Source organism: Doryrhamphus excisus, linkage group LG13 (assembly GCF_037039965.1).
Source record: "Doryrhamphus excisus strain RoL-2023G ecotype Guam linkage group LG13, RoL_Dexc_Guam_v1.1, whole genome shotgun sequence".
Classification (NCBI taxonomy): domain Eukaryota; kingdom Metazoa; phylum Chordata; class Actinopteri; order Syngnathiformes; family Syngnathidae; genus Doryrhamphus; species Doryrhamphus excisus.
Window position 1 is genome coordinate 7,262,995 of NC_136369.1, and position 246,070 is coordinate 7,509,064.

At 40.8% G+C, this 246,070-nt stretch overlaps 10 protein-coding genes and 2 long non-coding RNA genes across 33 annotated transcripts in view; 4 read left to right on the forward strand and 8 right to left on the reverse strand.

Annotated features, from left to right (window-relative positions):
* LOC131139352 (uncharacterized) overlaps window positions 1-71,381 on the forward strand; it is a 93,849-nt gene extending 22,468 nt beyond the window's left edge. For 2 of the 3 annotated variants that reach the window (XR_013629663.1, XR_013629661.1), the window contains exons 2-5: window positions 23,859-24,717; window positions 24,891-25,037; window positions 39,749-39,944; window positions 60,855-61,498. This is a non-coding gene — a long non-coding RNA (uncharacterized LOC131139352). Of the gene's footprint in view, window positions 1-23,858; window positions 24,718-24,890; window positions 25,038-39,748; window positions 39,945-60,854; window positions 61,499-68,743 lie in introns of those variants that run through there. The other variant, XR_013629662.1, reaches the window with a different exon arrangement.
* On the reverse strand, window positions 15,987-19,813 carry pou4f1 (POU class 4 homeobox 1). Its single transcript, XM_058088874.2, has 2 exons — window positions 19,365-19,813; window positions 15,987-19,053 (listed from the first exon to the last, which is right to left on the reverse strand). Exons 1-2 carry the CDS (start codon window positions 19,485-19,487, stop codon window positions 18,061-18,063), a joined length of 1,116 nt encoding a protein of 371 aa, XP_057944857.2. The 5' UTR covers window positions 19,488-19,813; the 3' UTR covers window positions 15,987-18,060.
* Window positions 22,817-29,026, reverse strand: obi1 (ORC ubiquitin ligase 1). The gene is made up of 6 exons (XM_058088873.2): window positions 28,868-29,026; window positions 28,531-28,666; window positions 28,012-28,103; window positions 27,087-27,308; window positions 26,890-26,978; window positions 22,817-25,021 (listed from the first exon to the last, which is right to left on the reverse strand). Exons 1-6 carry the CDS (start codon window positions 28,937-28,939, stop codon window positions 23,746-23,748), a joined length of 1,887 nt encoding a protein of 628 aa, XP_057944856.2. The 5' UTR covers window positions 28,940-29,026; the 3' UTR covers window positions 22,817-23,745.
* A 14,447-nt stretch (window positions 71,382-85,828) lies between the features above and the next one.
* rbm26 (RNA binding motif protein 26) lies at window positions 85,829-96,996 on the reverse strand. 2 transcript variants are annotated; one of them, XM_058089648.2, is made up of 22 exons: window positions 96,511-96,996; window positions 96,227-96,345; window positions 96,028-96,146; window positions 95,122-95,210; window positions 94,757-95,022; window positions 94,365-94,640; window positions 94,053-94,292; window positions 92,865-93,005; window positions 92,465-92,605; window positions 91,470-91,575; window positions 91,208-91,367; window positions 90,549-90,743; window positions 90,198-90,296; window positions 90,048-90,116; window positions 89,862-89,960; window positions 89,402-89,476; window positions 89,026-89,193; window positions 88,809-88,913; window positions 87,403-87,606; window positions 86,836-86,922; window positions 86,613-86,726; window positions 85,829-86,290 (listed from the first exon to the last, which is right to left on the reverse strand). In XM_058089648.2, exons 1-22 carry the CDS (start codon window positions 96,567-96,569, stop codon window positions 86,201-86,203), a joined length of 3,021 nt encoding a protein of 1,006 aa, XP_057945631.2. In that variant the 5' UTR covers window positions 96,570-96,996; the 3' UTR covers window positions 85,829-86,200. The 2 variants fall into 2 exon arrangements, with proteins under 2 accessions (XP_057945631.2, XP_057945630.2); XM_058089647.2 differs by having other exon boundaries at window positions 90,198-90,299.
* Window positions 96,997-97,202: 206 nt separating this feature from the next.
* On the reverse strand, window positions 97,203-103,796 carry cyp27c1 (cytochrome P450, family 27, subfamily C, polypeptide 1). The gene is made up of 9 exons (XM_058088892.2): window positions 102,993-103,796; window positions 102,136-102,326; window positions 101,741-101,940; window positions 101,417-101,626; window positions 100,957-101,120; window positions 98,898-99,064; window positions 98,699-98,777; window positions 98,314-98,517; window positions 97,203-98,229 (listed from the first exon to the last, which is right to left on the reverse strand). Exons 1-9 carry the CDS (start codon window positions 103,287-103,289, stop codon window positions 98,110-98,112), a joined length of 1,632 nt encoding a protein of 543 aa, XP_057944875.2. The 5' UTR covers window positions 103,290-103,796; the 3' UTR covers window positions 97,203-98,109.
* Window positions 103,797-104,337: 541 nt separating this feature from the next.
* ercc3 (excision repair cross-complementation group 3) lies at window positions 104,338-109,654 on the reverse strand. Its single transcript, XM_058088890.2, has 15 exons — window positions 109,497-109,654; window positions 108,913-109,112; window positions 108,594-108,830; window positions 108,454-108,503; window positions 108,239-108,374; window positions 107,864-108,034; window positions 107,388-107,592; window positions 106,739-107,053; window positions 106,445-106,629; window positions 106,121-106,323; window positions 105,938-106,034; window positions 105,628-105,745; window positions 105,423-105,541; window positions 105,024-105,173; window positions 104,338-104,931 (listed from the first exon to the last, which is right to left on the reverse strand). The coding sequence occupies exons 1-15, from the start codon at window positions 109,522-109,524 to the stop codon at window positions 104,794-104,796; spliced, it is 2,352 nt and encodes a 783-aa protein (XP_057944873.2). The 5' UTR covers window positions 109,525-109,654; the 3' UTR covers window positions 104,338-104,793.
* Window positions 109,655-109,982: 328 nt separating this feature from the next.
* Window positions 109,983-113,791, reverse strand: LOC144901622 (uncharacterized). Its single transcript, XR_013629675.1, has 4 exons — window positions 113,731-113,791; window positions 112,002-112,100; window positions 111,411-111,451; window positions 109,983-111,304 (listed from the first exon to the last, which is right to left on the reverse strand). It is a non-coding gene; the product is annotated as an uncharacterized LOC144901622 (long non-coding RNA).
* On the forward strand, window positions 109,999-112,699 carry gpalpp1 (GPALPP motifs containing 1). 2 transcript variants are annotated; one of them, XM_058088909.2, is made up of 7 exons: window positions 109,999-110,214; window positions 110,323-110,446; window positions 110,523-110,618; window positions 110,699-110,957; window positions 111,166-111,330; window positions 111,446-111,547; window positions 111,888-112,699. In XM_058088909.2, the coding sequence occupies exons 1-7, from the start codon at window positions 110,130-110,132 to the stop codon at window positions 112,104-112,106; spliced, it is 1,050 nt and encodes a 349-aa protein (XP_057944892.2). In that variant the 5' UTR covers window positions 109,999-110,129; the 3' UTR covers window positions 112,107-112,699. The 2 variants fall into 2 exon arrangements, with proteins under 2 accessions (XP_057944892.2, XP_057944893.2); XM_058088910.2 differs by having other exon boundaries at window positions 109,999-110,208.
* Window positions 113,186-121,689, forward strand: gtf2f2a (general transcription factor IIF, polypeptide 2a). 2 transcript variants are annotated; one of them, XM_058088911.2, is made up of 9 exons: window positions 113,186-113,315; window positions 114,821-114,894; window positions 115,073-115,097; window positions 115,269-115,407; window positions 116,656-116,715; window positions 118,038-118,119; window positions 119,575-119,674; window positions 120,534-120,677; window positions 121,182-121,689. In XM_058088911.2, exons 1-9 carry the CDS (start codon window positions 113,250-113,252, stop codon window positions 121,302-121,304), a joined length of 813 nt encoding a protein of 270 aa, XP_057944894.2. In that variant the 5' UTR covers window positions 113,186-113,249; the 3' UTR covers window positions 121,305-121,689. The 2 variants fall into 2 exon arrangements, with proteins under 2 accessions (XP_057944894.2, XP_057944895.2); XM_058088912.2 differs by lacking the exon at window positions 116,656-116,715.
* Window positions 121,690-125,294: 3,605 nt separating this feature from the next.
* LOC131139354 (protein TANC1-like) lies at window positions 125,295-162,785 on the forward strand. The gene is made up of 28 exons (XM_078795730.1): window positions 125,295-125,802; window positions 126,659-126,850; window positions 128,610-128,702; window positions 130,150-130,280; window positions 132,935-133,220; window positions 133,722-133,988; window positions 138,641-138,757; window positions 138,848-139,138; window positions 141,265-141,392; window positions 142,900-143,131; window positions 143,875-144,041; window positions 146,851-147,159; window positions 148,004-148,204; window positions 148,416-148,519; window positions 149,204-149,312; window positions 151,084-151,206; window positions 151,363-151,599; window positions 151,732-151,932; window positions 153,056-153,137; window positions 153,936-154,069; window positions 154,128-154,251; window positions 154,305-154,480; window positions 158,572-158,704; window positions 158,826-158,855; window positions 158,927-159,018; window positions 159,092-159,238; window positions 160,352-160,452; window positions 160,533-162,785. Exons 1-28 carry the CDS (start codon window positions 125,727-125,729, stop codon window positions 161,905-161,907), a joined length of 5,658 nt encoding a protein of 1,885 aa, XP_078651856.1. The 5' UTR covers window positions 125,295-125,726; the 3' UTR covers window positions 161,908-162,785.
* On the reverse strand, window positions 147,970-171,402 carry wdsub1 (WD repeat, sterile alpha motif and U-box domain containing 1). 4 transcript variants are annotated; one of them, XM_058088898.2, is made up of 13 exons: window positions 171,139-171,402; window positions 169,873-170,284; window positions 169,354-169,541; window positions 169,029-169,115; window positions 168,823-168,916; window positions 168,076-168,246; window positions 167,760-167,866; window positions 167,644-167,661; window positions 167,523-167,549; window positions 166,962-167,141; window positions 165,087-165,221; window positions 164,809-165,009; window positions 147,970-148,222 (listed from the first exon to the last, which is right to left on the reverse strand). In XM_058088898.2, exons 2-12 carry the CDS (start codon window positions 170,268-170,270, stop codon window positions 164,858-164,860), a joined length of 1,557 nt encoding a protein of 518 aa, XP_057944881.2. In that variant the 5' UTR covers window positions 170,271-170,284; window positions 171,139-171,402; the 3' UTR covers window positions 147,970-148,222; window positions 164,809-164,857. The 4 variants fall into 4 exon arrangements, with proteins under 4 accessions (XP_057944881.2, XP_057944879.2, XP_057944882.2 ...); XM_058088896.2 differs by lacking the exon at window positions 147,970-148,222 and adding an exon at window positions 159,941-164,114; XM_058088899.2 differs by lacking the exon at window positions 147,970-148,222 and having other exon boundaries at window positions 164,486-165,009; window positions 168,076-168,116; window positions 168,213-168,246; window positions 171,139-171,397.
* A 294-nt stretch (window positions 171,403-171,696) lies between these two features.
* Window positions 171,697-237,004, reverse strand: baz2ba (bromodomain adjacent to zinc finger domain, 2Ba). 14 transcript variants are annotated; one of them, XM_058088888.2, is made up of 38 exons: window positions 236,733-237,004; window positions 222,894-222,936; window positions 200,888-201,061; window positions 196,773-196,964; window positions 196,514-196,675; window positions 195,153-195,337; window positions 194,857-195,063; window positions 194,130-194,768; window positions 191,298-192,048; window positions 190,059-190,328; window positions 188,848-188,908; window positions 188,590-188,698; window positions 187,778-187,879; window positions 187,012-187,240; window positions 186,416-186,508; window positions 185,343-185,404; window positions 185,045-185,110; window positions 184,317-184,382; window positions 183,017-183,061; window positions 182,731-182,757; window positions 180,962-181,027; window positions 180,509-180,649; window positions 179,949-180,203; window positions 179,558-179,781; window positions 179,368-179,442; window positions 179,053-179,284; window positions 178,904-178,966; window positions 178,399-178,543; window positions 177,520-178,292; window positions 177,161-177,413; window positions 176,629-176,784; window positions 176,358-176,518; window positions 176,050-176,273; window positions 175,286-175,421; window positions 175,006-175,152; window positions 173,411-173,712; window positions 173,122-173,265; window positions 171,697-173,032 (listed from the first exon to the last, which is right to left on the reverse strand). In XM_058088888.2, exons 3-38 carry the CDS (start codon window positions 201,057-201,059, stop codon window positions 172,876-172,878), a joined length of 7,092 nt encoding a protein of 2,363 aa, XP_057944871.2. In that variant the 5' UTR covers window positions 201,060-201,061; window positions 222,894-222,936; window positions 236,733-237,004; the 3' UTR covers window positions 171,697-172,875. The 14 variants fall into 14 exon arrangements, with proteins under 14 accessions (XP_057944871.2, XP_057944865.2, XP_057944858.2 ...); XM_058088882.2 differs by having other exon boundaries at window positions 182,725-182,757; XM_058088875.2 differs by having other exon boundaries at window positions 175,945-176,273; window positions 182,725-182,757.
* Between the last annotated feature and the right edge of the window lie 9,066 nt (window positions 237,005-246,070).

The following is a 246,070-nucleotide window of genomic DNA, read 5'->3' on the forward strand; positions in this document are numbered from 1 at the left end:
CACCCTAATGGGACGACAGCTCATGTGGGCGCCGGGGATCAAAACAAGGTGAAACCGTGCATTTAAGTATCACAGAGCGAAGAACTGCGGGGGGGCTCGGCGCTCCAACATTAACTTCTGCTTGGTTAAAGTCAAGGGGAGGGGGGGAGTACACAACAGTACGTTGATGCATGAGTGTGACTCACATATTAAAAGCAATTTTAACATCACAACATCATTTGTTGCCTAAATTAAGCATTTTCAAAATAAAACTCTCTGGATTAACTCAAATAAGGTGCATTAATTCACAAGACATTGTGATGTCACTAATGCTCATGCAGTGTTCAGTGAGACACACAACCACCAGACTTGATCACTGCAACAACAGGCTTTTATTGCAGGTATGAATTATATCACAACAGATAAAATAATCCTTAACATTGTCCATAGGTATGAATGCGGGAATGAATGGTTGTTTGTCTATATGTGCCTCACCTCTCTCCCAAAGTCAGCTGGGATAGGCTCCAGCATACCCGTGATCCTAGTGAGGATAAGCGGCATAGAAAGTGGATGGATATTTTGGGTAACATGCATATAGCCCAGCGCTCACACTCACAGCCGCCGCAATCAATCCGTAAGATTGAAATGCCTGTAGTAGGCTCACACCAGCTAAGTGCGGTGCTGCTCCGTCTGCGTCGGCCGTACAGCAAGGCGGAAAGAATCAGTTCAGTTTTTTTTTGGGTGCCAGGGTAAAGGTGACTATAGGGGTGTTATTTTATGTCTACAGGGCTCTAATAATGTCAAAAACTGTATTTGGAAGGCCTTAACAGGCTTTCTATACACTAACCACAAAAATATAAAATTTTTAAATAAGGAATCCTTCACTGAAATGTACTTACTGTACAACAACTGTACTACAGTTGTTTCTGGAATGAGTTAACAATGATAAACAAATGATTATTGTATATGCAATGAATACACTAAAACCGTCAAATTAAATTACGTCGTGTCTTTGAAAGCAGTCCCTCATTGCTCATAATAACACACTTAAAGTCTGATTCAAATGTTTTGCAACTATTAAAGAGGCTAGTGTTGGGTAAATAGATTTTCAGATGTGTGGTATCTTAGCTGGATGTGCATTCTCAGTTCATTTTGAGTTTTATACGTACATACATACTTACATACACATATGCTTATAATCTTGTTCTTCATTTATCTTTCTTTTAATTACTGGTAAAATACATAAAATTGGCATATTTTGGACCTAGTTGCAAATGGTGATTAATCATAATTAATTAATTTGAAAACATTAATTATTAATCTGATTAAAACTCATTTAGCAGCCCTACTTATAGTCAAGTTAGTGGTATAGGATACTTGTGCCCTCTTTTCCACAAACACAACATAAATACATGTTCTTCCTTGAGATGAATGGTAAACTGATAGATTTTGTTTGAATGATTTCGGTCAAAATATTGACGTGAATACCTGTCACTTAAGTCCTATTAAAAATGTTATCTTAAATATTTAGGTGCCTTCCTCTTTTTAATTGTTTTCATATATATTAGAATGCAAAGAAAAGAGAAAGTGTGTTCAAGTCTCACCTAAGGATTGTGGAAGATGGGTAAAATCCCCAAAAAGTCCAGTTCCCTATAAGTTTTTTTTTTTTTTATATAATTTAATCTGCCAATAATGTAGTCGACATCATTCAACAGTGCACATTTATAGTTCTATTTTCATAGAATGAGGTATTTGAATTAAGATGTCATGTATCCCTTTAAATTGTCTAAATATTGTCAAATAAATAAACTTGTATTGAATTGTATACCACTGTAGCCTGAAAATCCAAGCACTTTTACAATTACAATGTATTACATCATTACATCATCACACAGCGCACAGTCTGCTAGAAATTGTAAATAAACAAGAAACATTTCAGAAACACAACTGCGTCTAATTTCATCATTTGCACCCATTTGTCGAGGAAGTATTTTTTAGTGGCAAATGTGATCATCTCTGTTGTGCAAACAAAAAAAATGATATTCCATGTGTAACCTGTATTGATGTATTGATGCTTGTGTTTTCGTATAGCAACAATTTTTTAACTTGTTGTTTCTTGTTTTTCTGGACGTCCAACTCATGTTCAAATAATACAATATATGCATGCTGTATATAAACAGTCTTCAGTTGTGATGTTTTATCATTTTGACTCAAAACTCTCCAGCTGGTTGTTTTCATAGCAACTAGTTCCAGGATGAGTGAGAAAACTAACAAGCGTCTGTCAGTTCTCAGCCATCAATCACTGTTGTGGACTTTTCTTCTCATCTTTCCTCTCTCTCCCTGTCTTTCTCACCACAGAGCCATTGTGTGTGTGTGTGTGTGTGTGTGTGTGTGCATACGTCAGAACCGCAACATGAACTTGTCTCAGGTGAAGGCCTTGGATCACCTGGGCCTGTTCAGTCCAGACCTGACAGCGAAGCTGAACTAATCAATATCTCAGTGCAGTCAAAGGTGGGTTCTGCCACAAGGCCGCGGGGGTGCACTAATTGATGGAAACTCACCGCCGGCTAGCTTCATGCCCTGCGGCGTTGGAAGACGGCAAACTCTGGCCTTCCTCTGCAGTGGAAGGAGAAATAAAGGAGAGTGAGGGCCGAGGAAGCTGTTTAGTGTTTGACATCATGCTCTGTTAACATTAATGCCACGGTGGGGATTTACATACCTGGCATATGTGCTGTGCTCTGTGACACCTCTTGTGAGATGCTAGTCTTTGGTAGACTATTTCATGTCATTTAAATTTAAATTTCTTGTTTTGTCCAGTACTGTTTGGGTTTTACAGGCATTAAATGTGTGACATGTAGTTGTTGTGAAACATATACAGTTCTATAATTTCTATTAATCTTATGGTGTGAATGCTGACAAAAAATGCTGGCAAAAAGTGGTTCATAAGGTAAGCTCATATTTTTTGCCTCTGCAATAGCAAACATTTTTTGCAAGAAGGTCAAACAAGATTATGGAAAATACCTCAAAAACCCTGAGAAGTGCAATATAACTTCCTTTTCTTGCTGAGAGAAAACCATTTTGGAAGAAATTATGCTTTTTCTGGTTTATCACACCTCATGCATCAGTTTCTCTTCATCAACTTCAGAACATTATTCATCATTGAAACATTTATTCATTTCATTCATTCATTTTCTACCGCTTATCCTCACGAGGGTCACAGGGATGCTGGAGCCTATCCCAGCTGTCTTCGGGCAAGAGGCGGGGTACACCCTGGACTGGTCGCCAGCTAATATGTGAATAGTTGTTTGTCTATATGTGCCCTGTGGTTGGCTGGCAACCAGTCCAGGGTGTACCCCGTCGCATTTAAAGGCAATGAGAGGCGTGCATTTGATTAGTTGCGATTATACTGGGTTGTGTTAAACCCTCTCACGCATTCTTTCTTCCCTTTTTGCCATTTGCGCCGTTGGGAGGGATGGAGGCGTGGGTGCGCCGGGCTGCGCCGGGCTGCGCCGGGCTGTGCGTTCATGAAATTCGCAAAGTGTGTTAGCCAAAGTGTGCCGGCCAAACCGCGTTGGCATGGCGTAGGCGCACGTCTACAAAAATAGAGCATAAGCAAGTCAATCTCTTTACTGTGTTAGTCCATCAAGCCTCAATTCGAACCAAGTAATCAATAGTTATCAAACTTGTTTTATTGTTGCCACTGTTTTCTCTAAATTGCTAAGGTATTTGTATCCTCTTCTGACTTAAATGATCATTGATTTTTCCCCTTTTTTTGTTGTTTTATTTATTTTTTTCTTCTTCAGAGTGATAATTCAAGGAAGGCTGGGGTAAAAACAATCAAGTATAACCCACAAGAAATAAGAGATGATTCAACAGAAAGCCCAGTGACTTGCTTCTTGTTAAGAATATATTGTTATCGTGGAGTCTAAGTGTGCCATGATAATTGCCATCAATAATTGAGTAAGGGGAAATGGCGAGAGAGCTGCATTCAGTGCTTGCAAAATGTTCCTGAGAGATGCTCAGATGGACAGCCTGGCTAGCTCGCTAATTCGGCTCCGTTTTAATGTGGCATTGAAGATTATCTTTATGACTGCAATTGTGTTAGCCTGGTGGCTCAAACAAACATAGAACATATCATGAAATTACCAGCTCATCTGCTGCTCTGAGGGCCATTTGCACAATGCTTTAAAAAAAAAAACAGTGTTCACATTTTATTGATAAAAATATACAATTATCATGGCAGACTAAAGTGATCTAAACGGGAAATATGTTGTATCTAGAGAAGCTGTCAAGGAAAAGATGCATGTTATGCTCTGTATATGGTGTGTATAATGCTGACTATCACCTTTTGATAATTCTTGAGTCTGAGGTAACCTTGATGGAGAGCTAGCTAGAGGGCAGATGCAGCTTACGTTTGTAAGAAATGTGAGCCCGCTTCTAAAATAGGCCACAGATCTGTCGTTGTCTGATCACATAATCAGCAAAAACGTGGAGTGGTTGCCTTCAGAAAATTATTTTGCTGAAAACATTATTTTCTTGAAATATGTGTCCAAATATTTTTATTCAGCTTTTAGTTGTGAGAATCACATTTGCTGCTATGACATCACAGTACTATTACAATTATTGATACCATTATGGGCCGCCTGGTTGTCAGAATTTCCGTTGGAAAATTTTTGATTTGTTTACATGAGCATGCATAGGTTATCTTCGAGCAATCTAGCACCTTCCCAGATCCCAGAAATATGCTTATTAAGCTAATTAGAGACTATTAATTGTCTATATGTGTGAATAGTTGTGTTTTTTGTATCCTGTGGTTGATTCATCTACCCAACTGGTCGAAACAGATGGCCACCCCATGTTTGGGTTCAAGGTGTCTTCCCTGCTTCCTTCAGCCAAGTGCTGGCTTGTGTTGGGTTCAATTGTTTTTTGTAAAGTGCCTACTGATAGCTCCTGTTGTGAATTGGAGCTACGTAAATAAAAGTGACCTGACTTGGCTTTAGCAGGAAAACATGTTTGAAGTATGTTTTAGGGTAGAGCTGCAGGCCCATTGGTAGTTTAGTAGTTTATATAAGCTGAGAGAAATATATAATAGTTCACAAAAATTTCAGTAGATGCCCCTGATTTTCAGTAGGTGAATGTGTTGAATGTATTTGGTTTAACAATGTATTTTTATTATTATTGTTATTGTTGTTATTTAGTATTTATATGTATTAATTATTATTATTATTTAGTTTTTCAAGAATTATTTTCAGAAGAAATATTTTTTTCCCGTGGACTCCCCAGGGACCCAATCGAGAAGCCCACTCTTGTTGTCCTTTTTTCCAAATCCATAAAGTAATACTTTATATAAGCTGAGAGAAATATACAGTAGTTTACAAAAATTTCAGTAAATGCCCCTGATTTTCAGTAGGTGAATGTATTCTATTTGTATTTGGTTTAACAATGTATTTTTATTATTATTATTATTAATTATTATTATTTAGTATTTATATGTATTAATTATTATTATTATTTAATTTTTTAAGAATTATTTTCAGAAGAAATATTTTTTTCCATGGACTCCCCAAGGACCCAATTGAGAAGCCCACACTTCTTGTCCTTTTTTCCAAATGAGAATTGATTAGAGAATCCATAAAGTCGTTAAGAAGAGTTGTTGAAGAATCATCTAGAACAGGGTCTGCCTTGAATGACGCCCTGGGCGGATCGACTGTAGAGCCCCGTCACTCCCATTTCTGACATTTGTTTTTGTTTTAATTTAAATATATATGTATGAACTTTTACGTTGTCACAAAAAATACCTAAAAAAATAATAAAATATGTTTTTGCAGTCCACAAATCCCAAGTAGAACACTCCCCAGTTCCCCTTCTCCAACTTCAACAAACTTCTACTTTTTCCAACTACTGAAACATTAAAACGCTCATTCAAGAAAATGAATGAACAGCAGTAAATCTATAGTCACCAAGTAATGATAGCTTATTTGATCATATACATTCCATAATGTGTATATATATAGTGATGCTTTATCTTTGGCCCGTTAGTCCTCTTCTTTCTAAATTGTGCACTTAATGGCTTTGATTTTGTCTTTTATCTATAAGCAATTACTGTTGTGAGTTCAAATTTTTACCTCATAATTAAGGCTGAGGCCCCCTTGCAAAACTTGTTTAGTTTCATCCACATCACATGGTGGATGTTTGATGACGTTTGGGAGGCGGGAGTGTCACGCCTGTAGAGGTCGACCGTCTGCCATGTGCTGACTCGATGAGGATTTTGTGAGCTCTAATCGTGAGTAAATAGATTTTTTTTTTCTTTCTCCTCTGCAGCGCCCCCTGGAGAATGCCGCCCTGGGCAATTACCCATATGGCCTGTAGCTAGAACCGCCAACTAACAAACACATAATCCATCACGTGTTCCTCTCCATAACACAATAATAAAAGACAAAAAAATAGTTGAAAAACAGTTAATTAATTAGGAGATGTATGCTGCACAGTTTAAAGTATTCAGGATATTCCAACTGCATGAAGCAACCTGTTGATGATCACCAAGGCTGGTACGTTCCAGCACCAGAGTCAAGAATTTCAGTGCACAGACACATTTTGGCTATCGTATATATACTTCAAAATCACTGTGTTACACATGAGCCCACTCTCCATCCCTCAAAGATCCGAGTGTAAATATTTCATCAACCATGTGTCTGTTTCTTGTTCATGAGCCGTCTCAATTCACAGAGGCCTATTCTTATTACGGAGTGCACCTCGGCCTATTTATTGGACATTAGAAGAGAGCTAGCGAGCAGAGCAGCGGTGCTCAGCACAAGGAAGAAGAAGTGGATGTGCTCACCCTCCTTCATTAAAGCGGCAGGCGTGTATAAATCAAAGTAATTATTGAGCCACTAAAGTATTGAACCCTCGGAGAGGAAATAAAATGATCAGAGGCAGGTCACAGCTCAACGAAGTGCAAGTTAATGAAAATATTAATTACCTGATGATATACTGAGTATCTGGAGCTACCTCCTTTGCACCGCAGAGAGCATTTGTTTTAATTGAGTAATAATAAGACGGTTAGATCGGGCTGAGTTACTTGATTTGAGTGGGTAATTGACCAATAAAGATCTATGATCGCCAATTATAGTTACACTGCTAATTACTTAGCATCTGTTGGACTAACATAAAACACTAGTGTGCTCCTCTAATCATCACTTCTGAAGTCCTAGCTTAAAAGTCAAATTAGTTGCTGGAGTGACTTTGATCAACTTGAGAGATTCAACAAATGAGTTCCCTGAATGCCTCATGGACACCCCCGCTGTGTTGCACGACAATGCAAGTTGCTATTAATGTCAATTTTTGGCCTGTGTTTTAATTCTTAATTATTCATACTTTGTCCCCTCACTTTGTATTTTCACCCATCACCCACACTTACCACTTCTCTCATTGGTCAATCGGACATCCACATGTCACTATGTGAGGGATGTGTGGGGTATAAGTCTCACATAGATAACATTACACAACAATCATTCATTCATTCATTTGCTACCGCTTATACTCACAAGGGTTGCGGGGGTGCTGGAACCTATCCCAGCTGTTTTTGTACGAGAGGCAGGGTACACCCTGGACTGGTCACCAACCAATCACAGGGCATTAAAAAAAGGTTATCCTCTTGTTCTGTGTGGAAGTGGTACATTTTCACCCTCTTTGTCTTTCACACGGGAGGCGGGGTACAATCTGGACTGGTTGCTAGCCAATCACAGGGTATGAAAAAAAGGTATAACTATGAGTTTGGTATTCAAAAGCCCAACATCAAAATGTTTTTTTTTTGTTTTTGTGGCGACACGGCGGTCTAGTGGTTAGCGCGCAGACCTCACAGCTAGGAGACCAGGGTTCAATTCCACCCTCGGCCATCTCTGTGTGGAGTTTGCATGTTCTCCCCGTGCATGCATGGGTTTTCTCCGGGTACTCCGGTTTCCTCCCACATTCCAAAAATATGCTAGGTTAATTGGCGACTCCATATTGTCCATAGGTATGAATGTGAGTGTGAATGGTTGTTTGTCTATATGTGCCCTGTGATTGGCTGGCGACCAGTCCAGGGTGTACCCCGCCTCTCGCCCCAAGACAGCTGGGATAGGCTCCAGCACCCCCGCAACCCTCATGAGGAAAAGCGGGAGAAAATGAATGACTGTTGTTTTTGCTTAATCTGGTGATTGTACTAACAGATAAAACTATTCTTGCTCCATCAGGGCAGATGTAAAAAAACAAGAAGTAATGAAATATCAGCCAACCTGATACAACAGTTTAGTGGCTAAATGCTTAAACTACAAACCAAAAAGCTTGCGTGGGTGTTCCTCATAGATCATAATTAGTGATCCCAGCTTATCTAGCCTGACGACATGACACGCATGCGTTTGCTGCCTTGCTCCATTCGTAGTGACAGGCTAATCAGTAGCGTGTCAGCTCCAGCTCCACCTGTCAAAGCTGTCAGTCTTCTGAGGAGCCGATGGAGTCCCCCGAGTAATAAACAGGAGAACGTGATTTATCATCATGCGACCTATGTGTTGAGAAGCCAGGACACTGAAGAACATAACAATCAATGTCAGAACATGTGGTATTGATGAAGAGTGTCAAAAAATGGCTAGAAGTCACATGAGATCCTGCAGGCACAGGCCCACAGTGGGCGTCTCTTGGGTGTGAGCAGGATTATTAACAGTACCCAATATGTTACAACATCTAATGGTCACAATATGGTCAAATAGTTTGAGACACCTGGTTATGACCTGGAAGAGCTAAAAATGCAAGGCACTTTTGGGAATGGTTGTCTATGCCTGACCGGTTTAGGAGCTTCTCTACTGAAGTCAGCTGAGATAGGCTCCAGCTCATCTACGACCATAAACAGTATAAGACAGGGGTCTCAAACTCAATTTACTTGGGGGCCACGGGAGCTCGGGTCTGGGTGAGACTTAAAAACTTAAGAAACCACATATAGTTGGTGGGTAGACAAATTATTTTTTTCAGATTAAAATGAACAAAGCATTATTAGAGCCCTGCAGACATGACAAAACACAACTATAGACACATTTATACTCTTTTTTATTTACAACATATTGCGCAACTGCAGGGTCTTGAGACACATGCTAACTCGCAAACTAGAGAGCTAGCGACCTAAACGGTAGCCTTCAAGTTATTTCCTTTAAACTTAAATAGCCAAAAACTTACCACTTCCACACGGATAGGGAGGATAACTATTAACAGTTATTTAACCTTTAACATGAACATTAATCAAACGTAATGAGGAAAAGCGGTAGAAAATGAATGAATGAATGAATGAATGAATAATTTTTTCTGGGTACATGATACCATACAGCATCCATATCAAACTTGCGCAGGCCGCACTAACATTAAACTTTCATATCAAGGCGGGGGCCTCAAAGTAGTGTCCTGCGGGCCACATTTGGCCCACGGGCCGCGTGTTTGAGACCCCTGGTATAAGAGGTGCAATATGATGAATAATGATGAATGAATGTCCATGTGTGTACTTCAGGATGTTGAGATACTATTTATGGAGTAGGCCTTGTCATTTGTACTGTTGGCTGGCTGACACCAAGTGTGAGCGGCTGATCCGACAGCTGTGTCATGAGTGGAATATTCTTGTAAGGAGATCCACAGGATGATATTTCAGTCTGAGTAACAAAAGGCAAATAGGATCGCAAAGACGTAATCAATGGCTGGTAAGCTGATCTGTCTTTGTGTCTGAATCAGTCATGGTACTTGTTTTTCCAGCAATTTTTTTTTTTTTTTTTTTTTTACAATGTTCCCAAATGCTTGTGCGGGAAACGGCTTGAAAATATGCACTCGCGTCTGTATGTCAACATTTGTTTCTCTGCAATGCTCCTCAACTAGAGTTCAAGAAATGAGTTGAACCAACCTTCCTGGGCAGTCTTCTTCTCTCTACTCCAACAACTCATGAAATATTTAATGTGCCTCACAGTAACCTCTTTCTCTCTCTGTTTCTTTCTCTCTATCTCTCTCTCTCACACACATATATATATATATATATATACATTCAGGTTGATGGATGGAAACGTCAATGTAGAGAAGGTGTTAAAGTGCAAGTGATAACCTACACCCCACCCATGAGCATACACACACACACACACTCACATAAGTTGAACTTCATGGCAATATCATCTCATGTGTGCGATTTCAGTCCCATTTGATTGTATTCTGACTGGCCGTGTGTGTGTATGGAGGTAGCTGGATACAAATTTGACACCCGGACGATCGTCAGCTGCCGGCTGTTTAATCAACAGTAATAAATATTTGATGCCGTAGCGGCGGGCAAGCGGTGACCGACACTCTCCTCATTATCGAAGTCCATGTGTACAGAGGAACATATTGAATGTCTTGTGATGGAGAGTTGCTCTCTGCCAGACACGGCATGCAATACCTGCACAGCCCTGATAGAAATGTTATACCCTTATGTGCATGAGACATTGACTGAACACATTTTTGAAAGAAATGTTGGTTATTATTGGCATTTGAGCACAAGCGAGCCAATTTTGAAGGATAACTTTGCCAAGCAAAGGCAAATTTATTTAATAATGTGTTATTATGATGGGCATGGTTTGCAGTGGTGCACAAGTGAAATGTATCAATTTGACAGATGTTTCCACTATTGAGGTTACCTTATTCATCTACAGGAGGTAATAACCATAATTATACCATTGTAAAGTACTTCTTACCATGTCAATAGAAACAGAAGCTGTGCAAAGACATCATGTTTTATTGTTGTAATTAATTGTTATTTTATTGGGCTTATTTTGTAAGATTTCCTTTCTGATGTATTAGTGAGTAAAATTCAGGCATGTATCAGATCCCGATGTTTTGTGCAAATACACCTAAGGCAGTGGTCTCAAACGTGCGGCCCGCGGGCCAAATGTGGCCCGTGAGATGCTAGTTTGAGGCCCCCACCTTGATAGCAAAGTTTAACGTTGAAATGACAGCTTAAAGCCGTGTGCACACCGGACACAATTAACATGATTTTGCCCCGCCAATACTGTTACCCTACCCCGTTACCCCGCCCTGTTTTGCTTTGGATTAGCAATGAAGCTAAAGACTTATGACGCTGGGTACAAATAAATGCAGGAAATGATTTGGAATAAAACAGAAAATACACGTCAAGATAAAGCATCTCATCAAACATGTTGTTAAAGTTAAAAAAACGCCTTCAAAGACCTCGTATCCTTCAGTGCCACAAAATTGCCCATTTAGAATTTACACGTTATCACCGAAGCTCTAATGAGAAAAATGTAACCTTGATGGTCCTGATGCCTTCCAATGCAATTGGCATGACAGGGAGATGTTTTCCACACGGCACAGTGGAGGGGGGCGCCATAATGGTCTCAGGTGCTTTTTTTCTTCAATGGAACTTCAGGTTGTGCAGGGGCATCAAATGGAATATGGCTATGTGGAGATGTTGCAGGGGGCATTCCTCATGTGTTGTAATGGCTGGGTTCTTCAAAGGACAAATGACTTCTTCCACAGGAATAACGTCACACTTTTGGAGCATCCGGTGTCCCTGATCTAAATCCAATTGACAACATTTGAGGATAGATGGCAAAGGGAAGTTTACAAAAATGGACATCAGTTCCAGACAGTGGATGCCCTCTGTGAAGCCATCTTCACCACCTGGAGCAACATCAAGCATGACCAAACCAAATTTTGAGATGATGAATAAGAATGGTGCAGCAATCAGGGTGTACTCATAGGTCATTACTAAGCATTCACCCTAAGCCCGATATGCTTGTCCCATTACTACTATTCTACTTTAGTACTGCAATTTCCCTGACATTGGGCATGATTTCCTGTTTTAGTGAGAATTATTTGGATTATTCATTTTATGAATGGCAGCCACTGTCTTTAATTTCTTTCAAGAGGAGCGGGTGAGCAAGCATGCTGTGGTTTGGATTTTTGTAATTATTTACAGTCTTTGTAGTTTTCATTTTTGATATCATTATTGAGTATTTATCATTAAGAACCTACAAGGAGCAATCACATTACAATAATTCTCTGACACACTATGTTGTTTATGTGTATGTACATGTACATAAACTTGTGCCATGACCTGGCCCAGCTCTTCCAGAAGTGTTGTGTGCTTGCTTGCGGAGCTGTGTGTTCACACCAGGTAAACGTGCAAGACTTTAGATGCCAAGCATGGTCTTCTGTTGGGCCTTGTTTGCCCAGATATTTTGCTTGATGGTGGCCATGATTTTTAACCGATCATGCTTACTACATTTTACGGACGTTTGTGCTTGTCAGTGCCGTAAAGGTGTGTACCAAATGTTGTAGTTAATATTGTGGTTGATTTCAAATAAATGCAATTTATAGGGTCAAACTTTTGGACTAATTTGTCAGAAAAAACAATGGCACAGGCAAGACTGACGTTTGTCTGCCATGGTTCACAAGTGGAAGAGTTTCACATAGAACTGTAGCTCATGTGTTGATCAGCTCCAAAGTCAGCGACATTTTCCAAGGCTCATGTAGACGTATGATGAAATGGAATTACTTCAAGTACTGCACGTCAGAAAATACAACAAAATATCAGAATGTTGACTGTGGTGAATCGTGTCTGTTGAAATATTCAGATAAAATGTTGGCTTGTCATCAAAGCTCATTTCTGGTCATGTGATGACAAAGTGTCGGTAAAGTCATCGTTTCTGTAAAAACCAGTGATTCGGTTGTCTACACAAACACGACAAATGGCATTTTCAGGTTCAGATTCCAATTCTGGAAGCAATATATAATTTCAAGTCACCCAGTACGCCGTTTCCTTGTGGATGAGAGGCTAAAACGATAAAATACTTTACCGTGTGGATAGCCCTTGTGTCTTATTTGAGTGTCTCAAAGCTAAATTGGGCTTCATATGTTGCATTTAAGGGCAGCACGGTGGTTGAGTGGTTAGCGTAGAGACCTCACAGCTAGGAGACCAGGGTTCAATTCGGCCAACATGTGTGGAGTTTGCATGTTCCCCCCGTGCATGCGTGGGTTTTCTCCGGGTACTCCGGTTTCCTCCCACATTCCAAAAACATGCTAGGTTAATTGGTGACTCCAAATTGTCCATAGGTATGAATGTGAGTGTGAATGGTTGTTTGTCTATATGTGCCCTGTGATTGGCTGGCAACCAGACCAGGGTGTACTCGCCCAAAAACAGCTGGCACCCCCCCGCGACCCTCGTGAGGATAAAGCGGTAGGAAATGCCCTTGTATTTACTGCACGTGTAGTTGCAATGAAGACAGGAAAAGGGCTTCAATGCTCGGGTTCAAAGTGCACTTCGCCCTGGGCCATGGCAGCCCTTGAGCAGCAGGAGCTGCAAAACAAATGTCATTTAGGTAGTGAGTTACATTCTGCATGAGCAGTGGCGGTTCTGGCTTGAATGACACCCTGGGCGGATCGATGCTGTGGTGTTATACATTGCCACAAAAGCTTACTTGGAAAAAATAAGCAAAAACATATTAAAGGGCACATCAACATATCACAACTATTCACACTCACATTCATACCTATGGACAATTTGGAGTCGCCAATTAACCTAGCATGTTTTTGGAATGTGGGAGGAAACCGGAGTACCCGGAGAAAAGAACATGTAAACTCCACATAGAGATGCCCGAGCGGAGAATCAAACTCAGGTATTCCTGATCTCCTGACTGTGTGGCCTTGCATGCTAACCACTCATCCACCTTGTAAAATTCTTATATGTTTGAATGTTTGTTGTGAAAATTGTGGCATAAATGTTGAGTATAGATTCTGGGTCCAGTCATGACTACAAGTTCATTTCTATTAAACATTAGAATGTCAATTAGGCATATTCAACTAGTACTCCTTCAATATCTTTTATACTTTTTGTTTCTGTTCATTTTTAGTTCATTTATCATGAATTATTTTATCCCATTTGTAGCATTTTTTGCATGATGTAAAATGATCAATAAAAGAGGACATAACTAAAGTGATTTAATTTACAATTAACCAGTGAAATTGTCATTAATTAGATTAACAATGTATTGAATGTGTTGCTATTTAAATATATTCAAGAAAATATGGTGTTAATTTAACAGTATGCTATGAGAAGTGTTGCATGTTTATACAGCTTTCATTGTATCGATTTTCAAGGTGAGGATGCATAAAATGGAAATATTTCAAAGTCGAATTCATTTTCTTTTACAAGTTCCTTGTAAAAGTATAACAAATGCAAAACTATATTTCTATATGGATGTGCTGGCACCCATGGCTTCATACAAATGCGAATGAAATATGTGATATTTTGATATGCAAGCAACCTGCATATCCCCGAAACGTCAGTGGCTACATGACAACAGGTCAGCCCCCCCAAGATCAAATATTTTTCTTACTAAATGGCGGATTTATTAGACAAATAAGTTGTTCGTGTGACTTTGAACCCTCTGTGATTGAAATATACCCCTGTGTCAACAGCATCGCTTCTCAAAGCAGTCCCGGGCGATGCATGGCTGCCACCGCGGATTACTGAGCAAATATAATGGGAAATGAGTGCAGATCTGGGGGATCTACCCCCTCCACACACACCCCGCTTTGACATTTCCGTCCAAAGGCCAGCCTCCTTGCGCATTGTTGCCTCAACCGGACCCTGGATGAGCGCTGCTGTTATTTTGTGCTGAACAATGTCAGAAACAAGGACACGCTGAAAGAACGCGGGGGCAGGATCTCTCCTATATTTCTTTTACCTCATAGCACATTTGTAATGATGCAATCCATCTTAACATGGCTGCCTAACAGCTGCGATTAGCTCATGGGCCCACTGGCTTCCGCTCACCTGCCTGGAAAAAGTCATGTGCTCGTAAATCTGAGCTGCACTGCGTGTGCCATAACGTGGGGTGAAATCATTATTTGGCGACGTGGTGTCAGGGAAGCTCACATCTCATCTGTCAGGAATCCAATTTCCTCTTATTTACATCCACGGTATAGATTAATTACTGGCCAGACTAATGGCCCGAAGGTGTTCAAGTTATGAGAGGCTTTCGTATGGAGAAGGAGGAGGAGTGGGCGGAATGAAAACTCCAAAATATTAGAACGATAAGACCAAACAACCCTAATTAGGATCAGCCCAAAACATGTAGACCTATATATTAATATTATTATTTTACTCGTGTACTCATTGTCAACACAAATTTACATGCATATTTTTTGACTCCCTAAAAATTATTTTGCAATGTTAGAAATCTTGGGTCAGTACTGTTATCCAGATATGCACCAACATACCACCAATGCATCTTTTTTTGCAATTGGTTAAATATGCTTTGCATTGATAGGAAAAAAACATTCTGGTGGAAAATAATTATAATACTACTATAATAATAATAATAATAATAATAATAATAATAGAGCACTGTTATTTGTTTTTGCTTTGAATCGGATGAAAAATGAAGGAGTAGGAAAAAAAAGGTACCAAAAAGGGCAGAATTACAATAAAAATAATACTGAAAAAATTTGGTGGAGAAATTTAAGAAGAGGGGGCGGCACGGCGGTCGAGTGGTTAGCACGCAGACCTAACAGCTCGGAGACAAGGGTTCAAATTCCACCCTCGGCCATCTCTGTGTCTGTATCCACTGGTCATCTCTCTCCAAATTGTCCATAGGTATGAATGTGAGTGTGAATGGTTGTTTGTCTATGTGTGCCCTGTGATTGGCTGGCGACCAGTCCAGGGTGTACCCCCGCATTTCCCCCAAAGAAAGAGCGGTAGAAAATGAATGAATGGGCACACCTGGATGCAGGCCCATATTGGAGGCCCATGCAGTAACACCTTAGCGCATTATTGATGGAGCTTTAAGGGTTATGATATCGGTGACGTTACTGATGAAATATGCCTCTGATTAATAGAGGCCTCTGTCGTAACAGGCTGACATATGGTAGGCGAGCCAGCTGGGGACGGAACCTCAGGCATCCCCTACGGCCATTAACATATTAGAGGCTATTGTGCAAGGCAGACACTCCCGACTTCATCCAGAGCCCCTGTGCAGAGAGACAGCAGCCCAGAGCTGTTTGATATAAGTATTCAATAATGCATCACTCCTCCCAGTCCACCAGCGGAGCTGTTCGTGGTGCTGACATTATTGCCGTGTGTGGCTTGCAGTGTTGGAAACAACGTGCAAAATTATGCATGGTTTTCACAATTTAGAAGAATGCAAACAAATTACTACAATATTCATTAAATATATTCATATATAATAATGCATTTAATGCGGCAAAATGAAATGTATCATTACCTAAAAAAAAGGCAAACGGTGGCTTCTCTCATCTGGTTGCCTCCCTGAAAAAAAAAACCTCTTCCTACAAATCTGCATCTTGAAGCATCACATTGCTATTAAAATTGCATAATAGGATTTTCACAAAAGTGTTTTAATAAATGCAACTGGAATTGAATATAGAAAGATTTACTGGCAGAAAGGAGCCTGTAAATATTTTGGGTTATGCAAAAGCATTTCTTTTTTTCCTTTTGATTTCTTCTTTCTAGTGTGAGGAGGAGTCACTTCCGCTGTTTTTTTTTTAATATGCAGGAGAAAAAAAACATGTTTCAAGTTTCAAAATAAGAAAATGCATTTTGGGAGCTGTGGGAAATTATTTGCTACTTATTTAAGCTTTAAAAGATAAATAACATTGTGTGGATATAATTATGTAACATATTTAATTGTGAGTTTGTGAACATGATTATTAGTCAAATTAATTATATCAATTACCAACATTTTATTTAGCTTCATCTAAATGAAGTCATAAGAACAGACATTTAACACAACAAAATTTATTTGTGGGCCATTCACGACCAGGAAGGCAAAGTTTCATTTTATTTAACTTTTTTTTTTTTTTTTAGAATATCGCTGGGACACACCTCCCTGTTGAATTTTGGCGTACAGAATAAATAATACCACTTAAAGAATGAATGAATGAATGAAAGAAAGAAAGAGGAAAGTTGTGAGGAGAGGACTTTAAGAGACATTTCCATGATAGACACGTCGCCGCAGCTTTGTAAACATACGTGTGTACAAAGTAAAAAATAGTACTTACAAGGTTTTTTTCCTTCACATTTAACACGACAAACAACGTGGTGATCCTCATGTGAAAACAGGCAGTTAACAGTGACTTATACACCATTCACAAGGCGAGTTCTATAGCAGTAGACATCTCTACTGTACCACACAATATTTAGAATTATTCCTCCTCCAATGCATAGAGTGTTTGCACTGCAAACTAGACACGGAAAATACATATCAGGGTTGTTTTCATCAGAAGACAAGGCTTTTCGTGCTCTCTTGATGGTTTTTTTTACATTTATTTGTGATGTTAATGCTTTCCAGGGAATCTTTTTTTTATTATACCACAACTGTAATATTGTGATAAAGTGATGTTTGTATATACAAAACCACGTGGATATAACTTATTAATAAAGGGTCTTTTGTGCAAATTGAAATCAATGTACTGTAGCTATAGATGTGAGAGCCTGTAGAGGATAAAATACTGCCTGTGAATTAGAATACTCATGCAGGCCTACATTTTTTTTGTTGTTTTTTTTTTGCAAAGACATTTTAATTTTAAATAGCAGCCTTCGAAATTATGAATAAACTCATGAATAAATAAACAGTAGTGTGGATTATTCTATAGCAACAACGACTGAAGTCAACGCAAAAAACACAGTACGACAATCAATGAGGTAATTTGTAAAATGGCTATAGTTCAAATAATAGGCCTATTGGGAGAAATTAACTCGCTATAATATCAAGCAAATTTTCCTCTTTTCTGTGCCTTTCCAAAAAAAGGCAAATCGTCGCCAAACTTTCCCCTTGGTTATGAAGGGAGTGTGTAATCTGATATTTGCATACTTCACATTCACCGATAACGTGAAAATGAATCGAGGTGTGTATGACGCCTCTTGTCCGAAGCCCGAAGTGCGCACCAGCGTGAAGACTGAAAATGATGTGTGTGTGTGTGTGTGTGTGTTTAACGGTCCATTGGTCCCCAAATTCAGTCACAACTTTTAAGTTTTCTTGTCTTTTTTCCTCCCCCCCTCCATCAGTGAGTGGCGGAAAATTTCAACCTCTTCTGCTTTTGTCTTTGGTTGCAAAACCACACTCGCACGACGTTCTTTTTCAAGTCCAACTTCTCCGCGATGGCTGCTATTTTCTCCGAGGAGGGCCGTGGTTGGACGGCAAAGTACGCCTCCAAGGACCTCTTCTCCGGGGCCGCTATCGAGGTCCTCTTGCGTTTCTTTTCCCCTCCGTTGAAAATGTCCGGTTTGCTCATTTTCTCCCTTTGGGCGCCCTCGGCCTCCTCCAGCCAGGCTTGGAGGATAGGTTTGAGGGCGATCATGTTGTTGTGGGAGAGCGTTAACGACTCGAATCGACAAATTGTACTTTGGCTCAGTGATCCCACGCCTGGGATTTTGAGATTAGCCAGCGCGCCACCCACGTCCGCTTGGGTCACCCCCAGTTTGATCCTCCGCTGCTTGAATCGCTCTGCGAAGGCCTCCAGCTCCCTGGGGTCTGTGTCCGAGTCATTGATGGACGGCAGCCCGCTGCTCGTCAGCCCCGGGCCGGCCTGGCTCCCGCCGTGGTGGCCCGGTAAGAGGCCGTGGTGGGTGAGAGGCGAGTTCATGCTCATGGCCGCCTGGTGCGAGAGGTGACTCAATCCGTGCATGTGCGAGTGTGCGTGTGCGGAAGAGGAAGAAATAAGTCCTCCGCCGCCTCCACCTCCACCGCCGCCACCACCTCCACCTCCGGCCCCGTCGTGCGCACTGGACATTAGGGTGAGGGAGGGTGAACTGATGTGGTCCATTAAGTCCGGGGGTTCCAGGTTCTGGTGGTGGTGGTGATGATGGTGGTGATGGTGGTGAGCCAGCGGCACAGTAGAAGTCGACGAGCACGGCACGGTGCTCATGGTGTGGTAAGTAGCGTCGGGCTTGAACGGGTGCGTCTTGCCCTGGGACACGGCGATGTCCACGGCAGCCAGAGCCTCGGCGCGGGCCAGGAGGGTCTCATCCAAGCTGGCGAAAATGTTGCTTTGGAGCTGCAGAAAGTAAAGAATAAACAAGAAGAGGGAAAGGGAAAAGAGACGAGAGGAAACATTAATAAATGCATCTGTCTGTGGGGGTTTTGGTGCCACATAACGGAGTTATTTTATTCCTTTAGAAGTTGCAAGTCATCAAAATTCATACAAAAGCAGTGAAGTCTGGATTTGCATGTTTCAAAAAATATTGCACTGGAATATTGAGAGCGTCCTGGCAAAGGACCCTTGGAATTTACGCACAGGAGTGTGGCTGCTACAAGAGTCCGAAACTCGTAACTCGGTGCAAGTTTTAAGTATATTTTTTGTTTTACCTGTGGAGTTTGTAGACAGGCTCTCCGTATCGCTTCCGAGCTGGAATGCAGGGTGGTGTACTTGTGCTCCGGTAAGGAGGGATGCATGGCAAAGTGCGCCTGTTTACTGTTCATGGACATCATCCTGGCGAGCGCCTCCAATTAAAGTGCACGGAGAGAAAGGGCAAAACTGAAACCGGCCAAAAGAGCCGAAAAAAGGCTGTCCCAGACACAAGCCAGTGATCCTTTTGTGTCTATCCGCTTGTGATGCAGCCGAGTGCGCAATGTTGTGTGCGCCGAGTCGCTGCCTTATTGAGCCTGGAGATCACAGAGATGCCTGCAGTCTCCCACACGCACTTATCTGTCTACTGTTTCCCACTGCTGGGATGAGAGAGCCTCTTACACCTGAGCGCCTCAGATCTCGTCAAGCCCAGCCAGGCTGCTCTCGCGAGACATAAAGTGGTAGAGTAGTGAGAAGGCTGACAGATTAAAAAAAAAATGCTCTCAGGGCAGAGGCACTAACGTCAGGAGACTAGACGTCTGCGGTTTTCAAGGGCTTATGCCACTCCATCCATTCTGCCAAGGAACTGCCCTCCTGGTTCTTTATGGTTGGATGTGAACAGGAGGGGCTATTTCAGTGGCCACTCCATTTTAGCCAGGTCTTCATCCAGCAGGAATTTGTTCCCTGGTGTAAGAGGAAATTGTACCTCATACTACACTCTTAAAAATGCTGGGTTATTTTTTTGACCCAATCGCTGGGTTGAGCCTGTTGGGTCATTTAATTGGGTAATTTTTATTGAGTTGGGTATTCTGAGAACCCAATTCGCTGGGTTATCTCAGTTGGGTGCTGAGTTATTTGCTGCTGGGTTGTGATTTCCATTATATTGTGCTGGTTTATTTTGGACAACCCAGAGCGTTGGGTAGAATTTTGGACATGCGCAACAAAGCCCCGCCCACAAACTTACTTAGTTCGGACCCCACATTTCATCTGAGGAGACCAATTTCAGCACGGAGCAAGGTTTGTTACATTCCCACTATTGTTTTACCGTATAAATGACTTTATATTATTATATAACGCTTCATAAACGTGTTAAAATGTAAGTTCGTGAAGCACTGTTGAGTACTAGCTTGAGGAATCGATCGGTAACCTTAGCAAACTTCCATTCCCTCCAAAAGTGGCAAGCGAACACATTCGCTGGCGAGCTATGTAGGAACCAAACTATGTTGTTGAAATTACAAGAGACATGTGTGATAGTTATGAGGACAACGTCAGTTATCTCGTCAATTTGCCATTTTATGTGATATCAAGTTAAAGAACCTCGTGAATTAATACCAGCGTGCTGATGAACCGGTGTTTTTTAAAGCTAGACTGCTGCATGCTAGCGGGCTTCCGTTAGCCACCGATAGTCCACTGTATACTAATCAGTTTGAACTAGTTTGGGCGCGAATTCGACGACAGTTTTGTAAGTCGCATATACATGTCGAAAATACTTTTGGACTACTGAATCTTATTTAATTTCATGGTATGTTTGTTCTTATGCACCCTCTTTGTGATGTTTCAGTTCGCTGAAAAGTATCGATGGATGAGTTTGTCAGTTCCAAATTGACTGAGTGGCAGCTACCGGGGCTGATTGAAAGGTAAGTCATCTTCATGCCTTCATTTTATGGGTATTGTTTTACAGTAGCTACTGTGCCTACTATATGTTCTACACATAAGAAATGGCGGTGGGTCAGTCACTGTTGCTTGTACCAATACCCACATTTTTAACAGGGTGAGCCATCTTGTGATTCCAATATATATTGCTTTTATATCAGCCTGCGAGTCAAAGTTTGCTCACCACTGCTCGAGACAATGATGACAAACCCTCTATGGTACACATTATGATCCCAATTGGTAAAAAAAAATGTTTGGGGTGTGTTTTTGTGTTTTAATATAGACCAAGTAAACATAATCGAGACATTTTCTCAATATTATTTTAGGGTTGATTGCAATACGACAACACTGAACAGTAGTGGAACATATTGAAAACAGTTTTATCTAAAATTGTAATATATTATAATATTTAAAACTCATGTTCTCAACAATCTGGTAATGACACCCATAATTGTCCTACAGATGCCAGGGGAGAAGTTGCCCATGACGTTGCTGCCCATCCTGCTCCCTCCGCCTGTGTTTAAAAAGGGCAGGAAATTGGCCCGGGCGAGTATTCAGGAGGTGAAGAGAGCCTTCATCGATGTTAAGCTGGTAAGTAATTTACCTTTCAACAGAAATTAAAATGTAAATGAATTGTGAAATGACTCCAGTTGTTCTTTTACACAGTTTTAAAGCAGGACTCTTTTTATGAGGAGCGACTTGAAAAGATTGTATTTCATGGAATGTGTGACAGCGTAACATTTGGCTGTTTCTCATTTCATGAAGCACTATTCTTACAAGTTGTAACTTGGTGTAAGTTGTTACTCCATAGTGATGTGTGACCAAACATATCACACAAACCACAGACCAAACATAAGACTGGCCAAACCCCCTGAATAAATTGTTGAACACGCCATTGACTTTACAGGTGTCACACTTCTCCCCGTAGAATATATATTGAAATAGCTTCAGTAGAGAGCTGATGACAATTGCTCTGCACTGCTAGAAATACTTACAAAATACTTACCTTTTTTTCTTTTCTCATCATAGGTCGGAGCTAACATGGTGGAATACTTGCAGCAGGCACAATCGCCTACCCATTTGTGCTGCTGCTCACAGAGCCTCTTGTTCTATGTATATATCACTCTCTCATAGCTGTCCTCCTCACCCGTTCTTAAAATGTAATTTTTTTGGACATAATTTGTTCATATGTGAAGGAAATGTTGTGAGTTGTTATATTTGTATGTTCTGGAAATGTTGAATTTTAATAAATATTTTATTGTTACATTGGTGTCATTGTAATATATTATTAATAATATTAGCATACAATAAAAATAAATAAATTATATATATATATATATATATATATATATGGTATATTGGCAACCCAACTTGTTGGGTTGAAATAACCCAGCCGTGTAGTAAATATGAACCCAGCGTTGGGTCATATGAACAACCCAATGTACAACCCAATTGTTGGGTTAAGAGAACCAACCCAACTTGTTGGGTTAAAATAACCCAACGCGAGGTTGGTCCTATATTTAACCAGCGTTGGGTTGGGAAACAACCCAGATTGGGTTGTTTTTAACCCAGCATTTTTAAGAGTGTACTGTACAATCATAGTGCAAAGACATATACCTGCACCTGACAAAATATAAGACTAGTCATATTTTAAGAAACATATATCAATCATACAATCACCAGACATCCGAACCACAATACTATTATAATAATGCTGTTGTATTTGGAATATAGACATTTAGATCTTCAATATTGTGGCTGCAGTGTTGCATAATCAGCAAAGCATCATTATGGAAAGTGTTTAATATGTTTCATTTCTTAGTTGCTATGAGAGGAAACAAAATGTCAACTATTACATGATGAACCTCAGCAAACTACAACCATATTTTATAATTACACAATCAATCTTTTTTTTTTAACTTCATGCCACGTTTATATGTAAAACAAGATTGTTTGATCTTCATCATCTCCAGTTGGCCACTAAACACATTTATTGAATACTCCAGTGTAACCTTGTACAGTCTTTACCTAAATTAATGAATCTCAATGAATTAACACTTCATTTATCCAAAGTACAACGGTTGTCCAATTAAAATTTCATGTTAGCGATTAGCGGCACGTGAAATACACGTGATATCATTAAATTTGCATAATAAATAAGGTGCTTTTCTGCTGCAACTGAATTACTGTTGGGTGCCTGAGTGAGGTTAATGTGTGTCATGATGGGATACATCAAGCTTTCAAGCAGGGCAAAAAGGGGCCACTTTTCTGCATTATATGACAGCAAATTAATGATTGCAATGGGGATTCTTGTTATGCATATGTCAAATAAATTGAGACTTAAAAAAAACAATTAGACAATAAAATACATACCATTCTAAAACTAGAGCAATAAAACTTAAAACTAGCTGGTTTGAGAAATTAAATCAATAAAATTGCTCCATACATTCTTATTGCAAGATCATTTAATTCATTAACACTCTATATCTTTTTCAGTAGACCATCATTTTGTGTATTTAACAGTTTCTAGCACAGACAAGGAGGTAAACAGTAAATGTACCTAAAGAAGAGGCAGTGTGACACAAAACAGTAACAATACGTCCTACAGCTAAGTCAGATTTTTTAAAAAGTAGTATACTGTACATCCAGTTGAACTCCTACAGGGTTGATACAAAAACTGCTCATTTATCTGTTCTTACAATGTAACAGTAGATAAGAATGGAACTTCAAATTGTGTTTTTAAAACATTCACATAAGTTTTGAAAGTTTAGTGGGACTGCTTGTGTTAAAGGGACTGTGTGACTTTCTTTTAGCTGGCTGGCCTGTATTGAACGTGTGTCTGTCTCTTGATGTGCTCACAGGTTTACCGCAAGGAGAGGTGTCGGGATCCTGGCTTGGGCCTGCAGGACTGACAGAACCAGAGGGACAGGCCTTGGTGTCTTCCACAGCATCAAATAGCAAATCAAAAGAAAGGTCGTCGTTGTGAGATGACCCCTCGCTCTCCACACAGCCAGGCACACTGCTCTCCTCCACAGGAACATCTCCCACATGCCCTCCAGGTGCCTCACTGTTATTCACTGTGGTATACGGCGTTAGGACGCTGACGTGGGTTTGTGTTTCTGCGATGACGGTGTGGTCCAAGTTGGCGGCAGGGGAAGGTGCCAGGGAAACCTGAGAACCGCGGCTACTGGAGCTTTCGCCATCGAGCATCATGGAGTCCAACTCTGAGATTTTGTCCAGATAAGCCGCATCCATGGAGGCTTCACTGGATTTCTGGAAACTGTCCTGCTCGTCAGCACCAAGATTTGCAGACATGGAATCAGAAGCAAAGCTCTCTGTGCTTGGACCCGGAGATGATTGGTCATTTGACTTTGAGCACTTCCAAGTCCCCCAAAAAACAGGCTTCATTGATTCCATCTCTGCATTAGTCGGCAAACCTTTGGTGAACTTGTCCCCGCTGTTGAACTGGTTCCCTGCGGTGCTCTCCACAGGACTTGGAAAGTCATCAAAATCGAGCCTCCTGAGGTGAGCCACAGGTTTAAACGCAACTTTCTTCTCCCGCACACCAGGGCTCCTCAGTGTCAGGGAACGGAAGGCAGAGGAGGGAGTAGAAGGCAAGAAGTCTGAGGAGGTGCCATCTAAGTCCTCGCCTTTACTGGTGATGCCACAGAGATTCTTGGGAGGGTCCTTGTGATCCACACAGGAGGAGAACATCAAACTGTGAGTTCGAGAAAATGCCAGAGCATCCCCCTCAGGATTGCTACAGATAGAGTCCCTTTCATTATCACTGAGGCTTCTCATCATCATGTTGATCTTTTGTTGCTGGCTCAGAGATTCTGATCCGTGCTTGGTCTTTTTACACGAGTCCTGCATTTCTGCACATCTCTTTTCAGACGTCCTGACCCGACTCTCCAGGTCTTCGATGTACTGGTCACTGCGTTCCAGTGCCTTCTTCAGTTGATCGACATCTCGCTGATACTGCTGGATTTTTGCTTCCAAGGCAGCAACGGTATATCGCCCAAACCTGGGGATAGACCATGGTATGTTTTATAATGTCAAACAAAAGGAAAACACATTTCAAGGAACAAGCATAAAGTGTATATATATATATGTAAATATATATATTCCTAAATCCTAATTTTGTATTCTAAACAAGGACATTACTGTGACAGGAAATTCGTGATCACGTTATATCAAGCATGTCTCTTTTGCAAAAACCTTACATCTTTAATGCTTATCCAAATACATACAAACTATTTATATCCAAATCTTGTGTTTTTACTCACCTCATCCACTCAAAAACATTTTTATCACAAGACTCCATGATTGGCACTCAGCACCTTGACATGTATAGCACCTGGACTTACTTCATTTCCACAGTGAACAAATTACCAGTAATGAGTAGCGTGATGGACAAGCAGAGTGACAAGTTAATGTTGTATACCCCCCAGTTTTTATTAGACTAAAAAAAATGTACATATGAAATATTACATACTAGTGGTCATGTATAACAAACTACTGAACACACCTAAATATAACCCACCATACTACCATATCATGAGGCGCACTAAACTATTTCTGGAGTTGTACACATCATGGTCCTCACTTAGTAGCTAGAATTAGGATATTGATTGGTGATGCAGATTGTTGATGAAATATCATTTTCAAATTAAGAAAGTCACAGAGTCCAACTGTCAATAAAATGGAAACTAACTGAGAAATTACTTATTTTATTTTCTCTGAAGTGTGATACCATAATTAACAACCAATTCGTGAGTCGGTTTGGGGACGGCCGATATACACGATTTCAGTGTCAAAGTATTGGAACACCTGACCTATACAGGAGGTGAAAATAGAAGAAAACATGAAGTTGGCTAGCTATTGCAGATGTAGTACAACTACCTTGATTCTTTTGGGAAGAGGATATATCCTTTGTGAGGTCAGAGGTCTTGTCAGGTAGGACTTGACAATCTCTGTTATAGTTTATCCTTGAAGGTATTTGATGGATTTATATTCGATGCCAAACTCATCCAAGCATGCTGTTATGGATCTTGGATCTTGCATGGAGACACAGTCATTCTCAAACCACAAAAGGGTTTCTAAAAACAGCCTTTTAACATTATTAGAGCCCTGTAGACATTTTGATTTTTGACTATCAATGTCAGCATTGTAGTACATCAACAATGACTTAAACACCCCCCATCTTAAATGATACGGCATGTCCAGTTCTGGTTGGATCAGTGTGACGAGGAATGTAGCATGTAGCCTCTTCAGGCTGTGCCCGGCCGTGCCCCATGGGTGTATGCTCAGCCACCATCATGCCCCTTGTCCAGGCCTGGCTCCAGAAGGAGGCCCCGGTGTAGGAGACCACTTCACCCGTCTCCTTTAGAACACTGCCGCTACTAACTATGCCAATCTACTGAGCCAACTAGTTAGCTTCCAATGTATTTATTTTTCTATTCTCTTTAGAATAGGTTTGAAATGAAGTGGGGAAGACAGACAACTAAGAGAGTAAGAAGCCAAAACTCACAACTTCCACATGGAATAGGATGATAACGTTTTTCACTGTCTTGTGTGACTGCAAGGACTCAAAGAAATGTGTCATCACTGTAACAGTATTGACTCCAAACGAACAGAATACTTTTATTTGGCTCTTAAAAAGATTTTTTTTTAATAATAATGGGCCATCATTTATTAATTTTTGAAAAACAGCTATAGAGCACAGGAGAGATGTTCAAACCGCGCTGTATCAAGGGACAATTGTATAGACATGTCAAACAGTTGTGTAGGACTTTGACTTTCACCGAATAGCCAGACGTTTAAAACAGACATACATAAGTCCTAAGCAACACTTAAAAAAATAACCTACAATATATAAAATATTGTACTTACTTTTGTGGAGATCTGCTGACCACCTCGGCCTTCAGTCTCATATTCTCTTGTACCAGGTCAACATTTTGAGATCTTAAGGCTTTATTTGCCTGAGGATGACAACAGTAACACATTTGCCAGGAGTTTTCATAAGAGGGGAAATAAAATATTTAAAAGAAAAAGAGTCTATAAAAGTGTAATATTAAAATAATGCATGCCTCCTTAAGCTTGTCCAGGTCCTGTTTTACTTGATCACAAACATCTTTGGCTGTTTGCAGCCTATTTGCCCACTCCTCCATGATGGACGGATCCACTCTTCTGTCGTCTGCTTGCACAGGGTTAATACTGGAAGGATCCAAAGCTGTTCTCAATTGCAGCTCCAGACTATGATTTTTGGATTTCAGATCCTCGTTATCTCTGATGAGACATTCAATTTCTTCCTGTCAAATTAAAGAAATATTTTATAATATTAAACGGAGGAAGCAACCATAGCATTTCACAGCAACTATCCATTTCTTGCAATTTTTCCACTGGTCTTAAAATTTTGATCAGGAATGCATATAGTATGCTATTTACAGTCAATTGTATTCTTTATTTTTTACTATTTGATGATACGATGAAACAATTAACATGTTTCATTGTGTAAAATTACTGACATTACTCCAAAACTTTTTGTTGGGAACACAGAAAAGAGAAAGACGTGTCTGGATGGATTGTGGATGATGAAAAATTTGCTTGCTAAAAAGACCAAAAGACCAGTATATAGGCTTTCACCTGAATGCATGTTTTTAAGAAATAAGATTTTGAAATTGTATTATAGATTCCCAACTCCTACCGACAGTCCATCATAACAACATGTCCATTTGTCCTTAATGGGTCAGTTCCATTTTGTATGGAAATTGGGAAAGGCTATCTAAGAGGTACCAGTTTACTAAACAAACACAGCCAATGGCACCAAAGCACCAAATGCTCAGACATGACTAACAGACATTTCCCCTTCCTGCAAGTGCTTATACATGTATTCCTTTATCCAATATTACAGAACGCAGAAAGACGAATCTACCTCGGTGGCACAAATAAAAGGTTGTTGATATTCTAAAAAATATTTGATTAAACTGTATGAAGGGCCTGTTGGACTTATACCTCATACTCACGAAGAAGGAGCTCTCCCCTTGTTTTCCTGAGACAATTTCTCACAGAGGGGCTCTCAGTGTGATCGCTCTCATTTGTTCCTCCTATAACAGTAGCATACAGACATTGTGTGGTGATTTATTAAATAAAGAGTGTTTAACATCCCAATAAGGGGAAGAGGTGAAGTGAAAATTATGCATGACAGCATAACAGTTGCTAATAACTTGACAGTCTTGACAAAGACTCACATTCACATAAGATTCAACAATTAAAACACACACAATTGCCCCATATTTCATAATCAGTACATCAATAGCAATATGAATTTCACACATGTAGTCAGAACACTGACAGATATAATTAGTCCAATATTATCATTAGCTATTGAGAGTTGTTTTTGTTTATATTTGACTACTTGACTACAGACCCTTAATAGGCAACAACACCATGGTGCAATTCAGTTTCACGCCTGCAAACTCCAATAACAAACAATGTATTTCACTTCATTACACAGTACCGGCTGGTACTCACCTATAATTTCTCTGCAGGGGTTCTCCGCCGTTATGGGGACTCTGCATGTCGGACACTGGCTTGCTTTCTTTAACCACATTTCCATGCAGGATGAACAGAACACGTGGTGGTTGCCACATATAACCGGCTGTCTGACCTATACAGTAAATAGAAAGTCGGCGTCATCATGGTCAGGATTCGTTATCCAAGACAAAGGACTTAAAGCAAATTCACATTTTATTCGACGTCGCCCCAACACAAACGTCGTAAACGTCCGGAATGTTATTGTAGAATGATACATTACACGTATGTAACTACCGCAACGCGTCAACGACTATACAGAGAGAACAACAAATACCTTTCCGAGGCATATCTGACACGATATTGGCAGAGTCAAGCACAGTGTCGAAGTTTGAAAGTTGAGAGCCATGTTTCCACACACGGGCGTCCCTGGAGGTCTAAGTGAGCAAACAGGAAGTGTTGACGCTCGCGCCAAATCCGGCAACTACGGAACATCAGAAAGGCCAAAAAGATTAGAAACTCACAAGTCGTCAATACAGAGACCCATGTGACCAACGACATTAGACTGCTGAACCCACTTTCGGATGAAGCCCTGCGGAGGTATGGCCACATTGATTGTGATCAGAATCCGGAAACATTGCATTGTAAACATGTCTTCTGCACACTGCTCAACCATCAATTGCTCTAATAGACGGTCCAAAAGACCTGATTTGTAATTTTTCAAGTCCCCAAATTACAATGGGAGGTATGTGTTATAAAAAGCTGTAGATTTATAACTGTGTTTTTTGTAAATAAACAGGGCAGTGAACAAGACTCACAAAGTCTATATTGTGTGGGACTCGCACACAATTGATTTGATTTGTTTCTCCAGGTGATTAGTTGAATTCATGACAAGTCAGTGATGATGATGATTTAGGTCAGGGGTCACCTACCCGTCAACCCCAAGCCACTAGTCCATCTTTGAGACTTTGCCATTCATTGCAGCAATATTGGGAAAAAAATAATTATTACAACAGTGCCCTCCCCTCCCCTAGAGTGACCAACAGGCATGCATTTGGCCACTAAACATGCCCTTATCCTCGCCACACTAGCAAAATGGTTGAGTGAGCAGTGTGAAGATGGGTTGAGCGAGAGGAAGCGAGCGAGTGAAAGAGTTCAGAGATGTACCTCAGCATGCAACAGTAGTTATTGCACGTTAATATCTCTGGCAGAACCAGATATTTTAAATTGGGGTGGCCAACGTGAGACGATTACTCACATGGGGTGGCAATGAGTTGATACCTGAAATGTCTAGATGGCCAGTGGGGTGGCCAGAGAGCGACCAGGGGTGGCCACGGCCAACACGTGGCTTTGCTACTGTAGGCGAAGCTACACCATTTCTGAATTGCTGTAAAAATTTGGATATTGATGATTTTGCATCAATAAATGTAAAGATTTTTTTCATTTAATTACTAGACATATTATTCACTAACCCAAAAAGCGGCCAAATAGAATTCTAAAACATTAAAACTGAAAAAAAATAATTTTTGGGAAAAAAATTAACAGATTTCAAAGGACTCAAAATGTACCAGAGGGTTAATATACGTAGGTCCTCAAAATTAGGACGCAAATATAACTCCATAGATGAGCCCCTCCAAAAAACAAGCACAATCCCGATGAAGAGTAGGGGTGACCAAACTGTGGCTACGGGGATATCCACGGCCCGTGGTTCATTTGTCATTGTATTATTGCAGAAACAAAATAACATAAAAAACAGCACAAATTGTAAAAATAGAGCAAAAATAGAAGCAAAAAAGTAAAAAGAAAATAGAGCAAAAAGCCCTTTTTATCCCTTTTTACTTTCCCAAAAAGATTGACTGCTGCTTTATCGGGTCACATGCATTGACAACAAACATGGCTTGTGTATGTGTGTGGTGTGTGTGGGCCCTCAAAAAAACGTAGTAATGCTACATGCAGCTCAATATTGTATTTTTATTCTTTATGACTCCCTAGTAAATGACCTATTTTTTTGTGTATTTATTGCACTCGTTTGAGGTTGTACTTTAACTTTAGCATCTTCCAGCATAACCATATCATGCTCATACATGACACAGACACAACCATTTTTACCCGAACAAAGGTCTGCACCTGTAAGAGAAACACGCTTGGATCCCAGCCGCCTACTGCTCACCCACGGTGTTGCTTAAAATAGGAGATGATTTGCATGATACAACACACCTTTGAAAATACAGTAAAAGTTAAAATTGTACCTGGATTAGTGAAAGAGCTTTCACAGGTTTAATATTCATAGCGGTACAGTAGACAAAAGGCTTTCTCTCAGGGTTAAATTTAACTCATAAACAAATTAAGATATTCCTCACATAAACCTACAGTATACTGTACGTAGGGCATCTAAGTTATGGGACTATTAAAACATAGGAGGGACCTGCCGAGCAAAAAGAAAACAAAGTTTATTACTAATAATAACATTTTGATGCTCGGTTTGAAATATTTGTTGTTTTATGATTATTGCATTTCATTTTCTGTAAAGAAACTCTACTAATCAGATTCATTCTTAAGGCCATGATAATAAACAAAAATATGTCTCTTTAATAAGCAATCACACACTGTAACACAGGGGTCTCAAACTCAATTTACCTGGGGTCCACTGGAGCTAGGGTCTGGGTGAGACTGGGCCGCATCAGGTTTTCCAAAAAAAAACCCCAAAAAAACGCATTTATTAAAAACAGAAAAATGAATAAACTTTGCTTTGGTTCCAATTTTCTGCAAGAAAAGCTCTGATAAAACATTCCACTGTTCTCAAATATCTTCATTTTTATTTTTCTACACAAAATAAGATCAAGAATAAAGAAAATCAATCAATCAGTAATAAATAAATATAATAATAATAAAACGGCAAATAATAAAAACTTAAGAAACCACATATAGTTGGTGGGTAGACAAATTATTTTTTTCAGATTAAAATGAACAAAGCATTATTAGAGCCCTGTGGACATGACAAAACACGACTATAGTCACATTTATACTCTTTTTATTTACAACATATTGCGCAACTGCAGGGTCTTGAGACACATGCTAACTCGCAAACTAGAGAGCTAGCGACCTAAACGGTAGCCTTCAAGTTATTTCCTTTAAACTTAAAAAGCCAAAAACTTACCACTTCCACACGGATAAGGAGGATAACTATGAACAGTTATTTAACCTTTAACATGAACATTAATCAAACGTAATATTTTTTTCTGGGTACATGATACCATACAGCATCTATATCAAACATTAAACTTTCATATCAAGGCGGGGGCCTCAAACTAGTGTCCTGCGGGCCACATTTGGCCTGCGGGCCGCGTGTTTGAGACCCCTGCTGTAACATGTTTCTCATCCCAGCATGATTCTCCGCCACACTGACCCTCAAGAACTATCACTCAAATCTAAACCAACATGTCCTGTGCTTAATTTATCTCAGACCAGGACGTCTTCCCAATACGATTAGAATTGACTGACTGCAAATTACACACCGGTTCCAATTTGAAAATGTATAAAAGACTTTTGTTGGCATGTATAGGAATGCAAGCTTAGCCAAACAACAGTTACGCGTATTTTAAACAGTGAGAGATTCAGGGACAAGTCTTAGGTAAATGTTTTTTATTTGATCAACAAAATAAAAATAAAGATATTTTGAGATTTTTTGCCAATGACACAACTGACATTGTATCGGTGATAGCTATTAATAGTATCGGTCTGATAATTATCGGGACAATTATGATGAATTATAATGAAAAGCTGCAAAGAGGCAAGATTGCCCATAATGTGCTGTTTGGTGGGTTAGCATGAGAAAATCAAGCACCCCTTTTCTGTGACATACGGTCTGTTGTAACTGCTACTATACACGATCTGTACCAGAAACGGTCCATTTCGCCCATGCACAAAACTTCAATGGGTGAGCAGCTTGTCGACCTATTTTTCAGCTGCCACATGTCAGGCAACCCCATTTGTACTATGCATATGCAAACTATGTTATTAGTTAACCTATTTTATGGCAGTTACAAATCTAGCCACTGGATTTGTACTCCGCATGTGTAATATCGTATATTACACGATCAAAAAACAATATATTGGTTTGAAGAAATGACAACATAATCAAAAATTTTTTGTCATATCTGTTGTGCTAAGTGGCCTCTTTTTGTCTTTGTATAAATTATTTTACGTGTTTTTTTTCAGCACTGAAAAGCTATCCGCTATCCGCTAAGTGGGCGGGGCTTAAAACTAGCTTAAAAGCTTTACATCATTTTAATTTTGAAATTTATTTGGTTTGACCAGAAGTTGAATAAAGACAATATATTCCATATAGGAAGTATTGTTATTAGATATATGTTAATTAATAAAAAAAATAACACATGTCACATGAGGGCTGCACGTGGTCGAGTGGTTAGCACACAGACCTCACAGCTAGAAGACCCGAGTTCAATCCCAGCCTCGGCCATCTCTGTGTGGAGTTTGCATGTTCTCCCCGTGCATGCGTGGGTTTTCTCCGGGTACTCCGGTTTCCTCCCACATTCCAAAAACATGCTAGGTTAATTGGTGACTCCAAATTGTCCATAGGTATGAATGTGAGTGTGAATGGTTGTTTGTCTATATGTGCCCTGTGATTGGCTGGCGACCAGTCCAGGGTGTACCCCGCCTCTCACCCGAAGACAGCTGTGATAGGCTGCAGCACCCCCGCGACCCTCGTCAGGATAAGCGGCAGAAAATGAATGTCACATGAGGTCACAGGACCTCTATTGTAAAAAATTTGCGAGTAATTGACATGATGTAGGTATCGCATATGTGCAGAATGTGTCGTGTTTCCAGCACAGATTGTGTAGTAACAGTAAATTCAGGAAGTTCAGTTGTAAACAAACATAGCATCAATCGTGTGAAACTTCTTATTGTTTCAGAGGAAGAAGACATTTCAATGACGGAAAAAACATGGCGCTTCAACCTTATCAGCTGCCTAGAACGTCAAAGTCACCAGAACCCAGGGCTTGTTCCTATCATTGCCGCATTTGAAAGGTGCAAAAGTATGCCACAGATGACCCGAGGGCTAAAGTGATCTGTGATTTCATATGCAAATTATGGCATTAGATGACCAGCCAATTAACATTGTTAATGATACTGGCTTTGGTCAGCTAGTGAACCCCTTGGAGTCACGGTTTGTACTTCCGAGCCATCGCTGTATTTTTATATTTTTGTTAATAGTAGGGATGTGGTCATTGTCATCAAACCACAAATCTAGATGTAAAAAAATAATACATATAAAAAAGTATCGGCTATTTATAATACAATACGTTGTTGATATTTGGTCTGTGTGTAAGTTAAAGCAGTGAATCAAAAAAATAAAAATCAAATAATAGAGTATTGGTATAGTTGCTGGCCAGTGTACTATGGTCAATAGTCTGAAATGAAATAAATTTCCAATAAGACCCATTGTACCTCGGAGATTGCGTTGCTCTGCAACAGACTGGTCATTAATTGGTGACACTCAATTAATCACTGCTGCTACAGAGGACTGCATCTATTGATCTTGTCCAAGCGCTTATTTTTCATCCCTAAATGACAGCGATTGCCAGATTTGACCAGCATGCGTAATGGACAGTGAAGAACCAATGACCTGGGTGTCAGTCTCGCCCACCGGTCCCCTCCCCCTCTGGGCTGCCAAATAGCATCTTTACCATTTAGCTGGGAAAGGTTTAGATTGCCCTAAGAGCACAGCAGCGAAACAGGGAACATTGTTGCACAGATGACCTTTTCTGTTTAAGGCTTAATCTCTGACAAATGCTTGCTTTAATTAGTTCGATACCCCCTGCCTGGACAGCCGAGCCCACCCGGCTCCCCTCTCGCTCCCGCTATGTTTCTCTCTCTGCCTCTGTCGCCCTTTCGCAATCACACATCAGTGTGATTTAGTACTTATTTAGCAGCACTGTAACCAGAGGTGGGAAAAAATACGGGAATCACATGTGAAATATGGTTCTTAGACAATGATAAGGCAAATTTAATACTAGAAGTGTGTAAATATATGAGTAATTTATTAAATGCTTCACGAGTTCCTAAATGTTTTGGAATTATTCCACAGTTATTAAGTAATCAAATATTTAGTTTAAAGTCAGCCATGATTTTACTCCAGTAGGAGTGCAATTTTAAGAAGTGTAACATGTAGAGGAAGATGCAGCGGAGAGAAAAAAGTACATTTGAGTGAAAAGATAAACCAGTACACACTGGGAGGTTTTAGATAACATGATATTGATTAGCTACTATCTGGGCAGAGAGTCAAGAGTTAGTGTGTGTGCGTGTGTGGATTTTAAGCAAACGACAAAACAAACAAGTCTGAAAGTCATTTGAATGTTATTGTAACAGAACAGCTTGAACATTTTTATACTTTAACTTGTTGACAGCTCAGTAGTCATTAAGAATAGTCACATGGACAGTGGTGTGAAAAAGTCTTCCTCCCTCCCACTTTTTTACATGTTTGTAAACAATTTTTCACATTATCAAATTTAAATATTTGTCTGTGACGACAAATGAACACAAATGCAGTTTTTTTTAATGAAGAAAGAGGAAAGGGGAGGAAAAAAATACAAACCTCTCTATTAAAACTAGGGCTGTCAATCAATTAAAATATTTAATTGTGATTAATCACATTTTGTCCATAGTTAACTTTGAATTAATTGCATTAAACGCAGAAATAAATCATTTTTTAATCTATAATAAGTAGGGGAAATCTCATACAACAACAAAGCCGATTTTTATTACTATTTCATTATTAGCATATTAGCTCTTAATTTCACCAACAAAGGTTCAGCAAATACAGTAAATATTACTTGATTATAATACTGTAATTATTAGTTAGAAATCCCCCAGGTTTTGAATGTTTACTGCGAACTGTCCTACTTTTTTGACGGCCATTCAACACATCATGTACCATCTGCACAGACATGTATTTTGGATGTATTTTGATATATTTTCCCCCATTTTCTTTCACCTCATATTTGCTCCCAAATACGGATACTATATGGGAATGCTTTTCATTTGATGTTCCTGCCATAGTTTTACGTAATACATAATAAATAAGATAAATCATATTACTATAATGTACGTATGTTTTACTGAGGTGTTGAAAATCTTTCCCTAGCTTGTTTGGAGCGAATACTAGCACAACACTCGACTTTAGCCACGGTCATCACATTGACAGCCTGTCAATAGCAGCTGTAACTCAAATTTTAGCTTGTAGTTCAGTGCAAAAAGCACTGTATGTATATGGCAATAAAAAAAACACCCGCACTGCTCCAGTCTCTGGCAGCTAACTTTACCAATGAAAATACTCTTTTCTTTCTCAATTTAAAAGAGACTTCCATTAACACTTCATTAACTCGTTAACTTTCACAGCCCCAATCAAAACGTAACTGAAATTAATTGAGATTATCAGCCTGGAAAAGGTTACAAAGCCATTTATAAAGCTTTGGGACTCCAGCAAACCACAGTGAGAGCCATTATCCACAAATGGCAAAAACATGGAACAGTGGTGAACCTTCACAAGAGTGGCTGGCCAACCAAAATGACCCCAAGAGTGCGACGATGACTCATTCAAGAGGTCACAAAAGACCCTCATAATAACATCCAAAGAACGATAGGCCTCACTTAAGGTCAGTGTTCATAAGAAAGACTCTTGGTAAAAAAATGGTCTGTATGGCAGAATTTTGAAACAAAAATCATTGCAGAACAAAAACTATTAACGCTCACCTCAATTTTGCAATTAAATATTGTGTTGAACGTTTTGTTGAATACCTGTGAATGACTGAAGAAAAACAAAATGAAGACTTTGGAGTCAAACACCTGAACCAAATCCTCTTGAGATGTTGTGGCATGACCTTAAAAAGGCGCTTCATGCTGCATGTTGTGTTCAGTTGTGTTGTCATTGATTAATATTTACATTTCTTTGATAATCTGAAGGGCGGCACGGCGGTCGAGTGCTTAACACGCAGACCTCACAGCTAGGAGACCAGGGTTCAATTCCACCCTCGGCCATCTCTGTGTGGAGTTTGCATGTTCTCCCTGTGCATGCGTGGGTTTTCTCTGGGTACTCCGGTTTCCTCCCACATTCCAAAAACATGCTAGGTTAATTGGCGACTCCAAATTGTCCATAGGTATGAATGTGAGTGTGAATGGTTGTTTGTCTATATGTGCCCTGTGATTGGCTGGCGACCAGTCCAGGGTGTACCCCTGAAACATTGAAGTGTGACAAGCATGATACTACTGAGTTCAGGTTTTACAAAGAGAGCATTTGCTTTGTTTTGTCCATTGTACATAGTCACTGAAATTAAACCTTGTGATGCCTGAGCTTCATCTGGAGTCCGATCACAAGCCCCTCCCACTGCAGACGAAAACACAAGTAAAATAGATGCATGGCCACAATCCCCTGTTTTATTGGAAAGGGCCCTAATTATTAGGGTGTAAGTCAGGCTGTGACTGGAGGGCCGTCTCTTTGATGCAGGCCTAGTTTATATTTATCCCCTCCTCTGCAGCTACAGCAGTAGTGCCACCATCACCACCAGCAGCGTGTGGCGTTTTTATTACATTGCCCACAGGCAAGTTCAGCCCTGTCTCTCGTTCTCTCTCTCTCTCTCTCTCACACACACACACACACACACATACAGCCTGCAGGTCCGGCAGCCGGTATAGTTGCCTCCATAGCCAAGATACCCCTCATCCCCATGCAGCCCCACATGGTCTCAAGGGATAGTGAAAGGAGGGAGAGGGTATTATGCTAATGCTATAGCCTGCTGCTCCCTTCTCTCTTGTGCAGCACAGCTGGGAAGGACTATCATTACAAGTATTGTAGCAATCTGTTTAAGAAGGACACGTCACGAGGATGAGTGCTGCATGCATAGATCACATAAAATATGATGAAAATGTGTGTGAAGGGACCAGGGGTAAAATGCAAAACTTGTTATGAACCCCTTATATCACGTCGACTGTCAAAATGGCCTGCTGTAAATCTGTATTGTCCCCTCTTTACTTTTGTATTTTATTTAATATTTCCCATGCCGGGCTGGTCATATCTCAGGACAAGAGCCTGTGGTACATGAACAAGAAATAGAACATAAAGTATTTGAATGGCTAATGCTCCAGTCTATATTCTAATCAATTCAAAATCCATTAGAAAAGTGGCAAGATCAAATAGCCTTGAGTTGCACCTATCACCAAATTACAGAGTCCATCCAACCTCATACATTTAGGCTCAAATGAAATCCCTGTCTCATTTATCTACAACAGAGACTTTATGATCGTGGTCAAGTAATAAATACATGTTGCTGTGGAGTGACAAATAACAAAAACATAGATTTTATTTTAATCTTTACAAATGCCTGGATTTTGTCTGGTTTATAATATCGTCTTGTACCTCAGGAGGAAAATGATGTGCCTTTACAATACATCGCTGTTTTTGTGGGAGTTACGTTCTGACATAACGACATAAAAATGTCTATTTTTGTGCCAAACCCTCCTGCTAGCTTGTAATTGTCCCAATACACAATATTATCGCCAACATTCTTACATTTAGTACATTTTTCAAAAATGTAATAATAATATATGACATAATATGTGTATATAATAATGTGTGTGGGATACACCTAATGGTTAGCATCTTGGCCACACAGTCAGGAGATCTCTGAAACTGTAGCGCCCAGTTATAGCACATATTGATTGAGTTCAATTCCACCCTTAAGCATCTTTGTGTGGAGTTTGCATGTTCTCCCCGTGCATGCGTGGGTTTTCTCCGGGTACTCCGGTTTCCTCCCACATTCCAAAAACATGCTAGGTTAATTGGCGACTCCAAATTGTCCATAGGTATGAATGTGAGTGTGAATGGTTGTTTGTCTATATGTGCCCTGTGATTGGCTGGCAACCAGTCCAGGGTGTACCCCGCCTCCCGCACAAAGACAGTTGGGATAGGCTCCAGCACCCCCCGCGACACTCCTGAGGAAAAGCGGTAGAAAATGAATGAATGAATGAATGAATGATCAATACTATATTGTAATATACTGCCCCCTATAGATTTGAAGTATAAAACTAAAGCAATAGCTTTTTCAAATGGCCTGCAGAGTTCACCTTTTGTTTCTATCTTTTTTTTTATCAAAAAGATATTCTATTCTGGTGAGTTGTGGTGTTTTGGACCCATTCCCCAACACACTCAACCCTCTCAGTATTTTTAGGTATCTGAGGTATCCATTACATCACTTCTATTTTCAGTGCAGGTTTGAGTAGAAGGTTCGATTGATTACGGTCACAGTCTGTAATAGTGGTGAAGGGTTATTGAATATTCTGAAAATTAACTATTAAAAATGCATATTACCTCATTTATCCTGCTGCCAAATAACTGGAAACAATATATGACACATGAAAAAAAAGGATTCTTTAGTTTTTTTCTTTTTCTGATGTGACAGAGGGCAAGTTGGGAGGGTTGGGGGATGGGGGGTGGGTGGAAGTGCGGTCTGCTTCTTTTACTAATCCCCTGAAACCGGAACCTTTATTGCTTCTGAAGGACATTATAAGGCTGATGTCCTCCCGCCTTGCTAAGGTAACTGTGCTACTAACTGGCTAACAATGCGTATAACATGATTTTTGTGAAAACATCATAGTGTGTGATTGCTGTATCATATTTTATATTTGATAAGAACATCCGATAAAGTGGGATAATGAAGCAACAATCAAATAAGACCCTGTCAGCACAAGGCTTTGCAGCCTCTCCCTAACTCCACACACTCACACCCACCAGGAGGCCTTATTAATTATTTGTAGCCACTTGACTTCATATTGTGCTGCCAGTGGCTTGGTCAAAGATTATAATTACCACTTCCCTGTTTGTATCATTTTCCATCTCTTGTGCTTTTAGTGCAGTATTACCTCTCTTGTCCCTCTCTCTCACTTGCTTCCTCACTCTCTCCCGTATACACAAGACCAAAAGTGCAGGCACATCATTTATTGATAAGACAAAAAGAATGTAATGAAATTATCAATGTTCTTGAATTAATTATGAACATGATTAAGAAAGCTAAAATCTCAGGAGCCGGTCTCTCATTACCCATTCACTCTTAGGGATTGCTTTCATTCAGGAAAGGAGAGGCGAAAAAGCCTTGCAGCAGAGCCCAGTCCGGCTCAGTCCGTCTCCCTGTGTGCCTGTCCCCAGATCGCTACTCGCGGGCATCGCTGACCAAACCTCCGACACGTCCAGAACTTGCTCCCAACACTTGTGCTTCCTGTTGGGAATGTGGCCGAGGAGCGTGAGGAGCGTTGTGGCCCTCTGACATTTGCCTGGAAAAGAGAGGATGTGCTCAACTGTCTTGTTTGACGTCTCCATCATCCGACACTTTTTTTCATTTGAGGTAGGTCAACTTTTTCAAACTATTGTAAATACTTTCACAGTTTGTGTTTTTTTTAGTTACAGAAATAAATATCAGAAATGCATCTGTTTGATTTTAGAATTTGGTATTCTGTTATTGTGTTGCATTTAAAGCTTGTCAAAAAATTACATATAAAATATGTAGCATCAACTGATCTACTATTTTTTTTATTATTTATGTTTTGCCTATTTGGAAAAGACCCTAGTCCATTTCGAGTACTGTTGAGTGATATGTAATTGAGATTTGACATTCAGAATACCCCAAATCATGTGACAAACAAAGCCCCTTGCTGCTAGATCATGCATTTTTTGATTTATCTTTGAAGAATCTTTACAAAAAAAATGTTACTTTTCAACAATATTTGTAACTTCATTTTTTTTTTCGTCTGCAATGCTACTTTAGTGTGACACTAGCAATGCACGTGGCACCAAATTCAGTGACAACCCATTTATATTCCGTGGGAGGACTATAGATGCTGTGCAGAGCTGCATGTCTTTGGTTCAGCCTGCCTTTCTTCTGCTAAGTCACATGGGACAATATATGGGGCAAGAATCCCCAAAGTATTGGGAGTTTTAAGAAAAGTCTCTTTCTATTCACAACATCTCTTTTTATGCATCTTTCTAGCTTTTCTGGATGCTTACACACACACACACACTCAAACACAAGTATGCATGTGTACACTCCATACACACACACAACCAGATCTTTGCATTGTTCTATACTGTACCTTCCTTTATAAACAGACCATGCACACACCTGCACAAGTAAAAACTTGCAGGTCATTACATCCATCTAATCAGAAATTTAAAAACATAATGTTCCATTTGGTTCATTTAACAATATGTCTATTGGTATATTTGTATTTTCCTTCAGTAGTGAAATAGAATGACTGCCTAGTGGTCATATAGTCACAAAATAAAATAAATATTAGAAACAACATGCTATATTGTGGGCGGCACGGTGGTCGAGTGGTTAGCGTGGAGACCTCACAGCTAGGAGACCTGGGTTCAATTCCACCCTCGGCCATGTCTGTGTGGAGTTTGCATGTTCTCCTTGTGCTTGCGTCGGTTTCCTCCCACATTCCAAAAACATGCTAGGCGGCTCCAAATTGTCCATAGGTATGAATGTGAGTGTGAATGGTTGTTTGTCTATATGTGCCCTGTGATTGGCTGGTGACCAGTCCAGGGTGTACCCCGCCTCTCTCCCAAAGACAGCTGGGATAGGCTCCAGCATCCCTCGCGACCCTCGTGAGGAAAAGTGGTAGAAAATGAATGAATGAATGCTATATTGTAATTCTATGCCACTGCATATTGCAACCACAACAATAGTCCTCCTTGAAAAATAATTTCCTTTTATCAGCAGTCTCAAAGAAAATATCCAGTACACATGCAAAAAAAAACAAAGCAGAGAAAAGAGAGCGATCTCAGGGGTTAATGGCGATCCTCCTGTCCTAGGGATTGATCCAAGTATTGGATCGCACATAAAGCTGCAGTTACTGGATATTACCCTGCTGCTATCGGCCTGCAGTGATGGCCTGGATAAGAAGTGCTTACCAAAGAGGATGCTCCTTCAGGGCAGATACGGTTTCCCAGCCCTCTGGGAACAACAACCACATGCCTGCTGCTTGCTCAGGAACTTTCTACCTCATCGAGTAAATCCAGCGGTCTTATCAAGTTACCGGCCAACTGAACTGCTACAGAAAGTCCTCTGATTTTGGCCGATCGGCAATTAAATGGCACCTGCTTTTCCTCGATAAGAGGAGTGATTACTTGGTTTGTTTGGCATGTGTTTTATCTTGCATAAAGAGCTGACCTCAGTTCTAGCGTGTGTGCCACACAGTAGTAGTCATAATATATTTTTGGAGACTTAGATAAAAGAAGCTTTACCCAGATGCTCAGTTTAACAGATAGTTTTAGGTGTCGTAATTCTCAGACTAGCACCATTTTTTGACTTAACTGACTCCAAATCAGTGCCAGGGCAGGGATGCAGGTCTACCCATGTGCATCTGCTGTATGCCTCTCTTTGGTATTACCCATGAAGCACCTGGCTCATGGCACCCGCCAACAACCACAGCCCAGATGGCAGCTAAGCAGGCTAATTATGTCAGCACAAAACTCTGATGGTCCACATTGAGCACTGTGGGGCCACTTTGGCATGCAGCGCTTCCCTCTCCGGTTATGTCGAAGAGTACGTCTGCCATGGAGCTATAAAGATGTCAAGTGGGTAATCATGGTCGTAGACAAGGCTCGACGCAGTGCTTGGCGCCCCCTGGCAAGATGTTGTATTGTCTTTGCCCATTGCTCACTGATGCGGCGCCATACTCATAATAACATACACAGGCACTCATTTTGTCATAAAAAAGACGACCATAAAGTATTCATCATAGCTGTGTTTACGACAAAAGTAATGAAGCCTTATAATCAATAACTATTCCTTATCGTGTTTGTCTTGAAACACTGACCACTGGTGGTTCTTTTGTTGGGGGCCAGTTATTGTCTCACATTATGAAGATATTAAACTAAAATGTCTTACATTAAATACACCACCACAATCTAATGATGTTCATTAAAAATACCCTAACGCTCATTTCAATTGACACTAAGTGAGTAATTTCATTCATTCATTCATTCATTCATTTTCTACCACTTATCCTCACGAGGGGGTGCTAGAGCCTATCCCAGCTGTCTTTGGGCGAGAGGTGGTGTACACCCTGGACTGGTCGCCAGCCAATCACAGGGCACATATAGACAAACAACCATTCACACTCACATTCATACCTATGGACAATTTGGAGTCGCCAATTAACCTAGCATGTTTTTGGAAAGTGGGAGGAAACCGGAGTACCCGGAGAAAACCCACGCATGCATGGGGAGAACATGCAAACTCCGCACAGAGATGGCCGAGGGAGGAATTGAACTTCGATCTCCTAGCTGTGAGGTCAGCGCGCTAACCACTCGACCGCCGTGCAGCCCCAGGGAGTAATTTATGTAGCAATATGTTTATCAGTTGTATAACTAATGTATCATACAAAAGTGTGTTTCTATTATGTCGCTTATTTAGCAAAAACTAGAGCTCAAAAATATTAGGAACTAGAATTTTGCAGTACCAATGCGATGAAGTGTAGTTCAACACCACTGCAAACGTCCACCTCAATAAAAACCATTGTTAAATTGATACCTCTCTGTTAAGTCCACACCTATTCCCATGCTGGTATACCCAATGTTATGGGTATTGTTGTATTTGTTGGTCAGTACCTTAGAGTAACATTTACAAGCTCTAAACTACTAAAGCAGCACTTCACTGCAGGCCTTAACCAAATGTCACGTGATGCAGTACTTGAACCATATCAGTATCTTTATTTTTTTAAAAAGGCTTGCTTATATCATTGCACCTTTTGTGTGAGATTGATGTTAATTACCTACTCAAATATTAAACAGCCTTTGCAAACTATTGCATTTTCATATTTTGTTTTTCTGTTAACTCCACTGTACTGTATATTGCATCTATATGGCAGCTAATACAAGAACTGTATTAAAGTCTACCTTTACAGATACAGTACAATAATGCGCTGTTCTTACTGGCACCTTCATAAAATGTGTATTTTAACATTTTTTGTGAGTATACTTTGTAGTGATGTAGAACTGCAATCGGAGACACCTCTTAGTTTGATTCAGTGCAATTCCACATCACTGCAAACTACAACCTCAATAATACATATTGCTAAATGACCAACCAAACAAGTCATTCATCATGTACAGTACACCGCAATCTCTTTTGATGCTGTGTGTTGTTACACTCAAATTAGCTGAAATAAAGCAATAAAGACTCTAACTTGTCCCAGTACGATTCTCCCGCAGCTTTTCAACCTCCTCCGCCTCTTTTGCTTTCCTGCTTTTCTCCCCAAAGTATGTCCCATCTGCTTTGGGGGCCTCTTTCCAGCATGCGGTAGCTGGATAAGCACACCATTTCCCTGTCAATACTTGGCTATTAGCCCCTGCAGATCCATATATCACTGCACTGGAGGCAATAAGAGGGTGTAGGGTGTTCCTGTTATCTGAATGGCTGCGTCTGAGGTTCTCCTCTTTGCCCTGAACTTTGATTCAGCCAGCTGAGAGGTTAACGAGTGATGGAGGGGAAACAAGGCGATGCGAAGAGAGGGAGCAAATAGGATGTATCCAAAAGTATGTCATTAGGAGCAGCAAGAGGTGATTCACAAAGGGGACGGCCACCGAGGAGTCGTTTTCTCTGTCTGGGTTACTGTCCTGACCCTTTCAGAGGTGAACGTAAATATTGGACACGTTTCTTTTCAAGAGGCTGGTATATTTTTTTACATTTCCATTTGGACAGAGTAGTGACAGGGAAAATGTTGCTAAACACATGCTAGGTTCATTTCTGACTCCAATTTGTCCATAGGTATGAATGTGAGTGTGAATGGTTGTTTGTCTATATGTGCCCTGTGATTGGCTGGCGACCCAGACAGCTGGGATAGACTCCAGCATGCCCGCGACCCTCGTGAGGATAAGCGATACAGAAAATGATGGATGTATGGATGCTTGCTGTGTATGAAGAGATTATTGTTATGTTACAAAATAGAACATGTTGCATTATGTTGTATTATGCCTGAAATAATGTATCCCTTATAAGTTTCAATGGTGCAAATTTATCTGGAATTACATAATAATGGACATAATGTATCTTCTGTCTTGGAAGAATCATCCATTAAGAAAATATTAGCTCTCTTTTCATGTTTTACTGAACAATAAATTAAAAATATGAAATTATATTAGCTTTAACAGAAATTGCTATTACAAACTTCTCATTTCTGCAGCATATTTCCATAATCCCGTTCAATATAATTGCCCAAATTAAAAACTAGGCTATTTTCAATAGTTAAAACAGGATGGCCACTACACCCTGATCTGAAAACAGCAAACAATCCTTGATAGTGTGAAATAAATGGTTGAAAACTGCAAATATTGCTGAAGCTGAACTGAAACACAAACACTGACCTTGATTTATAACGTCTTCGGCCATCTTGGATTGGCTTTATGTCAATGGCATGCTTGGGTGGAAGAATTCATTAATTCATTCATTTTCTATTGCTTTTTTCCTCACGAGGGTCGCGGGGGGTGCTGGAGCCTATCCCAGCTGTCTGGAGGCAAGAGGCGGGGTACACCCTGGACTGGTCGCCAGCCAATCACAGGGCACATATAGACAAACAACCATTCACACTCACATTCATACCTATGGACAATTTGGAGTCACCAATTAACCTAGCATGTTTTTGGAATGTGGGAGGAAACCGGAGTACCCACGAGAAAACCCACGCAAACACACAGAGATGGCCGAGGGTGGAATTGAACCCTGGTCTCCTAGCTGTGAGGTCTGCGCACTAACCACTAGACCACCGTGCTGTGGGTGGAAGAATAATCCCCTAAAAGTTTGAAGAAGATCAGTTAGAAATTGTGACCAGAGTGCTAAAAGGCACATGTAGGGATTTGACCTTCGGCCTCTTGTGTCGGATATCATTCATAATCAATAAGACAATGCCTGAGTGACAGCAGAGGCTGAGGCGTGCGTCTGTTCTTGTGCCTGTAAAGTCAATGACAAGACATGTCGTGTAGGGTTAGTGAACAAAATAGGCCATTTTGTCGTGTTGTGAACACTTTGCTGGATCAGCGACTTTCAGATTCCCTGTTATCTGTGCATTTATCACCTGAAGAAATTTGGCTTCAGTCCAGGAAGAAAGTGACTAATGAGCAAGCTGTGTTTGTGTCTTTAGCAGCCTCTTCCTTACAGTCTCCATATACAGTTCACAATGTGTTGCACAATAACAAAAAAAATGTGCTAAATTGAGGGTTTTGTCTTGTCATGAAAATGCACAGAAGCATGCAAGAGAACCCAAATAACCAGATAGATGTCCCACATTCCGACAAGATAATCTTCCCGTTTCTCCCTCGTCTTGTTTCTACACATGAAAATATCTAGCATATGGTTGTATGCTTCTAGCTCATAACCCAAGGCCAGTTTCCCAGCTGGTACTGTGGGAGTACAACAGAGGAGAGAGGGGGAGAGAAATAAGCACGAGCAAAGGATGCAGGGAGAGGAAAACAAGATGGGAAGAAGAAGAGGAGATGAAGGAGATGGCCATGTACCTCCTATCCCTCACAGGTCTATAGCAGCTGTGTTGTAGGTTCAGGCTGTTAAACACCTGATAATTAGCTTGCCCGTGAGGCACAAGTCATTATGTATCAGGAGTGACTAACAAGGCCCTGTCGGGACGGCAGCCTCTCTTTGTGATTTAACACTTTAATGTGATGCCACCACGACCTCAGCGTTTCACACACACGCACACACACACACACACACAAAACACACACAAAACAGAGCAATTCCCCAAATAGCATGTGCATTATCAGGGATATACAATACTATACACAAACTTTAATAATGAGAAATGTTTTATATATATCGTACTAAATTGTGTCAGTGTGATGTGTTTGTGTGTGTGGAGGCGGGGGGGTGCGCGTCATCACATCAATGCTAGATAAATTTAAACTACGACAGAAATGTTTTGCACATGGTTGAATATTTATTCCTTTTAAAGTTGATAATGCCGTTTAAATGTGTTTAAGAAAGCTGAATCTTACTGTGTTCAGTGTTTACATTTCAATGAATATTTGTTTAAACATGAGACCTGTAATATTTATCATGGTCATTTTTTCATGTAAATTGAGGGAGCAAAAGCAGTTTCAGCCACAAATATCGGCCCAAGCAAAATCGGCTATCGGCTAAGGGTGAAGGAAAAAAAAACGGTATCGGCATCGGCCCCCAAAAAAAACACATCGGTCGATCCCTAGTTATAATAGTTCAATCAACAGAGGATGGCCCAAAGATGGAGGTGTGTTTTGTCATACCTGACCTCTTCCTTTTTAAATGTGGAATACCTTTTCCAATCAGGCATCAAGAATGTTTTATCTCAATGGAAATGTGTGTTACAAATAGTGGTTTCAAAAAATGTCTATATTCTTGACAGTTACTAGTGAAACTGAAGTGGTGTCACTCACTCACAGTTAGTACACATGCCTATAGTTTGCATGCACTTACAAACATGCACAGTCTCAGAGATACTCACTATTTCCTTCTGAGTGTTAGATGGGGTGTGGTTTGCATGCTCCGAGCAGGAAGAGGACAGGATACAATACATTTGAACGCTAGCACCCCCATTGCAGTACCCAACCTTTAATATACTCGGCCTACTTATATGACCAGGAATCTCCGTTACAAGGGAACTCCAGTCAGTGCATTGTTGGTACTGTCCTTAAGCTGAAACAGTACAATTCAGTATCATATGTTTGGGTGGCTGTGGGTGATATTTTCCGAGTATGGTACATATATTTAAAGGTAAAGGTACCAAAATAACTATTGGGCTGTACCCCTGTTTGCAGTCCACCATCCACACTGTATAGTACAGGGGTCTTAAACTAAATTTTCTGGAGTTCGGGTCTGGGTGAGACTGGGTCACATCAGGTTTTCAAAAAAAAAACAACGCATTTATTAAAAACAAAAAAAAAATAAAAAACTTGGCTTTGGTTCCAATTTTCTACAAGAAAAGCTCTGATAAAACATTCCACTGTTCTCAAATATCTTACTTTTTATTTTTCTACACAAAATAAGATAAAAAATAAATAAACAAATCAAGAATAAAGAAAATCAATCAATCAGTAATAAATAAATAAATATAAAAATAATAATAAAACCGCAAATAATAAAAACTTAGGAAACCACATATAGTTGGTGGGTAGACAAATTATTTTTTTCAGATTAAAATGAACAAAGCATTATTAGAGCCCTGTAGACATGACAAAACACGACTATAGTCACATTTATACTTTTTTTATTTACAACATATTGCGCAACTGCAGGGTCTTGAGACACATGCTAACTCGCAAACTAGAGAGCTAGCGACCTAAACGGTAGCCTTCAAGTTATTTCCTTTAACCTTAAAAAGCCAAAAACTTACCACTTCCACACGGATAGGGAGGATAACTATTAACAGTTATTTAACCTTTAACATGAACATTAATCAAACGTAATAATTTTTTCTGGGTACATGATACCATACAGCATCCATATCAAACTTGCGCGGGCCGCACTAACATTAAACTTTCATATCAAGGCGGGGGCCTCAAACTAGTGTCCTGCGGGCCACATTTGGCCCGCGGGCCGCGTGTTTGAGACCCCTGGTATAGTACTTCAAGGGAGGAGCTCGGCACCAAACTGTTGAAGATGCTGTGACAATGGTGGACTCTCTTCGTGGTTTTCAATGGGCTGAGAGCAAAAAAAGCCATGGCGTGCAATTCACATCCTCAAGCCACTCAGTGAGCCTCCTGTGCTGCATATTGAATCAGTCTTTTATTAGACTTTCTTTCTTTCTTCTGACACCCGCGTCTGCATGGGAATAGTGTCACATGGAGTATTCACTGTGGAGAAGACCATGCATGAAATATCATAACTTTCTCATGTTTTGTATTGAAAGGATTTGTTGACCTGTTGAAAGTATTCACACATTAGGACATGATGGGCAGATTCATTTAATTTTTTAATGTGTGTATGTACAGTATGTATGATGTATGGATGTGTATGCGTGGTTTATTTGTTCATAGAATATACACACACAATGATGAACAACTTTGTATTTGTATACCTTCTTCCCCGAAATACACATTTTCCACAATACTCTGATGAGCCATTCAGGACAAGACATTATAACAAAATAGTCTGTTTTTTATTTAGTGTGGCTGCAAAAAAAGTGCCCGAATAATGTGAGAAACACTATTAAGTTTTAACGGTTTGCAGTTAATGTTGGAGAGGGAATGGTCTAAGTGAGACACAGTGCGGAAAGCGAGCCGTCCCAGTGTGTGTAATGTATACACTTTAATTTGATTAATCAGTTTTCAAATTAATTCATCATGATTAATGACCATTTGCTGCTGTCTCTGAAATGTGCGTATTTTTACTGTATTTTAGTAAAAGAAAGACAAATGACAGGACATGATGATCTATATTTGTATGTAGTAACCACTCTAAATGAACTTAAGATTTAAAGATACTACTTTTCTGAACTTTGTATTGAGTTCTGTACTCATTTGATATACATTATTTTTATGGGAAAAATGTATTCGATTTTCATTCATTCATTCATTCATTTTCTACCGCTTATCCTCACAAGGGTCGCGGGGAGCCTATCCCAGCTGTCTGCGGGGGAGAGCTAGCCAATCACAGGGCACATATAGACAAACAACCATTCACACTCACATTCATACCTATGGACAATTTGGAGTCGCCAATTAACCTAGCATGTTTTTGGAATGTGGGAGGAAACCGGAGTACCCGGAGAAAACCCACACATGCACGGGGAGAACATGCAAACTCCACACAGAGTTTGCCGAGGGTGGAATTGAACCCCGGTCTCCTAGCTGTGAGGTCTGCGCGCTAACCACATGACCACCGTGCAACCCAGTCGATTTTCAATCCGTTCCAAAATGTCAAGCAAAAAACTAATTTTCTACCGCTTATCCTCACAAGGGTCGCGGGGGTGCTGGAGCCTATCCCAGCTGTCTTCAGGCGAGAAGCGGGGTACACCCTGGACTGGTCGCCAGCCAATCACAGGGCACCACTAAAAAACCCAATCAATTTTTTTCAAAGTTCACTGTACGTATCATAAAGATAAAAGTGATAACTTTGTTTGAAACACACTTATGAATAAGGTGTGAAAAACTTCACACACACAATATCCATTATTCAAGTGGCTCCTCAAACATCTATTATAATTGCTGCAGCATTTTCTTATAACCTGCAGAGCTATCTGGTCTTGAAAGGGTTAAGGTGACTGTCCTGCACACGTGCCTCAACATCCATCATGTTTCTCAGTAACCAGATCATAGCTTCAATCATGGACAAGATTACATAGTTTTCTATTAATCTCGCATATTAAGCAGAACCATTTGTGAAAGCAAACGGCCCGGAGAGGCCATCTCTTCACTTGTTGTTCCCAAATGTAATTAGCAAGCATAAAGACATGTTACCAAGGGTCACGGGACATATAGATTGCTCTGCAACTCCCCGTTTCTGGCTGGCTTGTTGCAAGAATGAACATTTTGATGTTTAAGGGTTCCTGAGGGTTTCTGCTCATGACTAGTAGATTGAGAGAATGAGAAAAGTGTGGATGATTAGCATCACATTTTACAATTACAACTAGTCTGTTAGAAGATATGATGTATCAATGTACATATGTCATAAATCTGTTTGAGATTTCAAGTCTCAAAAGTTCCAAATGTAAGAGAAGCATGAGAAGATTTCATTAAGAATCAAACAGGACACATTTGGTGGCGTGTCTGAGCAGGCTGGCTTTCCAGATGGAAGCTTAAATAAAAGAGTAAGTCGGTGTTTAAGATCTCTGATGATGGATAGATGGATCTGTCCTTTTACAAACAGCTGCCACACTTTTGAGTGCTGCTGAAATACTTCACATCAAAGAAAGTTGCAATCACACTGTTGACATGTCACAGTAAAAATTCTTACTTTACCTTGAGGTATTTATGTAATAGAAGGACATTTTTCATGTGATTTGAATGTAATAGATAATATTGTTGTATAATGAGTCAAACAATAACAAAAAGCAATAAAATTAGGATTATCCTCAGGCCGCTGTGCTGTCGCTGTCATCACTTTGAATAACTTTGAATTTCTGATGTGCACAACATCCAAAAGGATGACTGTAAACACTGTCGTATGCATGTCGCACAAGTACTTGGCAATAGTACTTCATGAAGAAACGCTACACAATTACGCTGCTTATTTTCTTAGTCTTCACCAAAAATCATCTTGTGATACCCTTCTTAGGTGTGTCTGCAAATTTAAAATGTGTTGCTGTATCGAGGTGTGTCCCAATAACCAATTTAATATCGGCACAGCCCATACATACTTGTATTACTTGTTTAGTCATCTGGGATGTTAGAATGGAATGGAATGGAATGGCCTTTATTGTCATTATACAAGATGTACAACGAGATTGGAGAGCTTCTCCTTTCAGTGCAAAAAAAAGTATACAAAAGTAGAGTAAAAAAGACAATTTAACAAGATATATACAAGATATCCAAAATATACACATAGTATTGCACAGGAGCATATGCAGGAGCAGACATATTGCAGATATATTAATTTTAGTGCAATGATAAATGGGTCACAGTGCAAATAATGACTGGTATACAGATTAGTAAAGTCACATATGAGTGTATTGAAAAGGCTCAACCAAGTGATACTACTTAAACAGAGAATAACAGTCAGCAACAGTAAGTTTGAGGAAAATGTACTTTTTGTACTTTTTGGGGTTTTTTTGTATTGCAGGCAATTTTTTTTTAGTGGCGTCGCACAAAGTGCAATGATGTTAGTCAAATTGGAAAACTTCACCAGCTCTGTGCCGCCACGGGAAACTTGTGCTTGACAAGTTTTACACTGCTTGTTTCAGATTTCAGACACGACTGACATCACTCATACTCCTTGCTAAACATGCTAGTAATGCTAGCATGCTGTTGTGATCATGTGTGATTTGCATGCCACGTAGAAGTGCTGCTGTGGACTCTGGAATGGTCTGTTTGTATAGGAGCGCCGATACATAGTGGTATGAAAACATTTGGGCACCCCCTGATCATATTTCCTTTATAAATCACTGGCTTTTGGGATCAGCCATTTCAATTAAATATATCATATAGCAGACAAACACAGTGATGGATGAGAAGTGAAAGATACTAAATATCTTTTTTGATGTAAATACAGAGTACATTATGTAAATAATAAAGGATGAAGAGTCTTGAACCAGTCATGATGTGCTATATATATCACTATATTGACCGAAGTACGAGGTGCATTATTTAAAAAAATAAAATTAAAAAAAAAACTGTATTATGGAAAGCAGGAAGTGAACAAATGTAACAGTTACTGATTGTAAAAGTACCAGATGGAGGGGTAGGATTTAATAAGCTTTGCTTCTTCCTACTCCTTTTGGACATGTGGAACAGTGAACTGATTTTGTGATGCATTCAATTGTAATCTGATGCATGTTCAAATGAAATAAAACCATTACCATTACATTTGATTTTTGCAATGATTTAACAGTTAAAATATGTACGCCAAATGAAGACTCATCCAGGGAAGAAGCTAACACTTTCACTTGATGCTAAGCTTTGCTAAACAGAAAGAAAACAAGCTCCTTCTTTTGACATTCTTTGAAGGAATGAAAATAATGGAAAATATTGCATTGATAGAGAGGACTGTGTGGAATTCTACACAGGTGCCTGTTTGACCCAAGAAGCTAACATATATAACATATATATTCCGGATTTCTACAATGACCTATTCAGAGGACGCCATATGAGTGATGATAGTGATGAAGATTATGCAGATGATGTATCAGGGCTTTATTTAGCCCTCTTACCTCAAATGACATTGGAGAAGCTCAGTGGTAACTTGGAGAGAAATGTATCTGGTTTCTCTGTGTGACTTGGCTCAGACAAGGAGGAGGAAGAAGAGTCGTATCCTCTTACAGTGAGGGGCAGCGAGCTTTGGGACAGATCTATTTACTCAGGGAGTTTCATTGATTGGGGGGAAAAGGTGGTGATGTGGTTGAAGGTGCACGTGGAGAAGAGTGGGTCACTGTGGCTATTGATCATGTGCCATAACCTCCCATACGATGGCTGTGCATTTATTGCACTGCAATGCTGCTTGGCGGGTTGTCTCTTGTAAAAAAAAAAACAGCAGGAAAAACAATGTGTGCTCAATGAAGGGGCCTAACAAGTCAATCAGATATGGTTCACTTATTCAAATCAATGTTTATCTTTTTTTTTTCTTTTTTTTTTAACAACACTTGGCTTTAACTATGGTGTAGTATGTCAATAATAGTTTTAAACTAGTCCCTAGTTGATTTGCAAAAGAAGCATCACATATTATCACAATTTTAGTTAATAACGAGAAAATTCCTGCAAAAATTTTGAACCTCAAGCCCGATGTCTGCTGTGCCACACCGCCGAGCAATGCCATGCGTACATTACATGAGGAATTTAGAAAAAAAAAACCATGCTAACTATTGGCATGCTAGCATCTAGGGGGATGGCACTCTATAGCCAAAGTGTCTAGGCGGTCCTACAATATCCCTGCATCACGCCATGTCTGGATTAGCCTTTAGATATGAGAAATACAGCTAAAATATTAACATGCTAACGGATATCATGCTAACACCAAAAGTGCAGAGAAAGCATTCCTACATCATGCTATGTGTATGTAGGCCTTTAAACAGGAGTAAAATAGTCAAACTTCCAAGATGCTAACAGTTAGCATGGTGACACTTAAGTGGCGAAAGTTCTAAGGCAGTTCCATAGTGTCCACACACGGATGCCTCCCTGGCGAGGTGTTCTGGGCATGCCCAGCCTGGATAAAAAGGCCCCTGGGCAGACCTAGGACACACTGAACGCCTTGGTGTCCTCCCGGTGGAGCTGGAGGAGGTGGCTAGGGACCGGGAAGTCTGGGCTTCCCTACTGACACTGCTGCCCCGGCTACCCGGACCCGGAGTACTGCAGCGCCTCAGCATATTGCAATGTTCTGTATATTATTGTTTGATTAGCAAGAACAATGATATAATACATTAAAGGCTGCACGGTGGACAAGTGGTTAGTGCACTCGATTTCCCGGCATCTCTGTGTGCATGTTCTCCCTGTGTGTGGGGGTTTTCTCCGGGTACTCCGGTTTCCTCCCACATTCAAAAACATGCTAGGTTAATTGGTGACTCCACATTGTCCATAGGTATGAATGTGAGTGTGAATGGTTGTTTGACGTGGCCTGTCAGAGTATGATGCAATGACGTGTGTGTAAAAGAGCAAACTGCAACCCTGCTAAAAAAAAAAAAAAAAGAAGAAAGGGCGGTGAGTACTTAGAAGTCAGGAGGAAGTGGTCGCTCAGAATTGTTTGCAGTGTCATTTTTAGTTGTTCATTGTTGGTGCTCTCCTATGTTCTCTGTTATCCACTCCAAGGTTATGGTTTTTTAGATTGAGGGCAAAGCCCACAGCTGCCTGCTTGTTTTGTGGGATTGCATTGTCAATACAAAGAGGCAGCAGCGCTGGAATTATTTGCAGCGTTAATAGTGGTTTGATGATGTCATTCTCAGTGACCTGAAGGCAAATTGACCCCTGTTGTGTGAGTATTTCTTAAATGCCACCTGCACAATTATAGTTGGAGTGTCCCTGAGCTGCTACACGTTGGGTTTGTTTTGTCCGTGACACACACACACACACACATATCTACAGTTTAAATTGCTGACCCATACCTCCACATGTTCTAAAAAACATGTTCAGTGAATGTCAGTTGGAATTATATTCCCAACCGTGATGGTGAAATTATTTATTCATTATGAGAGCATCATGAGAGCATTTTGCCATGAAAATCCAAACATATCAGCCCAGCACAAATATAATACATTTGCATGAGCTCCCAATATGGCTTTGTTAGTATTTAAATTTTAATACACAACAAAACAAGTCATTTTAGTTAAACTCAAAAATTCTACTATTAGGGAAAAAATAACCAAATTCTGCCAAAATAAACAAAGCTAAAATGGCATACTAAAAGAAGAAAAGATAAAATTCTCCAGAGCGATACATAATTCATGCTCATGACTTTTACAAGAAGCATTGTGTGTGTGAGTGTTACAAGGCTTCCTCGATAGATTTGTGGATTTTCAGGGGCTTTTTCATTAGTAAATGCTAAATAGTAATAATTAATATTGGACATCTTAATATGGATATCTAAATGCCTGTATGCCCAAGTATAGTGGAACCTTGGTTAGCATCAACCCAATACAATACACTCATATGTGACCTTACTCATCTGTATACACCAGTCATTATTTGCACTATGACCCATTTATTATTGCACTAAAATTAATATATCTGCAATATGTCTGCTCCTGCATATGCTCCTGTGCAATACTATGTGTATAGTTTGGATATCTTGTATATATCTTGTATATATCTTGTTAAATTGTCTTTTTTACTCTACTTTTATATACTTTTTTTTTAACTTGACTACTGCACTGAAAGGAGAAGCTCTCCAATCTCCTTGTACATCTTGTATAATGACAATAAAGGCCATTCCATTCCATTCCATTCCAATTAGAAAAGCAGAGGCTTGTGGTGTAACTGTGTTAGTTAGCAAAGAAGTACAGAATCAACCACTGACCAGGGCTATCCAAAGTGTGGATCGGAGGTCATTTGAGGCCTGTGGCTGTTTTTTATTGGCCCATTCTAAAAAATAGCATTTTAAAAAGAAAACTGTTACAAAAAGACAGCAATTTTTTTGTAAAAATTAATTAAAAAAAATTGAAAAATTAGCAATAATTTTACAACAGTAAAGTAAAAAAATATTAAGAGAAAAAAGTGGTAATTTTCTGACAATAATGTCGGAATATTATATCATTTTAGTAGTTGAAATACTACAAAAAAAAGAAAAGTTGTAATATTATTAGAAACAATCACAAACAAAATAAAGTTATAATGTTTGGAAAACATCAATAAATAAATCAAATAAAGGTACAATCAATAAATAAAGGTACAATTGTGTGTGTTGTGCTAACCTCAGTAGCTTTGCATGAAAAGAAAGTGAAAAGTAAGGAAGAGGTGATGATTGAGGAAGTTGAGGAAAAAGTGATAATATTATGACAATAAAGTCAAACTGCATCCATCCATTTTCTATGCCGCTTATCCTCACTAGTGCCGTGGATATGCTAGCTGACTTTGGGTGAGAGGCGGGGTACACCCTGGACTGGTCGCCAGCCAATCACAGGGCACATATAGACAAACAACCATTCACACTCACATTCATACCTATGGACAATTTGGAGTGGCCAATTAACCTAGCATGTTTTTGGAATGTGGGAGGAAAACGGAGTACCTGGAGAAAACCCACACACGAGGAGAACATGCAAACAGAGATGCCTGAGATACCACTCGTCCACCGTGCAGCCTTTAATGTTTTTCATTATTTTTCCTAATCAAACAATAATATCCCGATCTCCTAACTGTGTGGCCTACATGCTAACCACTCGGCGGCCCTCATTGGTAGAAATCTTCATCTGAGGTCAATATTGGCATGTGTACTGCGTACCTTAGTATCCTAAATACTAAGTGCTCTGTGTGTCAATGTCAGCGACAGTGTAGCTCTTTCTCACTGTTTCAAATTGACTCTTTTTCAAGGTGTTCTTTTATTCCAGCATGGTGATGTGGACCACCACTTTTGCAGCTCTTGATCATGAATTATAAACACGGAGGACTTGCCATGCGTGTGAAATGGCATTGTTCACAGTTTGTGTCACATCAGTGAATGTTTAACTAGGCACAACAAAACCTGTTCAATATTTCACAATGCAGGGAGCAACTGAGTGACGAGCTACGGCTGCACTGCTGCTCTTTTAGCCTCCTCCTATCTCTCTTATCTGATGTCACATCCTCTGAGGGGCCTCTGTTGTTCATCTGCGTCATAAAACTGTGCTTCAAAAACACTTTCTCATCTGGTCAACAAGTGTTGATTCATAACCCTTCTAACCTAACTATCAGCCATTGCATTAGCTACAAGTTTTTTAACATTATAACCAATGCAGTCTAATGAGAGTCAATATATGCTGCATGTTAATTACTGTGAGTGACTTGTACTTGGTAGTGATGTAGTACTTCACTGCATCATACTGACTGTTTTGCTATTTTGACTCTGGAGGTAAATGTTGGAAGCAAAATATTACAAATGCTTCAATATTATATCAATAATAAACAATACTACACCACTACAACCACACACAGAGCAGGATATTTGATACATCTTATTAGAGCAGGGGTCTCAAACTCACGGCCCGCGGGCCGCTAGTTTGAGACCACCAGTTTGAGGCCCCCGCCTCGATATGAAAGTGTAATTTGTTTAATTTGTTTTTTGATTTGCTTATTTATTTTTCCATCTTATTTTGTTTTGAAAATGTAAAATTAAAATTAAACATTTATTTAATAATTTAATAATAAATAAAAATTCATTTGTTTCATTTGTTTCATTTGTTTCATTTGTTTTTTGATTTGCTTATTCATTTTTCCATCTTATTTTGTGTCGGAAAATAAAAATTAACATTAAACATTTATTTAATAATTTAATAATAAATAAAAATGTATTTGTTCATTTGTTTCACTTGTTTCATTTGGTTTTTGATTTGCTTATTTATTTTTTCATCTTATTTTGTGTTGAAAAATAAAAATTAACATTAAACATTTATTTAATAATTTAATAATTAATAAAAATTAATTTATCATAATTTATTATAATTTAATGTTTTATCAGAGCTTTTGCAAAGAACCAAAGCACTGAAAAAGTGGAGGGTATAGCAAAAGCATTGAAGACTATTATATTATATATTTATTCATATTTAATATAATTAATATTTATTAATATTTTTCTTATTTATTTTTATTATTATTATCTTTTTTAATATATATATATATACTTTTATTTTTATTTTATTTTTTTTAACCTGATGCGGCCCAGCGTCACCCAGACCCTAGCTCCAGTGGCCCCCAGGTAAATAGAGTTTGAGACCCCTGTATTAGAGCATACATTTGTATGTGCAGCATTAAAAGGCAAATGGGTACATCAAGGTTTGGGTCTCAGAATTCCAGTAAAAAGCCAGGAATTATTAACGCAGGCTCTATTGAACAGAAGTGCCACAAGAGTACAGACATTGTGAATGGAGCTAAAAAGAAGCAAAGGCTTTGCTCTTCTCATTTTGTGAGCAATGTTTGCACCGGAGACCCCTCATCTCCTGAGCCTCAACCTCAGCTTTTCACCTCCTCCACTTACGTATACAGGAAGTTGTGTGATTAGGCAGTCGCTAATCAGATGTGACGAGGCAGGCTTTTAAGTCACACACCATCATGCATGCAGCCTGCTTAAATGTTGATGGGTGCATGAGAGATTAACGGGCAAGCATACTGATGGGACGTGCACTTCCTTGGAGTGGTCAACCTGTGGAGGACTTGTGTCTGGATAACATGCTGGATGATGTTAGTTTGTTTGTAGAAGTACGGGACAAAAGACTTGGACTAAAATAGACAATTGGAATGAAATGTTACTTGTCTATAGGTATGAATGTGAGTGTCAATGGTTGTTTGTCTATATGTGCTCTGTGATTGGCTGGTGACCACTCCAGCCCGAAGACAGCTGGGATAGGCTCCAGCACATCCGCGACCCTTGTGAGGATAAGCGGTAGAAAATGAATGAATGAATGAATGTGGACAGGGCCTATGATGCTGGTTCATTGTCTAGGATGTATGCTGCCTCTTGCCCAAATTCAGCTGTGATAGGCTCCAGCCTGCAACACCAGTGGGGACAAGCAGAATAGAAAATAGATGGATGTTTGTACCTTGTACCTTTTGGTGTGTTGCTTTGCACCCAGCTTGTGCTGTGATTTTTTTTTTTTACTTTTTCCCGTGTTGCGGACTCCTTCTGCTGTACTTTTTGACCCGTTTGCATCACATATTTTTTGTGCTTTTTGTTCAGTAAACCTTTTTTGATCTCACTTCATGTCTGTCTGCTTTAGGATTCTAACACACGGCTGTGCCGCCCTTGTGACACCCTTGGTGGAAAAAGTTTTGGACAACCCTGATGGAAAGAGTTCTTCGTTTCTTCATCCTTTTTTGTTAGAGTAGTTGAGAAAGATCCTTCATTCATTCATTTTCTACCGCTCTTTCCTCACGAGGGTCGCGGGGGGTGCTGGAGCTTATCCCAGCTGTGTTCGGGCGAGAGGCGGGGTACACCCTGGACTGGTCGCCAGCCAATCACAGGGCACATATAGACAAACAACCATTCACACTCACATTCATACCTATGGACAATTTGGAGTCACCAATTAACCTAGCATGTTTTTGGAATGTGGGAGGAAACCGGAGTACCCGGAGAAAACCCACGCATGCACGGGGAGAACATACAAACTCCACACAGAGATACCTCAGCGGGGAATCGAACTCCGGTCTCCTGGCTGTGTGGCCTGCGTGCTAACCACTCGATCACTGTGCAGCCATATTGACAAACAAAGACAATATAATGCGCAACCAAGTCAGCTGTTGTTGCTTTACCAGGCTTCTGATTGGCCAGAATTATTTGCAGATGTTGAATTTTTGGGGGAAAAACTCCACTTGCGTGGATGGTGTTTTTATTTTTATTTTTAACACTGGGCTGGAATTTGAACCTTGGTCTCCTAGCTGTGAGGTCTGCGCGCTAACCACTCGACTGCTGTGCCGCCTAGTTGAGAAAGATGATTCATAATATTTGTTATCCCTCTATGTGAATATTACATAATTCTTTAAGCTAATAGAAACAATGTTCTCCGTAAATGGCTGCACCTTTCTGACAACCTGCTTTAACAGGCAAAATGCTTTAAAAAAAAGAAAGTCCTATTATTTGGGGAGTACAAGTCAAGGATCAAATGACATTGGCTCACTGGTAGATGTTTCCAACAAAAAGCCACAAGATGGATAAGCAGCTAAAGCCAAGTGACAGGCAACAATAAAGCAGACAAGAATGTAGACATTTACATTTTGTCATAAGTCGAGCTCCAACGCACCGTGCTGATGTTTAGCCTCAGGCCTTGCCAGACAGGAAGGGATTTGCTATGCTATCGGAATGTTTGATCACTGCCATTGCACAAGCACACATATCACAAAGGTGTCGTGTCTCGCAGATGTTCACTCCTGGTTCTGGAGCTTATTTAGATGTAAACAGGAGGATCTCAGTTTGATGATGTAAGCCAAGCATCCTTTGAGTCTTCAGATGCGGTGTAAGGTACAAGGGATGCCCAGGCAACAAAAGTGGTGTGTCACTGTGTGTCACTGTGTGTCACTGTGTGTCACTGGGTGCTTTATTGGCATCACAGCACAATTACTTGGTCGTGGAGAGAATGGAAGTTTAATCAATGTATGGACCCCGCCCCCTACCGTCAATAATGAAAATGACATCTATAATCAATTAGAGGATGCTCTGTCTTTAGACTTGTCACACTGACAACAACCAATAAAAAACATTTAGGGGGAAAATACATAAGACAAAAGTTGCATAAAAAAATCAGCCTTTTCAAAAAGAATAATGCTAACTTTTAATTGACACTATTGTAGATATATTAATTTAACAATATAATGTTTTTGTAGTTTTTGTAGTATTTTTACTTCAGCACTCTCACATGTGAACTGGTCAGGTGCCACACTTTTTAATGTATTTTATAGTATCTCAATCAGCATCCAGTTGGACAGTTTATGTGGTGTTACTGAGTTCATGTTTATGTTTAAGATTAAGATTAAGATATGCCTTTATTCGTCCTTCAGTGGGGAAATTTGTATTGCACAGCAGCAAGAGTACAGAGTCAGTTAAGCAGTACAAAATACACAATATAGAAAAATAAACAATATAAACAACCCAAGTATTAACAAAAATCAACAGTTTTCCCACAGTTACATACAGATTGCTTAGAAATAACATTATTGACCTTTAAATGTCGGAGGGAAATGTGGATGTTATGATGTGTTTCTTAAGGAAGAGAACGATTGTTAAGCTTTGTATATTTGAATTCTTATTTTTAAGATGCCAGAACTGCAAGGGAATATTAATTTTGGGGGGCAACATGATAACATAAAGAATAAATGATTTTTTTATGTATAATACTTCCAGGTTTATTCCAAACCATGCTTTTCCATGTTCTTCTCCCCTAATGATGAAGATTCTGGGATGCATTACTAACTGGAGACCTCCTGTTGTTTGCAGGGAACACAGCCTCCTCTTCTGGACAAAAGTGAAAGTAGCAAATCCTGTGATGAAGCTCTCATAACACAAGTGAGTAACACCTCTTGTTGCTATGAGCGCAGCAAATCAAGTTTACAGCAATGATGGCAATTCTTCAGGTAATGAAATAGCATTTTATCACCGTGACTGCAGCGATGCTAAATGCTTTCAAAAATCAGCCGATAGTGACTCTCAGTGCCTCATAGGAAATCTTGAAATCCCAAATGTCTGTAGCCACTTCCTCAACAGATAACCAATAATTTGACTTGAGAAAATTCATATTATTGCTGCGGGGAGCGTTAAAAAGTGTTGCATGATCGATGGATCTGATTAGTTTGCTTTGACCGGGAAGCTAATCAGGCGAAAGGGATCAATGGCGGTGGTTGTCACACCGCCTTGTGTTCCTTCTCGCTTCAGATAACTGCAATGTAAATGATGGGACACTAGAGGAAATCCTACTGGGACACATACTAAACTCTTCTTGTGCTGCATGGCGCATGTGGGAATCTGTGCACACACTTTACCTCTTCTTAATCAGTCGTGTTGGAGAAACAACTCTCTATTATGCAGTCCTCTCTGAGTCTCTTATCATCATATTTGTCAGCACTGCTTTGTTCATTTTTCCATATCAGCGCTCGAGTGGTTAGCGTGCAGATCTCACAGCTAAGGAGACCAGGGTTCAATTCCACCCTCGGCCATCTCTATGTGGAGTTTGCATGTTCTCCCCGTGCATGCGTGGGTTTTCTCCGGGTACTCCGGTTTCCTCCCACATTCCAAAAACATGCTAGGTTAATTGGTGACTCCAAATTGTCCATAGGTATGAATGTGAGTGTGAATGGTTGTTTGTCTATATGTGCCGACCAGTCCAGGGTGTACCCCGCCTCTCGTCCGAAGACAGCTGGGATAGGCGACCTTCGTGAGGAAAAAGCGGTAGACAATGAATGAATGAATGAATGAGTTTCCTCTGCTGTTAATTTCACAAAGAATAAAGAGCAATTTATAAGAATTGACACGCATATGTTGGAGGTTACAGCAATGGATACCTGCTAAATTCCAGCCCGGTGTTAAAAAAAATAAAAATAAAAACACCATCCACACAAGTGGAGTTTTTCCCAAAAAAATTCAACAGCTGCAAATAATTCTGGCCAATCAGAAACCTGGTAAAGCAACAACAGCTGACTTGGTCGCGCATTATATTGTCTTTGTCAATATGGTTGCACAGTGTTCGAGTGGTTAGCACGCAGACCACACAGCTAGGAGACTGGAGTTTGATTCCCCGCTGGGGCATCTCTGTGTGGAGTTTGCATGTTCTCCCCGTGCATGCGTGGGTTTTCTCCGGGTACTCCGGTTTCCTCCCACACTCCAAAAACATGCTAGGTTAATTGGCGACTCCAAATTGTCCATAGGTATGAATGTGAGTGTGAATGGTTGTTTGTCTATATGTGCCCTGTGATTGGCTGGCGACCAGTCTAGGGTGAGCCAAAAAGCTCAATTTTACCTGTACACACAAGTCTGAGTTTTTAAAAATCTCATTTCTGGCTGCAGTTTTCCGAAACTATTCATTAAAAAAAATATCTGTACTCGTGTGCACATAGCCTAAATTTCAGCGGTTATGGGGATAATTAACCAGCAATTAATCGATTATTGCTCATGTTAAACCAAATCAAGGGCACCTCTGCTGGTTGCAACCAAGTAGTGTACTCGATTTTGCATCAATTTCTTCAAATCACCATTTTCATCCTGACACATATTGCTAATGAGCAGCTAACCAGTGAGTTGATTATTATGCTCATCATGATAACAACCTTGACAACAGTATCAGTACCCTGAGATCTTCACAACAAAAATTGCAATAGGTTGTGTCTTTTATTTTTGGACCAATGGCCAGACTGACAGCCTCTGATGAGCAGCATGTATGAGCATGTCTGCTTCTGCATGTGCGAAAGGTGTACCATCACCTGATGATATGATACGTGTACATGCATGTGTGTGTGTGTACGTGTGTGTGTGCCTACCAAGAGAACAGAGAGCCCCTGACTCCCTATCTTGACAAAGTTAGGTAATTAACGACAGAGCCTATTAAAGGGGGAATATTCAGCCAGTGATAAATGGCTTTAATAACAGGGGCATGTTCCCTCTAACAGAGACAGATCCTCCCTGCCCACCAGATAAAACTACCCAGACTCCCATCCCACCACCCTCTTTATCTTGCCTTCTCCCAGTGGACATCTCCTCTTCATTTTCTCCGTCTTTTTGTTTCCTTTTTTTCCTCATTTTTACAAAAAAAGTTCCATCTTTCACTCTGTCAGTGTGATTTTCCTGCAAAGTTGAATTGAGCAGAACAGCATTTTCATCTGCATGCATGCATGGTTGTGTTGTTAGACTCTTTGTGAAAGGGGGCATGCAAATTGGACAGTTAAGACGCACTAGGACCGATTTATGTTGCCGTGCAGCGCTTTTAACAGGAGCTGCGCTTCTGCTCTATGTGTCCTGGTGGGTTTAGGGGCCAAGGCCTGACCACGGGGGTCACATCCATCACAGCCCCTCAGTGTGAGATAGGTCCAGATGTTTGTCCTCATTAGAACACAAGGAAACATTCAAATGACTGAACCCTAAGCAGACGTTCTTTATCCCCAATCAGTATGGTCTTGCATAGAAGACGTAATGTGGATGATCTTACAGACGTGCGAGTTTCAGTCGGGATTCTTATTGTCTTCTTAACTAATTAAATAATCATCTCCCAGGACCAAAGTCAGTTAATGCATTAAATACACATAAGAATCGAATTAGGGTCCCCTATGTGTAGCAGGCTGGGGGACGGGTGTCATAGGGGACCCACACTGCAGACAGACATGACACACAATGCCAACACTTTGGGAATTAATAGAGCATTTCCAAGTACTAGTGGCAATTGTTGCTTCATTGTATTTTTTATATGATTGTCAAATAATATACTCACAAAATATTAGTTTGCATATTAAGTTCAATTTCTCATGGCTTTATTCGTCTTGACAAATGGTCAACTATTCTGAGCAAGATTAACATGGCTGATAATGTTGCTAATCTGTTCTTAATTGAAGCAGAAAGGGGAGTCTTCCACTATATTTCCCATTATAATTAGCTTGATAACATTTGATGAATTACAGCACTCCTTTCCGTCCTCCGCCACATGACATACGAGTGTGGACATAATTCTTATTCATGCAGGGGCACGGTGACTGATGCCATTTAAATTACACCTCCTCCAAGGAAAGTATTCAGGAATACTTTGTGGAATGGGAGTTCACCGTAAATTGATATATCAAGAAAATGAAGGGTGTCAGAATTTGATTACAATGACAAAACTTGAAAAATGACTAATAAGATGAGCATCAGATGGAATGCACAAGGTTGAACGCTCCCTTCCGTTCATCTGGATGTTTCTAACATAACTAACATGTTCATTTTATGACAGGGGTCTCAAACTCAATTTACCTGGGGGCCACTGGAGCTAGGGTCTGGGCAAGGCTGGGTCGCATCAGGTTTTCCAAAAAAAAAAAACACATTTATTAAAAACAGAAAAATATACAAACTTTTTCAGTGCTTTGGTTCCGATTTTCTACAATAAAAGTTCTGATAAAACATTCCACTGTTCTCAAATATCTTAATTTTTATTTTTCTGCACAAAATAAGATGAAAAATAAATCAAGAATAAAGAAAATCAATCAATCAGTAATAAATAAATAAATATAATAATAATAATAAAACGGCAAATAATAAAAACTTAAGAAACCACATATAGTTGGTGGGTAGACAAATTATTTTTTTCAAATTAAAATGAACAAAGCATTATTAGAGCCCTGTAGACATGACAAAACACGACTATAGTCACATTTATACTCTTTTTATTTACAACATATTGCGCAACTGCAGGGTCTTGAGACACATGCTAACTCGCAAACTAGAATGCTAGCGACCTAAACGGTAGCCTTCAAGTTATTTCCTTTAAACTTAAAAAGCCAAAAACGTACCACTTCCACACGGATAGGGAGTATAACTATTAACAGTTATTTAACCTTTAACATGAACATTAATCAAACGTAATCATTTTTTCTGGGTACATGATACCATACAGCATCCATATCAAACTTACGCGGGCCGCACTAACATTAAACTTTCATTTCAAGGCGGTGGCCTCAAACTAGTGGGGCCGTGTGTTTGAGACCCCTGTTTTATGACCATGCATGCATTGTGTGTCAATGAATAAGAACTAGCATGCTGGTATTTTGTACTGCATGCTTACTAACTATTATGGCACTTTAAAAACTTGACGTGCAGTTGCACTATTGCAATATATCAAATGTATTTTAAAAATGTACAACAGTACACAGCCAATCAAAATAGCGACCATCTTATTTTCGATATGTAGAGCTTTTTGTAAAGCTATCGCCTCAACTGCTGCTTAATATCATCTGACTGAGACTGACGGCAGTTTAAACCCTCAACTACAATACACTTTATACTCACAGACATAAACACACACAATGAGGCGGAGTTACAATAATTCAACACTGAAAACATAAGCACTCCCTTTTAACTTTTATTGACAATAAAGCCTGTACACAATGGACTTTTATTGCCCATTTTCTTACATAACTTATGGTGATGTAGTGCTGTCTGAAGTGTTTTGTACTACAAAAAAAACTTCTTATACTTACAGTAGCAGCTACTACAGGGCAAACTATAAATCATTATGTATATTAGTGGAATACATTTTTGAGCGTTTCAAATTTCAATTGCGTGCAAATACTGAGAAATATCAAAAAAATAAACTATACAAAATGATAGTAATGTCCAGATACTGTTGAAGTATGCCCACTAGTGGCTGCAAGAAGTATAACGTCAATCAATTGACCAATTACCATCCATCCATTTTCTATATGCTGGAGCCTATCCCAGCTGTCTTCAGGTGAGAGGCGGGGTACACCCTGGACTGGTTGCCAGCCAATCACAGGGCACATATAGACAAACAACCATTCACACTCACATTCATACCTATGGACAATTTGGAGTGTTTTTGGAATGTGGGAGGAAACACACACTGTGTGGGCGCTAACCACATCCACCATGCTGCTTCAACCAAATTCCCTTGTTGTCATGAAATTGCTCCAGAAAGACATATAGTCAAACAACCATTCACACTCACATTCATGCCTATGGACAATTTGGAGTCGCCAATTAACCTAGCATGTTTTTGGAATGTGGGAGGAAACCGGAGTACCCGGAGAAAACCCACGCATGCACGGGGAGAACATGCAAACTCCACACAGAGATGGCCGAGGGTGGAATTGAACCCTGGTTTCCTAGCTGTGAGGTCTGCGCGCTAACCACTGGACTGCCGTGCTGCCTAAAAATAATATGTTCCATACATAATGTAAAAAAAAAAAGGAGTAGAAATAATTATTCCACAATTCCAACATCCTTCCATTTTCCCCAACATATTTACTGTGACAGAGACTCCAATTCCCAAAGCGAGCAAAATGAATTACATTATGGATTATTGTGTAATTATGGCGCTCTCCAAAGTCTGATAGAGAAGGAAAATTGGGTTCTGAATATTTCATAATGCAAAGCACCATCTTTGTTGAGGAAATTATTTAGGGATAGCGCACTCATTTTCGGACTAGGTAAAGGTTCATTGCGAGGCACCAGAGAGCAGTAATGGGAAAATTCCAGCCATCCAAAGGAGTCATTTGAGGATGAACATGGCCGTCATTCAGTGAGGACATCATTACTCCTCAGTGAGACAAGCACACACTCTCAGCAGCCATCAAAAGCCATCAAAGTATATGGCCGTTAGAGGTTACTTATTCCGCATATAATTCACAGTCATGTGACAAATATGTCCTTTTGTTTTTTTTTCTTTGTCTGCAAATGAGCTGTGACTTCTCTTCTTGTTTCAGGCAAAACATCCAAGTAATGATTCGCCATTTATGGCAAGTCTTCTTTGGGCATTCCTGGTGAAGATGATGCTCAGACGCTGCCATTTTTGCACATAGCGTGAGATAACATCATCATTAAGGAAAACAGCTTAAGGTTGGAAAAATGACACACTTGATAGGAACACAGACTGGAATGTCAAAAGATAATTTTGCCGCCTGTAGAAAATATATGAAGGAATGCCAGTTTTGAAAAATGTTGCGTTTAAAAGGCAAATCTAAACGTCAGAGAGACAGATACAATAACACAAAGAGAGCACTGCCTTCTGGGCTTCTAAACACAAAAAGGCGCAAGAATCCTATTTTTTCCCAGTTGAAATGAACTGCAATTACCTAGCATCAAGCATACAAAGCAGCTCGCTCACATAGCCTGGAGATGAACGTCTTTGCAACATCACTCTGGCAAACACGGCAAAAGAATAATGTGCTTAATGACAACCAAAGTACATTTTATCGGTCAAATAAAATAGCATGTGGACATGATATACGGCTGCACAATTTAATATGCCGCCATACATGAGCTATGTCAAAAAGGCTGCCGTTTCAAAGATTGCATCAATTTTCATTGACATTGTGAGAGAGGTATTCATTCCACGGCCACTATGGTCCAGTCCATCTATTACATCATCATCATCACCGTGCTGCCTTTCATATTTAGTGACCTCATGAAGTTTTGTTTCTCTTTGTCAGAAGCCCACTGATAATATACAGTATATTAATCCATAATCCATGATACCTGGGTTCAGAGGTCTACTGTTGTGAGTAGTTCACAACAGTAGGAATTCATGTTCAACTTATTTATTTACAAATACATTGCGTTAACTTCAATGTTCTTTGAAAAATGAACAATGAATGCATTCTTTTGAACTCGTTCATGCACAATGCCAGCTAGAAGGAAGACTATAGAAGGAAGTGTGGGCCATTGCCCTTATATTACGCTAATGACAGGTCATTTCAGTACACGTTTCTTTTTCCAGAATTCACATTTTTATACTGATGATTTCAAATAACCCCAAATTGTTTCTGAACTGGCTGCACGGCGGGCGAGTGGTTAGCACGCAGACCTCACAGTGAGAAGACCAGGGTTCAATTCCACCCTCGGCCATCTCTGTGTGGAGTTTGCATGTTCTCCCCGTGTGATTTTCTCCCGTTTCCTCCCACATTTCAAAAACATTCATTCATTGATTTCCTACTGCTTTTTCCTCACGAGGGTTATGGGGGGTGCTGGAGCCTATCCCAGGGTAGCTGCCTACCCTGGACTGGTCGCCAGTCAATCACAGGGCACATATAGACAAACAACCATTCACACTCACATTCATACCTATGGACAATTTGGAGTCGAGGGTGGAATTGAACCCTGGTGTCCTAGCTGTGAGGTCTGCGCGCTAACCACTAGACCGCTGTGCCGCCCATTTCAAAAACCCTTAGGTTAATTAGTGACTCCAAATTGTCCAAAAGTATGAATGTGAGTGTGAATGGTTGTTTGTCTATATGATATCCCTGTGATTGGCTGGCGACCAGTCCAAGGCGTACCCCACCTCTCGCCCAAAGACAGGTGGGATAGGCTCCAGCACCCCCCCCAACCATTATGAGGAAAAAGCAGTAGAAAATGAATGAATGTTTCTGAACTTAATTTGTTGAAATTTATGGCTGACCTAACCTCAACCAAGAATGCATACAAAATGGAGGCATAACTCCGAGACTGACCAGTCCAGGGTGTACCCCGCCTCTTGCCCGAAGACAGCGGGGATAGGCTCCAGCATCCCCTGTGACCCTTGTGAGGATAAGCGGTAAAGCATAGCAAAGCATAGCATTTTTAATGTTGCTGAAATGTCCAACTGAATATGAATATGAATATGAATATGAAGGTTGTTTTTGTCCACTGTTTGTCAGAATGGCGGCACACCAAGTGGCCTGAGTGAGTTTCCTGGTGAAGTACACGAGCCGACAGCCACACCAGTGAGCCTGTCGTCCCCAGTTGGGTGACTTCCGTCTCCCTGGTGATGAGGGTGAGGTCCCCGCGAGATGAAGACAGAGGAGGTGGGCAAGATGGAGACAGCAGTGAAGGAGTCGTGTGCGCATTCCAGATCAGGTGTTTCTCCTTTAACGGTTGAGGTCGTGTGTCAGGTCAGTGGGAGCTAATTTTAACATGAACCAGCAGGGTGTCAAGGTTTATCTTAAACCTGACGTAGACCCACCGGGCCCTTCTCTTAGCATGCAAATGAGACAGGGACAAATGTCCTGTCACTTCTGGGGCCCCTTGTCCCAAAGTGCTTAACAGTCTTTGCTGTCACCCCCCCCCCCTTTCTCTCTCTCCCTCTCCAATTGCTTCAAAAGCCCTCTCATCCCATCCTCACTCTCTTTTCTCCCTCTTATGTTCTTTAAATGAGCTTTCCAACTCCACTTCTTTCTTGCAATTCAATTTTCCAAGGCCATTATCCCTGGTGTAATGTGGAGGTTAAATATATCAGGGCAGATGTTATGTGAAAATAATTAGTGCTGATGAATAATGCAGTCATTCAGTTGATGAAGGATGGTTGTCAGGGTAATGCAGGGACAAGGGAGGGGCCTCGCTGACAAATTAAAAATATTTAAACGCCCTTTTATAATATTACCAAGCCATCATAGTCTTTCGGCGATACCTTCTCGTCGACATGAAGATGCAGTGCATTACTCAAGTGCATCATCCGTCTCAGTAAAAGGGAGAACTTCTCCCCACAGTACACTTTTCAAAACCTGTCCACACACTAATCATGTGCACTTCCTGGTAATCATTTGCAGGACGTCCCGGAATCTTATCGACAGCCTATGTCTGTCTGTCAGATTCCCTTTTTATTTATTGTTATTACACTCATTCTGCCTCTTACGGTCTCATTCTGCACCCATCAGGTGACAATGAAGGATGTAGGTTTTAAATCATCCCGTTTACAGCGTTGTCCCGGCCAATTGGCCGTCTTGAATCGATAATGCTGGACCAGAACGGCTTTGCCAGTGATAAATGGTCGCACGTCAACGCCATTTCATTAGACATGATGGTTACAGGAGGTAAGAGGAAAGTGCCTTTGACAGGAATCTAATGACTTCATTCATACGAGCCTGTAGCGTCCTCTTAACCAACGCTCCGGACAGTGAAGCCTGGGTTTTTTGGGTTATTAATGCATAGAATAATTATAGTTTGGCATACAGAAGACAAAGGGAAATACAGTAATTGTTTATCACAAATATTTCTTACAATTGGAATATTTTCATAAAGCATAAAAAACATGTTAATGACTGTTATGTTTAAACTGATCTTGGGTTTGTTTTTAAGCAGGGAGCATCTGAGTGTGAATGTGAGTGTGAATGGTTGTTTGTCAATATGTGCCCTGTGATTGGCTGGCCACCAGTCCAGGGTGTACCCCGCCTCTCGCCCGAAGACAGCTGGGATAGGCTCCAGCACCCCCTTGTGAGGAAAAAGCGGTAGAAAATGAATGAATGAATGAATGAATGATCATCCACACGAGGCCGCAGATATCTGGCACTAAAAATGAAGATTTCAAAACTTCCGGACAAAAGTGAAGATTTGGAAAAAAATCCGGCGATGTGTTTGGGTATGGATGTAAATAACCAGAGTTTTACATTTCAACGCAACCTGTGTTTACTTCACAAACAACATGGATGCCATTAGATCTGTGTTGGTTGTAGCAATTGTTCAAGCGCTTTTTGCTTGCTTGTGTTTCCCAAATGCTGCATCATCTTGAAGAGCAGAGGTGAAGAAGTACTTTTAGGTCGGACATTTTCTCTCAAATAATCATTCCACGTCCAAGATATCTTCCTTGTAACAGGCTCCGACGCCGGTTTTGGGTAAGACCGGGACGCACTGCCAGCTGGTGGAAGATGGAAGTTGTGCTTCTGGAGGAATGGCGCAAGAATTTCACGGTCCTCACTTTTATCCATCGCTTCTATGCGGTTATGTGTGGATGTTTTTTTTTTAATACAAGATTGTGTGGACACCATTTTTTTCATAAACAGAAATGGTTAAATATGCAGTTTCTTTTTTTCGACTATTTTTTAGTTCTTGTTTGCCTTGATGTGACCGACTGCTGTTTTGGTTTTGGTTCTGTTTATGATTTTTAGTTGTGTCTTTCCCTCGTTTTGGGTAGCACTGAGGTGACAGGATGGCGGTCAAGTATAGGTTTGGAATTTTTACCTCACCGTCTTTAGGTTTTCCTGGGTTGGCGCATCTTTATTTGGTCATGAAAGGGGTTTTCATTTATTGTTCAGTTTACAATAAAATAATTTGGTGACTTGATTTTTTCACCTTCTGTGTCCTCCTTAAATATGTTACGTTCCCCGTGTCATAAAAACAACCTTCTAAGTATAGTAAGTAACATTATTAGAGCCCTATACATAAACTAACACCCCTATTGTCACGTTTACATTACCCAATATAGTAGACATTAGAGGCACCCAACCATATACCAATACCAAAACAAGACCAGGGAATGGCAAATAACAGGACCACCAGGTCCAGGCAGTTGGTAACAAAATCCCTAAAATCCCTAAACCGAGTTAGAGGTGTCACAGCCGTCCCTGCATGTGAAATGGGCACCCAGGACCAATCCCCCTGCAATCCCACTTTATACTCATCCAGAGGTCAGAGGTCCCCTTGAGCAAGGCACCAAACCTTCAATCTGACATTTGTAACTTGCCTGCATGTGTGGGCAATCTGTTACAGTAGCGTATTGTAACAACCACTTAATGTACACATTAATCACTGCAACACTCAGTCCAGGGTGTACCCAGCGTCTGCCCTGAAGTCAGCTGGGATAGGCTCCAGCATACCCCCACAACTATAGTGAGGAGAAACGGCATAGCAAATGTATGGATATAGTTTGGTAAAAAATCAGCAAGAGCCATCACTTTTTAGTGAGCCGAACCAAAAGAACCGGTTCCCTTAAAAGAGCCAACAGCATGTTGTCATGGTGACTGTCTTAAAAGTCATTGAAACTACAAAGTGTGTCTTTTGAAAAGGTTTTTATTTTTATTTTTTTTTTGTATTTTTTTTAAAGCGGCGGCACGTTGGTCGAGTGATTAGCGCGCAGACCTCACTAATAGTAGACCAGGGTTCAATTCCACCCTCGGCCATCTCTGTGTGGAGTTTGCATGTTCTCCCCGTGCATGCGTGGGTTTTCTCCGGGTACTCCGGTTTCCTCCCACATTCCAAAAACATGCTAGGTTAATTGGCGACTCCAAATTGTCCATAGGTATGAATGTGAGTGTGAATGGTTGTTTGTCTATATGTGCCCTGTGATTGGCTGGCGAAAGGAGTAGGCTGAAGATACATATAATCATGTTCATGCCACTGTCTTGTTTTCCCCTGTTATTATTATCATTGTAATATTATTATTGTTATTATCATTATTATCATTATTGTTATAATCTTTATCATTATTACCATCATTATAATCATCATTAATATTACCATTTTCATTATTGTAGTTAACGATTTTTGGATTTTTCTTTAATTATTTAATTTTACAGACTTCATTGCTTCTTGTAGAGTGATGTATCATTCTGTTATTTTCTGAAATCCGCAGTATTTGTGCTTTTATTGTCAATTTATTAGCCCACTTTTTTGTGACATTTACATATCATTTTCTGGATTGCATGTGTCTAATCTTGTGCATAAAAAAAAAAACATAACCGAAATATCCTTATCTTGTTTTCAACTTCCCTCTAATACAGTAAACACTGTCCTACATTATAACAACCTACTCATTAACTATTAATACTGAACTAATTACTTTTGAACTGTTGACATAAAACTGCTAACATCATATCCTCTCCACAGCAAAAGGACTTTTTCCCTGACCCCCCACCCACACCCCCACTCCCCCTCCCAAAAAATACTGTTCTAATTGTTAAAGCCACAAATGAGCCCCTTCACAGCTACTTTTATGGCAAATCAAGCAAAACTGAATGCAGCCAGACACGTGGGAAGTTGTTTAATATTACAGGTCAATAAAGCCTGTAAAAAAGCAAAACCAATGAAATGACACGAAGAGATATTGAAAAAATAAAAATCCTATTACAAGGAGAAACAGAGTTTGCGAACGCTAAAAATCCCACAAGTCTTTAATTGTGGATTTTGATGGCTTCCAGTGGGAAATGGTGGCCGTTATCAAAAGGCTATAAGCACTGAAGTGTTGCGGCTCTTTCCCTGGGGTTTGGCAAAAGCAGCCGACTGCACGCAACTGACAAGTTCTTTTTTATTAAAGCTCATATTGTGCAGAATGGAGCCATTTTGATTTGACTTGTAAAACAGGCCTAATTACAGTGCCTATAAGTGAGCAAGGCGCACATCTAACAGGAAGTTCCAATACAAGCCTGTGATCTCGGACACTTTTTTTTCCCTCCTCCCTCGCCTCTGCAAACACTGATTACACGAGGGATGTTAAAAGGGAATTACACCAAAACAATTTAAACATAATGTAGCAGTCATATGTATGGCGGAAGAAGGATGGACAAAGATAGAGCCGCATTAATAATACATGCTTTAATTAAGCGGCGGGTGAGCGCAAGGAGCTAGGATCAAGAGACGACGGAATGCGAGAAAATGAAAGTAGCCGTGAGAAGGCTGCCAGAAGAAATAGCATGAATGCCAAAGAAAGCAAAAGAGAGTAAAAAGGCTAAAAAGTGGAAATAAGTCTGAGATTCATAGCCAGTAAATATGCAAAGTCCTACAAAGGGGGGGGGTCTCTCATGTACATGTTGCACCCTGACTTACTTACCATCAACGTGCAGGCCAAAGAATGATGAGCTGCCTCCAGCCATGAGGAATCCTTTCCGAGGTTGTAATATTGTTTTTAGTGCGGCAATCACAATCTGATTTAAGTGCCTATTAATTCATATACAGTAAGGCTGCTGTCATATAAAGTTTTAAAGCAGGTGCTAATGCTGCATTGAGAGAAACTATGAATATATTCATGCAGCTGCAAGCTTGCCTATATTCATTTGACTTATGTTTCTATATTATGGACATGCTACAATCTGCAGGGAAAGGTTTGGTTCGGATTGCATGGTAGCGATGTTGTGAACATTTTAACAATATGTATTAAAAGTCACATTTTGGCCGGAGATGTGTGACAAACAGCATAGTCACATATATAGTATATATTTTGTGGAATTTTTTCAGTGTGGATTTATAATGTGTGAAGTGAAAAATTCAGGTAAGTATGATAGTATGATATCCTTTCATGGGACAACATTTTAAAAATGACACTGTAAAGTAGTGAGTGTACAGCAAAGGTCATTAATTAAAACTGAAGTCAGGTCTAATATGTATTTTTTTCACAGTGAATGCCCAAACTTGGGCGGCACGGTGGTCGAATGGTTAGCGTGCTAGGAGACCAGCGTTCAATTCCACCCTCGGTCATCTCTGTGTGGAGTTTGCATGTTCTTCTCGTGCATGCGTGGTTTTTCTCCGGGTACTCCGGTTTCCTCCCACATTCCAAAAACATGCTAGGTTAATTGGCGACTCCAAATTGTCCATAGGTATGAATGTGAGTGTGAATGGTTGTTTGTCTATATGTGCCCTGTGATTGGCTGGCGACCAGTCCAGTCCCAAAGACAGCTGGGATAGGCTCCAGCACCCCTGCGACCCTCGTGAGGAAAAAGTGGTAGAAAATGAATAATGAATCCCCAAACTATATTTTGCCTTAAATTGCATCAAATATATATAAATATATGAATATCACCCTATTGTTTCAATAAAAATACATTTTCCCGGCAAAAGAAATCCATCCGTTTTCTGTACCGCTTAAGGGTTGCAGGCATGCTGGAGCCTATCCCAGCTGTCTTCAGGCGAGAGGCAAGGTACACCCTGGACTGGTCGCCAGCCAATCACAGGGCACATATAGACAAACAACCATTCACACTCACATTCATACCTATGGATTATCTATGGAATTAACATGTTTTTGGAATGTGGGAGGAAACCGAAGAAATCGCACAGAGAGAAAATGCAAATTGCACCAATTTCTCTGCAAAAATATTATTAAATAATCTGTGTTCTCTTTTGACAAAAAAAGCTACAACAGTACACGTTTCATATTTTCTTGTTATTGTTGTAGTTGGCATTGGTATTTGCCTCAATTTGTCACACGGTTCCTCTTTTTGTTTACCTTTGAGTAAAGCGCAGCAGCGCTCCTTCACAACTTTCTCATCAGTGAAAGATTTTTTGTTTTGCTCCAATATCCACACATCAATAGTCAATACTCATTTGTACGTTGGTGTGCTAGAAATTCATGTGTTATGATTTTTGTAGATGTTTCACACTGGGCTCCAAACGACATTATTTTCAGTTTTTGGTGGATACTTCCCCGTCCAATTATCTGTAATCTGTAATGATTTGTTTTAATAACAATTCGATTTAGATCACGATTCGCGGGGCAATATCGGCTCATTCGAAATGATTCAGTAACTGTTTTTAGCCAAAAATTCAACCAGTGTAACTTAAATAAATACCTGGATACAGTGTAGGTGAAGTTTTCTCGTGCACCCTCTGACGGTTCCCCCGCTTTATTCAATGCTTTATTCCCTAGTATTGATTCAATTGATTGATTACCTTTTAAACTAACTATGTTAAGCGATATAATATTATATGTCATCCTCAATGGATGGATGGAACTTAAACTGAGCAGTATATTAGCGTGAGAGCGGTAACACCAAATTTTATTTCATTTTTACAATGTACCAATAAAAAAAAGGAACCGCAGGCCACATATGGCCCCTGGACCGCACTTTGAGCAAAAAAGGGGTCATTCAATGCCCCAGAATGAACTGTTTCCAAATGTGGCTTTCACTGTTTTCCAGTATGTCTGTACACTCATACGTAGTACAGTCAGCCCTCGTTAATCAAATTTCATTGGTTTCAGACCCGACCGTTGGAAGTGAATTTCCACAAAGTAGGATTCAATATTAATAAATCCAATATTCTTGTAGTTAGAGCATGGAAAATGTGTAAAATTCAATTTTTGCCATTACCAGTGGACACATGGGATCAGTGCAGGGACACAGCCACTGCTTTAAACATATGCTAACTAATTAGCCTACAATTTGTTTATTCTAAACTTAAGAAAAGGTTGCAAACAGAGTAGGCAAGAAGCACAAAGTGAAAAGCCAAAAACTTATCAATTTGACATTGAAGGGGAAGATAACTTTTTTTCACTATGTCATGTTGGATGTGCCATGGCTGACTCCAAGCAGTGTGAAGGTATGTTATGTAAGGCAGGGGTCTCAAACACACAGCTCGCGGGCCAAATGTGGCCCACAGGACACTAGTTTGAGGCCCCTGCCTTGATATGAAAGTTTAATGTTAGTGCGGCCCGCGTAAGTTTGATATGGATGCTGTATGGTATCATGTACCCAGAAAAAAATATTACGTTTGATTAATGTTCATGTTAAAGGTTAAGTAACTGTTAATAGTTATCCTCCCTATCCGTGTGGAAGTGGTATGTTTTTGGCTTTTTAAGTTTAAAGGAAATAACTTGAAGGCTACCGTTTAGGTCGCTAGCTCTCTAGTTTGCGAGTTAGCATGTGTCTCAAGACCCTGCAGTTGCGCAATATGTTGTAAATAAAAAGAGTATAAATGTGACTATAGTCGTGTTTTGTCATGTCTACAGGGCTCTAATAATGCTTTGTTCATTTTAATCTGAAAAAAATATTTGTCTACCCACCAACTATATGTGGTTTTTATAGTTTTTATTATTTGCCGTTTTATTGTTATTATTATTTTTATTTATTACTGATTGATTGGTTGTCTTTATTCTTGATTTGTTTATTTATTTTATTTCTTATTTTGTGGAGAAAAATAAAAATTAAGATATTTGAGAACAGTGGAATGTTTTATCAGAGCTTTTCTCAAAGTTCATTTTTCTGTTTTTAATAAATGCGTTTTTTTTTTTTTTTTTTTGGAAAACCTGATGCGGCCCAGCCTTGCCCAGACCCTAGCTCCAGTGGCCCCCAGGTAAATTGAGTTTGAGACCCCTGATGTAAGGTATATGTCTCAACCAGTCCAGGGTGTACCCCGCCTCTTGCCCAAAGACAGCTGGGATAGGCTCCAGCATACCCTTGTAAGGATAAGCGGATGGATGAATGCCTAGTGACCAGAATACTACACTACTTGTCTTTCAACACTTTTTGACGAATAATAGGCTAATAGTTTATTGATAAATTTTCGAAAAATTTTGAGCGAGTGAGCGAGTGATGTTGGAATGACTGTAAATGGATCGTATTAAGTGGAATTAAGACATTCTATGGCTATCTTCAGCCTAGACGTAGTATGTTGAATTGCATTGCAAAGTTTGGTGGTGATCATTAAGGAGTGGAAGTGGATCAAACCAATAAAAAGTCATTCCACACCTCCTTGGTTTGGGTGTGTTTTTCCCTTCTTTCTTTGTGAAAGAGACACAGCACACAAAGGCCTTTATTTCCGAGTCCCCTCACAGTGGACATTAACACCGGGATGCTAGTGTTGTCACAGTAAGTAATAAATTGTGGTGAACATTGATAAACTAATGCAATTACCTGCAGGGCAAGGCAGTCAGCTAATTTAAAGATACCAGGTTTGTCCGTGGGGTGGGAGGTGCCCAATAGGCCCCAAGGGGGTGAAAGATGGCGCCTTTATTACATCTGAGAGGTCAGCTTGGTAGCACTGTATTAGGATTGATCTTTTGATCCCTACCTCAAACCCCCCCCCCCTGCACACACACACACACACACACACACACACACACACTGTACATAGCCATGTCCACAGTGCGAAGGGTTAACTCTGCCAGCCAGGCAGCCTAATTGAGCGCCACACATCTCAGCCACGCAGCACAAACAGGAACCTGGAGGGTCATAACAAGCCAGCTGTGACTTATACAAGTAATAAAGCAAGCAGATATCTTAATGAGCCATTGAGCAAGCCAGAGAGGGAGGGAGGGGGGCCATTAGACCGCCTGGACCATGGGTACATATTTGTATATCTGCAATTGCCTCTCATTTGCATATGTGACTGGCTTTAAGACCACAACCTTGTCCTCGCTCAAAGGGTCATAAAACACTAAGAGCTCGTGTTCAGGAAATACCAAGTAAAAAAAAAAAGGGTGTGGTTTCTAATATTAGGACAGGCAAAATAATAAGACACCTCTCAGTATGAGTCAGTACGGGTCAAAACCACTGCAAATTACAGTCACAGTCATTTTTTATGCAACCGAGTCTCATTGTGCAGGTGTTCCTAATGTTGTTGTTGTTGTGCAGGAGAAGTTTGGTCAGGGGTGTCCAAAGTGCAGCCCAGGAGCCATATGCAGCTCGTGGATGTTTTTTATTGGCATGCAGCATGTTTAAAAAATATGATTTAACAAAAAAAAAACAGCAGAAAAAGTTGAGGAACAGTATGAGGAAAAATAATGTCATTTTAGTAGGACAAAGTTGAAAAAGAAAAAAAGAAGTTATAATATTATGAGAAACAAAGCAATGAATAAAGTTGTCATTTTTGTCAAATTTGGTTGCGGAAAAAGTTTTAATTTTGCACCTCTCAGTATGAGTCAGTACGGGTCTATACCACTGCAAATTACAGTCACGGTCATTTTTCATGCAACCGATTCTCATTGTGCAGGTGTTCCTAATGTTGTGTCTGCACGAGAAGTTTGGTCAGGGGTATCCAAAGTGCAGCCCAGGAGCCATTTGCAGCCCGTGGATGTTTTTTTATTGGCATGCAGCATGTTTAAAAAATATGATTTAAGAAAAAAAAATAGTAGAAAAAATGGAGAAATGGAAAAATAATGTCATTTTAGTAAGACAAAGTTGAAAAATATAAAAAAAAGTTGTAATATTATGTGAAACAAAGCAATGAATAAAGTTGTCATTTTTGTCAAATTTGGTTGCGGAAAAAAGTTTTAATTGTGCAACAATAAAGTCATAATTACAAGAAAAAAATTGACTGGAAGAAAGTTAAAATAGTTGGAAAATAAAAAAAACTTATTATGAAAAATAATAATTTTTGTGGCCTGGAGTTTAAATGTTCAAGATAAATTACATTATTTTTTAAGTCATAATATGGGAAATTTGGAAACAAAGATCGCAGTTCATACTAAAAATATAATTTTTCATCGATACCACAATGCAAAAATGTTTTGTGTAAAATGGCTTAAAAATTGATAAAAATTGATAATTATTTGGCATGTTTTAAGCTTCACCAATCCTGTTGCTTTTGTGTTAGTGAAAAAGGCTCAGCATCCATCCATTTTCTATAGCGCATATCCTCATTAGGGTCGTGAGTATGCTGGAGCCTATCCCAGCTGTCTTCGGCGAGAGGCGGGGTACACCCTGGACTGGTCGCCAGCCAATCACGGGGCACATATAGACAAACAACCATTCACACTCACATTCATACCTATGGACAATTTGGAGTCGACCATTAACCTAGCATGTTTTTGGAATGTTGGAGGAAGCCGGAATGTAAGCATCATACATTAAAATGTAACAAATTCAGCTCAGATGAGTTAATTAGTCAGTCATGGTTTTCAACAGCACTGATAACGCCGTTTAAATTAACGCTTTTCATTACAAATATGCTTATTGGCTGTATAGCATAATGAGATTTTTTATGTGTGTACATTAAACCGCTAATTACAGTGACCTCATCACATCAGTCTCAAACGACCTTCAAGTCACTGGTTCAATAAAGTAAAGGAATGTACATGACAGCTACATAATACATAACTACAGTAGAATCAAACCAAGAACTTCACTCATTATCTGTCATGGTGCGCTCATATTGTCTTTCATTTTTGCTTATGCAATAACAAAAGGCCTGTCACTAAACAAAAGGTCTCATCGTCAGAGGTCAAGGGTCAGACTTTAATGTGACCTCTGACACATAATTAAATTGCCATCTTTAACCTCAGTTACGAGCTGTCACAGAGCATTGGATTGCATGCTGCAAATCACTGTAGCAATCAATGAGAAGGAGGGGTGGGCGGGCCCAACTTGCGTGTTGTAGCTTGCTTGTGTCTTGTCTACACACACACACACACACACACACACACATGCACATTATCTTTAATGGAGTTGAACTGTTCAGTGATCATGTTAGTTTATGGCCTAATCACATTCACAGTGACTGCAATGAGCATGCTCAGCTCTGACAGGGAAAAGTTAAAGAAGCTTTCCCAGATTAACACTAAGGACTAATTAACCTACGCTTAATTAGCGTTAATTAGCGTTTTCTCCGGGTACTCCGGTTTCCTCCCACATTCCAAAAACATAGGTCGTCCATAGGTATGAATGTGAGTGTGAATGGTTGTTTGTCTATATGTGCCCTATGATTGGCTGGCCACCAGTCCAGGGTGTACCCCGCCTCTCGCCCGAAGACAGCTGGGATAGGCTCCAGCATGCCCGCGACCCTCATGACGATAAGCGGTATAGAAAAAGGGAGCATTCTCTGTGTTGTGACAGACAGCAGTGATACACAGCCAGGTTGCAGTATCGATCTTTTCACATTGATATCGAGCAATAGTGATACCAACATCGATATCGATATTTGGATCAATCCGTCCACCACTAATTGCAATAATTACAGTTGACAATCAACAGTAGGAATGATTTCCCAAACAAAGTCGGAAAGAGAATAAAAATGTTGTTCCGTTTCAAGAATTTTCTGGCTATGATGCCTAGTTTTCCAGTCTATACTGGACAGGAAGCCTGATTTTGAGTCTGTTCTGGTCAGGATAAATACAGGAAGTACTGTGTGTCTGCCTTGTTTGGAGACTTTTCTGCTGGATAGAAAACCTGTATTTTTCTGGGGTAAGTGAATCCTGGCCAAGTGACTGTGGTCTGCTGAGGAAAAGTGTCATTGCGACTGTCTGAACTGTTGAACAAATTAGGAAGATATGGAGTATGGAGTCCCTCAGAAAATCGTCGATTATGGATATCGCAGATCGTTCAAGGCTCTAAGATTTCAGAAAACAACAGATGGAATGATACAGCACTCTACAAGAAGCAATGAAGTCTGTAAAATTAAATAATTAAAAAAAAATAAATTAAATTAAAAATTTTAATTAAAGAAAATCTAAAAATTTTTACAACTATAATGATGAAAATGGTAATATTAATGATGATTATAATAATGGTGAGGCGGCACGGTAGACGAGTGGTTAGCGCACAGACCTCACAGCTAGGAAACCAGGGTTCAATTCCACCCTCTCTGTGTGGAGTTTGCATGTTCTCCCCGTGCATGTGTGGGTTTTCTCCGGGTACTCCGGTTTCCTCCCACATTCCAAAAACATGCTAGGTTAATTGGCAACTCCAAATTGTCCATAGGTATGAATGTGAGTGTGAATGGTTGTTTGTCTATATGTGCCCTGTGATTGGCTGGTGACCAGTCCAGGGTGTACCCCACCTAGATAGGCTTGGATAGGCTCCAGCACCCCTGCGACCCTCGTGAGGAAAAAGCGGTAGAAAATGAATGAATGAATAATAATGGTGATAATAATAACAATAATAATGGTAATAATGATAAAGATTATAACAGTGATAATAATGATAATAATATTACAATAATAATAATAACAGGGGAAAACAAGACTGTGGCATGAACATGATTATATCTTGCAAAAAGGGGTAGGCATTTATAAGCTTTTGCTTCAGCCTACTCCTTTTGGGCTCCTATTGATCAGATAGTTGAATACAAATGTAAATAATGGAAAGTTATATTTTGATTGATGTAAGGAATGCACTGTAATGTTTCATATATTTGCCCAAATAAAATAAAAAAAAAAAAGATTTCTGTGTCTTGTTTGAGTTTTGTACTACTTGGTAAGGAAAACTGCTTAAAGGTGCATACGTACTACCAAGAGTATACTGCGTAGTCTTGGTCGGGAAAAAAAAATTAATTGATGACTCCAAATTGTCCATAGGTATGAATGTGAGTGTGAATGGTTGTTTGCCCTGTGATTGGCTAAGTGGTAGAAAATGAATGAATGAATGAGCATTACTCAAAAGTAATGGAAACATTTTACAACACAGGACAATACAGAGACAGAAATATTGTAATATACTGTAAGAGTATAACTGTATACTGTAAAAGTTGTAAACATGATCTCCTTGTATGCAAAATGTCCTGATTTGTTTCAGTAATGTTACTTATGGACAAAATGTCATATATGAGCTCTGTTCTCCACCAAAGTGTGCTTTTTATAGGGTTAGTTAGTTAGTTCATATTTTTAATGACAAACCTTAACATAACCTGCACATTAGTGTGAGGTGAGGCCTTCCTCACACAAGCGGAGCCGAGAATGCGTCCCCAAAGTCACATGATACTGAATGACGATGCTGATTATGATTTAGGGGCTGCTACTTTGCTTTCAAACTGCGCCTTGCTTTGTGGCCAGGGGCCCTGCGTTGTTTAAAGGGGTATAAATACTAAATTAATCATGCTTTGGCTCCACTTGCTAGGGAGTGAAATTTGCTTATGGAAGCCCATGATCGCATCAAATATTAATGTCTTTACAGAGGGCTGGCATTGTAGCGACGGGGGCACGCCCCGTCTGTGGAGGCACTGGTGATGGGGTGGGGTGGGGGGAGGGGGGGTTCACTGTGGAAAACACCTTCTTCATATTCTTCTATGAATGACCAGTGCTTGGGTGGACAATCAATAGTTTTGGGACCTGTTTGACACTAAATGCATTCTGTTGTATTCACTCTTAATTGGGGGGACGTGGGGATGTTTTTGTGTTGTGAAAAGGCCGAGATAATATTCAAATGAATGTGAATAAATGCACTGGAAAATGTGTTATTTTATGCATTCCCCCAGTTGCTGCATATCCATATCAGCGTCATTATCAAGTCCCTACAGGCTTCAATAAACAAACTTTATGGGCAAATAACAAGTTTGAACAAAGGAATTCTTTTTAGTTAACTTTTAGTTAACTTACTTCTTCTGTTCTGAACTACAGTTTAAAAAAGCAGTGACAAATAACTGCTGCATTACATCAAGTTTTCAAGATTTGGTGTAAAAATTCTTTGTGGTGATGGAATTCAATGAATGTGTATAAATATGTAATACAATGGAACCTTGGTTAGCATGTGTTTTGGTTAAAGTCAAATATTGACACCACAATTTTGCCTTGGATTGTGTGCATTCTACGGTTAGCTTAGAATATGATACATTTTGTCGTGTTCAAATTTCAATTAATAGTAGTAATTTTGGGGTCACAGAGGGTGCTGGAGCCTATCCCAGCTGTCTTTGGGCGAGAGGCGGGGTACACCCTGGACTGGTCGCCAGCCAATCACAGGGCACATATAGACAAACAACCATTCACACTCACATTCATACCTATGGACAATTTGGAGTTAACCTAGCATGTTTTTGTGGAAAAATCACAATAGGTGCCCTTTAGCAACATCATCTTCGTATTTATTCGCCAGGATGAAACTTCATGTTGACTTGGACTTCCCATGCATCCTGGCAAGATCGACCATACGGATAATATGGATCTTGGCATTTTGCTATGACTTCTTTCTTGAATTCAATAACGTTTCTCACCTTCTTTCTCAAATTGCTGGGCCAACTTTCTTTGGCCCCATTAGCCATTAGTCACAATCAATAAAAAAAATGCAAACAGTGAATGAAATGAAAGCCCTTAGACTGATACACTTAATGATTCCAGTGTCATTAAGAAAATGACGCTTAAATAAACACTTTCAAAGCCATATTTTGCACATTCATTGAGCTCCCCTGACAAATAAAAGTGCACCTTGCACACATTCCTGCAAGCAAAACAGCACCACAAATGATGCTCGTGTTGTGTCCTTTGCCACGTACACATGGAGGTTTGGTAATGCTGCAGTAGGTAAACGAGAAAACGGGAGGGGGGCCTTTAACACGCCCTCACTGAGACGGAACGCTAAGGGAAGCTACTCTAGTTGGTAGCATGAAAAGCTTAAATGATGAAGAGCCAAAATTGTACAAGAGCAAATCGGATTCGTCACAATTATCTCCACAAGCCCGACAGACACCGAGGGTGGCCCCGGTACGCTTGAAGGGCTCTATGCTGATTGGGTTATTTGTCCTCTCCTAGCCCAATCTGAAGAATTGTGGGAGCTCAGACCGTAAGGGGTGTCTCTGTGGGTGCTCATACCTCACACACATACCAAAGTCTGGTTCAGCAGAAGCCTAAAGGTAATACTGCCTCAAAAACAAAGACCAAATAAAACCACCAACATTTCATGTGACCTTCCTATGAACTGTTTTTTTAAATTTTCAACGAGGCCATAATCCTGCTGTTTACTGTGTTTAATCGGGTTTTTACAATTTGGCTGGCGACTAGTCTAAGGCAGTGGTTCCCAAACTTTCTACAGTTGCTAACCCCTTCAGACATTTGACCTGAAACCATGTACCCCACTCCTCCTGTATACAAAACATCAACCCTTTTCTGTTAAGTAACTTCCAATCAACTAACCAATCATGAAATAATGACGGTAGGTTTTCTTCTTGTCACTTTTCCCAATAATACTGTTTAAAATGCCCCAGGTGCTCTAATATTGTTTTTATACTGTAACATTCCTTCTTATTATTCAATAATACTTAATACGTATACTTATTATTTTTTTCATAAGTCTTACATGTTCTTTCTGCTTCTTAAGTCTGTTGAATTTCCTGTATAGGTTGTTCTTCTTCTTACAAGTTTTGTTAAGTCCTTTTGTCATCCATGGCTGAGGCATTCAGGCGCACTCGTTAGCATTTTTATTGACGTCCCCCACTTTGAGAACCTGGGACTTGAACCTAAAATGTATAAACTTTAATGGTGAACTGAATTTGAGCTTCTCTAATTTTAAATGCAAATGTTAAATACTAGTTGCACAGTGGACAAGTGGTCAGCACGCAGGCCTCACAGCTAGGAGACCCGAGTTCAATTCCACCCTCAGCCATCTATGTGAGGAGTTTGCATGTTCTCCCCGTGCATGTGTCTGGTTTCCTCCCACATTCCAAAAACATGCTAGGTTAATTGGCGACTCCAAATTGTCCATAGGTATGAATGAAAGTGTCAATGGTTGTTTGTCTATATGTGTCCTGTGATTGGCTGGCGACCAGTCCAGGGTGTACCCCGCCGCTCACCCGAAGACAGCTGGGATAGGCTCCAGCACCCCCTTGACCTTCAAGGACAAGCAGTAGAAAATGAATGTTAAATACTTAACACACCACTTGCTGTTCTTTAACATAACAGTTGTGCATGTCACTTTTTGAGTCACCTTACTTTGAGTTCCCTTCAGTGAAAAAATAAATCCTACTTATGTCCAAGAGTCGTCTGTATAAAACTATGGTTTAGATACGCAGTATGTAATTTTTATGGGTACTACATATAATTCTCAGATTAAGGAAATGGCCTCAGTGTCCTTGTGTGAGGGTGTTTTCAAAATGTCATCCAGCATCACTCCATCACCCAGCAGATGAAGTGTAAAAATATATATTTATTATTCTATTCACAGTGCAAAACAGCGATCATAAGAGTTGAGCCTTCTCAGTTCTTCTGATGGTTAACAGCACCTGCAAAAACAATAGAAATAAAATATTATGAAATGATATAGTCAAGTCAGGCTGTTAGTGTGAATATAGTGTAGAAATCTTTTAAATATCTGACAGTTCTTACCTTTGGTGTAGATTCAGTGACATATGACAAGTTACTTTACCAAGCAACAAAGAACTGTTTAGAAAGTTTGCCCTTTAAGTGAATATGAAGGATTTTTTTGGTTTGTTTTTTGAAATGGTCAATTACAACTTTTAAAAAGTGAACTTTTTCTCACTGCCATACTTTTTTTCACCAACCCTTTCCTTGGCAGCGTTTTCTGACCATTTCAATTCTTTATTTGTTTTTTTTACACAATTGAAAATTGAAGCCAACTGAGAAACTAAGCTTTCGTACAAATAATTTCAAACCAGACATAAAATATTTACATATGAGCATTTAACCAATCAATGTAATACTATTCTGAATGAGCTTTACGGCCTGTCATTTAGTTCAATGGTAACACAGAATTTGTTTTCTCCAACTAGCTGTCACAAACTATGAATTCTATGATCGAATTAACCCCCCCAAAAAAGAAAAAAAACTACATTAAGAGCATAAAAAAAACAAACAAAAAAAAACATTGTTGCATCTGGAATACATCTTAAAATCAATCAAAGTCACATGTTTCTTCAGCCGGTTACATATTTGACAAGTCAAGCCATGGTTCCGTTAGATTTTTGAACTGGCATTATAATAAATAAACAGCTGGAATCTGGTCATCATCCACTTGTGTTCAACATGAGGACAATCTTCATCTACGCCAGGAGCGAGGCTCGTTGTCATCCTCTTCCTCGTCATCATCCTGCAGCAAGGCATCGTCACTCAGTGATTCTTCTGGATACTGGATAGAAGAGGAGAACCAGACAATACATTCTATCAGGTATATCTACGCATATCCATTGATATTCAATTTCAGAAATGTTAAATCCTTCTTAGCTGTGATCGTCTTGGTTCCTATGAGTCTATGAAGGTGTACCTAATGAAGTGTAAATTCACTGTGGGGACACTGATAACAGTTGTAGTGAGGATAATCTGAGCATTGTTGTGCAACAATTCCCTCTTGAGTTCTATGTAGGTATTACATCCTGTCAACTGATGCCCCTCCAGTGCTTGGCATGAAATAACAATAATGTTGAAAGAAAGTGTCAAAAATTGGCACAAACCTCCTCCTCATCTGGTTCTGCCTCATTGGCATCAGAAGAATTAAGTGTCATGGCAGGTTTGTGCCACGCCAGGTGTAAATTCTGGTTGTTCAACTTGAGGCCATGAAGGGCCGCCTGTAGTTGCACAAAACAAAGTGAAGAAGATTAAACAGTGGAAATATTCATACATATTTACATATCTGGCGACTGGGCATACCCATTTTATTGTTAGTGGGCAACTCACCTGCTCTGCCTCTGCTCTTGTCCTGTATGTGATGATTGCAGACAGGCCGTCGTCATACATCTGGCAGTCTTCTATTTCTCCAAATTGCTTCAAAATTGTCAACATGAATCATGTCACTTCATAAACATCAATCATGTCTGATGAATTATCGCTTATAAGCACCACCTGGTATTGCAATTACCAACTACGTAACAAATTGGTTATTAATTGTAAACACATGGAATAAATTATGCCTGATCTCTAGTTATCACCAGATTTTCAGAATAACGGCGGTGTGGTAAGAAGAGATTGTGCGGTACAAATTAATGTTAGGCACTAATAGTTAAACTTTATAGTAGCATGTGTGTTTATAGTACATGTGCTCAAAATGATTCAACCCTCATTTACCTCGTCATAATCCATTTTTTTCTATTTATAAACTTTCAGCATGTTGCTATATTGTTGCTACTATTATTTACAAGGAAGTTGTAAAAATTCAGAGTGTGACTGTAAATGCTTGTTTGAAACCAATATTTGCAGTGGAGACTGTGTGCATTTTCCAAACAATGTAGGTATAAGCAGACTTACAGCAAAGTGAGGTAGGAGATCTACCCTCTCAATATCAGAAAATCCAGAGATCTGAAGAGCTCGTGGTCGATGATCCACAACTGCATGGAGTGGAACACCCCTTCCCCGTCCTCTGGAACCCCGTCCTCGGGCTCTTGAAGTGCCACGACCTCGAGTTGGAACGGCACGGCCCCGGCCTGGTGACAGCAGTCCTCTTTTAGCGGCCTATACGGTAGCACAGAAGGGGGGCAATTGAAAGCACAAATATTACACATTGGCGTCATTTAACACAGTGGTTCCCACTGTGGGGTACACCAAATGTTGTATTGGATATGTGAATAAAAATGAAAAAAAAAATTCCATATACTACATCTTAGTCCCATTTATTCTATTTTTTACTGAATAGCATTTGTATTGTATTTCCATTGTACCTTTTATCTGTACATGCACAATTGCATCATTGTCCAGGAAAATGTGTTGTAAAAGTTTGATAATCTCCTGCAGGCCCTATGAAATCCTGTTTTTTTTCAAAATTCCATTATTTCCCATTTAACTTTTGTTTTTTTAAGCACCTTTTCTTTAACCGGCATAGCGTGTGACCTTTTTCGCTTAGTGAATAAGATGCTCATTAATGAAATGCCAAAATCCTTATATTTATGTAATACACCAATGGACAATTATTCCCACTAATTGAGAAATGAACCTGGCTAACTTTTCCAATGGAATGCCAGACTCTGTATACATTGCTACAAAATCAACAAACTATAATGCCCGTGCTTGTAATTAAGATGTCACAAATGCAATTCCATAATAAGATACAGTATGTTTTATGACATGCTTATTTTGTTGACAATTAGACATGGGGCAAACAGCGCTCTTATTTTGAAGGACGAAAGAGTGTTCTTGTGTTCCGTGTGTGCAGAGAATGTCTGTTGATAACACGAGCTAGGTGAAAAAACAAGCATGCTTCTTGTATTTTTTTCATGAACAATGAAGTAAGTTTGATTATTATATTGTGCATCAAAAGTGTTCAATCTTGAAGACTTCATTTATATTGTTCTCTAAATGAGACGTGGTCTTTTTCCATGGTGCTGTAACTAGTGAACTTTCTAAGCTATATGAGCTTCAGTAAGTAATAATGTCTTTCTGGAGGCCACTTTGTTCGGTGGTCCTTGAACGCAACATAGTTGTGATGTGTGACACATATGGAGACTTGTGTAAGACTTTCACAGATGCTGCAAAGACAGATGTGTTAATTGGAGTTTATGTTTTATAAGTGTGCAGTAGAAAGGGGACTACTGGTCAATTAACTGACAAAGTTTAAGAACATTGAATCTAAAACAAGCGCAAGAGTGCCCCCAAGTGGCTAGTCACGCTGTAGCAGAGTTTAAGCTAAAGGCAGTTATATTGATGGTGGAATAAAATACCTCTATTTGCAGCTGGGTATACTTGAGCTTCAATAAAGCAGTATCCTCCCCAGCTTGAGTCTTCTTGTAGAGGTCCAGCTCTGCATCAAGCAGTTCTTTCTGAGCCTGGTAGGAGAAAATAAACATCCCATCATGTTTCACTTTTCTCTTTCGACATTACTTAAAGACTGCATAAGCTAAAAATCAAATACAATTCATGAATAATGTTGGTATTTACTTGGGCCTTGCTCTTGGCGGCAAGCAGCAGATTGCTGCTGCTTGAGATGCTTTTTATCTCTTCTTGTAGTTTTGTGATGCTCTTGGTTAACATGCCCAACGTTTCCATGATCTTGGCTTTATCCTCTGCTTTCATTGCTTTGTTCTTCTCAAGTTTGGCTATTAGGAGCTGCAGACATCAGGGGCACACATGAAGACATTCAATAGGGGGGACACAATGAACAATCCAACTATCATGTTTCTGAAATGCTCAATTCAGTAAATGTGGCATCGACATTGTCATGGACTTGTCACTAATATGAAGCTGATTTTTTAAAATTCCAAACTCAGATTTTCTTTTTAATCACTATTTACTGGTTTTCCTCATGTCTGCTTACCTTTTGTGTTTCAATGTGCTTCTCTAGGATTTCCTGCTTCTTCTTCCTTACATCTTGTTGTAATTTTAGGGCTTCCTGTGAAATTAATCATGGGAAATCAAATCAAATCCAGTTTTTACTGACATAAAATCAACATGTATTGTATTGACGACTACAATGTACAGTACACTACTGGACACCCGTATTTTCTCATTCATTTCCAAATACGAGTGGATGAAATTATACAGCCTAGCTTGGTGGAGAGGTTTGTAAATCACGGTTTCATCTACACTGACAAAAACACAACACAATTAATCAAGACGTAAGGTTTATTTTCAGCCCATGATGAGGTATCTAGTGTTGTGTTTTCAAATTGACTTGCTTGCGGCATAATATCATCCCGATATTACTTTGTATATGCTGGTGTGGGTGGTTTTGAGTGAACCACTCCCATGAATGTTATTGCCATATCTCCTCTCACCTTCTTCTTCTTTAGGGCATCCTCTGTGGTTTTCTGGACAGCTTTCATGGCCGCAGGATTGTATACAGTCTTGGAGAGGCCCGCAGAGGTTGAAAATACCTGTAATGGTGTAAAATGTAGACGACCTTTATACAATGCATAGGAGGAGACTACGATGACATGAAGGCTTTACTGGGGGAGACTTGCCTTCTCCACCGGAGGAACTGGTTTGGTTGAGAAACCCAAACGCTCCTTCACTGATGCTTTGGCAGGATTCTGTATCAGTATAGGCCAAGATGTTAATACAAATATTCCATATACTGTAGACTTTGACTCGCAGCAGCCACACACACACACCTGAGCGGCCACATTGGAGTCCTGTGAAGGCTCAGAGTTTGCAGTGAGAAGAGGCCCAAGGCGATATTTGACAGACTGCTTCAGCAAGGTTTCTGAGGGCTGCTGAGTGTTAAAAAGATTTAAATAAACAATAGCTGCATTTTTTTTTAAAACACACATTTTGAGGGTTCCCATGGCTGCATATGTTGGAAGAGATGTTCCAGCTTTTGCTGTACTGGAGCCACCATTTGAAATGCGACATGAATTTGTAAAGAATAGAAAAGTTTACATGACCCATAATAAAGAATGCCTAGTGCTTAATACAGGTACTGACAAGTGGGTAGCTTGGGGTAGGTTGAAAATTGGCCTCACCGTGATGGGCTGTGGCTGCAACTGCTGTGGGTGAAACTGTCCGTGACCCATCCCATCACCTCCGTTCTCACGAAACCAATGCACCCGAATGAAGCGGTTGTTGAGGACAGCCTCTGTGCTTTGTATGGCCCGCTTGGCCTCAGCTGGTGATGCAAACTGGATCAGCGCACCCTCTGGGTCATTCTGGTATGCCACCTTCAAAGAGACAATATTTTACAAATCAAAAAATGTCACTTATTGGGGCATTGTGCAGATCTCCATGCCTAGGTCATTTCAAACAATCCTGTATTGTACCCAAAACCAATACAGATCATGTCAAGTGCATAAAGAACTCAACAGTAATCACAAACAATGTGGCATAAATTCAGGACAGATCAGGTTATCACCCCTTTAGCTGATCCAGTAAATTTGGGCCGTATTGGACTAATACCAACACAAAGTATCGGCTCTGACCACATCTAGTACAGAAGTATACTTATTTCCCCACATGGTAGTTTAACTTCTGGTCAGGCATCTAACTCAGCCTTGCTGATTATATAGTAGCTCACAAGTGGTCATCATCATGGACAGATTCATCATGCGCCTTCCATAAGTCCACAAACAACTCATAATATAATACACCAACAAAACAAATTATTTCCAGTTAAAGTCTGACCAACCTGAAGGTTGACGATGGTTCCAAACTTGCTGAAATGTTCATTGAGTTGGCTAATGTTGTTGAGATCGGAGGGAATTTGCCGAACCAGCAACTTTGTATTTGCAGAGTTGAACGGGCCTCTTCTGTTGTACCCCAGGTGATTGGGCTTGTTATAATTAGGTCTGACCAAAGAAAAACAAATTGAGACAATGACATTCATATTTCCTCTAACACTTAACAAAAGTATATGACTAATTCTAACACACTAGTCAATTATGTCTTACTTGTCGAGCCAAGGCTTCTTGTGCACAATGCTCCCATCATGTGAACCAATTGGTCTCTTCCTGAGGCCAGAATCCATAACAATTCTCATGCTGTTTGCAACCTTGTCTGGGGAAGGATAAAGATGAGCAGGTCATTTCTAGATCTACAGTTGATTCAACCATTAAACGGGAAGGGACATTCACAAGTAAGAAGTCAAGTATTTTATTGTGAAACTAGACAACTAATGAGTGTGGGAGTATAGAAATACGAATGTACTAAAAAAACAATATTACTGCATGTGCATGCATTACAAATAACTTTGCATGTAGTCAGCCACGGCATTCCATTCCAGTGATCCCATTCCATGTGGAAGCTTTTTGCTTCTTTAGCTTTCTTCCACACAGTTTGAAAAACCTTAAGTTTACAACAAACAAATTGGAGGCTAACTAGTTAGCTTTGTAGCTTGCTATATGCGATGAGTGGCAGCCATCTCTCATGTCCCTGCGGTGATCCATTATTGAATTCAAGGAAACTCATTGCCACATCATGTCTTTGGGCTTTGGGAACAGTCGTCAGTATTCGATTAAGGTAAACATAACATCAAATGTCCATTTATCCTTTTTATTCTTCATTTATATGTATGTATTTGTATGCATTTGAAATCGTTTTCTGCATGTCAAACTATAATTGTAAAACTATAAAAAGATGTTTTGTGTACACATTTTTGAGTTTTCTGGGAAGGATTCATTGGATTTATACTAGTTCTTATGGGGATAAATTAATTCAGTTAGCATTCATTTTGGTTGGAGTCAGACCTTCGGGAACAAATTAATGACGGTAAACGAGGTTCCACTGTATTTAGAAAATCAATACAAGTTTTCTATGCTTTAACAACAAAAATATCCAGTTCATTAAATATAATAATAAATAATGCGATAAACGAGGGACGACTGCATATCATCAAAGACATCTTCATAAACATGACTGAACAGTACATGCTAAATACCAGGTCTACCTCTCGGTGGCTGATCCTCATCAGCCATTGTGAGGCCAATCAGGTTGGGCCTCTGGGCATTGACACGATGGCGGTACATTGGCCTGGAGCTGATGGTGATGCTGGGAGATTCTGGATTGTACACGTCACTCTCATAAGTAGCTGGTGAATAAAGAAGACATATTCACTACTCAATATGCTGAATGATGGCAATATACATAACAAAAACTAGTAATTATCAGATGTCTGAATGTCGAATGTTTATCTATAATTTATTGAAGTACTTTATTTGTACAAAAGTTGTGATTCCATTTTACTAAATAATTATACTTTGGCATGCCAAAATCTTTGTTGTGACAATCACAGCCCTTCCAATTTCCCAGAATGCCCAAGACTCTGAATTCAGTCATGTCACACTAACCTGAGGGGAAAAGTGGTTCAGACATTTGAGACACCGAAGAGCGCATCCCTGACGTGACAATGGTGGGAACAGCGCTTGTAATGGAATTGGGAGGAGCATCCATTCCTGATGGTTGAAGTGGTGGAAGAGGAGGAGGTGGTCCTGAAAATAGAGAGAAAAGTAAATATCTAAAACTGACTTTAATTAAATAATTATATAGTGAACATGTTTTCATTAAGTCTCAGCAAAACCCGAGGCAGTCTGCGTCACTTATCGTAGGACACTCAGGCAGGGCAAATATTCACTATGGCCACATACAAACTCAGCATCTTCTTACAATGTTTGGCAGATGAATGCGAATAACATTCCATTGCATTCCATTGAAATTATTTGCTACAACTGTGTAAGTGTGCATTGTGTGTTGCAAAAAGACATGAAATAGAGTGCAAACTTGGTGCATGTAATTAATTAGTTCCAGAAGATCCAAAATGCATCTTATTTTTACACTTTATAAAATTGGATTAAACCCATTAAACCCACATACGGCGGCCTGCGGGACGTATGTTTGACACCCCTGTGTTAATCCAATTAATCAGTTCCAGAAAGCCCAAAATTTTAACACAAAACATGTTTACATGCAGAAAACTAATAAAATTGCATATAAATACAAATAAATGATGAATGAAAGGTATAGAGCAACATTTAACTTAACTTTTACCTACATTGAAGATGTGATTGACTGTTCCCAAAGACACAAAATGGCAGCGACAACGCCTTCCTCTTCAACACCACATTCCTGTTTTGCCATGAGTTGTTTCTTGAATTCAATCGTGTTTGTCACCTTAACAACCCACAATGGATTTAAAAAAATGAAAGTGCCAGAAACACTATTCGTATTATTCATTCATTTTCTACCGCTTGTCCTCACGAGGGTTTGGGGTGCTGGAGCCTATCCCAGTCATCTTCGGGCGAGAGGCGGGGTACACTCATGACACAACAGGAAGGAATGTGTTGTTATTGTGTGTAGCTGCTCTATAGCAGACCACAGCTCAATACAAAGGGTTGAAAAATGAGCATAATAGGTCCCTTTAACTTGCAAGTACAATACCCATAAAAGTAAGTGAGTTCAATTCTACTTAAGTAGTAAGAGCAAATTCTGCTGCTTCTGCTTGTGCATTCTCTAATTGCAAAAAATGTCTCAGTTCCTACCAGCAACCGGCGGAAGGCTTGGTGGGAGAGCCCCTGGTGTGGGCACAGGAGGTCCCAAATTCACAGGTGGGGGGTTCAAGAGAGGTGGAGGTGGAAGACCTGGAGGGGGCGGGGGATCCACACCAGGGATGGGTGGAGGTTGGAAGGGCAGCATATTGGGCAGGCTGACATCCTCCACAACAACTGGGTCACTTCCATGGTCAAAAGGGCACATGTCTCCTCTCATGCAGAAGCCCTTTTCTGGAGGACAGAAAATGGCACACGATTACTTTCAAAAGTCTATAAGATCCACTTTTAATTGACTCTCCTCACCATCATAATCACGGCACCGTTTTCTTTGCTGAGGAGGAGGAGGCCCCCTAAAAGGGCCATGATCCACAGGGTGATCTGGGTGGAAATCTGACCAGCTCTCGGTTGTGTTGTTGCTGTGATGAGTTGGAGCTATGACTGTGATGGTGCTGCTCAGTGTCGGCACAGGGAAATGTGAAGTGGTTGCAGTGGAAACCAGAACAGCTGGGGTGTACCCATCAGCACCTTCCAACCTGTCTGCTCGATCATGATCATACTTTAACTTCCCAGAATCTCTTTCTGGAAATGGACAAGAAAGAAACAAGAACTATAGTGAAGTGTGTGTGTGTGTGGAGGCATACTTGAGGAGAATATGCCAGTTCATCATCTATTTTCTTCAGCAATCAGCATCTTACCTCTACTCCTACTTCGAGAGCGAGTTCTACTCTGAGAGGGACTCATGCTTCTGTCTCTGTCACGGTCTCTATCCCGCTCTCTGTCCCTGTCCCTATCCCTGTCCCGAGTACGATCCTTGCTCCAACTCCGGCTTCGGCTACGACTGTAACTACGACTGCGGCCCCTCCTCCGATTATAGCGATCGCGGTAAGAGTCCCTTCTTGGTGGGTTGCGGTCATAATCCCTTTTTCTGGAACGGTCTTCCCTCTTACGGTCGTCTCCTCTCCTAAGAATTTGAATCAGAAAATGAATGACGGGCAGTTCAGGATGATCCAAATATGTCTTGTATTGATGAGATTGCACAAGGGAGAATAGGTTTACATACCTGCCATCTCTATTATAGCGGGAACTTGATGGTGGAGGGCTATTCACTCGTCGAGAAAACTTTTTGTCACGTTCCTCTTCTCGATTTGTCTGAACAGAGAACACAGGAAGTATAACTCTCAGGAGCCCATGAGGTTGTATCTGCAGTCTTTACCGCTGTAACACAGTCCCTTCTAATTTGTGCCGAAAGTGCAGTGCAGACTACAAACTGCATACAAGTTTTTAAATGGTGTAAACTGGTCAAGTAAAACCAGACTTGGTAATATTCACAGTGATATTGTCATTGTACTTATTTCTATGTGCTTTTGAGGCAGAACGAAAAGCATCCACTTTAAAAGCGAAAGCAAAGCAGGCAATGAAACATGATACCACTTTCCCATTAATCCAATCAAAACAGTACAGGCAGTTCGTAGAGGGTTATGTAAGCCAATACTGCCACAAGTACCCAACTGACTTATAGATGCACATCATCGCTTTGAAATTCCTACACAGGCCTGACACCTCAGTGTTATATTCACCTTTGTTGAGGTGGACAAAAACATTTTTGGTTGGAAAGGAACACATTACATGTGTGCATAGTCAATTGTAACTGCCTGAGACCTCTCTTAGCGTTGAAGGTAAATAATTATTAAGTACATGAGTTTTTGAGAACATTAAAAATATATATTTTTATTAAAGAAGTTATCAGAAGGATTCATTTACACATTAGTTTTTTACGGTCAAAAAATATATTTTAGGTTTTATGACCGATTTTTAGACCCAATGTGTTCATTCACTTTGTCAAAATGAAAAATATGAAACCAACTGAGACAAGAAACAGTTTAAGGACTTCCACTTGGTGCTGTTACAAACGTAGGATGGAATTAATCTATAGAGGAAACTGTTTTTTTTAATTTACAAATCTTACCTCATCATTTTTCTGTTCATCTTTCTCCACCTTCACCAGAGTAGGCAATTGTTCTGTCTGGGGCAGATAGCTTTTGTTGTTCACAGCTTCAAACAGCTTGTCCACAAATTGCTGGGTCTCTGGAAGGGCATCAATACGAATAAAACACTTTGCAGATCAGACTCGAATAAGGAATGGTTACTACGAGATTGCTAGGTACCTTTCTGAAGAAACACGTCCAACTGATCAATACACAAGGCTTTTAGTTCTTTTTCAGTTTTGTCCTTCTTCACCAGGGCAACAACATACTTGGCGAGGGCTGAGGGGTCTGCTTCGCAGCTACAACGGATACCCAAGAGGAAGGCAGACATTTTATTAAATGGATAATAACTTAAAGTCATTCATACATTATGGTGAAGTAATAGTTGTGCTACTCCGTCTAATTCATACAGAGCTTAAAATACAGTGAGTAGCATTGTAGCTAACAGCTACTAGTCTACTTACATGGGCTCGAGCGTTTCAGACAGCCATGTTTTCAAAGCATCCAGATTTTCAATTATCATTTTAGATCCAGCCGAAAATTTCTTTCCACCACAGCCAGAGTTGACACTACCCTGATAGACTATATTTACACGACTAGAAAAATAGCAGACATTCGCTTAAGTAAGTAGCCACTTTAGTCTTTAGTTCTCGCTAAGGTGCCACACGCGCCGTTAGCTTGAACTTAGCGGCAACTACGCTGGCTAAGTTAGCACAGGTTCCAGGCCTTAAACGTGTTCTCGATCTCTGCTAATGTAATTGTTATGGAGGCAGGTCTCGGATGCGTCTATGTTGACCCTTCAAAGCAATTCGACAGTATATTCTAATAAAAATGAACGAGTTAAAATGTAGGTGAATGCACGCTAAACTTATCACTTTATTGACGCCCCTTGCTAGCTAACGTGCCAACCTGACTATTTACTTCCGCTTGTGCTCTCGTCGACAACTATCGCGAGACTACCTTTAACGCAGGGCTCAACAAATAGGTATTTGTCAGCTTTTGAAGTTTAACTTTAAAACAAACGGGGGATGAGTTCAATGACATTTAACAAATTAAAACGACAATTATGAATAACATACATGTATCAGTATAAAGAAAGTTTAATATAATTGTTACTTTCCTACGCAAAGAAACTTCATTCTTGGCTCGGTGGAGATGTTGCATCCATTTAGCAATTAATTTGCACACGTTTAGACAGAATACCTTTAATATACTCCTGATAGAAAAAATATAATCAGTTTTAGATTTTTTTTCTGTTTTACTGAACTAATAAGCAGTAACAAATACAAAAGATAAATACAAATACATCAGAATTTTGTTAATGTTTTGCTTCCTTTGTAACATTATCTCTCAAATACATCACAACTGTAACATATTCGACTTTCGATCAAATAATTACGGATCCTGATACACTGTATGGAAAAAAAAACAGTTGTGATCAAATAGTTTCCATCTATTTATCAATCACATAACTTTTCATATACATACTTAGCCCACTGATTAAGCATTTTCTAAATGAAACATTCATTAAAACTGAAAAGATACTTGGTAAAAAAAAAAATTGGTTTAGAACACAAATGAGAATAATATAATTATACACACTTATGCATTTGTAAAAACAGCTCATGCGCAGTACATTCACTGTTGTCCATCAACATTCATGTGATGTCCCTTCTCAAAATGCAGGAAGAGTGCACTTTAAGTGAAAAGGTGTGTTCAAAATGATAACATACAAGACCTCCAAGGATACGGAGTGTTCATTTTGCACTCTCTATTTACAGTATATCATAGAATAATTGAGGAATCACAAGTAACAAACAACGTTGGATCTAAATCAGACTACATACTACATAAAAACAACTATTTAACATTAAGTTATTGGTCCATTGTTATATATATATATATATATATATATATGTGTGTGTCCTTGTCGCTACACATTTATTTTCTGAGTAAAACCTCAGTAAAATCACTGCACTCTGTACAGAAAGTCGACTTTCCAAATAAATGAATACAATAAAAATGTACAGTACAATACAAGAAAAGACGAAGATGATTAATTCCTAATTTTCTCTGTCAGTGAAGTGCAGGTGGATGGGTCCTGCAGGGCAGAGAAGGCCGTGTGTTTTGGCCTTCACATCAGCAGTGAGAGGAGACAAGCTAATGTGGAACCTCTGAATAAGCTGTAAAAAATACACAAACACAAGAGTATTATGAGTTCATCTATTGAAATACATTTTGAATAACTGGTTTGAATAATTTCTTACCCTGGTTAGAACTAGATGCATCTCTAACTCAGCTATTCTCTTGCCGATGCAACTCCTGATACCATAGCCAAAAGGAATGGAGCCAAAGTTGTCAACACGATCTGAGGAATCTTTTCGAACCCAGCGATCTGGTCGGAAGTTTAAAGCATCAAGAAAGTTCTCCTCATCCAAGGAAGTGGAGTAGTGACACAGAGCCAACTGAGTCTAGCACAGTCAGGGGGGAAAAAAAAGCAATTGAGAACAACTGGACTGGAATGAGAAAGATGCATGAGTAATGCTGTATCACATTACAATTGACTCCATTGTAAAACATTTTGGCTCAGTCTTTCTCTAGCACATGTTCACTGTACAAGACACAAATGTATTATGTCCACACAAGTCGTACCCCTTTGGGGATAAAGTATCCGCCCACCACTAAGTCATCCTGAGTAATCCGTCCATTTCCCGGGAGAACTGGAAAAAGCCTGATTTCAGGGAGGAGCAAAAAAAATGACAACAAAATTACTAAACTTTTTATACAAGTGAAACAATAGGACAAAATGGTGACGCTCATTGTAATTATAAGTATAAATTGCTGCATGCACCTGAGCGTCTCTTTGACCAGACCTCTGATAAGAGGCAGGCGAGGAATGTCGTCGGCCGTGGCAACAGCTTTGGGACCCAAAGTCCTCACCACCTCCATAGAGATCTGCTCTTGAATTTCAGGGTGTCGTGCTAATAGGTAACTGGCCCATGACAGCGTGAAGGAGGTCTGGAAGAATACAAAAAAAACACTAAATGCATTTTGGACGTTGCATTTTGAGTGTGAAATGCTTTAGCGAGGTCAATTAAATTGGCGAGACAGGTTTTACAAGCAGCGACTGAAGGGCAAGCTGATACAAGAGCGTCTATCATGTTGCGTAAGTGTTTAGAAACAGTGAGGGGCTGGAGTGGAGGGTGGGTAGGCGGAGTTTTTTTTTTTTTCCCACGTGCTGAGCAGACACCAGCTGCACACTCAATCCTTTAGCCCTCTCTAACGCTTGCCATTATTCAGCATATAACTGTACTTTAATTAGATGTGCTAAATCTAGCCACGCTTTGTTACATTGCTGGAATAAAAATAGTACTGGATCGAATTATACACACACACACATACACACACACATAGATGTAACAGTTTCCTTGGTAGAACCACCCAACAAAGTCATCTTGATTACATCACAGCTCACAGAGATGAATTTTTGTGCAGTGAAGTAAGTTTACTGTCATGTACAGTATGTCATCCTCTTCCTATACTGTACTTGCACTGGTTTAGCCACTCACATCTCACTCCCTTGCTTTTTTTTTCCCACCCAAGAATTTAATGACGCAGGCTGGTGAGTCACTAACAGACCCCGGAGATCAGTTTGGTATTACTGTCTGACAATGGATAAACAAAACCTTATCCACGCCTTAGTATGACCAGCCTTTTTTTTTTAATCTGGGCACCCTCCACCCAACAGACTAGATGCTGGTGCTCCCAGTGTGTCCTCTACCCCCCCCCATTTAGCAGCCGAGCTCCTAATCAAGCCCAGCTGGCAGAAATGTTGGCAACACCTCTGACAAAGGCCAAGGGAATCATATGACAAAGACCCATCCCAACACAGCTCTCAAAGCCCCCCCCCCCCCCCCCCACCCCCCGCATTCTCTCCTCATTTTCCTACATTTATCATACACCCAGGTCTTCTTTACTCCCCCCACTTATAAAAACGTCTCTTTGATTCCAACCAAATCGGGCCCACCCCCCGTTCCCACTAACCCACCTCACCTCTGCCCAGGCTGTGCCATAACTCTGGCTGTAGCTAATGTTTCTTGACAGTTCCTGTGTTTGCTGAGTAAAGGCACAGCACAGCTAAGTCCACCCCCTACCAGCACATGGCCGTTGCAACAAGTTCAACAAAAACACACACACACCCTTTTTATACGAGTGGCCCCCAAATGAGCACAAAACACTCCAAACCTATAATTCTGATTAATCTGACAGTACCCCAAACAAATTAGGCAGGAACTGTGCAGATGTAAGCATGGAACAAACGTGTCCAAATTCCTAATGTTACTCCACCTAAGAGACTTCTCAAATCATATTGTGACATCAACCAGCATATTGCCCATGACTCACACCCTTGTTTCTCGGAAATGCATCATTTGATCTATCACATCCTGGTAAAAAAAAAAGAAATAGCAATAGTAAGACATACCTATGATTATGAATTGTATTAGTGCAATATTATGGCTTCATGTGGAAGCTAAGATGGACGAGGGGAGAAAAAAACCACACAAAAGCCACCCTGTGTGGATGTAACAGACACAGACAAATCACAAGAAACCAAATAGCAGTGAGAACTTTGTCAAGAGGGGGGTTCTGTGGAACACCTCCCACCACCACCACCATTGACGACGCTGATCCGACACTGGCACAGCTACACAGGCATGGAAGTAGCGCCAGAAACGCCACCCTTGAAACTCAACACTGACTCAGGACTACACACACCTGTGTGTGATTCCTTCACCTGCTGCTAAAACACCCCCCCTCCCACCCGGTTACACCAGCACATTCCTCGACTGCACAGAGCACCCTTTAAAGTGTATCATTTGACACATCTGTGAAATACAAAAGACACACACCGTGTCGACCCCGGCCAGTAACATCTCTGTTGCATTGGCGTAGATTTCCTCCATGCTGAGCTCCATGGTGACGAGCATGTGTGTGAGAAGTCCTCCCTTCACTTCCTCTCCTTGCTCAACCTCGGCCTTGATCTCAGCAAGCCTCTTATTGATGTGAATGATGCCTGGGAGCAGAGACAGACAGAGAAGGTGGATTTTTCGAGGGGGGGTCAAAGGCAATAAGAAAGATTAAGTGGAGCGAGGGAGAACAGATTATGTAACAGACATAACTCATACTCCCACCATCTCATTGTAAGAATTTTTTTTTAATTTTAAATAACTAATGGCCACTCCACCATTTTTACATGAGCAACCACTAATATAAAACATTTAAGAGCTACAACAGACTTAAAAAAAACTTTAAAAAAATGTATATAAAGTAATTATATATGCCCAATAATTCAAAATGCAGATGACTCACTGAATTTGAAAAGGCCATCCCAAGAGAAACAAAACTCCTCCCAAGGTTTGGGGATGATGGGCCGCAGCCACTTGGGGATAGCTCCAGCATACATGGTGGTCTTGAAAGAACTGAACATGAGGTTGAGTGCGCTGATATAGTTTTGAGTTTCCCGGGGAATCTCATTTTCCAGACAGCCTAAACGACTCTCATACAAAATGGCTGCTATGCCTGTGAAGACAAAAACAACAGATAATAATTGCTTATTGATTTCAGTATAGGCTAAGTGTACATAACCTGGCCTTTTCTTTCCATCACCACCACACTGTATATACACTCACTTACCTTCCATGGCATATTTGAAGAAGAGGTCATTCACGTTGAACACAGTTGCTCCATCTACCTCCCGGCTGCGTAGAGTACAAACTCTCTTGATCAGGTCATCTACCACTTTGTTGATATCATCGGAGAAGACTGCCACGTCGCGGGGGCGCATGATTAGCTGCCTAAGAACACTTCGCATTTTCAGCCAATGCGCTCCCTCCCTGCAGAACAAAAGATAATTTTATGTTTTGTTCGGGAAATGCTGAGGAACGGCTTGGAATCAACCATTGATAAATGGTAGGTCTTAATACCAAATGCCAACACTGAAAAAAAGTCACATGAAGATTGAGATTAGACCCTAAATTCATATTATTTTCTGCTTTACTTTACATCCACACTTCATTTAGACAACTTACGCTGAGATGAGGCCTGTTGAACGTCCTCTCATGTCTCTGTACTCCTTCCAGGACTCCATGTTGGCTCTCTGAGGAGCCAAACCTTCACTCCTCAGCACCTGAGCCACCAGATCCCTGCCAGCGATGGAGACCACCAGTTGAGGTCCAAAATGGGATTTGAAGATTTTCCCATACTTCTTGCTGTGTTCCATCTATGAAAAAATGACAACAGTGGTGAAATCGTATCCTTTTTTTTAATGGATTGAACAAATTCTGAGCTGTAATGTCACTTAGTGTGAGTCTAACCTACCATTGTTATATTCCCACATCAAGTATGTTGCATATTTTCATCTTAGAATTCCTTTGGTGCATTTATAAGAAGCCTACATGCTAGTTTTAGCCCAATTTAGTAATGGAAGGGTAGCTATAAGGTTTGTAGGTAACACTTTACAATAAAGTACACAACATTATAGTAGTTAATGAGGAAAAAACTTACCTACCCCTCACCACTAATCATTAGTTCCTCAGTGACCACTCTAAATTCATATGCCTTAGTCTTTACTTTCTCATTAGTATCCACTGTATTTTTGTGTACCTTATTGTAAAGTGAGATAATTAAAAATAAATAAATAAACACGCCGTAGTAACAATATTGGTCCTGGTCATACTGCAAGCACATTTGGAGTAAATGAGTAGAAATGTTTGGCACAGTACAACTACAACATAATACGACGTCTTCAGTGAATTTTGTTCACGTACATTAAAATGGAAAAATAACAATGGACAAGACACCCGATGCGCTTTTACGCAAAGCCCTGTTCCATTTTACGCATAGGTGGCAACATTTCAGAGTGGAATGGCACAGTTGGTACAGTTACCTGAATTTCATGAATTCTGCTAAAACCATCTCTCCAGAAGAACTCGATGAGGTTAGATGCGGTGCTCGGTCCCGGCATCTCCTTTAAACTCTTTACTTTTACGCTTTTGTCAGAGACGTGAGCCGCTGTGATGAGACTCTGGGACACGCTGTCCTCTTCCGGAGGCGAGGGGATCCCAAAAGCTTCGCCGACCGCCGACTTGTGCAAAACCCGCATAGTGAACACCAGCTGCTTATTGAGCCTATCGACTTGCAAATTCTTCCGGCAAGCTGCCGTTAAATGATTGAGTACGACCATTATTGTAGCGTTGTCCTGTGCGTAAAAGCGACGGTCGGCGGCGTTTTACACGTGCGCGCCCTGTGTGGTCATGTAACGTTAGATGCTCCTGTGTTGAGAAGCGCCTTTAAAACTGTGGCTTGTACCACCTCGGGAAAGGAAGAGGATTGGATGTTGGCCTCGGAAGAAGGGAGGGGGAGCTCTGTATACGGCTGTGGGCGTTTCCATACCCCCCAAAAAGAGCTGCTGGGTTCATCCTTTCATTGGGAGAAAGTAGGGGGACGACAACACCGTTACATCACACCGATCAATCAAGTGCAAGCTCACGCCTGTAAGCACACACACAGAATATACATCAGTGTACACAATGGCCACTCAAAGCGTAACAATGTTAGCATGAGCCCAGTAAAGTCATGTAAGTACTTGTTGACTTACATATGCGACTACTCCGTGAGCTTGTTAGTGTTAGCACTTTCATTTCAAGATTTATTTTTGCAAGCTTTTAAGGGAAGGCTTTGTTTCAGAGCCAAGTCTCATATTTGCTTTAAATGCCTTTTAAGCGCAGTGGTCATAAATGTTGAATATTGATCATATTTGAATGAATTCTGCGTACTTTTTTTAGTGAGGCGATCGACCCTCTGTGCAGACCCGTGAATTCAAATCTACCTCACTCACCCATTCCAAGCCAAGTGGCCTCAAGTGTCAGCAGAGAGTATAGGCAGAATGGGCAGAGGTGGGCACTTTCCCACGCTCGCTACTTTGGCAAATTGCACATGGCATCAGGCTCAAGATGCCTTCATCAATGTGCTTTCTAGCAACAATGTCTCATCTAAATATCTAAAGCAAAAAAATAGAGAACATCCACAAACCTTCTCCCCTTCTTGTCCCTATGCAAAGTGTAAATAAAGCTTGCCTTTCATCACCCAAATAAATAAAATTTTGAAAATAGAAAATATAGGATTTCATGTGGCTTGTTTTTTTTTTTTTAGATTTGTGTTTGTTTCTCGACAGTTGAGTTTAACAGGATTTAATATATGGAAGGCTGACTGTTCAACAGCATTGCAAACTGTTAAAAACCAAAATCAATTTATTTGGTTGAATCATTTTTCACCCCAAACGATTGGGTAAAAGTCGTGCCTTCTAAACACAACCCTGCTTTGTCCACTCATTCACAAATGAATGAACTGACTGCTGTGGAGCTCTGCGTAAATTAAATTTTAACAAATACCACGTAGTTAGCAGCACTGAAACATACTGCAGCCAGCAAGGTGGGTAGTTACCGTATATGAATCAAAAATAACCACCAAGGAAATTAAATAAACTACCAGTCAAGGAAATGTACAGTTCTCAATGATGAAATTTACATATTGCCCGACACTTCTTTTCAGCTGCAAATGGTTGTCTCGTTGGTCGTTGTGAAATCACCCCATCAATGGGAAGCATTCAGTGATGTCGGATGTTATTCACATCTTCACTGGCCTGCTGAGCCATCTGATTAGTCAAGTTTTGATTTGAACTAGCGCATTTACTTTCGGAAGCGTTTGAAAAGTGGATGGACACTTTTGTTTGCTACAGAGTTTTTAGTGCTTCGGCTTTGATATTCCATGTAGACTGTATCATCTGCACCAGACATGGAGCTCATGGTCCCTGTTCGCCTTGAGAACTGTTCAGAAAGCACAAAGGAAATAAAACAGTAAAATATTACTATAAGCAGCAATTGTTATATATATTGTAAACTCTATTTGTGGCACCCACCTGTGGCCGAGTGCCCACCTCTCCTACCACCATTTCCTCTTCAGCATCCAGATCAGATGCAGCCAGGACCTTCTGAAGGAGCTGTTGTTGTTCCTCTCTGGTGGAGAACATCAAGTCTTCTTCTTCCATTCCCGCCAACTGTGTGATCACCTAAAAAGGTACGTGGCAGCTTTTAGTTTATGTGTAATGTTTATATTATGTGTGTGTTTCACATCAATCCATAAAACTCTATCTATAAACTCCATTCTCCAATCTATATAGAATTTCCCTAAATACTATGCTATTTGATGATGTAGTGTATATTATTATGTAGCCCAAATGTCTAAGCATTGTTCATGTTCTCTATGGCTACAAAGTGAGAACATTGTGCTGAAGTTGTGTTGCAAGTTAAAGATGTACCTTAAAGCTGTAGCCCTGGTCCACTAGAAACCTCTGTCTCTTGGTGGAGTAAGCCATCTCCTGGGTGTCCTGAGACACCAGCGAGTAGAAATATGCATTGTATTCTTCTGCTACCATTCCTAAAGAGGCAAGCAAGTGGCATAAAAGGCAATTTTTATTCATAAAACAAGACAGAAAGAGTGGATTCACACAGTTAGAAACTAACCTTTCTTGGCTCTTAAGACTCTACCAAGCCTCTGGGCTTCCTGCCTTCGTGATCCACCGTGAGAGGAGATTTGGATCAGAACATTGGCTTCTGGCAAGTCAAATGAGGTGTCTCCAACCTGTTTGGCAGTTAAAATAACTAGATTAAACCGCTGCATGTGAAGTCAAACCAAGAACATGGTATGAATGTACTATTTTAAGCCTTATAGGGCGACTGTTAAAGAATTGTGTGACAAGACCTGGCCACCAGGGGGCAAAACGTGCCCTTAAAAAAATACTCAAGACAGTTTTCCATTCATCTCAGTTTTTACCTTGGAAATGAAAATGGTGTTGATCTTGGGGTTGTGTTTGAAGTTCTGTAGGATTTGCATACGTTCCCCTTGGGAGGTTGGGCCATAGATGTAAGGTCTTGAGCAGACAATCATACATAGGTAATTAATGGGCAACTTGGTAAAAAAAAAATTACAGATGTGCTCTTTTTAAAATTAACTTACTTGTTGAGGCGAATGGCATATTCTTTCAATGCAAAGACATTATCAGCAAAAACGATGATCTTGTCATTGCGCCTTTCGTGGAAGCGAATGAGAAACTGGCAGGCTCTGAACTTATTGGGATTCATGGTATAAAGTAAGATGCGCTTCTTAGTCTTGATGGCCACATACTCTCTGTAAAACTCAGGAGACATCGGGCACCACACCTGCAGCATTGGCACAACACAACCACTAAGTAAGCGCCCACAACCTGGAACACGACATATGCAATATGCGATTCTTTGAATAATAAGTTAAGAAGACCAGGGATGATGAGGAGTCAATCACCTCTGCACACTGAACTTTGGCAATGTAGCCATTGTTCTGCAGCTCCATCCAGTTGGCTTCATATAGCTTTGGTCCAATGAGAAAGTTTAGGTCCACAATCTTGTCATCCTCCCTTACGAGAGTTGCAGTGAGGCCCAGTTTGCAGTGTGCTTGCACAATTGTCAGTACACGTCGAAACATTTTTGCTACATGGAGCACATGGTAAAAAGTTTTACTCACTTCATGAAGCAAAATTATGTTTCTTTCACATGTTATTGGCAACAAAATGCAATATAATTTAAAGTTCTAACTTACCAGGAATAGTGTGCACCTCATCGAGGATAATAAGACCCCACTCTTGGCATTTCATCCACTCCATAACCCTCTCTGCTTCCCAGGAGCGCTTGGTGGTGTGGCCCAGCATAGAGTAAGTGCTGATGGCTACTGAGCAGCCAATTGGTTTGTCTTTGGCATCTGAGGTGAAGCGGCAGATTTGAGAGTCATCGATAGTGGACCACATTTTGAACTGGGCCTTCCATTGCTCCACGGATACAGAGGAGTTACCCAACACCAGGCAACGTTTGCGCACTGTACATGCTGCTGTCACACCCACTAGAGACTTGCCCGCTCCTGGAAAGCAAATGAGATATAAAGTAACTAATACAAATACACTCACTGACCACAAGGTCAGATGTACTGTAGATGTCTAATCTAATCAGATTTGATACAAGAGCCATGTCTTTTACAAATGCAGTCACATTGCAGTTAAAATTTTTCACTCTATAATGTTTTTTCAAAAATATACAAATTATTGTCTCACTTTTAATATTAAAAAGTGTTTCTATGGGACAAAGAGCAAGGATGAGACAAGTGTGTATGCAAGCTCCAATTGGCTTTAAAGTTGGCAATGAAACGTATTATATTAAACTTAATCGCTCTATGAAAAGTAACCCAGCATTCTCACCGCAAGGGAGTACAATGACTCCAGAGCGAGCACGTCCATTCCCAAACATCTTACGTAGACTTTTCTCCTGGTACGGTCGTAATACAGCAGTCGGCTTCAGATCTATATTGATATCTGGGTTGACTGTATCATTTCGAAAGTCATACTCTGCAAGGAGTGGGTACTCAAGCTGAATGCAGCGCTTCTGCAGTTCCTCAATCATTTCCTACACAAAACAAGGAGACAGAATTCAGCCGAGCACTCAGGATGATACTGTGCATTTTTGCACCACTGAAAACTACAGCCACAATAATAGGCATATTGTTATCAATACTTTTTTTTATAGTCAGTAAAACTTTCTTTGAAAAGAAATGATACAGCTCCCTATTTTATTGAATGTCAGTTGCTTAAGTTGACCTGTGAGTATTTCACACAGTTAATGGTTAATTATCAGTTCTATTTCAACAATATCCCTTTCTTATTAAACAAATATGCACCTGTTGAATCTCAAAGGAGACTGCTTGAGTCTCCTCCTCCTCCTCCTCTTCCTTATCCATCTGCTCATAGTAGCTGAAGATGTCCTCAGGGACCTGCTGGTCCGAAGTTTGTCCACTAGTGAGCTGCTGTGAGGTGGAGGCACCTGCTTTTTCATCAACAGACCTGGAGATCTGTTGAATAAATATCCAGTGTTCACAAACCAGAGCATTGATTTTCATCAGTAGAAGTACATTTGAAAATAAGACAACCCTAAAACAGATGCACGAGGCAACTTCTTGATGTACATTTTCGTGATGCACATTTTCAGCTACTTAAATTAGTATATTTAAGTATTGTTGGGTCTGAATTTCAAAACGACTTTGCAAAAGGCATACCGCTGACTTGCTGTGGATGACCTCAGTTATAAGCTCGCCATCTGTGCCATCTGCAGCACGGAGGCGACATTGTCGGATCACATTGTCCTGAAGGAGGTGCTGAATCACATCAGGAAAAGTGCTCTCAACAAAATACCTAAGGATAGACAAACATACAGGTAAAAGGGTGCTACAAGGAGCATTCAACAAAGGGAATAGTTCTGTATTGGATGTACCTATTATGTTTGAGCACCAGCTTGACTTTGCCATAGCTCACAGTGCAGAGCTGAGGGAAAAAAAGATGCATAATGTAGTTGCACACACTGATGACAAAATAGCCTCACTAGTGGAATTACCATTATTTTCTCAATCATACCTTAATGAATTGAACAATTCCGTCAGGCACAGAAGTCTTGCTGAGTTTCTGCAGATACTCCACTATGTCAGAAGTCTGCAGCCCAACACTGACTGCCGCATAAAGGGAATATGCTGTTAACTTGTACTCATGGACGTGGTTGGGCCTGCACACCGGCTCAGCAATGGCCACCAAGAAATCCTGGGCATACCTATACACAGGTGAAAAAGCTTCTAGAAAGATGTGCCCATCAGGTGCCTGGGGAAAACATTAAAAACGAATAAAAGACCAAAGACATAAGATTGCACATTGAGGAAAAAATCAAAAGAACACATCTTACCACCCAAATGGGGCGTGAGGAATGATCATTCTTTAGAAGCATCTGAACACGATAATCTTTGGCTCCATAATCATCAAGCTTGGTACTTGATTCATCCACCTGTTTCCCTGCCGCAGCAGGTATGGCCTCCTGCGGCTTGCCGCCCACCACCTCTTCTTCATCTTCCTCCTCCTCGTAGAACCGCTTTTTGGACTTCTTGTCTGTAACCATAAACAATAAAAAACAAAAAATCACAGTGAAATACGAAGACGCCATATTGATACTGTCATGCCAGTTTAAGAAGTTGCCGTCAAATAAGACTACTGTAATATAACCCTACATAAATCTCTATCGTACATTATTAAACCCGGATGTTTTGCATGGTATCGAAACGTGACACTTCACAGCACAGACTTGTGATGCCGTTTGTTGTGTAACTGAAACAGGCTGCGTTTAGGGGCTAGCAAGTGATACCCTGATAGCATTTGATACCCGATAACTCAAACACATAGCATCAATAGAACATATTCTAGCATAAGGATATTCATCAGTCGAGGAGGCCAACTGACAGCTAATAAGTTCTGACTTAATATTAAGTAACTCACCTCGATCTCCTTTCTCCTTTTTACCCATTTAGAACCTTGTGTCACCTATTATAAGCTTTCGTTGTACAGACTAAGCTATAACGTGTAGCTGTTGAAGTCGGAAGTGGAAAACCACAACTTCCTAATGTAACTTTCAAAATAAAATATCGTCTTTTCTACTTGCTTAGACTACATGAATGGCCGTAGGAATTAACTTAATAATTAAAGTAATTGTGTTTTAGGATATACATATAATGAAAACATTTAAATATAGTAATCCAACTGCAATTACAAATAAGGGTGACAACTACTTGTTTATTATTATTATTTATATTTTTTATTTTATTTTTATTTTTTATTTTGTATTTCATATTTTGTATTTTTCATTCTTTTTTAATAGATGTGTATGCACCTACTATACCAAAACAAATTCGTAGTATGTGTTTGATCATACATGGCAATAAACCATTTCTGATTCTGATTATTTTATTCTTCCTGTGTCTTTGTATAACTTCCCGTGTCGTCTGGAAGACGAGCATGCGCAATGAGTTTGAAAATGTCGGCTTGTGATCGGAAAGCTGTGTAGTATTTTGCATTTAACATAATGACTTAAAAGCAGTTGAGAAAATATTATTTGAACTATTCGCTGCCAATATGTCGTCTGAAAACTTGATAGGACCTGCTCTACCCCCGGCTTTTAAAAAGACGGATGATTCTGATGATGAACGGGACTGTGAGTGTTAGTACTACATCATTTGGAATAATCGTGTACAGCAGCACTGTTATAAAGCGAAAGCGCTTATCTTAGTGTCAGTTTTAATCTTAGTTTTCTGACTCCATTTGTTAGTTGCTGGTCCCGCTTTGCCTCCCGGTTATAAACGAGGAGAACCGTCCAGCTCATCGGATGAAAGTGAGGAAGTGGTCTTCAAAAGAGTCAAGACTGGGCACACGACTGAAAACAAACAGGCTGAGTATGTAATTGAGACGGAGAGAGTTGGAAAATACATGTCGACATTGAATAGACTTATATATTTGTCATTTGAACAGGGTGGACACAAACAAGACAGAAGACGATGAAGATGACGGATTCTTTGGGCCAGCTTTACCACCAGGGTTTAACAGGAAAGAAAGTTCACCAGAGAGGTGACCGAATGTATACTTTTACAGGGGAATTAATGAAGAATAGTGGAAGAATTAATAATGAATTTTCAATATTCTTTCAGGTCACTTGTGCTGGGACCAGCTTTACCTCCAGGGTTCCGCCGTGCTGTGGATGATGATGATGATAAAGATAACAAAGATGAAGATGGATATATACCAGGACCTGCCTTACCCCCAGGCTACCAGGCTGATCCCTCCAGCAGTGAGGAAGAGAATGACGATGTTATTGGACCCATGCCGGCCAAAGGCCCAGTTCAGAGTACAGTGGCTCTGGACATTGAACGCAGGGCACAAATGATGAGAGACAAGCTGACTAGAGTTGTGAGTGCGAGCTCTCTTATAATTACCTTTTTTTAAATCGCACTTCTTCCCAGCCTTTACCAGCTTTAACTTTTCACAGCAGTTACACTGACCTAGTAAAACACATATTAGGACAGGGACAATAGAAATGACACCAATTATGATTCAATTAATTAATGCAAAAGAGAGACAGTGTTTTGTAGTCATGTATTGGTTATTGAATTTGTAGGACACCCCTGAGGTGCCAACTAGAGAGACTTGGATGACGGAGCTTCCACCAGAACTGCAACACATTGGTTTGGGGGCTCGTACGTTCAAGAAGAGGTCGGGTCCAGAGAAGGGTGACCGGTCTATTTGGACAGATACGCCTGCAGACAGAGAACGCAAGACCAGGGTAGGATAAACTAAATTATGTTATACTTAGTATTGTTTCTATAATTTCAGAAAATACTTTGAAGCGTCATTTCAATTCACCATAATGCAACAGCAAGTTTTGTCTTGAACAATAGGAGCACCTGGAGAAAAAGAAAAAAGGTGAGGCTGAGAAGGACAGTGCCCCGCAAATCTCTCATAAGGATTTGGAAATGGCAGAGAAGGTGTCCAAGTATAATGTAAGTTTTATCATCCATCAACATTGTTTTTCCTATTGAATTTCTTAAAGGGGAACTGCACTTTTTGTGGAATTTTGCCCATCATTCACAATCCTTGGGTGAAAGGATTAAATAAAATTTTCAATTCAATCTTTTTTGTGAGGGCTTTAGTGTCAGAATACGTACTCATATCAACTTATTCTCACTCTAGAATGCACAGAAAAGGGAAAGAAATGTGTTCATGTTTCACATAAGGATAGCAAAAGATGGGCAAAAAAAAGTGCAGTTCCCCTTTAAGTATTTTACTTAACAAATTGCATGCAGTTTACAAGCTAAAATATCAATCATTCTTGTTTTTAAGAATACTAAACGCTCAGAATCTTTGCTGAGTTTGCATACAAAGAACTTGAAGGAGAAAGCAAAGGAAGCTGAGGACAAGCCAGCTGAAAGAAGGGCATTTGATCGGGAAACTGACCTGCAGGTGAATCGCTTTGATGATGCACAGAAGCAACGGCTGCTGAAGAAATCTCAGGAACTGAACACGCGCTTCTCCCACAGCAAGGATCGGATGTTCCTGTAAGGACAGTGGTTACAGTTGACAGTCTAACCTTATTCTCATGGCTAAAGTAAAATTGATCAGATAAAAAATTATTTTGATGATGGGGATAACATAAGGGCCATTGATGGTGATCCTTTGCTTGACTGTCGACAAATCCTGGGTGCAGTCCATGTTTTAATGTAAGATGGGAATAGAACAAAATAAGTGGTCTGGAGATGGATAGTTTGTGTTTTCCTGGACGGCTTAAAGTGTTGGCAATATGTGAGACAATATTACTTCTTGAGTCACCGCTATGTCTCTAGGGGATATACATATATACTGTATATATATATATGTAAAATTCAATTCAATATAGAATAGTTTACTTGCTGGCATTGAACTATATTATAAAACAAACTTTGAATTTTGGCAGATTCACTGTTTTTTGTAAATTATATCTTCGTTTTCAAATGTCTAGCAATTTCACTCCTGAATCAAAAGAACTCATTTCACCAGTTTTTTTATTAGATTTTTTTTACACATTACATATGTATCTGAGTATTTGATTTGGTGTCCATGCATACTTGTTAAAAAGCTTTTGGATGACAATTTTATAAAATTGAACTATGCTGTTGTGCTGTGTGTGTGATTTGAGTCTAATGTAGTTCATTAGGTTTTGTAAATGTGTGCTTCTTTTAGTCTTAAGAACATGCAATTTATTTTGTGGGTAGGGACTAGACAGGAACAATTGTTTATGCAAATGTGAATGAGCCTATATTTAGAGATTAAAGTGATAACTTGTTTCACTGTTACAACAAAACCTATTTGAATTACCAAATGATAACACTTAGTGTGAAACAGATTCATTTAAGTTCATGCATAAAACGCCACTGATTTTAAAAAGTGTCAATTGTCAAAAACTATTTTATTGGTGTTGAACTAAACAACAAAGGCTCCTTCAATCCAATATATTCTATACATTTATACATATGCTGCAATATACATATCAGCACAAAGTAATACAACCTACCTAAAAACAGGATACAAATGGGATATACAGTGAACAATGAATACAATGAATGATTACATGGCTAGTCTCTGGTCTGGTGGCAATCAAACCTACCATATCGTACGACGCATGCGCAGTTTAATCCCAACAAAGCTATCATATTTTTAACTACTACCATGTCAGAGAAAGGCGAAGTTGATTTAACTGGTGCCAAGCTAAACACGGGCGTCTGGCTTGTCAAGGTATGTGTGTTTATGTACACGTTCGAATAGTGCGACATACGGTCACTAACTATTGTAAACATAAGGCTAACTCAGCTAGCAGGCCGTAACTGGCGAAGTGAATGAAGTAAAGGTTTTACAGTTGAATTCCCATCTCGTTTTTAAGATTATGATGTCCTTTGTTCATTCATCTAATTTAACGAAAACAAAGTGGCCTTGGGTTTTCTTACCTTAACAATACCCCGAACTATAAAACAAATAAGAGTTAGGTCTAGGCTTATTGGCGAGGCTAGTTGAATGCAGCTCATTGTATTAATATTTTTTTTTATTAATTTGTAAATTAAGTCTGTGATTATTTCTGCTTGCTAAAGCATGGCTTGATTTGATACCCTAGTCACCTCTGCTCCAAATACTAAAGACACAGCAGATTGTATACCGGAAAATGGTGCCGATGGTCCCCACTGCTTTAACGTTGAGTCAGGACAACGGACCACGGACCTTGGCTATTACAACCGTACTACAACGTCTATAACAACTTAGGCTGTCAACAGAGTAGCCGTTTAATTTTTTTTTTTACAATCAAAAATCCAGGGAAGAAAGTCAAGTGTCAGATTTTTCATGTATATGCCTCACACTGTATTCGTTTTCACCCCACACTAATCACAATGCAAACGCGACATGTTGTATTTCCGGGCAAAAAAACGTATGTCGCACAATTCAATTTAATTGACATTTCGTCTCCATATAGATATTAAAGTAAATTAATATGCCATGTACTTTTTCTTCTTCTATAGCTCCAGTCCAAGAGTTTGAAAGGCTTAAAGTTGTATCAATTTTCCAAGCACTAATTTGACTTGATGTGATCAGTCAATATAAATCCGATATCCACATACCATCTTCTGTGCTACAATCCTCATTAGAGTCACAGGGGTATGCTGGAGTCTATCCCAGCTGACTTTGGGCGAGAGGCGGGCTACACCCTGGACAGGTCGCCAGCCAATCACATGGCACATATAGACAAACAACCATTATCCATAGGTATGAATGTGAGTGTGACATTCATACCTATGGATAATTTGGAGTTGCCAATTAACCTAACATGGATGTTTTTGGAATGTGGGAGGAAACTGCACGGGGAGAACATGCAAACTCCACACAGAGATGTCCAAGCGGAGACTCGAAGTCTGATCTCCTGACTGTGCAGTCCACGAACATGTATACCAAAGAAAATGAATCTGATATCATAAGAAAAAAATTGCATTTTTAAGGACGTCTGCACGGATTCTGCATACAGAGCACGTATTACACATTTTTTCACTGTTAAAATGAAGGTTTTGTAACATTGTTACTCATCAGATGAAGATATTTACAATATTGGGAGAACTATTTGTGGTACTAGGAAATTTTTATATTTGTTGTTTTTAAAATATGTGCTTTGTCAATTATACAGTAGTCAAAATAATGCAGTAGTTTGTTAAAAATCAACATTTCGCAAGTGATTAAACAAACTTTCTGATTGAATGCAGGTTCCTAAGTACCTCGCTCAGCAATGGGCAAAAGCCACTGGAAAAGGCGAAGTTGGGAAACTCAGAATATCCAAGTATGTGAAACCCGAACAAAGCACCACAATGTAGTATGATTTGTAATATAAGTCATTAAGTAGGCATACTGTTTGTTGTTACGATGTTTGCACAGCTAAAAACAGCCAGGACTGGCTAAGTTGTCTGCGCTACAAAACTAATTCAACTAAACATGTTTGTTGTTTCTTTTCTTTCAAGGAAAGGAAACCAAGGAAAGCCAGAGGTAAGAAACATTATCAATGAATAGCAAACAGTGACAGTAAAAAGTATTTCACTACTCCACAAATAAAGACATGATCATTCTATACTTCTAATGGTAGATCAGCTCTTCCTGTGTAGATGTTAAATTGTCATGATTTTGGTTGGATGAAACGATGCACATTTTACTTTCTAGGTGTCTTTTACATTAAATGAAGAGTTGACCGTGATTGAGGGTATAGAAGACAAGACAGTGTCTGCACCTCGGGAGCACCCACTAACCATGCAGACGGTGGGAGGTCAGACTTTGGCGGTTTTCACAGAGATGTCATCGGGTGAGCTTTGTTTGGAATGTTAACCATTTCGCTTTCACAAATGCCACGCCATCCCATTAACTGTTTGCTCCACAGCTCAGAGATAAGGTAAGTTATTTTTGGGTGGTTGGTGGAGGAGCCCATGTGTGCAGCCTGTCCATACGGTCTTGCTTGACCTGCTTGTCACTATTCTTTACAGTTTCTCCCTAAGTGTGTAATTACGAAATAGAAATAGAAATAAAGTGTGGACAATCAACAATGAATATATACAATATATTATAATGCAACAGAGTATGGGACTGCATTGGACTACAATCCTGCATGAATTCACTTTTGAAAGCAAACGTCTAATTCATGATGACTTTCGGAGGGTTTGTTCTTTCACATGAGCACAAATACATCACCCCAATATTTTGCTTTGTGCAACAGATGAGGCAACATGACAGTAGATTTAGATTTTTTTCTATGCGTGTTTTATACAACGTATAGTTTGAAGTGCTTTACCATTTTTTGTCTGCTTGATATATTGGCAACTAATTTTTACTGCTGTCACATCAGTCATTCCATCTTAAGTCTCATTGGTTTGGCTTGGAAGTCGCTGTTGGGTAAAATCACCTTGTGACAAAGTTGAGAGGAAAACGTCCATTGTGTGATCTACAAAGGAATGATTACTACTGTTGATGGCACACCCTTTCAAATAATGACTACGATCTATGTGAGCACCTTTAGTATGTAATCAGACACACTGGGCCCATTTGTTTGGAATACTGGAGTGAACAAAATCAATACCTGCTATTGACGATTTGAGATATCATATTTGCATGGGTCTATTTGTTTCTTTGAATGAAATTAAATGAAGTGTGTGTATGCACGCATAGGTGTTTCTCACTATGGGTGCCGGTAAGCTTGAGACCATGCATACTGTATATGTGTGGAGCGGCATATATGATTTAATCATTATCTGTTCAACATGTAACATTTGAAAATTGGCCATGATGTGTGTGAGTTTGCATGTTTTGTAATTGTAGTGTATTTTTGCAGCTCTGTCAATGGTATTTACTTGTGGTGGTTGAGGGTTTCTGTGTTTGCTGCTTGTGAGCGCATGCTTGCTTTGCTGGGGTGGTCGGCAGAGGTGACTTCTATTGCGCCTGACAAACCGAGTGCAACTAAACCTTGGGAGAGGCTCTGATTGTTCGATCCCCTCCTTTCCCCATTTTCCATGCCCATATATATTTTTTTATTTTACCATCCCTCCCTCCCCCCCTGTAGGCCAGTCAGAAGAGAGATCTGATGGTGGCAGCTCAGGTTCGGGGGCAGGGTCTGGTCCAGGTGAGTTCACCATTTTGCCAGCGGGTGATTGAGCTGCATCACTGAAAATCACACACAATCAAATGAGTGTCATGTTAAATCCATTAGTAAAATATAAATATTATGTTGTTTGTTGCCCTGAAATATGCCAACAGTGACACCCAAAGTTGACAAACTTTCTGTAAAGCCCGGAGCAACATGTTGACCTCTTGAGCCAAACATTTCTGTGCAAAACTCAAACATATGAGTTTCCTGCACAGATCACTCGGGTGACAGAAGTCATGCTTTGGGGCCAGAATCTTCTATAATTATTTGCAGGACGCATACTGTAAAGTGGTGTATATTTTTCTGTTTTTATAGTAGAAAGTTTGGGACTTGGTCATTTTGAAAGTGAAAAAGTGTGAGCCCCCCATGTATAGACTGTTACTGTGATTGTCAGCTTGTGATCTGCAAGTCTTTTCGGAGGTGTTCAACTTGGAGGAACTTTTACCTGCCTTCTAATTAGGGATGCTCCAATGGCTGATTTTCATTTTAAAAACACTTTTCAAAGCGGATCATGCGTCAGCAAATCCTACATAGTAGTTCTTTTATTATAACTGTTCAGACTTTATATAATGACAGATGATCACAACATAGCATAAAGACCATAACCACACTGTTAGAGTGGAGATCTGCTTGTTAAACTAGAAAAGCACTCGGAGAGCGAAGACCACTTTTAAGCACCATAGCCTCCCCACTTTTCAAAATATTGTGATTCACATCAAAATAACAATCCTACATACTGTATTTTGGATCAGTGTTTGACATTTTGTAGAACCTGTTGGAAATTTGCCCTGTATTTATTTCCCAGGTGCTCTGACCATTTTTTGTGGCGTTATATGCACAAATGCCGAAGATGGTCCTATCCGCAAATCCGCCCAAATGTCTACACTTACAAAGTCCCTTAGTAATCTCAAACGGTTCCTCTGACCAACACCACTCATTATAAATACACTGAAAAATCTACAGTTAATCCATGTGATGGGTATCAGTATCTGTATTGGCTGATCTCACTTGTGGGTATTGGAATAATCAACATAAAAACCTGATCGGTGCATCCCTACTTATAAAACATTCAGGAGTAGAAAAGAAAATTATTTTTCGAACAGAAATGAGAAGAAGAAAGACAGCCTATTTTGGTTTCCTCCTTTGAAAGAGCACCATGACCAAACATAATTTCTTGCCTTCACAAGAACAAAAATGTGACCAATGTAGAATACAATGGTTCCTGTATACCTGTGTCTTAAGCTTCACTTAATACTAATTTCAGGGTTGGCACTAAAGTTGTGTTTTCCCCCCCGCAGATAAAATTGCTTTGGAAGGAGTGGTGGTACAGAGAGCGGAGTGCAGGCCTGCTGTTAGTGAAAGCTATATGAAGCTTAAAAGGTGAGTTGTTTGTGTCTTGAGTGTGATTTGATAACACACATGGACAAAATTGTTGGTACCCCCCGGTTAATGAAAGAAAAAACCCCAATGATCATAACTAAAATCTGACAAAGTAGTAAATTAACCAATGTAAATTAGACATTGCTTTTGAACTGTGGTTCAGGCCTGGACAAAAATGATGGTACCCTTAACTTCATATTTTGATGCACAGCCATTTGAGGCAATCAAACGATTTCTGTAGCTGTCAATGAGACATCTGCTCCTCTCAGCAGGTATTTTTGGTCCACTCCTCGTGAGCAAACTGCTCCAGTTATCTCAGGTTTGAAGGGTGCCTTCTCCAGACGGCATGTTTCATCTCCTTCCACAGATGTTCAATAGGATTTAGATCAGAACTCGTTGAAGGCTACTTCAAAATAGTCTAATGATTTGCTCTTAGCCATTCCTGGCTGTTTTTAGCTGTGCAAAGCAGCCCCAGAACAGTTGTAATGATACATCTTTAGATGCAAAACTAGTGCACATCATCAGTGTACACATACATACTGTACCTGCAGGTATATAATTAAACAAAAAAGGCAAAGAATATTCATTCATTCATTTTGTTCCGCTTATCCTCACGAGGGTCACAGTGGCAGAGATTATTTGCTTTTCACAGACCACCACACATTGCTGCTCACCCCAATCCTAATTCTTATTTTGTCCCTTTTGCCATGTTTTCTCCTTAGATTATGTTGTGCATTAAAATAAAAATTGCACTTACCCTATAATTTCATGGGTATTTATGTCTTCTTCCCCTTTGTATGTGGTATGTATTGCACTGGTTGGACGTGAGCCAATGTGAGTTGGCAGGGCTGTCACTGGTGATAGGGGTGTATGAAGTGTTCAGGGAATGGTAGTACCTCAGATGCACCCTCGGGCGCTTCGGGCACAGCAAGCCACTACAGACGTCTGTAGCCGAGGAAGTCCCTGGCCATGACTGTTCCTGACCAAGATTCACTGGCGGCTAGCTCAGGGCAGAGGAGGAATGCCGGAAGGGTTAACGCCCCCAAAGCCAAAGTGGGAGAGATGAGGCGGGGTTATGGTATTTATTAGGAAGTTGTGTGATGCTAATTAGAGGACACACCTTGATTGAATATGTCCCTATGGTCACATTATTTTAGCAGTACCATCATTTTTATCTAGGCCTTTTTTCCCATTTAAATAATGTTGTTGAACCACAGTTCAAAAGCAATGTCTGATTTTCATTGGTTCATTTACATTTCATTTTTATTCATTATTTTTGTCAGTGTCAAGTTACTTCTGTGACCAATGTAGGGTTTCTTTCATTCACCGAGGGGTACCAATAATTGTGTCAACATGTCTGTAGCACAGATTATCTTTGTTTATAGCAGGATTAAAGTTGGTTAAACTCATGTAATTGTCTGTATTATTTTAAATGTAATATGATCATGTTAACAGGTTACAAATTGAAGAGTCCTCCAAGCCAGTCCGGCTGTCACAGCAGTTGGCTAAAGCAGTCACCAACAACTACAAACCTGTGGCTAACCATGCATACAATGTAAGAGTATTTGTCTTCTTTCAGCCCATCTCATCCTACACATCACGAACCATGCAAGAATCTCACGGGCAACACAACTAGATACTCCTGCATAATCTAATCATATCAAGTTCCAATTATTAAAAGAATCAATACAGATAATTTTTTTTGGTTTGATTGGCACATTAATAAGTTTTTATTTTTCTTTGTTAAGCAACAATGTTGACACTGCTCTTGTACTAGATAATATTAGGCTAGTGGTTCCCAAACTTTTTACAGTCGTGTACCCCTTCACACATTTAACATGAAGCCATGTGCCCCCTACTCCTGCACACTTAAAAAAAAACAAATACGCTTTTATCTTAATTTGAAGTATTGAACATAATTAATTGTTTAATTAATTTTATCATAATAACATCCAGATTTTTCTATTTTGCATGTGGTTAGCATGTTGGCCACACAGTTGGGAAATCAGGAACACCTGCGTTCGATTCCGTGTGTGTGTTTTCTCCGGCTACTCTGGCTCCCACATTTCAAATTGAAAGGGAAAGTTCAAGAATCATGATTAATAGTACACAAATACATACAACCAACAATAGGGCCTCATTTTCTGCAGAATCCACACTCATAGTGACAAGTTTTCACCACTGCACCTTGCAGGGATTGGAGCATCAATATAAATTAAATCATCATGATTAAACACTGTTAGTGCATAAAATAATCATCAAATGTACTTATTTGTTCATGTAATGCACACAGTGTGGCTGGTGAGGAGTATATTTTTCATCTGTGTTAACTACTCATGCAACTCACTATTCTGTCATAGTACGATGCAAGCTTAGACAATTCTTGGTGTTCGTGTGCTCTCAATGTCTGTTAGATGGAGTATGAGAGGAAAAAGAAGGAGGAGGGCAAGCGAGCTCGAGCCGACAAACAGCATGTGTTGGACATGTTGTTTTCTGCTTTTGAGAAGCACCAATACTACAACATCAAAGACCTGGTTGACATCACTAAACAGCCCGTGGTAAGACACAAATCTCTGAAATGGATTACTGTGACATTTACTAACAACCTTGTATTAGACCAGCTTGTTGTTGGCTCAAGAGGTGATGATTCCCTCTGAGTATAAAGATCATTTAGTTTTATCATCATTGACTGGTATTTTGTCCATGGCAACTGCCAAAGTGTACAGTAATGAATTAACTTACTACTTTATGGTAAAGGAAACTTTGCTCAGTCTGCTATGTGAATATTGTCCCATCTTAGGTTTCCTCATCACCACGTTTATTGGGAGTGTGATCCCTCATGTTCTAAGTTTATAAGATTGCTGCTCGGTCTTTGCCGTCTGCTTCAAAACCACAACAGTTCATCAAGAAAAATGACGTTTTTGCTTATAATTTTAGTGATCGCAAAAATATCTTGTTTTCTTTCAAAGCTACTGCCCACAATGTCTTATTGAGAATATTGAAAAGGTTTGACCTAGTGCTATCAGCATCTACATTTTTAAACCCTACTCTTGTCATCACAGATTTATTTGAAGGAAATCCTGCGTGATATTGGTATCTACAACGTGAAGGGGACACATAAGAACACTTGGGAGCTAAAGCCCGAGTATCGACATTACCAAGGTGAGGAAAAGACAGACGATTAGAGCAATTTAACATTACAATTTGGTCAGACGGCGGCTCCCTTCAAGACTGGCCTGTGTTTCAGCCTGCGGGCTCAAAATGCAATGGATATCAGGTTTTCTGGGTTTAGACTTTACTGGATGAGGGTTTCCTCTAAAGTGTGCACATCGTTTGGCCAATTGATTCCTTGACTTATTTGTAACATGTTGGAGACAGTCTTTTAGCAGTATATTTTGGAACAGGCATGGCTGCCAATATAATGTACAAGGAAGTGTTTTTTTATGGTTTTACAGTGCTGTCATTTTTTAGCTATGCATTTCATGTCAACCAATGCTGAAATGTTTAACTGTTTCATGTTGGAATAACGTGCAATAAATTTGCTTTGGATTCCATTTCTCTTTGTTTCTAATTATAAATCTACCAGTGGAAATTAACTTCTCTGCCACAGTATACTGTGTGTTGCACACCACCAATCACTTCCCATGGTCATGCCATTTAACATTTTCTGAAATAATATTACCATGAGCTTATAAATATGTATTAATTACAGCTCATGTACAATTATATTTCATAATAAAGACAATTAGAAGCAGGTGCTGCCATTGGTTTATTTAACACACTACAGCCATCATAATGTCACAATGACATTTTATCTGGTTGCATGTCAAACTCAGGACAGCATCATACCATGGCTGAGTTTGGATTCTCCAAAAACGTGTGGCTGGGTCAAGAGTCCCCATGAGGCAGCAGTTTCTCTTGTAGATGGAATAGCAGGCTGCCATATAGTTAACACCCAAACTATATTGACAGCAGAGCCTTCATGTTCGATCTGAAATAAAACTAACGATGAATAACCCTTGAAGTAAACATCACAGTCCATGAAGGAGGTCTGAAGTAGTTGTAGAAAACAGACCTGGGAGCAAAGATGTGTCCTCACACAGTAAATTTTGAAGCCTCATGGATCACAGGCTATAGAGAACCACCTTGGCACATCAAACTCGAAATCTGAATTTTGAGTTTACTGATTAAACTTGTGTCAGATGCACAGAACAAACATTCACAGATGTACAATTTTAATGACTGAATAAATAAGTTCGCCAGCTCTGTCTACATACATAAACTTAATATAGATTAGCCAAAATACACAATTCCTGATGTCACAAACTACATAAACTTGAAGGTTTTCTCAATTCAAACAATGTTTTCATAAGTGTTTGAGAAACGGGTGTCAAGTTTAGCACATCAAAAACAAGTTACAAGTGTATGTGGTAATCTGGCCACTAGGCATCAGTAATCTTTTGAGACACGTTAGATTACATTAGTTTTTGCAATGAATGGAGACTGGCTAGTGAGCCAGCAGAGCTGAGGCAATATGTCGTGGCTGAGATTGAATAGAGAGTTACACAAGATTCCAAACGATGCGACGCGATTCATCCACATTCATCTCTTCGTTGCTAGTGGGCATAAAAAATCTAATTCAGATAAGCAACGTAAAAATGTACATTTACTTTAACAATTACATGTCAAAAGAGAAACTCTTGTTCATGATTCAACTCATTCACTGCCAGCCATTTTCAGAGAAGATAGCACCATACTGCCAGAGTTTTGGGGCATTTTTGAACTTTCAAGACCCCACAGAATATTGAGTTAAAATTTAAACTATATAAAAGAAACTTAACACTATCTTTCATCAGAAAAAAAAAGTTTTTTCTATCCTTTTGGAGTCTTTATATATCGGCAGTAGAACAGTGTGGTTTCAGTAAAAACACCAGATTTTGAGTGTATAGATTATTTAGTTTTATCATCAGTCTGTATTTTGTTCTTGGCAACAGCTGAAAAACTGCCAAAGTGCACACTAATAAGTTGTACGTGTCTATTATAGACAAACTATTTGGAGACAAACAACGGCGTCACAAATGCCATTCCCTCATCAGCGCGTATTTCAGCAACTTCTGTCTTCATGTCCAAGCTGTTACTGCCGATTGGACTAAAATAAAACCGTTGCCCCCTGCTGGAGCAGAAATACATCGCTCTACACGTCTGACACGTAAGACTTTGATAGGCATCTCCTGCGACAAATGACGTCTTTGGCAGAGAATGAGTTACTATATATTGTTCCCAATTCAATCCGAGACGCCATTGATAGGCGTGCGGAAAGAGCATGGACAGTTGATGTTCGATCTGAAATAATAGAACCCAGTATCTCACAATAAATCAGAGTCCAGGCTGTCAAAAATGCAGGTGAACTTTATCAAATAAAACTAATAATGGCATTCGCCAATAGACAGTCCTCCGAGGATCATACGACATCAAGTTTTTAGTAATATTTAATAATATTAACACTTACACCAACACACTTCTGTCATCCGCCATACAGCATGTCCAGGTGATCACAATATGGAAGGGGGTCTGCTAGCAAGTGGAGATAGAAAACGTTTGCTCGGTGATTTACTCGTAGTCAAGTCAAAACTGTTTATCATTTATATACATGCACACACATTGAGGATTAACCCAACCAATACAAAAACTCGACAAAGCAAGTTACTGTTCGTTGAAGTATTGTTGAAGTATCGACACTTAAGCTGTAAAGACATACCATTTTACTGTTAGCATTAGCAACACGAGACCATGTTCATCACGATACCATCATTTCAGCTCTCAAAAAGTAGGCCGGTTTGGTTAAACTTTTCTAAATGTTCTTCTAGTAGCTTCGACAGGCATTTCAGCTAACAGCTAAATAAATACGTAGTAGTATTCTGGCACACACAAGTTAGCCAGGTAGTTCGCTAGGTTCTCCAAATCGTCGATGCTAGACGAGCATAATGAAATACACAGCGAATGCTTTATCAATATATTGACTATTTTCACCGTTTAGAACGAATAGCAGATATATTACGAGAAAGCAATTGGCCAAAATGAAGAAGGACTGGATTCTCCATGTCTGGAGTTGCAGCAGGCAGAAGCCGAAAATAACGCATCGTCTTGTTCCTTCCAAGTTAAATAGTCATAGGCTCGCTTCTGTCCCCTAATGGCGAATATGAACACATTTACACTATGGCGTTTTCGTCCAATGATTTTACGCGTCGTTTCAATATTAAACACCAGTGTTTATACTGTTAATTTTGTTTCCTAAAATTGCATAAGTTTATAAGAATTATGTGTTGTGTATAGCGTTGTCATTTGTCAAGCCATCCAAATACAACCAAAAACCAAACAGATTTTCAGTTTTTCACCGTTTAAAGTTCATAACGACTGCATTATCTCTGTGGCCGTGCTGTACATCTTCACAGTCCAGATTCCCCCCCCCCCCCCCCCCCCTTTTAAAAAGTGTGGCATATTGAGGGCTGTGTTGGCTTTATTTGCACATTGCTGTTCCTGGTTCCAAGAAACAAACAAAAGGCCTTAATCCTTAATACTTCAATGCATTTATCTTGTTTGTCGAGAGTGAACAATGGCAAATGAAGAGAGAAAGGAAGGGTTCTGGAGCTCAGTGGAATAATTTGTACATAGTCCCTTTTATTGCAAATGTGGATCCGAAATCAGAAGACAATGTCAAACTAGGAGGAATGTTTGGAGGGGGAGCAAGTCGTGTGTCACAAAGACACATGGCTGTTTTTGACACATGTGGCTGTTCTCCATTTGTGGGTGAACTTGTGGTCTACTGTCTTACAGACAGACCCGGACCCCTTTTATAGACAGGTTGGATTGTTTGTGCACCTCTGATAGCAGCGCCTGGGAGCCGAGTTAGAGTTGGTAGAGCAGAGGACTGTTGACGCAATATGCAAAAATGGCTGGTTCAAGTCCGACTCAAAGGACATTTTGGAGCAGCAGTAGAACCAATTGCTAGTATTTGTTGAGAGATGCTAATCTGGGGCAGGGTCACAGATTTTTGTCAATAATAAAACACAGGGTTTTTTTGTACATAGCACTTTTCTTGATACTTAAAGACACATTGAAATTTCTCTTCAAAATACATCAGGATGGATAAAAACTATATGTCATTACTGTATACATCACTGTTTAGTTATTCAGTTAGTGTACACAACTATAAGGCCAAATATTTAAAAGTCTCATTTGACTATAAATGTAATAGATCACATGACAAAATGATCATGATGTGTTTTGAAGCAGGCAAATAATAAAATATTAATTCATCAAAATTGGGACATAAAAGCTGTACGCATGTGCAAGTCGACTCTTCATCAGCTTGTGAATTGACAAAGGAGGGGCAGGCAGTGTCAGCGAGGCTTCCTCCGTTGTGGATTTATGTGAAGATATCATAAAAAGAGGACATTAACAGGTAACATTTCAATTCAAGGTTTGTGAGAACAAACAAAAAGGAAAATCATCTTTGTCTGGAACAGTATTTTATCAAATCTGGCTTTTTCTTTTTCTGGCTCCGAAGGGACACACTATTCTTCATTCTTCCACATACCGTGAGCAGTATGTTCAAGGCAGTGTTTGGACAAAGGAAACACAAAGGAGGAAAACCAGGAGAAACAAGGAGGCAGAGACACCCAAGTAAGAACATGGAAAACATTTGTTTTACATTATATGATTTGGTAGTCTTGGTCATTATCACCAGAGTAAAATATGCTTTCTTGGCTAATGACAAGAAAGGGTAAGGGTTGTAATACTACACGTGTTCACACATGTACTATTTGAACTTGCAATATCCAAGTTCTCTGGGGTGATTTAAGTAGAGCCAATTCAATTAGCCTCATTCATGTTCCCTTCTGCATGCAACTGCACTTAAAGTGTGTCAGAAGAAAACATCCTGACCTAGTACACATTGTGAAGAGTGGAGGATTGTTACATTGGATGAAACAGGCCACTTATTATTGTGATATATGTATTTTATATCTATTACAAAACAAACCACTGAAAACTTGTAAATTAATGGTAATGGGGTGTACATTTATAAAAATGTAATAACTTTTTCTGCAAAAATCTTCAGTCAAGACTTGTAGATGCTGCAGTACTTGCAACGTTTCAGAGGGTGCTGTGATGATAGGCAAACCTAAGTAGAACTCAATATCAGTGCAACCATTGTCCTTATTAATATTTTATACTGTGTAGCTCTGGGTTGCAGGATAAGAGAGGAAGATGAAGAACTGTGCCGATCTCATTAAAATGATACTGCATGTTTACAGTCCATTTGCACTGCCCAATCATTTGCAGCGTAATCTCATTGAGGGGTGGGCTCCTTCAATCGGGAATTATTGGCATTATTGACATTATTACAGTATTACAGTACTTGGTGAGATCTCATCAATTATCCTTTATTAATATGCCCTTCATGGCAATTATCAATGAAGTATTGGAAGAGATATAATGTCTCTCTTACATTTTCTTCTCTCCTGTTTTTATTGTGTAGGTGAGGAGGCGCAAACTCACAGCACTTTGCAGATGGGCAGTGGTGGTCGGGCCACACGCCACCATCACCATGACAGTCGCTACACAGGGAAGAAGAAACTAACCAAGGGGGCGTCTATTTCTCTGCCATCCTCCCCCCTTCTTCCTCGCTTGGAGAACATAGTTCCATCCCATTCGTGTACCAAGTTCCCAGGTGGGTGCACTTGATGTGGCGTAATCATCATACACACACATTCAAATCATGATGGCAACATGTGCGTCACGGAAGAGCTGCAAATAAAGCACAAGGCTTTCATGACTTTGCCTTGATTAGCGAGCGTCTGTGCGTTCAGCTGCTCCATACATGTGACAGCAAACACACATGCGTACAGACATTGGCCCCGGGGGCCCCAAAACAGAGGCAGATTGTCACCGTAAATGATTGAACAAGATGACTTCAGGCAACGCACTTGCAAATCCGACTTTTTTCTCACAAAAAGGTTCAATATAGTGAACATTAATGACCAAATGTTTCTATTTATATAACAGCTTAGTCACACATTTTTTGTATCTGATTTTAGTTTGTTTCATTAGATAACAGTTGGATTGTTCAAATAATAGTTATTGGGAAAATTACTTAATAGAAGTAATTTGAATGATCCATCTATTCTTTTTCTATGTCGCTTATCCTCACTTGGGTCACTAGGGTCGGTAATTTGAACTCGTCTCAGAATTAATTCTTCCATTCATTCATTTTCTACCGCTTATACTCACGAGGGTCACGGGGGTGCTGGAGGCGGAGTACATCCTGGACTGGTCGCCAGCATTAATCACAGAGAATTAATTCTTCATGAATACAATTAGTTACCAGGGAAATAATTATTGCCTTCCTTTTTTTATTAATGTCAAATAATTTCAATTTGAGAGATCTTGCATGATATTAGTTGGGCTGTTATCGTGACTTGCGATTGCCTCCCAGAACACTAGGTGGCAGTGTTTTCCTAAGTGTGAACAACCACAACTATTGTTGACTAGCTGTTTAGCTTCCTTTGTTAAGCAGTGACCAACGACGAGGGAAATGACATCATCCATGATGCATAATGTTTAAATTATAAAGATATGACCCTCAACATTGATAATACGAGTACAAGGTAAGGTACAAGAGTTTCACAAGGGTCTGAAGCAAAAATAGTGTACCTTAAATTTCAAGTGCATTCCTTGCTTGCAGAGGCAGAATGCTGAGATACGTTGTACATATTTCATCATAAGCATGTTTTTAAAGTACACACTAGGTGGCAATGTCCTCCAGCAAGTAGAACCATTGAGGAAAAAGGCGCTGTACTTGTTTATTGCATGCAGCACAGCCTTCTTCTATCCCATTTCAGCAAACAAAACATGGAAAATCACTGCATCGTTCTCTTCCTCTGGCACACATGTCAGTTGTTCATTCAGTTGTACAACTGTATGCTGGATGGGGCAATAAGAGTATATCCTGGTCTGTGTATATACTACATTATTTACTGAGTGTAGTGTATCAAAGTATCAGTGTATTTTAATAATGACTTTGAAGGCCCAAAGAATATGTGCTTCCAAGGAGCCTCAGATGTTGTTGCATAAATTGAGACACACCCACACATCAATAAGTGTGCACCCTGTCCGCGTCTCTGCATTCACACACACACACTCACACACACTCACACACAAACAACAGTATTAATGTAGTATAGACAAACGCCTATGCTACAGTGAGTATTAAACCGTTTCCAGGGCTCATGATATGTACATACTGATTTATACTCCTGGGACATGATTCAAATTCTACACCACAGATCTCATCTGGAGAGGCTTAATCTCTATCTCCCCCTCTCTCTCTCTCTCTCACTTTCTTTCATATCCCTCCCTGTCTCCACTCTCACAATGCCCTCCCTCCCACCACTCCTCCTCTCCCCTTCCCCTCTATGTCGTGGCCGAAGGACGGGCAAAGAAGCTGGAGTATGTGGACGTCTCCTGCGACTCGAGAGGACCTCCTGTCTTTGCCTCGTGCTGTGACGAGACAGACCACAGAGGTGAGAGCAGGAGGATGTGGATGTGTGTTCAGCGTCATGTCTGTTTTGCACTTATTGATCAGAGGAGCTACAATAGATGAGAATGAATGGGAAAAAAGGTGAGAGGAGGCGGCATGTAAAATTCATATGTGTGTTTTATATAATCTGTAAGGACCTGAATTAAGTTCTTCCTGAATGAGACAAGGTGTCATGCGATAGTCCAAGCGACTTGCCCTCTCCGAGCTAACTGACAGTAAAGGTGACAACAAGGTTGTATTTATATGACTATCAATATTGCAGGCAGATTTTCTAATGTCTGTGAGCAGAGAGCTACACCAAGGCTGAACAGAATTTATAAGGCATCTTCCATCCTGGTTGCCAGGCACCTTTCAGCTTCCCGTTTCCAATGGCAACAGCTAGGTGGTTTGATGATTGGTACTGGACCGTCACTGTGTCCTCATGTTACTCTAGATTGAGTCTTTGTGCTTTACTGACTAAATGCAAAGTTTTCTTCCCCCCCACTCCTCTTAAATAAAACCCCTTCCCTTTTCCGCTTTCTCGCTCTCTCTCTCTCTCTCTCTCTCTCTCGCTCTCTCTTTAAAGACCTTTCTCTCTTCAGTCTCTCAAGCTGTGAAGTGAGAAGTGCTTAGAGAAAGACTATAATTTGGGTACCTTTCCAAATTGACCATCATCCTCTCAAGGCTTGTGTTTGGGTTGGATATAAGCGGAATTCAGTCAATACCTTAAACAGGTATAGAAAGTGAAAAAAAAAACACGGAAAATGATCCGTGGAAGGAGTGCAAAACAAATGTGGTATGTGGATGCAAAGATGTGTGTGAAGCAGCGTGAGCTGTTCTTGTAATCAGAGATGTTCTGTCATCATGTTTATATGCCTACTCATTATGCATGTTACTCAGCCCCTAACATGAGGTGCAAGAACAAGCAATGTGAATAGCTCAGCTCGTTAAAGACACAAACAGGAGATGTGAGAACAGGTTTTTCTGTAGTGAGGTGACCATGCATGTTGTTTAGTGGGTTGGAGGTCACAGCATCAGGGAGCCTTAACCCGGATGATAAATGAATGCAACATATGTCCTGTGTCAGCCCAATCTTTCTGGAAGCAACAACCAAGGCTGTGCCACTCTACTCCAGCATCAAGCTCACCAAGCTTATTAAAATTCACAAGCTGTCTTTCAACCAAGAGCACCTGGCAAAATCTCTACCTCACACAACCTTCTATCAATACGTCAAACAGGGATTATGAGAAAGCTGCTGTCAGTAATTTGTAATCAGGAGAGCTGGGCGTGTTGACCTGTGGATGCATATACGTTTCACGCAGTCCGCTAGCACTGCTGCTGGGTGGGGACCATATGAGTGAGCAGAGCAGCAACGGCAGCATCACTAATACGGCCCGTTATGCTTACATTTGCCTGTTAATGTATGTCCTGAATGTGTGTGTGTGTTCCAGACCTCCACGTGGAGCCCCAGCTGGGCTCCTCCCTTCCTACCCAGGAACTGATGACCAGACTATGCTTCTTATTGGGAGAAGCAACGCCCGGCACAGCTAGCTCTCCTATGGAGGACAGGAGGGAAAAGAAGGTAAGACAGCATTTTACTCTCCTTTTGTCGTCCTGTAAAAAAACACAAAAGTCTTTTCATTTTAAATGCTTAAGAGCAGTTCAGCTGAATGCCAAACAGATACCAGTTATTATCGTTCTATTCCATCAAGTTAGAATAGATTTATACATTTCTGCAATATGAATGATGTTGTCATCCTTGTCCTGAGTGGTCCATTTGTCTACTGTCAGTATCCTCCTCTCTGTATGAATGTTATTTAACATGCTTGTGGCTCCAGCTCTATGCCTTTGCACTGCTCAGCCTTGGCCCATTTTCCCAGCCTCATTTCACCACCTGAGCTCCAGATACAGTCCGTTTCACCGAGATAGCAGGGATGTTACGAGGAATGTGGGTTGTCCTGGCTGATGGAGATGAGGCTCTGGAATAAAAAGAACAGTGATCTGCCTTGATGCTGTTAACTTCCCACATTGCAGAAATGTTGCATAAATAACGAGGGGATCTGAAATGCTTTTTCTCAAACTACCATGATAAAAAAAATATTCTATTTATTCTATTATTTTTTTTGTTGATAAGATGTATTAACCAAGGGTGGCACGGCGGTCTAGTGGTTAGCGCGCAGACCTCACAGCTAGGAGACCAGGGTTCAATTCCACCCTCGGCCATCTCTGTGTGGAGTTTGCATGCTCTCCCCGTGCATGCGTGGGTTTTCTCCGGGTACTCTGGTTTCCTCCCACATTCCTCCAAGGTTAATTGGCGACTCCAGATTGTCCATAGGTATGAATGTGAGTGTGAATGTTTGTTTGTCTATATGTGCCCTGTGATTGGTTGGCGACCAGTCCAGGGTGTACCCCGCCTCTCGCACAAAGACAGCTGGGATAGGCTCCAGCACCCCCGCGACCCTCGTGAGGAAAAAGTGGTTGAAAATGAATGAATGAATGAATGTATTAACCTACAAAAGGGGTTTCTTTTGTGCGACTATTCGTGATTCATTTACCATTTATTGGAAAGGTACTGAATATATACAGTATATGATACATTCTCCAAACCTGCGGACTAAAAACCTTACGAGGGAGTCGAAATTTTAAGTTGAGATGCACTCAAAACATGGCTGTTTTTGCAGGATTCTAACACCACCACATAATAAAAAACATGTTCTGTATTTTCAAGACTATAATGTAAAGTAAGTCGCTCAGTCAAAAAACGAAAAGAGAAACAAAACCCTCATACTGTATATGTTGCACTGGAAAATAAATCGCATTTATTTAAACATTTATTTCTACCCAAGTTTAAAAAAACATGGGCAGACCCACCGATTGTAGTAGAAAAGGCTATCAGCAACTCCAGACATTGGTGTGCATGCGTACAGGTAACACGCTCCCTGTGTGCACACTCTATAATGCTACATAAGCAACCACTTACTTACACAAAATAAACAGTTTGGAAACATATTTTGGATAAACGTTGGACAAGTATCGGTCTTCAGCAACAGTTTGGGGGACGGTCCAGCTTTACCCATGTTCACAAAACAGTCCCATATTTTTTTCTTGCTGGTCAGGAATCTGAAACTCCAACCACTTCTGCCTGATGTTTACCTCTGTAGGCAAGTTAGCTTTCCCCCAAACATGAACAAATATTTCCTGGAAGCCACTGCTCCGTGCTAACACGATGAAATCTTCGACAAACAGCAGAGCAGGGGGAGGGCAAGCCTACAGCTTGTACCAGGGCACGCCCATATAAGGAAGTGTCTGAAACTGAGCATCCATCCCAAACTTCTTTCAGGGCTCACTTCCTCATTATCTGAAACTTTGGCATAGCTTAACACGAGAATACAACATTGTAACTGTTATCCAAGATTCTTTTTATCATCATTTTCTCAAAATGTTGGAGCACCAACACTAAGCTAAATGCAGCCTATGTATCAACAGCATCAATATTGTGATTTCAGAATCGACTTTAGAGCATGAAGAGCCGGTATCAGAGGCATTGATATTTGAGTATCGATCTGCACATCACGACTGTGCTCGCTTAACGTGTACTGTGCAATGTGAGTCAATATTTTCTCAACCAAATGATTCTGTATAGGAGATTAAAAAGAAAAAGGGCAATAATTTTGGCTATGGTAGTACATCGACAACTTGCTGCAACATATGTTCCAAGGAGCGTGTGGCTGGTTGTCATCCTGACAATCTTTGGTTCCTCATTTCTGACATTTGCACACATTCCAATAGTAGTGTGTTTTTCTGCAACTTTTTTGAGCGCCGTCATCCATCTATTCACATAACGTGTTCTGTGGATTTTTCTCTGCCTGAATGTATCCTTGCATCTGTGAAAAATATCCATCTCCATCTTGAACAGCAGTGTGTGAAGAGCAAGGTTTTCTGCAAAGTGTAAAAGTAAACAGCATGGGATTCATTTCAGAATATAACCAACTGCCACTCAAAAAAACTGGGGGAAAAATACAGTTACAGTGGCAGTAATGTCAGTTATCCTACTTATAAAGAGTAACAATTATGTAAGATAGTGGCAGTGAAGGCAAACACGATCACAGAGAACGATGTCCCATTTCAAATAGAGGGCACTGGTTGGTAAATAGCAGTGGGCTCCTGATACCTGGACCACTGGCTTTATGTCACCTCACCAGTCCTATTCATGTTAACGGGCTCTGTCTTTTTCAGGGTGAGACTCCCGCCCAGGGAGGGAGCCCCAGTTCCACGCTGACCTGCAGCACTGCCTCTCCTTGTTCAGAGAGCCCCTCTTCCACCTTAAGCAGCAGTGCTGTATGCCACCCTTTGTCCCTGCCTTTACCACACTGTGGCTCCAGCCTCAGCCCCAGCGGGACGCTCTCCAGCTCTGTGCGCAGCCCTGCTCAATGTTCTCCTGCTGTAGCTGTCACAGATAGCAACCTTGGGCCTCCTCAAAGCCCCACCTCCACGCTGGAGAGCAAGGACAGTGGAATCATAGGTGAGATTTGGCAAGTCATGCGCATCTAAGTGAAGATTAGCCCAGTTGACTTGTACCAGAAATGCTATCTTTTAACCATTTAATGTGTAGATAGTACTTTGAATGAGGCTTAGCTCCAAGTCTTGTCAAATGTGTACTCGCTGTTTCTGTATGTCGCCTGTGCCACTTCAGCCTCAAGGCTTCAACTCCCTGCTGTCAAAACTGGGACACTGCTGTCTTTCTTGCTTATGGGTCTGATGCTCCCAAAATAGGACACTTTTTTCTCTCCAAATAGACTGTATTCATAGTTAAACAGGAAAGGGCATAGGCTGCCTGCATCATGAATGATAAAACTCTTTGATTGATGAATATCAATCAAACAGAAGATGTGGTGTATTTTGGTCAGTACAGTGGAAATTAATTTTGGATGTCGAAAATGTAACAAGGATACAGTATTTAAAACCGTTTTAGATTTTTGCTTGTACAGTTGACCTACGTACCTCTCTAATATTTCCCTTTCAGCTACTATCACTAGTTCTTCTGAAAATGAGGAACGCAGCGCAGATCTCACTGTGGATGACGTCTCAGGGGGCAGTACTATGGGTCACACAGGCGAGGACGGCCATCCTGGGCTTACTAGGAGCAATCCCACCACCCAACCAGAGGAAGTATCACAGAGAGCTGGTATTAAGGAGCCCCGGACACCGCCTGCACCGAAGAGACCACTGCCACAGCACCACATACACAGTGCTTCCTCTTTCATGATGCCCCGTCCAAATTCTGTGGCAGGTACACATACCCTCTCTCTGCTATTCTTTTCAATGCAGAGAGCAATAGAGAAGTCCATCCACTCTGGAAATGTGTTTATTTGTTTTCTACTGAGCAATATGATTATCGTAGCCCATCAGTGAAGCTGGTCTCGTTCTGACCACTAATAACCATTTGCCGCATCTGAATCTTATACAAGTGACAAAAAAGGCGTTAAAATGTCAATCTTGTCATCGTCATTAGGTTGCCTAGCAACCAGCAAAAAGTCCAGGAGGACATTCATCTCAGCCACACTGTTCTAATCAGTTAACATAACCTACATAAAAACCATCACATGTTGGCTTTGCTCAGCAAAGCTTCGGCATTAGTTCCACTGTGTCAACCTTTTAATGATCAAACAGTTGCCACCACAATACGCTAACACCACATGAGCGATGACTTGTCTACCAATATTATACACCACTAAAATAGATGAGCTGAGGCAATGACAATGACAGAGATGCTATTTTGTTATTACAAGCCAAGCTACTAAAATGCAGATGAGAAAAATACATCTAAGGATCGTAATACTTGTACAATGAGACATGTTAATGACCTATACATTTGTTGGAAATATGAATAGATCAGGTAATTAATGTGACATTGCCAAAGTTTTGATCTGAGATTGACAACTCCCTTGTCAAACACATCGTCACAGCGTGGTGTACAAGTTAAATGTCCTAAGAGGCCTCTCCTTGTCAGAAAACTACCTCCTCCCTCTCCTGTCACATTTTCTTTTACTGCACAAGGCTCTTCTTCTTCTTCCTTAGCTCTCTGTTCATTTGAGTAAAAGAAGAGATTCCCTAGGGAGTGGATTCATAGTAAAGCCTGCCAGATTCTACTGTCAGTTGGTGCTTTCATTTAGACAGTCTAGATGCAATTCAGGACAAAGATGAGGTGGGCTGCTGTGCTGGCTGGGCCTGCTAATATTTACTCCACAGACATGAAAGATGAGGACATGTTGTATTGCTCTAAATTTAAAACAAAGCTTTGATTGTTCCCTCGTGGAAAATGTTGGAAGAATCATAGCAAATTGCCACATTCAAATTAGGCATAAGTATAAAAAACATAAATAAATATGTTATGCAAGGATCAAATAAAGGGATAAAAAGCTTTGCCAAAGCAACAAAAATAATGATGCCCATAGATGTTTGGGCAATACTGTACCTTTCAAATCTGCCTGACCTATCAAACAAAAAAATGTTGGTTTGTACACCTCGGAATTGGAAAAAAGCTTCCATATCCTGCTCACAGTCTTATGGCCTTTGCGTGAGTCATGCTTGTTTAAGTGTTGTTTTTGATGATGTCTGGTGTCATGGTTGCATGGTGCGTTTGCCATGCTCCTGTCCTAACTGCAGAACACATTTTTGATTTGTGACTTAATTTGGGAGTTGATGGAGACCGGCATTAGTGGTTCCCTGGAGCGAGGCACAGCCCCAAAGACTGTGACAATTGCTTTGTGTTCTGTCTTGATTGCACAGGCGTGTATTTCTCATCTTTGTGTTTGTAACATGTTGCATCATCGATAACACAGCAAAAACATTAAATTTCCCCAGAGGGGACTCGCGAAGAATGTTTTTTCAACACATTATGTGGACACAAATACATCTCTAAATGAATGATGTTGTGTGTCAGGTCGATACAAGCTTCCTATTCCACTATACACACAGCTTACACTAAGACTGGGAACATTCTGGCATGATGAGGGGAAAAGCACGGCTGTCAGCGCCGTGAAAGCGCACAAATCACATGGTGTAACACTTTGTGTGGACGAGTGGAAAGCTGATTATTCATTGTAGCGACGTCAACCACAGATTTATGCAGTTCACCTGCATAAATCAAATAATTCTGTGTAGCGCAGCAGCTCTGCAATAAATCCTCAGCTTCATGTGGATTAGCATATTACACTGAAAGGTCTTCCTAATATTGTGTCAGACTTAATTCATATGAATGGGGTGGGTAAAATACTGGTGCAGTCATCACAGTAGTAATGTCCAGTTAATCGCAAATAGCTACACATCTCTCATCTGACTACTAAAATGTGACTTCCAATTCTCATGTTGGAGCAATGAGTCTCCTTTTATCAAAGGCTACATAATAAATAGTCAGGAGAACGTATAGCACGCTGTCGGTGGGTCTTGACTCTTATGCAAGAGACGTTAAATTGCAATTAAAATCTTACAAGCTCAACACCTGATTCCCCCCATGTCCTTGAGAAAGAACAGATGTTGCGAGATGTGTGAATGATGTGTTTGCTTACCTGTAATGGCAGCATACAGCATCACGCTTAATCACTGTCTTGAGCATTGTGTGAATTTTGGGGGACGATGTTGTCAAATGTGGTGTATAAATGTAGTGTATTTGGTATTTTAGCGATCATCTTTTCAATGATTTCTAATGTGTCAAGAGTCTTTATTGTGTTGGAGTTCTGTGCTGTTGACCTTTAAAGGAGGTAGCAACAGCTTTTCTACCTTTCGACAAATTCCAGTTGAAGAGACACCGTGCCACATTGCCTGCTTCTGATTTGAGTGTTCTGCGGAGCTTGTATTATGAGATTTGATAGGTGCAGGGGCTGAGGTGACCTTTGAGTGTGGAGAAGGATCAACAAGAGACGCTGGGTAATCAGTCACACAGTCATCAGCAGGGGATGAAATGGTAGGCAGCATTGTTGTGGGTGACCAGAGCTGTTGTCAAACTAGATGAAAACAGGATTTGTTTCTGTATCTCGCTCTCTCTCTCTGATCTGCGGTCCACTCAGCAATTTGGCCAGGCGGTCTTTAGCCAGCAGTCTTTCTCATCCCACTCCACACCGCCTTCACACTGTTTGTTCCTGTTCACACCTCGTACTGAAGATGTTCTTTCAATCTTCTATTCTACTCTTTGACTCTCCATTGACAATTGATTTTCATCTGTGCCCTTATTCTCTCAAGCATATTGTAGTTTTAATGTGAATTAATTACTGCAGCCACTTCTGAAAGTACCTTCAATGCAGTATTTGCTAGTAGTTTTACTGTGTGCCCTTTGTTGTTAAGTGTAGGAGGCAGGGCTCCACACAGACATGAAATATGCTGAAACAATAAATTGCTTAAACTCACACTTCATATAGATGTGATGCAGCTTTATCTGAGAACACTGACAGGCGCATTATTACTAAACGTAAGGATTGGTTTGAAACTAAATGTGGAAGAAAGAATACATTTTAGAAAAACTGTGATAGAGTGTGGGAGTGATATTCAAACCACAATGTAGTGAGAGACGACTGCATTTTGAAAAGGTTAAAAATGACTCCAGAAAGTCAAGTGCAACTTGACTTGTGTCAGCATTATCAGTAACGTTAAAAACAGGTAAGGCTATTATGCCAACTTCATTTTATATCCCAATAATGAATTTTAATGCAGGAAACTAGACTGCTGAGAGTTTTACAAGTTGTTTTTTTCAGCCATGTTGTTCCAATTTCATGTGCACTTTTCTGAGTGCAACTGTGTTTCGCTTTTGTTCGTTTTGCTTTCTGTCCCAGAAAATAATTGACAATGCAACACATAGAAGCTGGAATCTGATTTGTCAAAAACTGCAACATACAAATGCATTACTGGAAGCAGTGTAGCCAAGAAACATACTACTATATGAAAATAATTGACTGTTGGAGTAAAGTAATACAATTGTGAGGTGGTGGGTCAATATTTGAATTACATATATGTTTTCTGACTACAGTATATGTGGAAAAAACATTTATATTTTTACCTATTTTTAGGGGTTCATCAGTCAGGGATACTTGCAATCAATTGTAACCTTTCTCCTCATACAGCATCCATGAACACTTTTGTTTTTTCCCCCCTCTCCTTGCCTCGGGCTGACTTAGCACTCTTAGCACTATTCATGCCTCATGGCAGCAATTCGCATCCTGTGCGCATTCGCAGAGAATGCACCCCCTTGAGTAAAATGGGAGCCTCCCCATGGATTTTGGGGAGAGCACATGTTCTGCGCGTTGGGAGGGCAATTGTGCATTATTTAATTTTGTAAAAAAAACATATTGCAGTCAATGTCAATTTGAGGAGAAACTGTCAGTTTGGTCATTATATCCATACTGTTGTGCATCCTAATATGTGAGAACTAGTTGAATACTGAAAGTATCGTTTAGAGATAGAATAGAAGAACAGAATGTTTTAAATACTGTGGAGATAAAGCCTAGCTGACCTGTGAACTCGGTAGTGTGAGTGGGTGGATGGCGAAGGCGGGTGTAGGAGTAAACAACCCTTTGCATTCTACATGTTCTTTAATGGATTTATTTTATTCTAATCATTAACACGAGCTTATCTTGATATTGAGATTGTATATTGATATTGACGACAACTGGTTTCCACTGATTATAACAAAATGTAAGTCCTGATGTTTGAGTGTGTTGAGCAAATTTATGTAAGATCGAGATGACAAGACATGTGACTATCTTTCTTTCTTCTTCTTCCCTCTTCACTTGGCAAGGTCACTGAGTATTTTTCATGGAGAGCAACACAGATTATTCCTCACGTCTCCATGGATACAATAATTAATTCAAGCAATGAATTTGGCACGTCTGTGGTTTGCATTTGTACAATTTGTGCATCTCTCTGACCCTTTAATTGTGGCTCTCTTGACAGCAACGTGCTCCACAAGACTGGAGGACCTGACATATCTGGACAACCAAAGGCTAGGCGGGCACAGGAGCTCTATCCGCAAACTAAATGCACCTGGACGGAACCATGAGGATTCCAAAGGTATTTTATTTATTAACCTTATGAGTGTAGTATGTGGAACATGTTGATATGCACAAACAGACTCTCAGTGTCATCTCACACTCTGTCCAGGGAGATTGGCTCATTTTAAACAAGCTGACATCATGCTGAAACCGCTGCTGTTTGAAGTTCCCGGCACCAAGGCAGAAACATCTTTTGTGGGCCGGGATTGGCTTTTCACACGGCTGGATGAGGTCTTGAAGAAAACAAGCAATTGCGACGGAAGAGGGGCTGTCATTGTAGGAAACGCCGGCTCCGGGAAAACTGCTATCATGTGGCGGCTGGTGGCGCTAAGCTGTCATGGCATGCACACCCAACATGGAGGGCCCAGCATTCTCCACAGCCCCAGCTCCTCCCCCAAATGTAAGATTCAAACTCGGGACGCACAATATATTTTTTTAAGTTATAAATATATTTTACTTATTTATTCATTCATTCATTCATTTTCTACCGCTTTTCCTCACGAGGGTCGCTGGGGGTGCTGGAGCCTATCCCAGCTGTCTTCGGGCGAGCACAGCCAATCACAGGGCACATATAGACAAACAACCATTCACACTCACATTCATACCTATGGACAATTTGGAGTCGCCAATTAACCTAGCATGTTTTTGGAATGTGGGAGGAAACCGGAGTACCCGGAAAAAACCCACGCATGCACGGGGAGAACATGCAAACTCCACACAGAGATGCCCGAGAGTGGGATTGAACCCTGGTCTCCTAGCTGTGAGGTCTGCACGCTAACCACTCGACCGCCGTGCCACCCTATTTTACTTATTTATAGCTATTGTAATTTTAAATTTAGATTTAACTGTAATTTGTGACTCTGTGTAGAGTTTTCATGTTCTCCCCATGCATCCGTGAGTTCTCTCCGGATTCTCCGGTTTCCTCCCACATTCCAAAAACATGCTAGGTTAATTGGTGACTCCAAATTGTCCATAGGAGTGAGTGTGGTGTGAATGGTTATTTGTCTATATGTTCCCCATGATTGGCTGGCGACCAGTCCAGGTTGTACCCCGCCTTGTACCCGGAGACAGCTGGGATAGGCTCCAGCACGCCCGCGCCCCTCGTGAGCATAAGCGGCAGAAAATGAATGAATGAATGTATTTTGCGACCACCTGGAAATAAGATTCAAATATGACATCACTACTATTAAGCATAACAGTAACAAAAATTGAGAAGAAATGGATAGTTATTTTTAACAAACAAAACAGTATAACAGGGCTACCATCAAACGGCCATAAACTAGTCGTGAAGCTTATATCCATATTTCCATCTATGTGGTGATCATTTGTAGTATTTTGGTGGCAAACAAACATCCAACAGCAGCAGCTCTGAAATACAAACTGTGGCTCTAAGTGTTTTACAAGCTGACCTTTTACCTTCAACAATGGTAAAGAGCTGGTCATCCAGTGTGGCTAGCTTTGTGGCCGCTTCTTTAGCAGGGCTGGCATCTTTGTAGGCTTTCAAAACACCCTCGTAGCAATGCTGGAGTTTCAGGGGGCTGATAGGGTAAAGAAATCCCACACGATCGATGCCATGATTGTTTACAAGTGAGGTCATGTCACAGGAAAGTAGCACTTGATTGGCTCACCTCAGCCCAGCAACACACAGCACAGTATGGGTGATCTAACCTCATTGGAGAGTTTTTTCTAATTGGTTATCTGAGCTTTTTTTTAATGTTATCGGATTTATTGATACGACGATATTATCGTGCAGCACTAATTCAAACCATCATCATCATTTACCGTAGTGACCTGGGTATACTAAGACAACCCTGAATACAAGCTGTAATATGTGTTGGTTTGAAAATACAATAATAATACAATAAGATGTAAACCACGCTCTTCATGCTCAGCCATGTCAATAGCTTCTCTGAGTGTATCTGTATGTGCATGCACACTCCGGTCATGTGCCTGTGCACGAGTTGTGAGTGAGAGCCACTTCCCGAATCCTCCCATCTCTTTCAGTCATTCATTCATTTTCGACTGCTTGTAGGGGGGAAGGTGACTGCTGGTGCCTATCCCAGCTGTCTTCTTATTAGACTGTGCAGCCGTACCTAATGTTGTGACCTGTACAGTGGTGTTTTAAGTAAATGTGACACCAACAGCCTTTTTAAAAACATCATCTTGTGTCTTAGTACAAAAAGATATATACAGTACTATACATGCGGTGCAAATAACAAATACAGCAGCGCTCATTTTTCAGCGTCACTGCATTATTCATGGACACCTGCACTATATGTTGTCATTTTGATTTATATTCAACATGGCTCTAGTGGATTGTGCAGAAAGGAGCTCTGGTCACGCTGCTCTCTTGTCTTATGTAGTTGTACTGCACATGTTCCAGTCTTGCTTAAAGATGCACTAATTAACTGCAGCAGTTTAATTGTGTTTCGTCATTCTCTCCCAACATTCTTGGGCTTACACTTGGGACATTTTCTAATGAGTATAAATGGCATTTTTGTGTTTGTTGCTGTGTGCTCCATTCAGGTGGGCATAAGCAGGGAAAAGCTGCCTCCAAACAAGCCGCTGATTCCCAGATCGACCAAAGTGCTGTTATAGGAACGACCGATAGTACAGCGCATCGGAAAGAGGCTGTCAAGTGCCTCGCGACCAAGGTACCTTCACTACCACAGGAAGGCTTGTGAGAGGGTAGCACACAATCCAAGCCAACGTGTTTCCTAATTCTCACAACTTGGGTGTTGAGCACCTGTTTGTTGTAGATTTACTTGACCGGAAGCCATTATAATGTTTCTGAGGTCAAGGCCTCTCAGGCCAATATTTACATTATGTGTATATGTAGACAGACAGATGTGCAAAATGGGATGTAGGAATACTGGTCTATAGATTACAATTTATTACAGTCTGTATCAATGTGAATTTAAGCACATTGATATTGGTGTACTACATGAAAGCAAAAAAGTATGGATGTGTATTTTCCCCCTAAAGTATGGGACGTTAATTTATACAGCACAATTGAGCACACAAGGTAATTCAAAGTGCTTTACAGAATTGTAAAATCACTTCATAAAATTATTCTACAAACATGACATAAAATTCCATAAATCATTCCATGAAACAAATAAATAAAACAATTATTAAAATTGAACAGTACAGCGCTCTGCTGCACTTTTGTGGAAGATTTCCCTGTGTTAGGACCGTGTCAGTTAGCGGTTGTCTGTGGAGTTGTCTTCCCTGCATGCATGCAAATGAAAAGCTCACCGATGTGTAGAACATGGGTTGTTCCACAAAAAGCATGTAATTGTCAGGACCAGATGACGTGTCCCACATGGTGGTATACATGGTACATGATGCGCATCGTGGTGTGCCTCGGATGCGCATTTGAAGGCAATGAGAGGCATTCATGTGATTGGTTAAGATTACACTCAGCTATGTTTAAAGCCTGTCACGCCTTCTCTCCTCCCTCTTTGCCACTTGTGCCGGTGGGTGGGATGGAGGCGCGGGTGCGCCACGCTGCACCAGACTGCGCTGCTCACGAAAATTTGCAAAGTGTGCTGACGCGCCTGGTCTACGAAATTAGAGCCTGATGTCATTAAAATGGTGGTTATCCCTCTTTTTCTTTTTGATGTGAGCTCTTTCTTTGCACATATTAGAGTTCAGCATCACATAAGTATAATGGAAAAAAAATATGAGGGCTATGTTCAAAGATCCATATGACACATTTGCATGATAAAAAAAAGCTATGGACTTGTACATTCCTGACACAGAGTTTTCATGTCGCGTGTTCTACCATTAGGGCACGTGTGGAAGCTGCTGCTGATTACATCACACAGATGACATGGGAGCTTCTAAATTTACTAACTTGGCCTCAATAAGAGTAACCATGGGAACTAGTAAGACTACTTGTGATGGAGGATGTTGACTCAAAAGTCATATCATTCATTGGTCTTTGTCTTCTGTGGATTGAACTTCACAAAGCTACCGCACAGAAATATTTGTTTTTGGTTTGTATAAAAAATGATTAGTTTACAGAATTACAGATCATTCTGCATGGGCCTGAAAGGCAACAGCTGGCATTCATTTAAATTCTAATCTGTATCTTTCAAAGTGATATCATCCACATCCTTTGCAAATTAACTCTCTTTATTCTCTGTTTCTTGCCAGGTGGTTGCTTACCATTTCTGCCAGGCCGACAACACATACACCTGCCTGGTACCAGAGTTTGTTCACAGTGTTGCCGCCTTGCTGGCCAGAGCACCGCAGCTCACCCCATACAGAGAGCTGCTGATCCAGGAACCCCACCTTCAGAATACACTCAGCCTGCGGTCCTGTGTCCAAGACCCCTTCACTGCCTTCCGAAAAGGTGTTCTGGAGCCCATGGCCAACCTTCGCAAAGGTAATAAAGTCTACACACTCATAAAGTGCTCGCAAGACAAATGTGCTATTCAAGTTTAAAGACTATTTAAAATTTAAAATAGTGCCATTTTTAAGAAAAAGGGTCTCTGCTTCCCTTTCTCTGCAATTAGGTAGGCTGCTGCAATCTCCTGTATAAAATAGCCCATTAATGACTCCATCTACAGACTGATTAAGTCGCTGGTTTTGATACAAGGAAAAGTGGGAAACTAATGTTAAGTCATTTACATAAAGAAGGGACGTGTTTTTTTTTTGCCCTGGTGATTCATCAGTAACCCACCGGATTTCAAGGTCAGTAAATACTCTACAGATGCAAGCCGGCCATATTAGCCTGCTCACTTTCTTATGATTCAGCCAGTCAACTAGATTGATGTGTTATTATGGCCAAACTCTCCAGAGTCTGAGCAAAGGAGTGTCGTGTCTACTCCATCTCCATTAAGCAGGTTAGAGGGGGAAAATGAAGAGCCCTTGTGCCTCTCAAGAGCGCATGAGTTCTCACTGGCTCGTATGGGTGCACTGACCACTTCAATAATACCAAACATGATGGATATATCCTGTTTGGTGATAATAAACAACAGCAGGATGTAATCAATATCACCATTTTCACAATATATCCTCTGCTGGAAAACAAACAACCAAGACATAAACTATATACAGTATACACAGTACATCTCTTAACAACATGATTTTGTTTCCTAATTTAATATTTTATGCTCTTCTGTTCAGAGCGAAGGCTTCCTGAAGAAGACTACATTATCTTGGTTGACAGTCTCAATGAGGCTGAATTCCACAAACCCGACTATGGGGACACCATCGCTACCTTCATCACCAAGATAGTCGCCAAATTCCCGCTCTGGCTCAAGTTGGTGGTCACAGTGAGGACGGGCCTTGTGGTGAGTGTGCATGGTGTTTGTTTATTTCTGTCCTGTGAATGACTGACAACCAGTGAACAGGATATGCGGTAGAAAAATGAATGAATGAATGGTGCTCTATATCAGTGGCTGGTTGAGTTATCTCATTTCATAGAGGACATTGGCGTCTGCATTAGATTTTCTATATCAATTTCAGCATAAAGAAGTGTCATTAGGCCATTTGGATACTTGCTTCAAGAATATGAAGTGCAGTACATTGTGAGTCCATAGAAAGAAAATACGTACTGATGATATTAGAGTTAGGGGTGGAGGAAGAGTTCAGATTAAATTACAGTTATTTCTGCATCCTAACTGAGAAAATATGATGTGTTATTTTTAGGGATGCTGCGATTAAGGTCGCTGCCAGATCAGATGCTGCCAATTCCGCTAATTCATGAGTGTGATTGGCCAATACCAATACCGAGCACATACAGTATATTAACAGTAAATTTTGTGTGATGAGATTAAAACGTGACAAGATTTCTCATTTGGAGAAAAACTGAGAACAGGACAGCCAGAAGCCAGACTGTAACTATGGCATTGCTACTATGAATGATACAGTAATATGGAAGTGGCAGGGATTATTTGAATCTCACATTAAGTGCTGTAGGCATACCTTGCAATCCAATCTACCTTGGTGTTCACAGCATCAGCGAGTGACGTGTGGCTGTTTTCAAAACGGTTAAACAGCTGATTGTTACTTGTTGATGTTCAAGCAGAAGCTGTAGTAATTCTACATTTGATCAACTTGACTTAAAGATTTGTCAGATCCACTCACATAGATGTACAGACGAGCCCACACCCTTAATCACCAAGCGCTTCTTCTAACGCTGGCTAAGAACCTGCTTTCAAGCACCTGCAACCACCAGTTCAGTTTCATAACACATCTCATACATAAACAGATCCGTGTTGACAATTTAGCGCTATATGGTCGCTATAGTTAGCAAGTAAGGGTAAGCATTTAAGTTTTAAGTGCGTCATGCATTTATTTGTAATTATATACAAGCTATGAACAAAATGTGAAGCATCCACTGAGCACGTGCACGGGAATGAGCCCCACCTCTGTAACACCATATAAAGCACATCTTAAGCTGTTAAAAAAATGACAAAAAAAAGAGATAAAACGCCAAAAAGGCAGAACTTGGACACAATCGCCTTTCCGGCAAAACATACATTGGTGTCCAAATTGTGGCGCAGGGGCCATCTGTGGAACGTGACTCATTGCAGAAATAAAATAAGTGGAAAATATAGCAAAAAGGCATAATGTAACTACAAAAAGCTCAAATGTTGATAGTTGAAGAAGTAATAAACATTTTAAGCTTTGCCTTTAACTATACGTATAATGTTTTTTTATATATACTTTTTTGAAAATGACATACATTAAAGGACAGCTGGAGAGCCTTGATGTAAATAGACAAAGACAAGTAGACCACAGAAAAACAGTGACCTTTATAATTATTATTATCATTATCATTATCATCATATGTGGTTTATTTGGTCTCAAAAAATGTTGACAATAATATTTTTGAGCATCAATTTGTGGGACAATAAACATTTAAATTTTAAATTAAACATTTTAATTACATTTTAATTAAAATGTCTTTTTTACTCAGTTAAAGGAGACCTATTATACTCACTTTCTGGCCTTTATATTGAGTTCTGGCCTTCTATAGAGCAACTACCCATGATAACATGGGGCCCAGAATCCCTGGTATTGGCTGTATGATCTGAAAAGAGGAACCAAATCACCTTAATTTAGCCCAGGCCAGGGGTGTCCAAACTTTTTCCACCAAGGGCCACAAATGGAAAAGGATACGGGGGCCATTTTGATACTCTTCTTGCAACTTTCTTTCTTTGTGGAGCATGTCAACACACTTGTGCTGACATCATTGTTTGCAACAAAAAGAGATACTGATATCTCATTTTTATGCCGACATTATGGGACATTCCTAGCATGATCTGCCACTATATATCAAACCTTATTTATAAGTAACAGGTGCCTTTCCATTGCATGCCTCCTACTAGTATCTTCTTACAGTCCCCCATAGTTAAAAGTTCACCATATAAGTGTGTGGTATAGACATCAAGGCTTTTGGCACAGAAGCACTGTTTAGTCTGACGTCTTCTCTCAATCCGGTCACTAATCCCAGCACACAGTAGATGCATCTGTCAAAAGCCAAAGCCAAAACTCCAAATGCTGCATGGATTACAGCATGAATGGATGTCAACGCTACTGCGAGTCTGTTGTGAGCCCGGAGCTTGACAACCAGCCAGCCGGTTATATAATTGAATTAGTGTTTTGGAAGACACTCAAAACATTTGGGGGTCACTTTCACGATGATGCATTTCAAGTCAGCAGGTATTAGATACTCAAGTATCATGACGAGAAGCCCGGTTTACCTGTCCTTGGCTTCCTTTCACCTGCAACATTCTCAAGTGGTGCTCGTGTACCAGCATATTTCACTCATTGTAAGAGATTGTGCTGCACCAACATGCAGTTGATGGTTTTGATGAGACCTCGTTGGTTCTGGCCGGCATTGAGCTGTTGCGGATGGCAAGACAGGAGATGAAAAAGTGTATCTGAGAGAAGCCTGTGAGCAATGCTGCTGCTTGAGTCATTGTCACACTATTTGCTGTTCTGCTTCCCATGGCTCTGTGTGACTCAGAGACATCTGAGCAATGGGTCCTGATTTAAGGACCCTGCCGAGAATGATTTAAATGTCGAGTTGCCTATGCCACACCTCACTTTACAAGATATTAACAATAATTTGTCTTTGTTTCACTCTTGCAGGAAATTACCACTTTGCTCCCCTTCTCTGGCATCTCCCTGGACATCCTGCCTGACAGCAGCGACCTTGGAGCCGACCTGAGCGACTACATCCACCATCGGGTCAGCGGCAGCACCCAAATTGCCGGCAACGTGACCACGCCCACAGGCTCCACCCCTGACCCGTTACTCCTCAGCAAGTTCAGCAGCCACCTGACAACACGCAGCCACGGCTCCATCCTCTACCTTCAGCTGACCCTGGATCTGTTCCACAAAGGCCATCTGGCACTGAAAGGTGGAAACTACCTGGTGGTGCCAGTGTCTCTGTCAGAGGTCAGTCAGTGATGAGTTGTTCTCATTGCATGTGCTCCAAAAACATCTGTTTAAGCCTCTTAGACCACATTAGTACTGCAAACACATTCTATCCATCCTTTACTGCTGACCTGAGTCATGCCAGGCATCTGAGGGAGATGTCGGCTATGTCACTGAGCCTCACTGACCTGTATGTTTTTAGGTTGGAGAAGCTGCAAATTTACAATTTTATTATTACTGTCAAATTAAGGAGGAGCCACATATTTGGCACAAAGGAAGAAAGGTAATGATAATAATAAAACGGTCATAATTAAATATAATTGAAGAAGTAGTAGTAGTATAGTGGTTTAAAAATTCAATTGTAATGGTTACATAACTAACTCAAATAAATAACAAATATACATACGTACTAAAATACTTATGTTGGGATCCAGTATGTTAAAAGTAGGTTAACAAATGCCAGATATTGGTATTGGTAAGAATTGAATAACAGTTGATAAATGATGCCCGGTTTTCATTAAAGCACTGCATAGAAACACAGGAGGCTACCATCATTCCAAAATGTTTCACACCAAAAAAACTAACTTCACAAATCTATCATCAAGGATAAAAGATTTATAAAGGAAAACTAAAATAGCTCACAGCAAATGACTGATGCTTTTAGATGTTACGTAATCAACAGTATGAAGCAGGCCAGTAGATGAGCAAGTGCTGTGCACACACGTTTAAAAAAGTTAATATGATGACTATCATATGATGATATGATGACTTTGTGTAGTGGTGTACTTAAATACCTGCGAGTTATCGGTATGATTTTGTTTTAATTGTAATAGTCTGTTATTTTTTACTGGTGAACATGTGTTAGGTGTACCTGCTGATGTGTCGCGTGAGCTTCCCAGATAAGGACGTCTTTGAGCGAGTGCTTCCGGTACTAAATGTGGCCCTGGCGTCGTTGCACCCACTGACAGATGAACAAATGTTCCGGGCGCTGAATGCGGGCAGTGTGAAGGGGGAGCTGGAGTGGAAGGACTTCCAGCAGAGATTAGACAGTCTGGCTGGATTCATGGTGAGACTCGTGATACCACTGCATGGAAAGACAAAGACTCATAAACACTCTCAAATGTCTGGATGGATTCCTGCAAATATTTAGGCTTAAGAATCTGTATTTATTGCCAGCTCTATATATACGTATATATAACAGCTAATATATACCATTAATGACAATAAAGATGTGTTTGAGATGTCTTCTAATTAGCATATTGCTTGTGTTTGTACAGGTGAGACGGAGAGATGGCACACGCATGCTGTGTCATCCCTCCTTCAGAGAGTGGCTGGTCTGGAGAGCAGATGGAGAAAGCACGGATTTCCTCTGTGACCCAAGGTGATGCAAATAGAGCTGTGCACCCCAGTCAAGTTGTGCAATAGTGTGGAATTTGCGTGGCTATACAGCTTTCCAAGAAATGTCCAAGTGTATAACACTATATAAGTAGTCTCAGGGCATTGAATCTATCGCAACTGGTGGTCGTAGAAGACGTTTCACCTGGCTTCATCAGTTCATACTCAAAGACTAGATGGGACATCAATTTTGTGATGTCAAATGACCGTCATTGGGATACAATGGAGTGGGGCCTCTTCCACCGACGATGATTGTTTGGGTGGTATCACTTTCATTAGCATGAGACCATTACCTGAGACCAAGATGGCTGTACCTTGTTTATTTTTTAAAGGGTAAATGATTGAGTCTTTTAGGATGGGATGAAAGGACAACAGTAACCAATCAGAGAATAATAGCATTATTGTGGGCAAGCTAGTTGGCTCTATCAGGCAAATCTGAAATGAAAGAATAGTGTTTTAAGTGACATAAAACATCACTACTGACATGGCAACACAAGGAACTAAGAACTGATTGGCCAAAAAATGTAACCTCCACATACAGCAGCCAAGAGACACACTTCAAAGTGAAGATAATAAGAATGGGAATAAATGTAAGTTTTAAATGTAGGCCAGCAGAGAAGGCATTGATGGCCTTGGCCGCCCACGACTAATGCTACATGTATGCCCACAGGAGCGGCCATGCTCTCCTGGCGTTTATGTTCTCCAGACAGGAGGGGAAGTTGAACCGTCAGCAGACCATGGAACTGGGACATCACATCCTCAAGGCTCACATATTCAAGGTATCCAGTGTGTTATCACAAATGTCACAATGTCATAAATGCATATGATATGATTGGACTGCCAAAAAGGTTCAATAAGACAAGATTTTGGTCAAAGTTCCAAGTCAAAATAATCTACTTCTTTCTATAAAACACATAAAATACTGGTAATCTTAGAAATATGATTGTGATTAGTATTTCACATTCACATTTTCAAAGTTTACAGATAATCAAAGTAGTTGATACCAAAATTATAATTATTTAATATTTTGTGTAGTACTGTACTGTAGTAGTACTGACCTGAGTTCTTCCAGTCAAAATAGCAACATGGTGTTTATTAGGACGCACAGTGGACTGTAGTGATTTCTGTAGTGGAGCCAACAAACAATACTTTTTGCCCAAAGTTTTGTTACAGGTATAACAGATATACCTCTGAGTTAGTTTATCCGCAATCAGAATAATAAAGCTGAGAGTTGCATCTCTGTGTTTAGCTTGAAATGCTGCGGGGAAGCAAGAGCGATTAATTTCAGCTGACTTGTGTCAGCTGAAATTGACACCTATAAAGTGACACCTATAAAGTGACGTTTACACGGTGGACCCAAACCAGGGCTTGTGATCGACGTAATGAGCACCCTTGCTATTCATGTTTGGAAAAAGCATTTTAAAAACTCGAAAAAGTAAGGACATTCTGATAGCTGCCAGAATGTCAAAGTACATAAGGTTAAAAGATTCGGGTAGAGACATATTATTTTGGATGACATTCATTAACAACAGTGCACCCCCCCCCCACACACACACAAAGGCTAAACATGAGACATTGTGTATGTACCATTACAGTTTTTCTCGATTGTTTACACACAATCTGTGATGCCTGAGACCCAATGACCACAACATATAACCAATGCACCAACTCCATGAACTAAGTCTGCTAAACTATAAGCACAATTCCTGCTTTACACTCGGACTGCAGATCCACAACACACTTTTTTTCAAAACACTACACACAATTCTCTGAGTTTTGGCACAATTTTCATGAAGTAAACTTCTTGTTTTCACAAATACCACAATGCCACTCAAAACAGTAAAATGAATATTCCTATTATTCACACGGACTCATCACATGGGTAAACACCTGTCACACATTTTTACAATTTGCAATCAGAGCTTTAGCATAAAATGGCAACAGGTGAGTTTCTCTGTTTTAGAACAATGGACGCCAACATTGAAATCAGAGGGAAAGCCAGAGGTGAGAATGAGTGTCAAAAAAATACAAAAAAAACCAAAAAACAATTCTCAAGTCACACTGAACACAAAAATGCCCGAGTCATGGTGAATATGATGTAACCACAGTGTTTTACACTGAGCACATCAGTGTTCAACTGGTTCATATGAATGTTTGTTCATATAGTGGTTTGTGTGCGTCATTTGGAGACAAAACAGCATTTTGAGAAGAATGAAGACTGTTTTGGATGGAAAGTTTCATTTTGCAGGAGAATTGAGGGGTTTTCAGAAATGTGTGTGTGATTTTTGGATTTGTGTGTAGAGTTCTGACAATATGAGGCATCCTTTCAGTAAATGTGTTTAAACAATTGAGGAAAAACTGTAATAGCCATTGTAATCCCAATGATCGGAGTTTTTTAAGGATACATGAGAAATTGGCAGTACAAATGAACTGGTTTCTTCCTCGACAAGTACAACAAAAACAAGTTCTGCAGGTGACAAAAATTTTAATGTCATCTGAAAATCCATGTCCATGTCAACCTTGATTCATTTCCTTAATTTGTCTTCAAAGGGTCTGAGTAAGAAGACAGGCGTGTCATCCAGCGTCCTGCAGGCCATGTGGGTGAACTGCAGCACAGACAGCCTCTCTGCTGCACTGGCCTCCCTAAGGAATCTGTACACACCTAACATCAAGGTGACCTACATTTCACACATGAAAAACACTCTCATGTGAAATAAATGATGTTCTTTTAATGATGTTTTTTTTTTAAGCTTTATTGGCTTAGAGGAGGTTTACTGTGTTTTCAAGGGGTCTTGTACTGAAAGATCCCTTTCTCTTAACACCATGCAGGTCAGTCGTCTGTTGATGCTAGGTGGTGCTAACGTGAGCTGGTGTACAGAGGTGGTAGGACACGCCCCCATCCTGGCAATCCATGCCCACCTGGGACATGCGGAGATGGTCGCCTTGTTAATGGAAATGGGCGCTCCAATAGAGGGGACTACCGACAGCGGCATGGCGCCTCTGTGTTTGGCGGCTGCTGCAGGACACGCTGATGTCGTCAGCCTGCTCTGCAAGAAAGGGGCCAAGGTCGGTCACATTGTGTTCAGTGAGAGGATGTGGATGTGGAATCACAGGTTCATAGGCTCATCTGGGCCCAGTGTGTTGGAAGCATTGGCCGGGGCCGCTGTAAATGCGTCTGTGTGTCCCTCTGTGCGCCAGGTGGGCCATGCTGATAAGAACGGCCAATGTGCGCTGGTCCATGCCGCACTGAAGGGCCACACAGAGATCATCAACATTTTGTTGGGGCAGGATTGGGCCCCCGAGAACCCCACCGATCCACAGGAACACGAGACTACGGTTGGGAAAAATCTGGCTTTACAACAGGCGGTGACAGCTGCAGCCAGTGTAGGACACACACAGGTACACAACTCCATACTGGAATACCGTACTGACCACATGCCATTTGCTATGCTTTAATAGTTAAAGGGGACCTATTATGCTCATTTTGTTGTGGTCTACTATGGAGCAGCTACACACAATAACTAGCACAGAAAGCTTTCCAGTTCCTCTGCACCTATTCCAGCTGTATTTCTTTGGATGTCGTGTTTCCTGCAAAAATGGTGTGTTTTAATTTATTGTGTGATTGGTCACATTCAAAAGTGCTCAGAAGGACTTCCGGTTTTGTGCAGATAGCTGCCGAACCCAACTTTATAGGAGTTGATAATAACTTTTAACATACAGCCATATGTGTTGCATCCTGAATCCCATCCGGGAGTAGAGACAGTCGGAAGTTTCTCAAGAAAAGAGGTTACTTCAATGTGATTTTCAATGGTAAGTAGCTTTTTAGCATTTTAGCATTTTCTACAACATCGGTAATGTCTAATGTAGTCATTACACATTTTTTTGCGGGACTACCCACTGACCCACCCGCTATAGGCTTGCTGTATGCACACTCTATAATGCTACACTCTATAATGTTCCATTACAAAATAAACAGTTAGGACATTGTAAGTAATGTTGGAAAAGTGTCGGGCTTCTGCAAGTTTGTCAGCTAGTCCAGCTCCATAGTGGCCCATGTTCACAAAACAGTCCAGTGTGGAATGCCATTTTTCTTTTGCTGGTAGGGAATCAGGAACGGCAACCACTTGTGCCTGATGATTTCCTTGGTAGGAATTGTCACAAATGTAACTTTCCCGAAGAAACACTTCCTGCTGACACCGTAAACAGAGAAGCGCAGCTCGGAGTAGGGCAGAGAGTGTATCTGGCCTACAGCACACGTCCATATAAGGAAGCCCGGCAATCTGTGACGGCAATCACAAATCGCCAGTGTTAGAACGCCCTCTGAAACCAAGCGTTCTGAGCCATCCAAGTCTCTTTCAGAGCTCACTTCCAAACACGTAAACCATTGTTTAACACCATGATACAACATTCTACTTACATTTATAGGTCAGAAAAGTGGAAAAATCATAACAGGTCCCCTTTAAGTGTTGTCTATGCACAGCAAAACATCAATCCAGGAGACTAAATTATTTTTTTTTTGCAGGTGGTAAAGAGCTTGCTGGACTTGGAAGATGAACAGCTGGCCGTGCAGATGGATGCTCACGACTCTCTCTGGGGAGAAACGGGTGCATTTTTCTTCGATCACTCACAACATTTTACTTGTCACACACTTCCATATTCTTACTGTATGTGTGATATGAAAACATACCTGTATTACAAGTGGATGCACAACAAGTCCAATTGATTAAAATAGCTCATACCATGTTATTCCGGACAGAATAAACACTTATTTAAGACTCGCAAAATTTGAAAAATAGCTGAAAAATTGCAAGAATCGTATTTAGTATTTATGTTCTGTACAAAATTAAAATGCTAGTCTTTCTAGTTTCATCAAGAGTCCATCATTCTGTTATCAACTATGGATTCAATGGTAGTCATCTTTTTGTTTTGAGGGCAAATGACGCAGTGCATTTATCAGGTGGAACATGCAGTACATTTGTAGCATCTGTTATTTAGTCGTAATACTCTTACCTTCATCACGGATGCAGAAGTACTGCTTGGCAAATTCTGTTAGGTCCATTTCCTGAAAGCATGTCGGAGGATGTGTGTGCTATCTGTGCTTCCAGCTCCATTAGAGTGTAATTCTATTACGCAGTCCTCTCTGGTCCAATAGTGCTGAGCTTGAAGCCTCTCAAATGTTCACATTTGAATGAGTGCTAGCGCTGCTATTATCACAGGTGGTGATGACGAGTCACATGCGTGCACATTGGGATCACATCTATCTCGTGTGCTTTTAGCTAACATCATGGGTGGAATCTGCAACATTTTGTCTGAGGATTAAACACGGCTGTGCAACTCATGCTCAGAGATTGTTTTGTGTTAGCATCTACTCCACCTGGTTTCATCTGTACTCTCTTTCTCAGTGCTGAGTGCAGCTTCAGGGAGAGGGAGGACGGAGGTGTGCGCACTCCTTCTGGACCGAGGAGCCGGACTGGAGGTGCCAAACCGCAGAGGAATGGTTCCTCTGCTCAGCGCAGTCAAACACGGGCACACACAGGTGAGAACACGCAAGCAATCACCTTGAAGCAAATATTGATTTTTACTTCCTGTGTCAGGTAGCGGAGTTGCTGCTGAAACACAACGCAGACATCAGTGTGAGCGACAAGCAGGGGCGCACGCCGCTGATGCTGGCCGCCTCTGAAGGCCACGTCAACACCGTGGAGCTGCTACTGTCCAAAGGTGAGAGACTGACCTGAACACCTGAACGTTTAAACATTTGGTGTCTTATATAGGTGCATCTCTATCTTCTGTGGATCACGAGGGTCTGACAGCGCTGAGCTGGGCCTGCATGAAAGGTCACAGGGGTGTGCTGCAGCCTCTGGTGGACGCCGGTGCAGACCTGAACCAAGCTGACAGGCAGGGACGCACTCCTCTCGACCTTGCTGCTCTAAATGGGGACGCTGATGCAGTGAGTGTCAAAAACGGTGGACACACAATGTATACACCAAACACCTGCTGTAAGTGGAGAACAGCTGTGCAGATGTTCTACCTAAAACAGGGGTCTCACACTCAATTTACTTGGGGGCCACTGGAGCTAGGGTCTGGGCGAGACTGGGCCGCATCAGGTTTTCCCCCCCAAAAAAACGCATTTATTAAAAACAGAAAAATGAATAAACTTAAATATAACTAAAGCTCCGATAAAACATTCCACTGTTCTCAAATATCTTACTTTTTATTTTTCTACACAAAATAAGATGAAAAATAAATAAACAAATCAAGAATAAAGAAAATCAATCCGTAATAAATAAATATAATAATAAAAACTTGTAGTTGGTGGGTAGACAAATTATTTTTTCAAATTAAAATTAAAGCATTATTAGAGCCCTGTAGACATGACAAAACATGACTATAGTCACATTTATACTCTTTTTATTTACAACATATTGCGCAACTGCAGGGTCTTGAGACACATGCTAACTCGAGAGCTAGCGACCTAAACGGTAGCCTTCAAGTTATTTCCTTTAAACTTAAAAAGCCAAAAACTTACCACTTCCACACGGATAGGGAGGATAACTATTAACAGTTATTTAACCTTTAACATGAACATTAATCAAACGTAATAATTTTTTCTGGGTACATGATACATGACTCGTTTGAGGCCCCTGACCTAAAACATTCTTAGATTCATCAAGCCATAGAATTTGTGCAAAGATTCTATCTTTAGCCTATGATGAGATTATTAGAGACTTTATTAGATTTATGTTGAAGCAAAACAACCTTCATGCATATATTAAGCCTGTTGTTGTTAGGCTTTGGTAGAGTTTCATACAAAAACAAATCATTTATAGAAAGGTCATATGGGCGGATTATTTGAAAATGCCTTTCTGTCGCTTTAATTTATGAATCAATTTTAGTAAATGAAATTACACTCTTAAACCTCTTGTTAAGACTACCTTGATGGAAAGGGCAGTTATGGCCCTTCATATTTACTTCAGGGGTCTCAAACTCAATTTACCTGGGGGCCACCGGAGCTAGGTTCTGGGTGAAGCTGGGCCGAATCAGGTTTAAAAAAAAACAAAAAACGCATTTATTAAAAACTGGAAAAAATGCTTCAATGCTTTTGCTTCTGCTGTAGCCTACACTTTTTCAGTTCTTTGGTTCTGGTTTTCCACACCAAAATATCTGATAAAACATTCCACTGTTCTCAAATATCTTAATTTTTATTTTTCTATACACAAAATAAGATTAAAAAAATAAATAAACAAATTAAGAATAAAGACAATAAATCAATCAGTAATAAATAAGTACAGTTGGTAGAGAAATAATTTTTTTCAGATTCAAATGTACAGTATTAACAGTTATTTAACCTTTAACATAAACATTAATGAAACTTAATAATTTTACCCAATTAGCAAGTTAGCATCGTACTCAGTTCCATCTGGGAGCAGCGTCGTAACTTTAGCAACATGTTTGATGAGATGCTTTATCTTGACTTGTGTTTTCCGTTTTATTCCAAATCATTTCCTGCATTTATTTGTACCCAGCGTCATAAGCCTTTAGCTTCATTGCTAATCCAAAGCAAAACAGGGCAGGGTAACAGGGTAGGGCAGAGGTAGGGAACCTATGGCTCGGGAGCCAGGTAGGGCTCTTTTGATGACTGTATCTGGCTCTCAAGCATTTCTTACCACAATAAAAATTTATTTTTGCTAACATTTTAAAGTAAACATCACAGAAATGACTGTTAAAAATAATATTAAAAATCAACAAATTTTTTATGCATTTTAATTCGTTCTATTTTCTACTGCAATACGGCCGACCATATCCATCTTTCCTGATATTTTCCAGGTCAAACACCAAAACTCGATTATTACTGGGTAATGCGGTAGTCTACCTCGGTCATTGAGATGTCAACATGTAAATATAAACTTTTCTCCTTTAGTCAAATAGTCACCTAGCTAAAGCTGCAGAACCAAGCCTTCTGGCAAAGATGGCCAAAAGAATGAAATATACTGAGTACGGTGCAAAATTATGCAGCAGCAGAAGTTGTATTAATGGCAACAAGTATTTGATTTATTATTAGACACTGCGCTGCTCACGAAAGTGTGCTGGCCACACCCCATTGGCGTGGGGTAGTGTGCCTGGTCTACGTAATTAGAGCCCATTATCTAAAACTGTTGGTCTTACATAAAAATGCACACATTTTATTGCATTCAATGTTTAAAAAAAATGTATATGGCTCTCACAGATACACATTTTAAAATATCTGGCCTTCATGGCTCTCTTAGCCAAAAAGGTTCCCGACCCCTGGGTAGGGTAACAGTATGGGCGGGGCAAAATCATGTTAATTGTGTCCGATGTGCACACAGCTTTAAGCTGTCATTTCAACATTAAACTTTGGTATCAAGGTGGGGGCCTCAAACTAGCGTCTCACGGGCCGCATTTGGCCCGCAAGTTTGAGACCCCTGATCTACTTCAAAGGTTGGTGCATGCGCCAAGACAAACAATCCCATTTTGTTGACTTCTGGTTGCATGGTTTTTGTACTTTACTCTTTTTTTTTTCTTTTTGCAATCTTCTTCATCAAAAGGGTTTGCTCAGCAGAATTAACTAGCTGACTATTTGATTAAAGGAGCGAGGACCCCGGGAGGCTACCCCATTTTCCAATAATAATCGAGTTTTAGTGTCTGACCCGGTGAATATGGGAAGACAGCTGGCATTGGCTATGGCAACCCGCATTGTAAAGCAAATTGGTGGATGGATTAAAAAGCATTGGAAAATGTTATATTTTTAACACTGTGCTTTCTGTTTTACTTTAAAATGTCAGCATAAGAAGAAAGCAAACAAATGTTATGGTGTTAACTAATGTCTGGGAGCCACATGCAGTCATCAAAACAGCCATAGGTTCCCTACCCCTGCTCTAAAAGGCCTACATAATAATGTCTACATAAACTGCTTACCTATCGTAATTCCAGAAATGACTTACAATCATTAACTTGTGTTCGCCTTACTGCAAATCTTTTGCACAGATTGGCTGGTGAAGCACGCCAGTACTTCCATAGCCAAACAGACATTTGGATCAGGCAGGACACAAATATGGTGAAAGTGTGAAAATATCAATCGTTGATGAAAATAATATTATCAGTAAAAACAAACACTAAAAAATTACCACTAACAGAGTGAATGAGTTTTTTTTTTTGTGGAAGAAATTGCCTATTTGAGTTTATAGATTATATATACTGTATATCAGGGCCGCATCAGGTTTTCCAAAAAAAAAAAAAACGCATTTATTAAAAACAGAAAAATATACAAACTTTTTCAGTGCTTTGGTTCCGATTTTCTACAATAAAAGCTCTGATAAAACATTCCACTGTTCTCAAATATCTTACTTTTTATTTTTCTGCACAAAATAAGATGAAAAATAAACAAATCAAGAATAAAGAAAGTCAATCAATCAGTAATAGATAGATATAATAATAATAATAAAACGGCAAATAATAAAAACTTAAGAAACCACATATAGTTGGTGGGTAGACAAATTATTTTTTTCAGATTAAAATGAACAAAGCATTATTAGAGCCCTGTAGACATGACAAAACACGACTATAGTCACATTTATACTCTTTTTATTTACAACAAATTGCGCAACTGCAGGGTCTTGAGACACATGATAACTCGCAAACTAGAGAACTAGCGACCTAAACGGTAGCCTTCAAGTTCCTTTAAACTTAAAGAGCCAAAAACTTACCACTTCCACACGGATAGGGAAGATAACTGTTAAGTTATTTAACCTTTAACATGAACATTAATCAAACGTAATAATTTTTTCTGGGTACATGATACCATACAGCATCCATATCAAACTTGCACGGGCCGCACTAACATTAAACTTTCATATCAAGGCGGGGGCCTCAAACTAGTGTCCCGCGGGCCGCGTGTTTGAGACCCTTGCTGTATATAGTAGCAATCCACATTATAGATCAATAGATGAGATGAAGACTGACGAGGATAAACTGATCAGGAAATGACTCCTCCTCTGCTGTTCTATTCCTTTGCATCGCTAGGTTCACTATCTGCTAGAACACGGTGCGGTGCTGGAGAGGACGGACAACAACGGAAGTAGGGCAGCAGAGCACACGCTAGGCTGCCAGAATCCGTCCCTGGTGGCCTCGCTGCTAAAGAAAGGCTCCAAGATGGGTACATGCACCAGACCACCACACGTTTTATTCCATAAGCACTTTAAAACTGATCCATCCAACACTTTTGTGACTATCTCACTTCTCTCTATCCGCGGATGGGCTCCTTCATCAACCATCAGGCTACAGAACAGCTCCACACGATAGATCAGGTACATGCCTAATGCAAGTTCAAGAGACAACAAGAATAGACAAGAGACTGATAAATATGTGCAACCTTCAGGTCACGCCACCTGGGCGATGGCTTCCACCAAACCAGATATCCTCCTCATCCTGCTGCAGAAGCTCATGGAGGAAGGAAACCTGCTTTACAAGGTACTTTGATGGTATACGTCTTCAATAGTGGTAGTATTCCTGTTTATACACTATTCCGCTCTCTTACTTCTAGAAGGGACGTATGAAGGAGGCTGGCCAACGCTACCAGTATGCTCTGAGGAAGCTGCCTCGAGAAGGTCAAGGGGAGGAGCTAAAGGGGCTCAAAGACTTGCGAGTATCTCTCTATCTCAACCTATCCCGCTGCCGAAGGAAAACCAACGTAAGTCATGTTTATTAGACGCAGATGGTGCCCATGATCCTGTATATATCAATATCTATATCTATCAGCATTGGTAATGGTAATGGTTTTATTTCATTTGAACATGCATCAGATTACAATTGAGTGCATCACATAATCAGTTCACAGTTCCACATGTCCAAAAGGAGTAGGAAGAAGCAAAGCTTATTAAATCCTACCCCTCCATCTGGTACTTTTACAATCAGTAACTGTTACATTTGTTCACTTCCTGCTTTCCAAAATACAGTTTAAGGGTTGTTGTTTTTTTAAATAATGTACCTCGTTCAGAAGTACAAGGTGATATGAGCATCCAATGACATAATGGGTACCATAGTAAGTATCAATATAGTGATATATATAGCACATCATGACTGGTTCAAGACTCTTCATCCTTGTATTTAGCAAACATCAACTGCTTGTATTGTTTCTTGAATTGGCTCATCGTTGTGCATTGTTTGAGTTCCTTACTCAATCCATTCCATAGTTTGATTCCACATACTGAAATGCTATGGCTTTTTAACGTAGTCCTAGCATAGAAGTGTTTCAAATGTAGTTCTTCCCTGAGATCATATTTCTCCTCTCTTGTAGAGAAGTATTGGATGACATTTTTAGGTAATTGGTTGTTTTTAGCCTTATGCATTATTTTAGCTGTAACTATATCAGCAAGTTGAAGTATTTGTGATTTTAGAAATAAGGAGTTAGTATGTTCTCTGTAGGCGGCATTATGAATTATCCTTACTGACCTTTTTTGCAGTACATTTAGCGAGTGAAGATTGCTTTTATAGTTATTAGCCCATATTTCCACACAATAAGTAAGATATGGTAGAACCAGAGAGCAATAAAGAGTGTGGAGTGATTTCTGATTGAGAACAAGTTTTGCTTTGTTCAATATTGAAATATTTCTGGCCACCTTATGTTGTATATTTGTAATATGAGGTTTCCATCTCATATTTTCATCTATTGTGATCCCCAGAAATGTATTTTCGTTTACCCTTTCAATGTCTACACCGTCTATTTTTAGTACCAGGCAATACTCTAAAGCCGGAAACACTTGAAGTTTAAATGCTAAACTGTTTTTTTGGTGTAAAAACTCAGGACTTTGGCATCGCTGAGGAGTTTGCAACAAAAGCCCTGGACCTGAAGCCTCGGTCTTATGAGGCCTACTATGCCAGAGCACGAGCCAAGAGGAGCAGCAGGTACGAGAGTTCACGTGTCATCCGTAGAACCAAAGCGCAGAGGTCGGAGAATGAAAAGTACATTCCATTGTCCTTCCAAGGCATTTTGCTGAGGCGCTGGCGGACCTCCATGAAGCATCACGACTCTCCCCGTCCAACCGTGAGATCCGACGCCTGCTGGTGCGAGTGGAGGAGGAATGCAAACACCATCAGCGGATGTCCAGCAACAGCAGCAGTAACGCATCACAGACGTACAGCAGAGATCCTCTCAGCCACCATCATCATCATCATCACGCCACTGAGGACGAGGCAGACATGTATTCACAGGGAAGTCTGGAGAGACCCATCCCAGAGGAGAACCCTTGTCCACAGCAAGACCACGACAAGGAGGATGAAGACGAGGTGAATCTGCAATGCGGCTCGGAATTTTGGCCTCTGAATCCATATGGTCCAAACAGAACCCTCCCTGGTGGCATGGCTTTTGGGTTAGCAGATCAGGCGCCATGTTTTCCTCAAGAGGATTATGTCCAGAACCCACTCTTCATGGACTTGCCTGAGCCGGTTCCTGCTGTCCACAGGCATACTCCAAACCAGGGCAGCAGGACACATCACCATTGCCACTCCCTCCAGTCAGGGAACAGGGTGGTGGGCAGACCTCTGTCTCTTTGTGGACCGTCCAGTCCTCTGCCAGGGCGACACATCTCCACCTCCCTGAGGCCTGCACCTGTGCTGGGCCTTGACATCAGCACTGGATCAGCCACAGAACATTCCGGGCTCAGTCCCACAGAGCACTACCACCCCATGTCCCCAAACAGCTCCTCGCCGCCGGGCCCTCTTCATATGTACCAGCCCCGTTCATCCAGCTTTTCCAGGGGTTCTGACAGACTCGCCACCCACTCTGTGGCTCTGGATGGCCTGGCACTTGCTGTGGAAGTCAGGAGGGAGGCTAGTGGAGCAGGAACAGCTGGTTCTAGGGGTTCCAGCTCCAGCCAGGCTTCCAGTGGGAACCTCTCAGACAATGGAAAGCAACAGGTCCTGGACCCGCCGTGCCCCATTAAAAGCAGCGGCAGCTTCAAGTCTAAGGCAGAGATGAAGCCGCGGCCCTTCATGGGGGTCACGGACAAAGCAGTGCGGGTGCACAGCCAGCAGACCCCGAGCTTTGGGCGGCAGGGCCAAGGAGGAGGAGGAGGAGGCATGGAAAGTTTCAGCATGTCTGTCTTGGAGTTCCAAGGTTTGAACAATGAGTACAAGCGCTCTTCCTTCCAGGACACGCTGTCTGGAAATCACGCCAGCGGTCAGCAGCAGAGCAGTGACTTCGGGGAGCGGCTCCACCAGCGAGAGGTGAGAGCCGCCATGTCGTCCCAGTTACGATTTCCGGACGGAAGGCACAGGCAGACCAGCCTGACCAGAGACAACCCAACACTGCACATGGCGCCCATCAAGCCCAAGCGCTCATTTATCGAGTCAAATGTCTGAATAGTTGGTCCAAGCACAAAAACAGAACCCAAGTCCCGTGCAAGGTAGCAGGGCTCTTGAACCTGTGAACCTGTGTGTGGAGTTCTGCTGCTGCATCGCATTTGCAATCTAGAATCAGTGGTCCAATAACGGGCTCGTCTGCTTCTGCTTACATGTTTACAGCTAACACACTTGTGTATTCCAGAAATACCACACATACCTTAAGTAGTTTTAAACCAAGTAGTACATTGTCTGAATTGTATTCCTTATATCAAAAATTCTAGTCTGAGAAAGCTTTGTGCACGAATAATATCGACAACCTCACACTAGTTGCAGGATAAGACCATTTCGATTGTCAAGTGTCTTTTAAAAAAATAAACATTTATATTTGTACAATGTACACTATATTTGCAGATGATATATATTCCCTTGTAAGTGGTTCTTTGTCAACATACAGCCTTTTAAAAATGGTGTGCTCTTTTTTTCTCTTCTGAGATGAACAAATGTAGATGATAACGTTAAAACCTTATTGTCTATATTGGGTTGCTTTAATATAATAATAATAATCACTGTATATGTTATTTATTTTTGCATAGCAGGAGATGTATGAAGTGTTTATTGGTTTTACTGAACACAAGGAGTCCAAAATTAAACGGACATCATACAGTAGAATTATAACAATATGTCCATCGTTGTCATAAACGCTTTCCATGCTATGGATTACAGAATGTGGCCACCTTGTGGTACAATAAAATAATGGTGGATGACTCAGTATTTATGTTTCTTTCACAGTACAGCATATCATTTGAAAAAGTGTTACAATGTATAGAAATGATAGGAATTAGAGGAAACGCCTCTTGACATTAAAGCCATGACCAATAAAGCAAGTCTTTTAAATTGTACAAGAGACCTCCATCACCTCAACACCATGTGTATTATTCATACACAAATGGGTCCAAACTACCATAATGCAAGGTGCTAAATGCTGGTTACATGCTGTACTATTATGTAATTTTTCTATGAACACAACAATGTTTATTATTGTGATTGTAGTTTGCAGTGGTTTTAAAACGTCACTTTGTCACTACTGACATACTGGTTCTGATATGTTGTTTGACTGTGACAGAAAATGTCATGGCTACCACACACTGCTGTCTGGTATTCACATACATGACTGTGGGGTGGGTGCGTACACACACACACACACACACACACACACACACACACACAGAGAAGCAGTCCCAGAGAAGCGACTGCCAATTTGTAATTGTGTGTTTATGATAAGCTATACATTCAATGATAGCTAACATGAGCTACTACGCGAGTGACTACATGCAATGTGATCTTTACCTTGTATTGCACTGTAATTACTTTAAAACATAACAGTGATGTCCTGAGTTAAAGGGGACCTATTATGATCATTTTTTCAGCCATTTGTATTGAGTTGTGGACTCCTGTAGAGAAGCTACACACAATAACCAGCACAGAAAGCTTTATAGATCTTCCAGAATCTGCACCTATTCCAACTGTATTTCTTTGGATTGCATGCTTCCCATGAAAACGGCCTGTGGTTGGTCACACTTCCAAGTGCTCACGAGGGCTTCCGGATAGCTCCCGAACCCAACAGTATAGGAGTTGATAGTAAACAGGGATTTATCTTTTTAAAATATCCGCATTTAACATACAGCCATATGTGTTAGATATTGAATCTGATCTATAAGTTGAGACTGGACAGTCCAAAGCTTCTCAAGAAAAGAGGTTACTTCATTTTAGTAGATCAGTATCGTGTAATGTGGTCATTACATGTTTTTTGCGGGACTACCAGTGTTTAAAAAAAACTTAGGTAAACCCATTCATTGTAGTGGGAATTGACAACTAGAAATGCCAGACTCTGTAAGCTAGTAATTTGCACGTCACTGTATGCACACTCTATAATGCTACTCAGACAACCGCTTTTGTTAGGACATTGATAAATTGTTACTTACTGCTTGCTCTTCTGACTCTTTGACATGACCAAGTAATGTTGGAAACGTTTGTCGCCTAGTCCAGCTCCATACTGGCCCATGTTCACAAAACAGTCCAGTGTGGAATGCCGTTGATAGATTGAAATATTTTTCTTTTGCTGGTAGGGAATCAGGAACTCCAACCACTTCTGCCTGATCTTTGCCTCTGAATTGTAAACAAATGTAGCTTCCCCTTACACCTGGAAAAACACTTCTTGGGAGACACAGTAAACAGAGAAGAAGAGCTTGGTGGAGGGCAAAGAGCAGCTTGGGCTACAGCGGACGCCCATATAAGGAAACCTGGCACTCTGATGTCACAGAGAGCCAGTGTTAGAAAAAAACGGTCTGAAACTGAGAGTTTTGAGCCATCCCAAACTTCTTTCAGGGGTCACTTCCAAATGCGCAAACCTCATTATCTGAAACATTGGCATCGTTTAACACGAGAATACAACATTCTAACTACATTTATAGGTCAGGAAAGTGGACAAGCATAATAGGTCCCCTTTAAGACCAATTATTTAGAAAGACATTTTTTTCTCAGACTTCTGTACGGCCCCCTGCTGGTCATTAGAAAAGAATGCAGAAACATGTCAAAGTCACATTGAAAGTTGAGGGCGATCTGAAATATGATAATATGTGTCCACCTTGGAACTCAACAAAGAGCGGAAAATGCCATCTTGTCTGTTAATGTTCTGCTTGGCAGCTCGCCGAGCACATCCTCAATGACAGTCTATTTAAAGTGGCCCACACAAAACATCTTGACGCTAATAACAATAAGTTGCGTATGAAAAATATGAAAAATTGTGACACATAATTGAACATTATAAATCGATATTACACAGAGTAAAGCAGAACTGAAAGGCAATGAGTTGAACAGATTTTGTTGAAATCCAAATCTCTAAAGAAGATATTTGTGTACCTGAAATGAGGGCTTCTTGTCACCGTGGTGACAGCAGTGGCGGAGGCTGCTATTGGCTCATCCGCCAACGAGCAATGGCCATCTTGAGGGTGTGATTGGGGGTGAGAAGAGTCGTCAGTAAGGGGAGGTTGGTCATGGGGCTGGAGCGGTTCTTGGTGCTGATCCACATGGTGATGGCCTCCCTTTCATAGGAGTATCCATCTGTTTGCATGTGTGTACAATACACTGAATATCATGGCTCCACACAGGATGATGTTGTGTCATGTTATGTTTCTCACCGGCGGCGAGGACCGGTTCTCTCATCAGTTCCCTGGTGATTGGACACAGGAACTCATCAGGAACACCAGAAGATGCCGACTCACTCCTCAGTTCCTCTACTTTTCTCAGGACTTTGCTGCGCATCCCCGCTGATTCTGCACACACATACACATCACTATGTCATGTTCCACAGCGTGGAACAACATGGAGTGCCAACTAACAGCAGACAAGAACAAGGTCAGGATCAGGATTTGGAACATTTGCTTCTCATGTGTACAGGGCTTGTCAGTCATCACACCTTTGATGGAAGGAAAAAAGGAGCCTTTGCCATATCATTTATTGCATTCTCTTGCATGCTTAGTTCATGGGCTTGGGTGCTGCATAAAAGGACTTCCTGGCACCGTGACTGTGGGGTGACAGTACAACAAGCAATTGACAACAAATACAAAAAATCTGATAAGCCGACATTTCCTAAAGCATGGCTTCAGGCTGACTGGGACTAATGATAAGAGCTCGTGGGAAATAGCACTTTTGGGATTGAGTTACATAAGCAGAGTGCTCCAGATTAGGGTCCGAAGTGCTGAATTCAGCCTCAAAGCTTTCTCAGTGCAGCCTCATCATCTTGCTGAGTAAAACCCACATTAACCTCCAAGTTACCTTATCTTCAACTTGGAGCGTAATTAGGTTGACATTCATAGTCAAGACAGGACTCCATGTAATCCTCCTTTTTTAACCTCCATCAAGGAGCATCCAACTTCATGTTTACACTGTTTCATATGTCAATCAGGATTCTTATTCATAATGATAGCCATTCTTAGTAGGATTTTGCTACAAAATGTTTACCAGTATCAAAATGGTCGTTAATTCATTTCATTCAAAACACAATTAGACTCAAAATCCTACAGGACGCCATCAAGCAATATATTGAAACACAATGGACATTCATCACAATCATTCATTCATTTATTTTCTACCGCTTTTTCCTCACAAGGGTCGCGGGGGTGCTGGAGCCTATCCCAGCTGTTTTCGGGCGAGTGGCGGGGTACACCCTGGACTGGTCGCCAGCCAATCACAGGGCACATATAGACAAACAACCATTCACACTCACATTCATACCTATGGACAATTTGGAGTCGCCAATTAACCTAGCATGTTTTTGGAATGTGGGAGGAAACCGGAGTACCTGGAGAAAACCCACGCATGCACGGGGAGAACATGCAAACTCCACACAGAGATGGCCGAGGGTGGAACTGTGAGGTCTGCGCGCTAACCACTAGACCGCCGTGCCGCCCTCATCACAATTAATCAAAGTTAATTCAGTGTCCTCATGATTAAGGTGACTATAAACTGTAACCATTTGACAACCCCCAGTAGCAACAAATTGATATTTTGTTGTTTAAATTTTCTTTCCTAGGATCCAATCATGAGCACATTTGCGGCCCACCGTGTCATACGTAATGTAAATGCAGCCCGCAAAGTATGCACAAGTTCAATATTACTTGCAACACCAACACTGAACCAACAGTGACATTATCAATATTAACCACATACAATTGCAGTGCTAATACAAAATGACAGCACAACATGTAACAAGTAAGTAAACACACATACTGTAGGGCAACTACTACTATGAGGAATAACAAACAGCTATCTTAACTGTAAACATAACTTCAGCAGCTTTTTACAAAGTGCCACTATGCATGCTGGGAGCTGGCATCACTCCCAATTGGGCCTGTGATAAAATATTGATATTTCAAACTATTCATATTATATACTTTGTAATATATTCGCTTATGGATTTTATGAATGATAAATGTTTATAGGCTCTCCCTGAGGGCTGCCTTACATTTTGGATACTTGTGTATTGACTCAGCAGAGCAGGAAGTCCTCCTCACCTATGTGCAGTTCAGACGCCAGCATTTCCTTGTTGAGACTGAGCAGCTCCATCCCGTCAATGTTGTTGGTCTTGAACGTGTCCACCAAAGCCTCCAGCCCCTCCTCCAGCAGCCACATAGACACGTCCTCCTCTGACCAATCACTGACCAGCAGCTTGGACCGGCCTGTTGACGTGGACGCTGAGGGGACAAGCCAGGGCAAGATGGTGGGTCTTTGACAGCTGCTTTTTTTTAAAATGTCTTTTTATTAAAAAAGGCCAAATGTTATCTTGGAAGCCTGCCGACTATTGATCCAAGAGCTGCAGCTAAGTAGCTGGGTCACTTTATGGATTCATCTTGAGAGCTTTCATTGACATTCTCATTGACAAAGGACGGAAACATAAAGGCGGATATGGAGATTGTACATGTGCAGACAGATCAAAACCTAGCAAGGAGTCACAACTTTGTCATACAATGTATATATAAAAATCATTGGGGAAGTTTGTGAAAGTGTGAAGTAGGCGCCTTTTCTGTGAACTGATGTGATTTGATTTCACTATTTCACCAAAAGTAGCGTCCTACCTTGACATGATGTCAGAGAAGACTGTCCTGGAAGGCAGAAAAGAAGAAAAAAACAGCAAAAAATGACTGCACAAGAAGATCAGCTTGAAAAAAAGTGTTATTTGTAGCGTGTAAAACTTACCAGGCAGCGCCTTCCCAGCTGGGGTACAGTCAAGCAGGTAATACAAAAATATTATTCATACTATTATCATTAATATACATTTTATATGGTGAATTATGTGTACGAATCCATCTCACTGTGGCCACTGCATCCATCTTCCACTTTCCATATGTTGACCGTCTTGTCCATGGATCCAGTGGCAATTAGTGGTGAAGTTGGAGAGAAGGAACACGCAGTCACGTACCTGTTGCAACAGTTTGGGTGTGGAAAAACCTGGTGTCAGTAACTTCTGACCTCACAAATGCACAAAATCACACAAACCAACTCCAAATATTACAAATCTGAATTTGTACATTTTTATGGGAAATATTTAAGAATGTATACAAAAGGCGAAGCTGGGTTGCAAACAGTGAATGGCTTGTAGAAGTGCACCTTCAGCTACAGAAGACCTACCTCTCATGTTGATTCAATGTGTAAAGTAACACAGCATTTTTCTGTAACATGAAAAAAAAAACATTATGAAAAACACGAAATGCGAGTGGTACCATATAGAAGTTGAACATAGATACGGTATTGCAGTAGAAACTCACTGCGTCATATACTGTCACCGTTTTGTCCACAGAGCTGCAAATATATACATAAATAAATATTAGAGTTAATTCTTTTACCCAATTCCCTCACACAGAGGACACACTACCGGCCAAAATAAAAGCGCCATTTGCCATTTAACTGTGTAAACAAAAAACTAGCGTGAAAAAAATGTCTAAATATGGAGTTGGAATTGCATGGGTGACTACATCTTCCTTAATGACAAGCACAAGTGTTAGATTTAGTAGCAATGTGTACAAAGGCCATTAGATGGGTTAGCCAGTAAATAAATGTACTCTACAATATGAGACAAGTGTATTTCATTATATTGATTAAGGTATATAAGACTCTGTTGATTTTAAATTTTATATTATGCATATTGTGATACGTCCCAAAAATATTGTGACATATGCAAACAGCCATATCGGCCAGCCCTAATAAATATTAGAAATGGACTGATCCATGTCACCCCCTAGTGGTCATACTTCAGTACTTTCCCTCAAACCTTCTACTGTAAATGATAAAACCGCCATCCAGCTCTCTAAAGATGTCCAAGACAAGATAACTTTAAAAAGGTCCAATCATGATTTGAATGCTCTTGTGACTTCTTACCCCGAAACAAGCAGCTGACCATCTGAAGAGTACGCACAGGTGAGGACTGGAGCCGAATGGCCTGTTAATGTGTGCAAGAGTTGCACCCTAAAGGCTATAAGAGGGAAGACTTGTGAGGCATCTATAACTTCTCATACCAGTACAAATGTGGATTCTACTGGTGTGAATGTTTTTCTCCTCCAGCTTTGCCTGGCCTACAAACTTACCTCCAGAACTCATCTTATTTATTGACCAGATCTTCACATGATTGTCCTGTCCACAGGATGCCAAATGGAACTGCACAACTTGGCTGTCTGCAATACAATATATCAAACAGTTATTACATTTTAACTCGCACCAACCCCATCAGATGCAAAACATGAGTTGCTTATATGTAGTTTCAGAAATTTGGTTCTCAAACGGACGTAGGTATGAACAGTCCAGAACTTTCATAGTAGGTTTTATTTGTATTTGCATTTAAGAACACATGTAACCCAATGTGACCAGTAAGAAATGTTATTGACAGTCCATGATGCATATTTTGTCTCTTACCGCTAAGGATGTTGGGAGCAAAGGTGCAGCAGGTGACACCAAGGTCATGGGCATTCTTCTCTGCATGGCACTGGTTCATATGCAGGTCCCACACACGGAGGTCTCCGTAGGTAGAGCCAGTGACAAACACCTGACTGCAGGGGCTGAACGAACACGCCACCATTGTTGTGTCACTCACACAGCTGGTCCTTTACAAAACACACACAACCAGAAGCAGATTACATTTCTTAATTTCTTCCCCTATACAAGAAAATACAACTAATGTCAGGATGTTCACAATAACTGTATTGATCAGATATCCATTAAGTGCTTAAAGATATGCCTCATGAAAAAAACAAGGCAAAATGGAGTGCACTACATGACTGCAACCATCTTGATGTCAATGATGGGGTTGCTCTACATCCACAAAGTTTCCCATTATGACACAACTGCAGGCTTAGTACCGCACTGACAGAGAAACAGGAGTCCAGAACATTCACAGAGGTATGCTCTGATATTATTATGAAGCTAGGACATTACCCGCGAAGCTGCTTGGAGGGGAAATCCCACAGAGCCAAAGAACCATCTGATGCGCCAGAAACCAAGTGGGTGGAGTCAGGAGAGAATGCACAGATCCTGACAGGGCTGCGACCAGGATGCTCCAGGACCCCCTCAATCTCTCCTGTGGCCATGGACCAGACCATTGTTGTGGCATCAGTTGAACAAGAGGCCAGGAACTGTCCGCAAGGACTGAAGCAGCAGCAGTGGACACTATAACCGTGTCCTTCCAGCGGTGAGAAAGACAGCTCAGAGAAGTCTCTAGTGTTGTACAGTCGAACAGTCTTGTCCCCGGAACATGTGGCCAACAGTTTTGCTGAGAAGGCACACCAGTTGACGTCATCTCGGTGGTCTTGTAAAGTGCAAATGAGAGACACCATTTCGAGAGCTGGTCCTACATGACAGTAGAAAATGGTAAATAAGACAATAAGAACAATACAATCGGTATCGGTAATAAAAAAATATCTACAATCAACAAAAATGTGTCTGAATCACCCTATATAGTCCATCGCTTTCCTGTCACAAATATTGCTAATAGACAACATTGGACATGAATGTGAGTGTGAATGGTTGTTTGTCTATATGTGCCCTGCGATTGGCTGGCGACCAGTCCAGTGTGTACCCCGCCTCTCGCCAGAGGACAGCTGGGATAGGCTCCAGCACAACCTGGACCCTCGTGAGGATAAGCAGTAGAAAATGAATAGTTTATACGGTGAAGCGCCCCCTGGTGGCGGTCAACACCATGGCCAACAAAGTGGTTAACAACTGGCCACCCTTTGAGCTCGGCACTGTTGAAAATTCTGCGTTTAAATTAAAAATAATAAAAACATTTCCATTAAATTGTGTTCTTTCAATGAAATGCACTCAAAAAAACATGTGATTTACTGTGTCCCAAATTTCGTCATACCATTTCGTCAGAAATTACGTCTGGTTATCAGAAGCTACTAAGCAACTCTCTATTACGAATCTTTAAGGTATACAGCAGGTGACTCGGTGTGGTGAATGTTTAATAAATATAAAGCCTAAGAAACAAATATCAGAACCTTATTTACGCAGCTGAGCAGGCTTGCGACACATGAAATAACGGAAGCTACCGATACACACAAGCTAACTTGCGCTTCCTCTACTAATAGCTCATTACTAAACTAATATTCGTCTCCACGACAGCTTTTATGGTAACATAGTACAGTCAATAAGAGCTGTACTACATGTAACAGCGTCAAAAGACAGATATGCCAGAGACCATACCTTTTTCTTCGAGGTTTCTACTAACAGCGCCTTTGTTTACTTCCGGTTTCCCAGCAGGTCGTGACGTCACACCAGTTGAGTTGCGTTACTTATGTAAGTCTTGAAACCATTAGTTGCGCCTCTCCGTTATCATAACAAGACGTACGATACTTATCGATCAGTAATTTTAAAACTCAAATGAATCCCCAGAATAATTTGACCCCTTCATTACCGGCTACAGTAAACACAAACAAGCTTACATCCTGCACTGCACCCAATGTTGCCAGTCGGGGGCGTGTTCTGACTGTGGCAGCTTTTCCAACTGTCAATCCACCCATTTTCTCTGCCGCTCATCCTCAGGGTATGCTGGAGCCTATCCCAACTTACTTCGGGCGAGAGGTGGGGTACACTCTGGACTGGTCGCCAGCCAATCGCAGGGCAAATTGGGTCACACTCACATTCATACCTATGGACAATTTATAATAGGATCTCACTTTAAAGCATACTGTATTGTTTTGAACGCTACCTTGGAATTACATGCAGAAAAATGGCATTTCAAAGAATAACAATGTCCATGTCTTTACGTCGAAAAACATCCTTTTAATAGGTCCGTGCCACACACTAGTGAAAAATAAAGCTCCTACAAAAGAATGATACTTTTTTCCACAATATCTTAAATAAAGTAACTTCAAGTACTCTTGACTTGGGTACAAAAAAATCTAGCTGCCTCCATCAGGCCACAACACACAGCAAGGTTCAACACAGTGGTTACAAATGGCCTTTAGGTCCTCTGGCAGATGAGGAAATTCATCACGGAAGCATTGGTGAATGCTTGTTCCTTGTTTTCATATCTGTGGTGAGGAATGATGTCTGTGTCATTGTCCAACTTTGGAGGCCTTGTTGGATTGAAATCATATAAAAAAATAATGTCATAAAAACAAAAAATAAAAATAACATCCCCTACATGCCCCTGTTGGAAGGGTAGGCACTACCAAGATTAAGGATACCACAGTGTTTGCAGAGGATATGTATATACTGTACAAACAATATTTATGATAATGTTTTCATCACGTTCACTAAAATAGAATGCTACAATCATTCTAAGGCATAAACAATATCTTAATATTCTTAATCCATTTGTACACATCGTTTCAAACAAGACAAAATATTGACATTAATAAACAGTATATACACATGAATCCCCATTGTCTAACTGTCTCTCTGCTGTTCCTTTGAATGAATGCAGTTTTACAGTTGGAACTAATGAATACAGTCCTCTGATGCCCAAAGCACTCAACAGTGTAAACAGCTTTTTTTTTCTTGGCTTTGTTGGATATTTGGGTGAAAAATTAGAACACAGACACATTCCTTTTTCGATTCTTCCTTTTCATAGAAAATGAAGTGGACCTTGATTCATAAATAATTATTACAAAATTAAATACATTCACTATAATACGATTAAATAACCCAAAAAAAACTATTTACAGGTAGTGGAAAGTATTCTAGCGCATCAGTGAAGATTCATTCAGTGCAGTGTTCTGACACAGGGAGTGGTATTGCACTACAGTACCCCATTTCTCTGCGAGTCTTTGGGGTTTTGGATCCCTGTTGTAATTAATCCAGCGCACTTCACGTAACAACTCTTTATTTCATGGTGGCATCTCTCTTAGCGCATCTCTCTCGATGAAGTAAAACCTGGTGCCCCTATATGAAAGTAGAATGGGTTCATGAGGATGAGAAAAAGAATGTTTGGATATTTTAATTGGTTTGTTTTAGAAGCTCAGTCCAGCGTTTCTCAAAGAACTTCCTCATGTTGTGACCAGCTCGACCAATGTCGGAATTGTCCTCGTTAAACTTTTCACAGTTGTCAAAAACTAAATTGACATCAATGATGAAAGTCTCCAGATTTTGATACCTACAGTGAAACAAAGTATCAGTTAGAATTTCTGCACAGGGTAAAACAGGTAAAATCAGAGATCTTCTAGGAAAGAGATGGGTACTCACTGGCTGCTCACAAGCTTCTCACGTATGGTGGAAAAATCCATCGGTTTCTTGATGACCTTCTTGTAACCGGGGACTGATTTTAGGTTGACGGGTGTGAGGAAAGGCCAGGCATCCTGATGTCGCTCCAACTCAGCAAGGAGAACCCTGATGCAAACAAAAAAGACTATTAGAATACAACATTAGATTTCCCTGCAGATTATGACTTGATTAATTGAAAGGAGGCCTATTGGATACCCTAATTATGGAAATTAATTCCATACAATCATTTAGCAGCAATCAGTTCAAATACCTGCATAAACCCAAGTCTCTGTTGTTGTCTCGAGCAGTCTTGGCCCTTTTAACACACACAGTGCTCTCTGGATTGGACGTTGGCACAACAGGTGAGCATTCCTCTGTTTTTCTCTTGCGGCTGTTGTCTTTTGAACCTTTCTTGGGCGTGCTGCTGGCACTGGCCGAGTCGTCTTCAGACACCTCTCCGTTACCTGCCTGCTTCCCATTCTTTTTTGCATCACCGCCTTTCTTGCCAGCTCCCCCACTGGATGCTACTGGTTTGTTTGGAGGCTTCTTGCTTTTGGGAGTTGGACCACTTGCCTGCAAAAAATACCGTTCTTGAGATCTGGTGCAGTCACAACTGCTACATTGAACAGTAGACACATTATCAACATTGTCTACAACATTTAACCGAGTTATCACACCTTACACAAGCAAACTTAAAAAAAACAACAGAAGTGTTTTTATACGAATAAGGCTACGGTAATCCAAACCCAGTTCCAAACTGGACAGCACTAAGTGAATCCTCTGTATACAAATTTCACCATTAGAGCCCTCTGGACAACACCCCATAGTCACCTGTATATTATATACTATATTATATACTATATAATATATACTATACTGTATTATTACACACTCATTATCTAATTTACAGTCGTAGTATGATCAGAGAAAATAAGCTATTTAAGACATATAAAAGTTGTGCTCTTGTGCGTTTCAATACATGTCTTCCAGACGTGTGGCCAGGAAGTGACTTCTGGGATACAAAACTCAGGTTTTCCCTGCAGTCCATGTTATTATGATGATGATGATAATTATTATTATTGTTCCTGTTAATATAATAAAAAAATAAAAGCTTGTCATTGGCGATCATCAGGTGCGTGTTACCTACCAGCAAAAGAAATGTATTTTAATCTGCCAATGGGATTTCACACTGGACTGTTTTGTGAACATGGGCCAGTAAGACTTTCCGATGTGACTTGGTCGTGTGGACTGAGCAAGCAATAAGTAACAATTTATCAGTGTCTTGTGTTTATAATTGGAGCAAAAGTGCTTGCATACAGAGAGCGGGGTTGCTAATAGCCGTTTCCCACAACAATTAGTGGCCACATTCGGTTACCGATGCTGTAGAAGTGTCTGCTTCCAGTCTCTACTTCCAGATCGGATTCGGGATCCAATCCATATGGCTATATTTTAAAATCTGACATTTTAAAAAGATAAAACTGCTATACCGTAGCTAGCAGCACAAACCGAAACTCCTTTTAAGTACTCACTAGTGTGACCAACCACAGCGTTAACCAACTACAGAGTGGGCGTGCCTGGAGGCGGGTGTGCGAGTGTGAATGGTAGTCTATATCTGCCCAGCATACCCGCGACCCTAGTGAAATACTAGTGAGGGTAAGCGACATGGAAAAGGGATGGAGCGACGTTTGAACAACAATGTAGTGAGGGACTACCGTAATACTGTATTGTGGTTATGTTTTGTCTATTAGCAGGATTATGCAAAAACAAATCTATTTCTTTAATGAGGGGTGGCTAATTTTGTTTAAAAAAAAAATCTTTTAAAAAGTGGTTCTTGTACAAGTGATGCAATACAGAGGTGGATGATACCTTGGATATGCAGGCTGGGCAGTACCAGTCTCCCTCTGGGATGCTGGTGATTTTGGGTTTGTGACAGTAAGTGTGGCAGCCTTTGTCACAGCCATCGCATAACAGCAGGAGGTCCTCGTTGTCCCCTTTCCTGCAAATCTGACAGTACTGAACACAAAGTGGGTGAGTTAATAACAAGGATGACTTAATAACAAAATGCAAACTACAAAAGGGCATAGCTTGTTTTTGTCATTGAAGTGTGTTGTGCTTGAAAATTTTAATTTAACCACTTTCCACTCACCACTTTCATGATGGAGCGCTCCCAAGCGATGGATTTTTGTAGCTGCTGGATACACATAGCAAGCTGGGCGGCACTGCGTACTTCACTTAGGGCCTTCCTCCACACCTTCATACCATGGGCAACCTCCTCTTCACCACTGGGATAAGATATGAAATTGTGGCAATAAGAAAAAAGATCACATATACAAATTGTATATAGTATAATATTAATCAGTAACATGAGGCACCAACAAGACAGTAGAGATCCAGCTGAGCAGTCACAGGCATTAGCATTTTGGGGGGTGTGGGTAGAGAGATTGATATTGATTTTATCACGTTAAGGGGTATTCATGCAGAAAGAGTGAATGGGTAAAACCTGCCCAAGTGAATGCTGGAAGAGTGGTAGACCATAGCCAATGTTATTGATGCACACCATGCAGATGACTGTAGAACATACACAATGCCTTCACAGAAAACAACAGTGCAGTGGAGACCCCCCACTCTCCCTCAAAAACACTGCACAAAATCAACAAAAACAAAAAAGAAAACAAGCCACCACAAAAAGTCCGCTGTGAAAGCAGCCAAGACCCTCACTTTTGACTCATATGGAAAAGCACACACAGACAGACGAGAGGGTCTTAGTGGGAGAGTGGGGGAGCTTCGGTTGGAGAGATGACCTACCCTTCCCTGTCAGCACTAGTGGATGGTGCGGGGGCAGGGACAGTGACCGTACCCACATTATCCAGCCTGATCTGAATGGTGGTACCTAAGGGGCTCCTCAGGTACCTTCTCTCGATGTTGCGTTCCAGATTAGCCAGACGTGTCACTGCTATGTCCAATGGGTTGTCCGGGTGACGCATCACCCCGCCCTTCTCCCCCCGCTCCTCTGGGTGATCCTTGCAGTCCCTGTCTCCCACATGAGCGGATGCAGGTCCTGATTTGGTGGGGGGCTTGTGCTCGTAATACACCAGGTCTTCCCTCTCAGACTGAGGATCAGGATGGGTCCAGCCCTGACGGACAAAATCAAGACAGAGTTAAAAGACACCCGAACACAACATGCAGAACTATGTTAACAAAATGTTCACATTAAATACCTTAACTTGTAAGCTGGCAGCAGTCACCTTCCTCTCTAGTTCCTCAACCTGCTGCAAAATAGCGATGTCCATCTCCATGGCCTGCTCCTCCACACACCAGCCACGCACAGACTCCACACTGACCTGGCTCTCCTCCAGCTCTCTCAGCTCAATCATGGCCACTAGATAGACAATATCACACATAGACATGGGTAAATAAATATGGAACGCCATATACCCTCAAGACATACGCCCGTTTGCATTTAGTTACATTCATGCTTTAATCACTCACCATCTTTGTGTTTAGTGCAGACCTGGGGGATGATCTCTATGTATTTCTGCATCTGCCTCTGGAGGACTTTCTCCCTGATGCCTCGACTGTGGAGCGCACCAACCAAGGCCCTCAGCTCTTCGATGTCAGACACACGCCACCAACCTGTCAGCATGTCTGAGGAAATGAACACAAACAGACATTAGGTCAGGATACATTGACCGTGAAACACTTGCATCACATGATTCAGATTCCTTAAACCAGTTTCATTGGTTTGTTGGTATGCAAACATATGTTTTTTCCATTCATAAACATGTTTCTATTATTTCATGACATATAGCTATTAATCACAAGATTTTCTATTAGAATAAAAAGCAATTACACATCGTTTTTTCCTAAATGTATCAAATCTAATTCATGTTCAGACTTCTTGCCAGGACTCATATGGACATTTGTTGAGCTTTTGTAGGATCATACATGTTGTCCACCTCCATCATGTTACCATAGTAACATGCAATCTTGGCTATTCAATCATGGCTGCATAGATTCTTACCCTCTGGGATGGGGCGAGGCATCGGGTGGTCCAGAGATTTTGGAATCTCCATGGCAGGAGATGGCATGGATGAACTTTTCTCAATGCGAGGTAGAGGCGAGTCACTCTTACTGGACACACTTGCTGCAGTATTGCCCTCCAAAGACTGACATGGCATGGGACTGGGGCTGCTGCACAGAGGCAGGCTGGGACTTATCATACCACTGGGCCAGCTGCCCAAAGACACTCCTAGCAATGAGCCACCTGACTTCACCTGTTAAGAAAACAAAAGGGTGAAGTGGGTCAAGGTGGATTACTATGATACATGGCGATACATTTCAGGTAATTCTCTACACAATCACGTTTCCAAGCGGTCTCACCTGCAGGGCTGAGAGTGGGTAAGTGAGGATGCCAGCTGGGTGGTGTGGGCTGGCAGAGGCTGACGCTGCAGAAGGGGTGAGAGGAAGGGCAGGTGATGGAGGGGGGGATTTGGGTTTGTTTGGTGTGGAGGACGCCTGGGGAGTGGCATGCAGTGCTCCAGGGGGGTTTGTAGTGAGGGAAGAGAGATCACAGGGGGCACGAGGGAGCAGACTGAACCAGTGTCCGCTCCTCTCTGTCAGGACTCGAAGCAGCTGGTCGTTGGCCTGGAGGGTGAGCTGTGGGGATGGAGCGGGGGATGAGGCAGGAGGAGTGTTCCCTGGGCTTTCATGCAGGGCTGGCAGGCACCGGACAGATAAAGATGTTGAAGTTGGACCGGGGATATTAGAAGTGTCATTACTGATAATCACAGCAGTTTTTGCTACTGCTGGCTCAGAGGTATTGTGAGAGGGGGAGGATGACATTACGATGCTTGTGGCAATAGGAGTACCCATGAGGTTGCAATTTTGTCCAGCATGAGGACTGCCCTGGTCCTCGGCCTTCACAGTTTCTCTGAGAGTATCTGAACAAAGGTTAGAAACATAGCCTTGTTGTTGGTAGAAGTGAGTTGGAGAGTCCTTCTTGTCATCCTTCTGTTGCACCAAGCCTTGTGAGCAGCCGGTGAGTAACGTGGATTTCTCTTTCTGGACGTCAAACTCCAGAGGTTCCTCTTTGACCTTGACTTCTGCTGCTGCTCTCCTCCTCCTCTGTCGCTCCTCCTCCAGTTCCTCTGGAGCTGCGCACACATAAAATATAACCAACCCGTGCATTATTGTTGAATTCATGTTTTGTTGTATGAACTAAACTGTTCAAGAAATACCAACAGACAAAAATCTAACTACCTTCTCCGCTCTCCATGGCTTCAATGAAGACTCCTCCACAGTGGGGAAGTACCCAGTATCTACGTCGATAACGATCTTGGCCGTACATCATGGAGCGCAAGGAGTGGGATATTTCAAACAGCTTTCTTCTAATCTGGTGATGTTGCTGCAACAGTACAGATCAGTTATTTTTTATTTCACAGAATAAAACATCTCTTTTGCACATCCAGAGAATAACAACCCAGCTGCCAAATGTTGGTCAATATATACTACAAACAAGGAAATTCATTCAACCAAAATAATGCCTTAATTAGCAACAAGACATATGTTTGAATACACACACAAATAATGCACATTGCACTTGATGCCGTAAGTAATACTTGACCTAGTTGCATGTTGCTCCATATTCTTAGCAAAACATATTTACTATTAGCACTTATGGGAGAGAACACCACAATAATGTACCATTTTGCTTCAAAAACCTTATGTGTTTAAGCAGTTTACTGTGTTGCATTTTTGAACACACCTTAGCCATCTTCTCTATCTGCTTTTCCAGCTCCTCCACACTGGTCGCATGGTCAACTTCATCCTAGCACAAAAGAACAATAAATGAGTCCACTGCCGGCCAAGGCCAAAGTTATGAATACCTCTACAGACTAAGCCATCGTTTTGTACCTCATCGTATGTCTCCACTTTTTTAACCTTCTTAATGTCTTCCTCATCATCGTCATCGTCATCATCAGCTGGATCGTCACTGTCCTCGTCGTCGTCATCGTCATCATCGCTGTCGCCACCGAGTTTCCTCTTGCGTTTGGCAGCAGATGATGGAGTACCGATTGACTGGTTCTCTTCTACACCCACACTGGCCTCCCTCTTTCCAGTGCGTTTGGCATAAATGGTCCTCAACCTGAAAAGACAAATACAATGAGGACTGCGTATACAGGTGCAAAACAGTCCGAATTCCTTTAAATCATAAAATGGATAACTTACTTCTTAAGTTTACCCTCCATAATAATCTTATCTTTTCTCATGTTTGCCATCTGATCCAGGTTCTTATCAATTTCACTGCAAGAACAGCATCAAGGGTCAGATACATTTCTTAGGTACGTATGTGACTTTGAATATTATTGTCAAAATAAAGTGTATCCCAGAGAGGAACTGGATTAGATGGCCGTCCTACCTGATAACGGCTTTGCTGCAAGCCAGCTCGTTAGCTAGGAATCCCAGGATGGAGGCCTTCTGGGCCGGAGTGTGTGCCTGGAAGGCCTTGGTCTTCAGACTGAGGGCCAGAGGGGCCAGATCAGTATTGGCACAATGGGCCCCCATATACATCTGTAGCACCTCAGACACATTATCCCTGTTGATGCCAACGTTGGTCAGGTGGTCCCCCAGCATGGTCTTTGTCTAGCAGAAAAAATTATTAACTTAACGTAACGCATTATTTTTCAGTAAAGTTACATCTGTGCATATCGTCTTGCATTGTTCCATCTTATGCAAAGTGCAAAGTCACTCAATTCCAGTTACTACACAAGCTACACAATCCTCCGCACAAGTTTGACTTATTAACGTACCTTCTGTCCAGGGGGCAAACCGGGGTCACAGACTGCCAGACAAAGTAGTTTGACAAGAAGATCTTGGACCTGGCCCATGCTGTCGCCCACATTGAGCAAGCCTTCCTGTAGCATACCCAGTGTTGGGACATCCATATTCAAGTCCAGCCCCAAAACCTTCCCAAAGCCTCGCAGGAACTGCATAAGCATCAAGCAGTCAGACACTGCGCGTCCAGGAAGAATGAGCCCAGGAATTCGGGAGAACTCAGGGAGAGCCTAACGGAGATAATGTGTATACATTTATAATGTGATGATGATAATGAATGATAATGTGAATACACTGTGGTATAGCATGTTGTACAATGTAGTACTCCCATTAGCCACTTGATGGCACACACCTCTACAAAATAAAAACAATAACTACAGAGTCTTTTTTAAATGACCACCATGAAAATGTTTCCTGTTTATTGTTTGTGGCATGCATATTTAACAACCATTAAATGATTAAGTCCACACTTAAGCAAACCAAAATAACAAATCTAGTCCTCGACACAGAATGTGTAAACAAGGGTCCTAAATACCTTATGATCAGACAGACACATGTCTTCATTTGGCTTCTTTAGCTCCCTTGCTATCTCCAACTCCAGCCTCCGTTGCTCCAGTTTACGCTCTTTGTTCAGCCGTTTCTCATCCCTTTTTTCCTGCCGCAAGCGCTCACGCTCCTGGAGAGTCCAGAATTTGCAAAAGCGTTAGGAGGAAATGTAACAAACGTACATTAGAGTATGTTTGTGCAAGGAAAACAGACAACTTGACTTTGGTGACAAAGTGTTAAAGGGTGCAGTCTAACGTTTGCCAGCATTCAAAGGAAAACTGCTCCAGGGCCAGAATTGTTTACTTGAGGTGGAGGGAATTAAATATCGGAGGAAAATAGTGAACAAAAATGGGTATGGGAGTATAGTGATGCGACGAGGCAACTACTTGCTGTTTTCATGGGGTGGCGTGTGTTTCTTTTTATTAGCATATCTATGGACTACCTCTGCTTTTTTGCGAGCTTCAACAGCCTTCATCAGCATTACATGCTGCCTCCTCCTCTCTCTCTCCTACAGTGGCAGAAAACAAAGGCACATTACAGTAACAAGGACATATTGCACAGGTACTAATCAAGGCCATACTAATTTTAGTATGTTTTAAGAAAATTGTGATGCTCTAAATATATTAGAGGCACCATACTTGGAACAAACACAAAACAATGCTTCACATGTATACACTTTCACATGTATGGTGGAAGCATACGTGAAGAGTACAGTAGTACAATGACAACCAAAAAGCAACACATAGATGCGATACATAGTAGATGTGATGGCAGGCTCAAAAAAGAAGCAGCTGGAATCAGTGATGGCGCCTCTATAAACTAAAGCTGACAGAACAGAAGCAATAAAATATTGGCATCCAAAAGTCCTCTGACATGCCACATTGAAAGTAGGATCAAAATCTATTAGCTATTGTGGATGTTTATTTGATGCTTTACTAATATTATTTGGTGCTGAGGGGACGACAAAGAGGAATAGGCGGTAAAGAGGAGCTACAAACAGAGCAGTTCCACTTCAGTGGATTTGGCTGCTTTAGTATTAGCACAGTATGAGACTGCTGAGGATGAGACATCTATTTTGTTCTTTGGTGCATGATACACAGTCTGCTGCAAAAGGGCACACGAATCACCGGTGACTGACTATCATTTTATTTGATCTCTTCAGGTTTTTCCCCTCGACGATATGAGACTGTCATTCCCACTGTGATCCACCAAAAAGACACAATTACCTCCATTTCAGTTTGCCAAGAACATTCCAAGCACAGCGACTAAAATGCTTGTGAGGATCATTTTTGATGCACAAAAATAAGCTGAAAGCCTGGCATACTAGACATGGTGGTTTGATTGTAATCATATGAAAATTTCTATTTTTCTGTGACTATATCTTATTAATCGAGTACAATAAATTAATTTAAATGATCCAATATAGTTTATCTCCTTGATAGTACACTGCATGAGTTTGATACAAGAGCTTCAAAAGCGCATGTGGTATGGACAAACTAAAATGCTATAAGATTCGTCCCTCAGTGGGGAAATTTGCAAATACAGATATATACGTATCACGTGTTTCTATGATAGAACTGATGATGCTGATGATCTCTACATGCTACTTCAACGAACGGCTGGTGATCTCTCTGAAGACTCTCCAGCATAGCGGCAAAGTGATTCTCAGTCATGTCTTTCAGTCGTTGTGCGGTTACAGCGAATGATAGAGTGTCTGGGGTAGCGCAGGTTAAAGTCCAGCACTCTTGTGAGTGGACGGCAGAACATATGCACGGACGAACAAGACACAAGCTCAACATCTGGGCCAAATTGTGAAGCACTCATGGGTAACACAAGCTACTCCAATACAACAATCAGGACGATGTATGTGATGGATGGAAACTCCTCGAGTGCACTTTTGAGACAGTGAGTGTGGTTTGGCTAGCAGTCTTTGCAATGCATTCTGAGTAGAAGAGGGGGTGAGGGAATGTGGGGGGGGGGGGGGGTAGAAGCTGCCTGGCCAATGTGACAGGGTCAGTTGTCCCTCAGGACGAGCAGATGGAGGCAGCATACTGACTCTTATTTCTCTTTTGTTTGTTTTGCTGGAAAGCCATGCAGAAGAATGTAGTATGACAGCAGCCAGTGCTACACTTAATGCATTGCTATGACAACCATAACACAACCAGTTACACGATGCAGGTGTTAGATGTACAAAAATAAACATACCCATACCATATCTAGTCTATGTCTCTCCAACTCCTGGCAGAGAGAGTTGGCAAAATATTATGAAACAGAATACCAAGAAGCGTTTCATATTAAGAATTATAAATAATAGTTGACTTTTGCTAATTCGCCACATTTTTTCCCACACATGCCTGCATTTAAATGCAAATCAACATTCACACACTTACTTTAAAACACACTCACACAGCTGCACATTCTTATTCAACAGAAGTTACAGGCAAATGATTCTTTATTCAGCAGTCAGTGGTTAAGATTGTATTTGCAGTGCACCTACCTGGTGCTTCAAGATCTCCGCTTGCTGTCTCCTCAACTCTTTCTCCTTGAATGCAAAAAGAAAGAAGGGGGTGGGGGGGGGGGGGGGCGATCAATAAGCTGTGATAGCGCTAATCGAGATGTTTTTGGAAGTGAAGCAGGGGCATAAGCAAGGTGAAAGTGGAAAAACGCTTAACAAGTTAGTATCCTGCACAGGATTTGAACTCAGCACCCAGTCAGTATATATACACATAGTATAAAAAATACATATTTTTTTTGACCAAACATCCATTAATTTTTTTCATGCTTTACTGATTAGATTTTGCACTTTGTTTGGCGACCCTTGGACCATAAGTTATGTGTTTTGTGTTGTGCAAGGCGAGGTGCTGCCTAGTGAAGACGGAGTCAAGCTCTACTTGTCTGTTGGGTTGGATTATGGAGGTTTTAGACCACATCAGAGGTGAAGATCCTGCATTTTGACCACCTAATTAGCAAACGTTTAAATACCAAATAAATGCATGACGCAAGAATACTTAGTCTTTCACTTAAATAAGCCATCATGTTAACACGGAATTCCTCTACATATTATGAAGTCGCTCATGGTCGCTACAGTATGCCATTTTGGACACCCCCTCCAGGCAGCCCAGGTGATGCCCTGGAGGTCAGGAGAACAGGTACAAGTGAAGGGCGGAGGGGGGCCACCTCCTGTAGTCGGACACCTGCCCCGAGCAGACCCGGGGTTGCCCTTATTAATGTTGATGGCGATTAATGGTAACAAGGATTTAGGGTGCAGACAAGGCCAAATATGGTGTTTTCTATGACAAATCTGAAGTAACTTTGCTCAAATTTATACTACAGCTTCTGCTTGAAAAGAATCTTGATATAAGCTGGCGGTTGATGAAAAACAACATTACGCAGTTATCAACTTAACTTTGCTGGCCATGCTAATGTGTCAGTTGAAATGCTAAGTCTATTGCTGATAACTCATTACAGGTTTAACTTTGGCAAAATACTTTTTGACCCCCATAGGGAACTAATAACTGTACACTGCAAACATGTACCAATGATTTGGGTCATAAAGCTACCTCTTGAACTTCATTAAACATGCACATACAATAATAAGCAAGTCTCAGCAGATTAAACAGAGTGTCTGCTTCAAGATTAGAAGATTAGATGAGAAAATAATACATTTTATAGGAATTATTACTAACAGCAGTATTTTATTCCAAGTAAACGTTGAAATCTTGAATTAGTAAAATCACGTAAAATGCACAAGATAATCATACACTAATAGCTCTTATCGGGGCTTTCTTAAATCATACCTTTATCCGCTTTTCAGCCTCCAATATTTTGGCATTGGCTGCTTCTTCCTTCTTTTTCCGCTTTGCCTGTGAATGAAGAGTCAAGTTGAAACTAGACACATATCAATCAGTCTTGGATGAGAGCTCTGCAGCACTTAAGCTGAATGTTTGCAGTTTCCTGGTTTCAGCAAAGATTTCATGGCCCCGAATGCCAGTCAAAATTTGTAAAACACTGCCAATGAATTATGTATCTCTTTAACATGTAATTGTGAAAATGTTGAGGCCTCCCGTTAAGAGTGTCTTGTCAACCGTGTCGACTCAAAATTGATTTAGTCCTCCTAAAACACTTTGAAGCGCAGGCATTATAATTGCGCACGCTTGGCAATGTGTGTGTATGTGTATTTGTGTACATCACTGTGCGTTTGTGTGTGGCACCTTTTTTTTTTTCCAGTCGACCCACTTACGCTCAACTGTTACTGTTGTCTGATGAAAAAAAAAAAGACTTTTCTGTCCAATTTAAATAAGGTCTGAAGAGACACGAACCGCCATTTTAATATTCAACAGCCGTCAACCAAGACCAATTTAGCATTAGTTCCATATGGAATTATGCCTAAGAAGACGCAACTCCTCCAAAGCATGCTGCTATTCAGTAATGAGCTTTAGGAAGATTAAAAACACTATAGACTGAGGGGTTGCAGCTATCAAGGAATGTTCTGCTTAATCAGGTGCTGTTGGATCAGATTCTGTACCTCCAAAATTTGCTGTGCCCTGAGTTCTTTCTCCATTCGAATCTGCTGAATACGCTTGATTTTTTCCTGTCAGATAAAAAAAAAAAGTTAATATTTTCAGACCATCGGACGACCTACTCTGATCAAATGACGGTCAGAGAGTTTGGACAACAAGAACAGTATGTTCAGTGTTGCCAGCAGTATGGGAAACTAAAACCCATCAGTAACAAAATAGGGCTGCTCAGTATTTCCTGTATACGTAAGGAATGTATTTGGAGAAAGAAAGCGATTTGTCAACACACATGCAGAGTCAACCTACCTGCTGCTTGAGAATCTTGATCTGCTCTTTTTGCTTTCTTCTCTCTTCTGCTGCCATGATAGCTGCAAGAGTCAAGATGGTTCATAAAATGAATGCAATTGACCTACACAGCTGGACTCCCAGATGTATTCATGTCACAGATTCAGTGACACATAATTGCTACTGATTGGCTTGGCCACCAACAGTTTTAGACTTGAGCATGTGAATGCAAAGTAGGAAGTGGAAATTTAAGAAATAATAAAACTGAACTGATCCACGATAACCCTGTTCACATTCAAATACATGCAAAAGCACTCAAGCCTACTGTTGACTTCAACATATACAAAAATAGCCAAGCCACATTCTGTCCTGTATTGCTATGTTCAGCCTGGGGAACCTCACTCCATTTCTTTTCCCCTTAATGTGTGTACTTCGCACGCTTTCTGTTTATTTACATTTTTTTAATTTATATTATTAGGCCCTTAAGGCAGCAAACTAGGCAAGTCTGAATTAATTCTGCTGCTTGTAGTGCAGCCTATTATACTGTACCTCTGTTGTTTCAAGACAGATAATGATAGACCGATAACAGTCTACAGAATTTTCACTGTGAATATATATGGTTAAAGTGCTCATGACATCAAAACACATTATTTCCCCTTTGAAAAATAACATTGAAAGGCATATTTCCTAGTTACAAGCCAATTAACATTTTTTAAACCAGATCTCGCAATAATACTATCACAATAATTCTATGGGTTTTCATTGTAGTGCTGACTGGCCTTTCATTGTCCCTTTGTGTCACTGACTGACACTGTGGCAGTGTGTGTGTTATATCGTAGTTATCACAACACATTAGCAGTGAATTTTGTTATTGGCAAAAGCACAAAATAAACTCCCCTCAAAAAAACTGATATCTAATATTCACTCCTTTTAGAAGCCCCGTCATAATTTTTTTGAAAATAAGGACCAAAAAGGGCAATCCGGTGGATCGGCTTTATTCCAGTCATGTTGGGGGAATGTAACACTGACCAGGCTAAGAGCCAACCACTACCTGTCTTGACAGTCTAACACACTTGTTAAAGAGGACTTTATACCTTGCTGTTTCCGAGCTTCTTTGGCAGCACGCGCCAATGCCTGCTTTTCCAGTTTTCTCATGAGTTTCATCTGGGCTGCCTGTCGGGCTATTTCTGCACACAGAAAAAAAAGGCATTGTCACTGGTTTATCAATTTATTTTCCTGACCTTGCATTTTAAATGGGAGATGAAAAGGGTCATGCTTAGATATGTACAAGCAGACACAGGGAAGTAGAATACAGTAGTGGGGAAAAGTCTTTGCCCCGTCCTGATTTAGTTTTTTTTTTTGGTTTCGGATCATTCAACAATCTGTGGTTTATCACACATTACATTAGTTCAATTTCTCTAAACTAATGTTTCGCACCCAGGCCTGATTAAGGCCCCACATGTTCTCATTTAGTAATCACCTGCCTGAAAAAGTGAAAAAAAAGACAAAGGCGAAATTCAGGAAAAAATGAGAGAAAGTAAATGAGACTTTTTCACACCACCGTATTTCCAATTATTCTTCAGTATATTGAATAGTAAAGGTAATTCTCGTATTGGGTTTTGTTGCTAAAATATACTTAGTTTGAAATCAGGCTCTCAAACGATAGTGTGGGGTCATATCCTCTACTGACCTTGAGCCTCTAGTTTCCGCAGGAGTTTGACCTCACTGGGACTGGGACCTTCCGGCACCAATGGCAATGGATCGCCGACATTAGGGGGTCGTCCTTTCCTCCGTCGGTTAGCTTTGGCACCTTCACCCACTAACTGACGCTCAGAGTTGGGGGGGCGACCTCTTCGACCTTCCATTGCCAAAATACGTGGAATGACTTCCTCTTCATTCAACAGGCTCCACTGTAAACCCTGAAGAAGGAGAAAAGAGACACAGAGTTCGGGAGGGAGGGCAGGGGTGTCAGTGAAGAACTAGTTACCATTCGACGCATGATGCAGAATTGCAAGAATGCAAAATTTTCATGATGAGTCAAATGTATTAAAAATGCATTCTGCAATGCTTCACTGAAGGTGGTTGAATAATCAATCTTTATTAGGGTCAGTATTATTTTTTTAATGATCAATATTAGGTTTTGAAGAGGTTCAATTACAACTACTTTCTGGCCCCGCAGCAATGTAGTTTTTAAACTCTACTGTGGAGCCAGTACAAAAACAATCCATTTTCCAGTTTGATATTTCTTGAAATGAAAACAAATGAAGTAATACCTGTGGGAGTAATGTCATCTGATTATTACATTTCTCATACACAATGAGATATCTATGATCTAAGTCTACTAGAGTTCTGCATGATTGCTGTCCCTGCCCTGACAGTGACTGCGGCATACAGCTCAGCCTGAACAGGGATCAAGGTGGGGAAGGGGGGGTGAGAAAGAGATGAAAGGCATTCACCTGGGGTCCTTCTCTGGCTTCATAGAAGTCACCAACCCTGATCTTTGCACTGAAGCTAAAATTATCACGTGTGATGCCACTTATTCCATATCTGGATAGATACTACAGAAGAGAAAATAATAATGGCGTTGGTTTAGGCAGAAAAAAAGCGAAATTAGCGACATTGAAAAGCAGCTGGGAGGCACTAGACTGGAGGGAGTCTACCATTACAGTGCATCTGTGCAGTCCTTACTAATCACGATAAAAGCCGAGGGACAAAAAAAAAAAGCAAAAGCTCTTAAGAAAAACAGTTCTGACCTTGGAGTGCACAATTGAGGCGCTTTCTTACTTAACTGTGGTCAGGCATTTTACTGCCTGCTGACTGATGAGCAGTGAGTGGATGCTACGGAGCAGCCATTTTTCTATTTGCACCACTGCACTCAAAGTCAGTTTGACAATCACTGTTGAACCAAATAAAGATTATCGGCACACACACTGTACAAATGAGGCCAAAGCTGTGCATCCCAACACTAACCATCAATCACTGCTTTGTGGAGGGAGAGGTGAAGAAAGTGGCACAAGAGGACAATATAAGAATAATATATCTCACTATTTGGGCCACAGGAAGCAGAATGGGGGTATTCTTAAATAATAAATATGTAAATTATATTAAACTACGACCAATAGACATTCATTTGTTTCAGCAATGTAGATGAGTAGTGCTGGATTTGCAGAATAACTCAAAATGCATGCTAGTCCAACTTGCTCATCTAGTTTGCTTCACAACATCTGCATCGGTCAAGCTGATAAGACAGGATAGCTCCAATAGATACCTTCATCACATCTGGGTACTGTCTCAGTTTCTTGCCACAAGGGGCGTAGTAGGCCACCTCTCCTTGAGGTCGCCCTGCCACGTTTTTGATTCTAGTCTCTCTCCGCCACCTAGGTGTTGAACAATGAAAACAAGTCAAAACATTAGTCAAAATAGAGAAACACAATAAAACATTTTGTAAGACTCGTCAACTGACAGGCAAATCAATACAGATTGAAGTGATGCACTTGATTCCAAGAGTGCAGCTTCTCATACGTACCCCAACTCCATAGGTGTCATCAAATCCTTCTCATCCATCACCCGCTTCCTCTTTCCTAAACCTGTGGAGAAACGTAGTTCATTAACGAATTTGACAGCTGAAACTAGACTATGGACTGTCACAGGTATCCATGCATTCGCTGGCCTCATCATGTTCTATGTGGTGGATTTGTATTATTCAAATTCTTCATAAACAACATTAGGGCAGCCATTGAACGCCTTACCAGACAAGGCTCTGAACACAAACACTATTTATAAACGGAACCAAACAAGCATTACCAGGGGACTATTATGCTTTTCCCACTTTTCTGACCTATAAATGGAGTTAGAATGTTGTTTTATCGTGTTAAAAATGTCAAAGTTACAGACAATGAGGTTTGCGCATTTGGACAAGAGCTCTTAAAGAAGTCTGAAACTTGTTTTCAGAGGGTTTTTTTTTCCTAACACCAGCTCACAGTGAGCCTTCTGAGGAGTCACCGGCCCCATACAGCGTGTGACGTCCTTATATGGGCATGCCCGAGTACAAGCTGTTACCTGTACAACCTGAGTGCAAACAATCACAGCGGAGTGGGCGTGCCCGGAGGCGGGCCATGCGAATAAATTAAAACAAACCGCTTTGGAAATCCAAGAAATACATCTGGAATAGATTATTTTCTATGCGGGTTATTGTATTATTATCTGCTCTTTAAGAGTCCACAACTCAATACAGAGGTCCGAAAATGAGCATAATAGGTCCCCTTTAACATTAACATATTGAAAAACTGAAGTGAAAGCAGATGCACTGACACACAGCACTGGCTGCTTGGAAAATTCCTACAAGCTAAACATGTCATTTTTTCTTGATCTGAGTCATTTCCATGCACTGATAGGGCTGTGCCAAAAGCGGAGTCTGGGCTCTCAGGCATGCCACTACAGGACCCTGGCTCTCTGGTTTCCCCATAACAACTAACTGCCACCTTTCTGCTTTTCCTAAAGGTAGTGATTCCTCTTCAAACATATTGTGTTATACAAAAGCACAGGCCATGCTTGAGTCACATGCTGCAGCTTTGTGGTATTGTATATGGTTTTAATGATCTAAGTGAACATCTGCTGCTTCCAACAAGTCAGCAGGAGGTACAAGAAAAAAAAGCAAGCTGTTTTCTTATATGGAGGCTGACTGAAACTAATCTTCATCCTTTTTAAAGGGTTTGCATCGGATATTTCACACATTACCTAAGGGAGAGGCTAGGGTGTATGAGGAGGAGCCGGGAGAGCTGTGATAGGCCAAGGCACTGGAGCTGGTGACAATAGTGGGTGTCTTGATGACCTGAAGATTGAGAGGGGAGCAGCTGGTGGCTGTGTGATCGGTTGAGGTGTTCAGTAGTTCTGGGCTTTTGGTTAGCCTACGGGGAGTCATCTCCTTTTTTGATGACCCAGATGACAGCTGCTTAGACTCTTTCACTTTCTTTCCGGAGATGTCACTGTCTGAGTTGCTGTCTGATTCTGAAATATAAAAACAGTAGGCAATGTCACAGTGGTTTTACAGGGAGGTTTGTGTCAAGTTCATCAATGTAAAGGTGCAGACATGCCAGTTTGGTAACATGCGCCATGCAAAAGCTGTAATGTTTTTAGAGCTTGTGCAGATCTCATTGCAACAGTTGGCCATATTATCATGTCGCAGGGCCACTGGCTACAAGATCTCCTATCTTTGGACTCCCAAATTGCCTTCTGTCACCTGTGTCTTATCTGTAGCTTATACTAGCCCATACCATAACCGGGTCACTTGCATTTGGTACTCTTCTCACAACATCAGCAAATTGCTTGCCTTTCGTTGTCGGCCACATGCCCGTTGCAGTGTGAACCCAAATTTTAGTTTCTGGAAAAAACTACTACTAAAATGTACTACTCAAGCCTGTTACAGCTATTAAGGGCTCTAAATGCAATATACTAAGTTCTATGTGAAGTATTTCCATAATGCCTCATATTAACTCTCTAACAAGATCTCAGTGTATAGACTGGTCATATATCTGATCTTGTTTCATATTATCTACATACTGTATTGTATATAACTCTGGGATAAAACTGTTTATTTTGCTAATACTTGGGTTGTTTATATTGTTTATTTTTCTATATTGTGTATTTTGTACTGCTTAAATGATTCTGTACTCTTGCTGCTGTGCAATACCAATTTCCCCACTGAGGGACGAATAAAGGCATATCTTATTGTTTCAGTCTTCTCATCTGCTGAGCCCAATTTTCATGAGTATGTTTCTTATGATTTGAGCATACACCCTGCATCCATTAACAGTTTCATCAAATGTCAGGTGGCAGTGTCAATGGGACATGGAATTGCGAGTGGATGAATTATTTTAGCCAAAGGTCAAGTGCTCATGTACGTATATACATATGCGCAAATTAATATTACAGAAACAGAAAACTATATTTATGTTCACTTTTACGAAATGTACCCACCTGACAAACTATCATCGGAGTCCTCCTCATCCTCATCCTCCTCTTCAAGGTCATCCTCATCATCATCATCATCATCATCTCCCGAGTCATCAGATTCCTTGTTAGCAGGGAGACCAGCCGTGGGGTTACAAGTCCCAGGTATTCCGACTCCAGGAATCCCGACACCGGGGATGCCAACTCCCGGGATGCCGATCCCAGACTCTCCTCCACGAAACAAATCCACTAAAGACTGTACCAGATGGTTTTGGGAGAAGCCTTTCCAGCTTGCTAAATGCCCTGTTTGCCCCTGTCCTTGTGCCAGTCCTGGAGTCTGTGCCTTACACTTTGGGGTCTTGCTCTTTCTAGATCCATAACTGGCGGCATGGGGTGAGGTAGTAGGTGGCTGTGACGGAAGCCCAGCCTGGGCGCTTGTTTGGGTCCTACTTGCCCCTGTGCTAAGATTGACAGGCATTGATCCACCATCAGAGTTGCACTGAGGGGATTTGCCTTGAGAGGCAAAGTCTTTGCGAGGTTTGGTGATGAGGGCCAAAGGTGCGTCCTGAGTGGTGCTTTGGATGACTCCATTGGGGTGATTAGGTTCAGGAAGACCCAGCAGGGCACTCGAGAGGAAGAGGTTGGAGTGATTGTTCTGGGGTGGAGGAGGCGGAGCGGGTGGCAATGGTGAAGAAGACAGAGACTTCCCTTTGGGAGACTTGTTTGGCCCCTGCTTCCTCAGCTCAGATGGGAACGTCTGCCCTTGGGACATGAGAGTCTGAGAGCAGAGGAGAAGAGAGGGAGAACAAGAGGAGGTAGGGAGTTGAGGGAGGGAGGGAGTAGGAAAGGCAAATTGAGAGGCACAATGAAAGGTCAGGAAAAAAATGGAACAAAGTGCAGTTGCTCTAGCTGTCAGTTTACATCACTGTTGATTGTTTGAGCAGGTGACTAACTACAATGCAGAACACTGGTACAGTTAACTGTGTCTAGGCTCCCTTTGAGAAAGAAAACACAAATACAATAACCGCGCACTCAACACAGTTCACAAAAGAGATACTACCTATCTAAAAGTATAATGATTTGTCATTACAATTGATAAGCTCTCATTTTCATCATTGCCTTCCTGCTGTGATGATGCCACGCCTGCATGAGTAAGTCTTTCAGGAAAAGGTTACATTTTAGAATCGCACTTTCAACTAAATATGATATGAAGTGAAACAAATCAATTTCATAGGCCGTGAAATACAGTAAAAGTGCTGAAACCACAGAGGGAATCTAGGCCATAGTAAGTCTCCATATTTGCAATACTAAAAAAAGGGGGATTTTCGCAAAGTAGGATGATTTCAGGATATTGATTACTATGCTGTCATTCATACGTAAACTGAGTGATTTTGAAGTATTGTCTATAAAAGAACTCTAGCCTTATGTCATTCTTTGTCATACTTCAAACGCCGCAGAGCAATGGGGATTGTTGTAATGGTTTCATTTTGTTGTAACTGTAAAGCTTCACCAGCAGTAAATTAACACCTGACTAAAAAAGAAACTCAGTATGTGTGTTTGAGACATTGGTGTGTCATTTAAGTAGATGAGCAAAAACTAGAACTTTCAAGGACCGCCTTATACTCAGATGCGGATTTACAAAAAAAAAATGCTAGTAAAGCCTAAAATACGACATACTGTACATGTACGATGTCACAATGTGACGTCAGCGCGAGAAGGTGCCGTAACGGAAACACTAGCTTCTACGGTCAACTTTCTTTCCATCCACAAATTACTATATAATTCAAACTGTTACCGGAATTATAACATGCACGCAGTGTGGATTATGTAGACACGGCACATAGAAACATGGTCTAGCCGAGACAACCTAGCAGCCTGCAGAACAGTGAAGCCACAACCGTTCGGGTCAAGACTCAGCCGTCTATCTGCACCTCACTGACAAACAGCCTTCTTTTGAGGCAATGTTAATTTTAACAGCAATTCTTAGAATTAGTTTAGGTCACAGATTTGCACACTGCTCTCGCATTCTCAGCACACAAATCCATGCGGTGCACAAAATACATTCCAACCTGAACTGTCCAGCCTATGATAAGAACACTCATTAACAACAAGTCACATAGTAATACGGAGCTAGCAGAGTGTGTACTGAGTGTGTTGCCAAGCTGTGCATGTCTTATTTTTATTTTTATGTCCAGACATACCAGTTACAAACACGTAAAAATACAAGATTATTGTGCAAATTGTCACTTCTCTTTACTTCACTTGTCAGAGTGACTTGCCTGCAGATGCCGCTTCAAGTTAGTTTTGTTTTTGGTAGTAATGAATGTTCCACATGGTTTACACATGTGGACGTTCCCCATAACGTCAAATGTGTCCATATTTCTACTCTTTCTTGCAGCAGCAGACAAAGTCGTAGCATATAACTGTAGTAATATTGCTGCTTACAATATTGTATATCTCCTTGTCACCATTTTGAAACAACAATTGGATGGACAAAGAACAGGAAAAATCTTAAGGCAGCATTGGAGAAAGCTATATGTACACCCTTTGTTCAGAGCTCATAATCAGGATGCGTTCAAGAGTGTAAAACTAAAAACAAAGTGGGACCCACAATGAAACAAAAAAATTACAATATATACAAGATTTGAGCCTTGTCCTCAATGAAATTACCAGTTTTGAGAACTCAAATGTACATATTTTGGACAGAGAAGAAGTGTTTGAAAGATGAGCGAGGAATGCCATCTATGTCAAGGAAGCTCTTCTCCAAACACAGGGGGAGGATCATAGCTACGTCGTGATTTTGGCTCTGATATTTTTTTAGCTTTACATGCTCATTTAAATTGAGTTAAATGATCTTACCTGTTTCAGCCTGAACTCATTGATCTGCGCAAGCGAGTCTTCCAGCAGTTTCCTCTTATTGGCTTTGGCAGTGCCAGCAGCAGCATACTGAGGTGGCTTCAGTGAGGACTTCTGGGGGCTGGTTACAGATGAGGTCAAAGCGAAATGTTTTGGGGAGGTAGACAGCGGGAATGCAGAGCGTGGGGGGGAGGGCACCGAAACGGGCTTGGGGGAGGAGGAGAGGGAGAGGGGCAGGTGCTGAGGGGAGGAGGAAGGCAACAGCTTGGGAGGTTTGGGAGAGGAAGAGCTGGAGAACGCCTTTGGAGAGGTGGTGAGGGCGATGGGAGAGGAAGACGGTGAAGACTCCCTGTAGGGCTGAGTGAGGAGAGCCAGAGGCTTTGCGTTAGCAGCGAGGCCAGTGGACTGGATCACACTGAAGTGTTGTTGCTGTGGCTGCCCCTCTGGTCTTAACCTGGAGCTGTGTAAAGCCATAGGTGAGGTTGGGGACAGAACAGGGGGAGACGCCGCACGGGCCATGGGAATGAGGGTTGGGGGATTGGAGGGGACTGTCTGTATGTGGTTATTTTTCTTGTCCGGGTGCTCTACTGAGGGGACCCCACAAAGTGGTCTGTCCGTCTCTCCAGTGATTGGTACCAGAAGCTGGGGAGACATTAAAAAAAAAAGTTGGAAAATAGGATTTATGTCACTTTTGGAATGATCCTGAGCAATGCAATTGTCGGTGCTTTACCTTTGATTTCTTTTTTATTTGTTTCTCAGAGTCTGAAAAATCACTCTTTTTGTCTTCTTCCTCGTCCTCATCCTCATCATCCTCTTCATCATCCTCCGCAAGGTCCTCCATATCACTGCTAAGGGAGCCATCGCTTGAGCTGTCCGAAGATGTGCCTGTTTCACTATTACTCACGCCAGAAGCATCTGTTGTCTTCTTGCGTTGTCTCTAAAAGGGAAAAAAGTTTGAGAATATTGCTCATCAATGTATTCTATCTTTTCTCCACAATCTCAAAAACACAAGAACCTCTTACTCACCCTCTCGTTTTTTGGTGTGTTTTTTTCCACAATCTTAGCTGGGCTATTCTGACAGGGACTACTTGAAGGCTCTGCTTTTTTGGTTAGACTTGTTGATGTCTGGGCAGGGGTATTACTTTCCAAAAAGCTCCCCTGCTGTGTTGTGGGAGGACATTTTCCACTGCCATTTACAGCCCCGTTCACTCCTTGAAATAAAAAAAAAGCAAAAAAAGCAATCCGTTTCATCATTGTATCTTTTTCTTTTTCAGAACATGGCTGCATGGTGTAATTAAATATCTGCAACTAAAAGCAGAATTGATTGAGGCAAATAACAATATTGATTTGTACATCTAACTCATCTGATATGCTCCCTGTGAAACATACAAGCCCAACACAAACAAGTGACAAAATAAAACAAAGCAAAAGACACTAAATTAAAACAGATTGTTACAAATGTGTGATGAGAGGAAACAAACAGGGTAGGATGTCTGTTTGGGAGTAGTTATTTTCGATAACTGTCATTTTTTACTTAGTATTAAGTTTGTTACAATATATTTTAGGGGATGAGGAATGACAAATGAAAAATTTCTTATCCCCTGCTAATTAGGTTCATCTCATAACGATATGAACAAACGTTTTAATGGTTTATTGTAGCAGAGAGACACAAAATGTAAAAAAATCAATTTGTATTTGATGGAAGGAAATAAGCATTAGATCCACAAGAAAAACATGACTTAGTACTTGGCGGAGGAAGCCTTGTTGGCAAGCAGCTGTTGGACGTTTCTTGTGGTGGTAACAAGGTTACGCACAGCTCGTGGGATTTTAGTCCACACCTCTTTGCATATTCTCTAAAAATCCTGATTGTTTCGAGGCTGCTGCCTTGCGATTCACTTAAAAGTTTCAGCTCCCTCCACAGATTTTATTGGGATTAAGGTCCGGAGGCTGGCAAAGGCCACTGCAGGATCTTAATGTGCTAATTTTTGAGCCACACATTTGTTGTTGGCAGTATGATTTGGGTCATTGTCATGCTGCAAGACATATGCACAACTGACCTTCAGTGTTGTTAAGATTCTCCAGTACATAGTCCCTTTCATTAGCTCCTCAATGGCTAATAAAGGGGAACTGCACTTTTTTGGAATTTTGTTCATCATTCACAATCCTTATGTGACACATGATCACATATGTATTTCTCTTTTCTGTGCATTGTAGTGCAAGAAAATGAATTAATATGAGCAGGCCAACAATGGACGTTCCTATACCTATTTGGATGCTTGTGGACGCCCTCACAAAAAAAAAATACGCCAACAGTGTTCCATTTACATAGCTTACTTGTACATTAACTATTAACAAAGATAAGTGTGTCTTGTGAACTGGTGACATACCTTTAGGCGATCCTTGGCTATTCTTGCCAGGCATTCTTATCTGAACAGGACTAGCGCTATGGTTTGGTTGAATGTGCGGGGTGAAAAACGGCGGGAAACCTATAAAGGAAGGAAGAAAGGCTGCAGCTCCTCGTCCATGAGCTTCAGCAGCTCGCCACCACTCTGTTGGCGAAGCAAAAGACACCATATGATAGAAAGCAAAGCAAAACACCATGGAGAAGATGTTCCAATGTTGATGCCACCCATTTTTTTTTTTTACCAGAGAGGGCTCCTAGCTGGGGATGGGCAGCCAAAGCAGCTGACATGCCAAGGGAGCCAAGGCCGCCAAACTCTGGCCTGCCCACTCCAGCAGTGTAGAGGGCTCCAAAGGCTGGGTGGTTCACCAGAGGAAAGGCACTTGACAATGTGGAGCCAATAAAGGGCTGCTCTCCTGCTGCTCCAAACAGACGGCCTGAAACGGATCCAAACCAAAGTGGAAGCTTTCAAATGTGGCCGTAGTTAAGTATAACATCCTGGCAAAGGCAGCAAGTGCAAAAAAGCAACAAAAAAATAACAGTTAACAGGCTTATAACACAATGACACATCATTTGAAAGCCATAATTACAATTGTTGTGTATTTCCCTAATGCAATAACCTTTAGATTGAAATCTGATGCTGGCCAAACATGTCTTTTTTTTTTAAAATATAAACTCCATACAGGAGGGGAATATTATAACTACCGTAATTTCTATACTATAGAGCGCGCCTGATTATAAGCCTCACCCACTACATTTTTAGAGGAAAATCGATTTTGTACATACACAAGCCGCACCTGTATATAAGCCGTATGTGCCCACATTAAAACATGTAACATGTAAAACATATTTACAAAGACAGTGCACCGAGAGAGTTTTCAAAGTTTTAATAAAATAACTTAACAATAATAATAATATAAATTTCTTCACAAACGGTAGCGTCTCACCATCGATTCGTTTATGCCAAGTATACGTGCAGCAGCTCTGTTTCCTTCTTTATCGGACAGCTCGATTGCTTTTAGCTTGAAAGCTGCGTCATATGCCTTTCTTTTTGCATTTTCCATGATGAGGGTATGTTCACGCTAATTTAATTTATGCACAAGACAAGAAGTTGCAGTCTTCCTCGACGCATATATTCCACCGGTCTTAATCTTACTTTTTCTACTCGAGAGCCCCTGGCGGTCGTTAGAAAAATTACATAAATTGGCCGCATCACTGAATAAGCCGCAGGGTTGAAAGTTTGGGTAAAAAGTAGCGGCTTATAGTCCAGAATTTACGGTACTATTATAACCTGTGAGAGGAGGTACATGCTTTGAGCTGTGCGGTATGCGATTGTTTGTGTAGAGACAATTGTTCAAATATGACATCACTGAGCACACATAAACAGGACTAACAGGGTCTAAAAATGTACATGTATATGTATAGCATGGACACGCTTGACCTCCCACCTGACACAGACTAAAGATCTACTTGTCTAAAAGGAAGCTGTCAGTCATTCCAATGGCCAACTCTGACACATCTTCATCATCCATTTTCAACACTGGGCTATTTATGTACTGATATTTTGTCAGCTCTACATTCCTGAATATGTGAATACGACCAGATATTCTGTGTCAGGGTTTAAAAAAAAAAAAGAAAAAAAAGAAAAAAAAAAGAGCGTGTATAACCCTTTTCTATCCTTTTGGTATTCAATTTCACCGCAGAAGAATACTTCATCAGCATCATCGTCGCCTAGCGTTTTTCCTGAGCACAATCATTTCTGGCAGGGGCGGCTGCCACGTATTACCTCCTCCTGGAGTCTGATGCAATTTGGTGTGAGCATATTTCATGCAAATTCAATTTCTATTCTAGACCATGCCTGCGTGATGCCTCTGCATAAGCCAGGTAATACACATGCGGGAAAGTGATGACTGAAGAAAAGGAAAGTGTTGTGCAAGGTGCAGATGAATATGTCAAAAATGCGACACACATACACACACCTAAGAAATGTAAAACTCACTTGAGAGCAGTATTTTTTGAAGTCGTGCATTACAGGACCTCATTTTTATTTCAAAAGAGTAATATAGAGGGGATGGAATCAAACGCGACTGTGGAAGCATTTTAAGAGATTAATTTTAAGCAACAATTCAGCTGCATGGGGTTGTTTGGCAAGAAAGGGCCTTACTAACATGGCAGGGTGCATGACGTACGAGTATATCGGCCTTTGTGTTGGCTGCACGGCTCCTCTCTCGCTCAAGACAGCAAAAAACCTGCCTTTTGAATGTCATTAGAATATGCTGAATATGTAGAGCGAGTCTTGCCAACCTCGGCTTGCGTGTATAAAGATAAACGACTGCAATGCGACCCCCCCTGAAAAGGCCAACACACAGCATTCGCTTATGCCTGCGGTGCCCAGCTCTCCCCAACACCCACCACAGCCCTTCCCCTTTCCAGGCAACGCAAAGTGACATCTGCAAATGCCTATTCAATATTAATACATGCTTCCGGAAGGCGAATAATTAAATCTAAAAATTTGAAACGAGAAAGAGGCAGAGGAAAGACATACCTCAGATTTACCTACTCTCTCTCGCTCACTCTCACTCTCTCACCCTCATTCTGTTTCAATCCTCGCTCCACTCCTGACAAACTGCACCGCCTGCTTTTTTCATGTTTGGATGCTGCCGAAGGGGGATTAATTTGTTGTTTGTCGCAGTCAATCAAATTTCCACAGACAGATTTAAGTTAATTGCATCCGTGAGTTGATCCCAGAAGGAGAGTGCTACGAGCGCAGATCAGCTTTTATTCTCCAAGTGATATCCTCATCAATGACACGCGCCTCGGAGCACGCGCAAGAGCATGCATGCACACATGCACGAGCCGATGCTTGTTTTAGTCATCTCCTGATATTTTTTTCAAAAAGGGTAAAAGACACAGTGGCATTGAACCTTGAATCAAGGCCTTCACATGCTGTCATAACGTATCTCTGATGTTACCTGCTTATACACTACACCTGACACATTCTTGCTAGTCTGCCTGAAATCCCTTTTCCTTTTAATTAAACTTAGATGTAAGGAAGAAAGTGATGACGTTACAGAAAATCCATCAGCTTAAATGGACGGCATCTAGTACATATTAAGAGTTGCACACTGGAAAGGATTTGATACAAAAGAAGTGGTTTGCTTGCAGAAAGTTCACAGGGCTTGCCTCTCGTTTCTGATGCTCTGTCCAAAATTGCTTATCTACAAAATCTGAGCTCCCGTAATGGCACAGAGGGATCAGAATGATGTATAATGCAAGAGAAACGCCATGTTTTTAAATGCCGTTCTCTTTGGAGCAAAACCATTTGAGAACAAGGATGACAAAAATCAAGCAGTTTAACTTCATGCTTTCCCTCCTCCTGTCCATCTTTGCCTGATGATTTAAAATGGGACCTATGACGGTCTTTCCACTTTTCTGCGCATTTGGAAGTAAGCCATGAAAGAAGTTTGGGATGTGATATCACAGTGAGCCTTGTGAGAAGTCGCTGGCTCGGCTCCATCCAGTGGGTAACTTCTGTACATGGGCATGCCCGAATAAAAGCTGTTCGCTGTACAAGCTTGAGTTGGACCATCCTAGCAGAGTGGGCATGCATAAAAAGACATTTTGGAAATGCAGCTGGAATAGGTGCAGATTCTGAAAAATCTAGAAAGCTTTCCGTATGGATTATCGTGTGTAGCTGCTCTATAGGAGTCCACAACTCCATACAAAGAGCCAGAAATGAGCATAATAGGTTCCCTTTAATTAAATATAAAAATTCTAACCAAAGCAGACAGACAAAGAGTGGATGACAAATTTAAAATGATGCAGAGGGGCGCTTTTTCTGGACACATAGTGGTGCGTGTGCACAACCCCCCCCCCCACACACACACACACACACACACACACACACGCACACGCACGCACACACGCGCGCGTGCACGCAAACAGTATCGTGCTGAGCTTGACTCTGAGGCAGCTGGAGCCAGAGAGCTGAAGGTTGTCAGGAGACATGGTGAAGCATGTGTGTGTTTCTCACACAAAAGAAGCTCCTAATTGTTTGGGATTCATTAATGCAGCTGCTTTTCAATTGCAAACCAAGCTGTCAGGGAAAAAAAATTCCTTGTAGCTAGGAGAGAGGTGTATTCACACAGGCTGCAAACTCACTGTATAATTAATATAGGAGGAAACTCATTTTCTGGTAAAGAAATGAGGATTGTGAATGCTATCAAGACATGAAGGTGACCATATTTGTCACTATTAATGGTTTACAAGGATTTACAAGTAGTGTCTGATCTGTTTGAGTCACTTTTTTGTTGATTAAATTGACAGGTCCTTTAAAAAAAAAAAAAAAAGGATTTCTCACCAGAGGTGCTAAGAGTGGATCCGAGTGCTGAGGGGCTCGGGGCCAGGCTGCTCTTTGAGTGGGGAGCAGGAGATGACGAAGAGGAGGATGAGGAGGAAGAGGCCACAGGGGAGGAGGTGCGAGCAGCAGACAGGGTGGGCGCAGGGGAGGCCAGCCGTTCTCCAGACTCCATATCTGTCAAACAAAATCCAATCAGCAGGGTTACAATAGCAAAGCACACACACACACACACACGAAACTTTTAGTGCATATACACACATGCAAACTGCCACACCTGCACAACATATCCAAGCATGTGCACATACACCATGACACTTTTCCTTTCACATCTCACTTCCCCTGAACAATATTTCAATTTAGTCATGCTCACTGACTCTCAGAGTCTATTGATTCTATATGAGGTTGGAAAGAGAATGTGTTTAAGGACTGATTGTGCACAACAAAGAACTTTTTACTCTCCAATGCGAGAAAGCTGGAGTACTCCTAAATGTGGTCAAGGCACTGTGGTTTGGGAAGACAAAACAATGCAAAAGGAAAGAAAAAACCTCAAAAGCACAATGTGCAAATAACACATTATCCACGTGTTTCTATCATGCTCCCTTCACGTGTAAAGCTCACCCACGCTCACATTTCCCAACCAGGATCCCTTTACGCCTCCTTGATGAAAAAGAATTTCATTTAAATTCAAGAGATCTTCTGAGGCCTTTAAAGGCAACAGCGCTTCCTAAGTCTACATGGAGGGGTTTTAAAGTGATGGATGCATCAAACAGCACATAGCTCTCCATTATCAGCCTCACAGAACCGCCAAGCCAGCCATTACCGACCAATCAACAACATAAACTCTAACAAGAAACTGTAGCCAAATATTCCACTTACATTAGCCAACTTTAATCTCCTTTCACTTACAAAAACAATGTGCCCACACAGCCGCCAACTTGTGCAAGCCAAATAAACACTAAAACAGAATCAAAACAACATGAATTTACATGCACACGCGTGAATGCACACTCGCACATACACAACCCCACCACACACACACACACACACACACACACACACACACACATACATACAGAATCACCTCCCCAGTCTTTCATGTCAACCTGGCTCTTTTTCTGTCTTCTCTTTTGCCACATCCCTCTGCCTGACACTAATCCAGGAGTGGAAATCCCCTTCAAAAGCACAGTTTGCAGATTGTGTTTTACAGGCAGGCTTTGTTATTGTGTCATTACACATAAACAGTCTCTTCCTCCATCTCTCTTGCCTATCCCCCCCCTCCCTCCGCCACCTCTTCCCTCTCTCCTCTGCAGTGCGAGCAGAGCCACTGATTAAATCTCTGAGACAAAAGCTGCTATCCTCTGAATATCAAGTATCAGCCTTTCGCCAGGAGCAACACTGACAAGAGAGAGGGAGAGTGGTAGAGAGAGGGGTGAGCAAGAGGCGCGGATGACAAGGAAACCTGCTGCAGTCCACGGGGAGGAGGCTGCTCTGCCATCGGTCTTGGGCCGCCATTGCTGCAGTGGAAAACATGGCGGTTGTGTAATTATGAGCAAGGTCAAAGGTCCTACAAATGGCCTCTCATGTGAGGTGACACAATGTCGGCTAAGGAGCCGTCTTATCAGCCACACTGATTCATGCTTGTTTTCCAGTTGTAAGAAGAACATGTATGTATCTTACCCTGATTTCAACTAAAAACTGTTGCCTGTCTGACACGATCTGTTACACAAGTCACTGTCTGACTCGTCACCCTTTCAAAAGGAGAAAAAACGAAGAAAAAAAAAATCCTTTCAAGAGAAAAAGAATGACGCCTGTGGCAACTCCTGAAAAAAAGTATTATTAGAAGTGTGATGAAAATGGAAGGGAACTGTGGTCCTTCATAATTATCATAATGCACATGAAAACAAAAGGCTTGTGTCTCAGAGGACGAGCAAGCTTATGTGGTGTCAGCTGGTAAGTGAAGCGGATCATTCCCTACCTTTTTTCAGAGGGGAAAAAGGGAGAGGGAGGGAAAGAGATGCTAAAGATTGAGGAGAAAAATGATAAACAAGACAATGCAGTCTGATTTTGTTGTGGGGAAAAAAGATAGATGGCTGAATAAGAGGAGAGGAAAGAAGGTAAGGGTTGTAAACCAATCCTGTCATTTCTCAATATCTGCACTTAATGTGTTGCCTTGTCAGAATGTGATGATGTGAACAGAATTGATTTCCCTCCCTAACAAACAACAAAAAAGCAATCCCTCCTTTAGAGGTGTAAAGCAGCACTACCCTCCCCCTCATCTGCTCTCATCTCTCAAAGGGCCTCTTTCTGGGGATGAGAGATGGCGAGAGAAAGGACAGTAGGGGGAGAAAAGAATGCGAGTACAGTCCATCTTCGTTCGACAAACACAAACTGATCACTCAGTGCAATTAAATCCCATAACAATAATATGACTGAGCTCACTCATGTATCACCAAACACAGCGCTGCAACAATGATTTCAACCTAATGCAGTGGCAAGGTATTTAAAGATCCAATCCTGACTTACTTATGGGAAATTAAAATGGATTTAGCATCAGAATTAGCTTGATTTTATTGGTAATTAACAGCATACACCGTGGTGGCAGCAGAAGGCGAGCATTACAGTATCTGTGAGCGGCTAAATCAATTTGACTTAAGAACGGCAGCAAATCAAGAAGAAAACGCTGCAAGCAGGAACAGCAGGTCTCGCAGTTGCAAGGAGAAGGAGAATTTATGCTAATGTCAGGGCTATGATTTATAAGGTGTGTTCCAGTGGTGTATCCAATGCAGCAGTACAACACGGCATCCAGCTGTCAATGCACGCGGCTAATAGTGGCTAGGTGCACCAGCCCTTCAGGAGATTGTACAGCTATAAAGAGCACTATGGTTTTATGGTTGCCTTCATGTAGAAGCCTTCGTACGTCAGCTTCATCTGAAAGGTGGGTGATGCATATACAAGAGAAAGAGTGCTGGTGTAATGGCCTGTACTACATCCAATATGGCGTTGCATCATGCATTTATTTTGGGAGTGTTGTGTGGATGCCGTCTTGCATGCAGCAGTTTAACAAAAATGCCAACATGTGCTCATAAAAAGTTTGCGCACATGTCCCAACCTCAAACTATTCAACCCCCCTTTGTTTGTGTCTCAGTCCTGCTCCGGTTCCTACTCACCCCTACAACACACACACAGTAACAGATGGCTGATACTAACTGAGATAATCCGCCAACAGAGTCATCAGCATGGATCAGTGGTAATCAGAGTGTGGACACAATGTCTCTTCTCCGGCCGTAATGGAAGGAGCGCTTGGGAGGGAAATGCATTATTCCCTGTGATGCCCTGACCCCATTCAAACATACACGGTGGCTTGCAGCTCGTTTCTTTTTGCACTTTACTGCAGCTGACAAATGGCATCATTGGCGGATCTGGTACGCTCGCTCTCTTGTTACAAATCTCCAGCTCTCTGGCTTTTATTGCTATCGGAAAGTGTCACACACAGACAACTTATTCAGTCTTGTCCAGGCATTTGCTAACATAATAAGCATGGCATACATTTATTGCACACAATTTATCATTCATATATTTAGATTATTGTTCAGTTATTTTTGGGAGGGGGTGCATAGCTAATCCAAATGGATGAGTGTCGTGATTGTTCTAGTTGTCAATCAACTGGCAAAGATCATCTTTTTTCTGGCACACGCAAGCTTGCTTGACCCTTTTCTCCTCCTCTCATCAACCAACCCCCTCCCCGGATGCATCCACGCCAATGGCACAATCAGTCACCGGCTTGTGAAAGTATGTGCAGTATTGTACAACATCCCATGTCACTTCTAACTGTCATCAGATTTTTTTTTTCCATTTTGGTAGTACAAAAGAACCATTCACAACAATCAAATTTTTAAAATTAAACAATTTTCAATTTAACATCGTTTAAGAAATAAGATAAAGCAGCAATTATTGTGAGAGTCCGAACAGTGTGCTAAATAGAAAAAGACAAAAAAGGGCCTCAATTTATAAAAGAAAAAACTAAAGCTCCATAGTGAATTGAAGGTGCACTTCAGGTATATGATTTGCAAAAAGCAATGCTTGAAGAGCCAAAGCTAGACAAGAGTACAAAGAGACAGCATGCCCCAGTGTGGCCTGTCTAGGTGTCAACAACTTGTGACTCAGGCCCCTCCCTCAGAGTTCTACTCCTGCCCAGTGACAGATGGCAGTGCAGGGCACGTAGGGGATGGGCACCATCGCTCACCACGCCTCAGCTCGCCTTGGCAGTGGTGCTGGCCACAGGTCTTATTACAGTCACACCACTGCCCGCCTGTCTGCCTCCATGTAAGAGTGAAGCTTACCACACCAGAGCGGCTTACTTCCTGCCGGGGCAAATAGGTAATGACGACGATACAATGTGTGGCGTATGGTAGCGAGATGCTCTCTGCTGTACTAGTCCCGGGTCCCTGAAGAAGACATGCATCCATACCCCTGGTAAGGGGCTTTAGATAAACTATAAAACCAGTAGCATGCCACATTTTGTGTCTTTTTTGAAATGACAAGAAATTGGCTCTTGCCAAATGCCTTTATTTGCCTTTTCAAGCGCACTGTGGGTGCCAAAGGCTGGAATCAACACCCCTACTCAACATCCGTCACTGCCGGGTTCCCAGTGACAATAATGTGATTTTGGGACATGGTGATGACTCGCTGGGGAGGAATAAGATAGGCTTGTCACTTGTGTTTGATGTCAAAACCTATGTGTGACAGAATAGTGTTACTCAGCTCCAACAGCCAAAGCACCACTCCCATTTCCTGTCCATAAATAGAAGAGAATGAGCCAATAGTGAGTGTGTACTGAATGTGGGTAAATGTATATGTGTGTGCGTGCGTGCATCTGTGCACACAAGCACACCCATAATGCACCATTTTTAAATATCATGAAGTCAGCTCAATAAGAAATTCCCATCTCTTATGCTTATGCATATCTGCATCCAGCCAAAGCTAATTATTCTCCCCATGGTAACGGTGCAGGGTCTTCGCATCAACAAAACAGCAATGTGCAGCAGACAATCATCCCTGATGAATCTGCTCCACTCCCTCTGCTTGCTCCTCACACTCATCTGGCAGCCTCACCGCTCATTACAGTTCTTTTGCAGAATGAACGTGATCTGCTCGCCACATTTGTCAACAAAACTCCATAATGACTGAAGTAGAGAATAGCACAATCCTGATAACAAAAGCATATACACCTCTGCAAACACACAGACACGCAGATGTGTCCATCATTTGGTGAGCATCACAATAATTTGCTTTCATTTCCCTCAGGCCTTCCTGAATATAATTTACCTGTACTTGCTGATGCCTGTCAACTTGCATGCATCTAAGGCCAAGTCGCACACTTAAAAGATTACATACATAGTGCCAATTACAAATACAACAGAGCAAAACAGACCAACATGATAAAGCGTGGTGTGAAATACAAGTCCACTGCAAAATCCAATTCCATCTAATTGTGACTTATAGCACCATTCGTCTTGAAATGGCAAATGCAGAATATAGAGTTCCATTATTTAACTTTTAACATTTTGTCCTTTTAAGAGGTCCGCTGGTTACTAAGTGTCATTCTAGTTTGGAACGTGGCAGTATTACATCAATGTTTGCCTTTCCTGGCAGCCACCCCATTTGAGCACCACAGAAACTTGAAAGGCTGAAAGCAACACCGTGTCCCGATTACATTCTAGTAGCAGCCAATAGTCCAGAACCAGCTGACCCGAGAGGTCTGCGAAGTTCAGACTAGGGCAGGATATTTGATAAGTATCTCAGTCCTCAGCTGTGCGCACGGCAATGGGCAAACAATGGGAGTTTTAAGTTGATTCAGCGAAAAAAAAATTGCAGGCTTTGTGTTCTGTGAGCTGGTGTTATATAGGCTGAGCTTTTCCCCTGCTTCTAACACCTTGAAAGCAAGGTGGCTTGAGAAGAATGTATTAGTAGGTGTCTGTACATCACATTCTGGCATGCAACCTCAAATCCACATGGTGAAGAGCATGTTTTGTTTAACACAATTAATGCAATGTAGTTGAGCATCTCCCCTGGTCACTGTGGACAAGCACAGAATGAGTCAGTCCCAAAATTTCAGACTGGAAGTCAGTTTGGAATGTTCTATTTATTAACTGTGTATCTTATGTATATTATGTTTGCATACATTTGTCACTCATGAAACAGTTCACACACAATTGCACACATTTGTTGCAAATTTGACCTGTGGGCAGTTTAGCTCTTGCATGAGGAATATGTGATACCAACATCACAATGGGGGTGAAGAGAAAGGTAAGCAAATGTTACCATTTGAATTACAAACACGTTTGCATATTTTGCACTTGCTCTATTCCTGTTCTCAGCACATGAATTCCAATTTAGAAGGGCAAAAACTGAACCCTGAAGGGACCATAGTTGTTTTTTTTTACATTGCTGTTTCAAAAGGTTGGTGCTTGAAAATGGATGGAGATAAGGCTTGCTGTAAATTAGAAAAATCATCAGTATGGCCCAAGGTTTGTGATGAGAGTAAATTGCATCATAATTTGCATATTATGATGTCACCAGATTTGTCAGATCCCTGTCTCCACGATACCAGCTCATCAAAATGTCTGATATAGCTGTAATACTTTTTCTCATCTGTCGAGTACACCCAGCCATCGTCATTGTCACTTACAGCGGTATCTTGAACGTCACTGTTGCCTACACCACTATTATAGAGCTATTATTGAGTAAGATATAACATATTATGCCTTATCATACATCCAGGTCATTGTATTATCGGGTCTAATCAATTAGTGCATTTATTGTCCCAGCTTTTTTTTTTTACGCGATCATTAGCAGTGTTTTGACAACCCACCACATCTCCTCCTGCCACCCCAAACATTGCTAAGCAAAACATTGTGGATATATGCAACTTGTGTACTATGATGGGTGGACTCACAGTAGTTGAAAGTCTATAAACTTTACATTTGGCATAAAAACCATGCCCACAAACATTGGTTATGTTAAAGTTACAGATGTCCGCCATCTCCTGGTGTAAAGAATTAACTACACAAGGTGTGGTATAAATTGACATGTGCATGCATGCATGTTTGTTTTCCTCTCTTGACCACACACGCTGACAAGAGGGGTCACTTTGCATCTGTCTGTGCGTGTTGTTTCTATATTGGACTGAACAAGAGACAGTGAACCCTCCTCTCAGTCATTCAGCCTCTTGGTCCTAGTAGGTGGAGACGTGGCTACTTGTACATAGGCCAGGGTAGCGTTGTGCGCAAGAACATTTTTTATACGAATGAACTCCAGCATCCTCCCACATCTCAAAAATATTCATTTTAGGTTAATTGGAGACAAAATTGTCCATATATATGAATGGGAGTATAGATATCTATATGTGCCCTTTGACTGACTGTCAACCAGTCCAGGGTGTACCTCGCCTCTCGCTCCAAGGATCCAGCTTATCCACAAGCAAAATAAAGATAAGTGGTCAAGAAAATAGATGGATATTTTACATAAATATGTTGGCGCTGAGCCAATTGTAAAGATATAGAATTCTAAACTCTCATCACAACATTCCATGCAGGCAACTTAGAGCGATTATGTTTATAAATAGTGAAGCTAAAATTTTAAGTCAGTATATCAACTGTGGAGTAAAATAGGACATGTTCCAAAAACCTGCAGGAAATGCAAAGTAATTTGAGTCAAAAAAACAAAACAGGAAATAGCATCAGTTATCAGCCTATATCAAGAGACAAGGGGGAGGGAGCACATAAAGAGTATGAGAGGGATTGGGAAAAGCAAATGAGCACAGGAGTCCAGATATGCATAATGCAAATGACATGCATGTCAAATAGCTAAACAAACTGACAATGACAGAACAATTGAGCAGTTAGAAAGCAGCATTTGTGAGAGCCACTTGTGTCCATTTTGCTTTTGATTTAGTTCATCTTAAACTTTACTTTCAACAAAAATAATACTATGAAAGTATGCCAACGGTGAGATAAGTGTGTAAGGGAGAAATAACCTATTGCCTATGCCAGGTGGATATGTATGGAATCACAGGAGTGCCAAAATTAAAAGGGAATACCTACATTGACAAATTGAGGATACAGCTTCTTTGTGCCAATTCCTACACATGACATGACGCTTTCCCACTGTGTAAACATAGCCCATGATAACGTTTTCATCCCCCAAGCACACACAGACCACACTTTGGGTTGAACTGTGTTCATATTACAAGAAACCATTAGCCAATGAAACAACAACGTCAGATGACTGATTCAACTGAAATAAAATACACCCTCTCCTGTTTTGACAGTTGATTAATCATTTAAGTACATTTTCAAGCAGGAAGGCTAAATGGGCATAATTCCAGCTTGTCGGTTTCATTTTGTTTTCACTATTGTGGAACCAAATGTAATTTTTTTCAAGTTGGATGAACGTGAACACATGATTTTTTTTCATTCAATATTATTTATTATAAATGAGACATGAGCGAGCTTCTACAGTGAGAAAGGACATACTTTTTTTTTCATAATTGATTTCTTTTAGCACGACGGTCTAGTGGTTAGCGCGCAGACCTCACAGCTAGGAGACCAGGGTTGAATTCCACCCTCGGCCTCTGTGTGGTGTTTGCATGTTCTCCCCGTGCATGCGTAGGTTTTCTCCGGGTACTCCGGTTTCCTCCCACATTCAAAAAACATGCTAGGTTAATTGGCGACTCCAAATTGTCCATAGGTATGAATGTGAGTGTGAATGGTTGTTTGTCTATATGTGCCCTGTGATTGGCTGGCCACCAGTCCAGGGTATACCCCGCCTCTCGCCCGAAGACAGCTGGGATGGGCTCCAGCACCCCTACGATTCTCGTGAGGAAAAGCGGTAGAAAATGAATGAATTAATGAATGAATGAATGAGTTCTTTTAACCAATGCAATATGTAAATACAAAACGTTGAAGTATTAGTACTCCACGGTACACCTAGCTAAATAGCTAATAACTATTATTAATGATATGAAGTGAAATATCACGTATGAAGTCACAGACCCATCCATTCATCCATTTTCCATGCAACTTATTGTCACTAGGGTCGCAGGTATGCTGGAGCCTATCCCAGCTGTCTTTGGGCAAGAGGTGAAACCACAGCCCATTTACACTTTTACACCTTTCTCCCTCTTAGGCGCTAATCTCTAGATGCTTTTTCCTTTTTTTCCCTGTCTGATGCCTTTGTTAAGGCCAACATTAACAACGCACACAGACATGCAATGGATTTGTGAAAGGAAATGGCAAATGAAGGTAAACAAACTCCCAAAACACAACAAAAACAAATTCTAGCAGCACACAATTCAGTGACAAAACGAAGCATTCAACTCAATATGTCACTCACTGGTATGTGTCTGGTAAAATACATACTTAATGTTAAAAACACTGGCAGGAAGAGAATAGTGTTGTATTGACAGAGAGCGAGAGAGGCAAAGCAGCGGGCAGTCAGCCACTCTGTTCCGCTTCACTGCAACATGGGAGGGAGGCCAGCATGGATACACACAAAAAACACGCAGACGTGTGCACGCACACACACACACAGATGTAAAACACGTACATGCATGTGCATAGGCAAGCAGGCGCACATTTGCACACTTTCTCCCTCACCCTTCCCCGCGCACACATACACAGTCAGGGGGACACACATGGTGCAGCAGGTGAGGTGCCAGCGCATCACGGCGCTGCCATTTTTCAGTGTCTTGCGCAGGGAGAAGCGCTCTGACATTTTATGAAGCACTCTGCAGAAATCAGCAGCTTGTAATGGCGGCTGGACTGTCACTCCTTCTCTCCTCACACACAATCTATCTTCCCTCTCCCACACTCATTTTACAATATCTCCCGTGATTAGCATAACGTATTCAGTTTTATTAAATTGGCTTTTAATTGCAAGGAGCGAGCTTTTATCAGTCTTGGTCAAAGCTTTTGATGCTTTAGTAATTTTTTTAATGGCAAAGGTCGAAGTGAAAATGTTACTTAACGCACTGAAATCTTTGAAACTGGGTAAAAAGAATAGAAACGGCCAAGCCTCTAACTCAAGGATTTAATTCCCTTTTGTATTATGAATCAGCAGGAGTAAATTCCTAATATTTTTAATTCATGTAGTTTGAACTGTTGAGTATATTATTGGAACCACGCTGTAAACACAACTTATGATATCTGCATGAAACCAAATTAATGTTCTTGCATGTCGTCGTCCCTGACAAGCACTGTGTTGAGCAATGATTAACAGCCAGTGAATCTACAAACCACATTAACACAATGTTTACATTAGGCAACCCTCATTGAGGCCATTACTTCTGTAAAAAAGGTCTTCTGGGCAGATGGCCGCCTTTGTAATATGTTTGCAACAATGACTAAAAGCCTGGCACCCAAACAAGTACGCTATAGAGCAGGGGTGTCAAACTCATGCGGGTCACCAAAGCGGGTGATTTTAATGATTGACACCTCCTTCGCTCATCAATAAACTCACCTGCTGGACAACCAGGTTGGAGAGAAAACTTGCAGACCCTCCATTGAAACATGTGCTTCACAGCTACTTAGAATAGTATGCCCAAAGGAACAAACATATGATTCAACTTGAAATATGTGGGAAGTGTTGAGGCCAAATCTCTCAGTGTAGGCTACGCTATAAACTTATACTAAGCCGATTTCATTAATGTGACATTAGCATTTGTAATGAGAAAAGGGGGAAAAGAAACCCTAGGGGCATCTTTTTGGCGTTACAAAAATCACACATGCATGCGCTTAGCCATGCACACGAGCACACACATACACACAGTTACACACAAGCTGCAACATCGGACAATTATTTACATCCATATTACACCAGAATCAGACAAAGCAGACAAGATGTTGCATTTGTGTGGGTTTGATAATGAAATATCACAGTTTAGTGTGTACAAAGTAGCTGTGACAGTCAATATTTTCAAGCTTTTGAGATGGACTGAGTAGATAATCACAGGCAAATAAAGCCCAGCATTTCAAACCAAAAGGATCCCACATATTCAATTAAACATTTTTACTAAAAGACACTGGATATTAGACCGATATCAGCCAAAAAATGTATCAGATTATGTCGGTGCGCATTAAAAATCTGCAATGTTGGCACTCCAACACAAGCAGTCTAGTCCAGACTCTGTACCGGCACTTCTATTCAGGAGGTGTGGTTTTCATTCAAATTGTGTTTTTTGTTCAAGACAGAAAAAGACGTTAAAACTGCAAGAATTGCAAACAAGTATGCATTACGGATAGCAATCACTTGTGGAGCCTGTGTCATCAGATGGATACACTATACTGGATCGTTGCAGGAAAGACTCTGCAGCAGTGGTTCCCAAAGTGGGGTACGTCAACTGCCACAGTGGGTACGTGAATAAAAATGTAAAACAATTAGCACCTTACAGCAGGAAGGTGACAGCGCAGCAAGTTGTTCCTTGCTCTGTGTGCATCATATCAACAAATAAGTCTTTATATTGGTGCATGTATGAATTTTTGTATTTCAGATACTACTAAGAAGGAGGTAGTTCTTTTATAGTTGTCATGGAAAGATTCCAGTCAGATAACGGACACTTCATACTCAACAAGCATGCATGATTAAAATGTTTAAATAAAGATAAAAATGTTCATTGCAGACATTTGATGTTACTATCAATAATTATTAGGTGCAGTTGTACACCATATAGCTTGACATATATTTTGTTTTTCTGAATTTGCTGGGAATTTTATGAAAAAGCTCACAATAATTACACACTACACTGAAAAGGAGTCTTCTTGGGGACAATGAGCTGCTGAATGATTATCTTTACCACCCAATGTATAGTTATTTTGTATGCACTCTTTGTTAGCCATAGCATAAAATTTGAATTACATACTTCATCTGAGGCTTGGGGGGGATTTAGCTGTTCGGTGGAGCTCCATGAAGGGCTAGTAAGATAGAATTTTGTTCTCAAATGGTATTTTTCGTGTGTGAAATTATTCAATTTTTAACACTTTGGCTGCCCATTTTGTCACCATAACATATGCATTAGGAAATGATCCTGACACTTTTCCCTGCAGTTACCAATGATTTTTTTTGCATATGGTTATGCATGAAAGAATATTGCTCTTTTACTTTACTAGGGCAAAGAAAGAAAACAAACGTATGTCAGGGGAAAACAGCGCTCCGCTATTCTGTGGTTTCACCTCTCTGCTTCTCTAGCCAGGATAATTTTGCTCTCCCCTGGGGCCAAATGTAGAAGGCTGTTTCAAAAGTCCAGCTGTGCCGGTAAAAGACCTCGTGGCACATCAGTGATAGCTTCTTTGAAATGTGTTGAATATCCACAGAAAAGATTTTTTTTTTGCCAGTTACATGGCTCCATTTCCTTTGTTGCCACACTTCCCCTGTGCCATTTCAAACGAAAAGTCATAATATTTGAGTCTCTATTGCTGACTTAAGTTGAGCTTAGCCTTGACATTGTTGTGCTACAATCACGCTCCGACAGGTGGAAACGCACACACACACACACACACACACACACACTGTCAACTCTGCTGAAGTGGGTGCCACAGTGTCGGCCTTTTCAAGTTAAATAACAGCCACCGGCCCATCCTCGGGATCATCACAATTCCTTGTGGATGATCCAATCACACGGCCCAACCCCTCCTTTCGTTACCTTTTTACAGGAGTCCAAATGGGTGAAGAATAACTAGATCCAAGTGGGTATGTACTTGTGGCTGGTGTGTGTGTGTGTGTGTTAGGAGGGGGGGGGGGCTGAAACCAGAGCTGCCTGAGCCTGTTGTTGATAGTCATGTCTCACCCACTCAGTGCCCCAGAGGGAGTCAAAACCAAGACCACTGCTTAGGGTCTGTCTGTTCACACACATGAGACATAGGCTTAGATTACACAGGGCTCAGATATGACTCATCCCAAGAAGGAGGGAAGGGGGGGGGTGTACTCTCGCACTGTTGTTTTGCACAATGCAAACACACGTCCTATCTGTACTGCTCAAGCAGAGGACACTGTGGTTCCACACACCTGCCACAGACAGATGTTAAGAATAAATCAAGAGTGAAGAAGAAGCTTCACACTGGCCCAAATGTCACTAACTCGGCACACTGACTGACTGAAGAGCAAACAGCTGCAGATGACAACACATATCCATGAAATAAACAGTAGTGTGTGCACCTGAAGTACACACAGAAAGAAAAGCCATATTATGATGGGGAAAGTTCTGTCTCACAGGCTCCACACACATTTTTTCTGTTTTTAGCAATTCACTGTTGCTGTGTAACCAGCTCCAATCCTCCAGAGTTGAGGGATTTTAAGAGTGATTGTTCTGGAAGAAGACTGAGTCCTCCAACGACAGACAAACAAGTCACAACAAGGCAGAAAGCAGTGTGGGTGGTTTTTGAGAGGAAGCTCTTTTTTCCCTTCACTGCTGACTAGGTGGATTTCATGATTTCTTCATTTAAATATAGCCTCGCCAGCTTAGGAAGAATAAGCACTCTGACAAAAGCCCTTTGAAAAAGACATGCTTCACAATCACATACACACAAAAAAGGCTATAATTTGGTGCTGTGACCTCCAAGTCCAGAATCCAAGCATGAGACATCACCCTACATCCTGTCAGTCAGTTTGGCCCACTCTCTGCTTCCAAAAAGAAGTCACATCCATCCAAACATGAGTGTAGCTTTTGTCAGTGCTGGCAGCTATGTCTGTGGGCATCTTTTGTCACTTCTGGAGTTTTTTTTTAGCCTTTGTCATCTAACAGCCTGGGAGGAAGCAATATGATCTATCCAAGTGTGTGTGTGTCAGTGTATGTGCATGCATGGTATGCAAGTGTGGACTGTGTATGTGTCAAAAAAAAACCTTCACGCTTTGTGGCCCAGGAACAGGATAAAGCAGAGAGTTAACCAGCAGCTCACTGACATTATCTCCCTCTTTGCTGTCTTGGAATGCCAGCCTGCTGTGAAACTCCAAATACGTGACGTCCTGTCACACCACTGTTGTGTATGTGTGCGAGCACTAGTGTGTGAGCGCCAACTCAAGGAACAGGGAGTGTGAGTGTGTTTGACTGTTTTGCTTTGTCGTTCCAAGGCACGAAACGAAGGCATGCTGGAATGTCTGTCTAATACTTGATAAATTCAAATACTAAACTGCTTGATGTTTACAAGAATTATGTTGATTCAGAAGTCAAACTCCAACAAATTGCCTTGAAATCAAAATAAATGTTGACAAGGAGTCGCTGCATTTCTTAATCCATTACCAAACAAGTTTATGGCTTAAATTGGATGACTGGGCAAAAGGAAGCACAAGTGCGGCCCTTGTGATGCCTATGAATCTAACATCCATGACTCAAGAGGTCAGGCGGCATATCCACGCTGAGTACTCGGGGTTAAGGGGATGAAACCAAGTGTGAAATGTGAGAAGACAAGCCAACATGGTTTCTCAGGCAACAAACAAGTAAGGAGACAAACATATCTGTGCAAATGCGGAGTATGTGAGGTATTTTACTAACAGAGGTGTTTCATATGAGGGCAAGATGGAAAAAAGAGTGGCTTTTACAAGTGGCCGGGTTCAGACAGGTTAATCAGTAATGGCCTGTTGTACTTCAAACAGGCGGCGTATGAGCGAGTGCATGTCGCTAACAATGCCAACGCCTTATGGAGTTGAGCTGTTTCAAACCTCGAAAGAACAGATAATTCAACTGGACTGTTTCCATAAAAAACATAAGGAAAAATAGATTTTTTCCTTTTTCCGCCCACAATCGCTATTAATATATCAGAACATTTGCTCATGTCCTGCTAAGGACTGGAATTTTAGTTGAAACAGTCAGGATTAGAATGAGGCGGTCAGGCATTTTCATGCGCTCACCATATGTACGCTCTTATGAGCATACTTTCACTGTATCTCAAACACACACACATCACACACACACCCACAGAGGTTTAGTTCCACTGAAGTGACGTAATCTGAACCCTTACACACGACATATCTTGTATTGCTCGAGTCACACAAGCAAAAGGTAACCTTTCTTTGAAAATAATTATCCCTAATATCAACAAGGAGCCCTAAATCCTGACAACCTGACAAGAATTGTCCGCGGCAGCACCAAAAAAAAAAAGCTGTGTTAAAATGACAGCGCTGTAAATTGTTTTAATTATGGCCAACGCAGATAACAGCCTGTGAAAACATTGTGTCTTCGAGCCCTCTGGAAGATCCACAAATACAGTATTCCCTGGAAAACACGATTGTTGTGTGTTTATAAGAGAGTGTGTGTGTGTGTGCGCGCATACAATATTCATTTTGCTGCAGGAGGACAATCTATGAATAACAATGAGAGGCGCTAATGAAATCAGCCATCAACCTGCGATACATACATATTAAAGCAGGACCTCAGAGTGTCATTCGCTTAGTGCATCATTTGTTCCCACTCATTTTTTCCCCTCTTTGCCACCTGACCTTTAGCGTATACCTCCACCCCCCACTTCTCAATACTTAAAATAGTACCTGCAGTACCTTTATGTGTGGGACTCTGCCGCATCACATTACGGGGTGTTGCTAATATTTTGATTAGCATATGTACTTGCATAGGAGACTCTTGTATTGGATCTTGCATGATTGTGGACGTGGCCTAATGTTATCTATCAATACGCAGTAATGCACTTCAGGGATTCACTCAGAATTGCATTGTGTAGTGAGAGTACACAAATGTTTGCCATTTAAAAGTTTACCAATCTTAGAACAAGAATTTCACCTTATTGCAAATGGTAACCAGTGTCCACGCTGCACCGTTACTATAATGTCATCTCATCCCAGCTGCCAGGGAACAGTGCTCCTCCCTTCCCTCTGAACACGCTTCACAGCTCTGGTCTCTCTGTCTCTTCTTTTCTCTCCCTAACCCCCACCCCCACGCTGGCAGGGAAATGGATCCCTCCACCTGACAGTGGCCATTTTGAGCCTTCTCTCCTCTCCTCTCTATTCCTGCTTCCCAGTAAACAATGGGAGAGGGATAATTGATCAAACAGCCAGAGATCTGCGAGCAGGGAAGGTCACCGCCCGCCAGCCTAGCTTGCTACAGAGGGGAGGGGGAGATATATGTTGTCAATATGTGCATTTTGTCTGTGTAGATGAGTGTGAACATGCACGTATTCCATGTGCCCACGCATACATGTGTACCTGAATGCAATACCATGTCCGTGTGTGTGTGTGTGTGTGCGTGCGTGTTTGTGTGTATAAATGGGGGTCTCTCTGATGCTCTTGAGCTGCCATTTTTCTTCCCTGACAAAGACTCCATCTGCCACTGAGCCATTTGCTGCCTCCCGAGTCGGGAGAGTATTCTGCAAGCCGTGTTCACCTTGATGTCACCTCCACACACATCACGCCTTGCTGACGCTGTATACAAACACACACACTCACAAAGACACACCACTACAAATGCTAGTTTCCTCATTTGGTTTTGCATATACAATGGAAGGCCACAACAACAAATTTTGGTAACACCTTTTCACCTACAATTCTCAGTTTTTATTATTGTGGTTGTATAGAACTGTCAAACACAACCAGGCAGATATTCCTATAGATTTTACCTTACATTTTACCTTAACATACATTGTATATGTATGTCAAATGCGGTAAGTGGATGTGCACTCAATATAATTTCACTATTTCCACTTTTGCGCACAAAGTGTGTTGAAACAGCGGCCCTCCCTCGCCACAGCATAGCTGCTATCACTGTGCAACCATCAGTGCTGTGCATTGTGGGGGTGTCTGTTGGGGCAAAGAGACGCGACAGGGGCTGAGGGATTCACACGCCTCTGAAAGACAGCCAGAGGGAGAGAGAGAGAGAAGAAACGTGCAGGGGGTGCAGTGGTGAGAGGTGTGGGGGGGGGGAGCAAGATACGAAGGTGGCCAGTAAGTGGAAATGAGAGATGGCATTTTAAAGAGGAAGCTGAATTTCACCTGCAATTACCGTAGCTCCAGGGCACATGGCTCGGTTAAGAGACATTTCATTCCAAAGCCACCGTGTATCGCTGCAACACGGAGCCCTAAGAGGCACATAAAGAGGGTGAGGGAAAATAGAGCAGTGGATGGCCAAGATGGCCCTCAGCAGATGTGGCGATGAAAGAGAGGACGCAGGCTTGGATGTAACTCAGGAGAGGAGGAGAGGAGAAGGAGAGGATGCAACAGAGGAAAGAGGATATCTCATTCAGCAGGCCCCAACCCGGCCATCTGCACAGCACACTAACAGTGTGCGCACACACACACACATGCACGCACAACACTCTCAATCGCATGCACTCACACACGCTTAACAAAAAGCAGCTCAAATACTGACACAGTAAAGTGCAAAGAAAGCTGGCTGTGTTTAATGATTAATATCGTTCATCGCATTCATTCTCGTCTTTCGATGAAGCCTCGTTGTGTCTCGTAGAACTCCAAATGGAGCCGGTAATGGTTTCCCCGAGGCGCAGTGTCCTGGCTAGTTTCACCAGGCACACTGCTGCGTTTCATAGGCGAAGTGTGACTGCACAAATACTGTAATGAGCTCTCCCTGGGAGCTGGGGGTCTCCTGGCACAGCTAATGGCTCCTCTGGACTGCAGCTGTATCCAGGTTACGACCTGGCCTGGCCAACAGGCCCAGGGACATGCAGGCCTAGCGACAAACGGTTCACGGTAATAGGTCTATATGTAGTCAGTAAGCTGGATTCTGAAGGATAAAAGAATATATAGTGCTGGATGAGAAGCGACACGGGGCTAAGACACTGACCAAAGATAAAAGCATTGAAAAGATGTGGTTTGGTCATGAATGTACAAGATAAACCTTGTGACACACACAGGACTAGTGTGTGTGTGTGTGTGCGCCTGCGATTCAAAAAAAGAGAGCGAGATGTCTTCTTACTGTAGATGCTATCCACAGGGAAACATTTTCAGGTCAAAATGATATTTTATCATTTGAAGCTCTCATCCACAAGGAAACCATGTTCTGGGTATAGACGCACAATCGTCTTCTGTTTTTAACAATGACATCAGCGACCCGTTGACATCACATGACCGGAGGTAAGCTTTGTGGACAAGCCAACATAATATGAGCTTTTCACATGTCATGCTCAACGCAGTCGACATACTCGATTTTCTTGTCTTATACACCCAAAACGACGCACATATAAATTCCACTTTGTCATAAGTCCAGACGACAAATTTAGGTGCATGTGTCTTTTCTTCTTCCTTAGGATCATGTGTCACGTGGTTCTGTCTGCATGTCTGTTCACAGCGCCACATGTAGGTGTGCTTTGTGTATTATTGTTTTCACTGAGTGATATGCAACTATTTACTAGGGTGGACATTAATTTTTTCACATTTTTCAACCTGCCACAAAAAAACTTCAGGAGCATTGCCGTGTGATCATCCAAAACACAGCAACACTTGCATGTATCATACGCACAAAACATATAGCGCATACATTTGGTCAGGCTGTAAAGCATTAAGGCAATATGGACCCTTCATTAAACACACAGCTAGCAGGCAGACAGCATTATAATAAATAAAAAAAATATATGATATATTTTATATTGCCAAAAATCTCAACCAGGTTTGTGCTCAAGTTCAGAAGTTCCAATGTAATTTAGTCACTGCAATAATTAGGATTGTTTGGGAAGTTGAAATGTTTTCAAACAGCGGAAGAGGAAATAGGACTTTTAAGCTCAGCCCAAAGGCCTCAAGTTGCAAATTGCAATCATCTGTGGGAGAGGTTTGTGATGTATGAAGTATCACCATATAGTCTGAATGTTTCCCGAATGACGTGCAATTGTGTTGTACTGTGAGAACCAAAACTTAGCATCATGCATTCAACGTTGCATTCAGAACTACAAAAAAAACAACAAATGGACATACGGAGACCTCCTGTTGTTGGCCTCTCTGGGACAGGTTGGGTTGTTAGCTCGGTTTGTCACTCCTATTCAATGTGGGCCCCCCTCATGACCACACACATTAATCGGCCATGCAGGCGGCCCCCAAGTGGACTGGGTGCGAGCAGTGATTCATGGCATAAGGTTCTGTAAAAGAGCACCTAGTCCGTGCTGGGACAAGAACAGCCGAAGCTGTTAGGCAGAGGGTAAATCAAGAGTCTGGCGAGTGGACTGAACCCTGTTGAGACCATGTGGACCAAGACAGACAGACAAGCACACATGTGCGTGCGAGTGTGTGTGTGTGTATAATGTGTGCGCGTTAAAGAAGACATGGACGGGTAAGCCCCAATGAACACTAGAGCATGGCAGTTGAATCCACGCTGTTCTCTTTCCTGAGACTGCTCCCTATCCTGAGGACAACCTCGCAGCAACTTTTTATAACAACCATAGCTCCAAGGCAAGTACAAAGTACTAAATGTTTAGGCGTTATCTCAAAACACTTCCCCAATCTAGCAGGGAACTGGTTTAAAGGGCACTGGAAAAAAAAAAGACTGTGAGAAACAAAAAAAAAAACCCAAGAGCTGAAAATGATAGCACTTGCTCAAATTGATGAAACCCTATTCAGGTTTTGTGACAGGCAGAGAGAGACACACAAATTCTTCCCCTCAGGCTATGAGGTGTAATTTCCCCTTCCACTGTCACAAGGGCCACATAGAAAAATTATCTGTAGCTCAGTGACTGACTGCTGCCGAAATGTGTGTGTGTGTAATATACATCTAACCCTCTATCCATCTATCTGAAATACTGCAATTCTGTTCTATTCTAACACAGTGGGATGCGGATGGAAATGTTGGTCCCACAGGATGGAGACACACACACACACTTACCCAAAGCACACACACATTTAAAGAGCGGACTTGTGGGTCTGACGCAAGACTCTCAGTCTCACGTGTCTCTCCCCTACGGCCGCCTGCTGTTCCTGACCTTCGAGATGTTTTTCCCTCTCTTTCTCCCTCTCCCTTTATTCCTCTCTATTTCACACTCAACACGGTGCACATCCATCCTCAACGGTGCATTCACGCACACAAACACACACATGCACCAACTTAGGAGCCTATAAAATCAGTATTTTTTCTTAAATCGTTTTTCTCCAATTTGTTGTTCCCCATTTATTTTAATTTTTTTTTGGAAATTCTGGGATTAAAAAATATATTTTATACTCTTATTTTACCACCATAAAGTGTGTGATTTTTAAGTCAGTTTTGATGCAATACATCACTGGACAATTGCTTCACTAACTTTTTCAATGGGATACCTCTGCGCAAATTGCTACAAAATCATCAACAAACTGTACAGTCCATACTTCTAGTTAAGGAAGATGTAGTCCCCAATGCAATTTGCTTCATTAACAAGCGGTAAAACATAGCACGGTGAAAACACACTCACACAGTCTGAGTCACACACAGCTGCACTAGCATCCACTTTCTACCACTTATCCTCATGAGGTCATGAGTAAACTGGAGCCTTTCACAGGATAGACCCTGAACTGGTCGCCAACCAATCACAGGACCCCCACTAGCATGCTTTGCTAAACTAAGCCAACTCAGCCAGCTTCCACTGTTGTTTGGTCAAGAGTAGGAGACGAGTTTCTAATTTTCTTAGCCAACTTATCTGCCGTTTCATGTGGCCGCTTCAACATATTTACTTTGGGAGGGGGCGGGGGTGTGTTAGTGCACAACTGAGCAGTCCACTGGGGAAATATTCTATCCGCGATTCCCTTCATACAGTCATATGACCCTATTAACTTTGCTTTTCTGTACACCTCCCAGTCACTCTTGTGTTGTCATTAAAAAGGCACTGCAATTTCAAGCTTGGATCAGGCAGACGGGGGCTAAAGAAGCCTAGCTACTCCCACCTTGGCTTAAGTACAAATAGTCCACATGCATTAGCGCACCTAATGTATGCACACAACCTTCCTGGAGATAAAGCACCACAATCTTAAAGTGGATAGAAATAACATGCAAGAAGAAAAAAACACACACATTGTTTATACACCTTTCTTGTGCTTGTGATTTAAACATAGCACACACTTATTAATGAATATCTCTCATAGATCCATTTCTCCTTCAACATTTTCCTCTGGTTGTCCGACTTAAACTGCTTCTCCCCTGGTTCTCCACAACAAATGTCAGCAAATTACAAACATAGTAACCATATTTGGATGAGCTCCATCTACCTCTTTGTACTCCTGGTCTGCAGAAGGAGGCCCAGAAAACCCAATAAGGGACAGCTTCACATCACTCCCCTCCAGCAAATGATTCCCCCCAGGGGACGAGGACTAATCAATACTCATCACAAATGATACAACTCGCATGTGCCAACATAATGCATCATTCACATCCAGAGATGGAGCGGCAACTTGACAGAATCAGGCTCAGTAACACGGCGAGTATTTCAATGTGCTGCACATTCAGTAAAAACCTTGTAATAAAAGACACTTGCGGGGCCCAAGGCCATCGGGTGGAAAATGCAAGTCATTGTCTGTGTGCGCAACAACAAACTGCCACCTTGGTGTGAAGTGAAGCCTGGAGGACACAGCCGCGCCCCTGACTACAGATAGCAGTCACACAGACAGGAGAGACGCGCACAGAAAGGAAGGGCAAGAGGGAGATTAACGCCGCACATAGCAGCACACATAAACAACTGCATGCAATCCGGCATCCCCGCAAGCCCCTGTAGGGCACAGTTAACAACCATTTACATTCTGCGCTGCCTCTGAGCAGATCGCAAACTAAAGGATGCTTATTAACCGCGTATGTTTCATACAAATATTCTCATTTCAATAGGGGGAAATCTAATTAATTGCTTGATTCACTGAATGAACCCCAAATTTGTAATGTAATCATAACAACCTCTTTTCAAGGGTCTCTTGTTAAATTAAATTTGAGGAGGGAAAAAAAAAACATCCTCTTCACAGAATGAATTAAATCAAATGAGGTAAAACATGTATAGCTTTTTATAGCATTGACCATATTGCATCACACATTCCACAGTGAGAATGAGAAGATACTCACTGTTTGAGGTGTCTTCAGCTCTTTGACATAACTGCTGTAACACCTGGGGAAAAAAGGAAAACCGTGTTGAGTTTCAGAGAAAACACAAAGTCTGAGTCACAGGAATAAAACATTGATTCGCTTGGATTTATATCACAAAAGAAATGGATAGATTTGAAGAGTTACACAGATTTTATTAGAATTAATGGAGTACACATGCATCATAATGATAAATAAAGTAAATATAGTGATGTCTGAACACAGCTGTGGCTGCACGTAAGATTCAAATGCACATACACACATGCAAACACTCTTCTTCCCTGAACCATATCTTGCAAAACCTGTTTGATCGAATTGGATCTAGACACTGGAGCTTTTAGTGTGAGGATATTTTCCCCAAACACAAGACAGTTCTTGTAGAGAACCAAGCCTTCCCAGTGTTCTCACGCCCATCTCTCATGCATTGTCTCTAAGGCCCTCCTGTGCTCTCAAGCCTGAGCCTAAACTAAGCAGCTCAACAACAGATGCCGCTACGCTGCGCATATGATACTACAACTAGCACACATACAGATTGTGCCGCTTTTATATCCTACGGCTCAGGTTAATTTTTTTTTTAGAATATAAATGTGGACCGTCTGGTACAAAACTGTGTAGAAACATTTTTAGCATCAAGGCCAAACCAGTATAGTTTCCAAATACTGTGTGTGTGTGTGCGTATGTGTGAGTAACTAACAAGGTTTTGTTGACAAACATGTCCATCTGGTCAGAGGCATCCGAATTAACAGAACAGAAGCATCATCACACAACTCTAGTTCACTGGTATTTCATTTTGCCTTTCAGTTTCCCACAAAACAGCGTCTGCAGCAATGGAAGATAGTCCTAAAGATCTTGTCCAGAAGAGTCAAATGTAATTATAATATGGAGAAAAATAAAATGACACGTCTGCCAATACAACTCAATATATGACTGACAAAGAAATCAGCTAGACTGTCTGTGTTGATAATAATCAAACTGCTATGCCTTCTACCTCCATTATCTGCACGCTCATACAGACAAACATATGTGCAGACAACAGACACACACCAACACTTTGATAACTCATCGCCGCCATAATGATAACAGAGTGCCAGGTAGGTTGAATTCATCTTCTGCCTTTTCATAAAGACCTATTAGTGGATGATTAAAGGATTTCTGCTCTTCGGGGTTCAGCACAGAAAATGATTTGCCAGGTAAATCACTCTGGATAAGGAAGCCGTTGCTGTCTGCCATATTACTGAGCGAAAATCAAGCTGCTCATCTATTTTGTGTGCAGTCTTTACCGGTTGGCATCAATATAGCAAACATCGCGTTTTTGATTCAATTCCAAATGCCATGTTCAAGTGAGAAACATAGGCCAAAGTAACTCAAGTAATTCAACCCCGAAAAATTTATTACTGTCACTGAATCGCTTTTTTGTCACATAAAGTTAATAATGCAAAAGTAAATTCCATTGTAATTTTTTCATTACACTTTTTTTTTTTACTTTATACACTTATATAATTTACCATAGATTGTGTTTTTGGGTCAGTGAATAAACTAAAATGCAAAAATCCTTGCATTTATTGTTATAATACATCATTGGACAATTTTTCAGACAGTATTTCAGAAACGAATGTAGCTTCTCTAGCTTTTCCTTGCTACAAAATCTTCAACACAAGATCATATCCATGCTTGTGGTTAAAGAAGACATCGTTGCAGATGTAATAATGTTGTAGTAGCTTTATTCATGGGACCTTTTTTTTTTACAACACCCTGATTTTATTAACAAAATTACAAAGTATGTGCGCTGCGCTTATTTTGAAGGCCAGATTTTCAAGGGTGATGTGTTTGATGTGCGTAGTAGAGGTGCCTCTATTTCGCACACAACTTGCTTGAAGTCAGCGGCCAACCTAAAACACATGTTGACTGTTAAAGGGATAGTTTGGATTTTTTTTTGACAAGAATTTGCATAACACAACAACAACAACAGCGATTCACTCCCCACTTTGTGTCCTGAGCAGAGTTCTGGTTGGATTTTGGTGCTGAGGAAAGTAATTCCAGCTAGTTGCTAGGGACAGTTAAGAGTTTGGCTTCTCAAAACAATATGCGTTCAAAAGCGTAATACATTTGCATCACAAAAATGCCTAGTAGAAAAAAAAATCAGACCTTACAAATCGTTCTGCGCTATTTTCTCTGCCTTCGCTCCCATCTGCCAGTTGTTACGCACTTTTGCCTCACCGATTTCACAAGTGATGACGACATTCCTTTTAGCACAAAGCCAAAGGGATATCTTTATGAACCGGAATACGTGGATGCCGAACTTCATCAGGTGACGACAACAACAAAGAGTGGTCTGCAGGGGAAATATATTGTAATGTTCTTTCTCTTCACGAATACAGCATTTCATTCACCAAGGTCAATTTCCACAAGATTCCGCGTTTAACGGTGGATTCAGTTTTTATTTGCCAATTGTGTTAAAACAAAAACCATACGGCCGTAATTAAGTTGCCTGCTAATTTTATAAACATTGACAAGAATTCACATGAATGCCTGAGTATACCAAAACTCCCTCTTGTTGGGGGTTACGCTTGGTTTATTGCACATTATAACCGCCCATCCCTCAAACTGATTGAAATTCAAAGACCAAATGGCATGTAAACTTGTTACATTAAAGCCCAAGCCCTTGTTGAGAACAATACAAGTGCAATCATGATCGGAAAAGTAATGATGCAGCAATGACATCATGTGAGATTTTGACTAAGCCAATCCAATTACAGTGGCCTGATGTCATCCCTTTGCTGCAAACAATCCCTATCATATTTGCATTGTACATCAAAATAACTACGATACGCTGTTGCACATTTCACCAGCGTTAATGGTCTTGTTCTTTTTTGGCATTTACGCTTGGCAGCTGTATCATTTTCAGATTTCAGGGGAGAATTATCTTTTTCTACCTCATTAATACACTAGCCATTTCATTTCTAAATAATATATTAAAATCTGAAATCACAACAGTGTTTACCATGATCTAATTGGACAATTATATCATAGTATGATATAATTGGACAATTATATTATGCATAATTGAATATGGCTCTGATTCACAATGTTATCACAGAAGTAAATGATTCACCTTTTCATTAACCGAGGGGAATAATAATGTCATCATTGTTTCTGAAAGTAAGACGATACTGTAGCATGCCATAGCAAAACAGCGAACAATCCAAATGTCATTATTATAATAGTCATTACTTTGTCTCATGACTACATTTAATAATTTGCAAGTTAAAAGCCAAACCTGAAAGGTTGCTTGAGCCCTCTTTATAAAATCACTGTTGGTATTCAAGTGAGGAAAACAACACATGAGAGATTGGCCTAAAATTCCTGGCTTTTGAATATTTGATGCTGTGTTAGCAGATGAGCAGTAGACACTGGTGAGGTGTTGTGTCTCTTGCTGTTCCCCGTGGGAGCAAGCCAGTGAAACTTGGCCGCAGACATTTTCCTGAAGCCCCCAGAACAAAACTGGCAAGTCTTGACAGTCTGTCCACCACACAGTCGTCACACAATCAGTTGCAGGAAACCAATCCCTAAATAGCAGTGATTCATCTCTTCATCACACACAATGCCAGTGCACAGTGCACAAAGAAGCTCTCTCTTCCTCCCTTGCACGCCCTCTCTCTCTCTCTCTCTCTCTGTGTCTTACCCTATCTGCCTCAACCCCTTCCCCCCAGTGTGGTCTCTCATGCTGCTTAGAAATAAGTGCTTCTCCTGGCTTTCTTTGCCTTGTGATTTACTGGCAGTGTTTAACTGGAGGGCAGCATCTTTTATCGTTACATGATCTGCGGCTGAAAGCTGACAAAATGGAATCTGTGTGCTAGTACTTTTTGTATGTGAGAAAATGTGTGTTCGGGGCAAAGTAGTGAGCTGGTGGAGCAATAAAAGAAGCGGTGTGGGAAACGTTTGTCTACATGCTAGTCAAATCCTCCCAGCCTCCTCGTGTCTGCCTTTCCAATATGTGTGCCTTTTTCATTCCGCTAAATGGTTTCTTCCTTGACTAGATGGAGCAAGTGCTGTCTCAGGGGAGCCGACGCACGGAGCAAAGCGCTTTGGGACAAGCAAAAAGCTCTGAACAATCCTGCAATCCATTTGAGGGAGATAGAATGTATAAGAAATGCCAAGCTTGACTGTTCGAGTGTGTGTGTGTGTGTGTGTGTGTGTGTGTGTTCTTGGCTGTGTACACATGCATGTTTTTTGTGCTGCCGTCATCACTCATCTCTTTTCATGGCAAAGAGCCCATTGCTGAATTTTGCTCCTCCGTACGAGACAAATCTCATTCATATGCACTCAAGCTGTCCTGCTTTGGTGACTGTCCACAGTTCATTTGGACCGATGGCAGCAGTGCAGTTTGAGCAGATCGACAGGCTAGCAGCGCAAAAGGCCTGCACATCGGGATCAGTGTATCGTTACAGCTTTTATGATCCATCAGCACGACAAGTGAAGGTCAGAGTAGCCATGACCAACACAGCTGTCACATCTACTCCCTCCCAAACACTCTGCCGGCTAAATGCTCTTCCAAAACACTCAGGCCAAACAAACATGCTCCACAAGAAGCATTTTGCCCCATGGCCCAGTCACCTCAATACATATGGAGCTATACATGTTTTCATCATTATCATTGGCCTTTCATAATAGCATTTTAATTAACCTATGTTGCTGAAAGAGTAAAGGTTGCAGTGGCACTTTAAAAAGATGTGGATCCACTTTGATTTCAGTATTTCAGTATGTGTGTGTGTGTGTGTGTGTGTGTATAGCTTCTATTAAATGGATCTACTGTCTCCTTGATCAAGGGAGTCAATAAAGGGCCAGTCCTGTCAAACCCTCAGGGTTAAGTGCACATGCACATCTGTGACTGTGCGTGTGTGTTGGACAGATTCTAAAGTACTCTGACAGGTGAGTGATTGAGTGCTTTCATTTCCCTCCAGCTACAAGAAGACTCTCTTCACTCATAAACACAGCGTCATTGCGCACGCACACACACACACACTTGCACACATACACACTCGGGTGGATGGAAGAAGACGGCAATAGTGTGAGAGCTGTTGTTTCCTAAAGGATGCTGCTGCTGCCTGCATGCTTAAATTAGCTCTAAATGTTTGGATTACACACGGGAGCTCTCGCAGAGGATTTAGCAACCATCGCCTGGAGTTTGGGGGATGTGTCAATGTTTCCATGTGCATGCAACACACGCACATTAAAACCCAATATATATTATGAAGACTCTTGTTAAGATTGTAGACAGATTTAATCCATCTAAATTAGAAAATGTTAGCATTCTGAGAGATGCTCTAAAGATTTGTAAGTAGAAACAACACAAACCAGAGGGACACATTGGGTGTTCACATTCCACTTTTTGAGAGCACAACCCAAGCTTCAGTTGGTGGGGGGAGGATAAGATATGTGACCAGACGCAAAGACAGAGAGAGAAAGGAGGAGAAGGGGAATGAAGGAGGTCAGCACCCCCAGTCTCAGATAAAGGCCTCTCCCTCCCTTCTTCCACCTCAGCTTTCCAAGCCCCTGCCAGGATCGAGACGCGTCTCACGTTACAGCTGTCTCTCAGTGTCATCGTTCAGAAGGCGAGAGCACAAGCGAGGGAAAGATGGGGGGGGGAGAGGGACAATGCCACAAGCACCAGTCAGGCTGAGGCAAGCTGGAGAAAAACAGCAGCAATCGCAGGTTGAGCTGGATGAGGAAACCTGTGTGGTTTGTCTGCCTGGTGGTGTTTTTTAATGATAACGTTAATGCATCAATGTTTCCTGCAAAGTCGGGCTGTCATTAACAATATATTGTGCTTTGACCTTTTCAAGATAAATGTTGAATGTTGACGTGGGAATAATACCCATCATGTCCTCCTCATCACCTGAGACACACTGAACACAAACTATTCCCAAAGAATAAAAAAGCGGAAGTTATTTTTTTACACTGCTTTTGAGCACGCTGAGAGCAGTCTAAGAGAAACAGATTGTACTCAAAAGGTGGAGATGGCAGTGACTGATGTACTCAGCTTATCACTACATGCAATGGGGCTTCTGTGGATTAGACATAGTTGAGTCACTTCTCTTAACATGAGTCCCCTTTTGTAACCTTAAAACGCTAAAAACAGCAGCTTGTCCCAGGTCCAGTAATGACTAATCCAGTGACTGCTAGCAGTTCAGCCTGTGCTGCTAACAAGGTAGGGCTGTGCAGGTCAGTACTGAGTTAAGTCTGATTCAGACTGACAGCCTCTTTCTTTTCAGGGCTTGTTTTTGAAAGAAATAACACTTTGCCATGGATTTCACATATGAAGGATGCTGCATATGCAGGTTTATAATCACAGAGTGTAGCGTTTGCACGGTCGTACATAGAGTGAGGTGTGTGCACGAGTGCCGTTTACATAAAACATGGCTCAGTACAAATACACATCAAGCTATTGCGCGGCTCCAAACTGCTTTCCTGTTTGTTTTTTTCCTCTACCCTTGTCATTTCTCATGGCATTGTGTGGGAGTTAAATATTTAACATTCTGGCTCAGCCTGGAGCAGGCTTTGCCAGCACAGCTAAAATAAAAAGCCTTTGTGGCAGCAGTGACCACATTTTAAATGCTGAAGACGATCAATAAATGGGGGCTGTCAAGGCGAAATTGCATGAATTTGTGTATCTGTGCTGGTGTGTATCCCATCCAACGGTACGTGTCTGTGTGTGTGTGTCTTCTTCGGATCCACTGCTTCCCTGTCAACTAGAAGCCATTCCCTAGTATCATCAAGAACCCCTCTGACCCGGAAGGCACCCCAACAGAGAAACCAATATCATTCCCATTACAACATCCAAAAACCTCTTCCCATTTCTTTTCCACTCCCAGCACCATTTTCCCAACACATAGTGTGTGGGAAAAGTGTAAATACAAGCTCCATGCTGTATATGGAGAAGGTTGAGCTATTGTAAATATCAAACCAAATAGCAGGTTTTCAGACCTCGCTGCCAAATTTATAATCAAGTTCCTGTTTGAACACAATGATAGATATCTTAACACGAGAAGGCTTTCTTCAATATCTAACAGAAGACAGATTCATAATGTTGTTCTGTCTTTCCTGACACTTTTTCATAAAAAGCACATTAAATGCTTTCTGCTTACAAAAAGCAACACTGTTTGATTTCTTGTGTTGTGACTTTTCCCACTAATGTAGAAAACAAAGCAGCCTCAAAAGTAGAAAAAAAAAGACCTTTGGAGACTTCATTAAAAGAAAGTAGCCATGTATTTCACCAGGCATCTGCTATATAGAATGGTGGAGGTCAACCTTTTTACATTCCTAGCGGAAAAACAGGCATCCGAATGAGGCAGAGTGTTCACAAACAACCTTGACTTTCATCAAGGAAATTCTCACATTGAATGATAAATAGAGGCCCAGGGGAGCCAAGAAGCAGCTTATCACCATTCCCTCCCAAATGTGGCTGTCTTCTGTCTTCTGAAAGTCAACATGGGGTGACCCATTTGTACTTTACACTGCTTATTGTTTGGTCATTAAGCCACCATGCGTAATCCACACATTATGCAAAGAAAACAAAAACGAGGGTTGATTTGTGCGGACTTAATGAGCAGTTGAATTTGTTCACTTGTTTCTACAACAGCAAACACGTCCCTGGCTTCATTAACTTACATTTTTTTTGAGACTTTCTAAACTGCGCTAAAGCCAAAGCTCACATTTAAATTATGGCTGTCACCGTGCATGCACTTTTACAGTTATTTGTGCAGCACGATGCTTATCAGGACTCGCAGTGGACCAAAATAGCAAGGCAACGTAATGTTAACTGGATCATCTGAAGCGAACCAACTTTCCAACAGAGAGGACATTAACCTGTGAGGTCATATACACACATCAATAAGTAAGCTGCCTGCATGGGCCTGTAAAATAGGTGAACTGGATATGTAAGAATAATAGGCATTAATTTAGTGCCCAGAAACTTTTCGAGCTTTTGCCAAAATGTATCATCCTCTCCCAGGGCTATTAGCCTTTCCAGGATTAACATCTTGTACAAAACATCTACTAGGGAGTCCAAGATTGAGTAATTATTGTTTTCCGGGTGTATACATTTATATATTCATACAAATGGCCGATATATAGTAAAATATGATCGAGAATGATTACTTCTTGAATGGTTTACTTAACACTGAGCACGCCTCGGCATCATCTCAACATTTCACAGCTCTGCGTCAGCACTAACATGCAGAGATTTGACAGGGCTCCCAGATGGTCATTATCATCAATAGATTGTTTGTGGCTCCAATTAAATCGTTGCCCAAACATAAAATCCGGCTAAGACAGCCACAAAAGATTTAGGTTACGGGGTAACAGCAGACTGATTCTTGGGCACACAGATTATATACGCTAGTAAAATTGTGTCACATAGAAAGTTACTGAAATATTTATGTCAACACAAATGTTCACATTTCAAATCGAGGTTTGAAACTGATTCGAGACATGCTACTATTCTTTGTGTGTCTCCACTATGATGCTGCACTTATTCTGAGCTCATTTTATTGACATGATGTGAATGAGATCAAATTTACTTCAACCATCACCGCTTTTGTCTGTTGTCTGTTTATAACATCAAGGCAAACACACTATGGAAATTGTAATTTTAAAAAAAAGCATAATGCTATGTGCTTAGAATGTAACTCAATATAAAAACAATTTGATTTTGAGACTAAAACCAATAATAACTATTGATTGCAGTGCAGCCTTCACAGATGTTGCTAGAACACAACGCTGTGAGAACATCACTCCCCCTCTTGGTCATATTTTCATGCTTTACTATGGCCTATTCCGGGTTTTGACTTATTTACACACATATTGACCACAATTAGTTTGAAACCAATTTAAAATATAATAAACATGTTAATAAACATGCATGCACCAGAATCGCCTGTCTGCCTTGCTGGCACTTGACATATGTGACCAGATAAGCGACACATCTTGGTGTTTTTCCCTTTGTTTCTTATTATTATGAAAATGAACAATAGCCCGTAAAACGTGTAGTCAATTGACGACAGCTTGTCACATGGTAAGCCTATCTATTTCAGCGCGTGTGACCATTCATGTTTCAATCTCATTCTACTTTCTGACATTTTTGTTTACATGCCATGGCTGGTAGCATTCAGCTAGCTTGTTTTTGTCAGAAAAGCTACAAGCTGCAATCATCTTAACTTACTTTTTTTTAAAGTACACAAAAAACAAAAAGGGAGCACAATTGTGAGTACATTTTTCAACCCTTTCATTCACAATTTGCTTCTGAAGTGTCAAATTTTCACGTATCAGTATATAAATCTACAAGTCTCAGCAACTCTGGCATTTATGCTTGATGACTGCGGATGAGAGAGTGCTGCTGCACTCCCTGACTTAGAGCTATCAGATGGACACTGGAGCGTTGCAGGAAAGATGACTGCTCTCTGCGAGTGCTGTCCCACTCATGGACTAAAAATACTTTCTTTTCGTTTGTATGCATCGTACCTCTGCTCCGAATTCCTGGGTGGTTCGCATTGAAATAGAAAGTGAGACAGTGTTTCTATCGTCATGCATTTGCTCATCTATAAGCATTCACGAGAGGCTCGCGGCTGGAGCGCCACCTCCACAAGCCTGGTGTGTGTGCACCGCTTTGGAATACTGCAGCCAGCCTCTGTCTGATAGTGCCACAAAAACACAGCATGGACACACTCATTTGTTAAGACTCTTCCCTTCCTATGAAATATGTAAACTAGGGATTTCCAAATTGTGGGCCGCGTGCCATTTGTGGACCGCATTTTGTATGGTCCGGTGAACTCCACATTGTAGGAACAAAATATGAAATAAAAAAGCATAAAGTTAAAAGAAAAAAATGAAATTGTAGACACATAAATTTAACAAACGACACTTTCTGGGCCTATACACAACACCCCATTAGAATGTAATTGCATGTGCCGTGATGTCAGTCGTGTCAGGCTTAGTACATGTGTGTACAGGATGTAGTATGCCATGCTATGTATGACATTAATATTTCTGGACTGCAGTCCCAGGGAAATGTTGGCCTTATGATGGCACATTGTTTTTATGTACAAATGGCCATGTTTCTGTGTATGTTGTTTTGAGTTTAATAATAAAATCTTGTTATCTAACAAATTTCACATTGCAATGTTCTCTGTTCATATTCTCATAGTTTAAAAAAGTTAATAAGTCATACAAAAATCCTAGCGAAGACCCTGGTTCTATTATTAGTCAGTCAATCAATACTGTGTTGAAAGGACAAGTCATATGTTTTCTTCTGGTTACATTGACAAGACATAGATTCCATTATCTTAACACATTGCACGTACACATGCCATACTCGTGGCATGTCCGTGAGAGTGAATAGAAGTTCTCCTCACATTCCCTGTGGAAGTGGTACATTTCTGGCTTCTTTCTTTGTCCTTCTTCCCCCCTCTACATTGGAGAATAGCTAACTCGGTAGCTTGCTACATGCAGGGATCAGCGGCCATCCCTTATGTCCTGCAGTGATCCCGCAGCCTGTGCATTAGCATTGCGCTTTGTGGGTGTCAACAAATAGGAGTGTAAAGGTCATAAGCAGGTTTTCTATGTTCTCACTACAAAAACGTTCTGCTTATTAACTCATTCACTGTCAAAGACGTCTAGCGATGTCTTGATTTTTTTCGCTACAGATCAAAGTCTTATGCATCATGTGTGTACATTTCAGACAACCCAGCAGAGACTAAAGTACAGGCCCCTAACACTGGCACAGAGTTTGTTTGGCTGTGGATCTGTCGTGTTCACGAGGCATGGGGTGACATTGGTGACACTGTAGTTGTTCGTCGATAAATAGTTTGCGCACGGCTATAGTTTACACACACACACACACACACACACACAACAAACACATACATAGATTTTGTGTTATGTTCTAAATCTGTGATTAAATATAGTTATTTTGCCAGCAAAATATTTTTCCTGTGTTTTTTCATAGAAGTACTGATTAGCATCCTGTCCGCTCATTGGTCGATTAATTAACTCCTGCTAATTGGTCCTCATCTGGGGGACAGTGGTGAAAACCTTCTGGGAATACTCCGCAAGCATGTGCACGATGACGCACACAAACTTTCACACAAATTTCGCTTGGCTGGACAGTGACAACGTGATAATCACCTTATCGTGCAGGTTCCATTGACAATGAATGGAGTAGATGTGACGTTGCCTCTTGTTAGTGATGGAATTTGAGCTACATCCTAGCAGAACACTACAGCACAAATCCTCTGGGCAGGATTTTTCTGCTAATGGCACCGATAGGGAAAAAGGAGTTCAGAACAATCAAGGAGAGATTTGATCTCATTAAAAATGTCAAACATCAATTTATCCCCATAATTGAACAAGCAAACAAATGCCTATCCCTACTTTGACACCGCCCCCCCGAAAAAGATAACCCATATTTAAATTGAGTACACACATAGCTTTGTGTGCATATAGGATTCAATCCTCCAAAAGCTGTCCAAGTTCTGTCAGATTCAGCACCCCAAGACACAGAGCCTGTGAACCTAATTTCACCTAATCAGCTTAGTCAATGGCAACCATTTACTATGACTTTGGTAGACATGCAAATAGGGCTTAACTATGTCTATCCCTAATTCCTCAATGTTCATGTCGAGCCTAAGTCCTCCTTTATCGCTTCAAAAACAACAGTTCCAATTTCTGAGAATGACAACCACATAGAGTATAAAACTAGCGCTCAGAGTTGGGTTTTTTATTTTTGCAGTTTGCCCAGCAAGAAGAAACATCTCTGATTTGAGTGTGCTTGAGGTACCACTGTGTGCTTTCATTTTAAACCAGCATGGCAAACAAACCCTGACAGATTTGTTACCCTTTTTCACTTTGGCTCCTACCCAGTCTGTAAATTATGGAAAAACACAATACATAAGTTCATTGCTACTTGTTTGTATGTTCGGCTGCAGCACATTCCCACTAATCAGAACAAAAGTGACATGAACGAGCGACAGTTTTTAAAGCTGGGAGAGACGCTGTTGTTTCAATTCAGTGATACCACTAATGGCTTCTTAGCGGCTCCATGAAATCAAGCAGCTGTCATGTCGATGCATCAGCAGCGTGAGGAGGGAGCGCCATCCCCATAAGGACAGGGGCGCTGCGCCTTCATGTTTGGCTAAACATCTGCTTCTCTGCTCTCCAGCTTTGCAGCAATAAACGGCCAAACAAAAGAGGTGGGAGGTGAAATGATCACATTTTCCATTTCAAAGCATTTACATGTTTGGTTTTCCTTTCCTTTCCCTTTGGACATAAGATGTTAGCTCAAGTTTTAGCTCTACTGACTCAAATGTGTGCAACATGGAATAAATAAGATGAGTGCTTTGACTTCAAATGTTTCTCAACACCCTATTTGTCTTAAGTATATGCAACAGACAAGAGACACTGTATAGTCAGTCAGTCAGTCAATCTACTTTTATGTAAACAAGCTTATATTAATTGAACAGGAGGTCTGTTCATTTGAAATTAATTAATGCTATTTGGCAACGCTATCCAGTTTTCAGATTTGGCAGTGACAATTATTTCTTTAATAGGATTCTTAGTCATTAACCCCCCCCCCATTGCCCCCCCATTTATTCATAGATAACAAAGCACTACTGGTTTAACTTGAAATCACATTTTTCAGCCCAAGAATAGAAAAAAACACATATGAAACTGTGGTTGTGATTTCTTTTGTATCCACCTGCCTTTCCCAAACAACGTAATACATCCAACGTATCACTTTGTACTCGCCCTTTGCAACGTCTTGTCCACTAACGGCTAACTACATTTCCTCCCAAACGTCACAGACAACCCAAGTCTCCACCTTAATGTCTTCTATGAAACCACGCACTTTTCCGTTATTTCCCCTCCAAGCATGTTTAAAACTTTGTTCAAACTTATGAACACAACGTGGAAACGTCCCCCCGTATGTGAAATGTTTGCTAGCAATGTGAGTTTGGAGGCTATTAAAGTGTAGAGGGGACGGATTAAAGACAGCCAAGATGGCGAATGGCTTGTTGTTTTGGAAGGGGCAGGGGGAAAAAATGGAGGATATTGTAATATACACAAAGGGATACATCTCCACGACACTGCTAGCTTGACTGCTCGGTCTCGGTTTCAGGAAGCGACCGCAAAGTGGCAGCTCCCTGGCAAGGCTGTGACCGGCGAAGCAACGCGGCACAAACTATGGAGGCGATGTTGGGGTAGAAATAAACAAAACATTGGACTTAATCGGAACCGATTGTGCTTGGTTGTGTATTTGTGGCTAATTGTTTAGTGGCAGTGCCGAGGGACCGTTCAAGTTGATGGCTTTCAACGAGCAGAGGCGGTACATGGACCAACGGCTCTGAGATGTCCCCTTGAAAAAGCGTTACAACATCCAAAAGCTTCTCAACAAGCCATTATACTGTTAACTCAAACCGAACACACACAACACAAAAGTTGAATTTGTCCATTTCACACAATACATATGCTGCTGTTTAAAATACAACAGCGTATTGAGTGCGCCGTGAGCAGGGACACACAAAGACGAATCTATCCACTATCAAGTCACCACTTACAACAAAAACACTTCATTTTGTTTTGAAAAGGAAATCAAACCTAACCGATGTGAACTCGTGTGTCGCTTTGGACAACAGATTTACATGAAAGCCACATAACAAGTACTGTAAAGACATTAAAGCGGCGAAACAAGCAGCGATACATTCAATGTGATGGCAGTAAAAAAAGAAAAAAGAAACACGGCGACGGTGCAATAGGGAAAACACTTACCTTGTTTTTAGTTTCGACACTTTACTTATTTCCACAAACGTTCTGCTAACACTCCTGTTTGGTCGTCTTCTCGCTTCTTTCCCCTCTGCTAGGTCGCTTTTGCTTATGAAAGAGGTCGATGACGAATGATAAAGAAGGGAATTGGGCAGTAATTGAGTCTCGGTGTGTGTGCGTGTGTGTTAGTTACTAACAGCAGATTGAAGGAGACTCTTCTCAAGGTTTATTCAGCTCCACTTCAAGGAGCCGACCTGACGTCAGCTCTCTACTGCCACACAAAGAAAACTTATTATTTGTGCAGCGGCCCTGGTAACCAACAATGCAGTCACTGACCGTTATCACTTTGAAATGCGACATTAAAGATATTGCATTTACGTAGTAGCCCCCCAAAAAAGCATTTCGACTCCCTTGATGACATTAAATCCCTCAAATCCGCGTGGATTTCATCAAATCATTTTTGAAACAGAATGTCCGTATTTTGTTTTGAATCGAAAAGTTATATTCTTTTTAGCTTAATTAATGTAATTACATGATTGCATTATTGATAACATCAAACAAGTTACGTTGTGGTTTGTGCTGTCATTTCTCCATGCCCAAATATCAGCTAATATATAAGTAAGGTGAATTTAATGGCCAGTATCTGTCACAAAAAAGTGCACATTACATTTATGTAGTCATTTCTCCATTCTGAAAGGTATGATTTTATATTTTTCGAGTTAATTTACTCTAGACATATTTACCTAAAGATGTGTATTTCATCTATACAGTCACCTGCCCTGCAGGAAAAGTATGAAATAATATTTTTGTGCGTTTCTCCCACAATCTGTCACTGAAACTGCATGTTTTGTGCATGCAGTCTCTTCTAGGATTATATATAAGTGTATCTCAATAAATTACAATACAATGCAGAAATTGATTGATTCTGACCAATTAAATCATCCAGAAGTGTTATTAGTTTATTTGTTAATTGCTGTGTATTTCATCTATAAAGTCACCTCCCCTGCAGGGAAAGTATGAAATAATATTTATTTTTGTGCATTTCTGCCACAATCTGTCACTGAAACTGCATGTTTTGTGCATGCAGTCTCTTCTAGGATTATATATAAGTGTATCTCAATAAATGACAATACAATGCAGAAGTTGATTGATTCTGACCAATTAAATCATCCAGAAGTGTAAAGAGTTTATTTGTTAATTGCACTGTAAATCAGAAGTACTAATACTTACCTTTTTATAATAAAAAAAAAATTATTGGCTGGTGACCAGTTCAGGGTGTACCCCGCCTCTCGCCCCAAAGTCAGCTGGGATAAGCGGTATAGAAAAGATATGGATGGAGAAATATTCTGGAAATATTTCACCCTGTAGTGACTTTATAGGATATAAGAGCTTCACTTATAGGAATGCAGTACTGAAAGGAACCAATCAAATATATTGTAGTTTATTGAGATATACTTTACAAGTGCAGTTACTTCAACAATGATAAGTATTTTAAGTGCACCTCTCCCACAATCCATCACCAGAACTGCATAACTCCACCATAAAAGTTGTATTATAAGTTAGTCCAAACAGTCATTTGCACATTGCACATATCCATGCAGGATACAATAAACAATGTGCACGTGTGCTTTTCACTAGCTGACCAAATGATGAGCTTTGAGAGAGGGGTGATATGTGATCAAACAAATACAAATCAGTTGCACACAGGCGCTACATGAGAAGGCATTTGTCAGAACAAAAACAGAACCAGGACAGATCTTTCTCTGCGTAGGATCAATACATTGCCTGGCAAAGACAGCCATCTGTGCCTAATTGTATTCTTTACCTCCTCTTCTGAACACACAATAAGCAACAGGCTGAGCACAGGCCCTCTGACCCAGACTGGGTTTCCAGACGGGGGAAGATTATTTCATTCAACTGGAAAACAACAAGGGGGTGGGGTAATGGGGGATTTTTTTTTTTTTTTTTTTTTGCAGATGGAGTGGGCAACTGCTCCTAAGTGCTCCACCCTGGTGAGGATGAGTTAGAGTGAGGCAGAGCCAACTGGTGCATCTCTCTATGTCACATCACTGCTGGGCTGCATCTATTTTTAACAGGTAATACACATGATTAACAAACTACTCACTGTTACTTTATAGACGCCCCATAAATCAACTACAATTATTGTTAGTAGCTCACACAGTGTTGGTTTACAGGCACATTCGCGTTAACAAGTCATAAACATTTAAAATCATCATTAATGTGTATGTCATAGTGTGTCCCCTTTTAACTTTTTACCAGAATATTATATTTTTATGTATAAATGAAAAGGTCGCGGGTTAATCATGATTATTTGACTCGTGAGAATGGCCACACAACTCCATGTTGAGCATGCGGCGGATAGTTAAAACCATTTTATACGCATCCTCTCCATGTTCTAAGGTCATTGATTTCCCTCTCTGCCTCTTTTTCCATTACCTGTTGAGATGGGGGTGGCTGCTCTTCTTCAAACAACATCCTGCCTATCTGCCTCTGTAGCCTCTGGCCCCCTGCCGTGTTTCTCCATCTCCTCTTGTCGCAGTGCTGACAGGCCGTGAGAAATGACAGTGTTTGTCATACAGTAACAGCAAGAAGCGAGGATTTTTAATTGCGCTGGAGAATCTTCATTATAGAGAGCGCGTGGGGGCGGGAAGAGAGGAGTGGGCTGCATGGGATGGCATTGGAGGAGTGTGTGCCTTTTTGGGGGGTGCTGGTGGGGGCACTTCTAAGCATCCGTGATTAGGAGACGTACGAGCAGCAAGGAAGGGTGGGCCCTCTTTGCATGCACACTGAGAATGGCTGCCGTACCTCGGTCATTTGTAACATAATAAGTGCCAGCACAATGACTGCAATGCGAGAAAACGCACCACAGGGAAGAGAAGGGGGGAAGGGAGGCCGCATGTCTGTCGAAAAGAGACTTTTTATTTTGGTCTTGATTAGAAAGTATAATGAGCCACTGAAGAAACAAGAAAAAAAATCTCTCCTGAGACTGATGGAAAACAAATTAATCTGGTGATTTGGATTTAATTATTATTTTTCTATTAGTCCACCTTGCAAAGACAGGGACAGCCATCACAAGCGGGGAGCTGTGCTTGCATTTATTGATTTTTGCACAGACACATTGAGGGAATACAGATGAATCTGCCCTCCTCCCCACACAATCCTGAATGTGGGATGATGCCATTAACCCAACAAGCTTCCAACAACTCCAAAATGCAACACAAATTGATTTTAGAATGGAGTTCACATACGAAAAGTGGCCTAGGGATGCCTTTTTATACAGCTGAATTACACCTCACGTATTGTTGCGTCTTACAGTACATAATAACAATTAAACAGGCAATAAATTAAATTAAGACAATGTTCTGCTGTGTTAAGCATCATTGTAGCGCTAACATCTTACAGCGGTACAGTAGATTAGTTTAATTTGATCTTTTGTTTTGCCTTAATATTAGAACCACACTGCAAGTATTCACCCCCACGCTGTGTTCTTTCTTTCTTTGCAGCATCCTTTCAATAACCACTAGTCTTGAACACAATGCTCGGTGAGATGTAATGATTTGCAAAGTCAATGATTTGAACTGCCGGCGTGATTAAAGCACGGGGGACCAATTTGCGACTGCTATATGTAATTTCGGTGTGCCTCAAGTAACACTCATACTCTCTCACTGACATGAAATTTTGCAATTATGCTACATGAACACTCTTATTGATTAGAGTGCAAGCATTGATCGCCGAGGAAGGTTTGCAATTGATGTGATGCCTTTGAGTGTGCAGAGCCAATTGCAAATCTTCCTGAAGCTTTGCCTAAATTGCCATATGGAAATCAACGTGACAGTGAAAAAGTACATTCATTCTTTACCTTTTAAGCCCCAGGGACATGTCAGGGAAGCACGCAAATGTTATAGCCTTGTGCTTCAGTGCCAACATGCAGACACATTGTTCCTTTCTTTTAAATGCTCTCCAAATAAATTAGATAGAAAAGTAATGGAAGAGATCTCACATATGTTTTCGCTGCAAGGTTGACTAATAAACCCCTACACAGTCCAAAACGAGATCAGTCTGAGGGTGTTTATTGTGGTGAATGTAACTACACAGAGCCCCTCCGCGTGATGTAATACACAGCAGGGAGAAATCATCATAATAGCAGAGTAGTGGAGTGACTCATTTGTTGATGAGGTGTATTCACAGTGTCATTCCGTGATGAGATGCGTTCACATGTTGTCAGTGTGTGACCGATAGCGCGGGAGGAAAAAAAAGACACAAGCGAGAATGCATTAGTGCAGTGCTTTGCTGGGAACGAGGAGTCATTTATGCCAGGAAAAGTACAGAAACAAGTCCGGAGCCCTTCAGTGATGCATCTCTCCACAAAAGCATGAGCTCACAAACAAATGTCACTAGCCGGGCCAAATAACCTTGAATGAAACAAAAACACATCCATACTCATGTCATTGTGGCACCCGTCAAAAACAAATATCAGAGGATTCTGCTACACTAAGTGTTGTGCTTTCACTCATACAATCATGTCAATTTCCGCTTTGCAGTTAAATACACTTAGCTGTGCACTTTTTTTTATAATTGAATCAATGGAGAATAAAGCTAAGTGGCGTTTCCTAGCATGAGAGGGGAAAAAAAAAAGATTCAGACACAAAATGACTTTCATTCATTGCCTGAACGGTTCATCTTGTTCTGCATTTGTGACACCTGCAGCTGAGGGGATTTCATTTGTTACGGCTGATGTGAAACTAAGTGTGAGTCTGACATACAATGGAAAGTACTTGATAACACCGATGTTGTTCACATCTCATGTTAACTTTCTTGGGTTGACAATAAAAAATGGGCATATGACCCATTTCACGTGGTGGGTATGTAAACTGTATTTTGTGTTCAGTTGTGTTGCCATTGGCTAATATTGCAGAAAATAAGAAATCACTGCAGAATAAAAGACACTAATGGCCTCTGCGTTGCTTAAATTCATATCAACCAGCGGCCCAGGGAGGGAGTGTTATCACCTAAAACAATAACTACTGTCAAACCACATCAGGTAGTTAAGAGACAGACATTTAGACCAGGGGTCTCAAACTCAATTTACCTGGGGGCCACCGGAGCTAGGTTCTGGGTGGAGCCGGGCCGCATCAGGTTTTCAAAAAAAAAACAAAAACGCATTTATTAAAAACTAGAAAAAAAATCAATAAAAAAACTATCTTCAATGCTTTTGCTTCTGCTGTAGCCTACACTTTTTCAGTACTTTGGTTCCGGTTTTCCACACCAAAATATCTGATAAAACATTCCACTGTTCTCAAATATCTTAATTTTTATTTTTCTATACACAAAATAAGATTAAAAAAATTAAGAATAAAGACAATAAATCAATCAATAAATAAGTAAAATAATAATAAAACAGCAAATAAGAAAAACGTAAGAAACCACATACAGTTGGTAGAGAAATTATTTTTTTCAGATTCAAATGTACAGTATTAACAGTTATTTAACCTTTAACATGAACATTAATGAAACTTAATAATTTTACCCAATTAGCAAGTTAGCATCGTACTCAGTTCCATCTGGGAGCAGCGTCGTAACTTTAGCAACATGTTTGATGAGATGCTTTATCTTGACATGTATTTTCCGTTTTATTCCAAATCATTTCCTGCATTTATTTGTACCCAGCGTCATAAGTCTTTAGCTTCATTGCTAATCCAAAGCAAAACAGGGCGGGGTAACAGGGTAGGGTAACAGTATGGGCGGGACAAAATCATGTTAATTGTGTCCGGTGTGCACACAGCTTTAAGCTGTCATTTCAACATTAAACTTTGGTATCAAGGTGGGGGCCTCAAACTAGCGTCTTGCGGGCCGCATTTGGCCCACGGGCCGCAAGTTTGAGACCCCTGATTTAGACTGTGTGATCAGAGCAATCCACATTTCTTGCAAGAACACAATGCCACGTGCACGTGGATGTAGCTAATGACAAGCATGCTAAAGAACGCTGTCTTGCAATGTTTGGTCTAACCCAGCATGTGATAGAACCTACCTATGGATGGAAAAGGGCACACTCTTTGATTTGATCATTACTAAATCATTTTGTGTTTTCTTTGTCCTGTATGTTACACCCAAACCAGACAAAGTTCAAAGTATAAAAAAATGCAACAATTTACACAACACAATTCTGCAGCCAGCTAGACACCTGGAGCTGACACATTTCACACACATCATTGACAAAATAGTTGAAGAGTCTGAGTCAGTCATTGTGCTGCCTTGATGAGTTACTCACTAGATTTCTTAAGTCTGTGCTGGGCAGTTTGTTACCACAACTCACTCATCTAGTTAACATCTCTCTTCAGACTGGCTCATTCCCAAAGGCCCTAAAATTGCTGTCATTGAGCCTCTTCTGAAGAAGAGCAGTCTTGATGCCACAGTCCTGAGCAACTATTGCCCCATATCAAACCTGACATTCTTGCAGAAAGTCCCAGGTTCTCACTGGGCTCACTGAACAAGCTATGAAACTGCTGCTGCTGCTCGAGTCCTGACTGGAACCAGAAAATATAACCATATTATTACAGTACTTGTGTCTCTGCGCTTGGTTACTGTCACTCAGAGAACAGACTTTAAAACAGCTCTTCTTGGTCTTCTTGCGCTATTATGGGATGTCAGCCTCCGCACACATTGCTACTAAATCGTCAACAAACTGTAATGCCTGTGCTTGCAATTAAGGAAGATGTAGTCACCCATGTAATTCCAACTGCATATGGGAGATATTTATTTAGACACTCTTGTTTTGTTTATGTAGACATGGGGCAAGAGGCGCTTTTATTTTGAAGGATGGTCACAGTAGTAGTAGTAGTAGTGTGTGTGTGGAGAATGTGTATTTACGCCGAAGACAAGATATGTAAAAAAATAAATGTGCTTCTCGTATTTTTTTCACTCACAACTTCCATGTCGTCACCAGGCACTGTAAAACAAATATATACTTTTAGGTTTTTTTTAATTTTAATAGAATGATTTAGGATGAGTTTATGTTTTTTTATGGAATGATTTTATGAAGTTATCTCACCCTTCTTTTCTGTAAAGCACTTTGAGTTACCTTGTGTACGAATGGTGCTCTATATGGTTCCTTGCCTTCATTAAGAACACTAACCTTAACAGAGGCAAGTGAGGCCTGCGGTTCTTTGGATGTTGTTGTGGGGTCTTTTGTGACTTCTTGATTGAGTCGTCACTGTGCTCTTGGTTGGTTGGCCACTTCTGGGAAAGTTCACCACTGTTCCATGTTGTCACCATTTGTGGAATATGGCTCGGGCATGTCTGTGTGGAGTTTGCATATTTGGTCTACTTTGTCCGGCAGGTCCTATTTAAGTGATTTCTTGATTGAGAACTGGTGTGGCAATAATCAGGCCTGAGTGGGGCTAGAAAAATTGGTAATGGTTTTATTTCATTTGAACATGCATCAGATTACAATTGAGTGCATCACATAATCAGTTCACAGTTCCACATGTCCAAAAGGAGTAGGAAGAAGCAAAGCCTATTAAATCCTACCCCTCCGTCTGGTACTTTTACAATCAGTAACTCAAGTGCACAAACTTACATTTGTGCACTTCCTGCTTTCCATAATACAGTTTAAGTTTTTTTTTGTTTTTGTTATTTTTTTCATAATGTACCTCGGACCGAAGTACAAGGTGATATGACCATCCAATGACATAATGGGTACCATAGTAAGTGTTAATATAGTGATATATATAGCACATCATGACTGGTTCAAGACAAATTGAAACTGAAATTGAAACTTGAAATTGAACTTGGGTGTGATAAAACAGTTCTGAATCAGACTGAATCAGCAGCACCTCTGGTGGTTGAAGCTAAGTAGTGCACTCCATTTAACAATCAATTTCTTCAAGATAATCAATTAATCCCACACAGCACAATTATTAACGGTTAGTATAGCTTCCTATGTAACACGTGCTGCTTCAAAAAGCACTTGACATGATATTGTGATTCTGCATTGATATTCTATTCAGTCACCCAGCGGTGAATTGTAATGCAAAGGTATGCTACACTGCATGAGGTCTTCAGCATCTATTGACAGGAAGTGTGGCTGGTAAAGTGAAGTTGTCAGAAATGTAACCGTGTTCACATTCAGCGGCAGAATGTTCTTTGCTTCCGCTCATGTAGTAACAAGTTTGATTTGGCTGAGAGTCCTTGAAATTTTGGATCAAAGCATTGTTTACACTGCACGACATTGGAAGCTGGAACATGTAACGAATTTCAACCACACCTCCACTCTTACTGTATTTATGACAAAAAACTTATGTGTGTGGCAGTGGCACTTTTATATCTCATAAAACCGGTCTAAAATGTTTTTTTAAAACAGGGAAATCGTTATAGTTCTGACATGTCAGGTTCCATCTCAGCTGAAGACATTTTATGTGTTTAAAAGCAGCATTAAACATAGAGCATCACTATGGTTGGAAAACAACCGTGCAGCTGTTTTGCATACTGTATGTTGAGCAGTCTGTAATGAGGTACTGTACTCTCCAATAGTTTACCATTCTGATTCATCCACAGTGTATTCAGCAACAAATATGAAAGTAATACTGATCCAATATGACATTTGAAGCATGTTTCATACAACACAAAGTGCCTGCTTTAGTTATCTTTGGTGTTTGTTTCCTCAAAGCTGGCTGCAGGGGGAAAAAAATGGCATAAATTGATGCTAATAAATAGTACCCAAATGCTACAAGCCGTCTAATTATAGACCTCAAAGTCTCATTTGAATGCAGGAAAAAAAAAACATCCATACATACCACACAAGCTATTTTCAGTTTGTTGATACCATGAAAAAACATCTTTTGAGCAATCTTTTATATCACACTGCTGTCTTTAAAGTGTGTATGAACCATAAGAACTACTAATAAAACCATCGTTGCAGTTGCGCTTCAAGGATCTCTAGTAGTTTAACACAAAAGGGCATGTCAGTTGTTGAAAACATCTACTGTATGTGCACATCCATTAAGAAATCGTGCAACAGCTCCAGCCAATTGCTAAAAAAAGTAGTTGCTGTAGTTACTTTCCCCAATTGAATTAGTAATTGGATTACTGCTCCATTAATCTAGTTATTTACCAGGGAAAGTAATTACAGGAATCCCTCGTTTATTGCGGTTAATTGGTCCCAGACCCAACTTTATAAATGAATTTTCACGAAGAAGGATTCCTTAAAATTTAAATTTGTTTTCAGTTAGAGCATAGTAAACCTGTTTACGACCCTCCAGACATGAAATAATACCCCTATAGTCAGATAGTCCAGGGGTCTCAAACATGCGGCCCACGGGCCAAAT

Excerpts from the sequence above, each read along its gene's own strand:
- pou4f1 (XM_058088874.2), bottom strand. The coding sequence starts at position 19,487 with ATGATGTCCATGAACAGTAAACAGGCGCACTTTGCCATGCATCCCTCC. Across the intron at positions 19,054-19,364 it reads CCTGTCTACAAACTCCACAG|CTCCAAAGCAACATTTTCGC; the intron begins GTAAAACAAAAA and ends TACTTTCTGCAG.
- obi1 (XM_058088873.2), bottom strand. The coding sequence starts at position 28,939 with ATGGCTCTCAACTTTCAAACTTCGACACTGTGCTTGACTCTGCCAATA. Across the intron at positions 28,104-28,530 it reads CCCCTGCAGAGAAATTATAG|GAGGAACAAATGAGAGCGAT; the intron begins GTGAGTACCAGC and ends CTACTGTTATAG. Across the intron at positions 25,022-26,889 it reads GTCAGCAGATCTCCACAAAA|GTTTGGGCGATATACCGTTG; the intron begins GTAAGTACAATA and ends GTCTATCCCCAG.
- rbm26 (XM_058089647.2), bottom strand. The coding sequence starts at position 96,569 with ATGATAATTGAAAATCTGGATGCTTTGAAAACATGGCTGTCTGAAACG. Across the intron at positions 93,006-94,052 it reads AAGCCTTCCGCCGGTTGCTG|GACCACCTCCTCCTCTTCCA; the intron begins GTAGGAACTGAG and ends CTCTATTTTCAG. Across the intron at positions 89,477-89,861 it reads ATGCCCTAAAGAAGAAGAAG|GAAGCCCTAAAATTACAACA; the intron begins GTGAGAGGAGAT and ends TTAATTTCACAG.
- cyp27c1 (XM_058088892.2), bottom strand. The coding sequence starts at position 103,289 with ATGGTCGTACTCAATCATTTAACGGCAGCTTGCCGGAAGAATTTGCAA. Across the intron at positions 101,627-101,740 it reads CTTCAAATATGCCATGGAAG|GCATAGCAGCCATTTTGTAT; the intron begins GTAAGTGAGTGT and ends TTGTCTTCACAG. Across the intron at positions 99,065-100,956 it reads TACTGGCCGGGGTCGACACG|ACCTCCTTCACGCTGTCATG; the intron begins GTGTGTGTCTTT and ends GTATTCTTCCAG.
- ercc3 (XM_058088890.2), bottom strand. The coding sequence starts at position 109,524 with ATGGGTAAAAAGGAGAAAGGAGATCGAG. Across the intron at positions 105,542-105,627 it reads AGTCTTAAGAGCCAAGAAAG|GAATGGTAGCAGAAGAATAC; the intron begins GTTAGTTTCTAA and ends TTGCCTCTTTAG. Across the intron at positions 104,932-105,023 it reads AGGTGGGCACTCGGCCACAG|TTCTCAAGGCGAACAGGGAC; the intron begins GTGGGTGCCACA and ends CTTTCTGAACAG.
- gpalpp1 (XM_058088909.2), top strand. The coding sequence starts at position 110,130 with ATGTCGTCTGAAAACTTGATAGGACCTGCTCTACCCCCGGCTTTTAAA. Across the intron at positions 110,447-110,522 it reads ACTGAAAACAAACAGGCTGA|GGTGGACACAAACAAGACAG; the intron begins GTATGTAATTGA and ends TCATTTGAACAG. Across the intron at positions 111,331-111,445 it reads ACAGAGAACGCAAGACCAGG|GAGCACCTGGAGAAAAAGAA; the intron begins GTAGGATAAACT and ends CTTGAACAATAG.
- gtf2f2a (XM_058088911.2), top strand. The coding sequence starts at position 113,250 with ATGTCAGAGAAAGGCGAAGTTGATTTAACTGGTGCCAAGCTAAACACG. Across the intron at positions 115,098-115,268 it reads GAAACCAAGGAAAGCCAGAG|GTGTCTTTTACATTAAATGA; the intron begins GTAAGAAACATT and ends TTTACTTTCTAG. Across the intron at positions 116,716-118,037 it reads GGGGGCAGGGTCTGGTCCAG|ATAAAATTGCTTTGGAAGGA; the intron begins GTGAGTTCACCA and ends TCCCCCCCGCAG.
- LOC131139354 (XM_078795730.1), top strand. The coding sequence starts at position 125,727 with ATGTTCAAGGCAGTGTTTGGACAAAGGAAACACAAAGGAGGAAAACCA. Across the intron at positions 126,851-128,609 it reads TTCGTGTACCAAGTTCCCAG|GACGGGCAAAGAAGCTGGAG; the intron begins GTGGGTGCACTT and ends TCGTGGCCGAAG. Across the intron at positions 128,703-130,149 it reads TGACGAGACAGACCACAGAG|ACCTCCACGTGGAGCCCCAG; the intron begins GTGAGAGCAGGA and ends TGTGTGTTCCAG.
- wdsub1 (XM_058088898.2), bottom strand. The coding sequence starts at position 170,270 with ATGGTGTCTCTCATTTGCACTTTACAAGACCACCGAGATGACGTCAAC. Across the intron at positions 169,542-169,872 it reads CCCTCCAAGCAGCTTCGCGG|GACCAGCTGTGTGAGTGACA; the intron begins GTAATGTCCTAG and ends TGTTTTGTAAAG. Across the intron at positions 167,867-168,075 it reads ACATTGAATCAACATGAGAG|GTACGTGACTGCGTGTTCCT; the intron begins GTAGGTCTTCTG and ends CTGTTGCAACAG.
- baz2ba (XM_058088875.2), bottom strand. The coding sequence starts at position 201,059 with ATGGAGTCTGGAGAACGGCTGGCCTCCCCTGCGCCCACCCTGTCTGCT. Across the intron at positions 188,909-190,058 it reads CACCCTAGCCTCTCCCTTAG|GTTTAGGAAAGAGGAAGCGG; the intron begins GTAATGTGTGAA and ends GTTTCTCCACAG. Across the intron at positions 187,880-188,589 it reads AGTACCCAGATGTGATGAAG|TATCTATCCAGATATGGAAT; the intron begins GTATCTATTGGA and ends TCTCTTCTGTAG.